This window comes from Chelmon rostratus, chromosome 5, assembly GCF_017976325.1.
Source record: "Chelmon rostratus isolate fCheRos1 chromosome 5, fCheRos1.pri, whole genome shotgun sequence".
NCBI classification, from domain to species: Eukaryota; Metazoa; Chordata; class Actinopteri; order Chaetodontiformes; family Chaetodontidae; genus Chelmon; species Chelmon rostratus.
This window is the reverse complement of record NC_055662.1, coordinates 25075967-25364324: the sequence shown is the minus strand read 5'-3', so window position 1 is coordinate 25364324 and position 288358 is coordinate 25075967. Positions and strand designations below refer to the sequence as shown.

The 288358-nt window shown below is 45.6% G+C and overlaps 3 protein-coding genes across 4 annotated transcripts; all 3 read right to left on the bottom strand.

Annotated features, from left to right (window-relative positions):
• Positions 1-87937: 87937 nt before the first annotated feature.
• mn1b (meningioma 1b) lies at positions 87938-104015 on the bottom strand. The gene is made up of 2 exons (XM_041937117.1): positions 100422-104015; positions 87938-89488 (listed from the first exon to the last, which is right to left on the bottom strand). The coding sequence occupies exons 1-2, from the start codon at positions 103954-103956 to the stop codon at positions 89256-89258; spliced, it is 3768 nt and encodes a 1255-aa protein (XP_041793051.1). The 5' UTR covers positions 103957-104015; the 3' UTR covers positions 87938-89255.
• Positions 104016-109645: 5630 nt separating this feature from the next.
• On the bottom strand, positions 109646-127186 carry LOC121606786 (phosphatidylinositol transfer protein beta isoform-like). The gene is made up of 11 exons (XM_041937323.1): positions 127132-127186; positions 124379-124409; positions 122894-123039; positions 122614-122705; positions 122458-122465; positions 122240-122314; positions 122062-122145; positions 119568-119645; positions 116827-116937; positions 116101-116223; positions 109646-112396 (listed from the first exon to the last, which is right to left on the bottom strand). The coding sequence occupies exons 1-11, from the start codon at positions 127149-127151 to the stop codon at positions 112349-112351; spliced, it is 816 nt and encodes a 271-aa protein (XP_041793257.1). The 5' UTR covers positions 127152-127186; the 3' UTR covers positions 109646-112348.
• Positions 127187-127619: 433 nt separating this feature from the next.
• On the bottom strand, positions 127620-283750 carry LOC121606453 (tetratricopeptide repeat protein 28-like). Of its 2 annotated transcripts, XM_041936774.1 has the most exons (24): positions 283611-283750; positions 280735-281034; positions 192478-192625; positions 186734-187006; positions 185372-185502; positions 162644-163151; positions 152822-153618; positions 152150-152694; positions 150336-150859; positions 145436-145545; positions 142453-142582; positions 142115-142333; positions 139809-139968; positions 137612-137752; positions 134565-134709; positions 134226-134405; positions 133527-134071; positions 132957-133204; positions 132733-132857; positions 132392-132623; positions 132044-132120; positions 130363-130492; positions 130115-130222; positions 127620-129946 (listed from the first exon to the last, which is right to left on the bottom strand). In XM_041936774.1, the coding sequence occupies exons 1-24, from the start codon at positions 283638-283640 to the stop codon at positions 128337-128339; spliced, it is 7416 nt and encodes a 2471-aa protein (XP_041792708.1). In that variant the 5' UTR covers positions 283641-283750; the 3' UTR covers positions 127620-128336. The 2 variants fall into 2 exon arrangements, with proteins under 2 accessions (XP_041792708.1, XP_041792709.1); XM_041936775.1 differs by lacking the exons at positions 280735-281034; positions 283611-283750 and adding an exon at positions 238840-238998.
• Positions 283751-288358: the final 4608 nt, after the last annotated feature.

The window sequence follows — 288358 nt, the reverse complement described above, 5'->3', positions numbered from 1 at the left end:
TACACAAGCAGGGATACAGAAATGAAACTGATGAGGCTTTTGCTGCTTGTTGGCTCGTGTCATGGAGTGGCCGGCGTTGTGCAGACCAGAGGGCTCTCTGCAGTCTTTTCTATTGCACTAGATTTTCCACCAGTTTGTGTTTTGTTCATCCAGTAAATTCCTGGGATAAGAAGTGCTTCATGCTCATGCTACTGGTAATGAATGTGTCAGTAGAGTTTTTGGCTCAGGTAGGCACAAAAAATTTTGGCTCAGGGTCCAATTACCGTTTGTATAATGGCCCACTGACTGTTTCAGTGGTTGGGTTTGATGTAAACCTAACTTGAACCCAGAACACACTGACAGGTAGCTCACTGGCTGAGTGTAACCTGAAACGAACAATTAATCTGTTACAGAATGGCTGTATGAAGGAAAAACAAAATTTATCCCTTCAAATCAAAATAGACATCTCGTACGTGTGCTGAGGACTGAGGCACTGATGGCAAAACGAGCAGGATCCTTCTGCATTAACAGTTAACACTGATTCCTTTTGCATTACACAGCTGATGACAGTCAGTCTGAGAGACACCAGAGATACCAGTAGCCCTGCTATTTTCCTTCACCGATGACAGAAGACAGCAAACCCCTTCTGCCTTTTTCCTGCACAAAGAGCCTCATTGGACATTTTTTCCACTGGAACTAACAGAGAACAGTTCTGTTTAGTCTGTGATTGTTTTCCTCTCTGTAGTTGTGTTATTATTCAGGACGTCTCAGATGCAAATACTAAACTTTGCTGATGCTGACACAACAATGTGAGAGGGCATATGTAAGAATTTTAAATATTTACAAACGCTTTTTAGGCGGAAGTTGTTACCGTAAGTATTTCATTTTGAATTTTTCACAGGGATTGCATGAAGGAACGGTAAAAAGTTCTCTTATAGAAGTAAATGAAAATTGTGAGTCATGCTGTGACATGGGTGGGCAGAATGAATATAATACGATTCTCAGTTTCTTAATTTAAATGTTGAATTATAGAGTATATTGGTCGTACAGTTCAGTGTGTGCGTGCATGTATTTTATGCAAATCTGCGTGTTTGTTTGTACGTCTGTGCAATGCATCATCTATATGTGACCGTGTGCAGGACTGTATGTATTCTTCTTCTATATGTGCGTGCCTGTGTGTTTGACTCAGCCTGTGTGTGTGTGTGTGTGTGTGTGTGTGTGTGTGCGTGTGTGCGCTATAGCAGTGTTTGTGTGTGCTTGTGGATGTCTGTGGGTCGTTCTCATCCAGAGCAAGTCGTGAAACCTAATTGCTTGCACATGTGGAGGATTTTCAAGTGTTTAGAATAAAGTTAGTTTCAAGAAGAAGCAAAAAAAAAAAAAAAATGTAAGGGTGGGGGGGGTGAGCTGTCTGCAGCTAGAGACAGCCAGCCTGAACCCCCTCCCTCTGCTGAAACCAATGCCTTTCTCTTTCTCTACTCACAGGAGTAAAGGTCAGAGGTCACGGGGGAAGATCTCTGTGATTGGACACAGGCCTGTTGTATCAAAAGTGGAGGACACAGTAAAGCTATAGTGTGTAATGTGACACCCCCCTGCATGTGATCAAAGTGATATCATAAATGAAAATAACATAACATCTACCTTGTAGTCGCTAAATGTATAAGCAAATACAAAGCAAATGAGGTTAAAAAAAAAAAAAAAAAGAAAAGTCTGGCATACCACCCAAACCTCGCCCTACCCCTCCTCTCACCCCTCGGTCCTTCTTAGGGGGGAGATAAAGTGTTCCAGAGACAGGGAACCAAGCACAATTCCAAAGATGTATCAGAGGGTAGAGATGGAAAAGTGCTTTTAATCTTGTGTAACCCTATAGGGCTCTAAATGGGAAGGGCTTCAGAGAAAGGATCCTTTAAAGAGGACATATAATCCTAATTAAAACACAGAACAGAACTACCACTTGATCTAAGGGGGGGGCTTTAGCTCCACCATCATCTAGTTCAGGATCTTTTATTGCTGTTGAAGCCACGCTAATGAAATAATGGTCACAGTCTAAAGAAGCAAATCAAGCGATCATTATTGCTATCCTACACCGCTCTGATGAATCCATGCACTTCATGCAAACCTGCGTTTGCAGCACGTGTACATGAAAACGACGACAATCTATCAGAAGGTCATAGCTGTGTAAGTAATCAGAAAATAGACTTTATCTCTTAGAGAATTCCTTTAACATTGCAGAAAATCTACTTTTATGTCCAGTGTGATTGGAACTAATGCAAAGTCATGTTAGCATACAGAACAACACCTGTTTACAGCTTTAATGAGGCAAACACCAAGATTAAGACCCGGCTGTTCGCTTCTTCATCTGATCTTCCCGTAACTTTCTCATTCTTTTTCTTTACAGTGGTGCGTGCCCCCCCCCCCACTGCCCCTGCTCACTCCAACTCCCCCACCCTCCCTCCCTCCCTTCCATTGATCAGGGTAATTGAGAACAGCCATGTCCCCCCCACTTCTCTGCCGTCCTCTCCCCCCGCCCCTCCCCAGCCTCATGAAAGCCCAGACATCTGGTCCGCATACACCCCGAGTCTTCATCCCCCAGTCACCTCCGAGCCCCTGTCCTTCTCGGGAATAACCAGACAGACTCCCAAGACATTTGAGCGGTTGAAGAACGAGAAGATGTAGAAGAAGAAGAAAAACTTAAACGCATAAATAAATTGAGAACACAACCAAAAAAAAGAGCAATAAAAGTGAAGCCATGCAAAACAAAGTTTTGTTCTATTGCAGAAACATTTGCTGAGGAGCAAAACATGCTGTATGATGTATAAATAACATGCAGTTTGTAATAGATTACTGATTTAACCTACAATAATTTGATATGTTTCATGAGGCATTCAGATTTTTATCCCGTTCTTAATGGTAATGGGGTGCTCTTTACCTCTTCTTCATAGCGCGGATTGGGAAACTCCCTATGAAAGGTGACTGTGAGGTCTGATTCTCCAGCAGTAGGATCATTAGCCTTTATGCATATAATATGGGCATAAAGGCGATGGCATTAGGTATTATGGTACTATAAAGAATATGTGAAAATATATTACGCGCCCTGTATTGCCTTTATGTCAGGAAATGTGTTTCCTTTCCTGTCTGCAATGGAAGACGGGATGATAGAAATGGAAGTCTGGTATTTTAAGTTTTATGTATATGTGCATGTTTGTGTGTGCGTGCTGTCTGTGCGTGTGTGTGTGTTCATCCAGCAGCATCAGCGGCGGTGTAAGTTACGTGTTACAGATAGAGATCAGGCAGGGACAGATTTAATTAACAGATATCTCGCCTTAATGTAGATTCTTTTGGCTCCCTCAGATACATCCCCTTGTGCTTATCCAACCAGAAATAACTTATCTTGGCTCTGCACTAGTCGTAATGTATTTCGTACAGCGTTTAAGGGAACAGGGGTTTCGGCGGAGGGACTACACCTTCATGTTTACTCACAGCAAACAGGAGTCGATGAGATTAGCGCTCAGAGAATTGTCGCTAATATCCGCAGTATGTATTACACTCACATACATTCTCTGTTCTGTGCAGCTTTCAACACATTGTCTTTGAGAGCTGTGTGTGTGTGCATGCCTGTGTGTATTAATTTGCTCGCCATAAACTAAAGCTAATAGAGATTTGCCCTTTTAACTATCTCTCAAGGTGACCAGATTACTGACATCAATTAAAGCAGGTCCTGTTGGCTGGATGCCCAAAGCACACGCTCACCCTCAGAGAAAAAGAAGGGATCATCATCCAGTAAATCACCCAAGGAAAGGAGAGAAGGGGAGATGGAAAAGGAGGAGAAAAAGTGAGTGGAACTGGAAAAAGCAACACAGAGAAAAGGACTACAGTGTCTTCACAGGGGCTATTTGCCCTGCAGCAGATTACACACAGTGTTTCAACGATTACGATAAAGTAAATAATGAAATAAAGTTGAATGCTTATAGATTCTGCACATGGTTTCTACAGTAAGTACAGTCCTGGTTGCCGCAGCTCAATGATCTGGAAAAAGTCAGTGGGATGGAAGAAAGAGAGGAGAAATTAAAGAGAAGTAAGTGGGAGTTTAAAGAAGAGGAGGTCAGCGGCGGTTTTCCCTTTTTACTGAACTGACAAAATCCTGATGCAATTATTAACACAAGCTTCAGTGCAACAAATGTTTGTTTTTGTTTACACAACAGCATAATTCCTTACACCATACTGTTACACACTGTTTATTTGTTGGCATGTGGACAAAGTGTGTGTGTATGTTTAAGTGCATGCGTGTGTGTGTGTGTGTGTGTGTGTGTGTGTGTGTGTGTCCATACATATGGTTACAATTCACATCAGTGTTTGTGTGCACATGCATATGTTTGTTTGTTTGTAACAGTTTGTATGTTTTGAGTGCGTGTGCGTCTTTATTTTTGTGCACGGAATAGCGTGTGTGAATTAATACGTGCACGTGTGTGTGTCTCCCCCAGGTAATCGTCCATTAACACTTTACACTGATAGTCGCATGCTAAAGTTGCATTAGTGTGAGTCAGACTCTCATATCTAAGTCCGCCGGCAGGCAGCCCACTCCACTCATACTTAACCTTGTGGATTCAAAGTAATACACATCATTAAAGAGGAATGTGAGGGCCTGTGGCTTGGTGGCTTGCTCAAGAGAGAGATCCACAAGTCGAGCTCCCGTATTTACCCCGAGTCTCTTCTTTTACAGTGTTTCCCATTTGGCCTCTGGTGAACGGTTACTTGAAACCAAATCAGTGGCAAGTTTGCGGTGAATTCATTCTGCAGGTGATGCAACATCAACACCTTTGTGTGGGTGGGATAACTGATAGTAATCAGTCCCTTATGGGCATGCGGAGTGCTACATGCAGCTATTGCTGCAAACATGGACGCTGTAGGGCTGTAACACTTTCATTCATCGAACGTATCAAGGTTAAACGCTGTTGTGAGAGGCATGTCGTTCTGTGAAAGACAGCTGAATTCCAGTGGTATCTCAAGCATTAAAATCTGCACGCATGCCCCGCATGTGTGCACCAATTGATTAATTGAAAGGTGCAGCTCATTTAAACACGCACACACACAAACACACGCACACACACAATGAGTCCGTCATTAAAAGGACTAAAATACAATCCAATGACACATAGCACTCTGTTTAAAAGCATACTTTGAGGGGGGATGAGGAACTTTAATTAACCTGTGTTGCAGATAGGAGGGACGGAGCAGTTATCCGGTGGCCTCTGGCATGCTGCCTGTCCAGCCCTGAGAGGTGAAATATACTCTTATGGATCTGAAGTCAGCGCCATGCAATATTCTCTCCCTTCACATACACATTAACCTTGCAGGTGTGAACACGGACAAAGATTGGGACAGATGATAGAGAGAAGGGATACAAGAGATAAGGCGGCAGGCTGAGGGAGGGGAGGGGAGAGAGAGGGGAGAGAAACTGGCCAGCACAGTCAGCAATTCTATCAAGAGCCCAACAAACAGACTGTGATTTCTCTCACTGGAGTTTTCAACTACATTTAATAATGTTGTTGTTCTATTTCAAAACCAAAGGCTGTTTGATGATGCTGTGAACAAAAGGAAGAAAGAAAAAGTCAAGATTTAATTGATATTTTGAACAATTAAGAAGTTTCCCTTGCGTCACTGAAACTTCACCCCTAAACGTGTCACTTCATAATGCACCACCTGCCCCTGTGGCCTATCCTGTCTCCGTACCTCCCCCTTCCAACCCCCCCACCCTTGGGGTAGTGACTCTGTAGACCTTGGGTCCAGCTTTCCCAGACGGTGATTTAAAATAACAATTGCATGCATATCAGGTTTCAGGCCTCTGAAATACATGTGAGATGAGGTAATGTGATCAGTGCAGAGAGCCATCCAAACCTCCCTTTACTCTCTCCCTTTGTGCATGTGCATGCATGTGTGCACGTGTGCGTGTCTTAACTATCCGTCTTTTCATGTTTCAAGCTAAAGGTTAGCAAGAATTTATCTGTGTGACATAGCAGAGTCGACACGTGCCTTTGTTTTCTATTTATTTTACATGTACAGTGTGGTGGTGGAAGAATAAATACACATAACTTTAAAGGGAGCAAATCTCCGTCATATTGGACATTGTGTCAAGCATGAGAGCTTAGTGCCTGTTTTCAATTAGATCCCAAGTTAAAACGGCATTAAACTCTTACATGGTTTCATTGAGTCAAAATTACAACTCAATTAATACCCCATAAAATGGTCACAGAGTTAACGATTGAGCAAAGAGACAGAGCCATAACGTTACCCATAACATTAAAATCAGAAGTCGGGGTTGCAGTGCCTCACTGCACATGGAGAGACATAGGACGCTTGTCGACCCAGTAAGTGCCAGTGAGTAAACACTAATAATAGCTTCCATAAAGCCACTCATATGGCACTGTGGGCCAGGCCTACGGGGACCATTAAAAATGCTGTGGCTCAGGGCATCCCTCGCAAGATCCCTGCAGAAGTGTTGTGGTTTTGCGTGACACTGGTGGATGGCAGCGCTGCGAGGTGATAAGAGCAACTCGTGGAAACAAAGAGCCAGAGGGACAGATACGACAAGCAATTAGAGGGGAGAATAAAAGCAGCCATTATGCAGGAAAAGAAACTACAGGTGAACGCTCTGCGGTGATGGAGCGGCACTCTGATTAGCAGTAATACCAGGAGAACGGGTTTTCTGATTAGCAGAGGCCACAGCTAAGCATGGCATTTCCATTCTTTGCGATGATTTGTGGACTTCTCAACCAGCTCTGCATGAAGCGCTAACAAACTAGCTGAATACAGTACATAAATAACATATTAGAGAAGCAAGAAAAGAGCAGGAAGTTATGTGGAGAAGTAAAGACGCACAGGCAGGCTCATATCTTATGCTCTGTGCTGTGCAGGAAGCTTTTGGTTGGTCCGCTGCCGACCCTTCAGTCTAGCTCTCTGTAATTCCCTTCCCTCATCTTTAAAATCCAACCCCCTCCCTGCATGGCTTTAATAAACACACTCCTGGTTTAATCTCACAGTAACACGTTCATCTCGCTGCTGAGACAGTACCGAAATCACTCACTCCTATCCTCCCCCACGTGCCCCCTCTATTCTCCGGGCCGCTTCCCTCCCGTGACAGCTACCTTTCAATCGGGTAATCATTGGTTAAGTAGCCATTTTCCATTTCTTTCCCCCCTATTGAAGGCTGGCCATGTAGAAAAGGCAGGGCCTTGTAGGTATGGCTGCTAATGGGGCGGCAGACAAGGCCTCCCCATTCTGTCAGGGGGAGCTGAGAAGGAGAGCCTCTTATCAGCAAGCCACAGCCACCATTCCTCACCAAATTGGCTTCTCCCCCATTCTCCCACTCTCCCTTTCTACTTGCCACCATTCCCACCTGCTTATCCATAGCTCCTACCCGCCCTTATAACTTTTAATAGAACTGAAGAAATCAAAGGTAGCGTTTTTCAGCCGTCCAGATCATTGCACCGCATGAGGAATGATGACAGGTTACTTCACTTACTTCACAGGTTGCTCAAAGTGCAATCTGGTGTACTGGAGAATGATCCAGAGTCAAACCTTCATTCTGAGAACCGTGAAAAAAACAGGAAGAACCTTTATTCTGTAATTTTCCACCGTCCTTTTTCTGTTTCTCATTTTTAATTTTTCCCCATTTTTCTCCCCCTCTCTCATTCCAACTGCTAAGTGAAAACACTTCTGCCATAATGTGCAATCGACCATTACACATGGCTCCCTTTTTCTCAGTATTTTCCCAAATATTCCTACACATTCCCTTTTATCCCTGGATGTGCGCAATTAAAGTGCAATCTCCTCTCCTGCTCTCCCCTCAGTCCCATATGTTGTTGAGTGGTGAAGCTGTTGAGAAAGAGAAGTGTTAACCTCCTCTCCAAACCGCAGGCAGAAGGGCTGCATTCCTCCCTGAGTACTCAGCGTGCTGTTTATCTGCATCCATGCACTCTGTTACCATGGCAACCCCAACCAAATACACTGGCCTGTTCAACTCTGTTTAATTTTTTCCTCCCTTTTTTGATTTCATCACTGGGCTCCCATGCTCACTCTCACTAAGATAAACAGAGATGGAGCCCGTACTCAGCCAAACCTGCGCGAGTTTATTTTGAGTCTCCGCCCGGTTCGGTCCATGACGCTGTTTCGCCATCCCTCTCACTTTTCACAGCTTGAAAATTGGAAAATGCTCAGCGTTTGTGAGGCAGAGGAGACTGGAGCTGTGGTTTGAGTTGGCTCGGCTCATCTGAGACATAACGCCCCAAATAGTTTCAGAGCAGCGTGTTCGTTGCATGGCTTACGACATGTCAAATTCAGAGATGAGACTCGTCTAAAAAAGTGTGGCCTCTGGGAGCAGTGAAGATTCATTATTTATCTGTTTACACACTGTCACCACCACCCGAAATAAACAAATTTTATCACTCTCTTTCATAAACAGAGCGCGCGCACACACACACACACACACACACACACACACCTACCCGATATTCATATTCAGGAAATCAGGGGATGCCAGTGAGATGAGCCCTAAAACTCACATTAACGGACCAGCCTGTAAGACGACACTTTGTTCTCTTAATTAGCACTTCTTCTCCTTCATTCAGCCGGCGTTCCAATGGTTGACTATTCCTTTATTAGGCAGGATTCCATCTCCAGCTTTCCAATAGGCACTTAACTCCTGCCTAATAGAGGATTTTCCCACACTTCCTCTGACAAGCCATTCAACTGAGAAGAGTTAATTTGTTTCTAATGCTTGGCTAATGGAGGATCCTGATGGCAGGAATTGAGCGCTGGATTTTTTGGGATTGACTTCCTCGCCACATCCTCGTATAAAATGAAGTCTATAAGATGAGGAGAGGATTTTTTTTTTTCTACTATAAACCACAGAGTTGCGGCGAGAATCAGTTTACGTCGAGGTCTTAGGACCGAAAGAGGGGGCAGAATGGAAATGAAACACTTTAGGCTAAGTTACACTCTACTTCACATGGAGCTGAATTGAGTGTTGAGCCCTTACAGTCTAATCAGAAGACACAATTTTGCACCCAGAGAGGACCTCGCTCTTGCAGCGGTGCATTCAATGTTGCTTTTAATTATTCTTTTTTTCCCTCACAGTGGATGTCAGAGGGGGGCTCTTTGGGACTATCTCAGCCCTGCAGTGGCCAGTCAGTTAGCGCGTGAGTGACAGCCTGTGGCACTATCAGCTGTCCTGCTGCACAGCAGGAGTGTCAGGGAGAGAGAGCTGGGGGTGAGGGTGAGGACGAAAGCAGAGCCATGCCAGGCGAAGGGGATGCGGCTCACCGAGGGCTATCTGGAAATAGCACTGTGGCCCAAATATGGCTCCTCTAATCAATCTAATTCCGTCTGCAAGCTCTGGCCTTCTCTCTCTCAGACGTTTCACTGCGTCAAGATAACCTTATCTTAACCTGCCACATCCTTTACAATTAGCGCTCCCTCTATGGACACACAGAATAGAGCAAACACACACACACACATACACATGGATGCATGGTCTCATGTTTGCACACACACAAATTTTACACCGGCCACATGAATGCAGTGGAAACAGCTGTAGCAGCCTTCTAATCATCTCAACTGCTTTAAATTTAGGCTATATTTTACAGAAGCTTTATGTGAAAAGGTTAAAAAAAAAAAAAGCTATTTACAACCCAGACAAACCACATTAGTCATCGCCACAGTTTCATATCTCCGCTAATGTCCGTGGCAGTTGTCAAACATTTAGCCTGACGTGGGAGAAGGAGTGCATCCGCTGGGATGGTGCGTGACAATAGCGTGACAATGCGAGTGTTGCATCGTAGAGAAAGTTCTGCTCCGCTCGGCTCATACTTCACACCTGCGTTCTGGAAGAGCGAGCAAGCAGAAGTGGAGCATCCCACGCAAGTGACAGATGATCATCAGAGCATTTTGGCGTGGCTAGCATGGGGGAGGGAAGGGCGGGTGGTTGGTTGGGTGGGTGGTTGGGGGGGCTTTAAACCGCCTTGGGCTCTGTCATGTCATCTCACATAGGTGGGGGTGGAAGGGCATGAAGATGAGACTTTAATGAGCTAGCCCTCAACATGAGGACACTCAGCACACCTGATCAGCGACTGATTGCCATGGGAATGGTCCGTTCCCCAGCCCACGGGGACGCAAAGCAGAGACCGCAAACCCTGATGGATCAAAGAGAATCTGCCAGGAACGAATATGTTTATGCTTGTGCGCATTAGCATAAGCGAAGGGAAGGGATTTCACTCGTGTAATGATCAAGTATTCGGTCGCTGCCTGTCTTTTGTTCCGTTTTAAATTTGTTATCCTGACCAATCTGTGAAAACATCTCTGCAGAAGATTAATCTCAGCAAGGTCAAGCTAACAAAGACTTTACCTCTTCCCTGTTTTCTCCTGCCTCTGATAACTCTTAGGATTTCAAATACCTCCTCTGCTGCCATCCACGGAGTCAGGGACACAAGCTGGCTATTGATCGGCTGTGTCGCTGTTTTACGTCTGTGCATTCAGCGTGTGTTTGCGTCTCTGCCAAGAAGAAAATGTGCGCGTGTGCGCCTGTGTGCTCCCACTGCTTTGTTTGTGTGTGCTGAATCAAGATGGGCGCGCACGCGCTAGCGCACGCACGCCAGTGGTGACTTGTCAGGGTAATTAGGACTAGTAATGAGATGTGGTGGGTGGAGTTCGTTTACCTCACCGACGCTGATGACCAATGCCCTTGAAGTCCATCAGGGGGATGAAGGTAGAGAGATAGGACCTGATCACCACGCAGCCAGTCACACAGAAAACACAGCAACAATGCCACCTCACACAGAGCATAGAGAAGAGAAGCTGTCTGTTTTATCTTTACTCCAATAAATAATAAAAAGGAAGTGATTAATTACATCCTGTTCACAACTAACAATAAATACAGTTCTTGCGTATCGCTTTTGTACTGAAACGCTGATAATTCCTGCCTGTTTTCCATTAAAACTGTGACATGATTTAATAAAACAACACCTCTGGAATCATATCTAATGCAGGGGGCAGATCATTTGGAGACTCTTTATAGTAGCACTGAGAACATTTAACCCAAAGCAGCTCGCCCCTCATTTGATACCACACACACACAAAAAAGATTAAAATAATTGATCAATTTACTCAGGGGCCAAACTGATCAATGAGATACATTATTAAAAGAAGGCTATTGATCAGGATGGAGGCACGCTGAGTAAAATGTTTACTGCAGCAGAGAGGCCGGGATCAATTGTGCTGCCAATGCAGTTGAATAGAGCCCCGTATGGATCAATGTGTGATGGAGCAATAGGGCTTATGGATCTGCCCAGTGTCCACTGTCTCTTTGTAGCAGGCAGAGAATGAAAGAATGAAAGCCTGAGATGCGGCGGAGATCAAGACGGAGGTACGACAGGCTCTGCCATCTTTGTTACCATAACAGAGCGTTTCAGGGCAAAGAATGGATTCAACGGGGAGCCGGCCCCCTTGAGTTTCATTGTGTATGTGCCGACTATATTCGCATTATGGAGATTTGCGTCACGTTTTTAGTCACTGACATTCCTATTGATGTTGATATCTAAAAGTTAGTGCTTTTACAACAAACAATGAACAATTTCAGAATCGGCTAACGTCTGAAGATGATTAAGCCTCTCGGGCTACGGCCCGGCGTTTGAGGGCTTCCGGAGTAGCCAGCGGATATCCGGGCCGAGAGTTCCTCCGCCGTGTGCCGCTCATTGTTTACAGTCTGATTAGCAACTTGACTGTCAAACCCAAACTGTGTATGAATACAGATTTTTTTAAAAAGAAAAATAAAAGAGTACATTTTTAAAAAGCTAATAAAAAGTGAAATCGTCATCAGATGATAGCTGATGAGTTCTAAATAGCATGGCGGCCAATGTGTTCCACCTCTTTTGCTCTCCATGTGGACTGTTTGCCAGCATGCAACCTGCTCAAAGATGATCAATCCTTCTCGGACTACAAACTGAAAGCAACCTCGTCCCCTGCCTCCAGATTCTGCGTTCATATGCAGATATCTGTTCATAGAGATTAGCTCATAAGCAACACTATTTGTAGGGCAACAGATTACTTCATCTGTCTCACAATGTGCATTTTGCTCATTGTGTGTCTTGCCTCTGCCACAACATACTGTAGCTTGATATTGTGACGCTGTTTTGGCAGCGAACTCGACCAGCATGTACATGCAACATTAGTGTGCAGGCTTTTCAAGTGAGTTGGCACTTCCAGTTGCATCACCGCTTCGCGATGAGGGAGCCTTCACGATAAAAAAGAAAAAGTGATTTCCTGTGTCAGTCAAGTTTCAAGTCTCTGCAAGTTGATCTCTGCAGTGAATGGCCTGCCTGGAGGGTGGGAAAATCCCACTCAGCAGTCTACAGCGATTGTATGCAAATGCTTGTAAAACATGCAAACACACCAGTTTGGACTTTTAAGGAAAGTTAGTTTCAGTAAGCTTCTTCATAAGCGTCTAAAAACAAATGATCACGAATCGATGAATATTCGTGTGTGCTTTGGTGGACATGAGACATAGCAAAATGTGAGGATGTGAGCTTATATATACCTGAATAAATGCATACATGCTGTATACATGAGCTAGCTCTGGCATGCGCGCTCGTCCATACGCGTGAATATGTGTGTGCACACAGTACACGTGTGTGTGCATGCGTGTGTGAATTTAGGGGCTATTGATTGTGGACAGGAACATTTTTAAAAAAGTCAACACAGACCACTACTCCACCATCAGTTCAAGGAGCTATTTTCCACACAAAAGAAAGCTTTGAGGAGAGAGAAGAGAAGGGCAGAGAAAAGAAACAGATTTTAAAATGTGCTCCAAAGAAAGGCAGACTCAAGGCTCCTCTCTTCCCTCCCTTCTTTCTAGCTCCTTTCTTTGCAGCTATAGAAAGGAACAGAATGATTGTGGGGTGCAGTCGGTGGGGGTGGGGGGGGCTGGGGGGGGTTACTGAATAGACCTCAACGCTTTTACAGATTTCCTCTCTCCCCACCATGGAGGACATCTGACCTTTGAGGAGGGAGGATGAGGGAGAGAGGGGGGAGACAGAGATAAAGAAGGAGGGGTAGTTGGGAGAGAGGGGAGGGAAATCATAATGAAAAGTGGTAATTCCTTAGAGAGGGAGTGAGAAAGAAATGTCTAAGGGCCAGTAATGAGATCGTCTGACTAGCGGGTTGCTATAGCAACCACCACAGTATTACTATACACTACACTGTATGAATGAGAGAAAGACCATCTATTGTTGCCACAAGTGGATGGGTCAGAGAGAAAAAGGAAGACTATGAGCATGAGGCGAGGAGAAGCGACTCAGTGTTAAACGGATGATACATTAAATGCCATTAAATGAATTCCATACGGGGGGAAAGGAGAAAAATTAATAGAGAAATATAAGAATACAATACAACTTTTTAGCAAGTAGAGACCACTGTAATGTACTGTAAGCTTTCTTAAATCAGTCAGTCACATTTAAGGGGTTGAGTGCCGGGAGCTCCACCTCCTGGAAGGTCCAGGTTGAAGACGCCGTCTGCGAGTCTTTGGCTCAGTGTCCGCAATCTCTAATTGGCCAGAGATGCAGGTGGGGGGAAGTTAACCCTGTGCAATTGGTTGGTTGGTTGGTAGGTCAGCGCTGGACTCCCCCAGCTCGGAGTTGAGCTGCAGATCTGATTACAGTAGTCTCTTTACAAAGCTTCCTTCCACCACCTGCTCCCACTCCACTCCTCCAGCCTCTGATAAACTATCATCACCGCAGATTGAGACAAATGATCTCCCTCTCCCTCGTAGTCCCACTGCCCAACTGTTTGTGCATGTGTCGGTGTGCATGTGTGTGTTCAAGAGAAGTGGAGAGTGAGAGGGGGGGAGGGAGATGGAGACAAGTATGAGCTCTCAAGAGAGGGAGTTTTACTTAGTGATTACAAAATGTTGCTGAAGTGGATTACATTTATGCCTATTTATGTGAGCCTGGGATAATTTGGATTCCTTTTTGAGAGCACAAAGATATCCGGGAATGCACCGTGCATTCCTGGATATCTTTGTGCTCGAGCTTGCAGATGAATTTTTCAGTCAAACTGGCCTTTTTGGGTCTGTACAGTGTAGTCGTGTGACACTGGCCCGTGGGTAACGAACGTTTCCTTCCTTGGAGGAAGTACTGGTTCATGTGAGCCCCGGAGACAGGAGGCGGTGTGGGTCAGCGATAATCATATTGAATGGACAATGCCGCAGATAGGTGTGGGCGAGCTAACACGCATGCCTGGTTTGACAGGGAGGGCCTGCAGGAACTGGCCGTGAATACACACTCACGCTACGGGGTCAACAACAAAACAAAACAGCCAGATAAGAAGCAGACATCCCACTTCCTTTCCTTTTTTTTCTGTTGGTTTGCGTGGCTATCATGGAAAAGGCACAAAGACATGGCATTTAGAAAAACTGAACAGACATCAAGCACCATTCCTGAGAGAGGGAGAGAGAAAGAGAGGGAGAGAGAGGTTAGGAAAAGGGTGAAAGCTCATCCTGCTCATGCTGAACAGATTAATATTCACATTAATGACTTTAAAGAACTGGTTTCTCTCTTACAGGAAAGAGAGATTGTTGTTTGGAGTAAGCCTTTGATCTCCTCTCTACACAGACAAACTACCTTAAACATGTCAAGTGGGAAGTCACACTCACCATATATGGGCTGAAATATAATAAGCCCTTTTTGGAAATATTGCATATGAGCATAACGTGTATTTACAGCATTAAGTCAACATCTGTGTGTATATTTAATGTTCTGAGTTTCCAAATTTTTCATCCAAAAGTGAGTTATTAGATGTTTGGATAATCAGTGCCAAAAAGACAATATTTCCACAAGAATGTTTTACACTGTTACTTGTGGTAGGAGACAGAGAGAGGTCAGTGGGGAAGGATGAAGGGAGGAGGAGGAAGGGTGGACCAGTCACTGACACTCACATCTGCACTCATACTTTTTTCTATTAGAAGCCAAGTTACATAATTATACAGTGCTGCTCACATGGTTTTAGGCAGCAGTGGAAGTCCTCAGGTCTCTTACTTAAGTGAAAATAGAAATACCACAGCGTATATATACTCCAAGTAAAAGTCCTGCATTCAAAAATTTACTCAAGTAAAAACATCAACGTGCTACACACAAAATATGTTTAAAGCAGCAAAAGTAAAAGTAGTCATTATGCAGAATGAACTGTTTCAGATTAATGTATATCATCATTATTGTAGGAGACTTATCGGTGCATTGTTGCTGCTGCTAAAGGTGGAGCTGATTTTAATTACTTTATATGCTGCTGAGTCGCTTGTGAATTTCCCTCAGGGGATTAATAATTTCTTATCCTATCTTAATCTATATTAACACATCACAATTTATTTGGTAATTAATTTTGTATTAGAAAATAAATTATGAAAATTAATGTAGTGGAGTAAAGTATGTGGGAATCCTCAATTCAAGTACAAGTACCTCAAATTTGTTCTTAAGCACAGTAGTTGAGTAGCTTCTCTCCATCAGGGGCAACATTTGAATAGTGCTGCCCTGCATGTAAAGCTTAGTTTGAATCACATATACCCACTTCCTGTGGAGAAGAACAGAAACATAGTACCTGACTGTGACTTTAATCTTAAACAGTGATGCTACATCTCCCTCTGGTTAGATGAATGGAATGAATGAATTTCTCCAATCCTTGTAAAACTGTCCTTTAACTATCATTGAAAAAGCTCAATACGACAAATGCACCTAGTGCTGTAAATTTTTGAAAAAGGTGATATATTCTATTGAACTACTGGAGTTCACTGGTGACTCGTCTGCAGCCATGCTGGTTAACAATCATGATCATGTTTACACTAACAGAGCAGTACGATGGCACCTGGGACCCACCTGGGATTTTGTGCCTTTACTGTACAGAACCCAGTGCAGAGGAGAGGCATACTGCCATCATGGATTTACATTAATACAACCTGCCAACCAGGAGAAACATTTCTACAATCTTTCTAGATGTAATAACCAGCAGATTTCTGTGGTGTCCGACATGAGGAAGTGCATCAACACAGCAGCAAAGAAAGCAGTTAATCCACAGATCGTGTCAGATCGACATAATAAAAGTCAGAATTATGACTTTTATTACACGATTGCTACAGGAAAAGGTAAATAAACACCTTCTGCAGTTCATTCATGCTCCATTCAAAAGGCTCAGTGCATTATGTTGGAATGTCATCAGACAGCGTTGATGGTTTTAAATTCACAGTTTTGTCAGAACACCTAATGTAAATTTAAACACGGACCCCCCCAGGTGGAACGCTGTGAATGCAGAATCAACTTAAAGGAAGAAGATTTCTTACTCAACAGGCAGGTGGCAAAACCACTGAAGAATAGTCCCAAAGCTGCAAAACTAAAATACTGAGGACGGAGGAGGACGGGGGAGGACGGAGGGGGCGAAACGAGTGAAGGGAGTGACAGTAACCAGTGGAAACACCAGACAGATGCCACGAGTCGGAAAAAAGTGGGATGGTTTGGGTAAAATACATTACATTTCCCACCCAGTGGAAGTGTTTGTCTTCCATGTCTCAGAAACTAAGAGGACATTTGGTGATGAAACCACTTTCGGACCCCTCGGACATGTGACATAACTTTGGAGCCAATGCTTTCACTCTTTAATGTTTAATGAAACGGGTAGCCGAGGCAACCTCAGGATGTTTTTTTCCCGAAAGCAGCGAGAAGGACATAAATGCCATTTCTATCTATACTCTTATCAGCACTGGACCGGAGGACACGGGCTGCCCTTCCTTGTCCCTGCGACTACAGCCTCTTTAAGGAATCTGGGGCCACCGCGCACCATTGTGCTGTCCTGCAGGAAGTTCGGTTCACTGCTCACTCCCAGCATTCACTGGGTTTCCTGTGTCAGGTTACCACGTCCTGTGTTTATTTTCTTTGGTTTTTGTCTGTATCCACCCTATAGGATTTTTCTAACATCCACCAAACCGTACAAAAGAGAGGATGGCACTATCTCAACGACTGGGAGGAGGTGTTCCACAGTGACGAATGCATCGTTATCTGTGCGGGGATACACTTCTCCCACCATGACGGATTCTGCCTTGTCTTACTGTGACCTGTCTTTTGGCGTAGCTTTAAATTCCCAAGTCTCTATCAGGTCTGCGGAAAAGAGTTTTTCCCCACCTAAACCAGAAAGAACCTCAATCAATTTCAAATTAAGCAGTCCATTCAATGGACATTGTCTTTGACAGATAAGCTTGTTACACCTTGAGAAAAGGCTAAAGGAAAGACTTTAAAACAATCTCTTCAAAGTAATTATTGCTCTGCTCAGAGTTTTTTTTTTCTTTCTACTCCTCTAAAACAAACAGCTTTGGAAAACTTAGCAGGGTGTGATTGATAGAGAGCATGAATGATGTATAAAGTCTATTTTGCCCGGATCGATACTGAATTTCATTAGGACACACCTTGCACGCTCTCACACACATACACCATCTTTACCGAGGACATTGCAGGGTTTTCACTGTTGCAAACCCTCCGCTGGATTTCCACCGGCGAGCACAGCGGTGGGTATGTGGGTACGTGCCTGTTATCATTCCATATCAGAGCGTCCAAACAAGGTGCTCCGTCGAACGCTGACTCTCACACTCCAAGTTGCCTTGATATGGTTAGACTTGCCACGTGCTTCCACGAAGAGTTCACCTGCATGCTAAGCACTGACCTCTCAACCGAAGCAACACAGCCCTTCTTCATTTACCCCTGTGAGATTCCCCCTGAGGACCGCTCACCTCTATTGTCCTTCCTCCCACTCCTCTGTATGCCCGCAGTGATGACCATACTGCTCCCGCATTCACATCCGACATCCACCCGGCCGACCGCCATCCACCTTGACAGGGGGGAGTGGAACCTGAAAAGACAGGGTGGGTGTATACATGATCATATATTGCGCCAGTCTTTTTGAAGTCTTAGATATACACGTCTAAATCTTTTCTCTCCAGATGAGCAGAAAGTGTTAAACAAGAGAGAGACTAAACAAGTATGGTGGAGAAAAAAGCGGGGTCTGGAAATCATTTCCTACTCAGTGTTTATATACAGAGCCAGTGCTGGTCTTTAGATGGTGTTCAGACACGGCTCGGTGTTATGGGACTTCATACACCCTGGCCAGACACACCAGGGACAAAACTGGTGACAGATGAGGACATGAGAATAGACTCTTTTTTGACCCACTCAAATAGTTTTTGCTTTTTACAGAAACTGCATTTCTGTGCAATGGCTCATTTCCTCACAGCTTATCCCCGCAATACAGGACGGATAGAAGGATAGTCAATGCAAATCAGTGAGCTCAGCAAGAGAGAAAGCAACTCAGCGGTGCTTACTCTAAAATCTGTCCACACAAAAGTTTATCCATATAAAAAACACACAAGTACGAGCGTCGGAAAAAGTTCTTTTTTTAAAGGAAAAAAATTCATGCTCCAAGATCCAGCTCAGTAATCTCCTGCAATATTTGACACACATGTGCTGAAGAGTAAATATTACCATTTGGAGGGATCCACTCAACAAAGAATATCAAACAAATTCAGAAACAATCACACTCTACAAAGCCCCACATGGCTACACTGTGCGCAGCTAGCTGTGGATCTGTGAGCAGACAGCGCCTGAGCATGCATCACACTTGGCGTTTTACGACATAGGTCAATCACTGTGACCTCTGCAGGCTTGTATTTCATGGCAGCACTTGGTCAGTGGACCGTGAGGTGGTGGTGGTGGAGGGGGGTTTGGGATGTTACCGCTCAGGATCTCATCTCCACGAGTCCTAGGGGATGCCAAGCTAAAGCTTGTAATGAGAGGCTTTAACTTATTTTACTTCATATGTGGGTGTGGGTGTGCATGTGCATGGGTGGGGGGACTAGTGGTCCCCACTGTTGATAAATACTCTACCTATACGTGACACTTGCCATAAGGCCAGTTGAAAGAAAATTACGTTTTTCCTGCTCTATATATCCTACCACCTTGTTTGTGGTGGTACGTGACGAGCTGGCTGACCACAGGGACGGATGCAGCCGTTTCTTTAGGCAACGTGAATCTCATGCTCCCTTAATTCAGCTCTCGTTAGGCAGCGCTCCTCATTGAAACATGCTCTCTATCCAAGCAGTGAAGTGGTACCACGAATCAAGTTTATTTACCCAACATAGTTTGGTTACTATGGCTCAGTGCTCGTGTCGGCGTAAAAGTTTTCACACGTCTAACTGATCAGATAAAAATAGCCTCACTAAATTCACAGCTTCATAAGAAAAAGCACAGACACAGAGGGCAGAAATGCTGTAGGAGTCAGTAGAGAGCAGGCAAACGTGTCAGTGGAAGAAAGGTGCCACTGCCACAGCAGTACGCTCCACTTACAATCCTCCCACAATGCTCATTTGTTTCTGCCCGAGAGCAAAAGTCTTGCTCCAAACTCCATGACTCCAGTTGTTATTATATCACGTCTGTTAAGTAGATATGCACGGAGGCGTGGGTTTATACACGTCTACCCTTAGATCAGCTGCTCCGCTTGTGCTTTGTGTGCCCCCCCCCTCCCCACACCCCCCACCTCACCTCCCCGTTTTCTGGGAGTTACATTCCACGCATAAAATATGCAACCCAAAAGCCTGTGGGCCCCCTAAGAAATAAAGAGGACCGTTACCATGGCAACCCCGAACAACAGCAGCACACAACATCCCGCTGATGGACAGCACACTCCAGGAGGCCAGTGCACAGGTGCTATTTTCTTTCAAAACATAAAGAACGGGAGAAAAATCCGAACGTGCTAATGTTTTTAAATATAAAGAAAATTACCTTACCAAATGCTCATTTGTTTTCAGGGGCCTCTATGACTTTAGCAGCTCGGATGTCTTGTGTCCAGCGAACATTTGAGCTTCTTCAGGAAAAGAAATTACTATTTTTCTTATCGCTGCCTTCAAACATTCAGATGGTTTGTATTCAAAGCTGTAGTTTTGGCTGTACGAAAACTTATTGTCCTCTGTGCATATAAATTACTTAAAATGTGTTTCATTTACGTGTTGGGAAATCAGATTTGCCTGGAAATGCAATGCATGCAGGCAATTATTAGTCTGTTGATTATCCAGAGGAAACAAAAGCAGTATTAATGTGATATCTAAAAACTTTACAGGTAAAAACATCCGTTGGCAGACAGTGAGGGAAAATGTAGCAAGTGTCTGTGATGTGATAATAAAAGGAGATAAAAGCGCCAAAGGAAACATGTGAAAGATAAAGGGAGGCAGAGGGGGAGTGGGAGTCGTGCTTGAGGATGTGTTAGTGGCATGGAGCGTGGGTCCGGTTCCCACAAAACACTCGATCGGCCTAATTAAAAGAACCTTGGCATGATGGATTCTGAACAGTGGGGACTCAGGCCACGTGCCAAGTCTGCACTCACCTCCTCTCTCCCACACACATCCAGACACCGCCATCAGCCACAACAACACGAGGAATAAAAGAGAGAAAGCAAATTCTGGGCAAATTCTCAAGACGTTCTGCTTTGTGATCCAGCAAAAACAAGGCAGGAAACTGTATTTGAAGCACAGCAGAGGCTCCCGGTCAAAGATGTATCTGCTGTCACTGACCACTGGCTCTCCTGTCGGTTCCCCCAGTCTGAAAAGCGCATTCAGAGTCCCTTCGACAGACTATCCCGAGTGCTAAAGTGAGTCATCTTTGGCAACTCCTGGAAAGAAAACCAGTCCTTTGGAGCACTACTGTACATATGAATCAAACTTATGTATGTGGAAGGACTGCCAGGACTTAATGCATTGCACATTGCTGGAGCATGCAAACACATATGTACTGTATCCTAGCACACACACACACACGCATAGAGACACTGCACACACTCATACAAACAGCTACGCATGTTTGTTTAAGCATTTTTTCTTTTTTCTCCAAAATAGACACGCCAGTGTTGCTACAACAGTAGGACACAACCTACAAAACAACCTAATTCAGTAGAAGAGTATCATCTTACACGGGAAAAAATTCTATATTTTTATTGGGTAAGAAACTGGAAAGTATTAGAGAGTACTCTGGACTTCAACTTTTTTTCTGAATTCAAAGCGAGAATCTTGGTTTTATTATTTCAAATGATTAAAAAAAAAAATCACATTTCCCTTCCATGAGAAATTATACTAAACACTACGCATTGAAGAACTTTACTCTGGTAAACTATTGCAAGCCATAAGGCCGTGTTGTATCTCTGCTGCAGACACCATACATACATACGTGTGTATTTAAAGAATTAATTCTGATTAAAAGCTTTTATTTTGACAGAATTCAAATGCATGTGTTCATTCACAATTATCTTTTTTTTTTCAATCATAAATATTGCAAGTTCTGCAAAAAGAAAAGTTTCCAAACAGCTTCTGATGAGAAGTGCTTCAGTGGTGCACGGTCTACCTGTACTGTAAAATCTGACCGCATCATTGTAATTTGAATTGTAAGGCAGCGATGTGTACTGTACCTGCGCATGTCAACTCGCCCACAGCACCACCTGTCCATTTAAAGCCCTGTTCTTCTACCGTGCTACAGTGAGCAGACAGCAGAGGACGAGCAGGTAATGGGATTGCCACACCCTGTTTGGGTTCAACGCCACAGCAGCTCTCAGCTGTAGGACAGCACACTGGGATGTGTCTGGGGAGCATCACCTGGATGCTGGAATCGCTCAAGCTGCACAAGCTCATTGTTCAGCGCTGTCTCAATCTATGTAGCAAAGAAAAAAAATGAGGGGACATTGAAAAAAAAACGAAAAAAAGGTGTGTGTCTCAGCGCGTGTGCATGCTGGCATGTGTGCACAATTGCGCGTGCATACATGTGCCCAGGGGTGTCATGACGCGGCCTTTTTTCCCTGTGTCAACGCTCTGGATCTGCACCTTTGAGATAAAAGAGACGAGAGGAAGCCTCGTTGCTTTTTCAGCCACTAATCCTTCACATTAACTATTACTCTCCTTTCTCTCCTTAGTTTTCTCTATCTATAGAACACAGGTTGTGGCTGTTAACTTTTCAGTTTCCCCGCAGCCCCTGAAGACCCTCCAGAATTACCTATGCTCTAAGATTAGGAGGCTGTAATTCCTTTTGTTGTTGCGGCTGTAATGAATATCATAGGATGCTTATTTTGTGAGCATCGTGTCTGTATTTGAATGATGAGCATTTGCTCTGGGTGGCTTTTCCTCTTTTCAACCATGTGTGATTCTCTCCCTTATACCCCACCCTCCATGCGGTGATAAATCCAACACCTCCATGCTGCATCCAGCGTCGTTCTGCCCTCCCTCCCACCTTAACTAAAAAAAGAAAACTTTTCCATCTTCCAAATCCCTTCATCCATGGCCTACAGGTTATCTCCCCCTACTCTAGACATAATCCTGGCCCCTCTGGCAGAGAAAAAGAGACAGAAAGAGAGAGAGAATGTAGAGAAAGGACCATATAGAGACAGAAACAGAAAGAGACACACGGGGGGGTTCAGACAGAGAGAGAGGGAGAGGTAGAACAGGGAGGAAACACAGAGAGAGGTAAAGATACAGAGAGAAAGAAGAAGTATGGAGACAAACAGCAATGCTGTTAAGTCAGTGGAGCAACAAGAAAACGTAAACACGTTCCCTTCTCCAACGGCCTTTAGCAGAGGGGGGAGCAGACCTGTCAACGATTGTTAACACATGTGTCCAGGCTTCCTCTAGGCCGTTTACTTGGAGACTGAAGGAGGCTCAGCACCAAAGATTTATGGCTCCCGGGGAAGAAAAGGAAGTGTGTTATTGATAAGTTGCAAAGAGAAGGTGAGGGCGCCCACTGCAGTAATTAGAGGATGAACTTGCAGCCCATTGATTGAATGGAGTCCTGCACAGACACCAGAGCCACATCATACAGCACCACAGTCACAGTCTGACCTCACTGTGGACAGGTGACCTCACCTCTGGGCTGAAGAGGTGTGTTGTCATAGCTAAGGATGTGTGTAAGTGCTGATTTGGTCAACAAATCAGCCTCTACAGCTGGTGTTGCATCAGAACTCAGCAAAATATGAATCAGTGATGAGCAGCCGGGCTCAAATCTGTCTTTGAGCATGCTTTAGTGTTTGTGTGTGTGTGTGTGTGTGTGTGTGTGTGCATGCGCAGTGTGTCACACTGTGTGCATGTGGGTGGAGGGGAGGAAGAGTGCTGCTTCTGTTAAAGCCTAGTATTATCCCAGCATTCACCAGTGTTTCCAGTGACCACAGGCTTGGAGGCTGGCCCAGTCCTTCTAGACACTGCTTAGCAATGGGACCCACCATTGTTTGATTTGGCTGCATATTCCAGTGTTTTCAGCGTTGCCTAAAAGAGGAGGGGTCAGTGGAAGCACTGAAGAAGTCTGGGCTGGAAGGAGGAGGAGAAGCGAGGCTACAGTCGGCCTTCTTCCCATTCCCCAGCTTTCCTAGAACTTAGGAAAAAACAACAGATGCAGGGGCTGAGTTCAAGTTCTGTTTCTTTCATTTTTTCCCCCCCTCCATTTGGTACCAACAATAATTCTCAGCTTGTTTCAGTCGGCTGTTGCAGCACTTTTACTTCATCAAGATGACTGAGATGGTGATAGGTATCTTTAATCAAGGCAAAGTACGTTAAATACATTCCAGAGTGTAGGCAGTCATTGGGTCGTGCCATTTTGCACAGTCCACACACGTTTGGCTGCTGCTTTCTTCAGTGTTCTTTCTGTCTTTGTGTTTGAAATTTGTGCATGAAAATATGTGCATGTGTCACTAATATTACTCATTTGGGAATCTTTTCCCATATCTGCTTAGCTGATATTGTCAAAACAAGACTCACAAAAGACATTATTTATAGCCTAGATTACTATACCCTTCATGGTAGGTGTCATGCATAAAGGTAAAATGCTCCAGTGCCTGGAGAGTGTTCAGTGTGAGCAGTTCATCATAACTAACGCTGAGGAACTTCCAGGACACAAACCCACCTGAATCCTTTCCTTCCCCAGAGTCAACATTTTAACAGTGCAGAGCTCCCATGCGTAGCCAGGAGCTGGTCTGGAAATCTGAATCCCATCTCATTAATAGTAGATGCCCTCCATCCAGGGTTGGAGATGCCTGAATAATCCTCTCCTGGGTTTTTGTCATTCAAATGTATTCCACCCAGTGAGACACCTGTTCTGCAACTTGGGTCTCCATGAATTCGCCATGTGCTTTCCTCCTGGAGAGCCATGGAGACTCCTTTTCTCACTGAAGGACCCACAAAGCAGGCGAACTTTCTAAGGGCACCTAAACACACCTATATGTTAGTACAGACTGCCTCCTCCTCCTCCATCACAACCTGGAAGCATTTAGCATTCTGAGCAGCAACACCTCCAACAGGACAAAACCCGTGAATCCACTCTGACTATGAAATAGATTTCATTAACTGCAGTAACTAGAGTGTACTCCTCTTCCTCTTAGCAAACACACCAACCCCCCACTCTCTGCAGCTCCCTCTCGCATGCGCCTTACCCTCCTCTCCTGCCCAGGTGAGTGTTGTTCAAGCTGCAGCAGCAGTGGAATTACACAGGCAAGACGAAGAAAGCGCACAATTATCTTCAATATCTGTCAGACACATGACAGCAACACCCCCCCATCCACTTCCCACCCACTAACACACACACACACACACACACACAACCAAAGGAAAGTACAAAGAATGGGGGTGTGCTGCTCTTTTGATTGTTCAGAGGCATAGAAATTGTCTCTCTCTCTCTCTCCCTCTCTCTGCCTCTGTCTCTCCCTCTCTCTCTCCTACCCCCTCTTTCTCCGTGCCTTTTTCTGCTCATTACCCACCACATTTGCATGCCGGCTGCCAAAGAGCAGGCAACGATGGGGAGGGAAATAAAATAAAAGGATTAGAACAATGGTAATCACTGCTGCTGCGTGCATGTGTGCATGTGTGTGTGTGTGTGTGTGTGTGTGCGTGCGTGCGTTTGTATATGCACACATGCATGCAAGTGTGACAGAAAGTGAAGAACAGAAAAAGCATTCAATACAAATTCATCTTAGACAGCATCTTAAAGAGCGATCGAGAGAAGAAGATGAAAGGAGGCAGGTGTAATTAAAATCTGGGGTCAACCCTTCTTTTTGTGTCAAAACAACTCCAACATGCATTATTTCCTCTGACTCAAAAAACGAGGAAAATTGTACATTAGATGCGCCGCTTCAATCTGAAAATGAAACGACAAAATCATTCACATGGAAACATGTGAATGACTAACATGTGCATCTAACCTTTCAATGTATGTGTGAAGTGCAGAAAAAGTTTCAGTTTTGAGCCTAATTAGGAAAGAACTGCTTCTGAGCTTCCCAGAACTAAACTAAGAAAGTGTACTGAGTTATAATAATTTCCAACTTTTCAGTATGTCCTTCGGGTCGATACCTTCCAGAGTTGCCAACCAATGCCCTCTGGGTAGACAGGCTCCATAACTGACATGAGCTCAAGCATGCAGACAAGACCTAATAGAGCTGGGCCATATCAGCAGGTCTGGAGGGGGGTGAGGACTGGCCATATCGCAGCCCTGGGTAAGACCTGCAGGAAAGACTCTTTCAGAGCGGGGAAGGTCGATGAAAGACCCCCATGTGCCACAGAATGGATTATGTCTCCTACCCTCTCAGGGCACTGATAACCACATCAGCTTGAAGGACCCCCTTAGGGCCAGCGCAGGTGAGGCTAGCTATCTCTCTCACTTACAATCATGAATCCTTGATGCATTAACTGTGTTTCAGATGCATGTAAATGTGGAGCGGCTCGAGCGAAAGTGAACAGATGGGGATAAAGGATGGAATGTGTTAGTGTGGAGGAAGTGGAAACAGGAGACCAATCAGCAGAAGCACAACAAAGCTAGGGAATGCTAACCTTTGAAGGACTAGCAGTTTGAAAGAGGAGGGTGAGTGGGGATCTGTGATAATAGCGCGCACTTGATCACACCATTACCTCGAATTAGGGATAATTAGCCTCGGTAAACTGGGCACGAAACACGCCTATGATGTTGGGCCCAGAAGGCATGCTGTGGTACCTTTTACAGCCCGGTGGCTGATTTTGGGCACACACAACTGCTGCTCACAGCACGGCGAGGAAGCGATAAAGAGACTGGGCCCGGCTGGCTGGTAGCAAACTGGGAGTAATTATCAAAGAGAGCTTATAATCAAACATCCGAATCGCAAACACGGACTATAAAACCCCTTTGGCTTACATCCAGGAGTCGTTTTATCCAATTAGGTAAATGGCTGTAATGTGGGGGATTGAGGTGGAGGTGAGGGGAGGGGGCTGCGGCAATAAACGAATGGGGCTCCACCATCATGCATTGCAGGGGATATTTGTCAATATTTTTCTCTTTCAGTTATTATCCCCTTGTTTTCCATTGAAATAGCCCCATAATCAGACAACTGAAAACCTGTTTGTTAGGTGCAAATTTTAGTCTCTTCAAATCTGGCTGCTGCGCTGTCGGACAGCAACAAAAGCTTTTGGCAGAGTTTTCCCATTACAATTAGCATTCGCTGTATCTGCATTTAATTATCAAATGTTACAATAGAGAAAAAAGTAAATCAAAGGTGTTGTTTACTTTGGAGAAAAGCTTTGGCTCTGCACAAAACAGGATAACACCTGATCGAGACCTGCGAACCAGCGAGCAGATGCTGGATGATCCGAGCAGCCGCATGATCCACAGCTGCTCTTATTCTCCTTAAATACCGTATGTACATACAAATCACCGTCAGCCATTAAATAGCTGAGAAGTGAGAGATAAACCAGTGACTTCAGCTTTCATTCTGAAAAGTCCCGGTGGTTTTGATGTACCACAACCCTTGTCATTGCCTTTAAAGATCAGCATTTAAACACTGCAAACGACAGCTCTCACTTTGAAGGGCTCTTGCCTCACTTACCTCTTCCCTGTGTGAGTTAACTGGGAGCAGGATTGTTCAGTGGTGATGAAATCCAGATACAACCCAGTGTGTGTGTGCAACAACTCCCTACCTCCACCACACCAGAGAGGAATGTACCAGGCAGGGTAAAGAGAGGAAAGATGCTAAACTTGTGGCCTTCAGAGCTCCTAAAACCTGAAAGTCACATTCCACATCGTCCTGACACTTCATAGGCAGCTGGACAATCTGGGGTTCCCTTTCTGTGAGTGACAAGCTTTGCACTGTGGGCTGTTGCCATGCACTTGTTAACCCTGCTCTTCTTCCCTCCTGCCATTCAAGGCACGGCTCGCACTACAGCAATACTATGTTAAGATCTATGCAAATAGCAATTTCAGACACCACAAGCAAGAGCGGGATATTTATGGAGAAGTTGCAGAGGCGCACTGAAAAACATGTGTGGTTAACTGGCTGACATCATGACAGCGATCTGAAAGGGCAGCACAAGTGTGGGGAAGTCTCATTTTAACAATAAAACAGAGAAGAGAGAATCATTCCAAAATCTGATAAAACTAATATCCAAAAATGTTCCTTTATTTGCAAGATTTTTGTGTTTTTAAGGGATTGCCACTCGAACATATTCTTAATCTTCTTTTAATAAATTATTTCCATCATTCAGTTCACAAAATGAGTCACAATAAACACTGATGTGTTCTGATGTGTTTAAATAAAAATGAGTCCTGTATCTACCTGACAGAAACAAAAACACACAAAGAAAAAATCTAATCAAATATGCGTCCATAAATAACTCCCTAAAATACATTTAACCCGAAGTAAGCATGATGCTGGCAGGTTTCTGTTACATATCACCGAAACCGTCGATTATGCATGAAAGTAATGATATGTAACCACCCACCCCAGGGATAAAAACAGACTGAGAAGCATTCTGCTGAACACAGGTGAGCAGTAACAAGAGAGCTCACGCAGGTGTGTCTGTTATTGTCTCGATGCATTTTTTTAACCGTACATAAGCGTGTGTGCATGTGTGTGTCTACACATGCTGGTGTGTCAGAATGCTTGCATGCACGTGTGTGTGTGTGTGTGTGCTTTTGTCAGGGAGTGAGGCAGACACTGACTCCTCCAGATGCGAACACCTACGCTGCACTCAGCCTCCAACTCCTCCACTAATAAACTCCAATATTAGTTACAGCCTCTAAACTCAGGAATGTGGCGGTTTAACTCTTTCCTGTCCGCACAGGCTGCACTCGGCAGCCCTCCCAGCCCAGGGCTTGCCAGCAGACTCAGTCAGGCATGAGATGCTGGCTGTGCGTGCATGTACGGGGCATGTCCTACATGAGCAGACACATACAGGGCTGCTCGATAGTGAGGTGGCCTCTATCCCCCTGGGCCTTAAGAGGAAAACACAAGAGCAACAGGGATGGTGTTTCCTGTAAACACCTTAGTGTTACAGTGCAGGTGTTACGCAGGAGGAAGAGCAGCACATTAGTGTGTGTGTGCGTGTGTGTGGCTTGCTTTGAGGAAAATAAATGTTTTATTGAACATTACAGATGTTTGAATCTATGAGACTACAGCTATATGTCAAAATAATTTTCCCCTTGCTCTACTCTACTGTAAAGCTTTTAAAAATTAACACAGCAACACCCGTTCCTTTTTGGTCCCTCATACAGTAGTTTGCGGTCATCCAATCGCATCATCATTCTCCACCCTACATCATTTTGTCAGTTGATGAGGAGAAGAGACCCAAGTGTTGATTGATGTCATTTACTGCATAACCTCAGAATATTCAATCATTAGGCTCACTTCCCGCTTTAAAAGGAACCCAAATCCCGCCAAATGGATAGCAACACCGCTGCCTTTACTGGTGGTGTGTCTTTGGCATAGCTGTGGGTACAGAACACACAAAAAACATGCATTCATCATCCGTGCCATCACTCATAGGTTTGTGACGGGTTGTTTTCAGGCTTTGATTAGGGTTTACTGTGAGCCCCCGTCATCTCGGTGGAGCCACGCAGGAGCCACAAAATGCAATTTTGGTTGAAGAGGAGGACGCCTTGGTGGAGGTGGAGGAGGAGGAATAAGTGGCAGCCACCACAGCTGGCTGTGACGGGGCTGAGACACCTGTCAATCAAGCAAACACGCTCCAAAACATAGTTCTCTGTAAGCCCCAAAATGTTGTTAATGGAACAACTATTGTGAAAATCACTACCAAGCCACAAAAAGCAAGAACTATATTTGTATTTTTTGGAGTCAGCATAAGCATTAACCAACTATTAGAACTGCAACTTCATCCCTAAGTCATTTTGCATTATTCTTAATCATGTTTGTGTTTGCTTACACAAGAAAAACATATATGTATATGTACGCAAAAGAAACCTCCACAGGGCGACCACGCTTTTCTTTTTGTGCATGAGTGTGTGTCTGTGTGTGTAAGACACCCCCAAACAGGGGCTTTAGCGTCCTTAATGAGTCATTAATCCGCAGACGAGCCACGCAGGCAACAGATGCAGCCACAGACAACTTCTATGAGAACTGCATAGGTGGGAGGGTGAGGCTGGGCCTGGGAGGTGGTGGGGGTTTAGAAAATTTAGAAACAAATGAGAGAAAATTCATAAGGATTGGAGACTATATACGTCCTCTGGTTATATGCGGGAGAAACAGTTGACATTATCTGAAGATCCACAGACAACAGCAGCGCTTTGGGGAATTTGATCTGCAAAAGGTCAAACAGAAATTGCATATCACTTTTTTTCCCCGCGTGTATCATGCACATGTTTACACGCATGCATCTGTCTCTCTCAGAAGCGTGCAAGCGTATCAGAACAGATTTGTAAAAGCATGAAGCAAACCTTACCAGTGTGTGTGTACTTGGAGTTGCTAGAAAGTGAGGACCGGAGGCTTTAAAAAAAGAGAGTGAGGACATTTTGGTCAGTCTGTACAACTTTAAAGGGCCTTTAGAAGATTAAGATTTGGTTTTAAGGGTTAGAATTAGGTTCAGATTAGGGTTTGGGGTTAGGGTTAGGCATTTAATTGTGATGGTTCAGGCTAGCGTAAGGGGCTAGGGAAGGCATTATGTCAATGAAGGACAAGTTTATGTGTGTGTGTTTGTATGTGTGTGAGTGTGTAAAATGCCACCTCTGGTTGACATTCTCCAAATCAGCCAACTCCACCCTCAGGACCGGCAGAGGACGGATGCTCGCGGCACTTTTGCAGCAGAAACAGTCATGTTATGATTCAGCTCTCACTCCCTCAGAGGCGTCAGCCAATCTGTGGGTTGGTGGCAGTGTGAATGAGGACTGTCGCAACTCCCACTCCCACACTTAGAGACTGAAAATGTGTCTTTTGGATCACAAGTACGTGTGACTATTGAGGCTTGAGCTCTGCAGGAGAGTTTATCTCATGTGCCCCTAATGTGACAATGCAAACACATTTCCGAAAAACTTAATACTTGTAAACAAACAATGAAGTGATGCAGAGATGTAATAACATGTCTTAACTACCGTGGACATGTACAGAGGAGCATCGTTCTCAAATAGCCAATTTAATTTAAGTACCTTCTGTCTTTTACATTGGTAATCTTTCCTCTGTATTTACTGTTTATGCCACATGATTATCGAGACTCCAACATGCTGAAACATTACCGACATTGGGGGTTTCTGCTCTGTAACCGAGCCCATGCTTTAACCCAGCAAGTGAGGAAATAATGTCCCTAAAGAGATCAATGGAGTTTTGTTATTGTAATATCAGAAGTAGAATTGCTATAATTTAGGTAAACACTCCCATTTAGACTTTGTAGAGCTTGTTCATGCTCTAAGGAGCACAGTGAGCATGTATGTGAGGTTAGCGGGGCTATTTAGGTGTCAGGTGGATTGAATGTGTCCTTTGGAGCAGGCTAGCGGTGTTAAACTGCAGGGCTGCAGCAGGGCAAGCTGCAAGAGCATGACTGATCTATTGAGAGGAGCATCAGTGTGAATGCAGCCGTGCCTCCAATCAATATCGCCTTATTTGTTTGTGTGCACGCGAGTATTAAATTGTGTGTTGTCTCTTTGTCTCTCTTTCAAGTTGTGTAAGTTAGGGCCCTGCATTTAGGGAGCGACGGTGAAAGGCTGAGAGCAACGAGGGGTGGAATGGAGAGATAGTTGGCATTTCAATCCCACAGAGAGGCAAGCGAGGAGAGTATTCATAGAATGATCTCAGCCTCATTCACAAATACAAAAGCCACTTGCTCTTTCCTAGGTGACAAAGAGGCCAGCTCATTCTTTTGCATTTACCTGCTTTGCATCGGGCTCATATTCCTCTGGTTTTATTCAGTCGCTGATATCAAGTGGCCTCTCCTGTGCCTCTTGAAGACCGAGGCTTTGAATGAGGATGAGCAGTCAGGGTCCTGTAGCTGCTGCCAGGGGAGCTTTTAGTTGTTCATCTGATGGAGGGGACAACACGTCTTCATACCTAAATGACTGAATGGGTTGATTGCCAGTGACTCCCAAAATGACATATAGGATGAAAGTGACAACCTGGTTCAACGAAGGCGGACCTTCGTTGTACCAGACCCTCATCCTCATGTCGTTAATATTGGTCACAGTTTGCTACTTGGTTAGGTTTTGACAACAAAGGTGCTTGGTACCTTTAGGAAACCATCATAGGTGAATGTAGCGTAAGTTCATTATGTAATTAAGAACCACTCACTGTGAACTTGCGGTTTCATAGGGGACATGAATAGTGGTCTCCTGGGGGGAGGTCCTGTGTTTTTTGACCCATCCATCCATCCATCCCACCTCCCTCCAAATGCAGACTTCCTAGCTCTTTGTACTACGTTACCTGACTTCCTCCTTTGCTGCCGTCATAATTACAATGGCCACTTGAGGCGTCACAATAAATACAAACATGGGTCAAAATAATCTACTTGCATCTACTTCTAGTGAGGACAGGCTCCGGGAACCAAATCCACAGGATGAGTCCCAACAAACTGCCAAGAGTCACGACAGACAAGCTTAACTAAAGGTTTTCAGGCCACTCTTCAACCATAAATTGGATTAGCTCAAACACACACTACTTTGTAAAATTAATTTTTGCTGCAGTTCACTATTTTCTCTCATTTACTGTAACACAGACCCAGGGCTTCATTTTAGTCTTCTCAAATGTGGAGAACTTCAAGGGCTTGAATGAATCCTTCGCTTTTGCCCGAGGCCCATGTCTAACAGACGCTCATTCCTTGTAAGCAGCATGAATTCACTTGTTCAGATGAGGTAATTTAAAACAATGGTCTTTTCAAGGTTGCAGTACTTTTTCAATGAGGCTCTGCATCCCAAGGCAAACCTGATTATTGATAACAGAAATCTGATTTGTTGTATTGACTTTGTTATTACTTTGTCATGCAAGGATAATTGTATGAAAGATGAAAATAGGGAATTGGCTTATTCTAATCGTTCTGATAAGAGATTAACTTCACCCTATTTTATTTTAGAAAAACTGAATTTTTATATTATCTCAAAGCCTGAACTAGGTCTCTAAATAGAGGCATTACTACAGCTTTATCCAAACCAAACTACCAACAATCACTACTGAATCTTTAAATTAAACTTTTGGAGCTTTAGGAGTTTCTTAGTGTGAAATTTTTAATCAAAAAGTATAAATGAACTAGAACTTGAACCTCGGCGATGTCGCTGTATTTCCTTAGAGAGAATCTAAACACATGAAGCGTAGCATACTGCCAGCTGAACTGTAAGAAATAAATTCATGCTGCTTATACCGTCTGCACACAGAAAAAAAAAAAATCATAACGAACGCTTCTGTGCTCCACACACATAAACACACACTCATACCAGGAGGAGCGCTATTCCAGTCGATGTGCGACCCTGATGACAGCCCCATGATGAGAAAGGCTCAGTGCTGTAGAGCACATGACAGTCAAAGGTAGCGTCCTGTCAGTCAGTCAGTGTTACAGTGGGATGCCGGGGTGGGGAGATGGTAGTTGTTGAACTATGGAAAATCATGCTGAAACCTGAACCAGCCCCCCTGGAGAGCAGCACGCAGAAAAAAAAAAAAAAACAGGTGCCCTGCACATGATGTCAGTTTGGGGGGTGACAATCAACCCCGATCCTCCTCATCATGCAATGTCAGTTGGCTCATGAGCCAATACCCCCTCAGGAATAGCCATGTGTTGTTAGGTCACAGTGTTCTGATGAAATAACACCATCTTATCAACTCTATGAACTCCAGTCCCAGTTACAGTGGCTAACTTTTAAAAAACACTTTTAAAAAAAAGTAATTCCCTGTGTGTGCTGCTCCTGCAGCCTATTTTAGCATGCAACCAACAAGCGAGCTGAAATAAGAGAAAACAGCAGCACGGGAGGACAAGGCAGTCGACAATGTGTTGTCAGCCCCTCTGCTGCTTGCAGGTCTCTGATTGAGAAGACAGGTCAAAGGTCAGGGCTGGGCACACACAGAGGAGATCTCCCTGACCTGTGCACACATGGCCTCTCACCTCACCCACGTCACAGTAATACAAACAGCACACAACCTTACTGAAACATTTAGTGGCTATGAGAGAACTATTTCTGAGAATGATGAGGAGCATCTATTATTGGGGTGGCGGTTTGACCTTGCACCTGTTCGGACTGGCATTAATGGAATGGGGGGTAGCTGTTCATGTGAGCGCCTGGCTATGCAACCCTGTGCTTTTCCCTTTATATCCTTGCGTATTTCACATCAGTGCATCTTGACATTGTGTCCACTCATGTGATACATTGCGCTCATATATGCACGTGCAGGATTTTTGCGCATCCTTACTTGCATGTGTGGTCTTGTGAGAGAAATGTGTGTGGTGCTCCCCCATCGGTAAAGTTTCACCCCCCCCCCCACAGGGACAATGCAATCAGACGTCACCACAGGAACCTGATATAATGATCGCTGTGGAGTGTGCTAATTAACACTGAATAGAGCTCATAAGCACGGTCCCTTTGCCAACAAATCAGCCGACAGCACAGCACACGGGCGTTTGTCAATGAGCCGAGCAGAGGCAGGGTCACACACTCGGCACAAAATCCAGCTCGTTCCTAGGAAAGCGCAGTGGCACCTACAGACACATGTGCAGCACATTGAGAATACATGCTCCTTTATTATGGGTGTAAACAGCCTGACAAAGCACAAGACTTTGAGGGAATCGTGTCCTTATTCAAGTGCCCTTAAGCTGTTTTCCCTCCCGCTGCAGTAAACAGTATCATTATTTATATCACCATTGCCTATGAGGGAGTGTACATACACTGAGAAAGCAAAACACTAGCTGTTAGCGGCACACAAATTCAAACACACACTCATACACAACCGCTGGTCTCCTTTGAGATGTCAGCGATCTGCTCACGGTTTGGTGGAGCCATTGTTCAGAAGGGCTCATATTCTTTAACGGGGGGCCTTTTGTTGTTGTAAACAGCATGAATTTTTAATCCAGCCCAAGATTCTGGGCTGGTAATGAATGTGTCTCGGCAGCCAGCCTCTCTGGGGAGGGAGGCCCCTGGCTCCTGTTGCTAAGTTTCAGCAATGCCTGAGTTCTGGAGGAATCAGCCTGTTACGCCCCACCAATCTAGTACACACACACAAAAATATACATGTGCATGTGGGCACAGATATGTACACACAAATAGTCGCATATACGTAGGCAGTCGCCTTGGCACACGATCAAATTGTGCAAATATACAAAACACAGCTTTTAACATCACACACAGAGAACTTAAATATAACAAAAAGACAACACACTGAATGCTACATATGGTTTAGATGCTTGTTTAAATGAAAAAACATATGGACACACACACAGGGGCACAGATGCAAAATACACACACTCAGTCACACTCAGACACCCAGGCATTCACAGAAAGGCAGCAACATTTCTCAATTAACTCACTCCCTTTCTATTAAGTCTCTTCCTCTAGCCAAGCGGATTTGAGGAGTGGTTCCATGTTTTCCTTTTTCCAGCTTGCTTTTTCTCTCCTCAGAGGATCTATATATTCGATTCTGCAGCCAGAGGCTGTCACTCATTTTATTAGTCTAAAGCTTGCTCGCTCAATAGTGTCAATTCCAAGCCTCGGACATTGACCTAAAGGAGTTCCTCCTCAACACCCGGCCCCAAACCAACCACTTCCTCCACAGAAATTTTCCCCCATCAAGCACTTTGACCACCACCACCAACAGTAAAACATCCCAAAACCCCTCCCAAACACAGCTCCAGCCAGAGGAATAAGGTACTTATTTATCTGCATCTTCCACTGAAGTTGCTGACACTCCCAGATTGCACATAATGACTGTGTGCAAGCTTTGACAAAAGCATGCGCACAGTTAAAAGCTGAAGCTCTACAATGGAATTTCTCATTTATGCCCGACTCTGTTCCTGACACATTAACCAAATCTCGTCTCAGATTGTGGAGAGAAACAGTGGTTGTGTGATCTTGAGTCTGAAAATAGATCTGCTCCCATTGGAGCCTCTCCTGTCATAGAGAAAAGCTTCAATAAAACTGAGAGATGTATACCACGTGTCGAAGGGTTAAATCAAAGTGTTGCTTTTTTAAGTAAAAAAGCGGTGGAATTCTCCCGTCCCCCTTTTTCTGTCTTCCCCTCCCGAAGCGATTAAATTGCTGATTGATTTTTGTATCTCGGCTCGATTCCTTGCCCCTCGCGCTCCGTCTCTTGCCATTGATCCTCACAAGGCTGCTGACTCCAAAGTCAGAGGACCCATCCTCTCTGGCCTCCGGAAATGAACTTGTTAGATGGGCTGTGCGATTTATTGCTCATGAGGCTGGGGTGTCTCTGTGTGAATGTGTGTCTATAGGGGTTGTGAGTGTGTGTGTGTGTGTAAGGGGGGATGAGCCAATGCTGCTTTCACAGGGTTTGAAATTTATTGCATGTCTGCATTTCTCTGAACACCAGTGCATGTGCGCGTGCACGCGAGAGAGCAGAGTGTTGAATTTACACCAGCATGTGTTAATGCGTCTGCATGCGTGCATGGATATTACTCATCTTTGATACTGTTACATATCATGCCACACAAGTTGGAGGCGCTATCTTCCATTGCTAGTTCACGTCCTGTTTCACTTTCATTGCTACATTGATCTTGTGGAGCAGATTGGGCAGCAGTTCACCGTCCAAATTCCAGAATTATTGATCATGTTGAGGTTTTGTTTGGCAGTTTTCTGCTGAGGTAAGGTTTTGAGAATTCCTGGGTGTACTGCCCACTGATCGGCCCCCGTCCACCGGTGTGTGGCGTCAGACACAGCCCTGTCCTCTACTGCAGCCTCCACTGACATATTGATTGGGTTCCATTTAAAAGCCCTGTTCTCCCACCGTTATTTACTCCAATAGTAAATCTTTACAATGCCGTAAAAGACTGTTTTACACACTTGGATTATACAATCTCCCCGCTGCAGCAGCCAGACAGGCGTGTGTCAGGAGAGGAGAGGAGAGGAGAGGAGAGGAGAGGAGGTGCAGGCTCAGTACCTCATCTCTCCCTAGAGGCAGATGCAGTGCAGTGGCACCAGAAAGGGCCTTGGCACTACTATAAAGGGTGCTCCAAGAGAATGAGCCGCCTGCTCGCCCTCAACTTCACTCTCGTCTCTCCAGTGTGCTTTGGCACTTCTCCATCCTTTTGTTTTAAGCTGTTGATTTTTTTTTTGTACTTGGTACTGTGGCATTTAATTTGATAAGAGTGCCAGCTACCATTATTAGTTTATAGTTCCGCAGAAACCGATCTTGCGTAACTGACCTGGCCCTCAAATAAAAGTGTTGTCTTACACCATCCAACCAACTGAAGGCCTTTTGTGTGGCTTCAATCATCAGCTTGATGGGAATATTTCAGTGATGATGATTAATTCGAAGTGTGCGCTGCAAGCTAAGAGGTATGGAAATTAAAAACGCTCGACAAGCAACACACCATGGAAGGGCTGAAGGATTAGCATCCATTAGGATATGTGAGCCAGGTAGCGAAGAAGTAACGCACGAGGTTTGACTCGTGAATTCTCAGAGGTCACTGTGCATCAGCGTAAATCATTCAGCTTGTGTATAGCCGAGGTCTTTATTTCATTAGAGGACATATGCTCCACTTGTTCCCACTGCCTCTCATCATTGCCGACCCCAGGCCTTCAGCCCTGCCCCGGCGCAGTGTTGCCATGGTCCACATGGCCAAGTCACACCAGAGGTAATAAGTACTTAATTTAGGAGCAGGGAGGCGGGCCATGCTTGGCGTTTATTGGTGTTGATGCCGAGTAGACTTCAAAAAGCCACTAGGCCCATAATTTATCTCTCTCCATGGACCCTGAGTGTTTCAGGAACACAGCGAGGAAGACATAGCGAGTAAATGAGTGTGAGAGAGAGGAAGAGAGAGAGTATGTGTCTTTCAGTGGGTGTTTAATACTGCTTGGCTGTTGACTTTGGCGTACTTATTCTTTGATGTCAGTAACACGATCATCAAGGATCTTTTCCCCAACCCCCTGCAGTAGTTTTGCACCGGCAGCCGCACATTCCCCCTCACAAACTCATCCAAGTTGAACTTGGCTGTCCAAATCATCTGCCGCTGGTAGCACTCACATGGGATACCCAAGCTGAAAGTGTACACTCGAAAAAAAGATCATTTGGAATAAACAATAAATAATTCAGCAGAGCGGTTAAATAAGTAATAGTGTGATATCTATTTCTTTGGTGGCGCTATTGCCTTTCTTTATTTATTAATGGGCTTAATAGACACCGTGTCTTGCCATGAAGAGCAGTCTTGTGAACTGAGTCCTTAAGGGAAAGAGAAAGTTATGGCTTTGTTTATCGTGTCTCTCTCTCCATGTGCCTTTTGGACCGTTTCTGTGAAGTGGCGAGACGCAGAGCGCAGTCTAGACTTTTTATTTTGTGGGGGATACGTGGGGGGGAAAGGGTCAAAGGAGTGACATGAGCCAGCTGTGGAATCCTGATCATAGTCATGGCGGCTCCCTCCTTCACAACACACACACACACACACACACATATTCCCATCCCCAGGTCTCCTCTAATAGCCAGAGATGCTCCAAAAATACCCTCCCCCACCCCAGCCAGAGGAGGATATCCACCCTTCTCTGGGGAGATAGAATGTCTCTCTCCATATCTGGCAACCATGACCACAAATTAAGTGAGGGCTTCTGTGAAATATTTCCTTCATGTGACTCTGGGTTTAAAAGCGCCCAGAAGGATACAGAAACTCCTCAGACTAGAAACAAGCATGTGCGTGAACACTTGAACATCAGTTCACAATGAAGTGATACAACAGCCCTCTCTAACTGAAGAGCTTAGCGTCTCTGAGCCACACAGCTCTGACTCACAAAGTTGGGATAAGAACAGCTGGATGAATCCAGTTCACCTTACAGTATACCTCTGAAGCTGAGCGCATGTAAGGAAAATTACCGTTTCTGTAGATGCATCCATGTGGCACATGACCTTTACTGCACCAGCAAAACCCTAACTCTTAAATAGTAAACTGTAAAATGTGATTAGTTAAAGTGTTTTTCAAATTAGCTGATCATAAATGAGCTAATTGAAAGCAAATCCATTAAAAGTTAACCACAAACCGCCAAAAACAACTCTACCATTACCACCTATGCTAATGGATTTGCCCTCCTGTTATTCTTGAGTTAATAAAGGTGGAAGTAAACTAAGGCGGGTGGGCTAACGGGCTGTTGTTCAAGTGTTGACACCTTCTAATATGTTGACAAATGTGCGCTTCAGTGGCCAGTCAACGACTTGTTAATATACGGCCACAACACTGTCTGCTGCTGAGGAGGACTGAGGCAGCAGAGGCAGCGTGGAGCAAAGCTGAGGACTGTAAGTGCTTTAGCAGATAGGTGGACGAGAACACGGCGTCACCCTGAAACATGGCCGGCTGCAGCCAGAGGTTGTAAATCTAACAGCGTCAGAATGTCAGCTCTGGCTCGGGGTGACCAGGCACCTGCATTCAGCAGCCTGCAATGTAGACACTGGAGCTTTCTGTAGAAACACGCAGCACAAATTAATTCATACAAGTGTGCATGTCGCTACCGTATCGTTGCTGTTGTTCATTCACTACAAGCTGTTGCCGCAGTTTGTGGTCATTACACAACAAACAACGTGCACGTGCGAGCATGTGCATGCCTGCATTATGCAAACAGGTACACGCATGCACTCGTAGACACACAGTGCACACATCTGCACACACACATCCCTCACCCGTTGAGGTTGCCCAGGGTGGGGAGAGGATAAGAAAACACAGCCAGCTCTGCCCCCTCTGGCCCATGGCTGTTGGGAGGAGAGGATGCCTCTCGCCTCCCATTTCCCGTTGTCCACAGGAGGCCCATCTCCACACAGCCACTGACCCATCTGTCCCGCATGGCTAACTGGGCTCCTGTGTATTCACCACAGCAGAGAAACACTGAGGGGAAGGAGGGGGAAGGAGGGGGACCTACAACATCTGGGAACCATCAAGCCAAAAGAGCCTTAGATCCTGAGATTCCAGTCTCCGACCCCTCTCCTCTCCTCAGCCACCCCCCTCCCCTTGCCTCTACTCAACCCCTCCACCACCACCTTTCCTCTCCATCTGTCTCCCTCCTTCTCTCCTCTCCTCTTCTCTCCTCCTCCCCCCCTCCTCTTCCTCTCCTCCCCTCGTCCCGGCTGCCCATCATTTCCATGTCTCTTCGGCAGTGGGCCTAATCCAAACAGATTGTCTAACTGTTTCAAAAACATACTCCCTTTCTCAGCCCCCTCTGCTCCCCCTCTCCGTCCTGTGTTCATCCTGGGGAACAGACACTCTCTTTCATAGTGGAGGAGGTGCTGGTGTCAGTCTGGCCTGGGTTAGCAGGTTACTGCTGCACAGAACCATTTCAGGAGGTATGAGCTAGCCAGGCCCCAAAGCACTTTGGCAGATCCCCATTTAATACTCAATCCTGACACATTACACGCCATCCAACTCTCTCCTCTCCCTCTTCCTCCAACTCTTCCTCCACCTCCCTACAAAGTCTGTAGGAATGGCCACAGCTGGCCACATAGACACACTGTGTGTGTATGTGTGTGTGTGGTTCAAAGCCCATTGTCTCAGGCATATTGTCCAGCCCTGCCACCCTATATCGCTGGCTAGTGCTGAGCCAGGGAGAGCCTTTGGGGGGAGAGCCCCAGTAGGGGGCTCGGGAGCTGGGAGGTATCCCCGGAGACCACCAGGCCTCCCACTGGGCAGCCTGCCTACATCAGAGGCTCCCCCTGACACTGCCTGCTGAACTCCTGCATACTATGTTTTGTTTAGAAGGAAGCTCGGTCCCTATTTACCATAATTGAATTAAAAGGATTAACATGGTTCCAGTGTTCCTCACATCTGTGTTCTCTATGATTCCACCTCTTTCCCTGTGTCTTGGATTCTTGAGGGAGGGGGACCGGGGATTTCGAGCTTCTTAGAAAATATTTTCTGTGAAATAAATGCAAGAATTTACATAATTAAATCCCATTTTTATGATGTGCAAGAAAGACAAAGTAGGCTATAAAAAGTCGATTTTCGATTGTACTCCATTAAAATCTAAAGACACAAACTGAATGTTCATTACAAGCTTTGTGAATTGAATAGAAAAAAATGTTCTGGATATGGAGATTTTAAACCAAAAAAGTGTTAATATAAGAGGATGTTGTGGAAATCCAGTGGAACTAGCAGGAGGATTCACCGTGTTGATTTTAGCCAAATCGTGAAGCTGCTGTCCCAATTGGATTGTGACTGAGGGTCAGGAAAGCAATGGCCTGCAGATCAGAGGCTGGATTAATTGTTGACACTCTCCCAGTCCAAACAGAACCCTTACTACCCCCATTACACACATACACACACACACACACACCCTCCCAACTACATCGAGGTCCTGACAGACACTTTGATTTATGTCTAGCCACCGACAAAAAAAGAGAACAAAATCAATTGGCTATTACCGCACTTAGCACCGGGCTGTCACCACCTGGGAGTAGGGTGTTGAAAATAAAAGACAGAGTCCATACAACTCTTCCATACCACTCCATATACTCATTCCCACTGGGGGGACACAGATCAGTGCTCAATCTCCATATACACAGCTAGTCTCCAAACTGAGTGTCTGTAACGCTTGTGCTCAGGGGCGGCGGTAGCCCAGAGGTCAGAGACGCTGGCTTGTGACTGAAGTGTTGATGGTTGGAATTGCCAGACTAGCTGGAAAACTGTGGGTGGAGAAAGCAGCAACCACTGCCACAACGCCCCTGTGCGAGCTCTGACTTCCATACGGCTGACAGAGGAGCGCTGTGGTTGTACAGTTGTGGCTGTTTGTAACTGTATGGATATGAAGCACAGTGTTGATGACACAGATCAGACTTTCAGCATTATATAAATGCACTAGCTGAAAACACACTGATTCTCTGCTGATTACTGGCTGTGAGTAAACTTAATCAGTGATGTCACAGCACTCTGATTTAATCTGTGTGCACGCTTTGAACCGACCTCACCTCTGACTTCCTCTTCTTTTTCTCTCACTCTCTGTTGCTCTCTTTGATCTGATTGAGATAATACATTTAGCGCCAAGGGCACCACTTGTGCATAAAGTCTTTTGCACGCCAGTCCTATTCCCTGACATAATACAACACAGTCAGCTGTGTAAGGCTGCCTGAAATACCATTTCTGTGCTGTCAATGTACCCCTTCACCTTGCCCCGACCCCTCTGTCCTCCACTTGAAATTGTCCTTCTGTATAGGTCTTTTTATTCCCAATGGAAGCTATCCCAGGCATGCATCATGCAAGCAATTGAGGGATATTTTTATGGTTAACTTTCAGGGGGTGGGGTGTAAGGAGAAAGGGGGTTGCTGCGTGGAAAAGGCAGGATGTATGATTTAGGGATCAATGACTCTGCTGGACTGAGTCTGAAACATTTACTCAGATACAGTGGAAGACTGTAGGAAACAGAGATAGAGAGTAAAGAGAAATCACACACACTGAACCACCTTTTCTCGTTCCCCTTATAGGGGCGTGCCAAATGGAGTGCAGTTGTCAGAGGTAAAATGGGCCACATTGCATCACTCCCCCTTCTCCATGTCATCTTGTCCCTCGCCAGCACAGGAACCATGTCTGACCCAACAACTGTGTGTCTGCCAACTGGAATGCGGGCCAGGGTCAGTGGCGGGGGCCTCATGGCCTCCTAGGGACTATTCTGAGAGCAGGAGCTCATCTCTGTTCTAACCCTACACTGGCGTCTTGTGACTGTGGTTAAAAATGGCCCAATGTGCTCACTGACTCTAAAACACAATCACTCTCTCTCTCTCTCTCTCTCATGCACACACTCACAGGCCTCCTTGGGGAGCTGCAAAGTGGAAACGAGGGGATGTGAAGCCACAGAAGCCTCATGTGGTCTTGTGTTCTCTAATTCAAGCTTATTTTACATTTCTGCAGTGTTAGTCACAGGCATCATTATAATCAGATGTTCGCTGGGTACTAGGCATAATGATAAATGGGGGAAAAAAGATCATAAGAACACGCACGCTTGTACAATCAAGCTCAGTCCATGTTTTTTGGTGTTAAGATAGTAATGCATTAGACACATCTGGACGGATCCACACTTGTGCAGGCACACAAGGGCACTACCTTAAAAGATGATGCTGATAAATGTATTACAGTTACAATCTGCAAATCATCTTCGTGTCCATCTGCAGCTCGAGGTTCCAACCCGCTGACCATACACTGTAATCACTGTGTATTTAGCGTTATCTTTAGAGAGCTGGGCCGCGTGAGACCTCTTTACGACACTGTAAACTTTAACTGCCTGGGTCTTAGTGCTTTAACTCCAGTCCAGCCACCCGAGGGAACCAGGGAGCTTACGGAGAGAGCTTACTGGATTGAATGGGAGAAAGCCACTGTTGTCCGTTTCAGCAGCAGCAGCAGCAGCAGCATGACAGCCCACAGCCAGCTGTTCTGACACTGCCATGTAGCCATTTTGATCCTGTATATGTGCAAGCTGTTCAATAGCTATACCTGACAATATGCAATAGGGTACATGTCTGTTCTACCTGTATTTAAAGGCATACAACATGACCATGGAGCACCATATGGCATAAACAAACACGTAGCTTGTTCTGCTCTACACAGTCCTTTTGATGTAACCCAGCTTATACTATACTATATATATGTATGCTGGACATAAAAAAAACACTGACTATAATTTTTTATATTCTCTTTCACACATGGTGGGAGGATATGGATAAACCGATGCCCAATCCCCTAGACTGATAGCTTACTGCCTCTCCAACTTGAGTTGGCTTTTATCTCCAACTCTGCATGTGATGGAGAGGCTTCTTGCTGTTAAATCATCTATTTCATGAGTTGCTGGCACTGGGAAGGGGGAAAAAAAACTCAAGGAGGCTATTAGAGCCTGGCTGTGTTAATGCAGCCACCCATTAAAAAATCCCCACGGAGCTGAGGAAAGTGGACTCATACACTTTAAGTATCTGAACACATACCAACAGGCTTGCACTTACAGATAAATATTCAATCACAGACACAGACATGTGCACATGTATTATTTGCTTTATGAATATGTGGCATCTATTTCATCCTAATGTGCACTTAAGACAATTGATTACACAGCATTAGTTAAATTGAAATATTCAATTAAACATTTAAATGTTTTCTTGCATGCTAATCATTCATGAATACTTGGGCATAAACAAAATCCAGAACAATGATACAGTACATATGTACAGAAGTTGTGCAACACATACCCTCAGAGACACCTGTTGTGACGCTCAGATTGCTATAGGCCCAAGATAGTCGGCCATCTCTGACTGCTCGCTCACGTGAGCCCCCGTGGGTTGGGACAGAGTTGCCTTCTGGTGCAATACAAACAGGACTTTTATAGGCATGTTTACGAGCGGGTCGTCGTAGCCCCCGTTTTGGGACAGGCTGGGCAGAGCTAGGCTGAGCCGAGCTGGGGGGGGGCAAGGATTGATGTCAGGCAGGACAGTACAACCCTGTCTGGGCGTCTGGGTCATGTACCATGGCCTCTGCTCTCTCTGGTTTCAGCTCAGGTTGCTGTTTCATGTGGGCTCTCCTGCAGGGGGACACTAACTGTCAACATAGCTCCTCTGTGAATGGCATAGGTCAGTGCACATATGTGGTTGTAGGGGATCTAGTTGGTGCTCACAATGGATCATGTAGAGAAAGCACCCCACTGTGAAAATGGACCCTATAAATAAGAGCTAAACATGCTGCTCTGCAAAAAATGTGATCCCCGTCAAACGTGGTTATATTGCTTGGGTCGATGCATTGATGTTACAGTCACATCAACGTTTACAGTTAAGGAGAGGATGAACATTTAGCCAAGGCATGGCTGCTTTATAAGCCTCTGTATTGTGTAGTATTACCACAGCTGTGCTAAAGGCCAGATGAGGCCCTGACTCCACGGGCTAAGGAATCATTATGGGCTCATAAAGGGCCCTGCGCCAAGCCTCCACTCAATAAACCTGGATCCACATGGAGCCAATGCAGCTGATTAATTAGTCAAGCAATCAATGGGCTGTGCCATCCATCCACTGATTTCCTCTAGTATTTTGCCCAGGTACTGCAGACACATACACACATGCACACGCACGTACGCACGCATGCGTACTGCACGCAAGAAAGCATACATACACACAATTACACAGACAAGCCATCACACACTTATCCCTCCTTCACACTCACATACACTTGCCTACAAAATGATAATGAGATACAAAACAAAGAAAAACACTTTGAATTGGGGATAAGAGGCGACGAAGGAAAAAAAAAAGCTGTGGGAATAAGTAAGAAAGTTCTCACCTTCAAAGCGGTAAGAGCAGGCTGGCTGTCAGTCAGGAGAGGGAGGTGCCATTTGAAGGATCAGTCATCCCTGACAGTGCTGTCATGGAGAGCCTTAATTAGCCAGGATTACTTCCTCACTTAATGAAGCATGCGCTTCTTCGTCTCGGACCGAATACTACTCTCCTCTCTCCCTATTTTCCCTCCCTCAGGTTTTCCCCTCCATCTATCTCCCTCACTCATTCTCTGTGGCTCTTTCCTGTACTGTGTGCTTCTCTCCAGGCAGGCTGCTCAAATCGCTCCTCATATTGGAGACTTCTTGCATCCCCATCCCCATCATAGATGCTCTGTCACTTCCACTAACCCAAGTGGGTGTGTGTTTGCTCCCCCCTCTACTCGCTTTCTTCTTCATGCATCCTCAACTGCAGCTTACGCTTTCACAGTTTTACTCAACCAGTGCTCAAGCACCATGCTTGGTCAAGACCTGTTGATTTGTTGTTTGTCTATTTGATTGGCAGACCAACACGCAGCCTGAATTAAAAACATATCAAACAATAAATTGCTTGGTCCTTCCAAAGCCACATTGCAATGATGCTCCACATGAGAGTGGAGTTATGGATGAAAGATGGTTGCTGGTCTTGGATATTGCAGCAGGAGCTGTCAGCATCCTTAGCGAGAATTTAGCTTATGACCACAGAGGTTTGTATTCCCTCTCTTATACCTCATGTCCCTTTTCACTGTATTCTCACTGAGAATGTGCAAGTGCATTACAATATCTTAAAATCATATAAAGTAAGTATTTTAAACCTGTTGAAGGCACCGCAGAAGAAGATGGAATAGTTGAGTGAGGCAGCAGGGATTCAGTAGGAAGGGCGAGGAGAGTGGTGATAGAGAGGGCTGACTAATAAAGTAGTGAGAGTATGGGCAGAGTATGAAGAGAGGAGGAGGAGGAGGAGGAGAGAAGTGAAGGAGAGGTATAGGCTCGGAGGAGCAAGGAGAGCAATTTGCCGCCACAGCGCACACAATGTCCCCTCCATGCCTGTGGGCCATGTGAAGACTGCTCCTTCAATTACACTTCACACTGGTCAGGGAGAAAGAGATAGACGGAGAGAGACAGACAGACAGGGAAGGTAAGAGATGGCGGGAGAGACAGAGACAGATCTCAATGTAGATATAGACAGCAAGCCTGGGTTACAGCCAAAAGGCAAAGAGAGTGGATTGGACAGCAAGTTCATGGGTCCAAATATAAAAATGTAAAAATGTCTGGAGACTCTTCAGTCAGTGAGACTGCTCTGAAAAGAAAAATGACATCATCTATCATCTGTTCAAAAGCCTAAAATGACCTGTGTTTACATGTACCTGACCTCTAGTGGCCAGGCAGTGTATGACTGGTGTTTGCAGGAACAGGCGGACGTTTTTAGAGTTTTTACACCGTCGCAAAACTTTGCAGGATGGAGGTTTAACGGCGGGTCAGCGTACAGCACAGGAGCCTGCTGTTTGCTTTCTGTTTCCTGTCGACTGTGAACGTTTTCTTATGACCGTGGCCACGGCGTTTCCTAACCTTCACCAAGGAGGTTTTGTGCCTAACGCTAACAGTGGCAGTGAAAGATCAGAAAACAGCCAAATGAATCACTTCTGTTATAACAGCTCCGGTGGGCACAGATGTCCTCCCAATAGGGGCAACAGATCAGAAAGTGCTCGCATTTGTCGTGTTTGGAGGTATTTACAAACATGTATGGATTTAAAGGGGTGGCCGTGGGGGGCCTGAAGCCAAACCTTCTGCCACTTCATTGGCAAGAATGTTTCTTTGTACTTAGTGTGTACGGGGAGAGCTATTTTTGCTGTTGCCAACATAAATCACCCGAACCTCCTCTCCACATACGCCCGGGTGTACCGCTCAACTGACTTGCGTGCTGCACCTGGGATTAACCTTTACACCTAGGATGGAGCAGGCAGCAGCTAGAAAGTCGGACTATTATCCATGCTAATAATAACAGACAAAATAGTGATCACACAACCAGAAAAGAAAAACAACAGTGTTTGGAGAATAGACCATGAAACAGCATTAAGACGATGAAGAGTCGTCCATGATGGAGCTAACCCACTGCACGTCTATTCAGACAGCGAGCTGACTGAGACGTTTCGCTTTGTCAGGAGAGCCCCAGCAGGACACAACTTTTCAGATGAACGCTACAGTGATGTTTACAAATGTAAGTGCGATCTGTAATCCTCTGAGCTGTTACGCTCTCTTGAAAACAAAGGACCCCACACATAATGTTAGTTGGCAGCAGATCCAGGTAACTCTCCCTCCCTCCCTGAAGTCGTGATGTTAATGAGACGGCTAGGTTAATAGCTAATAGCTAATTCTGTCCTGATATAGCCATATAATGCATCAGATAGTGTTTTTTGTAAACTAAAAGTTCAATTCTACCGTCCGTGAAAGATTAGAGCTGCCAGTCCACACCCCTCCACTCACAGGGTAAATTCTGGATTATGATTATTACAGGTGCATGCCACGTGTTTAATCCAGGTAACAGATGAATACAAAGGTTGTACAAGTTAATCAGATGCCTTTTTTCATTATAGCACAGGTATAGGTTTCATCATGTCAGCTTATTAGTAGAAGTAGAAGCAGTAGTAGTAGTGGTGGTAGTAGTAGTAGCTGTAGTAGTAGTAGTAGTATTTTAAAGTAGCCTACCTTTTGGCAAAAAGCCTCATCAGATTTTAGAATGGCTTGTTATAGATTCATGACCACAAATACTTGCATTATTTATTATCATGAAGCTCAGCAGCCGGAAGGTGGTTATACACATCATTGCTATGTCCAAAAATCACATTCACACACTAACTCTGTAATGATGCATGCTACTTATCAAGTCTTCTCGAATTAAAACAAGCCTGTAAATGAGCGTCATGGTGGTGGACCATGGCAGGGACTGCCACCTTGCAGTTTGTTCTGAACAGGAGAACAAAGTCTGTGACCTCAATGGCTTTTAATATGGTCAGAACCAGTTTTTTTAGTCTTGATCTGAAAATATCCAGGGTAATTGCTTTATTATATCATTATATTCTATAATATTTGCCACATGATATAGTTCATATCAGTCATTTTGAGTTAATTCAGAGGAAGACAGAAAACAGGGTTCACATAATGCATTTTTATTTGGTGGTTTGCTTGGAGCATTTGACTCTTTATTAGCCTTAACATTGAAAATGAGCTCAGAAAAAGGTTTGTCAGTCATCGATCACATTAGCCCACTTGACTATCAAGGTTCTGCAAAATAATAGACTGGCTTTCAGCAGCTATGTGTATGCATGGAGGCTATTCATTAATGTTTCATCCTATTATTGATAAAATATTAAATTGAGTGTATTTATATGGTGCTTTTCTAGCCTACCCACCATGCAAAGTGCTTCACAACACATGCCAGATTCACCAATTCACACGACATGCAGGCTGGAGGAGCTGGGGGTTGAACCACCAACCTTCTGATTGGTGGACAACCAGCTCATCGTTCCTGAGCCACAGCTAAACCCAGTAATGTATGGAAAAACATCTTGTGGCCATCTCTAGACATCCCTTTTCCACCCTGACAAAATGTGTAGTCTCCACTCAATCCTGAGAGCGTCATCAGGGTTATTTTCTCAACCAGACAAAGTTCCTCCAGAACCAGAGAAGACTCGTCTGTTTTCGCAGCCTGAGCAGGAAATTGATCTTTATGTGTAAAATCAATGGAGTGCCCCTTTAAAAACTGGGATTTTCACCACAAATGTATCACTGCGTTAATGAAAACGTGGCGAGCTGCGACGGCCCAATATGCTTCACGAGAGTCAAAAGGCTGGAGGAGAGTAAGACATCCGGTCCTCATTGGACAGGACAACAGGCACAGAGGGACCTCCAGCAGGCTGCTGTCAGCCGGCCAGATGAAGTGATAGCAGGACCAGAGCTGAGTAGCTAACATGGCTAACAGATATGAAGCCAGCAGAGTGGCTGAGTGAGGGTGACAGGAGGGCATGTTCTAATACAGGCCACAGTCAAGATGGAGGCCGGCTCCCCCCGCTTCCACCCCCTCCTCAATACGTCTCCTCTCAAACATGCCCACTAGGCATGGGCCGGCTGCTGAAGAGGAGGAGGGAGGTAGAGGGCTGGAGGGATTGAGGGATGGAGGTGGAGGTTTGGGAGTGTCGGGGGCGGAGGGGTAGGGGGTGTCTGTATCAATCCGTCACAGGCTGACAGCTGACTCCTGTGCCCGCCGTAGCCACGGGCAACTGACCAGAACCAGGCCAGAGCTGGCCAGCCGCGTGTGTGCGTGCATGTGCGTCCGTGTGTGCGCATTTCAACCCCGCAACCCCCTGACACACACATATACACTTCTCATCTTCCATCCAACAGTAGCCATATCCTCCTCGCCATCTCTCTGCCTCTCTCGCTCTCCCGGCCTCCCCAGCCTGTCCATGACATCTTACAAGTCAATCAATCAGTTTCAGCGAGCTGGCATGAGAGCACTGCATTTATCCAGAGCACACCCTGCCTGTCATACTTGCTGAAGTATTTTTATTTAAACTGACCTTCAAACCAATCCACTTTTCTCTCTCTGTAGTGCCTCAGGTATGTGCAACAACATAAGAGAGTCTTCAGAGGGAAAGGAACGGCAGAGGGAAGGCAGAGAGCAACATCTGGTGTCTTTCAGTTCCACCCTCAGCAGCTTCTACCTGGTATTCCAAAACCTCTGTCTCTGGCATGCCCTCAGAAAATAAAACAACTGTTTCATCTGTATCCATTTGTATGTGTGTCAGCTCTTGTGTGTGTGTGCACACAAGAGTTCGCTCAGATGTTCAGATGCGCTTTCCAATATAGGCTGTTGACCCACTGCTGAATGTAAAGCATAACATCCAGCAAAGCATAAAGCATATGTGCAAAGTGATGGATGCTGTGTGAAACTAAAAGAATGCTACATTATTGCGCTATTGCATTATGCAATATAATATTATCAATATGCTGTGTATATTATATAATGTGCAACTAGATGTGTAAACAGTTTAATTTATCTCCACCTTACTCGCACTTCCATTGAGATTCTTGTGCTCCATATGTTTCTGTGTTTATTCTGCATTCTTTGCTCCAATTACACACACACACACACACACACACACACACACACACACACACACACACACACACACACACACACAGAGAGAGAGAGAGAGAGAGAGAGAGAGAGAGAGAGAGAAACATATAGTTGCCCCCTTCCCCTCCACCCCTCAGCTCCGCCTCAAATTTAGGAGGACCCTGTGTTCCTCAAGTCTGTTTTTTCGGCCTGATTTTACCCTCCTCATCCCCATTCTTCAACAAACCTCCCCCCTCGGCCCCTCCCTGTCGTGCCCCTGCAAGCCTCCCCTCCACCACCACCACCACCACCCCCTCCGGCTTCTGACAGTACCTCAGCGGGAGAGCGCAGCCCTGATGGATGCCACAGATGGGCCTTTCCCTTGGAGCTCCCAGCCTTGGCGCAGTGTGTGCTCGGCAGGGTCAGAAGCCAGGCCTCCCCATGAAATGCATGTTGTAACAGGAAACAAAAGAAGGGCCCCTGTCCCCACCAACAGCCACAGTGCCCCCTCTAGCCCTCCTATGCCTTCCCAAAAAACAGGGGGGAAAACCGTGGAGCTAGCCAGGGAGGGTGAGCATGAGCAAGGGCTGCTGGAGGGTTAAAAGTCGGAGGGTGTGGCGGGTCACAGAGAAGAGGGAGCAGTACTTAAGGAAGAAAACAAGAGAAGACGTGGAGGGACGCTCTCAGCCGGGGTGTCAGATGGACGACTCTCGCACAGGGGGCTTTGTCTTTTGCTCTTTGTTCCACACAACTGTGTCTCCGCCACCGTGTGGGTGCGCAGCTTTCACGCCAATGCACATGAGGGTGTTTGTAATCGGGCGTCTCGGAGCGTGTACATGTGCACTCGCTGTTTGTCGGCTTGTGACATGTAGCTGTTCTGTTGGAAGTCCACCCACATCCCACCCAGTCCACAGCAGCCCCGTTGCATGTCAGCGTGCTGAATAGATATCTTGAGTGACATTGAGAGACAGGCCCTCAAAGTGCAGCTCCTTCAGTCTAAAAGAGAGAAGCCTTTGATGCTGCGGGTATCACCACCAGCATCACTTCACACTCACTGAAGGAAGCTGCTATCAGCTTGGCCTGTTGGAGAGACCCTCTAAAGGGTGTGACTAATTATATAATGGCTCATTACAAACTGATACTGTAGATACATAAAACACAATAGACAGCAGCAGACTGATGGATACATGTAGATACATGTGGATGAATGTAATGCTCCAAGTCTTACACAACAGACGTTCCAGGGGGGGCGATTAAAACTGATTAAACCCAAGTTATTAGCAGAAGGGTAATGCCAGGTGTGTAGCCAATATTTCCACTAATATTGAATCATAATCAGAATGTTACACTAAAATGAAAAGTTAATTTATTCATTTCAGTTATTATTGACGAGTGATTGACTCCATCTCTGGTATTCCATCGGTTTTTAGTGGTGAACGTTCTGTGTTGTAAGTCATTCCTGCTGTATTATGGACAACTTGGAGCATGTACATTGGTCAATAAAGTTATTAATTTGCTTGTGTTCTCGTTATTTGCAGAATCTTTTTCAAAACGCGTCGTATGTGTTGTCAGAGTGGTGAAGATGGTTTCATCTTGTGTTTTTTGTCCATCGGCATCTTTTCTTAAGGTGCAGTGCGTCGAGCTATCTCAGCCGCTGTGATAAATCGATATATAGACAGATACACAGATAGACACAGTATATAAGTGAAGCTCCCACCTTCTCTCTGTCTCCCACTGGGTGGGTGCAGTGTGTGTGCGTGTGTGTGTGGCTGCATTAAGTTGAGCTAAGCTGATCCTAGTTAGATTCCAGCCTGTTGGAGCTGAGAGTCGCACCAGGCAGCATAGCCAGCCTCTGGCTATCCACTAAATTAAAGGCCTAATGCACAATCCTTCGTGCAGGCTGACAAACTAATGAAATGGAGAAGTAGGGGCCCCCGGGAGGATTGGGCGGCAGATGAAGACGCCTCCAATGAGGGATTCAACCCAGGAGCAACCTTCCTACCTTGTCTTTTCCATCCACATCTCCCTATCTCTCTCTCTCTGGCTTTCTTGCTCCTTCTCTCCATTATTCTCTTTCTGTCTCTTGCTTTCTCTTGCCCCTGCACAAAGCCAAGGGTGTCAGCAGCATGTCTGAGTGTATGGGAAAGGTGCAACGCAGTATGCAGCTGTGTGTGTGTGTGTGTGTGTGTGTGTGTGGCAGTGGATATTTGAAGTGTGTGTACTCGAGAGAGAGATGGAGAGGTGGGGCAAGTTTTTTGGCAGCGGTCTGTTTGTTGCCACCAAACATGACGGTCCCAACAGAGGACTGAACAGACTTAACCCACTAACCTTGAAAGAGGTGCTTTGTCTATAAATAACTCCCACCAATTAAAGCTGTTTTTCTGAGTCCTCCCCACTGAGCCTGGCACCTCGAAGTCCCCGACGACTCGTCTCTCGAGCAGCGCGGCACAGGAGCCACAACCCTGCTAATTAGAGTTGCTATCATTCACCTGCCCCTATCTTGCTGCTTGGCCCTGCTGTCACACACAAACACACACACACACACACACACACACACACACACAGATACACACAACAACGTGCACACTACATATAAATGCAAAATACCTGTGTTCATCCATGAAAAATACTAAGACGATATCTTAAGCAGAGGATTAGCCCCTAGGAGATGACTCAGTAATTTAGTTATTTGCCCACTTGTTCGACATGGGTGTTTTTTGAAAACTGCCAACAACAGGGTACATGAAGAAATGTAACATTAAAAAGAGGATGCGTCACAACCCTCCAGCTTCTGGAGAGTGAGAAAAGGCAATTGGAGGCGAGGGAGAGAGAATGCTACAGAGGGAAATGGGCTGAATTACACTTTAATTGCCATCGCTATTAATTAGAAGTCTTGGAAATCTGTTGCGGTTTGGGTCTATTCCACCCTCCCTCCCTCCGGTTTGTCGTCCTTATGAAGCTATCTATTAACATCTTAATTGCCGCCCGGTCGGCTGTGTTGTGCTGTGGCAGCCACAGTGAGTTAAACACAGCCTCCCTGACATCCAGTTCTGGAGGCTGGCTGACTGGCTAGCTGGATGGCTGACTGGCTAGCTCGCCGGGGGAACACTTTTGGCTAGATCATTAATACAAACAACAAAATATCCAATCAGCAGGCCTGCATGGTGCAATGACAAATGCAATGAGTCTAATGTTTGAGACAGAGAAAAACAAATAGGATCCAGCCCCATTGGCCTCTTTCATCGCTCTGCTCATGTGTTTGTCATTGTCACGGGTGTGAAATTGGTCAGTCAGATGCTGATGATGAAGTGGGTAAAATGTAATGAATTCTATCTAGCCTATAAGTGGTTGACCTGGGGTTGATCAGAGGTTAACACCACTTCACCCCAAAGACAGGTCCCATTAGCAATTATATTGTGCATTAACAATCACCATGGGTGGGTTGGTGTTAGCGTTTGTGCATTGTCTTACACTTGTGTGTGTCCTGGTGTGTCATTTAGTCTGTATGTTATCACTGCAGGACTATTCCACAAGTAGAAAGCTGCCTCTATGACTGAAGCTAAGCATGAAGAATGGCTTGTGTGTCATTGACACCCACAGACAGGCCACAGCCGGGGACTGTCAGTCAAATGCTATCTGTCTATCAGCGTCTACTAACCAGCCTGCAGTCGGATGTGTTGCGCTAAATGGCATTTTTACACATTAATGCGTTTGATTACACTGAGGGATGGATGGAGGGCTGTGGCAGCTACACAAGATATTCTTACCCCCCCGCCCAAACACCATGCACCACACCCATGAACACACACACACACACATGCGCTAATAACCCTGGCTTTGACATTTGAAGTAACATTATTACAGGGCTCATTTGGAGCACGGGAGCCCCAGGCAGGAGGCTCTGTTAATCAGGTAGGCCAGGGCTGCTGGAGACTAGAGGGTCAGGTAGAGTAGGGGGCGTAAAGAGGGGGGGACTGGAAGGGCGGTGGGCGTCAGAGCCTCTGGGTTTGACATTCACAGCACAACAGACAGCAGAGATGGATGCTGGGTAACATTCCATCTATGCACGCATGACAGAGCCCCTCCCCGCGCACAGCCGCGCTCAATCCCAGATATGACCTTTCAAGAAAACTGGGGTCAACTTCACTGATTTTTCCGTGTGTGTTGCTGCAGCACCGACTCCAAAGGCAAGACAACAACATCACCACTCGTTATCAATTCATGTAGTCAGTTCTCCTTTCAGTGGGTCTTTTCTCCTTTGGCTCCACCCTGGATAGGTCTTGAGAGTAGGAGCAGCAGGCGTGCTGTCTGGATTAGTGCCAAGCTGTACACTACAGCAGATCTAAGAAGTGGCAACAGGCTGGGTTGTGCGGATCAGGATCTGGGTAATCGCCTCCCTGTCCTTTGGCAGTCTTTAGCCTTTGGTCAGGGGTAGGGTTAGGTTTTGTGCGTGCGTGTGTGTGCGTGTGTGTGTGTACAAACTATACATTTGTGTTTTGTGCGGCTTCGTATACACATGTTCTCCGGTTTCATCTGTATACGAATGTGTGTGTGTGTGTGTTTGTGTGTTCCTGTGCAGGTGCACGTAGTGGATGTTTGTGTGCGTGTGTGTGTGTGTGTGTGTGCATGTGTGCAGGTTAGATGGGGCTCACAGGGTCAGGAGATGCTGCAGGGCTCTGCTGACGGCTGCAGGAAACCAATCAACCTTGTCTGTGTATTCCCCGACCCGTCGTTTTCTTAATGACCTGCCCTGACAGGCCTGCTGCAGCCCCGGCCAAACCTCCGTGCACCGCTCAATGGATGACCGGCCCCCATCAGCAACATGCTAATGACCCAAAGAGAGGGAGAAGGGAGGGATGGGGGGGAGAGAAATGGGTGGAGGCATGTAGAAAGAGAGTAAGAGGAAAACAGACAGAAAAAGAAACTGCGAAACAGAATAGGCCGGTTCCTCCTTTACAAACAATCAAGGCTATCACAGCTAGCAGCCAGAAAACCAAGTAAAAAATGCATTCCTACATGACCTGTGTGGTTTCATGATTTCTAACGGTCGTAGCATTTAAATAATTCGCAACATATGAGAATAACAACACAAAAATGTGAGGCCCAAGCAATTTTAAACTGTGTATACAGTGATCCCTCGCTATAACGCGGTTTACTTTTCACGGTTTCGCTACTTCACGGATTTGCATCGTGCATTGTGTTCTGCATTCTGATTGGCTAAAAAGTCACTCCGCTTCTTCTCTACCTGTGCGTCAATAACGTTGCAGTTTAATATGTATACGTACGTAAAACAGCTTGCCAAATTTACATTACGTACGTGCAAATTCTCTTGCAATTTTGAGTTTTGCCTATCACTATGTTCTTCTCCCGAACAAACACACCTGCACCAAGGGCTTCAAAAGAAGAAAACACTGCAGAGCGGAGTCAGGATGCAGCAGCTCAGTCTGAAGAGCAGTGAAATACACCTGAGTCACTATTTGTCCGACTGTACTTTGTATTTTTTTCATAATCATTTTTAATTTTCTCCCGTTTAATCCAATTACTCGGGTCGCGGTGGGCGGTGCTAATCTCCGCAATTTGAAGCCTTCTGTTCACATTGATGATTAAAATTATTATTTGACAGTACAGTACAGAAGTTATTTGTTGAAAAAAAATGTTTCTAAAGTACTTTTATTTGTGAAACAAATGCTTGAGCCTGTAAAATGGTTTGTTCTTTCTTTTCAATGTATAATAGAGTATTTAATTGTATAATAATTGTAAAAAAAAAATAAAGGTTTCTACTTCGCGGATTTTGCCTGTCACGGGTTCTTTTTGGAACGTAACCCCCGCGAAAAACAAGGGTATACTGTACTGTAAAATACAATTCCAACTCTCAGTCTGCGCTGATAACATTCATCACCTTCATCACTGAAAACAGGTGTGAGTTCATCCATGTCAGGTCAGAGTGCCTTCATCATTTTGTCTTGCTTTTACTGTTTTGTACTGGTGGGGGTGTGTCCCCTAATGGGTAGGCCATGTTTCATGCGTGGGACCTGATTCTGAGCAAAACCTGAGGCGAATGTGCGCTAACTGTGGACTACAAGATACGCTTTAAAGGCTAATTCCATTTTCTAATTCTGGCACATGAGTAGCAAAAAAAAGATACATATATACTGTACATATATATATATATGAGTGTTTCACTTTTCGTTCCACATGTAATTTCTGCGAGGTCAGGACGATGCTCAAAGCTATCTGTGTTTTTTAATTAATGTCTCTCTTGATGTTGTCAGGATGGCAGTATCCGCCATTAGCATCAAAACGTGGAGTCATCTTAGAAAACCGTCTTCTCTACATCCTCCTTATTCATTCTGATCAGCACATCTACAAATAGCACAAAGGAAAAACATCATTTAGGTGAATCTAGTCACACTCCCACTGTAGATGTAATTATAGCGGAGCCCGGAGTATTTATTGTGACTTTGTGCGTTGCCATCAGGGCCTTAAGTATAACAGTACGGCAGCTTTAAGCTTCTTGACGATTCTTTTTTTTACATTTTTCCTCATGGCACACAATTACATGCTTTCAAACAAAGACAGTCATGTAAATGTCAGGATGTGCTCAATGCAGCTTCTGAGCAGCTGGACTCCTACCTGCTCTCAGAAAGTTTTGTTCCTTTAAATGCAATCATGCACCTTTTTTGTACTTGTAATCACATGCCTGCCATGATAGCTACTGCACAAACACCTTCATTAAATAATGATATTCTACCACACAAAAAGGCAGCATGATGAGTAACTACATGCTAAAATGCAAAAGCTTATTCCATCCAGCTGAGCTCATTTCACAAACTTTACTTGATTGCATTTTGTGCCTCATCTGACATGCTTTAAAGACGGCACACTCGCTCTGTAGCTCTCTAAACTTAGTGACTTTTCTCTCTGATCAGCTGGGAGGTTGAACGATCACCACCTTTGAGCTGGGGATCTGTCCCTCAGAGCCTGTGCAGTCCACTGTACTCTGCCATTGAGTTTTTGTGATCCCGAAGTCACGTCAGAAGAGAAGGGAGAGCTAATGTTGCTCTGATCTGCACAGTTGAACATCATGTCAGCAAAATGTGCTGCTGCTGTGGGGTCAGGGTTTTCTCATGAGTGGCACTTTAAGCAGATCTGAAGCTATTACGTCTGAATTCACGTGTTTAAAGTACAGAATACAGGTCCAAGCACACAAACACTGCGAAAATTCACAAACAACTTAACAGCAACTCTCTGCACAAAAAGGGCGGATGAGCGAGGTGGAACGTTCAGAGGGGAGGTTAGTATTTTAAATCGCATACGAACTTGTGACGCAGCCAAATAAACCTCTAACACCGTTTATAGTTCTTCCTCCTGTGTTAAGTAAGTGGGCATTTACACCTGCGGTAAAAAAAAACTGCCTTGTCTGTCTGAACGAGGCCTATAACGAAGCTGAGGAATGAAAAGATTCTGTGTTTAAGTTATTTACTACGACTGTAGAAGGTTATTATGTCTGCATATTTCAAATATATTCTTTCCATTTCAGTGTCTTGTCTTTTACGCCGTTCCATTGGTCATTTTTATTTGATAGCCAGTGCCTTTGCGATTAGCATAGGCTAATGCATGCCATTTTCCTGCCACCATAAACTGTCTCTTAGTGATGCTTTTGCAGTTCTGCCCTTTATTTGCCCAACTTGAAAGCGCGTCATCTAAACTCCGCCCGTCCATCCCCACGTTCAGGCATCCATCCAGCCGCCGACCGTGCTGGTGTTCCTTTCTCCACTTTCCATCCCTGCTCAGCGCTGCCGTCTGATCATTAAGGTCATTGACCTGAAATCTGATAGCAGTCAATGAGCTAACCAAATGAGCCACCGAATATCTGAATCCTGCTGCAAGCACAGACACTCTCAATAATGCTGTGTACATTAACGGCATCAGCACGGAGAGGAGGAGAGCGGCTGGCTGGAGGGAGGAAGTGAGGGAGGGAGGTAGAGAGAGAGGCGGCAAGACTGAGAATGAAAGAAAATAAGAAAACCTTATCTATCATTGAACACTGAGATTTTTTTTTCCTGTTGTACGAGACACAGCTGCGTGTGCAATTCATCATCTTTTATTTAGAAGATGTACGGAGACCCATAAAGCCTAGTAGGATGAAATATGTCTCTAGAATAAATTGTGAATATTCTGTGTTTTCTCTCTGTGATGGAACTGTATTTCAATCCCTGTCATTATGATGCTGCCAGAATCCCCTGGCAGGCACGAGGAGGTTTGGGACTTTTAAGCCGTTTGTTTCATCTCAGGTATTAACCCCAATTTTATACCTACGCAGTGAGATAATCATGGTTTCAAGCTGTTAGTGTTTTCTTCACTCACCAAATCTGCACACTTTTAATCCCTGGAAACTAATTAAGATTTATATAATTATCATTTTTGCCAGTTTAGTTTAGTCCTGAATTGTGTGTGTGTGTGTGTGTGTGCGTGTGTGTGTGTGTGTGTGTGTGTGTGTGTGTGTGTGTGTGTGTGTGTGTGAGAAGATTGAAGGAGTGGGGAGTAGGAGACAAACCGTAGAAGAAGAAATTGGAGAAAACCCGACGTCTTTAAGTGAATGAAGGTAGAGCATCAGACAAGGCTTCCTTTATGTGTGTTGGGAGGCATCATGCTGCTGCAGTGCTTTGGGTGGGCACTGACTGACCACCCTCCTGAACCCCCTCATCACACACACACACACACACACACATTACACACACTCCCCTGTCAGACCCTGAAATACCTCACATTCCTTCCACTTCACTGACTGCTTTACAGCCAAGGAGAGATAACAAAGGAATGGGCAGGCGTTGAATACCAGCGTGCGGTGTGGACCCAGAAACCTTTTCTTTTCTTATTGGAAGCGCCGGACTCCACACCTTATCTCGTCCATCCCATACAGAGATGTCACTGAGTGTTCTGCTAATGAGATGGAGTGTAGTGCACTTCTAAATGAGCCACCAGCCTGGCTCACCTGTTAATCCCATTCAAGTGAAACCTCATCCTACTGTCTGAGCAGCGCGCTGGCTCGTCCTCGTACCTGGGCCCCGACTCAAACCCTGGCCGACTCCGGCTCCACCACTCTCCCCTGGGATGAGGTTTTCTCTTTCTCTTGGGCTCAAGTTGCCGGCTCAGGTGTCCTGGATTCCCTGGGTCTGTCTCCTCCTGTTTCACCTCCTGTAACATGCCTCCTTTCCTCTTGCCGTGCTCAGGTCATCTATACTATTCACCCCTCGAGTCTTCATCAGGATGACAAAGAGGGATGGCTAACAGATGCAGTGCTACTCATTCACTTGTATGTTTTGGTCCACCGATGCACAATCAAGATCAAGTAGATGATATTGCTCGAACAGGAGACAGCAGATTGATTTCCAGGGTCAGTTCATTATAGTGTAAGGGGAGAGCTTCACAGTCAGGTGATGTTCCAGCTGAAGTCTCTCAGAACCTCTGCTGCATGTTGGCCAGAAAGGACTGACAGTGGAGGAGCATGTAGCATGGAAGCGCACTTCCCAATGAGACTGGCAGGTGGAAACAAACTGTGATTCAACGCTACCCTGCTCACCCTGCACGCACAAATTATAGAAAAAAATAGATTTATAAAGATCTCTTCTTGAGTTTCACTTCTGCTGTACGCTTCAAAGTGCCTCTTTTCTCTGGAGAACCAAAATTACTTCCACTCAAGTGCGCCATTGAAATTAAAAAATATATATATATATAATCTGTTTGACCAAAATGTTTTCGTTTCTTAATGCCCTGGTTTTCTCCTTTGAACTTCATTAAAGTTGAGAGTTTAGCAGTTTTAATCAGTCTTTAGTGTCGCTGCTTTATAGTTGGGTTTTGTCAACGTGGCAGTTTTAGTGAAAAATAATCTTAGATCTCAGGAAAAAAAGTGCAAGTAAAACTGATTTCTCCTTAGTTTGATTTGGTTGCAGACAGGATGAAGCTCCATGTTGTCAACAAAATGAATCGCCCCCCCCCGAACAAAAACCAAACCCTGCACACAAGCGTGCAGAACCGTCAACATTTAGTCCAACTTTTCTCTTTCATTGTCCATCATTCATTCACACACCACAACTCACAAACACCCAATTCACCTTATGCACTTTACTGAAGCTACAGCAGCTATACATGTAGCACTTAGCTTAGCTTTTAGGCCGCAGTTAAGCTAACAGATGGGCAACTAAACAGCTCATGACGGACAACCATTACTTCACAAAAACGTTAGACCCGTCGTTGGAAAGCTAGGATTGTTGTGAATCCACTGATGCAAAGCATTTCCAGGTACAAACACAGCAGCAGGTACGAGCAACACCAACAACAAACAAACAACTGATTATAAAGCTGAGGCAACTCACCGATGATGTCTCATAATCCAACAACCGATACCACTCCGACAAAAAATACGGGCTGGTCACATTGGCAAAGGTCCAGTCGATCCAATCAAGTAAAACATTTAGTCCAAAAAATGATAATAATACACAGAAAGAGGTTTTTTCATTTCAAATCAGCCAGCAGACATGCTCCTCTACATATAGACATTTGGTCTCAAGATGGCCGCCGCACTCTTTTGATTGACACCTCACTTGACCAATTAGGATCTTCCATTTCATCCATATAGCTGGCATTAGCAGCCAGAGTCCAGGTTAACAGGAAGTGCCTTGTTCTCTCGTTTCATGTGAAGATCCAGCCAATTGCAGCCGACTGGGCAGATGACTGGCGCTTTTTATAGCCAATGAAATTCAGAACATGAGGAAATGCTGCTTCTGTGGTTGATTTGCAGCTATATCAAGGAATTCAGTACAAATATTGATGTTACACAGGATATGAAATGATAAATATAGAAAAAGGCCTAAATTTAAAGATATATAGCCTAAATATTAGTATAGATACCCAAAATGAATGTAAATGGCCTAGATAAGATAAGATAAGATAAGATAAGGTCAGGTAAGACAAGATAAAACTTTAACGATCCCACATTGGGGAAATTAAGCTGTTAAGGACAGAAAAAATAATAGGGAGAAGTAGAAAAAGAACAAATAGACAATAAAATTGATTTAAAATACAATCAACTATATATACAGTATGTACATTTTTTACAAAAGGAGTATCAATATAATATAGCCTTAAGAAAGGTGGCTCAGTTTCACAATGGAAAATGTTGAATTCTACATGAGATTATATGAGACATAAGATCTACGTCACAGTATTTTCCTTATAGTGAAGTATGATACCACTCTCATGTCTCTATGGTAAACATGAAGGAAAACAGTGCTAGAACAACTACTTTGTTGTTTCTTGTATGGATTAAAGCAGATTTAACAAGTAAATTAGTGATGTTTAGAGGTGCTGGTAGACAGATTTTATTATCTTTGTGCAAATTCAGGCTAGCTTTCCCCCTGTTTCTGTCATCATGCTAAGCTAAGCTAACTGGCTGCAGACTGTAGTCTTATGCAGCATTTAATTGACAATTTTGAGAGTGGTGTCAATCTTCTCAACTCTCCACCAGAAAGCAAACCAGTGTATTTTCTTAATACAGTATATGAATATTCTTTGACAGATGTATATGATGTATTCATATGTATGTCTGTTAATGATGTGTTCCGCATGCTACTGCCATAGAGAAAATGAACTGGTATTTCACAAAGACAGTAATTATGATATTCTCCAACAGAGGTTCCCTCGCTGGGGTCAGGACCCCCTTTCAGGGGCTGCATGATATATCTGAAGGGTCACAACATGTTTAACAGGGTAGGAAGGAAAAAGCTCTATTCTACACAAAATTATATATTTCTTTTAATATTTCTGTAATCAGTGTTCTTATGAATAATCTTTAAAAATTATTTACAGTATAACAATGCAAAGAGGTCTCCCTCTAATCAACCTGGCCATATCTGATAGATATATATAGAACCTAAGATGATGGCCAATAATCAGTCATTGCTTCATTTTAAGGGGTCACAAGCTAAAAGGTCGAGAACCACAGTTTCTGTGATATGCTGTAGCTGCAATGGTTTCGAATGTATAGGAAATGAAGTATGAACATACAAACCAAACCAAGGCAAAAAATACCACAAATAGTTTCTTTGTGTGCATGAAAATGTCATTTCTCAGCGTTATTCATGACCGCTGAAGATTTGAGGAGACAGACAGAAAGGAGGAGTCACTCAGATTTGGGTGAATTTTGGAGGCGTATGAAGAAATTGGGAGGGGTTAGCGCATCGGGCGGGGGCTGAGCTGTGAGCCCAGCAGGAGGCCGTGTCCCCCTAGGGAGGGGTTTCCGACCATGGCGCGCCCCGGGGGCAAGACAGACAGACAGAGCCACATAAGGTTAACATGATGGTAACAGCGGCAGGCGTGAGCATCGCCTCCTCTCATTGCCCTGTCCTTGTAAAATGCCAGACCTTTGGGTGTGGTGGGAGTGGTGTTTTGGAGCACAGTGGGTGTGTAGTGTGGTGCTAACGTGGTCCAGTGGTAATCCCACATGGCACAGGCAAAGCCCCAGGTAGTGTTTTAGGAGAGCAGTGGCAGCTCTGTGTCGCGGCTAGCTATGGCTAATGTGTCAGCCGGGTGTTTCCCCAAATCAGCTTCGTCCTACACCAGGACAGCCCTCAACCACAATGTGCTGCTGAAGATGACATATGCTGAAGGCAGACTGATTCTGTTTGTATGTGTGTAATGTGTAATTTGTGTCACTTTACACACACGCGCACACACACATGCACGCCTGCATGACTTGTTTTTTCCCATACGCATGTATTCATGAAGGCGCGTGTCTGTGTGTGAGCATGCGCCTGCCTGTCAGTACATGTCTCAGGGTATATGGTGCACATGTATGAACCTGCGTGTGTGCGGTGGTGGGGGTCTTATTGATGTTGATGCAGTCCAGACATCTTTATTTAAAGCTGATGTGGTTAAAGTAGCCTCTTAAGCCGCCCTCTCCACGCCTCTGTGGTCTAAGCCAGTGTGAAGAGGTGTGCTAATCGCTCTTCCATGTTTGTGTGCGAGGCGAGCGGAGCGTTCCCTGTAGCCCGACTATTTGATCACAGCTGATTAGAGACGCGCCCACTGCCCACAAGGCGAACAGGTAGTGCGCAGATTAGTGCTGAAAAGTACGTGAGAATAGAGCATTAGCTGTTAGCTCAAAGGCAACAAAGTATCTTAAAAGACAAGGCAGTCTGAGTCGTGCTTAGAGCTGCGGTTTGGGTCAACGAGTATAGCAGACCAGTGGGAAATGTGTGTAGGGTTGACTCCAAACAGCAGCAGCAGCAGCAGATCCTTCCCCTGGTCGCCCGCTCCTCTCCTGACAGAACTGATCGCGCTGCCTCAGGCCTGTTGTGACTGGATGCTGCAGCCCAAGCCTGCATGTCAGTGTGAGACAGGCTCTCCCTGACCTCTCTAGTGCTGGGGGCCTCCAAGCCCCAAGGAGGGGCCCCCCGCTCCATCACATCCCTTCCAATTACTGACATCCTGCCGCCTTTGAACACACAGGAATCATAGTGAAGAATAGCAGAGGTCAGACTGCAGATGGAGAGGGGTGGAAACAGCAGAGTCTAAGTAAGAGGGAAAGAAAGAGAAAAGGGGGGAAGAAGAGTGAAAAGCTATTTGTGTCATTGATGCCTCTGTAGCCCCTCCACCAACCCTCCATCCTTTTCAAGGCTTCTGACTGAACCCTAATCAGGAGCAACTGTTTCAACAACAAAGACCGAGGGGCAGTGAGAGTTAAAAATGGCCGTCCCATCAGTTAAAACAGAGAAAACAAAGCCCAAAAATGTCCTTTCCCTCCTGAAAAAGACCAGTCTGGGTCAGGTTAAATGTGCAAAACATCTGCAATGTTAAAACAAAAGGAAGGGAAATATGAGATTTAGGATTTTTCTTTTCTTGATTACTATTTAAAACAATGTTCATTAACTCAATTATTGGGCCCTCCTGAGAGAAAATTCCCCACTTTTAAGGATTAATTCATATGAAATGACATTTTACAAATTAATAGCAGTTCATAGGACTTCTGAGTTGCAGACATGTACAGTAAATACGCAATTAGGTTATGGGAATGACATAACACGTGCAAGCTGCAACTGGTTCCAACATACAGTGAGTTTCATAGCTGAAGTCACTGATGAATGAATGACTGTGCTCAGGGAAGGGGATGGGGGGGTTGCATGTTTGCGCATGTGTGAATGTAGGCTGTGGTTGTCCTATAACGAATGGCATATGAGATTGGTTGGTGCGCCTGGCAAGGGCCCAGTGCCCTTAAACCCAAATTAGCCTTTCCAAACCCATATCCCCCTGGCACAATGAAAAATCCCACACGTACATACAAGCCCACACACTCACAAATACAAACACACACATGCATACACACTGACAAAAAAAAAAAACCACCAGTGACCTCACTCTCCCAAACTGTGGTGAACACTGCCAGGCCAGAAATCCCTCTAAGGCCTCCCTTTCAGACTGTAAGCACTGTACTGCTGAGTAGCCATATCAAGGGTCATTATAGGGTCAGAATGGGCTGCTATTAGACTCCAGCAATCCCCTGCAATTCAAGCATATAAAATGTGCATCGCATTTGTGGTAATAGCATTACATCAAACTAGTTTTGACGTGTGCGCTGCAGTGTGGAAAGTATAAAAATAGTGTCTCTATGTGAAATAAACCTCAACATTTAAGCTTTTTTTGTATTTTTGTTTAAGCAAATGAGCTTCTATTCTCTTTCCAGTTCACTGAAACACATGATGTGTGTGTGTGTGTGTGTGGGTGGGTGTGTGCGTGTGTGTGTGTGTGTGTGTGAAAGTAGAGTTTAAAGGGTGTTGAAAACTATTAGCCTGCTGCGGAGAGGTGCTGTGCAGAGAATGAGTGATGAATTATTGAAGTGGCTCTTTGGTGTGAATGAAGTGTTGAAAATGTCCATTGCCACGGAGCGCTCTGACGTTCCTGCACAAGCCTTTCAACGGTGTGTGTTAAAATGCACGTGTTGGTTCAGACAACTACTGTTCCACACCTATTCCTTTGGAACCATTAACAAAATGCAAAAAAAAAGTGGGTGCCTACTGTTCCCCTCTTTTATTAATCTGCGTTTACCTCCCTTCCTGTCAAAACATTTCACTTCCTCCTGTTGCCGTTTCTTCTTCTTTTTCCTTTACTCGCTGTCTCTTTTCTGTCTTTTTCTCACTTCCCCTGCTCTCTTCCAACAGGATCCTCAGAATTTCCTCTTGTTACAGCACATCCAGTGATCAGTCACTGTGATTCTACTCTTTCAAGTCTTCCCTGTTTCAAAGAGCCATTGCCGTTGGGGGGAGAGTGAACAGGAATCTGAACCAATGCTTTTCGACAGCAGGGCCTCTCCTGCACGTTACACCCCAACAGCACCAGCGGAGACGGGCGGGAGGGGGAGCGAAGGAGGAGGAGGAGGAGGAAGACGAGGAGGAAGGCTCTCAAATACACATCACACATGAAAGTCACCTCACTCCAACCGGGAGAAATCACGGGCCCTGACGGAAAGGTAACAGCCGGCCGCGGGCACTAGGCGAGTTGCTAGGAGACAGGGAAGCACTGTATGGTCGACGGATGAGCGGATGGCTGGTGTGTTCGCTCAGATGGAGCTCACTGACACGTACAGACACACTGACAACATACAGCTAAACGTAAACACACTGAGACGTGAAGCGAGGCGGCATATAAGAGAAAAAAGAATATGACATGACTGCATGGACTAAAAAAAAGGAGAAAAGGCTCTTTTTTTAGTCAGAGTTGACAACTGGATTGTATTCCCCAATTTACGCAACATAAAGACAACTTATATTACAACACCAATCAGTTCCACCTGGTGATATGCACATGAAATAATCACAAATAGATTGAAGGTGAGCACAAAGTGTTGATGTTTTGTCCCCAGAGCTGCATGGATGCACACGTACAGCAGTCCTCCTTCCAGTAGTAAGGTGTTTTATGGTTGTGGGTAATAAGATGGCTGCTCGCCTCTCTCCTTGACCCGCCGCTGAACCTGCCACAGTTGACACGACAACACTGGAGAGATGGGAGATGGAAAGAGCCAAGCGACTATACCTGACTGTGTTCAGTAAACACAAAAGCCACAGCTCCCGGCTCATCCAACCTCTTAATTTCAATCTCTCCGTCTGACCCAGAATTCCTTCCTCTCAATCCGACAGGTTAGTTCCTGTGAGGGGAGCATCCTGGGGATTAGGCATGACGTGATGTGTTTCCAGTGATTTAGCTCCCCTCACTACGTGGTGAGAGATGCTCTGTGGAATGAGCCAGCCTGCCCACAGATAGGGGTTTGGGATGGAGCAGGTGGGAGGCTAACTCGCCTTATCTAAAGTATTTGGAGGGGAGGACATGGACGCCTTCCCTTCCATTATATCATTATGTAAACACAGGGCTGTGCCACAGGTTGACGGGCTCCATTTCATAAATCGGCAGAGAACAAGCCTGTCTTGATTAAGGCGTGCTTACATCATTGTGAGAAATCAATCTGTTTAATTGGCTGGCTTTTGTCAAATATATTAGCTTAGGACCTGTATGAGACCATTATATTGGAGAGTGTAAATGAATATGCTTTCAGCTGTTAAGATTCACTGAGCTTGTTGTTGTGATTTATTGTGCTTACTAAACATGTTTTCCCTCTCTTGACCACGCTGAGGCTGATGGAGAAGGAAAAGATGAGGGGAAAAAAGGTGTAAGGGCCGGTGCAACTCATCTTCAAAGTGGTTCATTTCATGATTGCCGTCATAATGATGCAAGATCAACTGAGTGTGGCAACACTGGATGAACTGCATATGAAAGCTTTTTTAAAAACAGTCCAAAGTCTATTGCATCGTGCTGCAAAAGGCCTGTGTTTGACGCACATATCTACCTGACCTGTTCTGCATATGATCTTCCTTTTTTTTTTTCAACAAAGCAGGGCTGGTTTTATCTTCCTCTCCACTGTTTTTAAGTCACGTCGACCGTTTTAGCATTCATGGCGAGCCACAGCGAGGCACAATAACAAGTGGTCTATTCAAATTAAATCAGTAATGGCATTGTCCATATTTCAGGCAGGTCATGCGTTTTTATTTATTCAAAGAATGAAGACAGGTCGGTTCCTCTCACAATTATCTCTTTTCATTTAAAGAATGAATGTGCATGTCAGGGCTTCTTTTACTCTCTTTCTTTCTATTCTAAGTTCCCCCCATCCTCGCTGCCCCCGCCATCACTGGGCGACAGTAGAGGTCGTTAGTGGAAGAGGGATGATGCCAAACTTGACTGGAGTCGGGCCTTATCTCTATTCTTTACACTCTCGCTTTTGTTTCAAGGGCTTTGTTTACACACGCCCCATTAATCACCTTCTGCCTTCCCACAATCCCACAGCATTTAAAGTGGGTGCTAGTCTTGGGGACAATGTGCAGCACAGGTGCCAGTGTAAATCTCTCTTTCTCCTCCTCTTAAGAAAGGAAACGAAGATTCCCAGACCTCTGGTCACCCTGAGCTCTCAGGTTTCTCTATTATCTCTTCTTTACTCTGCCCTTGGCCTTGATCACTATCTCGACATATCACTCTAACTTGGCCCCAGAGAGCTCTGATTACCAAACATTCACACGCCGCACACCTGGGCACGAGTCTGTCTGGCCCTCCGACGCCAACCAGTGTCGTTTAATCGAGTCCCGACAGCTGACTGACACCGCCCTCATGTCTTGACAGCCGAGTGCGAGCGTATGCAGACAGGATGTTGTTGAGCAAACATTAATCACACCACAGGAAGCCACAGACAGAGAGGAAGATGGAGGACTGAGGAGAAACCGCCCGCCAATGGCTCCAAGGACTGCAGGGTCACCTCTAGAAGGACACCCCTCCGTAAAGTGCCGTAAACCCCAAATGGTATGCAGACAGTCCTCCATCTGCCTCGCGGTAGGATGGAGGCCACAACACTGTCATCTGGGTTCCAAAGTGCCCACATTTATTCCTTGTCCTTTCAGGTTTGGGAATTAGACGTACTCAGCCCCCCGCATGCGTTCCTGCAATGACTTTGACGCTCAGAATATCAATGAACGCGTGAAAATAGGCGAAAACGGGAAGGCTATGTTACGCCATAATGAGGAGAGAACATGTGAAAATGTGTGAATCATTTTTCTGCGTGCGCTTCTCTGCAGATACATGGCTGCATTTGAATATTGGTCTAAGGGAGTATATATGTGCAGTGCATGTATGGGAGCTCACTGGGAGCGCTTTAATGCATAGCCCTGTTTAATTGCATAGTCAATGCATTCATCATTCAGAATGCAGAGCCTGGCTAAAATGAATTGAATTATCTGGCGGGGAGAACAAAGAGATGTACATTGAGTTTGTGTGTAATTTATTGTTGCAGAGTGAAGCGAGCGGGGAGAAAGAGAGGCTGGGAGAATTAGAGTCAGAGAGCGAAGATAGAGAGATCTGGAGGAGGACGGGAAAGGGGAGAAAAGAAAGACCGGGGGGGGGGGGGGGGGGGGGGGGGGTTGGGGTTGGGGGGGGCGAGAGAGGCCGACACAAAAAGATGAGGGAGGAGAGGGAAGATAGAGAGGTCTGGGGGAGGAGAGAAGAGAGGCAGGGAGCGAGAGAAATGAGTAGGAGAGAGGAGATAGGGAGGCCAACAGAAGTGGAGGGGGAAGCGAGAGAGGAAGACGGGGAGGATGAGGAAGGAGAGAGATGATAGTGAAGCCTGGAGGAGGAAGAGGAGGAGATGGAGGGAATGAGAGAGAGACAGAGAGGGAGGAGAGGGAAGCTTGTGTGCAGAGCCAGAGATAGACCAGAGACAGACCTGACACCTTCCTCCAGATTCCTGAGGGGATGAAACACAAGCAGTGTGTGTGTGTGTGTGTGTGTGAGCGTGTGCGTGTGCGTGTGTGTGTGTGTACGTGTGTGTGTGTGTGTCCATTTCCACATGCCTGCACAAGTATGGAATTTGACAACAGAGGTTTCTGGGAGATTTCTTGTGTTGTTAAACATGTAAATGTTGAATGAGGGGTCTCCACCTTTCCCAGGGCGAACACCTGGACATGTACACCTACACAACCACCTACATTAAATCACCCCACGGTCCCACACACACACACACAGACACACATTTACTCTGCCAAGTCTCCATCTCTCTCGGTTGACTGTGAAGTAATTGCAGTGAGTATTGAAGAGAAAGCTTGTGGAGCCCTCGGAGGTGAAGCGGGGGGGAGCGCGCTGAGAAAAATCTATTTCCCAATACTATCTAACTGCAGCTTTCCTCCAATGGACTTGCATTCCTGGTACTGGCTGTGTCCCATTGATTCCTTCCCAACATCATCTGAAAATCTATGAGCATAAAGGGCAGCTCCGCGAAGTACAAAGCACATAAGTGCACATCATGTTCTATACGGCCACTGCAGGAGGAAACTCTCACTCTTCTCTCGTTCTGGCCGTCTGTGTTCTTCCTGCGTCTTCTCCTCATTATTCTCTCCCCCATCCTCAAACAGCAGGGGTTGGGAAGGACGGATCCAGACAGAAGAGGGGAAGAGAGGTGGAGGTGAATGAGAGGGAGAGGCACCAGGGATAGGCCATATGGATTATTCTGCACAGGTTGTGACATCTCCTGACCGTGCATTATACAGCAGGGAGCAAAGCAACGCATGTCCAAATCCTGTTTCTGTGGAATAACTCAGTCCAGGAACCCCAGCAAGGAACAACATCACATTTTTGGCTTCCAGACTTGCTGATTGCTCTGTATTTTACTTCAATAAATCTCTTGTATTTCATTGTCTTCTTTTCTGTATACACATTTGCTGAGGAATGACACTAAACACAATGGGCAATCTCTGAAGGCAGATGTGTGTGTGCTTATTTTCCGTTAAGACTCCATGTCTAGACCTAAGCCCTTAGAATGTGATCATGGCATCCGTACAACATTCCTTGGATGGATCCATACTGTCCTACACACATTCAAGCAGATGGAGTCCATGCCAGACAGCTCAGTGCTTAGACTGGGAGTAGGCTACCCAGTTCCTCCCACTCCAAATGCTTGCCAAGGATTTAAAATTAGACTATGAAGAAATACACATTGTACTGTATGGTTTAGTGCTATGGCGGAGCATAATGCAACCTTTTGATAACACGGCTGCAGCAAATAATAAATATGAAGATAGGAAGAGGGGCTGAGAGTGAGGGGGCACATTCAAAATTCCTGGAAAATTGTCAACACTGAGAATTAGTTTCAAGGGACTTTAAAAACACATGTCTATAGGAGGCAAAGCTATTGATTGTCTATACTATGTGCCACCTAATGATGATTATTTCCTGACTCCAGGCTCCCTCTGAGGCGATATAGGGAAAATATAAAGAACATAGAATATTTATTAGTTAGGCTGGTAGTGGTGGAATACCTCAGCTATGGTCATGAAATATGCTTATTCATTTTCGATCGATACCACTCTCATGTCTGCACTGGCACTGGTCCTTGACATAATAATAAAAGTCATAATCCTGTTAAATCCCCTTTTGAGCTAGCGACCAGTTATCTTAGCTTAGCATAAACAATGGATGCGAGGGGGAACAGCTAGCCTGGCTTCTAAAGCTCTATTCCCTGGTTAGGACTAATTTCCAGACAGTCAGCAGAGGTGCTAGAGAAGTCACTGCACCCAGCCAGGAAGTAGTCTGGGATTAAACTACCCTGTAAAACAGTGAATTGTTGCATGTACACTTCAGATTTTTTTTCCCCTTAGTGATCTTATGGGGTCGTCATGTAATTTAAGACCCCTTTAAGATTCCGTCTGTTCAAGTTTGATATGTAATGGTTATAAAGTGTTATATAATAACAATAATTTCTATTTAAGGCCAAATCATCTCCATCATTACCAGCATTTTAAGGTCATGCTAATAAGCCTGTATGGACATATAGATGCAAGCAGAGAAAGTATCGCTTGGTATTTAAGACTTAGAAGTAATTATAGGCAAACAGCATAGCACACACACCGACCTTACACTGGCTCACTGTGCTCGCTGCCTATTACTTTAACCCCAAAGGGACAATTGTGCCTCATCACAGACAGAAAGGGAATGCCCAGAGGTCATTCGATGTACAAAGTGAGATTAAGATGTATTAGTGCTGGAAGCCGCAGTTGAATGGTTGACAGGTCAGAATTTGTCAGCAACGCAGGTGTCCATGAGTCAATGGAGTCAGGAGCAGCAGTACAGGTGAGGTCACATTCCCCTCCAACACAAGCTCCTCTGTTATCAGCCTGAGGTAACTCAGCGAGTTACAGCTTAACAAAACCCCATGTGTTCATGCACTGTGAGTTTAAAACATCAGGATACTTAATGTTACCACCTCAAAAGTGAGAGTGATCCATTATTATATATCCCAGCACACAAGAACATGTGACTTAACGAGTTGTGACACACCCAACATGCCTACAAAATAACCATCGTGCCCGATAGAACAGTTACGCTGCTTCGCCACACATGCACACAAATAAACAACGCGCGGCACGACCAAACCGCCCTGTGGTGAACAAGCAGGCACAGAGCCACAGCTGGGTCCCGGACAATCGCGTTGGCTAGAGGCCTCAAAGACAACATGTCTGCGTCATGACACTGCAGTGTCATACATGGCTACACGCTGCAGTGAGGAGATGGGAGCGTCGCGAGCGAAGCTGAAGTGACTTAAAGCTGGATGGAAGAGAGAGGAAACGAGAGCAAAATGGAGAGAGGAGGTCAGCGGGGGACATCACAACCACCGGCCCTGTCATAAGAGTTTAGTCAGACAACAGAGATCACACGGCACATTTAGGTTAGCTGGATTTGGCTCACTGCTCGTGCAACTTACAGACACAACTATCCTGCGGTTTTTGCTCAAGGAAAGCTGGTGTTTTCAGAGGGGCTTAGATGAGAAGATGAATGGAGAGAGAAAGGGGCCAGGGAGGATCTTGGGCCCAGAGGAGGAATGCATAGAAAGGATGAGTCCTTTCTAAGAAGATGGGGGACAGCCAGAGCCGGGCGCAAAAAGAAGATCCTGTTTGCTGTCCCTTGATACAGTATACACACTAAATAGTCTTTGCAGCAGATTTCAGAGACAGACCCTTGTCTTTGTTCGGCTAATAGGCAGACCACTCTAAATGGGCTGTTTTTCAACCCTCTGACACAAAGACACTTTTTCATGACTCCTCAGTGCCATCGTTTTCCTGCTCCTCTTCTTCAGATATCTGGAACAGAGCGCTCTCTGTGTCTTGATGTGTCGCTCCCACAGCACAGGAGCTCCGAGCAAACTCTCTCACACTGCTCCCCACTGCCCGGCTCACATCCCCAGTAAAACCACGCTGCACAACAGACACAAGCCAGGAGTGAGTAACTACAGGCTCCCTCAGAGGGTCCCATAGAGTGAATATGTGGGCCATTAAATGACCAAAATGGTCAGTCATAATACCCAATGGCTGAAATCAACATTTTACTGCAGCTCATAAAGTTTCCACTCATAAAGATGGAATCAATAGTAGAGAGTGATATCCCTATGACAGCCTTATACGGATTTGTACCATTTGTACAACAGTTCCATGACTGAATCATCACTCTGTACAATCATGATGTACATTTTAATGAGGTAAGTTGCCCTTTTCCAGCATGGTCTGTACTTGTTGTCAGCTGCACTGTATACCCAGGAGTTGTTGTTACCTGACTGCTCTGGACCCTCAGGCTGTTTGGCACCTGGTGGAGGTGAACTGAGTTCATTATCTAATAGCAATTTGCACTGTTCTCAGCCTGTATTCCTCCATGCAAACAGCAAACAGACAATCGCCACAGAAAAGGACAGATTACCTGCAGCAACTAGCACGCTAACTACCATTAGCTCACTGCTGTGAGGTATAAGAACTGCCAATCCATGTGGGTCTTTTTTTTTTTTTTTTTTTCAATTTCAACTTGGGATTTGAGTGGATTTCATGGTCCCCACAGTCATGGAACATGTGCCACGTGTAATGAACCATGTAAATATTCAGCAAGGGTGAAATCCACAAAACTCAGCGAAAGTTAAGCTACAAGAAATTTCCCCGACAACTCTTCAAAACTTTCACTAAACTTTACTCAGAAATGTTAGATTAACAACTTGTTCAATCCATATTTAAGTCTTAAATGTTTTTGCCCTTAAAAGTTTGAGATGTTTTCTGATATTATCACAACTGCAGATCCAACTTACCTCAGTTTAAGTAATGAGATCATTAATTGGTAAACCAGGGGAATTAATATCTCTCCCCATGGTGAAGAAAGCAGAAAAATCCTGCCTAAATGGCTGCAAAGGGTTATTTTCCATGTTGCTTTCACACTTTGCTTTATAAATTCTTTAACCATCAGTTTGCTGTTTCCTTGAGTTTGGCATCAAATGTCACATAGGCTGTCTGTAGACTTTGATGGATCAATCTCTCTCCCGCCAGCCATCCCCAGGGCTTTCATCTGCTTATCTCTGACCACTGTCTGTCTGACTGACCGCCTCGCTGCTCATTCACACTCTGAGGCTTCCGCACAGCCCTGCAGCTCTCTCTCCGAAAACCCCTCCACACATGCCGCGCTCGGTGACCACAACCATTAGTGGAGGCGGCTTTGCGAGGGAAACATTCTCCCCCACCCAGTCTTCGCACTGTTTTTGTGCGCAGCCTATGTGGTATGAAGACAAATACGTAAGCATGCCCCCCCCCCCAACCTTTTACTCACTACAGTTGTTGGGCCTCCGTCAAGCCCATTCATGTCCTGAACGAGAGTCATACATGTATAAGCAATTTGTCATCCTTCTGCGGATATTGGGCAGATTCCATACTCCCGGGCCTGCAGGGCACACGGGCACACATCCATTATTTGTGGCATCTTTATGGCTTTAATCTATGCTTATCAAGTTGTAAGCATGTTTGTTTCATCTCTAATTTGTTTCTCTAAGTTTGTTCACTACTTTATCTTGTTCCTGCTCCTTCTGTGATCCACTTACAGACTTCGCTCTGCAAGTTTAAAGCGCCTGACCTCGCTGCCTCTCACACACGCATGCATTCATACTGGCACTCCATCTTTCTCTCTTTTATTACAAGTTCTCATATAGGCTTATTTACATATGCTACAGAGGCATATTCTCAATGTGACTGCCGCTGGAGGCTTTCCCGCCCTCTCCGGAGGGTCTTTTCAGCCCCCGGGCTGCCGTAGTGATGGGATTAGGGGAGGCCTGGAGCGTGTCCACGTCTGGAGCTGAGCAGGGCCGTGCTCCGACGACCCACCAACCTCAATGCTATTGTCCTGCTTCCCAGCGACCCACTCCAGGTGCCAGGCAATGGAGAAGATGCTCCAAACTTTCCCAGGAATGAGGTGGATTGACTAAAATAGTTCATTTTACCTTTGCTGCTCCCCCACCTCCTTCGTTTCTGCCACCACCACCACTCCTTTCAACCACTGAGAGTCTGAAAAGGAAACTATCATCAAAATAGAGGCAGAAGGGATGTCTTTCTTGCTCTTTTGCTTTCTTCTACTGCTCCCTCGCTCACTCTTTTAAATCTAAATTCCCCTTTTTTTTGGTTGGGTGTGGGGGCCAGTGGGAGGACAGTTGTTTTGTCTTCCTCCATTGGCTGATTTACATCTCCACAGCTTCTCTATCAAAGTGGCCATTGTCAGTTCTGACCTATGAAAATTACAGAGGACACTGGGGGCCTTTCTCCTTTGACAGACTAGCTAGCACACAGACAAGTGTGCGTGGACACACACACACACACACACACACACACACACACATGCACGCACAACCACTTATATAAAACACAAACAGTATAAACACACACCCACAAGATACACCCTCCCCTGTTTTATTTGTTCAGATTTTACACAGATGCTCAGCCAATACCCTTCTTCACCATTGTGCCCCTCTTTCTCGATATCCTGAGACGGCAAAAAGGAGGGATGGAGGGAGAGGATGGAGGAGAGGATGAAGGGATGGGATGGGGGAGTTAGGGGCGGTTCATCCAGGAATAAGGGAGAGGCATCCATTTGCACACCAATTGTTTTTCCTTTTCCCTGAGCCAGGGAGAGGAGAAAGACCACCTCTCTCCCTCTGAGACCATCGTCCCTCCTCCTCCTCCTCCTCCTCCCTCCACCTCCCCCCTCCTTCCCTCCCTCCTCTGTGAAAGCAGCGTGAATGGAGAGCCACATTCAGTTGGGATGAATGGGATGGGGTGGAAATGGGTAGGGGGTAATTCTGACCACCACAGCCCTCCAATGCCAGAGCCACATGTGCAGCATATTAACATATGAAGCCTTGTCACTGCTGTGTCAACCCTCCTAACTGACCTCATTCACATTCACTCAAACACACACACACATGCAAACACACAAACACACGGAGCCTTTGGGTCAGGTGCGATGCCGTTTTATCACCAGAAATCTCTGAGCGGCTTAAAGGGATTGTGCACCAACAGTGGGGTGAACTTATGGGCAACAAGGCAGAGGGTGAGTGGGGCCAGGGGCAGGCAAGTGGGACTCAGGCCAAAAGCATAGATAAAAAAAACACACAGAATGAGCCCCACAGTAGCAATAAAAGACAAAGCTTCCACCACCGGAATTAAAAGAGGAGCCGTGCAGCAATCTGCAAATCCGAAAACCATTGAACTGTAGTTAAGCAAATTGGAAAAACAAGTGCAAAAAATGTGAGGAGAGGGCCAAAAAAAACGTACCTTGGGCCCTCGCTGCACAGGGACCTTTTTTAGACTGCCTTTCCTGTTAGACTTTCCCTCATCGAGACAGTGCGTCACACACAGGGAGCCTGCGAGCCCAACAGATGTTAACCCTTTGCAAGCTAAACAGCAGCCTTTCCTGGGGAGAGCTCCGCAGGGCCCGTTCGCACACTGTCTGCTGGGTCCGGTGTGTTTGGACTGAGCCTCTGACTACTCCGCCGTACTCCCCTCAGGCTCTAATCTGTTTTACAGCACGGAGGATTTAATGATCATATTACAGCTTCTACCTCTCAGGACTGCTTGTCTACTGTTTAAAAAAAAAAAAAAAAAAGCAGGTTTGGTTTGCAGCCAACTGGCACATGTTGAGTGGTCACAGCCTTAAACAGTTGCATGGGAATATCATAATATGAAAAAAGCAACACCTCTCACCTTTGTGCATGCACGTTGTGTATGTGTGTGTGACTCTGTGTGTGTGTGTGTGCTGGTAGGGGGCTAGTTATTAATCACTGCCTGAGAGCTGACATCAGGCAGCCAGTAAACGTTAATTAGGACCACCCAATGGCCAGGCCAGTGTCATTAGCTAATTGAGTTTGTTTATGTGTTTGTGTTTGCGGGGACAGAATAAAAAAAGAGAGAGGGAGAGAGAGAGGGGAAGTTGGGAGGGAGAGGGGGAGGAAAGAGGGAGGGAGAGATGTGGGCTTGTCTCATCCAGTGCCCTGTTGCGGTGACATGTCCTTCAGCTCAATCCATAGGGAGAAAGAGAGACAGAGGGGAGAGAGGGATGAAGCAGCGGAGAGGAAGAGAGGATAGAAATACAGCCCCTCCCCACACACCCACCACCACTCTGTCTCAGGAACCTGAGGCCTCAGCCACGGCCGGAAACTTTCCCCACAGGCCGGCCATGGAAAGAGAGACATAAAAAAGGCACGACAACATGCTCTGTTCCTCCACAACTGCTGATTTCCACATGCATGCACGTTTGTGGGAATCAAACACATTCACACACACGGTTAATGCACACACACACACACACATTAACACGCACATATGTGATCTCATGCTCCCTCCAGTCTTCCCCTGGTGTGTGTTTCACACGCCACCTCCGCAGCCTCCCCGGGGCGTTCAGAGTGATGCTGTGTGTAGAGAGCAGCCATGCCTCGGCGCTGCATGGTCTCAGACGGCCTGGTGTGGCTGGCTGTGGTTACGCCTGTTGAGTCCGCCTGACCGCCACATGATGAATCACATCCCCGCTCCGTCCAAAACGACACACACACGCACACAGGCCGAACCCACCAGATCTCAGCGCAGCTCAGAGCGGTCCGGGCAGGAGAAACAACTGTCCTCTTCCCTCGTCGTGCATGGAGATTAATTTTAACAAGCCAGCGGAGCTCTCAACAGCAGTCCAGAGAGCAGGAAAAGCAGAAAATCCACCAAGGAGCAAAGGGGAGGAGGGAGAAAGCTGAGCTGCAGCCCTCCGCTGTCAGGGTCTCTCTTCTTCTCTCTCTGTGATTTGTGCCCTTGGCCAGGTCCGATTCATGTCCCACAGATAGCTCAGCTCATGCCCCAGTAGGCTTGTTAGAGCAGTTGAATGAACGCCTACATGTAGGGATTTGGCCCAAAAGCGAGGACAAAAACAACAACAAGGAAGCAAATCCAGGCGGACAGACGACAAAGTGAGACATTGCCCAGTTTGTTTTGTAACTTTCTGCTGCTGCTTTTTATAGGCAGCGCAGCGGTCATTGAGATCATTGTTGTCTGCTGGTGAAACACTTCCGATTTCAATTACAGTTTGTGATACAAAAGAGCAGCGATGCTACAAAAGAGGCTCAACGCGAGGAAAGCATAGCATTCACTCGGCCCATTTTTCCAGTCTTTTTCCTCTCCGCTTTGAGGGACGTAGCCTTTCTGTGTTCGCTAACATCAAACAGAAAACAGCAAAACTCACCGAAAGAACACGTTTGCCTTCCTCTGTGTGTGTTACAACCAATCTAAAGGGGAAAATCTGGGCCAAATATTGTTCTTCATCAAACAAAATCTTGAAAAAGTAAATCTAAGCGCTCGGTTCAAACTGACGTCTGCATACTGTGACCCCTTCCAAAATTCCTCACGTGGACTGTTTTTAGAAACCAGCGTTGTGCTTTATGTGCAGAGACTCAGTCTTGAGTTAACAACGATTCTGTGTGGAAAAGTCATTTTTATTAATTGACAACTTACCACATGTGCCACAGAGAATTTCTGAAAGGATAATAAACAAAACTAAATAACTAAATGGTTTACAGTCAGGCTGGAAACTGTGATTTCAGGGAAATCACAGAGCCCCTTTTTCCCACATTAATCATTCCAGACTTCCACACAAGGTAATGTGACATTACAGCACCTTACCCGGTAACACAGTCCCATTTATTGCACACACCCATGCATGTGTGTAAATCGTGTTCTGGGTGTGCGCTTGTGCAGTTGTCTGTGTCCCATTTCAGTTCGTCTGACAGAAAGCTGCCTCTGACTCCGTTCACCACACTATTTGCTGTACTGTCTAACTGCTAATAGACCACCAGGGATTGTACTTAGCCAATCACCTGCGAGCTCACACTCCTGAGTGGAGAACAGCACTCTTCCAGTGAGTAGGATGAACGGCGGAGAGGGGGGGGGAAACAAAAACAATGGGAAAAGAATGAGAAAATCACCCATCAGAGAGGTAGATTCCTGTTACCATGGCACCTTGGTATGGTTAAAGAGCATGGAGCTCTGAGCTAACCTGCCTCCACCCCCACCTCCCCAAATGCTCCACCTTCCCTCCCCTCCAGCACACCTTTTACATGCCCTGGAGGAGCGATGGAGCGCTCGGTGGAGCACATCCTTGAGAGATGCTACTCAGCTAGGCAGGGGTGGAGAGACACCTCCAGCTGGATGCTGGGATCCAGGGAAGAAGCTCTAAAATTAGCCCCAGCATGGGGTGCGGGAACAGGGGAGTGGGGGCAGGGTTGAGGGAGGGAGCGTGGAAGAAGAGCAGAGAGAATGAGGGTGGGAGACTTGTAGAGGAGAAGGAATGCTGGGAGGCAGAGGGGAGCGGAGAGGGTGATGACAGCACACATCTACTGAGACGCCTCTCTGCACATTCACTAGGCTGTGGCAAATTAAATGTCTGAACTAGCACTTCATAAATATATAGACACACACACACCTCTCCACACACAATTATGCATGTTCATAACACCGGCTCTCACACATCCACACATTCACTCCCACTCGCATACAGTACGCACACAAATACCACATCATTAAATGATTTGCTCATTGTGAGATCACTGGGTGGCTACGCTAGGGCTTAAGCTCCATGAATGGTGCAGTGTCAATGGGCATCTGTGTCCCCATGTCCCACTTAGTCCCCTGCCGAGGAGCCCAACCTGCTGCTCAGTGTGGGAGAGCAGAGGGCAGATGGGTAGAGTCCGATTATAGAGTTGTCTGACCTCTCTCACAGGCGGCTCACTGTGCTCTCTGCCCAGGGCCAGCACAGAAAGAGTGTTTGTTGTTGGTATTAGGAGCTAAACGGCTTAACGGTTAGCAGACGTGCTTCTAGAGGGTCGAGCACATAGTTTTGACTTGCTGCCAGACTCTGAGAACCGAGGCAATTCGGGGGCACTCCTTCGGCTAGGAGGGGAAAAGGAAAAGGAGACGGAGAAGGACTTAACTACAATTAAGAGGCACAGGTGTGCGTAAATTGGATCCTGTGCTTCAGCAGGGAAGAAGAAACACTTTTTTATCTTCAGTTGGAATCATACAACTTACCTACAGCTGCATACTTTCTCCCAGTTTTGGCCAAATATCCATTAACACAACCCTTGTGTGTCTCAACACATACAAACTCTATATTCACACGGCTGTGAACTTCTGCACTCTCCGCTGCTGCTGAGTGGCAAACTTTTTTGCCGGGCCCGCCTGTCATTCAATCCCCTGACTTCCTGTTGGGGCTCTCCACTTCCTGTCTGTGCTTGAAGCCTCTGCAGAGGCAGCACAGATGTTGAAAGAAAGGAGCAAAAGCTTGTCAACATTTCCTTCAGCTAAGCCATTCAATCACGCCAGTGCTGCGTGTGGTTTATTAATGTATGCGACGTATGTGGATAATACATGCTGGAAACACACGAGACTGACATCTTCTGTTATTTCTGTGGATCTTGCTACAACTGAGTCTATGTACAAACCGTGGCTAACATAAGTACACAAACTAAAAAGTAAACTGCACTCAGATTAAGTTGAAGTACTGCTAACAGACTGTGTCAACTGCGAGCGCAGCCCGAGATGAAAAGGGCTACAGTAATCCCCTCCAGCCTGTCGATTTCCCTAATCTCCTCCTTTTGTTGTTGCTGGAGCCCGGAGGAGGGTGTGACAGGGTCAGGGGTGAAAGTTAAGAGCCTAGATGGATGCAGGAGGAGGGGACAGATGAGGTTTCATGCCCTGAGAAGACTCCATGCCTTTGGCTGTCTCCTGTAGCCCTCCCTCCCGCCACCCGGCCACAGATAAGAGCAAAGGAGGAGGTCCTTTTTGGAAACACAAACAGGTTTCTGACTCACAAGGGTCAAGGGTCACTTCCAGCAGTGAACAACTATTCCGATCATACATATCATCGCACGTAGTCTCATACATGCACATACATGTTGACTCATTTCTTGCGTTTTGGCCACATGTTTGCCTACAGAGAGCAGAACGTCTATGAATCCCTTCGCAGAGGAATTCCTCTTGTTAGATATTTCACTTTTTTGTTTTTTCAGACCACTTTCAAACTTGTTTTGACAACTGTAGAGACAGCACAGTCACAAGGCAGAGCCCCAGAAACAGTGCGACCGTGTTAATCATCGTACTACCTCGCAGAAACATCTCCTGAATGCAGACTAACAGGAAAAGTTTAACCGAACACGGCTCAACGTGAAAGACCGAGAGAATGACGTCTTGTTTAACACACCCGCAAGAATGCCCACGCTCTTCTAGTCCTCCACCATTTTGACAAAGGTGTGAAGGTCCCTCCCTCCAGCCAAATACCTGTGGGATTATTACCGTGCAGCCTGAAACACGCCTGGCCAAAAGACCTACCCACAATCTGGGTAAAAACAACATCCGAGCCGGGGCGCTGGAGAAATCCCCAGCCTTTATGTGAGAGGTGACTGCAGGAGATGAGGTTGCACTAGCATGTCTTCTCCTCTGTGACCCCGGGGGGTGATAGGGTGAGAACAGTGGCTCGCATTGTTTGCCTGTACCACCCCCCCACTCCTCCACCCTGCCTCCTCTTCACCCTGTACCCCACCCAGCTGAAGATCGAGTTAACTCTTGCCTGCGGTCACTCCACCTCGCAGGAACTCAATCCTGCAGTGCTCTGCCTGTCTCTCCCGGGCCAGCCGGTGAGAGGTTAAAGCTTCAGCCCCTTTTTTCATATGATTCATTACCAGCAGAGGCTGGCTGAGGAGAATGAAGGCCAGGAGTGAGAGCTGCTGCACCACTGCAGGCAGATATCAATCAGCCGGTGTGCTGAGACTGTGCACTTTGTTCTCCCTCGAGAACTAACGTGCAAATGTTTTCCTTGAGCCTTGTAAAATTATCAGTTTGTGCGTCAATGCTTCGGAGTTTGCACGGTGATAATGCGTACTGACTTGCACATGTGTCATGTATGAGCAGTAGCAAAACAAGTACTCCACTTAAGTTCAAATTTCAGAGAGAAATACTGTACTTTTCACTACACTACAATTCTTTGTCAGCTGAAGTTACTAGCTGCTTTAAAAAACATGATTTGTGCATGCAAAACAAATGAAGAACTTTGTTTACATTAAACTACCCCATAGTATATATAAGTACAGCTGAATCAATTAATGAATTAATCGATTAGTCCATTGATAAGAAATTAATTAATTGGCAATTATTTTGACCATTGTTTCATTGTTTTTAATCATTTTGAGCTTTGGACGATTGGTTGGGAGGAAGCATTGTGAAGATGTCACTTTGGGTTCTGGGTAATTTTGACAGAATGTTTCACTTTTTCAGCGTTTTTACAAACCAAACAGTGAGTCAAGAAAAGAACGTGCAGATTAATCCATAATGAAAATCACCATTACAGAAAAAAATGCTAATTATTAAACTACAAGAGTCAAATGTATTTGCATTAAAGTGTGAGAAAAATGATATACTACATAATAGTATAATTATCAGGTGGGTATTTTCTGCGCTGAGGACTTTAAGCATGTGTTTGACTGATTATACTGTTCAATGCAGGACTTTGCTTGTATCTTTACAGTGTGGTTTTTTTTACTCGAATAAAGATTCTCCACCATTGGGTATGAGTGTGTGTTATATGTGTACAGAGGGAAGAGGTTTCTTTGTCTTGTTCCCAATGCTAAGGGGCAGAGCAAGGGAGCAGGGCTGGGCCAGCAACTCATAAATCACAGGAGAGGATAGAGAGTAACAGCTCAAATTAAGATAAAACCCCCTTAATTATCAGCTAAACAGCCTGGTGTCCCCTCTCTCCCTGGGCTATCTGTCACCCAGCAAGCAGGCCCAGTCACCAGGGGACAGGCTTTACTGCTCCTCACACACGGAGCTCCTGACACACACACACACACACACACACACACACACACATGAAACACACACTATCGCTCTTTTACCAGCCATCCTTCTCTTTTTCATATACGTTCAAAATAAGCATGGACTCATCCGAAGGTGCATCTAGATTCACCCATATCACCCTCCAATGTGGCTGCCAATCAAATTAACTTGTAACGTATCACCTCTTTGCATCTGTTAACCCCCCCATGCACACACACACACACACGCATACACACATGCACATACTCTCCACCCCCTTTTCTCTCTTTGCTTATTCACCGCGCCAATTATCATTACCCTAATGACTTCTCAATGGTGCTCTTCAAAGGCTATCTGTACCATGTCCTCCTCCTCCTCTCTCTCAATTTGTGGCCCAATGAGATGTCCTGACATTCTTGTGTGCTTGCAGTGACACACACACACTGACACACACACACACACACACACACACACACACACACACACACACACACAAACACACACACAAGCAGCTCTTCTTTCCTTCCCTGGAGGTGCATTGTGAGGCGGTAGGTGGGGAAGTTCGGAGGTCCGGCTCTCCTCAATGCTGAAGAGTGTGGTTGAAGCACACTGAAGCAATGTGCATGTGTATTTGTGTGTGTGCGTGTGTGTGTGTGTGTGTGTCAGTGCACATATTTGTGTCAGAGGAAAAGAAAGAGCGAGAGAGAGAAGAGAGAGATGGTGGGGGGGGAAAAGGAGAGACCAAAGAACTCTATTTTGGCAGTGGTGGTGTCTGAGTGTTCTTTTTTTCACCAACTCTTCTTCTCCCCCCCCCTTCAGTTCTCTTGCAGGCAGCGTATTGATTTTATATTAGGCCTGAGCTACCATCTGGCTGCTTTTCATTCCTCTGTTTTTATAAAGCAAGGAGAACAGAGAGACGGAGGGAGAGAGATCGAAAGAGACCAGGCACAAAATTCATTATGCGTTAAATAAAGACAGTGAGAGAAAGAGGAGCATACAGAGTAGTGTGTGTGTGTGTGTGTGTGTGTGTGTGACAGAGTTGTGTGCTTCAGCACATATGTTTACGTTTCTGAGCATTATGTGTGTGTGTTGTGTGTTATATTCATGCATGCTGGCAAAGACGGGACGGTGGCAAACAGACCGCCAAGATACCTGATGAAGTACAAAGGGTTCAGTCTGACAGCGGTTCCCTCCATTTTCACAGAGGGATCTCTTCACGCACCCACCCCCGACTCCCCTCACCCTCTTCCTCATGGCTGTAGAAAAAAAACAGATAGTCCCCAAGAGAGAAGTCTCAGCCCCTGAGAGCTACAAATCTCCATCTCCCTCCATCTTTCCCTCTCTTTCCCCTCCCCATCCCTTAGGAGCTAGGTAAGCAAGCACCCCGCCTTGCCTCATTCCCTCCTATCATCCATCGATTTGTTTCATCAATGTGTGATTGTCTGATGACAAATATTTAACATCCTGCCACAGTATTGACCCGGACACTGTGAGTGAGAAGGGAATTGAGGATGCGCTTTTCTCTCGCAAAGTCAGGCCCGTATTTGCCCTCTGTCTGAATTCTGCAGAATGCATTGAACGTTTCCACGTCTTCCCCGCAAAGTTCATCTAAAGCTGTGACGGGTCACATCTATTTTAGCTGTCAAGACAATTGTTTTTAAGGTGCAGAGTTTGATCAGATCCTGGAAGTTTAAAAAAGTGGAGAAAACCTCTGGAAAGGCGGCAGTAAAGTTAAAGATTTGAGCTCTGAAAGCGCTTGTGGGTCTCCATTTAGAGATGATTCAAATGAAAGCAGAACAGGTGTGAGTAATAATGTCTGATTGACTCATCTGGTATAGGGCCGAGCCATTGATGACCCAGACACAATCAAAATATGCTGACTCTTCTACGGCCGTGTTGAATTTTAAATGGCCGCCAGCACGCGGATGCTGAGCAAGTTGTCAGCGAGCGCGACTGTGCGCCGCGATCCAAGACTGTTCTGTGATTAATGGTAGGGGACGCGCCCCACTAATTGTGGTTCCTGACACAGGCACACGTCCCCAGACAAAGCAGGACAGGGCTGGAGCAGGGTGCCATGCTCAATCACCTTCCAGCAGAAAGCCCGAGCGCTGCTCTGGGGGGTTCGGAGGAAAGAGAGGTCACAGGATATCTGGTGATGACAGTAGAGGAGAGACTCGAGCATCCAGCCAACTGCGGGAAGAAGAGGGAATGTTGGAGATTTGGCCATACGGCCGGGACGGGGATTTACACGAGACAAACACGCGAGACAGAGTAACAGAAACTAGAGAGGTAGACTGTCCTGACATGGAAGGGAGAGATTTACTAGGCCTTACTTTATCCTCACTGGATTATCCTCATTGGATTTGAATCTAAGTCTGCTTCTGGTCTGTGTAACTGCATGCACCTGTTGCAGCAATATCATTACAACCACATTGTTTAATTGCATGCGGGTGCGTTTCGGCATTAAGGGATCTTCTATAAGGAAATTATCACAATACAAATTAAAAGATTTGCCCGTGCTGCACAACACGCAGGGTTTTTTCAAATATACTTTATATACTCTGTAATTTTAAACATTTTACTCAGCCGACACACAGACTCTGTAAAGGCAGAATAAAAGGCCCCAACATGCAAATGCGTTGTGCTTCTCTTCCACCTGCCGGCATCTTTTGAGAGTGAGGACAGATGGAAGTCATGAATTGGCTGCAGCGAGGGACTCCAGACAGTCAGCTCTATCAAGAAATCCCTTTATAGGGGGAGGGAGGCAGACTGCTTTCATATTGTTTCTATCAGGGAAGAGGGAAGTGCAATGTGATAGTCTTCAGAATGTCCACGGTTCTGTTGTGGTCACTGCTGACTTTGCTCACCCAGGAATTAGAGAACCATGTTTTTGTACTTTAATATTCGTGCAGTCAGTCTCTTTGTCAGTGTTTATGTGTATTTAAGTGTTTGCGAGCATTTGTGTAATATCATATATCCATGTATGTATATGCATGTATGAACATTTCTTAATTGTACCTTCACAGTCCTCCCGTCCTGGGTCCAAGTCATTCAGGCAGAGCCCCCCTTGGTCCCTCTTTGGCCTCCTGGGCCCCCCAGGCCCCCATGAGCTTCCCACAAAAAGTCCACAATGCTATTCAAACAATAGGCCAAGGGACAAAGAGCACATTTACACAAGTGGAGCTTTCTTTGAAAGCAAAAAGGCACTGTTTGGAAGATTTCCAAACCTCACCCCCCCCCCGAAAAAAAAAAAAAAAACGTAGCCCCCTTTGCCCCTCCACACCCCACCTCTCAATTCCCCAGCTTAAAAAAAGTTCACCATTCCAGTGATGGAGACGTGGGAGCCAAATATACTACACCAAGCCCAATCCCACCCGCCAATCCACAAGCACCCCCAATTTAGCCAAACCCCCTCTTTACAGGACAAAAGCCCTTTAGAGGCCGAGTGTATGTGAGGGCTCTGGTGGATACCATAGTGGCTTAAAGACCGTGGAGGCCTCTAAGAGACACTTCTTTTACTCCCAGTCTCCCTTCATTCCTCTTTCCTTCTCTCTCTCCCTTTTTCTTTCTCTCTCTCAGGCAGTGAAGGGTTCAGCAAGGGGTAGAAAGAGTTTGGAGAGAGAGGGGAGGGGGCAGTAAAGGAGGGGGGGGGGGGGGGGGGGTGTAGAGGGTGCTCTTATGTCAACATTGTGGTATTTTCCCAAAGATGCATATCGCCTCTATACAAATAGGAGATGTATTTATAGGAGTACATAGAAAGCTGCATGAGAGGAGAGTGTTTGGCCGAGCTTCCTGGCCACGGCCCCCATGGCTCCATGGATGGTCTTCATGGCTAGTGAAATTGTTATTCTTTAGATGCGCGTTGGCTGGGAAACACATAAGTTCTCAGGCGACCACACAGTACTCTCCCTCCCAATATGGCTGCCACGCAGAGGAGCCCATTGAGGGAAAAGGTCCAGCGCCATACATCTTGACCGGAGCCAATATCCCAAGGCCTCTTTGTCGCCGTGTCCCACACAGTGTCACGCTGGCTGTGGCTAAGCAGCGGGCATGTTCGGGAAAACAGGCTACTTCTCATTTTCCCACTTCTGCCAGTTTGGATGTAGAAATTATTGTTGCACCCAGATCCATCACAGCAGCAGGTTGTTACTGAGGTAGATAGTGCATGTCATTTTAGACTTCTGGTGTTTAATCTCCGGGAAGCCAAAATTAGTCACCAGAGCTTCAGGTACATAACAATAACCTGGTATTGAGCAACTGTCAGAAACCTGTGAGCACAAGCCTGCCATATAACAGGTCAGCCAAACCAGACAGGCAGGTAGCATGACACACACACACACGCTCTTGAAGGAAATCTAGAACCTTTGCAGGAGCAAACACAAAGCACAAAGACCTCAACATGGAGTCAACAACTGAGAAGCACTTGAAGCCTTTTTGATCCGTAAGCCGTCACCCGACGCACCCCTGAAAAAGGCCTTCCTTTTGATCCATTAAACATATGCCCAGTCGTGTCGGGACAACAGCCAAATACAAGTCAAACCAGTGTGATCAATGAATGTGAACTTGTACAATGTGTTCCTGTGAACAATGGAAAGACAAATCAAATCACTGTGTGCAGTTGTGACCAAATGAATTACATGTTTGCTGGGATTAAGTTCTTAAAAATATCTAGTAAATAATTTGCCGTACAAAGAAATCGTGTACACACAAAAGCAAAACATGCCTTGAGGATTCGCACAATATTTGACTGATTCAGTGAGTAAACCTCACGGAGACTCTCCAGCTTCAGTTTCACAGCGAGCAGTGTAATCAGCATTTATTCCCCAGCCGTCTCCCACTTTCTCCCTCCCTAAACAGGCCCTCCCAGGTGACATGACAGTCTCTCACATAACCAGCCTCTGCTGTTTGCTAACGCTGCAGCTCTCTGTGCATCACATTCACAACAGGCTCTGCAATCCTGCACAGCAGGCGGCGGGTACAGCAGCGAGCACAAACACACCTGAATAACACAGACAGGGTCCTGCAGGGAGCTCCAGCTCGTGTGTGTGTGTGTGTGTGTGGATCCTCGACAGCAGTGGTGCGGGTTGATCACTGGCCCTGTTAGGTAGCATTGACGTCTCCACCTCAGAGCTGGCACACAGGGGAGTTATTGATTAGCATTAAGCATCCATGCAGATGGCCAATAAAGAGCAGGTGAGCCAAAGAGGGCCTGGGGAGCGGGGAGAGGGGAGGTGTGTGTGTGTGTGTGTGTTTGTGCGCCTGCAGGGGGAGGAAGGGGGAGGAAGATGGTGTAGGGTCACCAAAAACAACAGATGAGATGATGAGGAAAACAGGCAAATAAGAGCAGTCTTAATATTGGAACTATTGCAGAATGCAAAGATATTGATTTGGACTTTTGGTTATATGTACTCTGATTAACATTCCGATGCTTATTCCGGAGGTGCGGTCTTTATTTGTCATTGCTGATTTATTAGCTGTGAGAAGGATTGGAGCAAGGCGTCAGGAATGATGGGTGGATAAAATGCGACACAGGTTGTGAGCAGGTGTACATGGAATTAATCGTCCTGGCTTCCTAATCCACCAGGAAGACGCATTTTAGTATTCCCGACGTTGCCGCTTCCAGCTTTAGTGTGGTGGAGGTTCCTGCATGCTTGTCAGGTATTGTGCATCAGTCCACAACTTCCCTGTCATATCTGTCACTTGGAATAAACAGTAGACACCTCTGTAATTCAGTGATGATGCTCAGGTTGCACACACACTGTTCTGCAGTGTTGAATATTCCTTCCAAATTCTACACTTCTTTTATCGTTAACGCTGTGACTAATAAGTCATAATAAGAAACACTAATCCCACCTTTAACGTCATATTTATTGTTATTTAGTTACTCAATAAAACATATACAGATATATACAATATGCAGGAAAACAGACGACTGCACTTTACATATTATTAAAAAAAGGAAACAAAAAAACAAAAATCAGTTCGTAAATTGCCGTCACAGTCCTCCATCTATTGTTTCAGAAATTCAAATTCAACAGAAGCTTTATTTAAAGATTACAAGATTGCCTAACACACAGCAAATTTTCTCTTATTATACATGTGCAATACCAATAGTCTTTTTTTTCAATTCCCTTATTAAACAATCCCTTGACCTCTGTTTTCAGTTCCCATTGGCTGATTTGTATACAAGTGGCTGAGCTCATAAGGTGGACAGAAGAGAAGAGAAGAGAAGAGAAGAGAAGAGAAGAGAAGAGAAGAGAAGAGAAGAGAAGAGAAGAGAGTGGGGGAAAGATATTCTCACCAGTATAAAGAACAGAGAAGTACAACAATTCTTAAATGATAAAGCAGCAAATGATAAAAGTTAAACTTTGCTTTGACAAAGAGGGAAAAAGTTGTTGAGTTACATTCATGCATAATCACCCCTTTTCCCTTCTTCCTCTAGTTCTGCTTCTCAGGCCACTTCTAATGAAACAGTCGGCTTCACTCGAGCGTGGTGGGGAAAAAAATCTCTATTTCTGTCTAGATAAGGAGACTGGATTTGGGGTAAATTTCAGGCAGCAAACAGCGAAGTTGCCTTTATGGGAAGGATGAAGTTACACATCAGAGCTGTAACCATAACTGAGGCGAGAGCAGGCCGGCTGGATCCAGCAACAGGGTAAAAGTCATGTTCGCACCACAAGACTCAACACTGGTATACAATCACAGCCAATGACAACAGAGCTTCTCTTCTTCTGCTGCTTCTTCTTCTTCTTCTTCTTTTGTATTCTCCTCCGCTGACATTTCTTTATTTTTCTTCAACAAAGAAAATAAAACAAAAAACAAAAAAAACTTGACTTGAGGTTTTTCCAGATGTGGGCGTCGTTGAGAAGAGCCCGCGCTGCATTGTCCAGCAGTGTGTGAGAGAGCGTCCTAAAGTGTGACTGCGTGTGTCAGAAAAAACGTGTGATTTGAGTGTGTGTGTGTGTGTGTGAGAGAGAGAGTGAGTGTGTGTGATCATGTTTGCATTTATGAGCGTTAATGTCTTTCTGTCCCTGAACAGGCAGGAGCTGCTCGCTGTTGCCTCATCGACACTTTATCATCATCCTCCTCATCATCGCTGCTTGTCTCTGACAAATCGTCCTAGCTGGCGATCTTCTTCCCCTCTTCCTGCTGGGCCTGCTTTTTCGTTCAAGTCAGTGCCGCCACGAACGTCCCAAACCGGTTGGAGATATCAGAATGGAGAGAGCGCCAGGACGAGACGGGCCCCCCTCGGCCCTTGCTGTCCCCCAGCTCGTCTGTGCAGTGGACGGACAGGCACTGCAGGTGGTTCCCTCCGCCGCTCCCGCCTCCTCCTCCTCCTCCTCCTCCTCCTCCGGCTCCTGGGGCCCCGGCTCCAGCCTTACTCTGGGACAGCTCTGATTCTGCAGGCACAGAGAGGAGAAGGTTAATGACGACCGTTCGAACGTGGAAAAACAACTTCAAGCAACTGGCATTCTCTGATACAGACGAACCGTTTAAAATACACACTTTTAATTAAACCAGTGTCATTTTCACATCCCACTCTAAATCTGCACTGTGAAATTAATTCAACACTATTCCACCCCCCCATCGATATGACCCGAAAAGGAGGCTGTAAGCAAAGCTTCCTCTGCTCACACTCCTCCTCCTCATGTCTGATAAACACACGTGAAAATACACACACACACACACACATCCACGCATTCATGTGCTCCCGGTGAGCCGTGCAGATCTGGAGCGCTCCTGCATGACCTCCGTCCGGGGGGGTCAAAGGGCAGAGAGAAAGCTGGCCTTTAACCCTGCTTGACCCAATTTACTGGTATAATGACCGTGCCACAGTATCGACCCTGTGTCACCAGGGCGGGGAGCCTCATATTAAACGGTTGCACCAAGCTTCCGGAAAATCCATACGCAGGTTGATTACAAGTCATATAAAAAAAAAAAAAAAAAAAAATCAGCTGTGCCAGTTAATGCTGACGCCTCAGATGCTTCACATATGGAGAAAAATCACTTTGTGCGGTGTAACGAAAAAATTAGTCGAGGGGAAGATTGACGAGGACAGGAAGTGCTTGGCTAAACTATACATAAAAGCGCAGCGTCACACTTCATCTGCTGAGATACAGACTGCAGCACACTGAGGGAGAGGAGGGCACAAATGAGGAAGAGTTTTCAAGCCGACACACAAAATACGAAAAGGGGAAGGAGAAACGCAGCAACCAGGAACGAGGTGATGGAGGGGCTGTGTGTTGTGACACCAGTGTTGCGTCGTGTGCTTTGGGTTTTGCCTCCGAGGAAGCCCAAAGCACCGAGAAAGCGAGTGTGAAGATGTTATGAATCCTCCCCTAAAATCAGTCCGATCGCTCTCCCATCTCCTCGCCACACAAAACACGCCGCTGCCTCGCTCCGTGCGGATGGTGGAACGGATCAGTGCGCAGCACAAAGGCGCAGAGCTTTAAGGTGCAGGGACAACTAGGCGTCTGAGTGTAGAGGCAGGTAGAAAACAGCTCTGACAAGCTGAGTTACATGTGTCAGAGAAGGGAGAGGCTGTGATAGACGACACAGTCGGCGGCACTGAGGCTGCAGATCACAACACTCCAGTCAGTCTGCTGCTCACCTGAGAGAAAAGAAGAGCGCGGCGCAGACCGCCGTATCACCCGCAACCCTATTTCCCCCTTTTTAGCTCATCTTTCTCTGCTACTCAAACAGTGTTTTTATCTTGTTTTGCTCACTGTTTTCATCCCCGTCCCTCTCTGCTTTCACAAACCCCGAGGCGGCAGTGACACAGTGTTAACAAAACACAGCCAGGGAAGAGGAGGCCAGAGCAGGCAGCTAGGACAACCGAGAGAGGCAGGCAGGCAGGCAGACATGCAGGCAGTGAGGCAGTGAGGCAGGGTTGCCCCCCAGCCTGTCTGGGCTGCGACCACTGGAATGGAAAAGTGGGGGGATTTGAGAAAAGGTCAGGCAGCCAAGCCTCCCGTTGTTCCCTGTTTCGTTTGTCTCTCTCACTGCCGGTCTCTATGAATTTCTCCATCTCCCACCCAAGGACCAGAGACGTGGTGTAAGTAGGGACTGAGGGTGCGGGGGGTAAGAGAGAAATGAGGATTTAGAGCAGTGTTGGTGGCGGCGGTGACAAGATCTAACATTTGCCAGAGGGTCCAGTCATACACCTCAGCATGGCAGATCCCCACCCCCTGCCAGTATCACCCCCTCCCCCTTCTCTCCACCCACTCACACTCCCTCTTCCGAGCGCTGTGCCCTCCAGCACCCGCCAGCAGCTCATGCTAGCTGGGCACAGCAGGGTCCGCACCGGCCTGAATAGGCAGCCAAGCGTTCCCCTGGCTCACTGCTGACACACAGCAAACTGACAACACGCACAGCCAAAAACACACAACACGCCAGCCGCTGCCGCCGCCGCCGCCGTACCCACACCAGCCCTCAGCTGCTGCTCCACATGCACGCACACGGCTGCATATGCATGGACGTGAATTCAGAAACACGCGCACAAGCCCGGCGAGGCACGTCACTCAGCTTCAATGCAAGGACAAGAGCGGAAAACACACCGAGAGGAAAAATACACACAGCTCAAATTACAGACAACACACACACACACACACACACACATACATTTATCGCTTAATCCCAGGATTCATGCTCAGGTGTGAGCTCATACAAAAAAAGATTTATTTTTGTTCATCTATAAGCACAATTCAAGAATTTCCGTCAAAAAAAAAAGTTTGGGTTTTTTCTCTGGTAATTGTCTTTATCGTGTCTTCAAGTTAAAGACCTGCAGGTCGGTCTGAATGGACCGATTGCTGTTTCTTACAATTCGCTTTTCAATTAACAGTGTGTGCAAAATCCACTGCTTGTGAAATAAGCCAAACCCTTGACCACCTCCGGATTAAAATATCACCCAGTATTACAGGGTAGCCAAGGGGGATTCAAGGGATGTAATTTTTATGGAAAAATCAAGACACTACCCTTAAAATGTAAGCATTATCCATGGCGGCGTATTTCGTTCAAAAGTGGAAAAGGCAGTGTGAAATTCCACATCACACAAGTCTAAATCCCAAATCACCATGACATTTTACAAGCAGGGAAATCTTTAGATATATTTATATAATAAGATCCATCTTGTTGTGGCTGCTCGCTGACTAACGTGGAATTCATATCCACGGTAATATCTCAATAATAGCCTATTCATCTGAGGGGAACAAGTGCTTAGCATCAACAAGCGAGGGGGAAAATACCTAATAAAAAGGGAACAGTAACAGCACAAGCAGCTGCGCCGAGCCACAAATACGCCCAAATATCCTTAACCACATTACAGCCGGAAAAGATTACCACAGTGATGTGTTAAGTAAATACGAAATTTAATGTGATGCACTTATATCGCTATATCTCCCGCCCCAAGTGCTGTACTTTGTTATTTAGTGCCTGGTGATGATGCTCACACACACACACACACACACACACACACAGCAGCGGGGGTTTGGAGCCGTCTCACAGTCACAGCCAGAGACGATTTACAGAGATGAGTAGCGCTTCGAATGCCATGAAGGCTGGGAGCACAGCGCACAGCTCTGGTTGTCTGGATGACACCAATGTGTCTGCGAGCTGACGGCCTGACACGGGTTTACATGTCGTAGCACGCGCACTCCGCTCACACCGAGCCACGCAGGGAAGTACACAATGGCTGCTTGGAGACTGTGTTTTCTCGCGATCTAATGAGAACTGTTGGAGGGAACAATTATTTTTTCAATTAATCGCAAAAAGCAACAGCAGGGTTAAACGTGACGACAGCAACCTTTGAGGCTGACGCAGATTTGAATGAAACAGAAGACGAGCAGAAAGCGTGCGTGACAGGGTTTGAATCTGCAAAGCTCCTTTTTGGTGCAAGTTCCTCAGAGCCGTCACATTGATTTCCCAGGCCCCAGGATCCCATGCGGCGGGCCTGCGCCCTTTCAATCCCAAGCTCTGCACTTCCATGACGACACTTCACCTTTAACCTCGCGCTCCCGAGGCCGCGACCCCGTCCTCTCTGAACACAAACCGGCCCAATCGGAACGCCGCGCTCGCTGACAAAAACACCCAAAGGCCTGCGCTCCTGTGACAGTGTGTGACATCAGGTCAGATTCCTTTAGCATAACAACTGCCGCTCTGGCCTTGTGTGAGGATTCTGTCTTTGTCAGCACAAAAAACACCCACCGCAACCCGCCGAGAAAAAGTTGGATTTCAAAAACCAAAAAAAAACCAAAAAAAGGGCGAGAAAAGGTCTGATTTTCATCACATCTCGCCGGCTGAGATGTGACGACTGGAGGTTCTGTCTACATCGTCTCATCTCTGTTTGAGACAGGAGACGCAGGTCGCTCTGAAAATCTATTTAAACCCCTCCCTCACTGTTATGTTGGGGAAAGTCTTAATGTTGTGCATATATAGGGGCTAACAGATGTATTGTCACAAGTGTCCCCTGCCCAGAAGTGGGTAGGGGGCATGTGAGGCTTCCTGCAACCACAAAGTCCACCCAACTGTCTTTGTGTGACCTCTCCCTCAGAGCAGGGAGGATATCTGGAGGGGGGCAGGGGGCACATTTCTCAGGCGAGGGCACAGGGGTTATTTTGGTTTGAATTTCCTCTCTGTAAAGAAAAAAAAAAACGTGCCCAGGCAGGCATTGCCCTCAGCATTCAGCATTTGTTACCTTCTCTCCAGCAACACACCCATTCCCATCCCCTCAAATGCATACCCCCCACCCCCCCCCACCCCGACACACACACACCTCCCCCTCTGGCCACAAGAAGTGCTTAGGAAACCAGACACAAATCAGAACATGGGAAGTGATTTAGTGCCTCCTTCATAACTCACGAGCATGTCCAGGACCTGTCCAGCATGTCATCCAAGTCAGTGACGTATTGATCTGCTTCGCTGTCTCTATTTTGTTTCAGCACAGCGCTGCTGCCTTGTTTTCTCTGTTTTCACCTTTTTTTGGGGGGGAAAAAGGTCAACCGCACATGAAAACACACATGAATTTGGAGACCAGGAGCAGCTGCACGACAGAGACTTTTAATCTGAATAAAAATGAAAACCAATTCTGATCCAGGAATTGCAAAAAAAAAAAAAAATCTTTCAATCACAGATTATTTTATTCTGGCTAATTAAACAGATCAAATTGTCAATTCAGCCTTTTGCTGTTGTGTGGTAACCACTTTATCATTATGGAGGACATATTTTAAATCAATAAATATGTTCTTAAAACTCAACATCCAGACGAGAACGAACAATAGTGATGGAGCATGAAGCCGAAGGAAAAAAAAATGTTTGACGCTGAATTGAATTATTTTCTCTTCCATAAATGCAAATGGTAGCTATTACCCAGCCACCCGCCTCATGAACGAAACTACAGATGTTCCCTGAAAAAAAAAAATCTATCTCTCTTACTTTCTCTTTCACTCCATCAGTCTCTACTTCTGTCTCCCAGGAGAAACTGCTCCAGTGTCATAACTCATTTGTCAATTCCTCAATACAAATTAAAGGCGCCTGACGACTACCTGTACGGCTAATAACATAACCGCTGCTGGCAGCGTGACAACACCCACACCTCTGAAAACACACACGCACACACCCACACACGCACACCTTTCAAAAGCCGTACTTGTATCCCAGGCAACACGTGAACCCAGGCCACTTTTCAGGAGCTTCTTATCAAACTGATGCCTTTTTTCTCCTCTCTCAGTCTGGCACTCGTTCAACAACACAGTGGACATTTGGAGGCATGTCACACACAGACGACCGAAGGTTTCAAACTCCTCATTCTGTGCATCTCGCCAGATAAATTCAGCTTTCCATTCCCCGCTGCATCCAGGGAGAACATTTACCACATGCTGAGACAAGTTTTATTTTATTCTAACACCCTTCCCCGGGGAAAACAAAACACCGGATGAGCTGCTATTTTCAAGAGTTGAAAATCCTGCAAAGCAAAAGACCTGACACCTTTGTTCATCTTTTCCTCTCTTCATCAGCCACAAGCACGCTTCTTTAACAGGCTTCCTTTGGCTGTCACTAGTGCTCAATGTCTTGCAAAAGCCCAGGAACGTACAAACACACACGAAGCATATAAACAAACACGAATGCACACACACTCACAAACGCAGTCTTAAATATCAGACGCTTTCCACGCACGCTAGGTGTTTTTCAGTCCTGCCGCTAATTACAAGTCAAGTAAATACTCTTAAATATTTTCAACACATTAGAATTAAGGGAGCGCGTTCCACCAAGCGAGACACCTGAGATCGGGGGGTTGGGGGGGGGGGCTGAAGCCATGAGCCTGACACCGAGTCTAAATAAATCAAACTTTATGTCTACAGCTGACAAATCCACACTATCAAGTTGCAGTGTCTACAAACCTGCCCTTCGTCACATACTCGCATGCCAGGGCGCACGCACACACACACACACACAGATGCACGCAATCACAAGCAGTCCAAAAGTACAAGGCGAGTTTCTCTTTGTCCACATCAGGGATGGTTTTATCCACGAGGACGTATGTTTCTAAGACGCCGCTCTGTCATCACAGCGCTGTCGACGTAAGCTGGCTGCTCTTTGCAGCCCTGATGGACCTGTCAATAAGCAAGTCAACTTCCAGAGGTTGCCTGAGGATGAATTGTGACTTTTAGAAACAATATTACCGAGGCTAATTGCTATGATTATCATAATGATTATCATTACTGCAGTACAGGAGTGTGCACGAGGCTTGCATGTGTGCCGTTGATGAAGTCAATATGAAACACCTTGTAATGACAGGTAAAGAACACAGACTGCCCCGAGCTGTTTTTTTCCACATTCAAGCACATGCCAATCACCGTCTTCTTTTTTTAGAAAAAGGAAATAGAAATTACTGGTGTGATTTGTGGGGTTGTTGTCGTGCTGAAATGTCAAAGGCAGGCAGCCTCACAGGATTGTTCTCCGTGGTGGAATATCAATACGGCCCTTTCTGTGGATTTAAGTGCTTTCTAGTAGGTGTGATAAGATGCAAGTTCTCTCTTTTCAAACCTGTCAAAGCCAGAGTGAAAGAGATTTGATCATCATTAGAGCTGTTTATGGGCTGATTACTGAGAGTGAAGAGTGAAACTATTCCACAGGGTCAACTGTGAAGTGTTTTAACTGCGCTGATAAAAAAAAAAAGAAAGTGCATGTGGCAAAAACAGTGAAAAGTAAAAATAAAAATGACTGAATCACTTCCTTTGCCTGCTGGTGGCCTGTTATCAAGACGATGCACGAGTTCTCGAATAAACGGCCGGCTTCTGGCTGAGATATACACAAGAGAAGGGAAGAGGAAGGAATACTTTTTTTTTACAAAAAAGGGGAAATAATGTTAACTGACACCATACAAGGAAAGCTGCTTATGCACACCTCCACTTCTTGCCTCCGTGAGCATAAGATGCCGCGTAGTGCACAAGAATCTGCAGGCCGAGAGCTTCCAGCGGCAGGTATGGCTGTGCCTTGGTGAAAAACTTGAGCTCTGTGCTGTCATAGTGAGAGGAGGCCAAATATGGGGTCCAAAGGGGGGGCGTTACTGCAGCACCATCACTTTAAGCAGGCACACGGGGACCACAGAGAGGGCGAGCTGGGTGAACACACACCAGCTCTGAGAGCACGACTCCTCGACAAATAAGCGCAGCTGAACGTTTACTGGCTGCTCGTCTGCACGCTGAAACATTCAGAGGAAGTCAGCAAAGGAGCTGCTGCACCGTGTCTTCTTCGAATCGTGGCGAGATGTGTAACACACCTTGCAGCACAACGACCCGGAGTCCCTCTAAAGCCTCACGCAGCTTCACACTGAGCACTCACAGTGAAGCTGCACTGAGAACGTCCACCTGATGCAGCCGAACCGACCCTTGACCCCCAGCGCTTTGCTTTCACTGCAACCAACTCATCTGAAGCAAACTCCTCCGCATCAGCAAAGCACACACATCATAATCCACCTGTTTAAATCCTCAAGCCGTTAAAGTTAACTTCCTAAAAAAAACAGCTACGAGCTCTCAGGACAAAACCGATAATCCCATATTTAGACACAATCCGAGTTAACCTGAACGACTGACAACTAAATTCACAACTTGTCTACAAATTTAAACAAGAAATCCCTCAAAGTTCAGCTTGTAATTATAGGAAATTAAATTATATTTTCATTTTTTAATAGGCATTTAAAATGAGGCATTTCTGCGTAAATCAAACAGTTATTTACTGTTCATCATTATTGAACTTAATAACCTGATAGAATGCTAATGGAGTGTAATCTATGCATAATTCAGCAACACCCCTGAGAGCAAAACAAGGCATATTTATGGAAATGAAAATGATGACGACAAAAAGGATATTTTTTTTTTAAATGGACAGATAGGAAAAAAAAATGTCACATTAGCAAACTTAGAAATTTCTCAGCCTGTATTTCAGACGTGAATATATAATCGTTCCGAATATTCACACTGCAAAAAATATCTAACCGGTTATGTCATCTTGTGCTGAAGAGTAAAATAAGAATGAGTGGAAAAAAAAAAAACGCTGTCAGTGGAAACACATGAATTAACTTCATCCTGATGAAAATGATAATCTTTTAAAGATTTTCTTGACCAAGTTACATTTAGTTCATAGTAATGGACAAATAAATTGGCCTGATTTATCTCCCATTAGTGTCACTGACAGTTTGTCTCCAGTGGCAGATTTTGATCATCACACTGAGGACTGGACTGGCTGGTCGAGGTGGATATTTTTTGCAGCGTGAAAAGCCTGTGGGATGTTGGCTCTTATGGAACTACACTGTGGGCTATGACTTATCTTAAATTATTATGTTATTTTGCTCCCTTCTGTGTAGCCTGAGCATCAGATTCAATCTCAAAATCCCCCTCCCCTCCCAAATACACCTCCACCCTTTTCTTCATCTTTGCTGTCTGAAGCACTCAAATGAGAAACTGTCAGGAGCTGTGATTTGTGCTAACTAGCTATCGATCGCTCCAGAGCTGCATGCCTCGTGTCCATGCAGGGAGGGCTGAAAGAGGAGAGGAGAGGAGAGGAGAGGAGAGGAGAGGAGAGGAGAGGAGAGGAGGAGAGGAGAGGAGGAGGATACCTCCTGAATTTATCGTGTTAAATGTGCTATCAGCCCACTGAAAATTAAAACAGTGAGAGCAACAGGGTGAGTGTGGCTGACCTCTTATCAGTGATGGCTTTCCAGCTCGAAACAATACTCATTAATCAATATCAAAAGTGATGCTGTTGTTTTTTTGTTTCTTATAAAACAGTAGAAGAATAAGTAGTTTGCTCCTTTGTTAAATGTTCATGGGAAGAAATAATGGGAACAAAAAGCCACAGTGTTCAGTGATCTTGTATTTTCTTCACTAATTTAGCAGAGTAATGTTATTTATGAGGAAAACAAACAGCTGGACGAGCTGAAAGCTGCTAGTTTTTGATCATTGCGCCTCAAATCAATTTGCACGCTGCTTGTTATTTTCCTGCTGATTTCTGAGATGTGAGCCCGCTGCATCCGTCCAAATGTAAGATGCAGTGCTGCTTCGAAGTCATGCCATCAGTGTTCGTGCCCGACACCGTGCGCTCCGCCGCATATAAACAATGCGCCCGGACGCCGGAGCCGGCGCGATGCGCGCCCCCGCGCCGACCAGAACAAAGAGGCGCTGCAGACGCGCTCGGCGCTCTCCACAAACACACTACACATCCACATTTTTCTACACCCATGCATCCACAGGCCATCCGCAGCTGCACCCTGACGGTGGCTGGATGTTTTTATGCAGCATCATCAACCATCTCTGCCTGCTGAATTTATTTTTGAACGAGCCAACGTAAAAAATAAAAATAAAAATAAATAATAATAGTAATAAAGGAGAATAAACATGCAAAATACATACATTATTAAATAGATAAAACCAAGATATTTTAATACATACAACTTGCCCAATTTTCAATTATAATGCATTTTAATGCATACAATTTGATTTATGTTACGATTAAAGCACGAACAATAATATTAATAAAACAACCTAATCATTATCTAGTAACCGTACTATTCATAAAAACAGCATCTATTATCATTATTATTATTATTATTACTATTTATTATTAATATTATTATTTTTTAATTATATTATAGGTCGAGAATTAGGAGAAACGAAAACACCGCCGAACAGTAATTATTAGGAATAGTTCTGAATAGTTCTCTCCATTTTCATTGAGAGCCGCCACAAAAACAATAAGATCAAAATGTTTGACTGAAACATGAACATACATGTGCACACTGTAATATCTGTGTGTGCTGAAAAACTGCTTCTGCGCCTTCAGGCCGGAAGATTTCCCGTTTTCCTTCACAAACTTTTTATTGTAAGAGACAAAACTACCTCCAAAAATATTCCACACTAACTGGGGTATATACTAATGATAGAATAATAATAATAAATTATTGGAAAGTGACAATAACAAATAAGCGAATAACAAATTGTTTAACAACAAACTACAATTCTAAACTAAATTCTGAAAAGCACAAAGATTTCTAAATGAAAGATCTGGCGCGGGAAATAAAATGAAAACTAAATGTCTGTATTAATTTCACCATGATATGTAATCCCTGAAATCCTGCCCTGCCAATCTCAAATCAGTCCACTTTGCGCAGCTCTGTGTTATCCCGGGATAACAACACAAACAAGCACGTAGCAGGCCGAGGGAACCCCGCTGCGCAAACGCATATCCTCAAAAAGCTATTAATCTTCTCAATGTAGTTGTTCACCCTGAAAACCGAGATAAAGAACCACAGGAAATGTTGACTTTTCTTTTGAAGAGCCTTTACAATGAAGAAGCGAATAAAAACACAGTGCGGAGAAGGTGCGAGGTTTACTTTGTGCAGTCAGCTGGCATTTAAAGCTGCTCCAGTCTGATAATCACTTTCTACATTTTTCAATACGGAACCAATTTAACGAGAAAAATACCGCATAAATCGTCTCTTTTTTTCCTTGAAAAGACTTGAATGGCGCGACCATTAAATTTATTATCTTCATGGCTGGACCTCTAAAATTCAAAGACCTGAGTTAAACAGAGACGGCTGCTCTCTGGCCGCACAATATGGACAAAAGGTCCTCTATTAGCAGCGTTAAAACAGCATTTTACCTGCTGTATGTGCGATGTCACAGTGCATTTCAGATCAAATAAATAGCAGTTTAAGGAAGGAAATATACTGTTGGTGTGAGCAAAATTGATCAGTTGGTGTTACATGTGTGAAAGTGAGACGAGGTGAGAGAGAGAGAGAAGAAAAAGTGGGTAAAATAAGGAATTAAAGTTTTCATTTACCTTCTTTACTGCTGTTTTGGCTCTTATTTTTTTCCCATGGTCCCATGGCCTTGTCATCCTCTGACCCGTCCATCATGGCCTTGTCACTCGGCACGTACCAGGTGGCGTGCTGCTCTGCCATGAGGGTGTCAAGGTCAATAGTGCCCATTGAGCCCTTCCCAGCATCCGGGCTGCAGCTTGCCAGCTCATTGTCTCCGTTCTGCGAGGGACAGTCGCCATTCTTTTTGCCGTTCTTCATGGCCAGGGGCTGGTCCTCAGAGATACTGAACTGCTGCCGCTGTAGCTGGATCTGGGCCTGCAGAATCTCCAGAGGATGGATTTCTTCCTGGCCGGAGGTGCTGGATGGGGTGCGTACCTGCTCCACCCCAGGAGTGCCCGGGTGGCTCACCCCACTGGCCCCTGTGCCCCCACCAGCATTCAGTCCATAGCTGTCTGGCGTCGAGGTAGTATGATTGTTAATGCCCATGCCGAGGGGCTTCTGTCCATTTATCAGCCCGTGGTCACCCCTCGGCATTTTGGGTGAGCCGGTGATCATCGGGCTGCGGTTTGGCTTCGTGGCCGAGGTCCCTCCTGCGTCTGAGCTGGAGGACACCTCATCCTCGTTGCCATAGTGGGTGCTGACATCGTCAGGAAAGTCCACTCGTGGTGAGCTACTGTCAGACTTGGCGACGCTTTGAATGCCACTGTCCAAAGAAGACATCAGGTCGGCCTGGTCCCCCAACATTAGGTCGCCTCCTTTTCCCCAAGAGGGTGACTGGAGGTGTTTCTCATGGGGCGTGCCCCCACCCCTCTCCCCAACGCCAGCCGAGGGGGTCTGCTGGCCTGGACTTACAACAGGGTTACCATTGTCAGAGGAAAAAAAAATCCCAGGGCTCACATGTCCACTGTCTCTTTTTCTCCTCCCTCTCCCTCTCCCACTCCCTGTTGTTGCCTTCCCCTCACTGCACGGGGTAGCGTCCATGTTGTAATTTGGGGAGAGGGCACTGGCTTCCCCCTGCACCGTCTGGCTTTGACTTGCAGGCTTAGAGTTGCTATTCCCGGTGCCAGGCATCTGGCTGTTCTGGGAAGTGCTGCTCTGAAAATATTCAGGACCAGCACTGCCAGTCCCATTAGATGTGCTGCTATTAATGTCCTGCTCTGTCTGACTCAGTTTTCGCTTGCCCTCATTTTGGTTCTTCTTGTTGAATGTTACGTTAAGATTGGGGGCCCCTAGGCTAGCGATCATGTTCTGGCAGGCCGTGGAAAGGGCCGCCAGGCAGCTCTGGCCGAAAACACTGTCTTTAGCACTGGTTTTGCTGAAGTTCCCAAGGGACAGAGCTCCAAGCTTACTAACAGACGACCGCTGGCCTGAGGGGAACTCAGGCTGAGGAGGGTAGGTCCCTGGTGAGGTGCTCACCCCCTGGGGAGCACTGTGGGCTGGCCCCTGACGGTTAGCCCCCCCATAGGGAAATGTTGGCTGTGCTCCCATTGGAGGTGCGGGGAAGTCAGCTGGCCGCCTCTCTGCTGGTGCATTCGGATGCCCTGCTCCTGCTCCTGGAGACTGCATTTGTGAGAGGTTGCCCATGTTACCGCTGAACTGTGAGTGCATTCCCGGGGAATGGAGAGCCTGCACATGCCCATCTCCTGGTATTCTCATGGGCTCCTGCATGCCCATGCTTGGCCTAAACATCATCCCAGCCCCGTTCTGCTGTAGCCCCATGTCATGGGGCCCTGATTCATTACCCGCTCCACCCATACGCCGTGACATCATCTCCCCTGGTGGGTGGGACCCTTGGAACCAGGAGTTCTCCTGAGTTACATGAGGATTTTGTCCATCAATGTTGGGCATCCTGCCACCATTCTCCCTGTCAAAGTTGGGCTGAGGCATGCTCCCGACTGGGCCTCCGTGAGCCATCGGGCCGGGAGGCACATCGCCGTGGTGACCCAGCTGCTGCAGACTGGGCTGCCTCATCCTTTGCTGCTGGTTGCGGGAGGCCATCTGTTTTATCATCATGGCTGCATTCTGGCGCTGCTGCAGAGACTGCTGTTCAGGCCCCGGATGCTGCAGGGGACCTGGTGGAAACCCTTCACTCACAGGTGGGGTGAACTCTCCAGGCAGGCCGGGGTAGGCGGTGGGAGAGAGGTGGTTATCCATACCACCACACCAGCCCTCACCTCCATGTGTGTTTGGAAAGTCAAATCTAGGCCTTTTTGCCATGTTCATATAAGGAGAGTCAAAGTGTTGCAGCCTCTGATTCGGGGGCTGTTGGGAGGGAGGAGGAGCTGGCTGTTGCATATTAAACATGGGGTCCCCATAGGGGTGCAGACCCCTATTTTCCAGTCTGTGAATGGGATATTCAAACTGGTTGTGTTGGCCAGGCATCATGACCCCTCCGTCCAGAATGTTAGGGTTAGTAGAGCCAGGCTCAGCCTGAGGGGGTCTGGGGAGGCCAGGGGGGCATGAGTTCTGTCTGGCTATCAAGCCAGCCTGTTGTTGCTGCTGCATGAGAGGATGTCTTGCATTGACCCCCGGCTCCATTCCCACGGGCACCTTCCGGCCATTTCCAAAACGTTCAAAAAACACTCCGTGCTGAGGCTGCTGGGGCTGCGGTGGCGGCTGGTGTCCCTTCGAGATGCCCTGCATACCTGGCGTCCGTGGCATGCCAGGGTTCCCTGGGAAATTACCACTGGGAACTGGCCTTCCTGGCCCAAAATGGGGTAACTGAGATTCTGACTCTGATGGGGAAAATACATGTACATCAAAATGTCCAGATGGAGGCTCACTTGGGAAGTTATACTCTAAACCCTCTACAGCTCCCTGGTTGGGCAGCCGTCGAGGCTCCAGGCCGTGAGACTCAGAGGAGGAGGACGAGGAGGAAGGGAGACCATGGAAGGATGCTGCTCTGTTAGGTGACTGGTCCAGGGGTAGGCAGGGGGCAGGGACAGCATGGCTGCCACTGGGAGGCCCGTGATGTTGAAAGTCAGGCATGTTACCAGGCCGCTGCTGCTGCTGCTGCTGCTGGGGAAAGCCATCCCCTGCCTGTCCCTCAGCGAGAGGATCAAATCCTTCTCCAAAGCCCTGCTGTGGTCCCATGCCATTGTTGTTGTAGCCCATTAGCCTGCCACCGTGCAGGCATGATGATCCTGGCTCTGGGCCTCCAAAATTCCCACTGAAATGAGGGTGAGGTTGGTGGGGGTGAGGTTGGTGGCCGTGAGGATGTCCTTGATGAGGTTGCTGGTTGTTAAAAAATCCATGCATGGGTCCTTGCTGCTGCTGCTGCTGCTGCTGAAGTCCGCTGCCTGCATGCATGTCCGAGTGGCCCCGCGGGTGAAAGCCCCCGTACTGCTCACCATTCATATTCATGTTGAGCCCGAGCATTTGCGGCTCGCTCAGAGGGCCCATGCCGGGCTCCACGGCTCCCGGCGGGCCACCAGCGTGAAAACCTGGGCTTTTATAATGGGAGCCCATGTTCAGTCTCGGTTGGTTTATGTTTCTCTCTGACTGGCCAGGGTTTCTGCTATTAATCTGAGAACCAAACTGCTCCAGCCCAAACATACTCCCCTGCAATCAATCCCACATGACGGCCAGTTCGCCAGACATCGGCTCACTGTCTGTTTTTCCGTCTGTCCCCAGAAGCAAAAAGAAAAAAAAAAGATATACAAAAAACTACTCAAATGTCTGTATCAGAATACTGATCAAACTGCTTTATCTACTTTAAATGGTAAAACTCACCAAAAAAAGTTCTCATTGCTGTGGATCAATTGTTTTTGTTTTTCAACTTCTCCAAGGACGCGGAGGAGAGGGGGGACAGACAGTGTCCAAATACGCACTTCAGCTGTGTCCCTGTTCCCGGATCTGCGAGTGCGCTCGACTGCTCTTCTCTTTTGTCTTTGACTAAGCAAACAAATATAAAACACCGCTATTTAACTTGCTGCACGAGTGACCTATAATACTCCAAAGTTTTTCCGTGCGCATTTCTTCAGGGCGAACATGACACAAAAACATCTCGCAAACTAAAAGGAGAGCGCACTGGAACTGGAGCGATCGAACAGGGAATATGGCAATTTCTGTCTGCTAATTCATTATTCCAGTCCAATGTCAAATGTCCCAGAGCGACTCTTTGTATAAGGTCCCATACTGGAAACGAGGAAAAAGTCCAAATGGAGCCGTTTGGTTAAAACTGCCTGTGTGGCTTTGAAGGAAAAAAAGCTTTCTTTGAATAAATACTGCCACTGATGTCACTCAAAATCTCGGCAACTGCTGAACCGGCATGTAGCCAAAAGTCCAGTGTGATGGAAAGTCCACAAACACGGATCTCCAACCCAGGCACCGGAGAACCGGAGCGTCCGTTTGCGCGACCCGAACCCGGAGCAGCGCGGCGTGCACTACCCGCACTCCACCACCACGGAGCGGCTTGACAGCATCCTTCACCCGCCGCCGGTCATGCGCCTTGCAGAGAAGTGCCTTGCCTTAAGTCCTCTCGATGCGTTTCGTTCCCGAGACGTGCGTCCCTGCGTTTCCCGAGCCCGGTCTGGTGCGGTCTGAGCGCGCTGGGGAGCGATTCACAGATACACTCACACTCCGCTCTGCCGCTCGGCGCTGTGTGAGATCAACGCGTCCGGAGGAACCAGCAACAAGTTTTGCATTTCTACAGCCGCTGCCATCCGCGAGGTCTCAGCCAATCACGACGAGCAGAGACAGCTTCGGGGGCGGGACGAATGCTTTTAAGGTGGCCCACAGAGTCAATGAGATTGTAAACGCTTGTGCGTAAATCACATCTTAGAAATGGCTTTCACTTAAAATGTGATGTTTTGACCAGAACACCGAGCGCAGTGTTTTCACATTAAAGCCCATCAGCAGACTTGAACTGGAAGCAGTCTCGCAGATAATAATGTTCTTTTTCTAAAGGAACCCATCATCTATTTTTTGTTCATTAGACCACAGAACTGTAGTCTGCCACAGCTGAGGTGAGGAAACACCGTTGAACAGTGCTGTAGGTGAATTTCTGCTCGCTGCTCTTTTGCATGCTGCTTCAGACCTTTTCACCCAGGAACAAAGCTCTTTGCGCTCTCTCCTCCGTTGATGTGCGCAGTGACCAGCGCCCCAGAGGACCTGTATCATCTCCACTGCAACACGCTTTCAGCCACATACAAACCAATGACTGATAACTTGATGGTTTCACCAGTAACAAGCTGTTGCTGCGCGCGTGAACCAGCAGCCAGTTGTTTTCTGGGTTTATAACTTAGACACAAGCATTTCAGATGAATCGGCATCAGTCACTAATGCTGAGGTCACGAGCTGGATGTTTAATATGATTTCACGTGGAGGCAAAATCTGAAAAATCTGACTGAAAATCTGTGTTGATCAATGAAACAGTCCGAGAGGGGCCTCAGATTGATTTATAGCAGGCGCTGGAGGAGAAATGATGAACAATCAGACATGTAGCCTGAATATCTGAGCTGACATTAGTGTTGGGATGAAGGTGTTAATTAGATTAATTAATAAAGTGACTCCCTCACAAACCAAATCAAACTCACCTCAGTTTTGTGTGTGAATCTGTCCCTAAAGAGAAGAAAAGAATCCTCCTTAAAAGACAATCTGAATCTTGTGGATGATTCTGGGCTTCGGTTCCGATAATCAATAGCTTTCTCTTAGTGTGATAGTCTGCAAAATACAGTTACAATTAATATGATGTATCTCACAGGTTAATTAGTTGCAGGCCTGCAATAGACGAGGTTATCTGTGGAGGGGGAAGTCGTGCAATAAGACGTGAAATCACTGCAAATGAATCTTCATGTTCATGTGAGACAAAAGTCCCAACATGAGAAAGCCAGTCCTCATGTGTGTGGCCCCTATTCTGTTCTAATAAGACAAATAACCTACTTTATGATAGATTTCAATTTTATGCCAGAGTTTTGAAAAGGCATGTCAATGTTTTATGCATTGTTATGTCATTTAGAGTTTGCATTGATGTTGTCTGCAGCTCACACATCTGTTTGTCCTTTGAGGGTGTTGATTGTGAAGTTTTGGGGAGTCCTTGGATGCTGTTGTTCTGGTGAATTTTGACATGGCCGAGCTCACTCTGATTTGCCTGCGCAGATTTGTCTTAACTTAAATAAATAAAGCTGTGTTTGAGAATATTTGAAGTGCATGTGCGCACATGGGGAGGGGTCTCCCCCTCCCTAAGAATTCTGTAATCATTTAAAATAAAGGAGACATGTGGGAATGCGGAACATCATATACTTAAATTCCATCATGGATATTTTCTTTGGTGAGAGGAGAACATTATATTATCCCTTTCCGACAATGTGTGCAGTGGGCATTTGGAGAATTTGGTGTCAGGCAGCTCTGTACCTTTGGGGGGGAACCGACAGGACTTTTACCGAACGGACACAGTGCCACCTAGCGGCTGGCGTCAGAGAGAGGGCAGGATGACTGCTCACTCACATGCTGAAGCGTTCAGAAAACAATTACAGATAAAATGAGGCATATGCATGTAAACCTGTGTCTACTGTGAATGCAGTTTTTAAATCTAAATATGAATCTATGGCAAGCAAATGTTACATATCTGGCTTATAAATCATGTAAAATCATATTAAAAGAAAGGGTAAAGGATTAAAGATCAATTATCACTGTGAAATCTGTTCTTTTTCATGTGTTCAAGGACTGCAGTGTTTTATTGTGAAATCTGATAAATGCTTTTTAAATATATCCTTGAACACAGCTGAAGTTAACGGGAAAGAATATAATGTCTGTGTGTGATATTTCAGAATAAATAAATATTTATAAATCAGACATCCTACACTACGACTCTCGTCAGCAGGCTCTCTGCTCAGCCCTGCACCGAGAGAAGGTCTGAGGCTGCAGACAGGTCAGGACATGGCACTGAAAGGTGGTGGGAGGGAGCATGTGTGTATATTTGGATTTTCGGGGGTGTGGATATGCAATCGTTGCAGCTCAGAGCGAGGAGGCAGGAATAGACGGTGGCTGTGTTTTGAAGGAGGGATGGTGTACAGCGCCCGTCTTCTAGTGCCGGAAGAAGCATGTTGGGATGTTCTGAAGCTGCTGTGCTAATAAAAAGCCATTTTCTTTCTCAGTATCACCTTGCAAGAGGACTGCCTTCGTATCTGAGAGGCAGCTGGATGTCGCATCATTTGACTTTTACCCAGACAAACACCACGGTGTGTGCATATCAAGCTGTTTTCACAGTGGCTGCCATCACTGCTCTGTGAAGCCCCTTAAAAATACTAGAATTCATGCTCATTTCTCAGCTGATAAAAGCCTCTAGTATCACAAAAGCCCATTAGCCACACCAGAAACAAGTATTCTGCAGCTGCAACAGCAGGAACAAAAAAAAATCCAGATATTGTTCTGTCTGACTGCAATACTAATGCCCCAGTGATACAGTTCCCACTAGCTCTGTCTGCAGCCGTCTCAAATGGAGACAGACAAGTTAAGTATGACAAACCGACGGCATGGTCTCTTTCCCCATAAGTCCCCAGTGATGATAAATGCAGCTCAGAGCTGCTGCTGAGGCGACTTCATGACAATGGACAGTCTACAGGCTTTTAAGAATTGTCACAATACCGCTGTTCTCTGCAGTGATTTACTGCTCAATTTGTCTTAATATTTTACTCAATTGGACAAGATAGCAGAAGTGGCTGCCCTTCTCTACCCTTAATTCATAGTGTTAAGCTTTTCCTCAGATAGACATATATTACCACGGGGCTTTCCCAAAGAGACAGTTCCTTCCCATGTTGGGGGGACAGCGTCCTGGGCTGTTCGGAGCCTCAGTGTGTCCTCTATGGGCCTGTCACTCAGCTGAGCCATCACAACTCTCTGGGTCAGGGTGGGTTAAGTAGCATCTGTCATCCAGAGAAGCGCCATTGTATTAAGGGGAGGGATGCGACAGAAAGCCCACCCGCCTCGCCACGTCAGTTGGCTCCACAGCCCTTCCACCTCTCCCAGAACAACAGGAAAACTCAGGAGAATCTCTGGGGCGAAGCTTGACCCGAGCCCGGACGGTGAGGAAACACTCGTGACATCACTGCCAACCCGCGTTCGCCAAAAATAACTTTCCTCTCCAAGAAAACCAGCAGCCCCTGAGCAAATCTGGCCCCCGGTGGAAGGTCACATACTGTACACAAACGTGGGAGTTGGAGTTAAATCTTCACTTCAGGAAAAGAGAAGTTCTGATCCCAGTTTGTCATCTTGTTGCAGGAACTGAATGCAGCCATGTGGTGCAACGAACACTGTTGGAGGCAAATACAATTCATTTTGACACACTTAAGAATACTGACACTGCTGTGTGTGTTTGTGTGTATTGAAGCAATAAGATGGTCGTTCTATCACAGTGTTTTTATCTCCGAACATCGAGTCTTTCTCCGGCAACATGCCTGGATGTCCTGCTATGTCGAGTCGCGAGCCTCCCTTTGAGATTCATCTCTTCTCGTCATCTGTTGCCTCGTCTATTTAAATGACAGGGGTTCACTCATGACATGTACCTTCATCTTCTTTAGGAGGGAGACACATGGATGGATGGATGCGTGCCTACTGTAGACTACTGTGAGCTGCCACTTAACAGGAGGTGTGTGGGCGAGTCTGCCCATCTCCGCTTTTAGAAACAGCATTATTTGCTTGTTCTGGGGCAGATATGACTGGTTTCCTTGCAGCAGGCACATGTGACCATTCCTCCACAAACAATAAAAAAGGCGGATATCTCAGCCAGCAGACTGCCGGCTCTTCCTGCTCTTTAGCACGAATTCCGCTGTTATTGTGCGACTCTTCTGACCTGCAGGTCACTGAAAGTCTTGTCCATGCTGGAGTCACTGCTAACTTTTCTGAGGGGATGTTTATCTTATCTGATGTGCATTTTACAGTAGAGAACTAATACTTTTAGTGAAGCCTCAGCCCGGGTCGACACTACCTGAATGAAGCCCTGCCTCAATCCTCAAAATCTGCTGTTGTGTATTATTATTAATAGTAATACTGCGTTAGTAAAAAGTTGTTTAAAAAGCTGTATATGTTTAGAAGACAGCATTCCAAGCTAGTATGCATATCTAGGGGCTTGCTTTTGCCATCAGCTGGCCAAAGGGTGGACAAGGGAAGAAAGAGAACACTGACAGAGCACACACGTTGGACAAACATGAAGGAAACGAGTCTGACCACATCCCTTTAGGTTCAGCCTTCAGTCGCTAACGACCACCGTACGATCGGAAAATGGAAGCACAGTCTGAAATTTACTTTCCAGACAAAAATTTATTTGATATTTAGATACAATACGTAGACTTAATGGCACACAAAAAGATTTGACAGAAAGAAAAGGCACAAAATGTCGTACATTCACTACCATGTCCCCTGAATTTCAAAAGCTGATCAGAAACACTTAAAAGCAAGCAGTTCAGAAGTTACACAGTTGTAGATTTCATAAATTAGGATAAGACAGTAGAGCTGCTTTGTGAATACTTCCTCTCCCCCATATCGTGGTCTTGACAGATGGTAAACTATTGATTTAGGTTGTTCTTTTTAGCCACTGGGTCCTCTAGTCAACAGACAGCAGGAATCATTAAGACAGACTTGGAAACATTGATCACACTGAAGAGCAATTGTTTCACTTTTCACTCTTTGAGACAGAAGCATGCGATCCCAGTACAGTAACAAAGACCATGTGGTTGTCTCATATACTGCGAGAGAACAGGCTGCATTACAACCACTTCCAATCATGTTGAAACTGTAATACCCACAGAAAAGGATATGGTAGAGTGAAAGGAAGTCAACTGCTTGAGGCAACTGATGAGTAACAGTATCAAAAAGATCCTTGTGTCGTATTGTTCGCCTGAGAAGATTTAGTTATGAAAGATGTTGCCTCAAACAACTGCCTCCATATTTTCCTATATCACCATTGCTGAACTCATGTAAACACAACAGAAATCCATTCACACTCTTTGGACAAGCCAATAACCCATTACTGAGGAAGTGATCACATTCCCTCATACAGTTTACTGAAAATAAAAACATTAGGATCTTTGAACCCGGAGTATTGAATTACATCTACGTCTTGAAAAGGAAAATATGGAAAATAGGTCTCTAAAAACAAACCCCCCCAATTCCTGTTGCACAATTTAAGACACTGACACACGACAAAAAAAACACAAAAACTCAAACGAGGAAGCCACTTGTACTGTAGATGTATGTAACACTAGTGAGTAACACTGCAGGCCAGTGCCACATGATTCTGAAGCCTAAGGCGAGAAAGTGCACTATGGAGTTGAAAAGTCATTAATATGGCAAATCCATCAAACGGCTGATCTGAGGCAAAGATGGAAATCTGCAGCCCTTCGCAGGAACAACACTGTACAGCCTGTTCCGGCTGCAACTTACACGTTTTTGCTTGCTGAACGAATTGCACTTGCTCAGGCACTCTGACGCGTATCAGGAAACATAAAAGGAACCACATGCAAAGAAAACGGAGAGTCATCACAAACAACTTTGCTCGTAAAGCTGTCTACCGTCATTTAGTCCGAACAAGTAGCAGCTAATGGCTAGTGCTAACTGTTAGGTGTCGGGAAAATTGCCAGTCAGAAACAAGGGAGGTAGCTAGAGCGAGAGCTGGCAGCAGAGGTACGATAGGTATAATAGGTCCAGACATTAAGGCGAGCAGTGTGTGGTGCTGGTGTCGACTGGGCACTGGTAAGGCTGTTATGAATCTGTAAACACACCTAAAGTGCACAGAAGAAGAGGCCTTTAGAAACCGTCTACCTCAGAGGACCAGATGAGTGAGGCAGGCCTCTGGGGTGGGCTGGGTGAGGTGGGGCGAGCAGTGCGGCGCAGTTTGGCTTGTGACAGCGGCTGTAGGGGTGTAGCACCATCTGTGGCTGTTTTTCAGTGCAGTTTTTCTCCGGGGACATCTGTTAGGGAGGTGAATGCTGTTTTGCATGTTATGTGTGAATGTCTTCAGAATAGGGAGTGTGTGGATGGATGAAAGAGGGGGGAGAAAAAAAAAAATTAGTGAGAGCTGTAAACACCAAAGTAACATCAGTTAGCTGAACAAGCTTGCATGGATCTGCCCAGCTCGAGCTTTTAAGAGATCAGTCACCGCAAAGGCATCCACACCTGTGGGTGCGTGCGCGTGTGAGAATGATTTCACATGTTTATCCTCATGTGCACAATGTATATGTGGCACATGCACTTGTGTGTGGGGTTTCTATTAAATCTGTATGAGCGAGAGTGAATACCTGTACGGGCATGATTGTCAGTCTTAATAAGATGCAGTGCTTTGGGTAAGGTGGGGTCATGGGGGAAGGATTACAATGGGCCAAGGCGCCAAGGCTGTTAGTAATCTCTTAATGGAGGCTGTGGCAGGAAGGAACATGAGTATGACAAACAGACAGACTCATGCCAGGGAATGCAAACCACAGAGCCACAGTGTGTACAGTTAAAACCGAGGAGGAGACAAAGGGAGGTCAGACGAGGCATCTTGAGAGGAATATTTTGGAGATAACATTAACAAAAAGGAAAATCAAAATAATAGAGTAAATATTTGGTCCAACACCTGCCACTGTGGAATCGAGCCAATGAATTTGCTTAAAAAAAAAAACAAAAACAAAACACAAACATCTCTCTCCTGCAGGCAGCTCCTCTTCATATCTCTCCAGAAGGCTAGGTCTTGTCAATGACATGATGCTGATAGCTGGCCTCCCTCTGCCCAGGAGATCAAAATTAACCAGAGTCTTATCAGCTAGAATCATGTTGGTTTCTAGAAATCAATTCCTCAGTGTATAGAATGTCTATGATTGGGTGCAAGTCAGGGATCGGCTCTATTGATTGCAGGTAGCAGAGCTCCCTCCTCCACAGCCTCAATCACTTCAGGTAAAAAGTGGCACCAAAGAGCCCTCGGAACAGCCTCCATCGCTGCCGTCATCATGGGTGTTTAAAATCCTTCGCCTTTTCATTCGTCTGCAGCACTGGTTCCCCGTATTTCACCCTGTTTGCGCAGCTGTGGGGAAACGGAGGAAAATAAACAGCACGTTAGAGTTATGTAAGCTAAACAGGTGAGAGCAGGTTTAGTGGATGCTTGCACTCAGTGGAACCCTTCATGAACGGGTGCTGGTTCGTTTTTATTCCTTCTGGTCGACTTCGGGTTTTACTCCTTCCATCATAAATAAAATACAGAAAATTTCCTTTTGCAATCTAATCTTTAGCCTTTCCTTAAAAATCTGCTCCAACAATCCTTATCAAGCTCCTTGTTTGTCTTCTAGGCAGATAAAAGCATCACTTTCAAATTCCTCCACCCTGAGGCTGATGGCTTTGGAAAGTCAATTAGTGTTAGAATCTGATAGCCGAACACCTTAATGGAACAGTTCAGACTAACAGTGGCTGTAAACAGAGGAATAGACAGATCTGATGAAATGGCACGAGGATTCACCCTCCCACTCCTCCATCCCTTTTCCCCATCCTCCCTCCCTTTTTTCTCAATCACAGCACAGACTTCTTCTCAACTGCAGAATTCCATTTGTATGTTAATGAGGAAAAGGAGCCATCTTGAAGACACCCCCCACCCACCCCCTCGATTCTTGCCCTTTCCTTCTCTCATGCTCCCCACTTCTACACCGACAGCACCCGGCCAGTATACGCACAAAAAAAGTGTTGTGGACCAGGACGCCGGTGCAGTCATGGCATGAACCTGAATGACAATATCCGCACGTAGGTGTTGGCCGCCACCACGCCGTGTTGTCCCACATAGTCCAACTGTGACCCTGCTGACCCTTGAGCCAGCGGTTCAGGCCTCATCGGCCTCCCCACCACAGCCCTCTTTGATGGCACCCGCCTGTTTACTTACTCCAAGGGAAAATGGGAAACACATGCTGAATTGGGCGAGATGTGTGTGTATGCGTGTGTGTGTGTGTGTTTTTGAGGGGGGTGTTAAGCACAAAATGCTGTATGCTGGTAGTAAGCCAGGAATGTTTGAGTCTGGCCCGCTTTGGCCAGTCCAGCCTGGATTCCTCCTTTTTTCTCCTTGTACGGCCAAGAGCTCCCAGACTGATATTTAGAGGAGTTCCAAGAGCAAACCGGTGGTAAGGTTTTACAGAGAATGTGATTCACAGAAATTAAAGCCTGTGATTTAGAAGAGGACTGTTTTTCTTCTCTGCCTGGTGTTCCTCTACGGGGAGGCTCTGGATTGCAGGTACTAGTCGTGAGCGGGCCTTCTGTGTATGTTTTTAACTGCTGGCCACCTCTTAAAAAAATAGCATGTGTGATTCTGAGAAAAGTTTGCGCAGATGTCTGGAATATACAACAGGACAAAGCACTTGCATACACAAATGTGCACATACACAACATGCACTCATGCAAACTGTGGTACATTTTCACCGGGTCAGCAAACAGCCAGCGACCTAGCACATACGTCATATTTCTCTGGAAATCTGGTGTTATTGATTAACTACCTCAGAGTGAGCTATGGAGTCGCATGTGAAAGCATACACACGTGCACAATTAGACATAGTGGACTAAAAGCCCTTTCACAACCCCAAACAGTACGGCGTGAACAGCCGTGCACCAGTGCAGAAAACCACAGTGAGCAGAAGAGGCAAGTGAGACACTGGCCTCTACCAGTGAGCACTTACACAGCAGCGCTCAGACCTACACACGGCCTGGCTACTCGTCTGCAGCCTTTGTACCACGCACAGAGCCCTTCTTACGCATCTAGACAAAAATGAAAATGCAGTAAAATCACAGAAAGAGGGATTAGGAGGACTGAGGGCAGCTCACATGGCATGGAGGCTGTACAGACGGTGGAAACAATTTTCCTTGCAAAAGGACAAATCAATCTAAACCTAATCTATACTAGACTGGGTAACCATGGAAAAAGTTTCATAAAATGTTGAGTTTGTTTCTTTCAGTTGCTAATTATTCATCCCAAAATTTCTTCTGAAGTACAATCAGAGTAAAGGAAGTCACTTGTACCGCAACATGTCAACAGAAAAAAAAGCATGTCAAATTGTTAGTTTGTGGGAAGCCCGAGATACAGTGATGTTAATCTGGAAATTGGTAGATGTCGATATCAAAATCCTTTTGTTCCATGTCAATACTGTGAATACTCCATATTTCATCAGTGCAGTCGTTATCAGGATATGAAAGCAGACAAAAGCCCACCATAAATGTTTTAGACCAAAAATCCACTTTCTGCTTTACACCAAAATGTTTTCACTCGGGTTGAAAAGTACAAAAATAATAAAAAGAAATACTGACAAATCTTATTGGCAGTACAAGCATTGCAAATGCAAAGTAATGGTTTTAACATATTTCAAATATTTCAAAAGATTAGAAGATACATTTTCAATTTACTATGAGGATCATGGGGAAAATGGCAAAAATGAATATTCAGACTATAAAATGGCAAAAGAAACAAGTTAAGAAATCAATTGGTGAAAAGAAAACAGATTTGATCCTCATACTCAAGGGCATTTGAGTTCATTTATATGGCGATAAAAGGTAAATCCATTTCAGGACGTATAACACAACCTAACTTCTTCCTGCTTTATCACACTAGGATGCTGCTTGTCTGTTCAACAACTCCAATGTCTCGTGAGCGGAAGACAGCAGCTTCACCAGGAAAAAAATAGACTGGTGCTGCATCTGAAGCTTGAGCATTGAGTATTAGACTGTAATGCAGGAGACTGGACACTCTAAAGGTTGGAGACAGTTCTGTGCACAAAGCACATTGAGAGATATGTACATATTCACAAGATAAACCTTTAATTCTACATTTTTACAGACACCTTTTTTTGAAGGGATGAGCACAAGTCCAGCATGACTCCATCATAGCCATGACAGTACACCGGCCATGAATATTTTTGACTGTTGTTGACAAGCGTCATTCGGTAAATTGTCATTAGTTGACACTGTTTGAGTTGTCCTTGTTATGACAACTTGACGTTCACCAAGACAGCACGACAGCCACACCCCGTCCGGGCAGAGTCAGCTAATAGGACTGCTAGCTGCATGGTTAACTGAGCTAGCTAGCTAACGGCAGCTGCAGTTAGCTTTACTTGTTATTAAAGTAACAGCTATCCATCTATCAGGAAACTTCATAAACGACAGAGAGTTGAGGCAGAGTAGCCTGAGGACATCAGAGGGAAAAACAGAAAATATTTTCTAATAAAATACGATACAGATCAGAGCCCTGGAGCTGCTGTGAATCAACCCGGCACAACCGTGGTGAAAAAGTGAATGGCACACCCAAACTGTACGGAGTTAAGCTGCAAAAAACACTGATTCTTGCATAATGTTGCTTTAAGGTATTTAGGAGCATTTGACAGTCTAATAATATTTAATGATATTTTAATGAAAAGTCCAAATTGTACCACTGTACTCGCAGTCAAGGAAATCATTCATGACACAATAACAGTGGTGTCATGACAGCCAATACGAAAACCCAACCACATGACAGGTTAATACACATAAAGCTAAACAGTTTGATAATTAGGCCTGCTATGGGGTGTTTATGGTGTCTTAGTTAACGTCAAGTTGTCATAACAAATACACCTCAAATAATGTCAGCTTTGCATTAAAAAATATAATCGACTGAATGACACTTAATGAGAGCAGTCATTAAAACTCTTTCATATTCATGACAGGTTTTATGTTATGGTTATGACTGTTGTCAACAAAGCATTAACCATTTATACTTGATGCACTCACCTCGTCGAGCTCCTTCTGTGTCTCTGCCTCCATCCGCCGGATATCATCCATAGTCAGCTCCACCCACTTATCAATCCAACAGAAGAGCTGCCGGTGGAAGTTAGTGAAGATCCTCTTCTCTTGCTGAGGGGGACAGTGGTAGTCTTGATTAGATCTGGGCAATATGGTTGAAATCAATCACTATAGCAGAGTATTTGTCTTTTTAATTTGGCTTCGCTTTGCTGGTATCATTGTTTATGGTTTACTGTATTGTGACCAACTGCTTTTGATGTTTTGATATTGTTTTTTTTTTTGCTATTAATTTTTTTTTATCTGATCTTGTGTTCTTGAGCACCGGCATCTTTGCATGAAGGGTGCTATAAAAATAAAACTGCTATTCTTATCATTCTTTTTATTATTATTTAAAAGCACATTCATAATGTGTACAATGCACATAAAAATCATAATAATCACGCTAATGTCTAATGCATTGAATTGTGTTGCACTGGCATATATCAAGCAACTTACAATTCGCATTTTATCATTAAACATTTGTAAAAGAAAAACACAGTACCTTCCTGTCATAATGATACATTTGCACTAGAATTAAAAAAAAAAAAATCAATAGCTATGAATTATCACCCAGAGTTGGTTTTGGTTAATCAGACAGTCAAGAAGCAGAGTGTTGCTTCTGCAAGCTGGAAGAGCCTGAATACAACTGGAGACAGCTGATTGTGCCATTCTAACCTCATGGATGAGGTTCTCCACTTTAGTCTGCAGGCCCCACCACTTGAACTTGACTGTGACCAGTTTGTAGGCACACATCCTTGGGCAGTCGGTCTTACTAACCAGCTCTTTCTGTTAGAAGAAGAACAGCAAAAGAACGACAAAGACTTACAACCCATCACTTTTTAAAGCGCAGTATCAGAATAAATAACGTAGCAAAAACTTGACAGAAACTTTCCAGTGAGAGAATAATCGTAAAAACAGCAGAGGGCTGAGAGAATATTATTTTAGACTAATCTTGACGGCATTCAAAGCTCAAAAAATCATTAATACATAATGCTTTGGGTATGGAGCTTGCTGAAATAATTATCAATATGAAGATGTGCTGTGCACAGATAAAAGTGCCCTAATCTGCAACACACTTTCTAAATCCATCCGCTGCTTGCACTCTGCCTCCCTCAGAAGAAGAGAAGAAAAGGAGGAAGGGGGGGGTTGGGGCAGAGCAAAGTGGATAAACTCCAGATGAAGGGACCATTTCTCTGCCTCCGCCCTGACAGCGACACCGTTCCCGACAGGCATGCCTTTGTGGCCACGGAAGGCAGATAAAACGGTACTCGTGAAGCGATAAGGGCGTCGCGGTGCAAAGCCGGTTACATTATTAACACCTAGGACCTGCTCGCCCCCAGAACACACATACTCTCCCTCCGAGAACACCTGTTTAATTAATCACTTCATTCTGGCTCGGCATTCCAAGAGAAAATGCCACAGACCCGCCTCAATCACCCTCATCCCACTGCCGTTTGATGCCGCGATCATGGAGGAAAGCGAGAGAGGGGAAATGAGAAACATTTCTAAATTTGCAGTGGGTTTAGAAAAGTTGTCATCGCTAAAGGAGAACTTCACATGAAACGGATTCTACATCAAAACACTTACGGTGACATTTCTTCTCTCCCTCTCTGTGCCCCACTCAAAGGAGCAGAAGTTTTCAGAAATACAAAGGGTACCGATATGCAAGCATGTGTGCATGCAGAGATAGACAAGAGTTTTATTGCTCTGAGAAGCTGGCAGAAATTGTGCCTCTGTTGTCACATAACTACTTTTTTTTTTTTTCCACCTTTTCAAAAACAGTCTTTTTCCATGTCCACAGCGGACGGGAAAGTGATCTAATTAAAAACACAAAATAAAAAGTTGTGCTTCTTTATTCATACTTTTTAAAGCTGTTTGGCTGCCTTTGTTCTGTGAGAATTCTTGAAGCAGAGGAAAGTTTCCCATGGTGAACTTTGAGGACTCCACAGCAGAATAGAAATCCTCAGTGCTCTAACAGCGAGCAGGACCCGTTTGTGAGGCTGCAGGGTACGGCGGGGTTTAAAGGAGAAGCAACAAAACTCCTGACAAAGTTTCTCTGTGTGGATGAGCTACGTCTTATTGACTGATTACTTACGATCAAAAGTAAATCTATATACAGAATGCAATAGAATCAATGTCCGTTCACAGTCTCTTTCCCATTACTGTTGTCGTCTTCTGACACACAGAGTCTGATAGACAGCGCTCAGAGTAGGACCCTTTTCTGACACGGGGACTAGAAATTTCTATTACATCCAATTAGAGCTGAGAAGGAGGTGATTTGTCTTCATCAAATTGCTGCGCTGTAGTTCTGCAGACCCCACTCTAGCTTTCCTCCAGCCCTGTGCTCTCCTATACTCAGAGCTGTTCTGGTTACTACAGGCAGTGTGGTGCTGGTGTGGAGAAAGAAATCTCTACAAATTAAATAAAAATATAAAAACACAAATTGCAACTAACTTGATGTCAAATGTAGAGATGATAAATTCTTTTCAAGTCTACAGACTTCGACATCAGCTTTGCACATCCTGACAGTGTAATTTCTCTGCATTCTTCTGCTCATGCGCTGTCAAACTGCATAGGGGCAACGATTGAAAAGCATTTTTCCAAGTCCTGCCACAACTTTTTGATTGGATTGAGGTCTGGACTCTGACTCTGCAAATCTAGGACATCAGCAATGTTGTTTTTAGGCATTTCCAGAGTAGCTTTGGCTTTATTTTTGGGGTTGTTGTCTTGCTGGAAAATACATCCTCTCCAAAATAGCGGTTCTCTTGCAGACTGCAGCAGGCTTTCAGTCTTCTGCTGTATTCATTTCTCTCTTATCTTCATAAGCTTTCCAAGACCTGCTGTAGAGGAGCATCTTTAAAGCATGATAGTGTCACCACCTAACACCACACATAAAAAGCTCAATCCCTGGTCCCAGCATCTGAACCGTCTTCCACTATGTTCGAGGGTCTCCTGCATAGTCTGGCACAATGTCACGTGTTTTGTTTTCAGCAGTGGCCTTCTGTTTGTTGTGGGTTACTCCAATAACTGTTTTGTGCATAGTGTCTCCCATTCCAGCCAATGAACCCTGCAGCTTCTTCAGAGTTGGCATTGGCCTCTCTGTGGGGAGGACACTCTGCTCTAGACAGATTTACAGATGTTCCATATTCTTTCCATTTTATTACGACCGACCTTACTTTATTTAGTGCCTTGGAAAGTTTCTGCACACAATCATTTAAGGTCTTGTGAAATCATAGCAGTGAAAAATGTGAGGCTACAGCTGCGGGTCCGGGTCTTGTGTGAATGCCAATGATCAGGTGTATACCCACCCCAAATACTCTGGTACATGGGGTCGAACATGGGCTGAATCTTTGTTTAGTCTCCTTTGACATTAATTGCCATTTGTGTGTGATTGTGATTTATCACAAGAGTATTACCTTCCAGGCTGGCCCAAGGGGTCCTCTGCCAGTCTTAGCTGACTTGAACTTGGCAGGGTCCTCATCTGGCTTGTAGTCCTACAATGAGAACAATTCATATAATTAACACAATGCATAGCACACTATATTTAGTGTCAACAAGCTGAGGTAATCTGGATGACCACTTTAAATGTTTATACATGTATACTGCGAAACCACGAATTAAAGTTTGTCTTAATGTGAGTTTTGTCCCGTTTTGAAAAAAAAAAGTTAATATACAGACAAATTTTATTCTAATTTTCTAAAACAAAGCAAGTTTCATTTCATAATGGCATTCAGTAGGTTGGATTTGTCCTGCACTACTCTTCACCCACTGTGCTCTAAACCAAGCAGCACAGCAGTCACTGCTACTGAAAGGCCAAAGAGTACCACACTCATTCTCTAAAACTCGCCACCCCCCCAGAGATAATGTCATGCAGCAAGACCAGAGAACAACTCAGCTTTAAGTGGGGTGGGGTGGACCATCTATGGGGTGTTGATGCCACCAGAAACATCTGTTTAATTAGAGTGACAATGGTGCCAGTTCATATAAGTGAATGTGCTGCATCTACCTGCATGTGAGCTGATGACAACTTGTGTTGCTGCACTTTCCAAGTGTGTGTGTGTGTGTCTTTGTGTACAGCTGCTCTAACTGCGACAGCACTCCAAACACATAGAAAAATACTGAGAAATACTGAGTGCACATGCCAAGCACATGAGCACATGACAAAGCTGACTTGAGAAAACAGGCCAGAGAAATAGAAATACAAATAAATGAAATGGCTTTCAAATTATCAACAGCTCAAGGGCCCAGCAATTTTAAATAAATCATGATGCGCCTGCAGCTAAAAGCTACTTTTCAGGGCTATCGGCCAACAGGAGGGTGCCAAGCGTGTGGAAAGAGATAGAAACCCCCACCCAACACACACACACAATAATTTGGCTGTTTTAATGCTGAGAGCTCCGTCACTATAACAATACACTGTGCTGCACTAATGAGGTCTGTGAATCGATATGCCGTGGTGCACGAAAAGGACCGACTCCTCAAGTAAGAGTGTGTGTGTTAGAGTGCGAGTGTGTTTGTGTCGTGTGTGTATTTGTCTAGTTCCGGCATACGAAGCACTGTGAGCCTTAATTACACTAACAAACTCATCTGTGCTGGCGGTACGCCCCAGGCCCTGCAGCCATGCCTGAGGCTGAGGGCTGATAGGGTCCTCAGACACAACACACTCCTCCTGCTAGGCAAACACCTCCGCCTCGTTAACCAACCACAGCAAACAAACACGTACACACACACACACACAAACCAATGCTTCTCAGCCAAATAGCCACACACACACACATGCACACACAGAGCCACAGTGAAATGAGGCAATGTGATGTCAAATAACAGCAATAATGTGCAACATCTTCAAATAAGATTTCAGAGATTCCAAATAAAGTATTAAAAACTGATTTTTATATTTTGACATATTACTGAGGCAATCTTAGGGTACTCAAATGGTGTGGGTAGTTTTTGGTGCTGGTGATTATTATTATGTCAAATGGAGAACAAATGTGAGATAATTCACATTTATTCAAAATACAATGAAATTATCAAATGAATCTTCAGTTAACCGTCTAATGTGATTCTTTGCCATCTACTGTCAGCCAAAAACGTATGCACTTCCTGGCATTTCATCTTCTGCTAATACAGTTTACTAAAATACATTTCTAGCCTTGGATCCACTAGTTCCACTGGATATGTAAGAAGTACCTACCTAAGTGTTACTGCTCTGTTCAATGTGTGGGTTCAAAGGCTACAGAAAAATCACTCCACATTGCAAAGTTAACTTTGCTCAGTTTTGTTTCTGTTCTAGCGCAGCAAAAGGTGGATAAATCAGTTGATCAACAGCGAACAACAACTGAAATATCGCTAAATTTGTGAAATAATTTGTCAAATAAAAATGTCTTTCATTTGTAGATTCAAATTATTATATATAAAACAGTTAGGGTTTTTTAAATGTTGTTGTGCGGGGGGGGAAAGCAATTGAAGGACATTTTCTTAAGCTCTGTGAATTTCTGATGAGCTTTATTCTTTGTTTTCTGAGATACAGATGACAAAACAAAAATAGTTAAACATCAATAAAGGCTGATCTTTTGAAAACACATTATTTTAAAATGGGACAATATTTATGTTGATTAGTAATTCGGTTCCTATATATATTTTGATACTCCAAAATTTCTTATTGTTGCAGCTATACTTCTGAAATTAACCAAAATGAAGAAGTTCCTGAGTCTGTAAAGAAAATCACTTTTTAAATAAATGCCCAAAAGTAAATGAAATGCAAAGACTATAACACCAATTTGAAGATTCCTTATGAAAAGTGAACTGGGTTTGGCAGACAGCTTGTTAATGATCAGGCTTGTCCACATGAAGGCGCCAAACTGTGTTTCTATCTTGAACTGCAAATGTGCCAAAAGAGTTTCTACTTACAGCAGCGGACACTTGACTTCTGTCTGCAATGTCAATGGGCACGACAGTTACATTCTGCCACGTGGAACTGTCTAGTTTGTGCACCTGAACAAACAAACAATAACTGTCAGAAATGCACACAAACTCAAATTTGATGTTCAAACTGGATATATGCTTGATAAAATCCACAGATACTCACATTTTCTTGTGTTCCAAGGTCCGGTTTGTGCCATGTCTCAATTTGAATGAAGAAATCATCTTTCATGTATTCATTCTAAAGAGGAGAGCCCAAAAGGATATTACAGAACTGTATGTACACAGTAAATTGAGTATTCTAAAACACCTTAAATGTACTTGAAGGAATATTTTGATAATTGTAGAAATACAACAAAATAAAAGCCATTTAAAGGCACCTACCGTCACAACTGAATCAAAGTCAAGCATGAGGAGAGAGGAAAAAGAACAAAACAAAATTACATATAACATAAAACTAAGATAAGTGTGTTTAACAATGTAGAAGTGTAAGGTTTCAGACTGAAGCAAAGGTAAAGTGATATGGGGAGGGGGACTCACCGGTTCTGCAGTAGGGATAGGCATTCCAGGCTTTTTCATGGAATACAAGGGAGCCCTCAGGGGCAAGTATCTTGACATACCTTGGGACTTTACTATTGGGGGGGGTGGTAGATTTAAGTGGGGAAAGACAGAGGGAAGACATACTCCATCAGAGGTTCATCAACATGGAACGCTCCACAACAAAACTAAGACAACGCTGCCACTGCCTGGTAGCATGGTGCTATTACACGATAAGAAGGCAGTTACTGGCTCAGATGACGTGACTGAAAAGGGAACATACCTCTTGAGGTGGTAGATTTTGTGTGTATACTGTCCTTTCTCGCCATCTTTTTCATAGGGCTCATTCTTGAGTACCTCAATGCCCTCACCACCACCAGTCTCATTTTTACTAGCTTCAGCCACAGAGAACAGCTGTCCCACTTGGTACTGTAACATAAAAAACACAACCGCAACACAAAAACGCATCAGTCACTCACAGAACCTCCAGAAAATAAACTGACTTTATAAACTTTTGAGCTGGCTTTGGTTGCATGCAGGTAAACAGAGGAGCAAATGAGGCTGAAAATATTGGCTAAAATGCGGCCACAGCTATTATCTGACAACAATTTACCTTTTTGTTTTTGATTATCTGCATTCATGTGCAGATATTAGGCAAATGTAATCTGGAACACTTCCTATTAATATTAATTGGACTGTAAACAGTGACCGACGCACAGAAGAGCAAGTCTTGGCCCAGATATCCGCCAGCTATACCAATAGCTCAGAAACATTGGCCCTTGCCCCACGACGCTAAACTGTCATCAGATGTTAGCAGATTGGTTCTGAGATTGCTGTCCTGCTGTCACTCTTGCAGATTTATATAACATGCCACCCTACATGCTGCTGGCCAAATGAACTGGTGTATTACGATGTTTGAACGACAGACGGTGCAACAAAAGGGTGGATGTTATGTATATTTTAGCTACCAGAGCTCTTACTCGTGTTTCTCCCCTTGAGAGAACACTTTTTTTAAAACTATGTGGAATGAGCTTTAAAATGCACCACAAATTGCCAAGAGATTTTATCACCATATAAAAAAAAGGCAGCAGTGTGAGGGTCTGGGATTGATGACATAAATCTTTACAAACACAGGGAACAAATCTCGCTCTTGTAAAACATTCACAAGAATTACAAATTGTGCTTTTTGGGATAAGACTGCATTGCCCTAACTTGTAACCAGAAGCAGAAACACTGGAGATGATAAGATAGTGGTGCACTCATTAATCACCGAATTTACCCTTAAGATAACGCATTTATTTAAGAGAGGGGCATTTTAGAGCCTTGTTGTAATTAATATAAACCAACACTCTGTGGCACATTTTAAGTCCAAATAAGAGATTAATTCTACTGCATGAGAGACAGAAACAGAAAGAATTAATTGGAGAACAAGTGTAAAAGGTCTGTCAATACTATAGTGGAACTGGACTGAACCAGTTCATTCATATGCATTTCTTTATTTAAAAGTGACTGTTGACCAGTTTGAAGTCTGCAAGGGAAATGCAGGAGAGAAAAAAGGCAAGTATTTCACATCCTCTGTGTTTACTGGCATAGATGGCTCCTGTCACTACACTTGAGCTGTTTGTCATTTATAGTGAGGAAGGACAGGTGAAAAGGACAAGAAATTAGGTAGAACTCAGAAGCTCTAAAATAAAAATAAAAATACAGTAATTTACAACAAGACTCATTTTATCAATATAATAATGGAAGACTAAAACTGGTTACTCACCTCCTCAACACTACAGGGTAAAACCACACGGCTGCAAGAGAGAGAGAGAGAGAAGTGTGGCAACATTAACACAACATACACACATACACAACAAGTCACTGCTCAATAACCCACAAGCACTGCGATTGCATTTAAAGTGAAGAACAAGTTCAAGCATAACTAACATTAGCTCGAAAAATTCCTTTAAACTGAAGGAAGGTGCAGGAACATATGATTCAATTCAATCTACTTAGCAAAATGTATGAAACATTCAAAAATTAATCATAACTCCACATATGAAGCCACATGAACCACTGCAGAAGAAACAGTAATGCCACAGCCACACATGCACCATCATCATTACATTAGAAATTAACTCAACAATGCACAGTAACCTTCTCACTGCAAAAGAACAGGAAAGTGGTTGTGGTCTCTCTTCCTGAGATAAAAAAAATATTACAGCCCAGTCTGACACACTGCTGACTTCAGCAAGATGAGAGGAACCCATCACTAGACCAGAAGAGGAATAGATAGAGCTGAGAAAAGCTGAGATTCGATATGGTCAAGAGATGACAAAAACTCAGAGAAGTGAGCAATTTTGGGCCAGCAATGCTGCAAATAGAAAGTGCTGCACAGACCAGAGCTGTTTGAAGAAGAAAAAATAAGTATTCATTACATAAGATATCCACACTTTCAAGACAGATTTTCTTTTTGTAAGGTAAAAGTAACTTCGTTCTTCATGTCTCAACAGACTTGCACTTCAGGGTGTGGTATGCTTTGCCCAAACCAATTGCATCACTTATCCTGGTGAGCATTAAAGTTCAGTCTGTGACCACTAACCACACAGTGCAAGAAAAAAAGAAAAAAAGCAGGCAGATAAAGTTCACTCAAAGCATACATCGAAAACAAGACTGAATTCTACCCCAGCTTATTAACATGTGGGGCAGCATTTTTTTAATCATCATTACTTCTGACTGCACTTTTGCTGCTCATGTGCTCGTCAGTGTTGATGACCTGTGACAAACCCATAACGATGACGATTTGCATTTTGTCCAGAATTAACAGTTTTATAAACTTGTGTTGAAATGAGGTTAATCTTTATGATGACACCCAGTGACGGGTGGCATTTGCTACAGCAGTGTGCAGCACACTACATGGATGTGGGTGCAGGTTTATTTTGTTTTATTTCAAATGATTTCTCAGGGACAGTGCATATTACTGTCAATATGCCAGAGTTAGCCACAAGGCTACTTATCACCTGAAGTCCCTGGCCAGATATGACATTAACCTAAAACCAGCCTAAGATAAAAAACAAAAAAACAAACATATTTAAAGCAATAATTATGATTTAAAGCCTGTGAAATAGACAGTAGACACCATCTGCCTTCAATAAGTAAGTAAATATCTTGCATTAGAGCAAGTTATGCTAATTTCTGTTTACCCCTCAGGCACTTTGATGGGATTGAGGCCATGCAGTGCTGAAGTGCGTGTGTATTTTCAAATTTGCAAGTAATCCAGTGAAACACTTATGGAATTAGACTGTGGTTAAGACAGTTTTCTAACTCTAATCTCTATCTTGCTGGAGTTTCTGAATTTCTGTGGAATGCAGAATTAAAGCCAGAATCCTGGTCCATCGATCCATGTTTGCACTCCTGATATGCACCTGAACAACAGGGCGTTCGGGGGTAAATTCATGGTCTTCAGTGCTAATTAGGTCTGGACCAGTCACTCAATTGTGAGTACAAATAAGTGGCTGCAATATGCATAAATACAGGACTTATATGGGCTGGACACTAATCTTTCTAACACTCAGCCAAACAAAATGAAAGGCATTAAACAAAGGTGGGAGTTGTTTTAAACCTTTGCTGATGTGCTTAACAAAGTCTGCTGGTATTTGTCTACATTACACTCGAGCGTTCAAGCTCATTGCTGACACTTTAATTGTTAAACAGCTCCAATTCGTTCCTTGGTGGAATCAAAGTTTAAAACTAGCATCGTTAAAGATTCATAGCTATCAAGCTAACATTAGCTAGATTGTTGTTTCTGTGTCAGATTGCGACGAGTTTACAGCCGCTTGCCTTGTTTTCTTAACCGAAAATGGCTTTAATATCAACATCATGAGTATATTTTGATCTAACTTCATGACTCAGAGAGCTAACATCACTCTTGCTAGCTAGCGTAAACTAATCACTACTGCCGCTAGCAAGCTTGGTTTGACACTGAAGACAGAAAAAAAACAACGAATTCGCCTTTTACTCAAAGCTTCTTATCTTGGTTAAGATTAGCTGGCGCCGCCACGAGTTTATGTGTCAATGTTGCTAAGATAACATTAGCAACGCGAGGTGATTTCCCATTCGTGTTATACAGTCAGGTTGACTAGCATTAGCAAGTCGTTGAGTTAAGTCGAAGCACACTTTACAGTTTCAAAACACAAATAGCGGAACTCTCATCTTTTCGACGCATAACACAAACCATGGACAGAAATGTTGAGAAGCCAGCTGTTGGATGTGGACATACGAGAAACTGTAGAACAACAGCAGCTGTCACGCAGCGCTATCCCGCTGTCAAAGCCGGCAACTTAGGCCTGACCAGCTCTTAAGCAATCCCACCCTTCCCTCGTGTGCCGGACACAGACACCGAGGCAAGATGAAAAGTTTTCACTAGTGTCCTATCAACGAAAAAACTGCCCAGAATAACCGAAGCCGCGAATAACGTACGCACTGGCTTCAACTTTTTCAAAAACAGAAGAGTTTAGACAGAAACGTTGCACTTACTACTCCTTGATGAGAACCATGGTCGCGCGTTCCTCTCTGTGCCACCGCTCCTGCCCAGCCCCAGTTACCGTTGATTGCTGATGACGTCTTGAGCTGCTGGGGGCGGTGCTCAGTCCCTCCCTCGAGAGCGGTGATTGGCAGAACGAGGCACGCTAATTGGTATCAACCAATAAAATCTCTTTCTGGCGGATTTGATCCCGCCTCTAGTACATATGGTTTCGTCAAGCAGCATCAGTTATTCAGGGCATCATATAAGTAAAAACGCATCAGTTGTTAAGGTGCTTTCATTATGAGGACTGTGAACATGCAGCTTTATTATGTGCTGTATGGCCTGAAGCCCACTTGCTTAGTTTAATGATGGCCTGTCCTTCGACCTGGTGCCTTGCAGCCCTACCAAAGAGTGATTTTTCCTCCTCACAGATATCTGTATAAAGTTTAGGAATACAAGAAAGCAAACATGATGGGGTTTTTTTATTGAAACAGTTTACTGATAAATGACAGATGGTTGTCATGAAACTTTCATGTTTAATCTCAAAAAATCATGGGCTAAAAAGTCATACATGGTACTTAACATTGAATAGCAAGAGAATCCATGCTTCAGAGCAGACACTCAATTCACAAAGAAATCAGGCAAAATGCCCTTTTGATTTCAATAAAAAATATTAAATCTTTTTTTTCCACTCTATCCATCTTTACATGGTACAGGTTTGTTCGCTTTTTAATAATATAAAAACGCTTAATACTGATTGTGAAACACTGGAATTAATTTACAAAACATAATAATAATTATTATAATATTAATAACAATAACAAACAATAATAACAATAACCATTAAATTTAAAAACAAAAAAACAGAATGGAGGAAATCAGTCATAGCTGTTGCATCTTGGCCCACACAAACAGCAAAGTTTCGGGGGAAAAAATACCAAATGGCATTTACATCTACCTGACACACAGTTACACACAAACACAGTATCAGGTCGTTGAGTATTTCTCATTGCCATTTACAGTGTTATGGGCACAAAGACAAGACACTCTCTAAAGCCTTCATGTGCCTCTGCAGGATCACACTCACTGACCAGTCAAAGCCTTTTCACTGTCAGTCAAGCTCAGTGGACCGATAGTGGTCCTCAGAAAGTGCCCTACTCCTCCAGCACACAGGATAGTAAATGATAGATTAAAGTATAGGACCACTTTAAATGTCTCAGCATTTAGAAGAAGGGAAAAATCTTCCAGGCGACAGGAACTTGTATCCATTGCCAGCAGGTAGTCGGATAGAACGAGCACCAGGGCTACTGCTTGTGGAAATAGTAGGTGATGGGGCCACTTTTCTGGGGTTGGAGCAGTGGTGTCCATTGGAAGAGTTCTTGCTGCCCCTGTCTAGTGACTGCAGCCCCAGCTCCCGCAGCTCCAGGCTGTCTTGGGTATCGTTAGGGGAGCAATGGCGTGGGGAGAGGTTCAGAAGGCTCAGTACATCTCTACTGGCAGAAGCAAGGGGTCCCGGACCACTGTGGATGGCTTTGACAGGACCTAGATGTTGCTGTTGCTGGGCTGCTGCATTAGCCCAAAAGGTCTTCAGATTGTGGATAGCTTGGACTTTTTCATCAATGACCCCTCTTCTTAGGCGGTCCAAGTCTGGAGCATCAGCCGATGTAGAGCAGGCAGAGCCTGTAGAGGAGTAGGACAGGGCAGGGGATGGGGCACTGCCAGCCGGGGACTGGTGACCAGAGCTGGGAGACACGTTACTCGGGGAACGAGAGATGTGGCCACTGTACGGGGAGCTGGGGTACTTTAATTTGAACTGTGTGTGGCTGTCCAGAGTGGGCGAAGGATGGCTGCCCTCCTTTTGGGAAGACTCAGAGACTGCAGGACTATTGTAGCCAGAGCTTATCTTCTGCAGTGAGGAGGAACGGGAAGGAGGTTTGGGTCTTGGGGAAGACTGAGCTCGACCACTTGCGCTGCTGTTAGGACGGCTGAATGCGCTCGTTTCAGAAGAGCGGAAGGCGCTGCTCCTAGCTGAGGTTCCTCCTGTCCCACCTTCTGCACCAGCCCGTTGAAGACTACCCACTGCACGTAGATGACTCTGAGTCTCCTCCAGAATCTTCTGGGCCAGCTCCTGAGGATCCAGAGGGGCAGTTTTTTCTTCCTGAGACTTGACAGTACTGTCCGTCTCGGTACTGGACTGGTCAGATTCACCTGTATCTGAGCTGCTCACCTTACCCACCTTTTGGAATGGTGAGTTTGGGCTGGGAACCAGGCATGTTTTGACAGGGGATGTAGGTGTGCTGACACTGCCCCTTGATGATACTGATACAGTGTAGCCTCTCCCTGCTCCTGTGCTGGACCCACCAACAACCCCCCTGCCTCCACGGTGGTGGCGCTGGCTGTGGCCTGGTGGCAGAGGCAGAGAGTCACAGTGACTTCCCAGCGGCTCGCTGCTGATAATGGAAAAGCCCTCATACTCCTCCTCATCCCCGCGGGCTCCTGCCACTGCAGCAGCTGCCCCGTGAGGAGAGGAGCGACTACGGGGAACATGAGGGTGTTTGTGGATAGAATAGTGTGCCGTGGCCCCACTGCGTTGTCGATGACCAAGGAAATCACAGTCTGACTTGGAAGCAAAGCTCATGGAGGAGGCTACAGAGCTGAGGCTATAGACAGAGATGGCATCTGATGCCTGATTGTCCAGGCAAGGGGGTGAGAAGGGGAGGCTCGAGTATCCCATGGGCAGGGGGTTGGACACAGACTGGGCTGAAGCTAGAGATTCCAGGGAAGACGAACTGTCCAGACTGAGACGCTTGGGCAGTTCTGTGGAGTCTGAAGCAAGAGAAGAAAAGGGAAAAAATGTGACACCTGATGGAAACAACAGGATCGCTAAAAAAAGGCTAAATGTACATTTACATGATTCCAATGTGCAGTCTAGTGATTGAAAATATTACAAAGAACAGAAATGATACAAGGAACATGAGCAAATAGTCGACTCACCAAACAGTGCCAGCAGAGACTGGAGAGCAAAGTGCAAGGTGCGTCGATTGGCTAGCTTGCCTGTCTTCAGCACCACTTCTTCCTGGCCGACCTCACATAAGTCAAATCCTGCACACACACAAAAAGACAGCAGCTGTAAATACTACAGCTAACACTGTGTCTGTGACCCCACAGAGGTGCATGGACGCATGCTGGATGGGAAGTTGGAAGGGAGAGGGAACAGTTTTCTTCGGTAACAGGTGACTCACCAAGAGCAGCAAGAAATTCATGGCATCCTGGCAGTCTCCATAGCTGCACACTGATCGACACCTGAATGGGCAGGAGGGAGAAATCCTGTTCCTTGTCTCCTGTCTGGAGTTGGACTAGCACCTGGTGGAGCTGGAGATGAGGGGGGAGAAGACAAACAGGGAAAAACAGGCAGTGGTTAGGAATAAGTCCAAGAATAGAATAAAATGGTGAATTCTACAGGAGATGTGATTAATAGTAAAAATTTGTGTGATTAAATAATTTCTCTTCTATTAAGAATTTAAATCATCCAAGTGCAAATATATATAGTTCCCTGCTCTCAATGAATATTTCCTTTTCATCTGTTGAAGTTCACTAATATAATGGCACCCATGTGTTTGAATGTTTGAGTCCAACGCACGAGTACTCAGGGCTACAGAACATCTGCAGGGAAGCAGAGCTGAGAGGGTTTCAGCTTCGTGGGAGCTACACGTGCCCTGGAAGCACACTCGCCTGTTTTGTTGGGGGATTACTTGGCTTGGAACAGAGACACCTTTGTCAACCTGACGTAACTGTGCAAGGAATAGCACCATGCCTCGTCTCCTCACTTCACTCGTCGTGATTACGAGAGGTTTGTTTTTACATTATAGCTTTATCCCTTCTCCCACTGTGAAATATTCCTCTGACCTTTAATGAACCAGGGATGTAAATCCTTAAATACTCAAAATCCCCAAGATCTGACTGCAGGAACTAGCCATGGCGATATTTTGAACAAGACAACGCAGCAAGTGTTTGCTCAGCTACACTTTATGCATGCAAATGCTAAACAGCAGGAAAACAACAAAACTGACTATTAAATTGTCATGCAGATTAAACAGAAGGAAGCAATGTTTAGCAGGGCAGAAAGTGGAGAGTGGGCGAACAGGGTAGAATGGGATAGAGGGCAGGTAGGTGAAGGCACACTTACCATTGCCACCATATTTTTAACAGCCTTCAGACCGCACATTAGGGGCAGAGGAGAGACAATAGGCTTTTAATTGCATGCACACAGGCCATTCACAAAGGGTACAAGGGTTCGGGTCAACAAGAAGGATAACAGCAACAAGTAAAAGAAGTGTTTAATATATAAAAGAGTCTGATGCAATAGGCATACACAAGATTAGGTTGAACATGTTCCATGTTCTGTGCATTGAGAGCAGTATTTGCAGTATGAGGCAACAAAAGTGCTAATCACCAACTGAACTGGATAGTCTTTCATTGTAAGCATGTGACAATCACATGTTACACATAACAGGGATAAACCTCTACAGTGTAAGATTAATTCTCCAGTGTCACGAGCTTGGGTGCAAGAGAACAGGACTCAGATTGAAGTCAAGATTTTGCACTTGAAGGACTGCTAGTTAGGCTTCTACACAGCGTTTCAATGCAGATTAAACTGCAGCTCGAGCTGCCAGTGCATTGGTGTGTGTCCAGTCCTGACGTAACTAAGTTACGCAATGATATATCCCTGATATTCACTTCTAGCAAGGACCTCATGGTACAAAGACGTCTTAAAGCTTCAGAGAAAGTGGGAGGGACTGCCTCAATTCTTCTTGATATTAAATAATAGCTAAGGTATTTGTCTTTTAAGACAAAGACCAATTTCTATTCGGTGCTTTCGATTTAAAAATCCAGCAGCATTTGTTCAGAGCTGCAGGGGCCTACCCGGTTGATGAGCTGCTCTCCTGCCTCTGAAGCTGTGATGAGTTTGCACAAAGCCTGGAGAGCTGGCGGCGGCAGACCTGAGGGATGGGATCAAAGGAAGTTCATCATTATTCATACACAAGACACATTCTTTAAACCCCAAACTAAGTAGCACTGTGACTAAACAGGTGCTATATGGAGTGATATGAAATGTTACAAACACAAAGGACAGAAATGGCCATGTTATATGTGGAAAACATTGGACAGGAAAATATCATAAAATACACAACCGCCAAATTAGTAAAACACTGGACAGATTTTGAGTCTTATTCAGCTGTGAAGCAGAGCTTGTAGAGCTCAGGTCCATACCCAGTAGTGATTGTAAAGTGGTGCTGCACTGCTGGAGCCTGTCCCCTGGATCAGCAGTAGGAAAGAAGACAGCAGCAGGGATACCAGGACCTGCAGAGTCAAGACGGAAGCCCACAGCTGTCAGCAGGGCCTGCCAGCCAGGGACACCCCCCACCTTGTTCTCCACACTTTGCTGCGATGTGTACATGGAGTTACGCTGGCCGTTCTGTATCCTCTGAAGAGACTTCTCCACCTGCAAGGACAAAGGAAGTGTCAGTCTTTTGTGTGACATTTTTGCATAATAAGCAAGTCTCTGTGTGTGTGTGTGTGTGTGTGTGTGTGTGTGTGTGTCCAAGTCTCACCAGGTGGAGTAAAACTCTCAGAGCATCGCGCGCTCGATCTGGATATTGTAGAATCTCTGCTAAAGCTTGGCCGATGAGGGATGATGGGCTGTTGAGCTTGACATCGTTGCCAATCAGCATGTATCCTGGACAGAGAAATGCAATAAAAAGAGCTCCATTACAAGGTCATCGTTTTTGATTATTATTTTTTTATTATGGGTGGGTAAGTGAATAACATCTCTAACCCGCCCAGTTGGAGGGGTGCGAGTACTGCTTGCTGCTCTGGACAGTCTTCATGGCATCTGCCAGTGCTGCACTGGCCTTGGTCCCATTCAGCAGGGCAGTGTAGAAAGCATGGACGAAAACTTTGGAGGCCGCAACCGGGACGGGCCACAAGGACACGAGAGTACACTGAGCCCCAGCGGCCAGGAAGGCCCTGGTCAACCCCACGACACCGTCTGCTGTCACTTTGCTGCTGGACTCCTGGTACGACCTGCAGCCACAATGACACGCAAGCGTATAATTGAATTAGGAAGCTGTAAAGTATTTAATTGCATAACATTTCAAGGATGATTTGCTTTTACTATCTTTCTAGGCTGTGTTATCTCAGTCTCATTACTTACATTACAATTTCTTTTTAGTACTAATGCCTTGTATGTATATAACTCAATCCTTCCAACAACATCCACTAGTTTTTGATATAAAATGACCTAATTACTGTCATACAACTTAGAAAAATAGCATAAAATAAAATATCAATACCTTCTTCAACATCAAGTCCAATATTGAAATTTGTTCCCCTCAACCAAACCTACCCCAGGACCACCAGCTTGACAGGCAACCTCAGGTCCAATATGTCAGCAGCTGTGAGCAGGAACTCCTGGAGAGGCGGACTGTCGCAGATGCTCTCCACGTCACTGCTGTCATCCTGCATGTGGAGAGACTCTGGGATGGTGTAGCCGCTTCCAATGGAGCCCTTCCTGCCTCGACCGCTGCTGCCCCTCCTCCCCCCCGCTCCCCTTCCCACTGTTCCAACTCCCACGCTGGCACTTGCCCCACCGGGCACACTTTCTGGGTTCGGGGTGAGCACCAGAGCTGCCAATTTCCAGGAAATGTGGGTGGCAAAGTGGGCACACTCAGCCTGCGTGAGGGCACTCATCACCCTTTCCTTGGTGGCGGCAGAGCCGGCCAGGGGTTGGCAGCCCAGCAGCTCAGCCACCATTAGGGCCTCCTCCTCTGCAGACGACATGGGGCCCCACAGCCAGCGGTCCATCACAGGTGAGGGCAGTCTAGGGTTCCCCACCACTGCTGCCATTGAGACACCACCACATGGAGCTGGTCCGGGGCGCCGGGAGTGAGCCTGGGAGCACAGCAAGAAAGGTCACGTTATTGCTCTACAGTCTAAGGACAGGAGTTTAGTCATTTGTTAAAGATTACTTCATTGGATCTTGGTTGGTTTTTATAGAAGTTTCAAACAGATGTATTATTTTTCAGTCATGAATGAAAAGCTGAACCTTTGCGCTGGATCCAAGGCCATGGATGGAGGGAACAGCTATGAGGCTGAAGCGTTCATACAGGTATTCATTAGAGGAGCTTCCTTTTAGCAGGGCAAAGGGGATGAGGTATAGTTCCCCCTCCAGCACCATCACCAGCTGTCTGTGTCTGCCAACGGGCCCACTGGAGTGCATCAAGCCCTGTCAGACAAAAAGATTAGTACGAAAATGCACAAATGCAAACTGACATTCAGTCCGCGGTGCTTCGATTTCTACTTCTCACACGTGCATTTTCTGTTCATCTCTCTTCCCTGCAGCTACATCAATAGACAGGCAATGACCCACAGAGGTCGCACTCACCCCCTCCATAGGTGCGATGAGCAAATCATAAAGTGCTCGGAGAGGAGGCTTTCCGAGGTTGCTGGAGCGACGAGGCAGGGAAGAGTTACCGTCTTTGGCAGGTGACATGGTGTTACTGAACAGGCTGGTCATACTCTGGCAACTCCTGCACAATCACAACACAGAATAATGCTGTTTGCATTTTTACACTACACTTTTATACAGCAGATCCGAGACAGTTTTAGGCAGTTTGGTGTATCATGCATTTTGAGTACGTTCCAAAAATATACTGTATGCACAGACAACAACTCTTTTTTTTCTGTTCTCTTTCTGTTAGAAAATGCAGATCTGCAGATTCAAGATATTATTAGTATGCCACGCTTCAGTCACCATGAATGTCCTTGAGTCAAAACCAACATCAGGTCTGTTCTGATATTATTCTTCATAACAACAGGCACATTTATCTCAAACAATCCGAAGAAGCCTATGGTTGCTTTTGTAAGCTTGAAATCAACAGAAGGCTTGTTTTTATTAGAAATTTTTATTTTATTAGAAAAAAAAAGTACAGCCTGTGCTGTGACAGTAAACAGCCTGTAAACAGGGATTTCACATATCAAACTATTCTTTAACATCAAACCATCCTGCTGAAGCTAATGAGCTCTGCAGATGTGTTGGGAATGTGGCCGAAGAGGCTCCGAGTCTAACATGCAGCGTAGTGTTACATCAGACGTGGCTCTAGCGAGACGCAAACTCAGCCGCTGTGTTCTCTGCGAGTTTGTGCATGGTAGCTGCACAAAGCTGCAGGAGAATCCAACTCTCTCAATCACAGAGGCCCATCTTTCTTCTTCTAACATGCTTACTGCCAGATCTAAGTTAAACTGAGTAAGAGGCGGATGAAGACAGGCCATACTCAATCTCCATTAAGATGTGCTCTAATCCCTCACTGAACACACATACATAATTTCACATGACATGAGGAAAGAGCACCGAGATATTATGCTATTATGCAAAGCTCCTCTAGATGGCAATATTGCACTGTAGTAGTCTAGAGCTTAAAGAAACATGAAGTGACGCTGCATGCGATCAGCTTGCCAGAATCACCAGGAGAACAGGGCTCATCCCATCTTTGCAGGGACCTACTCTACATACAGTCAAAACTCAGAGCTTCCAGCTGATGACAGATGAGACTGTGAGTGCACTGTTTCACAGTGCTAAGAGTCTCTGAAGCAAACAAAAATAAGGTGTCTGTTTCAGGCATGTCTGCCGTGTGACAGGAGTGACAGCTCATGCACCGACACACAACATACTGAGAGCTGTGCTAATGGTGGCCGTGGGGTTCCACGCCTTTGGTGCTGTAGCCACGCAGGGCCGAGCTTTATGGTTGCACTCGTCACTGCTCTCCATCTGTTCCAGCAGCCAGAGTTTCTTCCGGGCCCCAGCCAACAGACATCTATCCTGCCCTTCTGGTAGCCCCAGGCCACTGGCTTCCCTCCAGCCTCCCAGCACTCTGTCTCTCTCCCAGGCCTTGGCATGAGCCTCCATGGGAAAGCAAACAATCGTTTGTTAGCCTGACAGGAAGAATGAGAGAGCGGGCAGGGGATAAGCCGAGCGAAGGTGAGTGTCAAGTGTAGAGGGAAACAGTGAAAGAGAAGACTAAAAGCAGTGAGGCTAAAGGTGAAGATCGCATTCAGTGGATGCCTAATTAGGCCTGTAGCTGAAAGACACAACTTTAAGTGTGATTTGAGAGTTGATACAAAGGTAGACAATAAAGTCTCCATAACAAACTCTATGACACCTCATTTCCAGCTGTGATATATAAATGATTGTTTCAGTTAGTGGCCACTCAGCTCTTTTGATGCAGGTGCCCTCCTCTACAAGTGTTAACTGCTTCTTTACAGACAACCTCATCGAGATCCTCAAACAATCTCATTATGCTATCACTGCGCATAAAAACGTATTCAATTACACACTGAGGGGATTAGACACGAGGAGACTTTCATTATCACCTTGCCATAGTAATCCTTCCAAGCTCCCTGGTGAAGATTAGATCTCGGTGTTAAAATAGGGCAATCGAAGATAATACCAAATGAAGATATCACACCAAGAAGCACAGGTCTTTTCATGCTGAGCGTATTGCTCTTGTACCAATTTTGATTTAAATGTCTTTAATTAGTTTATTATATGTTGGAGTAATTGCGGAAATAGTGCATGTTAGGGGAAAATGATAGGGGAAGGTGAAGGTGAAGGGAGCCGCTGAAAAGCACATGTACAATAACTGTCATCAAACCCCAACACGTGTGAAATTTCTTCATTTTCTCTTGCTTTAACATTGTGATAGACGATAGGCTCCTAAGCGTGAGGAGCTTTATAATTCAGACTTTTTTGAGGCCCGAAAGAATGAGCGGATTATTACCGGCAGCCCATTAAAGGGGCTTAATGAGCACCGAGACTCAATTAAAGCTGGAATTACCCTCTCATCAAAGAGCAGCTCAACTGTGGACGAGGACAGGGAAATATGACCCAGACACACATGTCTGTGCACGCATGCATGGTAATCGGTATACATTACCACAACGTAAATGAATACTTTGCATAGAAGTCTTAAACAACACTCTGAACGAGCCACTGGCAGACTCACTGCAAAATCCACAGTGATAAATCTGCACAACAAACACAAACAGGGCCAACATCTTAAAACCACATCGCTGTCTGTGTCTGGCACGCACACACACACACACACACACACACACACACACACACACACACACACACACACACACACACACGAGGCCCCATCAGAGTAGGCAGTTGATAAGGGCTTTAGCAGCTTGGCTCTACTCAGTCTATTTAATAAGGAGGATTCACATGCTGCCTCTGCGCTGGCTAAACAATGGAGAAAAGACTCCTTTCACAGATGAGCCACAATACCCACGAATCTCCTTACCCAAGCAGATATTTTTAATCTTTTTTCATGTGTGGAAAAATGGGTGTAAGTAGCGCTTGTTGATCACGGCTGTCTCTCAGCGAGAGCTCAGGAGCGTCGAGGTGATTCGTAAAAAATCTCCTACCTGTTGAACAGGTTGTTTCTGGACACCATGCGCAGAAAGCCTGTTGGATCAGTGACCGAGTTAAGCTTGTTGTTGAGCTCCTCAAATTGTTGGTCCAACAAATCTCCCGCCTCGCTCTCCGTCTCGCTGCTCGAACACCCTCTGAAAGAGCGAGAGAGGGAGAGACGGAGTGAGAGACAAGCACTGAAATGCTGGCAAGAAAAAGGCACTTCAGCAAAGTAGACAATACACAGACTTACATTGTTTCTCTGCGGATTAATCAACTACACACACTCCTGATCTGTCCGAAATACACACTGTGCAACCCACACACACTTGGCCTCATTTCCCAGACTTGGTCCAACACCCTGATGGTAAGCAGAGTTAAATCCTTTCATTATAATGCTGGTGATGCTGATCCAGTCAGCGGGGAGTCAACCACCCCCACCCCACAATCACTACCTCACCACCACTCGCCCCCATCTCCCCCTTCATGCCTGAACATCTCCTCTGATGCACCCACATCATCATGTAACTCTTATGTCAGCTTCTTGCGCTCACAGCAGCTGAGTGGGAACTTGCACCTTTACTGAAGAAATGCTGGATGCAGAATAGAGTTTTAAAAGATGAAAAATCCACACATTTAAAACAGATTTCTACCGTCTCGAAGGCTGCCTCCCGTCCTCTATATCATCCTTTCTTTCACGCACACATACAATATGCTCTCCCCATTCTTCTCCATCCCATTCATTTTCCCTCTCCAGTCATTTCAGAGTGCTGCCTCCCTTTCTCTCCACTCTGGAGAATGAATAGGCTGGTAAGTGGTGCCATATTGTGCCCATCCAGGCGCAGTGGCGTGTGTGCAGCTTCCCATTGGAGTAGTAAATGAGCTGGTAATGGGGCAGGAGGGCCAGGCTGCTAGGGTGGCGGAGGCTGGCACTGGGCGGACCAGCTGGGCACTATGGATCAAACACCAACTAGAGAAGCGATGCTAACGTCAAACGTGGTGTAGACTCACTGATGTCAACGGGCGATTTTAGCTGTCAACACATCTCGCCACATCCACCCCTGCAGAGGCCCTCTGGCTGCATTCCCCGTTGTCTTTAACCACCAGCCTCTGCTTCTTTGACTTTTACGCCATTGATTTTAGCATTGCATCTTAACCTTCCTCCCGATACTCTAAGTACAGCCCATTCTCTCTTTCTTTAGTTGTCAGGTTCTGTGTTTGTTATGTGGGTTCAACAGTCTGGCTACACAAAGAGCCATTATTCCGTCTCATTTATTCCCACTGGGGAGAGAGCGGAGTACTTTAGGAAGGTAGTGGAGGCCTGTCATCATTGGGAGCAATGGGGCAGAATAACACTCTTTTACACACACACACACACACACACACACACACACACACACACACCTTCTGAATGATAAAATAACCCTTCCTCAGCTAACTCAGAGGGTGAAAGTGTCATGTGTTAATCTTTGTTTTTTGTTTGGGCTACATTTCTGATCATATGTTGCTTTTATTCCTCCTTTTCGTGATTCAAACAGTGTGGTCTGTACTGCCATTGCTTTTTTGTCAATGAAGTTTTCTTTGTGTGCTCAGCCATAGTCACTATCCCTGCTCAGGGGGAAAAAAACAGCAAAGAGGTTGGGTCCAGACTAAATGCCTACTGGGTTATATAAATCAGTGATAGCATAAATCAGCATGCTAATGATGCGGCACTGCTCTCTTTAATGACAAAATATCTGAGTGAAATTTAGAGCTTGTGAGGTTGTGCATCTTTTGTCCATATTTGTAAGACTATCAGCTTCATAGTTTTGAACCAGGACCTCCTGCAATTGGATCAAGCAGCTCGTTAATGAAAATAAGGTGTGCCAAAATCACAAGGCTACACATATTGTTTTAGTGTGATTCATGTTATATATAGGTCAAGTGGTGGACCACCAGTGGAAAAAAATGCAACTGAGCAATCACAAGTTCGTGAATTCATTAAAAGCATGAGGTAATATGACAAGACATTGGTTTCTTAGAGGCAGCGGTGGCATTACTGCTGGAAATCTTCAAATAATATAATAATCCATGAAGTTACATATTCAATGCAACAAGCTTGTGCAAACATTCTAGCAATTACTCCCAGATAAGGATGTTATGATGTGGATGCTGAGCTCACAAACAGAGAGAAGAAAGTTGATTTCATTGTGACACCTGTGAGCATCTCACCTGCTGTAATAAGACTCCACTCCCAGAGCCTCACGGGCACTGGCAATGTGCTGCTCCAACGAGGAGCCGCTGACCACCCCGCCGCCGCCTCCCTCCTGGAACTCCGTCCCTCCTTCTGACACGCCCTCGCCCAGGTACACCTCATGAAACTTCAGGATGCCTGTGGAGAGAGAGGGGAGCGGCCTCGTTAAGGTGCTCATGAAACGGGGGCTTAAAAATATGACGCGCTCGCATCACTCGAATACGACACGACGGAATATTGGCTGGTTTCAGCTGAAAGCTGCGAGCGAGGCCGCGTGCAGAAGTGCATCTGTGGAGCGAAATGAATAAAACAAATAATGTTCAATAAAAGATAAGAGTAAGCTGCCTGTGCCATCTGCTGCCCGCCATGAGAGCTCAGCTGAGTTTCGAGCAGGAACATCAGAGGGAGGCGGGGAAGAGCACACTGGGAGATGGGGTACAGGCTGTGTGTGTGTGTGTGAACGAGTGTCAGTGCTGTAGCGCATGTGCTCGCATGTATTTTCTGTATTAACCGTGTTTGAATAGACAGTATGTGTGATTGCAGTGTGTGTGTGTGCACATTCAGGTCTATAAAATGCCACATAATTTACACTACTGAAGCAATTAGGACCTTCGTAGCCCTTTTTAGTGATGGCAGACTCTTTAGAGCAGGCCATGTTTGTGTGCCAGCTGGATGCCAGGGAATGCCAGGAAGTGACAGACAGGCGATTAGCGAGCAAGTGGCTCCCTCTTAGCCTGGGGCAGTATTCAGCGCTTTGAAGATCTCCACTGGTCCCTGAAGTGTTCCTCCCCTCCGTATGACTAGTGCTGGGGGGTCAAGTTCATCTGCTTGCCTGGGAGCTGGGTCACGGCTCTCATTTCCTCTCTTTGCAGCACAGAGCAGGGGAGAGCCAAAGAGCTGCTAACAGTACGGCGGCCTCAGGAGCCGAGCGGCACCCGCAGCTTTGCCTGTTCTCTTTGTGAAACCAGAATTTCACGAGTCGCACAAACGAGCCGCATCATCATCCCGCTGCCTCTGTCGGTGTCGCTCAGTGCGTTAAACAAAAGAGGGCAGAAACGGAGAAGAACACAAGGAAGCGTAAATGTGCGGCAACACCAGAAGAAAAGAAAAAAAAACAAAGGAGACGGGGAGAAAAGAGACAGAGGAATTATGCGCTGACTTGGTGCAACAGCTAAGTGTTTTTTCTGCTGGCATGTGCGAAGATGTTGCCGATGTTGTTTGGCTGCGTCACTTCCAATTAGCACGGTTCATTGGGAGATGCCTTCTGGGGTGAGAAACATGGCAGGGGGGCAAATCCTAACAGCAGAGTGACAGGTGGCACTGCTGCTCGGTGTTAACGCTGGCCTCCTTACCCCCGCAGCTGAAAACAAGCTGCAGCCTCAAGACCTTTTATCCGCTTTGATTTGAACAAGCAAGTGCGTGTGTGTGTTTGTTTGTGTGTAAGCTCTTTCACCTGTGTAGCTGCAATACACAGGTGTATTGGCAGGATGACAGTAAAGACCTGGGATGTTTACGCCGATACATTCATGTGCTACATTTTTGTAAATATTTCAGTCCATCCCGGCAATTACATGACATTTGATTGTTTTAGCATCATTTTAGAATATGTACGTTAATTTATGTATTGAGACTATTGTGTGAAATATTTCACAATGGAGGGAATAGAACAACAATGACTGAGAAATAACAAAAATAAGGCTTTGCATCCAACTTAAATCTGTCTGTCCTTATATTTTCACAACAATCGCTCATCTGATTGTGTACTGTGTAGTGTTTTGAGAGGAAACCCCATTAAATGTTACACCACAGATGACCTGCTGGGGACCTGCAGCTCCTCCTCTGTCTTTACATGCAATACAGATAAGGAAAGACTTGAGATGTTACGTTGGATCTAAGTCTTGCGGATAGTCCCTGCACTGGAGATGCAGCTCCGGGGAACAACATCACCTCAAGTCTCACTATTGAGGAGTGTAAAATCTGGGGCGTATCCATAGATGCTGAATGAGGCTTTGACTTCATGGCCATTCATTCATGGCGTGTTTATTGCCAGTGTCGAGGGGGAAGTTGTTTGGGTGAGCAGTTCTCAAGAGAGCTGCAAGCAGCAGTCCCAGAGGCGGAGCAATCAGCTGGTTCTGAACAGGCATGTTTGAAACCTATCCACCAATTTTTGTTTGTTTGTTTGTTTTAAGGCAGGAAACTATGACAAGAAGACAAACAGACATGACATGACTTCAGCACCCCAATAAAACAATAAGGCAGTAGGCCAAGCCAAGCCAGTCCTTACCTGCTCCTGGAGCCAGCAGCCAGCTGTACAGGTAACCAGCAGCCATGGAGAAATAAAGCACCAAAGCCCTCTGGCTGTTCACGGTGTCCAGGATGTGCTCCACTGTCACTGGGGTGTAGGGGTCTGCGTCCTGCTGGCCTGTCTGCCTCTCCACCAAGAGGTCAGCAAAGGCTCGTGTCCGGCCCCGCTCTGCTACTGCCAGAGCCTCATCATGGTGGCCTGTGGGAAGCGGCGGCCATGCCGATTAACAGATACATGCTAAAGCCTCATCTTTCGAATACTGTAAAAACAAATCTGACAGCATCAAGCAGTGAGGATATGAGTGTCTATGGGCATACCTAGGCTGACAAGGACCCTTTGGAGTGCCTGGTAGCAGGAGGTTTGCAGGTCAAACAGGGAGAGTTTATAGTCTGTGCTGTGCTGGGCTTCATGGCGGATGGTCTCAAACAGTGCAGATGCTCGGTAGAGCTGAAGAGAAACAACAACAAGCGTTTATTAGCAAAGCTATAACATACATCACATCTGTATTCAGTTCTGGTTACTGATAGTGAAGAGTGGTCCTACTGTATGCATCTCAATAGGCTGAGCATCACTGTCTTTTTTACAGGTTCCTGCCGGGGAAAGCCATGCTAAAAAAACGTAAGCAATCCCTATGAATAAAAATGTCCACCAGATAATGTACCACTAAGCGTGCATGATTTGACGGCTGTAGAGAGAATGATAGTGGCCACTAGATGGCAGCATCCCACCTCACGGCTCATCAACAATAAGGTCTACTGCCCTCTAGTTCTGCTCCTCTCTCAACAGAGGAAAGTCTGTAATGTAGCTTGATGAATCACCAACCAACACAAGTAAACCTCTCTTCAGACCTTATTTACCTGGACATGGGAAAGGGCAATGAGCAGCTAAACCACTAGATGGGCATCTTGGACGGACGGCATCCAAGGAAATAAATGCTTTGTGAGCTCAATAGGCCTGTCTGTGTTATTGGACCTTTCTATTCAGCGGCAGACATTGGATTGAGAGAGGGAGAGAGACAATGGAGAGGTGGGGTGGCATGCGGTGTTGCACATCGGCCAAGTGGAGCTGGCCAGGAGTGCTGATTCATGGGAGCCTTTATTGATTTCCTATTTCTGCGCCTATCGTAGCCCCGTAGGATGACTGGGACTGCTACAGAGCCACTCTCCAGGAGTCCGGGGCCGGCAGAGAGGGCGAAGCGCACTGCTCACAATGCTTGACCATAGTTCACACAAGACAAAGAGAAAAGGTTGTTGGCGTGGATCAAAAGGAGTCCATCAGCACTGAGTGAGAAAGAAAGAGAGGAAGAACGTGTGTTCCCTCCGAGCGCACATATATGCATATGCTGTAGCTCGCCTGGCATATCCCAAGGTCATGCGGGAAAAGTGTGTCAGAGGGAGTGAAGGGGGAGAGTAGAGATCAGCAGAGAATCTGTGAGCTCTGCTGCATTAGTGCTAGTAGACAGAGCTGCTAGTCCTGCTGATTTCACTGATAGGGCCATGGGAAGACTGCTGCAGTGCTGGTTTAATCTGTTAGGCTTGCAGACATCCCTTTAAGAGTGAAACTAATTTCTCACAGCGCCTTTCCTCTGGCCTGACCCCTCCTGTCACAGACGAAGGGGAAACAATCCTGAATGTGCTGCGTCCGCAGTGGCTCGCTTGGCTGCAATTCGGGGGGGAAAATCTGCTCCATTCTTCAGCTGCTATGCATTCGGAAAGCACTCTCATGTTTTACCATCGCTGACACTAACGTGGCTTTCATCTGACATGTTAAGCGAATGTCAATGTCACACTGAATCAGTAACGTGAGCAGAGCTTGATACACACACACACACCTCTAATGATTTTTGTGAAATACACTCCCTGGGGAACTCTCATCCTCTGTGACAGATGATATCAGAGGAAAAAAAAAGATGAATCCACAATAGAACGCTGATATTTAAGTAAACATGAATTTATTGATCCGTGTTCTCCTCAGATATGAATGTGAGCACCTCTCAGAGGGAGCATGTGCCGCTGAAAGAGCTGATTAGAATCAGGACATGTCAATCTGTGTGTCACGGCGAACACCGGGACGACAGCAAGGGTGCTAAACTACACCATGTTTAAATATACACAGAATGAGGAACATGAGGTCAAGTACTCTGATTCCACACCTATGGATGCTTTATGAATTTCAATACAAGCCTATACAAATGAGGTTTGAAGTGGGTCAGGGTAATTAGGTCATCTGTAACAACGGGCTCATGAATAACTATTTGATCTATACTCTGAGGACAGCGGTGTCCTTTCCCACCACTAATTCACCCTGGAGGTTACAGGCTGACATGGGGGGGGTGCTGTGGATCTCAATAAGTTGCAACAAGGACAAGGCAATGTTAACAAGCACCACTTGAGGTCTTAAGGTCAAGCGTGGAAAGCACACATGCAGCGGAAAATATGTTGCACCGGCTTGTAAGAATAATATTTTGCTTTAATTGAACACAAATTCCTCAATATGACTCACGAGCCGCTGCTCCAGTCGCCACCTTGGTTCACTTTTTTCTCTTCCCAACTCTTGTTACAGATAATTGCAAACAGACAAAGTTACTTTTTGAAAAGTACGACGCAGGACAGGAAAACAAAGCTATCTGGGTCACATAGATGTACCTAGTGTGCGTGTATCAAAACAGAAGTGTTTTGGACTAGATTCTGAAAGGGAAAGCAGCTGAATAACATCCCAGCGGACACACGTGACAGCCACTGCTGCTGGCTGACTGTTCACACGCTCGCATGCGGATACACAAGCTAAGAAAATCTTGAGCTGCGGTGTGCGGACAGACTGTAAAGAGAGATGTTAAGGGGATATTCCATGCTTGCCAGGTGGGCAGTGGGCTGAAGAGGACTGAGCGTGTGTGTGATGCAGAGGCTCGGGACTCCTGAGACCATGCACACAGATATAAAACAGCTTCAGTCATCTGTCGCCTGTCTGCTGAGATGACAGCATTTACCAGCTTGACAGACTCTCCAGCATATTGCCAGCAGCCGTGTTCAAGCTCTATAACCACCTCTTCTTTTTCGTCTCCTGTTGCTCGCGCTCCTCTGGGCTCCTTCTTTCACCATACGGGCATTAGCGAAAACTTATATTTCACACTCCATGTCTTCGGACATCTACTTCCCTCTCTCATTTGTACTCTTTGCCGACCAACAGATGTGCGCTTATTAGAGGTCGGTTTTAACTACAAGAGAGTCCAGATGGAGGAGAGGAGAGGAAAACTGAGTCAAGGTGAGTCAAGGCAAGAAGAGGGAACAGAAGATACTTCACCTGATGTTGGGCCTCCTCCAGATTCCCACTGGCCCACAGAGAGAGCCCCAGACGATGGCGGATCTTCGCCTCGTCCTCACGCCGAGCCAGCTGCTCTGCAAGCCGCAGGCCTGTCAGAAGGCGAGGGAGCACGAGCAGATGAGAGAGAGCGGAGAGTAAAAATTATTCAGAGCAGGCAGACTCTTAGGTGTCTTTCAGAGTAACAGATGTAAGCATAGCGTGGTACTGATGTTCTGACAGCGAACAGGTTTGGATATTTGGCCTCAGCTGTACGGTGCTGCTCACACTGGGACGAAAACACACAGACACACACTTCTGCCATAGAGGGAGGCTGTTAGAGCACTAATCGGACTGCATAGTAATCAATACAGAGGATTGACTGGCTGAGCAAACACAGACATGTGCTTAATGCTGGCATAAAAGAAGCCACACAACATCATGAAGACGTCTGCAAATATTTGCAAACACACTGATGAGCTAATAATAGACTGTATGCAAACCCAGAGCGCTCGGCTTTGTGATATTTAGTTTGAGGGAGTTATTTGGAAAGCATGTACACGTGAGCTGGTGTGTGTTGTGTGTGTCGAGGTGTGTGTGCTCAGTAAGTGTGCCTGTGTCGGATCACCTGGCCAGCGCGCAGTTTGTTTTTCATTTCCAATCCCTCAAGCAGCGAGGCGTATGTCACATCTTTGCATGAGTCCTCAGTCTGCCTGCAGAGTGTTTGGTTCTGCCCAATTACGGAGATGAAAATGCCGCTCCACAGAGGACAATGACGAAAAAAAAAAAAGACGACAGCTGCTGGGCCACATATCACCCACAAGGTGCTAAATGCACAGCGCGCAGTCTGCAGTTTGCAGTCGGCCATTGCTCATGCACAGTCTCACTTAACGCGGGCTCAGCGTTTGTCTATTCTGTCCACTCGCTTCTGTGACGGAGGGGTCTAAACACGCTTTTGGTCAAAGGGAGCAGAAAATGGGCCAAGCCACCCTCGTCCCGGCCTGCTTTTCTCGGCATTCCTGGAAAACAGTCTGTGGCTGGACCAGATAAGCCAAGAACAGAGAGCGTGACCCGAAACAGCAAGCCTATTCCGCAAGACCCAGCACACCACGCAGCCATAGACTTCATGGCTCCTCCATGGCCACGCTAGCCGGCAGCCTTTGAAGCCTGCAACAGTCTCCCCTCTCGCCTTATCTTTCCACACACCCTCCCTCTGTCTGCCTGCCTGCCTGCCCTCTTCCCCCATGCATCTGCTGTGCTCCTGTCTCCCTCTACCTCCCCGTGTTCATTTTCTCATCCCTGTGCCCGAGTCCCCGACCCCCCCCCCTCCGCTCCCTCTACCTGTTTCATCTTGACTGTGGTGGCACTGCTTGCGGGGACTCGGCACTGCTTAGGGCTCATTAGGCGCCAGAGCAAGAGAGAGGAAACAGATCTAAATTATCCTTTTCATTCTCTGACAGCCTCAGCCCTCACTCATCTCAACTCCAGCTCTGAGCCTTTCATCTGCACGCGCGCACACGCACACACACACACACACACACCCTTTCTTTCTCTGAGCTGCTGTGTGATAGTTCTTTATGATCAAGCCTGAATGTCAACCAACTCTATGTTTTCTTTATTCTCCAGTTGACAGTGAAATAATACATGTGAATTATGACTCACGCCGATCTCGGTCTTTCCCCTCCGCCCGCCTGCCATTCTCTTTCTTTCTCTCCATCCCTCCTTTCTTCCCCAACTCTCTCCTTCCCTCTGTTCTCTCGCTCTGTATCATTCAGTGTCTGTCACTGTCACCGTGCGTGCCTTTGGTGCGCCCTGCAGGCACAGTCACGTAGCAGCGGCTGACATGAGGATGTGGCCGTGGCTGGCTGCACCCTGAAGAGCAACTAGAGAACACTTTAAAGGCTGCTTGACAGCTGGGTGAGAGATTCTCTGCAGCCCCCGAGGCCCACGCACCTCTGGCTTCAGACACAAGCTTTACGTGCAGACACCTCATGCACGTGCGTCGGAACAAAGGCACGAAATCTCATGCACTGTCGAACCACAAGTGCATTCCGCCATGAAGAAAATACCCTGGCACATATGCACTTATGACACATGACAACACAGTACCCTTTGATCATGACCACATGCGGAAAAGAACTGTGTGTCATATACAGTAAGTGTAGCATAAACAATTTCTGAAGAAGAAAAAAATCCCGGATACAGACTCTCACTGCTTCCCTCTTCTCAACGATGAGGTTAACCCCCAAATCTATCTGTTTTGTATTTCACAGACCTCTGGCATGTACAACCCAGATTCCAGAAAAGTTGGGACGCTGTGTGAATAAAAACAGAATGCAACCATTTGCAAACAAACTGTGTTTACCAAGTGTTCTCAAGCCCCTGCAGGAACATCCTTTATACAACCATGTGTTCACAAAGTGGTGAACCTTGCTCCATCCTCGCTTGTGAACCACTGAGCCTTTCCAGGATGCTCCTTTCATACCCAATCATGATGCTATCACCTGTTACCAATCAGCCTGTTCACCTGTGGAATGATCCAAACAGGTGTTTTTGGAGCGTTCCACATCTTTCCCAGTCTTTTGTTGCTCCTGTCACAACTCGTTTGAAATGTGTTGCTGCATCAAATTCAGAATAAGCAGATATTTACAAAAATCAATGAAGCTGATGAGGTCAGACATTAAATAAATTGTCTTTGCCCTGTTTTCAATTGAGTATGTGTCAAAACCAATTAGCAAATCATCACAGTCTTTTTTATTCATGTTTTAGACAGCGACACGACCTTTTTAGAATCAGGGTTAGGAATCAAGTAAACTTTGAGGACGACAGGGATTATGACCACATCAATCTAATCCCACATAAATCCATTTCTACAATTATGCACACTGCTCCAAGGACCGTATTGACATTTGCAATTGGTATTTTTGAAATCTTGTGTAATAATTAATGAGATAATGGGAGGCTAATTAGTTTCCCGCTTTTAAGGGTTAATCACTAAAACAGATGTTGAGGTGAAACATTCATCTGTTCTAACCACAAAGATCTACAACAGTTCAAAGTCGTACTAGACTCATGTGCTTTGTAGTGAATATGAGATCTTATTATCCACATGTTTTAAAATATACTCTGTATAATCTTGTCTAAAATCCATATGAAAGCAGCAGCAAACATGTAAGACAAGATACAAAAACATGGTCTCCATAAGGGTATAGACTGCATATTCCTTTTCTTTTTTTAATTTGCAATCGGCATAAATCAATATTCCACCTCATTTAATTTCCAAATTCAAACATTAAGCATCAGGTGCATTTCTCCCAAAAAGTGCCTTCGTAGGTTAATATTATTCCGTTAGTTGTTGTTCCATAAACGAAGCGTGAAGAAACTGCAATACCTCCATTAGTCGCTACAATGACGGCATTGATTTAATGACACCGTTCTGTTAATCATTGAAAAGTGCATCTTGGTGTGAAATGCCTCCTTTGTTTAAGATTGAGACAGCGATGTGCAGTGTCCTTTAATGTACAATTAAAGAGGAATAACTTGTGAACACTCGAGGTGACGGAAATTATGTTTGCCTATCAGCAGTTAATTGGTCTCTCCATGTGTCTTGTTTTCCAGCGTAGCTTCGCCGTCCTGCATTACTGTACAACACAGTATAACCATCAGACGCACAAACACGCACACACGCATGCATATGAATACACATGCGCTGATTTGGAGATCACATGTTGTCAACAGTAGCTGCACTAGTTTGGAGCTGCCTTTCTATCCCTCCTCCCAATTAATCTTTTTCGGCAAACAAACACAAAAAACAAGCAATGCAGCATGAAGAATAAAAAAAAACCAACTAGCAGTAGGAGTAGAAAAAACAGAAAATCTGAAGAGAAAAAAAAAAAAAAAACCTTGCCAACTTTTCGGTCTGGGTAGGTTGGCCAGAAATAATTGGCTGTCAAGGATAGTGAAGGCACTGTTCTTTTTCACAGCCAGACTGAGGAACAATACAAGGACAGTGTGGGGGACAACAGGAGGACAGGGTGGAGACAGAATGGCCTGTCGCCTTTGTTTCCATTAAAGCTCAACAAGCAGGCCTGCAGAGGGTGTACGGGTCACTGCAGGCCCGGCTAACTCTAATAAAGCCGACAGGGGAGAGATAGAGGAGATTGATTCCTGGATCCTTGCATTCACTCCCTGCAGGGTGAAATATACAACTGTCCTCTTACACAAGCTGCAATTTTCTTGGATTCAAACGGAGTCTGGGTCGTAACACGGCGGGTGTGCCTGAGCAAGAAGTCTGTCAATTGGCACGGGTGGGGCTGGCGGTGTGAACATTCAGCTCGAATCCATAGATGCTTCCACTTATCGCGTCCTCTGTGACAAACTCTCACTGCACTGTCGCTGACATAATGAATTTTCGAGGGGCCAGGCTGCAGGTTTTTATTTCAACATAATCTGTAGGGGACAATGAAGCATGAGAGGCAGAAGTCTGTCAGCCACTGTGTGAAAAGATCCTTTGGCAGCTCGCTGCAAAGAACCCTCTGAGAAAAGTAGATATAGAGGTGTGAAGAACAGCTAGCAGTAAACAGGAAAAATGCCTTGGCGTGCATCCTGATAGGTTTGCACAGGCATACACACACAAATGCTGGTATACCTATACAGCACAGAAGCCAACACAGACGCATAATACGCACACAAAATCCCCCTGTGCACTTATAACACATAAGCACAAAAGCCCAAACACACACACGCACATGCACACACACGATGCACACAGCCTAATAAAAATGTGGCAAAGGCTTAGCAACAAATAGGCTCTGAATTTCATATTCATGAATTCACAAACTCTAAGCCTATCAGCCCAGGCAACAAAGGCAATCCTCTCTCCTGTTCCCCCTGACTCACTCACCTTCCTGCAGGTACATGACAGCCTGCGAGTAGTTCTGCAGTGCGTGGTGTGTTCTCCCGAGGCTGCCATAGGCCAGCGTCTTGGCGGCCAAGTCATTAGTCTGAGCTGCCACACTTAGGTGCTGTTCCTGGAACACGACCGCCCGCTCGTAGTTTCCAAGCGACTCGTAGGTGAGGCCCAAGTTCCCGTAGGCGCGGGCCTGGCGTGCGGGGCTGCCCGCTTCCTCTGCGATCTCCAGGTCACTTTGGTGGCATCGCAGGGCTGTCTCATACTCTCCCATAGCTTGATATACGGCGCCCAAGCCGCAGCTGGCGTCGCCCTCCAGTAGCCTGTCCTGGGTGTCACGGGCAATGGCCAGCTGACGCTCCAGACAGGAGATGGCCTGCTCGTAATTGCCCAGCTGGCTGTGCAGTGCGCCCAGTTCACCGTAGGCCTGAGCCTTGCCTCCGCACTCCCCCAGCTCGTGAGCCACGACTAACCGCTTCTCGAAACACACGAGCGACTGCTGCAGGTTTCCCATGGCCCTGCAGGTAAAGACAGAAAACCCGTGAGCGTCGGAGCGGAGCCGATTAGGAGCGAGATATATGAGATAGCAAACCAACGAGACAACTGTTTAAACTGAACAAATTCGGAGATATCGTTCATGCCCACAGCGCTCAAAATAAATCTATCTAGCTCTCTGCTTATCTCATATCAAGGGAAAACTATATTCTTGATTCATACAGATACATTTCTATTCTCTTGTAACAGAGCACTGTCAAAGCACCAGATAATTTCAGTTTTGGACTAAATGACATATAGATTTAGATGTCAAACACACTGCTGATAGCTGCCGACGGGGACAGGCTGAAGTGTGTGTGTGTGTGTGTTCATGGCTATATGAGAAATGTCTGAGCTCCGATGTGAAATTTGAAATTTGGGCCGTGTTTGAAGGGTTACACTGTTTACCATCCTTTAATACGAGATGGGTCATCTGTCAGAGGATCCTCGCTCCCATCCTCTTGCAAATGTGTTGACAGAGTGGCTTTCATCCCATCTCAACGTTTTATTCGCTTTCACAGCCTTCAAACAGACTTTATTCACATTCGCAGGCACACCAACAATTGTCGAATGCCGGTTCAAATGGAGCATGAAAAGAATAAAAGCCTTCAGCTTAATTAATGTTGTGTGATAATGTATGGGCTAGACTAAGAGCTGTTAGACGACGAGAAGGGTTTGTGTCTGATGTCTATTATTCCCCTCTGAACTCATGCATGGCTAATACTGCTGCGTGTGATTGCAGCGGCGCCATGCCTGTGACGCACAATAAGAAGAAAATCATCTCCGAAATGAGGATTTCTGCAAGCCTTTCGTGTTTTATTTTGCAGCGTAGTCTCCTAGGATGCTATCAGCTCCTCGACGCATAAGGAGAAATGGAAGGGAAAAGAGACACGAGATGTAAGAGGTTGCCTCGAAATAACTGCTTCCCTCAGTTTCAGACGTCTGTGTGCCAAAGCCTCTTTGCATACAGATAAGGCCAGGGCCACTAGGCTGCTGCTGAGACAGCTAGCGCCAGGCTCACATCCAAGCCTTCCTCACCAGCAAGGTGTCTACAAAACTACGGTGGTCCTTGATAGTGAGCGCAAGAAGCAAAATAATATGCAAAGTAGGATTACTGCGATTAATAGTAAAACCCAGTCAATACAATTATCTGCCACTGCAACAGCTTGGGAAACTGACACTGGTGCCTGATACAAAGACTGAAAAGTATTTTTCCAGCAATGTGAAGCACTGAGTTGGAAACATGACGCCTTTTTCATTTCAAGCTGACTCACCTGTGTCCACTGCCTAAGCCTCTGTAGGCCTTCTCCTGGTCCTGCATGCGGTTGAGGCTCTGGGCCACCGACAGATACTGGTCATAGTACTTGATGGCTTCCTCAAAGTCTCCCAGAGCCTCATAGCAGTCTCCCAGGTTCCCATAAGCCCTGCCCCTGTCCATTAATGCCTCGTTGCCACTGAGCTGCTGCAAAGTGGCCAGCTGCTGCTCCAGGTAGCCGATAGCTTCCTCCATCACGCCTACATTCATTTTAGTGATGCCCATATTTCCGTACACCTGAGCCTCCACGACAGGATCCTTCAGCCTCCGACCAAGCTCCAACTGTTCTTCGTAGCTCTTGAAGGCCATGGCGTACTTGCCCAGGGCCATGTAGACAGCTGCCAGGTGACCGTGGGCTTTGCACTCTCCCGACACGTCGCCTAGCTCTTGATACACCTCCAGCTCCTGGGTGTGGTAGCCCAGGGCTTTGTCATATTTCTGCACAAGTCTGTATGTGGCCCCGAGGGCAGCATAGGCACAGGCCTCCATCCTGCGCTCCTTAACCTGAAACGAGACAGAATTTCATAATATCATCATGAGGGACAGTGAATGATATCAAAATTACAATCCACATGACATTTGCTTTTTATACAAGTTCACGTTGCGTTCCGTTCATCACGTGTGGCCATACCTGGTGAGCTAAGGCCAGCTGCTGTTCGTAAAACTGAATGGCTCCAGCCACATCTTTCTTGCAGACAAATATGTCCCCGAGGTTCCCCAGAGCTCTGAAGCGAGCCTGTGCATTGTTCAGGGACTGGGCCAGTGAGAGCAAGTATTTCTGACACTCCTCTGCCTTGGTGAAGTCTCCCAAGGCCTTGAATGCCAAACCGAGGTTACAGTATGCCTTGGCCTGGCTCAGTTTGTCGTGAAGGTCCTTGGCCAGAGCTAAGTCCTGCTCGTAGTATTTGACGGCATCCTGGTAGTTGCCCAGACAGTAGTGGGCATAACCCAGATTGTGACAAACCTTTCCTTCGCTCTCCATGTCCTGGAGGTCGGGCGACAGGCGGAGGTACTGCTCATAGTAGGGCACGGCCTGAGGGAACTCTCCTCGAGAGCAGTGGAAGTTGCCGAGGTTGCCCAGAGCCCGCGCCTCGCTCTGGACGTCTCTGAGCTCACGAGCAATGTTGAGGTGGTTCTGGTAATGTTGCAGAGCGCGGTCATGGGCTCCGAGGGCTTGGTAGGCCACAGCCAGGTTTCCATGAGTGGAGGCCTGCGAGGCCCGGTCATTGACCTCCATGGAGATCTGCAGCTCCTGGCGGTGGTAGCGAACGGCCTGGTCAAAGGCTCCCAGGGCATTGTATGCATTACCCATGTTCCCATAGGCCCGGCCCTGAGCAGCATAGTCGTTCAGCTCCTGAGCGATGGCCAGGTGTGTTTTGTGGAGTTTCAGTGCAGTCTCGTAGTCCCCCTTCATCTGGTGGATGATGCCTGTGGAGAGAGGAGAGAGAGAAGAGGATGAAGTTAAAGACCTATTCAGGGGAAAATTGTAATTGAGTAAAATTCAAGTGCCTCGTCAGCTCTTCATGTACAAAACAAGTCATTTGGTTGTTAAAATATGCTCTCTGAGCCATCTGTTCTCTGCTTACACAACACACTCTCCCACAGAATTATGGTCATTAAAATGTAGTGCAATCAAACAGAGTTATTACAACACCAAAATAGAATCTTTTCATTGTCTAAGCTGCCTTTGATGATTGCGTCTTAGAGGGATTTTACCAAAATCAACAACTTTTTCCACAGGGTTGGAAATGGTTATGAGAGAACAAGAAAGCAAGACAGAGGAAGTTAAAGTGGGGGAGAGTGTGAAGAGTTGATGGAAAGCTCAGCAAACAACTTTAGAAAAATGAGATAAGTGTGGAGAAACAATAAATAATGGAGAACCCGGTGCATTGAGTGTATTATCTCTGATAAAATACCATCCTCTGAAAAATAATAGCTTTACCCCACAGCCAGGCAGCCATCTGGCACACGCACGTGCACCCGCACACACACACACAACATGCAAACAAGTGTGCACCCACACCCACACTGACAAATACACAGCAGAGAGTAAAGAGACATCACAGCATATCCACCGTAGCTCTCCTCCTTCCCTCTGAGACTCACTATTAATCTCTGGGTCTCTCTCTCTGCATTGTCACCCAGATTTCGATGATAATAACCGCACCGTTAATATTAAAGCTCAATGAGAGAGAAGACGGGATGGCTGCAGGCTGGCAGATGGAGACGGAGAAACCAGCTGCAAGGCAAATACTCAGTCCTTCACCTACCATACAGCCTGGCCGTCGTTGCTTTGCTGCATCAGCACGGAGACTAATGGGCTACTAGACGGGGGTACAGCCATTGATGGGACACCAGGGATGGAAACGGTTCTGGAGCCACAGTGGGTGGGAAACAGGGAAGGAGAGGGGCTCTGTGGCTTGTGGTGAGCATGTGATGGTGCCGCCGGGATTAGTTACCGCCATGTGTGTTTTCCCATTTATTTCATCCGAAACCTGCCACATTACGGGCCTGAACACAGGCTACATAAACAGAGGGATTGAAACTAAACAGGAGGCTAAAACGACGGTGGAGGTTATACGATAGATGTGGAGAGGCATTCAGATGTTGGCTCAATTAAAAAGCAGCACATTAGGCCAATGAGAATGGAAAAAAGCTTTGGCGCCTTTACAGTATGAGCCACTGGGCTGCATAGGGGTTTGACCCATTACCAAGTATACATAGTGTAATATACACACATGAAGCACAGACAGTATACTTTTCTAGGTTGGTGGACATGGAAGAAGAAAAAAAAATATTTCACCCAAGTCAAATCAAGTCAAAATGAGAAAAAATCCAGCATCTTCTTCTGCAGCCAGATTTTTCAGGGAAAACATCATCAAAGATCCTCTGCCTACTTAATTCAGACCGTGATTCAGCATGCAGCAGACACCTACCGACAAATCAGAGCAGATTCGCAGATTGTTTGCTTGCTTGTGTTCTCAGGTTAAAGTGATACGACCTGAACTGACCTTGTAATCATCAGGTCACCGCCCTGAGGAGTTGATATGCTAGATGTGTCACAGAGCAGAACTCAGACAGAAGCACTGCCGCCAAATAATACAGGAAGAATTCAGATAGCAAAGGGTATAATTTGAAAATAAAGACTTTGCGTGAATGAGACTTGGAGACTTTAGGGTTTTTAGGGTCCACTGGCACAGACATTTCCTGCACCTTGGACAAACCCCTCAGGTTTGCCTTTCCTGGGAGTCTTTTCCAAAGAGTGGAAGCACGTTAAGATTCACAGCAGGCTACATGGAAGCGCACTGACAGCCCTCGCCACAAAGTCACTCCCAAGGTTACGCGTGCCCCGATGGAGGCTGATCTTCTTGAGGATATAATGCCTACTGATGTATTACCAGCAAACATGTTCCATGCTGCAGGCTAAAAATGGATCTGGGGCTCTGCGATGGACAGAGGGGTAGCAGAGACAGCCGGGACAGGGGCCGGGGGTTTATGGCTTGGTTTGAGGTTGGGCTTGCAAGCTGCCGCCAAAATTGCCATAAGCCTTAGGCTATGCTTGCAGCCACACTTGAAGCAAGAAAATATTTTCTGCCCCCACCCATATGGTAAGAGGATTATGGAAGCCTTTGGGAGTAGCACCCAGCAGGATAGTAAATAAAACCATACCAAACGTGCTGGTAAATATTGCTGAAACACTGAAAAGATGTGAATTAGTGAGGAGGGTCGAGCTGAAGCGGTCACTGTGGCGTGTTGTCCAAATCAAAATGACCCCGACAAAAGTATCAGCCTTGGGATTCAATTTAACTTCAAATGTTAACAACATTGTAAGTCCGCGGTGCATGCTAAATGTACTCGACTGTGACATATTGAATAATATGGCTCAATTATTTCTCTTTTGCTCACAGCTTGAGACAATGACTGTGAAAAACCAGGATAAAGCACACACCACATCAGTCAAATACATTTATACAGGGACCCCCGCATCCCCCCATAACCAAAGACATTAAAAGCATGGCAATGTGTTGTCGCTTTTCATTACACAGCTGGCTGTACATATGGGGATATGGCGCTGTGATGACTTTGAGGGATGGTGTCATGTTCTGAGTAAATCACTGTATCATTCTGCCAGGAGCCGTGGAGGTCCAAAGCGCCGCAGCCTACAGTTAGCTAAGAGGATTTTAACCAACAATGGTGCTCCTGCCGCCGGGCCGGGTGATGCTACAAATAGAGCAGAGATGACCAGCCTGAGCCCAAAATAATGACTTGGGTGTGTTCCTCAATTATATTTTAGAATGAGGTCAACATTATAATTTCCAGTCATGTTTGGGAAGTAAAAACCAGAACAGGATGCTGGATTGTGGTGTTTGTGGAAATGTGGATGCCGCTTCAGGTCTCAGCTCAAGGAGACTGGCATGTGTAAAATACCAAAAGAGGGAAGTCAGTCTTTGAAGGAAACTGTAGTCACCAATCCTTCCAGACCTCAAATGTGTAGTTTAGTACTTAATATCTTTTATAATTTTATCATTTCTAGATCATTTTGTCACTATGAACGTACTCAGAAAGCTGCTTGCAGCAACGCTTGCTGGAAGGAACAAGTAGAGAGTTGTTACCCTGCTTCTGTCTACTACATTACAGTGTAATGTGTGTGTTCTGAAGAGCTTCTGTAAGAGTGAATTTCTCCATTGTGAGATGTGAGATCAATAAAGTCTGATCTAATCTAATCTCATCTAATCAAGATGCACTAAAATAACAACATACGCTAGACTGAAAATGTTCTGACTATCTGATAATAAGGACGATTATTATTCTCATAGAGACTTCTATTCTAATGCTAGTATGCAAAGTGTCTGAAATGAGTGGTATGAGTTGTACAGTTTGTAATAGTGTGTGTTATGATCTGTGGGGGGAAGCAGTGAGCTGAGGCAGACTCTAGATCCTGCTGGGGTCTGCAGGAGCAGTGAAGGGGCGGAGCTGGGGTTCTGGGTTTAAGGTAGCAAATCCTCAGTCGCAGACACAGACGTCTCGTACTGTCTGACTGACGGACAGGAAGGAGGGAGATAAAAAAGGACAGGGTGGATGGATGGACGGACGGATGCATCCTGAGCGGGTGGTCTGCCAACAGAATCGCACAGAGGAGCCGCTTTTCCTCTCTGCTCCTGCTGACCCCGACTCCCGGTCCAAGCTGTCGCAAACTGTCCACACACGTGACATCTGATTCCTCCGAACACTTAAACCGACAGCGTTCAGCCTCAGTGTCTCAGCTCGGCCTGTTTTTGCACTGCACTATCGCCCCTCCGTTCAGGAGCAGATCGCATTTCATGCTGAATGTGCAGATGTGCTGAAAACAGGGCACCGGTGCTTAATGCTAAAGAATGCCACAGCTCTTTTGTTTCACTTAATAGCTCCACAGTGAGTGGAATAATAACTGCGTACAGCGAGCTAAACTTCAGTGTAAGCACAAAGACGAGGAGAGCGGGCTTCGCAGGGCCTCTAGTCCAGTTTCTGGCATGGTCCTGTGTCGGGAGATTGAAGGGGGCCGTTCAGGGGGAGGCAGGGAGCGTCTGCTGCCTTTCCAACAAACAGAAATTTTGGGGCCAGGCTGCAAAGATCAGCTAGCTAGCAAAGATCTCTCTGGGAGAGTAACATAAGACCGGCATCCTAAAAATCCCAGCGCTACTTCACCTCCCCTCCAACTATATTCCCCATGTTTTCTCTACATTTGCTGGCCTGCTAATATTCACTAAAGGCAGTCAGCTGGTCACGAATGACGAGCTGAAGATGTCGCCGACCCCAGACGAGTGCGCTCTTTATGTATTTGTCAGGCTCTTTGTCTGTCTTGCTCCTACAGCTTTCTTTCATTCATCCTGTCTGGACCATTAGTCTTACTAAATTCCTATGTAAATTCAGCACTCTGCCACTCGCTTTCCTGGTCAGACTAATAATATACCTACAACCACTGCTGTTTCCAAAGGCTTACAGGCCCAAAACTGAATAATCTCAATGCCTCAGTGCCTCAGGCCAGTCTGGTCCCTGTCTGTAGTTGGTTCCTTCTGTGAGCAGTCTGAAACCAGTTCTCAGACGGTTCCAGATTTATGTCCACGCAAACATTGTTGTTGTTATAATGATGGCAACGATGATGATGCACAAGTGGTAAAATCACGTCATGATAAAGGTCATTTATCTCTCCTACTAATCATTTAATGATTCTGCTCATTTGTTCAGTTAAAGGCCTGTGCTGACATGTTAGTGATTAGATGGTGGAGAGCTCTCAGGCTCAGGGTCAGTGTCACTGCAGCTGCCAACAAACAGCCTTTTCAACACACGACATCATGATGCTGAATGTGCTCGTGTGACACCGTTACTGTCAGACATGTTACAAAACCTGCTGATCAGATGTCTGGACAAAGCAGATTTTCCACGACTGATTTTCTGGAATGTAGATTCCAGCGCTCGCTCTGACATGACCCTTAAATGGAAAAAGCTGTAAGTGAGAGAGGGGTCTGGCAGAAAAGGTCTGAAACTCATTCCATACAGGAGTTATATCCTGATGAGATCTGAATACAGAGCTTCCCACTGCACATTTTCTCATTCTGTGTTCTTCTTCCTGTTGTTTTCCTCCTTCTGTTGCTTTGTTTTTGTGAGCATCAGCAGAAAGCATTCCCCGGGGATGCCGGATGAAAAGAACGGGGGGGGGGCTTAATTAGGACTGTTACTTTCAGCCCTTCTAACTAATGGAGCCGACATTTCAAGTGACTTCTTTGAGACGTATGGTCAAACGAGGAGGTGTGAACTGAGCACAGCAAAGACCGGGCTGCAACACAAGTGCTATCAAAGAAACTTATTCAAAGTCTCTTTGAAGTGAAATGCAAAGGGAAATAATACAATTTAGATTCTGTTTCATGAATACCAGAAATGTGAAGTACATGAGAAGCCACCATTTTAGTCCTCTCTCAGATATTAAATATTGCTGACTAGGGGGTAAGTTAGCCAATTAATGAATAATAAATGGGCTGGAATGCAACATTTTCATATCCTTTATAGGTCAGAGTGTGCTGAGCCAGGGCTGTCGATACCGCCGGGCATCATGGTTAGATATTAAAGCATGGCGATCTCTCCACAACTGTACCTCAGAGCCATGTCAGCTGCTGCTCCACCCACACTACACGCAACATTAACGACAAGCTGAGAGGGCATAATAAAAGTTTGCTCTTTCTTGCTTCTGCAACTTCTCCTTCTCATCTCGCGCGAAGTGTTTTTGGCTTTTATCGCCGCTCGTTAATCTTCGCCCGATCATCCTTCCCATCTTTGCGCGCCGTCTTCTGAAGTCTGAAACAACATCCTGTTAGGTTTAGCCCATATCTTCTCGTGCTAAGCAGGTTTGATGGAACAACAACGCACGGCGCAACAAAAAGAACAACAACAACAACAACAACAATGGGGCAATTACAGACTGATGCTTCACAACCTGCACTTCATTCTCTGTTATCTTCATTATTCAGCTCCTCTTGAATCAGCTATTAAAGGTAATTAAGCGATTCATCAAGTCAGTTTCAATTACTGGGAGCTTGACAGCTGCAGATTACAATCAGTAGGGGCGAGGAAAGTGAGGGAGGGAGGCATCAAAAACCGAAGAAAAGAGGAGAAGAAGAAAGGAGACAAGAAGGAGCAACAGACCAGGCAGCTCTGAGGTGGGCAGGAAGCTTCGCTGGGTGTCAAGAGGTAGTGAGTCCATGCGATGCCCCAGCTTGTCTGGGCCGTCTCCATGGAGCAACAGGCCGCATCGCTACCACCCACTCGTTTAGCTTCTGCTCCGTCTCCAGCTGAAGGTCTTTGACACTGCATCAACTACACTATCATTACTCTGTCACGGACTGGAACAACTGTAGTGTTGCAGCTAATAATGAATAAGCGTGCTCTCGCCATCGTAAAGGCAATCATACGACAGACAGGAATACATTTGCTGCCCGACTCATAATAAAGCTCACATGCACTGTAGCATCATAAAAAATGTTCTCGCCACAGCTCCTAATTTATGTCGACCACTTTTAAAATCAGGTGTGTGTCGGTGCTGAGAGGCTTTCAGGACGAGCGGCCATTAGGCCGGTCAAAGGACGACTTCAATTTATGTTTGGCTGATTAACCTCGCTGTCTGCTTGCACACTTTTACACGTTAGGTTAAAGAATAATTCATCTGGGAGGAACTATTATGCCGTTTAGTTGTCCATTAGAGTCAGGTTTACTACGGTCTTGATGGCTATCATAAGTCACCCAACGTAGGTTGTAATTGCCGGACTAAATGCAGGAGAATTAGCCATAACATGTATCTCATGGGGTGTTGAATATCCAAAGGGACATCTTTATCCCTAAGGTTCCTTTCATCATGATATTATCAGACTCCACAAGGTTACCTGGCTAATAACTTCATTTCTGCAGGATATGGCTGTAAAACATTGTCTTGACAATAATTACATTCTAACTTTCAATCAAAAGACCTGATCGTGAATTTAATTTCCTCCATCTAGTTTTTATTTATCTTCACACCACTTTTCATTTCAAGATGTGATTAAATCCAAGCCAGTGTGAAGGTGAGAGCAGTGCAGATTAATGTGAAGAGATTTCTCCTGAAAAATTATACATATTTATGGGGTTTATTTATACTCTGACGGTGCACTTTACATGTTGGCATTCTATCTCCACAGAACTTCCTGGACCCACAAATTACTGTTGGCTCTAACATGCACCATCTTCTTGCAGAAGTCCTGCACTCCACTTCTTAATGCTTTCATAATCTACTGCTTCGTATTTAGCATAATGCAACTCTTAAATATTGCATCCAAAAACAACTTTACATGAAATAATGATAATACACTAATATATCTCTGGCCTTTGCCTAAAAGTAACAAAAATAGGTCTTACTAAGCATAAATATAATTGAAAACAACAATAAGTAAACAGCTCATTTAAATGAAGACAAACAAAGGGATGCAGCCGGCAGCACAGTGGAAACACCAGCAGGAAATGGAGGCTGTAATACTGTATCCCCAAAACAATAAAAGGTCAGCCAGGACACCTTCCACACTCTTTTTTCTTCTCATTCCTCATTTTCAGTGGGATTCACCAGCAGCCAGAGAAACAGTCCCGACGAATATTCTAAATTGGGATATACAATTGAATTGTAAAAAAAAAATACGGACATTCGATTGTGGAAAAAAGCAGCATCACTAAATGCTGGAAAATGCTGTCGTTATTAGTCGCTTATAGGAAAAAACATGAGATATGGACTCCACAATCAGATAATATATGACCAGAAATGACAACGGCTCTTTCATTGGTTGAAGGTCCGAGCGAATAACACGATACAGGATGTTATTTTATTTGATTATTTTGCGATCTATAAATATGTAGATCTTTTAAAAGACATGTTTATGTTTAAATAATAAACAACAAGTGTGTCTCTCATTGTGTTAGTTTGTCCTTTTATGGACATATTGCGCAAAAGCACATATTAAAACGGTTCAAACCTATGTGGGGTTTTTTAGAAGGAATAATCAAACGTAATTTTTGGCCAGTTTTGACAGCCTCATCTCTTACAAGGTGGCACACGGATCTGTCACACAGCATGTGCTGTCGTGCTGCTGGACACTAACCTTTCCATTGTCCTCAAAGGAAAGACCCAAAGAGGAATCTCAAAGAAGACAAACACTCACTGGGCGCTGCAGACGCTGTGAGTGGATCTGAGGTGATGACATGATACTCAGATCCTTGTAAAAGGAATTTCAGTGTTTTGGGGGATCCCACTAATCAATTCTAGGGATCACACTAATACCAGAGTCAGTCAAGTGTCCGTGGGAGATTCACTCCAGTGATTAGTGATCATGCTCATCATCGCAGTCCTCAACTAACACACCGAGCATGTGTTCAGACCAACAATAGAGGGCTCGGTAACAGCAACATCCAGCAAGGTCCTGCATGCATTCAATGAATGTCTGCAAGTATGCATCCCTGGTGCAATCTTTGTGTCATGGACAGCATCATTCTACAAGAAGGATGAAATGATTGTTGCAATAATAACTTTCTGCAGTTATAAAATCCCATCTCATAGCATCATAAAGCACTGTGCAGTGTCTCAGTGTCTGAAAAACGCATGGACTCCATCATATAACTGAAAACAGAAGCAGCCACAGTTCTACTGCTGTTCCTGCTAACCAAACCCACTAGATTACCCAATAGTAATCCAAAAATACTACTGTGTACTACTACTAGTACTAATACTCCCTACCATTGTAAGTATTTTAAACATTTTAGATTTAGAAACTATGACTGGTTATAATCTCCTCAATTTTGAGATAATGATGAATGATGAAATGTAATTATTGATGTACCAAATGACGCACCAGGAACACACAAGGCTCTGGGGTTCATGTCATCTACGCTGTCTTTGCATACATACCCAGATTGGAGGAGGCCCTTCCTTCTGCTGCCCTGTCCTTCAAACCCTCCGCTATAGACAGCTGCTGTTCGTGGTACTGCTTGGCCCTCTCCAAGTCCTGCATGCAGCGAGCAGCATGACCCAGTCCCGCGTAGGCTCTCATCTCAATGGACTTCTCCTCCAGCTCTTGGGCGAGCTCCAGAACGTGAGTATGGTAGGACATGGCCTTGTCAAAATTACGGTGGTAGTGGTAGGCACTGCCCAGGTTGCTATAGGCGCGAGCTTCCTCTCGTTTATTTTCCAGAGCCTTGGCAATGCCCAGATGCTGCTCGTGGCACTGGACAGCATTTTCAAAGTCTCCCATGGCGATGTAGACGGCCCCCATGTTTCCCAGCTCGCGAGCCTCAGACAGCTGATCCTTGGACTGCTTGGCCAGCAGGACGCACTGCTTGTGGCTTGCTAGGGCGTTCGGATAGTCTCCTATGGCTGTATATACATGGCCCAAGCTGCTCAGCGCCATTGAAGCAGCCTGTGGACAAAGAGACAGAAAGAAAGATAGACAGCAAGTAAGGTAAAGAGCAAGGTAATAAACTGTAGGCGAGTGAAAAGAAACTCAAACAGCCCCATTAATTATACCCACATTCTATCAACTGTGAGTAATTTTGTTGCCTTTGCATCACAGATTCTCCGCTCACACATAAACGTGCCTTTAGCCTGAAGTACTGTACATGCAATGAAAAAAAAAGCCAAATCTCTTAGGAGACTTAGAGCTCAGAGACCAAACAACAAACAAAACCTGATTTGATTTCATCTCTGCTAAGTAACGAGGGGGGTAAAGTGCGATGCAGATCAGCGCAGCAGCACGCTTGTTTTAAAGCCGCCAGTTTGCCCACTGCAATCACGCGTCACGGCGTGCCACCACCGATGGAACAAAGACACTGCTAATCAGAGGGGGAGGAGAGGGGTTTTAGCTTCACACCAGAGCTGTGGGGGGGCAGTCGGCTGGCTGGCTGACTGCTGGCAAGACCTCTCCGACTAAAAGCAGAGAGAGCAATATTTTGCACATTCTCTGCCACTCCATCGTCCATTTGCTCGAGCAGTTTCCGCCTGTGAGCGCACACTGAACGCTGGCTTCGTTTGCAGACGGAGCGGTTCAGCAGTGAAATGGAGCGCTTTCACAAAATGCAGTTTTGACCTCGTATGTGACACATTCACTGCAGGCTTATTAACTGTTTATACAGAGGGTAAACAGCTGGGAATTGGGGTCAGCTGTCTTTGTGTGAACAGATGTTCAATTAATCATGCAGGGCCAGCTAATAAAGCATCTCCTTCCTGAGGTCCCACTCTGCATCCTCCAGCCAGGAAGGGGGTTGGATGCAGGCCAGCGGAGAGGACAGACACCCTGACAGCGAAGGCCACAGTGCTGGCCATCTTGCCTAGCTTGGAGCCTCGGCAACGGGAATGACCTCAGCCATCCTGGGGGCGTTTAGAGCCAGAGAACTGGAAAGTCAGTCCAGAAGGATGAACTACTCGATGTAGTTTCCAGCATCAGAAGCTTGTGTCAGCACTTTTCGTCGCCTGATGCATGTATGCATGGGGCTTTAGAGGAGAAATGAGCGCCACATTCGAACATTTACATGGATATTATTCCACAAATACATCAAGATGTAATTTAAAGAACTGTGCCCGCAGAGAGTAGAAGATATTTCTACCGTAATGCCACATAATGAAGATATTGAGCCCTCTGAATAAATGAACAGCAAAGCACATCGTTGAGAAAAAAAATCAATACAACAGAACACTTCTGAAGACGCTTATGAAGACACTTTCCTTTGAATCTCTCATACATTCTTTTTCTAAACACACACATACACCCCACCTACCTATCTTTCCTTCATTTCACATAGCTGCTGATGCCTGGAACCAATTACCTGCTGACATAAGGACTTCCAGCAGTTTGCTCAAGTTTAAAGACTCGACAAGGCATTATACAGGCCCAGGGAGGCAATTACCCTCCGTCACAACTGTTGCTGTTTCATGTTCCCAGATAGCCTATCTAGGGCTGCTCAATTACATGTGCCGTTTGAAGCTTTGCTCCATCTCTCCGACTCAAACTTCCACTTTTCCGAGCAGAAAACACAGAGGATTCCTCATCTCTGTCTGTCTTCAACGGAGTGCAGCGGGAGACACGGGGAGAGTATAAGCGAGACGGGGGAGCGCAATCTTCCTCCAGTTGAGATGAGTTGCTCTTGTGATCAGTGTCCCTCTAAAGTGAGACTGCAACGCTGCATTTTCTCCTCAGATGGAAGCCAAGATAGGCAGATAATGAGGAGCCAGCCTTGCCAGTCACAGAGGATGCACTGTTTTTGGCTCTGGGACAGACACTGGGACCATATCTCTCTCACTTCTGACTGCAGCCCTCTCCCACCACTGCTCATTTCAACTCCCCACCAGTATCGCAGAATAACATTCCGTCTGGGAGAAAAATAATTGCCCGAAATACATAATTTCTGCCAAATTGACTCCGTTCTAATTTGATTCCATTTCTTTTCGGCACTTATCTTCCCTCCCTCCCTGGTCTGACTCTCTCTCCCCCACTTCTCTCAAACCGTCTGCAGAGTCAGATCTGATTGTGTTTACAGAGTCCAGCCCTTCTCCGGATGTGTGCTGATTTCATTAATCCTAACGCCGTGCTTTATAAACTGTTGATAAACCGCTGGCTCTTATCAGCAAACACATTTTGCACCAAGGGTCTCCTAATGAAAGGTAAACTAGTTCTGCCTGGGAGAGACGAGAAGAGGAGAAGGGAGGCTGCAGGGGAGGGGCGGGATGACATGTTAATCAGAAATGCTTGGCTCCAACAGCATTATTCCATTTCTTCCCTCTGACAAGGACAGTGGTTTAGGATTCCTTGCTGATTCTCCTCTGTCAGCCTCCTTTACTAAGTATCTTCATATTCTGCAGCACATTAGAGAAATGGCTGCTCTCATGGCACATGCTAGAGGTAATGCATTGTACTTAACATAATTAGCCCCTTATGTCATGCAGCAGAGCAGCTCTTGATGGCTGGGCTTGGTGCTGTGCAAGATCTGTGACTCTGAGCCCCTGGTGTGTTTTATTTCTTACCCTGGAACAGCCGAGTCCAGCCCACCACTTGACTGCCGTGTTGAGCTGTGTGGTTATGCCTCGCCTTGCAGCTGTGTGAACATGCCTTTGAAAAATCGAAAACCTCATTTCGCTTTGGACCCATGAGCTCTGATATACTCAAAACTACCAAGGCTATCATCACGGACTGGCAGAGTTTATGGGACGAGCCTGGTTGTCATGGAGATGTAAATGGTCGGATTAAGGCCTACCAGCCCTCATACGAGAGAGACTGCCGCGACCGCGCTCATGAACGCGGGTGCGGACAGAAATAGGCAAACAAAGACAAGTGTGCAAACAAGCGTCCACTGCTCTGACGTCTCGCTAGAGACAAACGTCTCAACTCACAAGGTAAAACATAGTAGTACCCAATGTTATTAAGATAACAGCCCAAAGTATATTTCTGCTTTATAAACTGAGGGTGAGAAAGGAAGAAGGAGACAGTAGAAATGAGGTTTGGGAGGTGTGAGGTGTTAAAGAGCCACAGTTTGCCCTCTGTCCAAACGGCATGTCCTGCAGGAGGGCAGGGCAGCCACTACTCTGGGTGAAGTGCTGCTAATGGGATTACATGGGAGTGGAGAGGAGTCACTCTCTCTTGACAAGAGGGGATGGAGAACAGGCTTGATTCCATTACAACAGAGGTGGGAACAACCCCCGTCCTCCACTTCACCAGCGCAGATGTTTGGGTATTAGTCTGGAAAAAACACTGCTAAATGCATTCACGGGAGTAAAGAAATGTGTGACGTTATGTTTCTTGAAAATACCTTCATTACCATGGTTAAGAGTATAAATGTTTGCAAGAGTCACATTAAAATTCACAGTATAATGCAACTATGTGCAGTTTTAGAAGCACAGCACAACAAACATACAGTAATAAAACGAGTGTGGTGCTTTTTTTAATAATCATTAAGTCAATTAAGTGTCAGAAAAAAGTGAAAAATGGCCGTTTGAACATGTCACCTTGTGCTCTATGAAGCTACAATTGGCCATTTACTTTACAATTTGTTTGATAGTATTACTAATACACAGAAAAGTAGCAAATCTTCATTTTAAGAAGCTGGAACGAGCAAATGTTTGTCCATTTTTGCTCGATAATTGACGAAAACAATTTATCGAACACTTGATCGGTTACCCAAATTGTTTTCTGTCGACTGGCGAATTCCCTAATCAACTGTTTCAGCACTAAAAAACAGCTGAACTAATAAGATAAAAGGTAAAATATTTGTGTGTCCAGCAGCTACATACAGTAAGCAGTGAGTGCACACTGCTATTTAATACCAGGAACGACATCAGAGCGACAAACACGCCACTTTGATACCAATCACTTCAAAAAGGTGACTCATGTGACTGAAAACACTCGAGCCCCCTGCACACACACACACCACACGAACACACACACACACACACACACACACAAACAGCTGTCTAATTAAAAAGCAGTACAGAGGGAAGGTGAGGAAGACCACGCACCAGTGTTTCCCTTAACGAGCTGGGCTCAGGCAGCAACAGGAGCTGGCTGGCAGGGAACAGAACTGCACACTGGAGGGAGCGGGGCGTGGGGGAGAGCAGGGTGGGAGGAGGGGGGCAGATAAAAGGCTACGGGAGAGATTGTGTTTGAAGGATGAGAGAAGAGAATGCTGGAGACATCCCCAGGGCGAGGATGTCTTTAGATCTGAATACACCTGCAGAGATGCATTTTGACAAAAAAGGAAACATCTCAACTGTAATAAACCCGGAGACAGAGCAGACCAGTCAGGGAGGCTCTCAAAGAAGCTTTCTGGAGGTGCATGTTCGTGTTTGTGTGAGCATGTGCAAAAAAAATACATGTATGTGCATGTGTGCATAAATGAGAGAGAGAAGGGGGAGTACAGGGGAGGCATGCTGGTGATGTCAGTGTAGAGGCTGGGGGCGGGGATGGATCTGATAAAATATTCAGCTGGTTTTATGGGTGTATACTCCATTCTCTCTCCTCGCTCGGTGTTTGCACACAGATATGGATCCTGTGGGAGCCACCATTAGATCAGCCAAATGACTGCCTCTCTGCCATATCACAACCTTCTGCTTTTTTAAGCAGGCAAATGCAGCGCTCTGCCAAGCGAGGGCAGGTACAGCTGTGCCTGACTGCGCTCTTTCAGGAACGCACACTCGCACGCATGCATGCACGGACACACACGTGCACACGCGCATGCACACACACGGGCACAGAAAGATTCAGCAGTCCACTGCGGCTGATAAGCACAACACGGGCCAAGCTGAATTAAACTTTCAGCTCCTCTCCGGAGCCAAATCGTGGACCCCTTTCTCTTTGCCTTTCCAACTTCTGAAATGTATTCATGAAAGTCACAACCTTGTTGTTTCCAGAATCGCACATCAATACAAAACAGTGCACTCAAGTATATTATTTTGAAACGCCTACTTATGAAAAGATTATTTGTTTCAGAAGAAAACAAACACAGACATCATTTGTGTAATCAATCATCACAGCTAATCTGATCTATTAACAGTGCTGAGATACCAGCGGAGCCACTGACCTGTGTGACCTCCAGCATGTAGATAAATGACGCCAGACGGCTCGTAGGTTTGATAATTCCTTTAGCCTTCACAGGACACGTTCACAGAGGGTTGATTGTCACTAAAGGTCAAGCTGCGGGTAAGGCACTCGTGACAGCGACTGCGCTGTCTGTTAGACTGCATGCCGCTCAAACGGTCACATGCTCACACACACTGTAGCACGTCGACACACTAACACCCATGCAGCGTTGCATGAAGTGAGCTAAAGATACAGACAAGCTGGTGGAGGAAATGTTCTTTCTGTGTTTTCTTTTTTTTCTGTGCTGTAGGTCGTCCGAGCAGTGGTGCCCTCACTCCAGAGACCCAGTATACAGTCTCTTACACATCCTTGTACAGAGACACAAAATAATACACAGATGCATCCCAGAGCTTTGTGGTTTCTGTCTGTGTGTGTGTGTGTCGCCACATTTTTGCATTTGCATGTATTTGTGTATTTACACTAGGGCATCTATGTTCTGGTACTGTATGTGCTTGTGTGTTTGTCTGAGGCTATACTGTGCGAGACGGTGGCAAGCAGGCAGCCAAGAGGAAGAAGCACAAGAGGCACCGAATAAAATTGGATCTGACAGTCTCCATTGGTGTTGGTGGAAAATTTGACTGTTCCCTTCAAGTGGTGTGGGGGTTTGATATTTCAAGCTCCCTCTCTCTGACAATACGCTAGACAAAACAAGGTTTACAGAAATCACCAAATGTGATGTGAGGAAAAGGGAGGGAGGGCGGCTGAGCAGGAGCCTGGCTCCACCTTTCCAGCCCCCACAGCCCCTCCCTCAGCCCAGCGCCTGTCCCCTGTGACAGGATGTCAGCATTGTTCAAATGCAAAAACAGCCCTCCTGCCTTCTGATATAAACACATGAATCTTAAATCTGGTTGAGGAGGAAATTGAAGAAGTGGCACACCGGGGAAGCGGGGCACTGTGAATGAATCTTAATGTACTCTAAATCAGAGCAAAGCCTTGAAGGGCTTGCACGGGGCTGCTGTTTATTTCTGTACTAAAGTCAAATCTCCACGGGCGTAGCTGTGTGATGCCTGCCGGTGCAGGGAATCAATTCTTGAGAGACCTTGTGGTGACAGAAGGGGAAATCACAGTGGTGTTTGAAAGACATTCCATGAGGGGTTTGAGGTAAACATCAAGGTTCGCCACTTTGCAAGGCCTCAAGCAAGGGACAAAGCACAGAGACGTACAGCGCTGTGAACAGTGGATAACTCCTTCTTTTCACACTAATAGAGGTTAGGAGCAGTTGAAGTGACGCTGCTGAATGTGATCAGAAATGGCTGTACGGATCAGAAAACCCCTACCTGTTGGCAGCCGAAAGCTTTTGAGCCACAGAAAAACCTAGAGCGATCCAAAGTTTACGCAGGCGGAATGAGCAAGACTCTCGAGTTAGATTAAAATTGATGCTACGTCTGATAATACAACGCCATTTTCAAAGTCCATCCATTATAAGCTAATTTGCTGGTGTTATGGCTTCCTGCTGGGTCTGAGGACACGGTGCCAAATATAGCATAGCTTGCAGGCCCTTAGTTGCATCTCTGAGAGCATTCAGCAGGAAGCCGGGTAGTCAATCCAAGGACGCGGGACTCCAGGGTTATTCAAGGGCGTTTTGGAGGCCCAGGGATGGGAGGTGCTGTCCCTGTCAGCCCACACAGCTGGACAAATCAGGCCTGACATATAGGACTACACGGGCCAATCCGTTTTCAGTGGTACACAAAAAATGTCATTAGTTAGGTGGCAGAGGAGAGGAGAGGAGAGGAGAGAAGACAAGAGGAGAGGAGAGGAGAGGAGAGGAGAGGAGAGGAGAGGAGAGGAGAGGAGAGGAGAGAAGACAAGAGGAGAGGAGAGGAGAGGAGAGATAAGAGGTCCTCAGACCTTAACCTGTGTTAAGGTCTGAGGACCCAGATCAATATGAGCTGGCCGGAGCTGTTGCCTGGAGCAGCCTGACACAATGAACGAAATGAAGAGTGACAACCAAATGTCCAGACCCTCAGCACCTCGCCATACTCTTTGAGAGGGGGGAGACAGAGCTTTTGTGCCGCTCTCCTCTAATCCATCTGCAGCAGCAGGTAACTCATGCCTAATGGGCTCAGACCAAATCAGATTTCTGTGAAATGGAAAGATGCATGGCCGCTTTCAATCGCTTTGTTTTAAAAGCGTGTTTTCTTTCGTGATAGGTTAAGGTGAGCTTCACAAAATGACTCTAAAGTAGATCAATGTGGAGAGTAAAGAGAAAGAATAGCTGTGGCAGACAAGTTGTAAGGGCTGATAATTTGGCTGAATCTGTGTGTTTCATAAACCTTCATCACCTTCTCACCTCTTTCTTTTGATATCTAAGAAAAGTCTTCACTGCCCGGACCCACATGCAGTCAGAGTGTGTGGTTTTGGAGCTGCTGCACATCTTGTCTGAGTCAGACTGATCTGTTCTCACCTCGGTCATCTCAGTATCGGGTCAACGGTGGTGAAACAGAGATGAAGAGGCTGTCCTGGTTGCTGGTTAACATAATAAACAGGTGATTGCCACCAAGGCTCAAGTCTCAGCCTTTAATTATGGGTTAGAAATAGTTGCTACTCCTCGAGAACGCAAAATACACTCTCTAGATCCAGTGTTTGGTTTGTCCATTCTGGGCCACTGTAGAAACATAATGGAGCAACATTTTTAGACTTACATGACTAACTATTTTCTGGTTTCAGTTCTGGTTTCGGTTAAGTTTAGACAACAACACTGCTTGGTTAGGCTCAGGAAACAATCATGTTTGGGTGCAAATAGCTTTGTTGGCTGTGAACACCTGGCTGCTAGTCTTATAAAAAAACATAACCCCCATCAAACAACCTCCCATCTCTCACCTGTGAGTTAAACAGGCAGCTCAATCATGCTTTACACTGACTCTTGTCATCATGCTCTGAAGTGTCGGGCGAATAAATCTGCAATGACATGCAGCTGAGAGAGCCAAAGAGCCCCATTCTACCTCCAGCCCAGCACACAAACCATTTAAGTCCTTTCCTCCCTCTGTGCTTTTCTTCCCCAAATGTAATTACAAGCCTGGTGAGGGTGGCTACTGTGGCCTGGGCAGCCTGCAGAACACGGCATCAACACCAGCACTCGGTGGTATCAAAAAAAAGCAGGCAGCCCCTCCAAAGCACCTCCGCACCTCACTGCTCCATAGACTGTGGCTCCTCCAAAACTACACCACGCTTTCAGCACCACTGGATCCGTCGCTTTAGCCCCAGGCGGACAGAACTGGTCTGACTGATAAAGACTAAAAAGAGGATCTCACTACTGGGCTGTATTATTACCTCCATGAACACATTATGCACATATGCACACATACACACACGCACGAAAACACATGTGTGCACATGCTACTTCCCACTGTGACAGAGATTTAAGACCATGAGGATGTTAAGCTCCCTTAGTGCAGCATGATGGAAACCAAATCCCAGGAACATTCCTTTCCATGTCCCATGCAAGACATATTTGCCTCCTGGCGGGGGGCTGTGTCCCTGCTTTGAAAGCGTGTGTGTGTGTGTGTGTATAAAGGCAGCAGGATCAAAACGATAATTTCTTAATTAGTTTCCTTAAGTCCAATATTTCGCAGTAATTTGCAGCAGAGATCCACTGATACTATTCATTTGCAGGTAATACAGAAAGCAGACGGAAAGATGACGAAGATGATGGCAGATGAGAGATTGAGGGCAGGCCGGGATGTAGTCCGGGCTGAGGTGCGGATGAGACAGGAAGGAACGATCAGGAAATAATTGTTGCTTTTAAGGCTTCTTTTCTGGGAGATGCTGGGCCACCTGCCAGTGATGCCTCCAGCTGTGAGCACACGCCACGGGACTCTGATTGACAGGGAGGGTAAATAGTTGCTAGCAGGGGCCCTGATTGTATCTCTCACCTCTGGCAGAATAGAAGCCACAGTGGAAGGGTGATTGGGTTTTGTTACAGCCCTTCAGCCACAAATTAAGTCGGCACCTCAGCCGAGCCATCCAAGATTCATGTTTGCTTAGAGCTGCTTTCTGCTCCTACAACCAGCCCTGTGCCCACAGAAAACACACAAACACACGTCTGCCTCTGCTACTTTAACATAGCTTTCTACAGAAAAAAAATAACAACACATCCTAATGGACACAGAGACATGGAGGGGAAAGGGGTGCTCAAGGAATAAGGAGGCAGAGCTAGAAAGAGAGAGCAGAGAGGGGAATATGTTTACCAAACACTGTGCAGGGACTGTATTGGAATTTGAAGGCCTGATTTTTCTGGAATGCCTGTTGTGTTCAGGTCACGCAATGTAAGAAGGGGGATTTGCCAGCGTAGGAGGAAGACTTGGCCGTGCTAAACGCTCCCCAGTGAAGACAAGCTGAAGCTAAAGGAAGGTGCACAAGGTGGGGGGAAAACTTAGTATGCTGAGCAAGAGCCGAGGAGCGTCAGCTGACTCAAAGCAGACACATAAGCACCAATCGAATTCTACTTCCACCAGTCAAGTGCAAGAATGATAGGAAAAACATCACCGTGGCTTCAAACAAAGTGGATTTCTGTCTGTGTTAGATTGGCCTCTTCACGCTGGAGTGATGGAGCAATCACAGGCCACTTTTTGCACTGCCATTAAGTGACAGGACGCAGGCTTCACAGACATAACATATGCCTAACCGCTGCTTTACAAAGGCGGGCGGGCTAGTGTGGAGGACCTGAGAAAAAAGGAGCAAGGGAAGGGGCGGAAATGAGAGAGGAAGGGTGAGAAGGAGGAGGGGGTTAGAGGTACAGCTGAGCCAACACCAACAACTATTACATGACTCATCCCACATCTGCAGCCATGAATGGTTCGGGCCTAAACTGAGGTGGACTGTAACCAGAGCCTAGCAAGAGTCCACTGAGCAGTACAACCAATAGACATACTGCTACAGTCCACTAGAGACTACATAAGACCGGACTCTTTGCATAACAATTCCTGCATGCTGCATTACTCATATACCTCCAACAGGGCTCTGACGATGTGCTCTTTGGATTTTGTTTCTGTTTGTAATAAGTCTCCTTGTAAATTTGGGTACTAGCGAAAGGCAGCCTGGTTTAATGACACACTGACCCAGACATAAATCCTATTTGTGCAGTCTCCTCTGTTCAGTGTCTGCCTGCGAGTACATCGGCGTGTACATGTGGTATGCAATAAACAAGCGGAGCACACACTGGAGAAAAGCCCATACGACACTCATCATCTGTGGGAACGTGAGATTCCAACACAGCCCGGATAATAACCATAAAGCGATTTTTCTTGCGCGCATCTCTTCAGAACTGCAGGCGTACGTGTGCAAACACACAGACTGCACACACATGCAAAGACAACACTGAAAAGGTCCCTTTTGTCTGCTCAACACTGATGAAAAGCTACCCACTGCGAACTTCAATCACATTTGAAAATGAGTTGGAGACGTGCTGTAACCCCGACAGTGTCATTAAGCCTGTCAGTCAGTCCCCTGGAGTTTGGGGAGGGGGAAACCGCCATCGGCCTTCCTCAATGTGCCGCGTAGCCCTGAACGACACCCGGAGGTACCAAGAGCCCCTCCTGTGCTGGATCTATGTCTGACACTGGCATAATGAAGCTATATGATTAAAAATTCAGCTTTGTATGTCCATAAACCCTCAAATGTCAAACATCCAGACAAAGGAATCATACATATTCTAATGGTGTTCAGAGCAGATGATAACAAACATTATCATGCGAGAAATGATAGCTGAAATCCCATCATATATGTTCCCACGTATTACAACCCATGCGGTGCACACACAGCCGCGCACACACACAGGCAGACACACACAGTACATAGAGCAAGATAAGCCTCCACATGCTGTCAGAGGCTGGCGTGTGATTGGCCTCTGCGGAGCCACTGCTTCTCTCATCATTAACTCTTCAGAGGATCACACTACTCTAATCACGCTAAGCCTCTCTGAATGGCGATGAAGTCAAAAAACGTGCCCATGCACATATTCACAGATGCCCAACTCATTACGCACACACACACACACACACACACACACACACGCACGCACGCACACACACTTTCTTCATCACCGCAATCACAAAACGTAATACACACAAGCAGCTGTGTGCAGTCTGTCCAAGCAAGTCTGACAGCAAACACTGTAAGAACCAATTTTGCAGGAACATTATAAAACAAAGAATGGTCCTATAGTCAATTTCCAGTTTGGGAAGGATGTGTCATCTTACTGTCCAGCTAAAATTCATAAAAATCCCAAATCAAAATGTTTATATGCTCATGAGTCACCTTCAGTTACTACCATGCCCTCATAGCAACAAGCTTTATGAGCAGCAGAGAGTGGCGTGCACATTTTTTTAAACCTGGCTTTTTCTCTCTTGAGCAACATATCTTATTACTGGAGGTTGTTGGGGTTTTATGTAGCATGAGAGGAAGACCGCAGGCACAAGTCAGGGCTGGAGAAAAAGCGCCAGCACTTCCCCGTTGTTAAGGTAAAAAAAACACACAGAGGTGTGCTTTCACTTAGAGTTACAATTCTCCTAAAAAGATGCTAGAATTCAAAATCAATCAAAAATAAGATAGATAAGCTGAGCGCTCTTTGTAGCAAAGCTGAAAATACAACACTATTTGTCATAGCAGGAAAGCAAACATGGATTTAATGGATTAGCGCATTAATAATGCAGTAATGTACGCAGCATTGCTAAATGAGAAAGCTACACCCTTGTTCATGGTCACCGAATGACACTAATCTCACTGAAGAGTCTGTGTGTGCTCATGTGGCACCGCAACGAACAACGTCCCTCCATCCTGAGATAGCCGCACCTTGCCACAAGCAAAAGTCAGTGGCTGCAATTATACCAGCTGACAGCACCAGCATTAGCTACTAACTTTTCAGAATTGAGTCTGGCTACAATAAAAAACCAGAGCAGTCTTTACCTCTGGGCCCTCTGCTGAATATTTTACAACCTTGATTCAACTCGGTCCCGTTCTCGATTTAAGACAGCACATTCAAGAGCTTTTTCTGAGGTTGATGTGTAGCCAGCTAAGGCCTGTCTCGACTGTTATTTAGAGACCATACTGTGTGCGCTACAAGGTCAAGTATAAGCAGAACCCGTAGGCCTCCGTCCCCTCCTAAGATGGAGTGCTTTCATTTCACTCACTTGGGGCCTCGTATTTTCTCTCCATTTTATTGCCTTCTCTGAGTGCTTTCCACAAAGACACATTCCACCTCCTCATACAGACACAGGGCGCCCGTCCAAGAGAGAGTGGGGAAGGTCTGGATACTGTGCCACAGGGACAAGAATGCTGACACTGCTGTAACTCGGGACAAAAGCTAAAGATGAGAGTGGAGAGAGAAAGAGAACGAGAGCGAGTTTCAGTGCAAAGAAGTTGTTCGGGGGCGAGAGCCGAGCCAAACTGAGGAGCTATAATCCCCGTGTTTGGCGTGATGTCAGGGAGTCTTGCAGAAGACCATTTCCTCACTCTGCAAAAAATGCTGTCTCCGACATCCCAGTATGTGCCGCAGCCATATATAATGCAAACATCAAACGCTTGTAGCTGCGCTGACCTCTCCCTCCCTGGGAGACCCCTTGTTCCCTCGTAATACTGAAACCATTCCACAAGTGCACACACAGACTGATTCGAAACTCCACCGCGCCATCTGAATTTCACCTTATCTCTAAGAACAAGCTCATCTCTATTTTACAGATGGGCGAGCGGTGAGGACTAATCTGGTTCCGATCTTTGGCTTCACTCTTTAAAGATCCGAGAGAGACGGAGCACAGATGGTGGAGGGGCATTTCCTGTTTCAGGGAGGAAGAAGAGAATATACTGCACCATGATAACGAACTTACAGTAGCTCCTCTCTTTGTTATTAAGATGAGTGCTTTAATGGAAGCACCTCATGTATTAGTAACAGGAATCCGGATACAAAGCCAATCAACTGGGCATAAATTCAATACATGATCATCTCAGAAGGTGCACACATTGCTGATTCATCTAGTTAATCACATATTTTATTAGTTATTTTTCTGGGCAATGCCAGGAAATCTATACATTTCTTTATAATATAATCAGAGAAAGCTAACACAAAGGTCAGTAGCTCAGGTAACACAGTAGCACAGCAGCCTGCTCTTTAAAGGTCCACTGTGTCGGACTTAGGTGGATGTTATTCATAACTGTGTTTTCATTAGTCACCTGAAAATAAGACTCATGTTTTTGTTTCCTCAGAATAATCTTTTACATCCACAGAGGGAGCCGGTTGTTTTCCACAGAGTTTCTACAGCAGCCCACAACGGACTCCAGAGAGCGCCTTTCCTGTAGATTGAGCGTTTTGCAGCCACTATAGGTTCTCCTGCACAGTATTCAGTTGGCTGCAATCTGCAACCTCACCACTAGATGCCACTAAATTCTACACACTGGTCCTTTAAAAACAGAAAGCAGTGAGAAGACAGTCAGGAGTGATGAAGAAAGGCTGTTAAATGGAGCTTCTTCTACAACACTCATCTTTACTTTTAAGATTCAAGATTCCTTTATTGTCACTGAGCATGACATGTCAATGAAATTTGCATTGCAACCCCCATGTTAGAACAAGATAGTAAGAAAGATAAGAAAGATTATAAAATAAAATTTAGATACTAGAATAAAATAAACCAACATTCAGTAAAAATATTCTTAAATGCAATAAAAATAAACCAGAAATGAAAATATACTAAACAGTAAACAATAGACAATAAAATATACCAATGAACCAATGAAATGTACCAACAGCAAACGTAAACACAGGAGCTACGAGCCGCAGCGTCTGCACGCGCCGCCATCTTGGAAAGGAGGTCGGTCGGAAAAGCCACCCGCCCCGTTTTCACGAACCCTGGTGGAAGGGTGAAGCGCTGTACGAACCCATTCTGTTTCGGAGCAGATCTGAATCACGAGGGGGATACACAAATAACTTTTTGCTTTTGTTAACATCGCGAGAAGGAATAAATGCTATACATCTTACAATCCAGTCGGTAGTAAAGTTCAATTGTGACAAACAAGCCATGACTCCATGCCACAGCCAGTGATCCTCTGGGGCCGCTGACACATGTCGTTCAACCCTTTCATGGAAGAACCGACACAACTTTAACTGCTTTTCTCTCAAACTAACGTGACATTTTAGAAGGTAAATACACACATATCATGCAACTGATGACACTCCTCCTCGCATCCAGTTGTGAATCGTCTGTGTTCAGGAAAAATGTTTGAACTTTATGCTTCATGTAATAACACTGACCGTGAAGTTTGCGCTTGCAGATTTGCACATCAAAGAAAAGTGGACTACCGGCCTTGGTGGAGGTCTGCACTCTCTGAGCAACCTTCTAGTTATGCTAAGTGTTTTATTTCAGGTCCCTGGATCAGTTTTGTCTTTTTTATCTATTTGGATGTCAGTGGTTTTATCACGGTACTGAGCACTTTAGGTAAAGCTCTGACTGACTTGAGTCGGTGTTTGGCTATATGCATAAATCGACAATCATTTCCATAGTCGCACCGACTAATCAGTGCCAGTAATTGCTCCAATGAGTGGAAACAGGATTCGGCTGGGCCATTGCCCAAAGGAAATTGTCAGCCTACACCGCTGGCTGTGCCTAACCTGTGACCTCAGCTCCTAATCACCAATTATCATGCAGCCTTTTCTGCATATTGATGTAAAGCAAAGGGTGTTCGCTCAGAATGCCTATTAAACAGGCTGAAAACAAAACTACAACATCAACAAAACTAAACGCCGGCTACAGAGGACGTCTTCTAAATGCAAATGCTCGGAAATCTTTTGAAGCGAGCCGGTGCGTTGGTTGAGGGCAGTTGTGGAGGGAGTTCCCTTAGATTTGTAGCTCTCCCCTGTCACAACAATATCTTTTTACCACAGAGCTGCTGACATGATTCATGAGCCAGAGGACTTGATGTGGTGTTGGTGTGCAGGCCAGATGAAATCCCCTCAGTCCACTAATATAGGTTTCTGTGTTGGGGTGTGCTTTACAAGTTACTGTAGCTAAGGAGCCATTTCACACTGCTGAGCTAGAAATAGGTCTTACTGTAGCTAAATCAACCCGGTCCACCCCTCCCCAACCCTTGTCACTGGAGACAGTGTTACACAGCACACACATAATTCTACACACGCGTTCAATAAACACATACACACATTCCTTCTTTGCCTCTTTCTTTCCTTTTCTCTCTCCCTCTTCCTTCCTTCCCTTCATAACTACCTTCGGTGGCTCTCCCTCTCTCCTTCTACTCCCCCTTTTTCCAAGTACCTCTCTTTCCCTTGCTCCTTCGCCTTCTCCTTCATTAAAATGGACTTCCTAAAGCCCCCATTCGTCTTGCTGACAGCTCCACTATCGATCGGACTGGAGAAAGGGATGCAGTTCCAGAGCTTTAAATGGCTCTCTGGCCAGGGTGGATGAAGGTTGGGCTGGACTGAGGCTGGAGGCGAAGAAGAAGAGGGAGTGCCAGGTTTAACCGGGAGGTCTGCTCCAAGTCTGGACTCTGATGCATTTTTGGTCACCAGCGAATAACACCTAGATTGCCCTGATGGCAGGAATCCCACTTTACATGAAAATGTCTCACCCGCTCTGTAATAAGGATTACTGAGATCAGATAATGAATTAATCATGCACGTTGAGAGCCAGCGCGTTAACCAGCCTCTTCGGGCCACTTGCATCCTCTCCTGCAAATGAGAACTTTTCTGGGACTTCTCAAAACACCGGGAGGGGACGGAGGTGGGAGAGTTTCACTTGGCTACGCTGACATGCAATTCATTTCAATCAAAGCGATGTGAACTAACGTTCCGCCGGCTGGCGCCTTTAATCGGGCTCCATCCCTTATCGTCAGCCATTATTGAGGGAAGATGAGTTGGCACATTCCGTCTTCATCCCTCTCGCCGTGTGACATCAAATCCCTCTGCCAGGATTAATGATGGGACGTTTGATTTTCCCAATGATTAAAAGCTCTATGGCGTACTTGGTGTCCTGTGGTGCCGTGGAAACCCCAAAGGGCCGGTTGGCTTCCCTCCTCCCTCTGATGAGCACCATCTATGCGTCTATTGGCTGTCATCTATAATCATATTGTGCACCACAACAGCGTATCAGGGAGCGAGAGACTCTCCAGTGACCATGTCACTGTTTATTTGGGATCTAATCTGTCCCTCTGTATTGCCCTTGATTGGAACAGCAAGGGAGAAGAAGATAGACAAGGTGTAATATTCCAGACAAATTACTCAACTTCCCAACTGTGAGCAGTTCAATCTACGCGGGGCACTGCAGTGTTTAGATTAAGGTCTTGTTAGAGTAGCGTTAGCAGCAGGGCTTGTGATGCTTGTGTATTGATGCTTTAATCAGTAAATGTAAGAGCCCATACAGCATTCAGCTCTGCAGAGACAATTTGAAAACCCGAACCCCTGATGACAAAGAATCCTTTAAAAGAGGACTGTGTCTGCTCCTTCTAAAGGCCACTCGGCCACATAATAACGGTGACATGGTCTGAGGTTCTGGAAAATGGAAAATGGATAAGACAAACGGGGACAGAGAGGAGAAAAATGAGATGAAGAGAGGGTAAAAGGAGGTGTGGAGAAGGAGTGAGATGGAAGAGGAGTAAAGAAAGGAAGCAGAGGTGATGTGGAAGGGCGGAGGGAAGGAGAAGTGGAGCATGGGGCACTAAGGAAGGAGAGAGGGAGGAGGTAGCGGAGAGGCAGAGAGCAGTAGTCGATATAACAGCAGTCATTCATCTCTCTGACAGCCTTCCAAATGCTCCACTGGGGGAGACACAAAGCTGCGTCACCTCGAATGCAGCAAACGCGCGGCGCACACACACACGTGCATACATGTGCATACACACACAGAGGAAAACGCATGTTTGTGAACCTTGATTTTGCTGTGTATGCACACACAGAGCGCCATGTTCTGGGTCAACGGTGTGTTGCAGGGCATACATACACCATTACACTGCAACCTGTACAAGCACAAATCATAGCCACAGGCATCAGATATTCACACACGCTTTCTCTCGCTCGCATAAGCACGCACACACACACACACACGTTTCTGCTGATTTGTTAAAATGATGTGTACAATAATCCAATCAGCAGCAGATCTAAAAAGCAGTTCATAGCACCTTTAAGGTGGAAAAGCGTCTCACACTTGACACACAAAAACGTTTTACGATCCTAAAATCTTCTGAACACTGAAGTGTTCCAAGACAAACATGCACTTGAACAGCACATGAGACATTCACGTACCATTGGACTATGGGAACACATATGTGCGCTCCTATTAATACACACACACACACACACACATCCTTGTTTCCCAGCTCTGGTCATGGCCCATTGGCTGATGCTTGCCGTCCATCTCTCATGATTCATGGCTAAGCGAGCTGCTGTAGAGCAGCTCTAAACCACTGGGCCGAGGAGAGCCTGTGTGTCATTAAGGCACAGCGGGCTGGACATGCTGTTAGAGCCGCCGCGCCACAGCAAGCTCTGTGCCTCAGTCCAGCACAACGGGAGGCGAGGAAGCAGGTACTTCTGTATGTGGTCGTACTGCTCATAGTGGCTTTACTGGAAAAGTAATATCAACAGCTGAGTGCACTCACAGACTACCTTGCCCGATGAAGTGTGCACAGCGAACAAGACAAGTGCTGTCTTTTATTTAGTTGGACACCGTTCTCCTCCCGGCCCCACCCTGCATTTCAACTAAATTAGCCCCTCTAATCATCCCCAAATCCTCCTTCTTAATCAGCAAAGCAGTGGAGGCTAAAGAAAAGAGACAGGGGTGCCAAGTCCCCCCCCTGCCATCCTCCATTAGCATGGGGCCTCAAGAAAGGCGGCGGAGGCACACGTCCATACCCTAATGACTCCGTAATGATCCCCTCCTCTGCTAGAGTGCTGACAAACACTGACAAACCCTGACCCTGACAAGAGGAACACCCACACTCAGCCCTCTTCCTCACCCCGCATTTAGAGGCTCATCTCTCAGCCCTCAGCCTCTCTATAGGAGCGAGGGTCCGGACCAGCAGGATCCGCACAGCCCCAAACGCGCAGCAAGATAAACACCCGTGATGAAATAGTCCATGTCACTTTCAGAGTGAGGGGCAAAGTTTGAGTAAATTCCTTCGGGCAGATGGAGCGAGAGGGACAGCGAGCATGGATAAACACAGCCAGAGTTAAGGCAGAGAACGGCGGCAGGAGGCAGAGTGGAACTGCAGAGTCTATGGAAAAAAAACATTGTTTGTATCCTTTTTACTTTTCCCTGATCGTGATTTCCATTTCAACTTGGGGTTGGGGGAGTCAGCAGCGGAGACTCTTTTCAACATCACACAAGACATAATTACAGAGTGCACCACTGCCAGCCCGCCTCAGCTTCTCCTAAATACTCACACCCCAAATTAGGGGTTACCTCCTTCTAGTTAAACCTACTATTTAAGATGAAAACGTCACAGACAAACAGAGGGGACGGGAAAGGGAGTTTGGAGAGGAAAGACCTAGTTTAACAGCTTTGTTTCACAACGACAGAGAAGGCCTTTGTTAAAGATGGTTACTGGCAGGCCTTGGATAAAGCCAGGTGTGGAAACTGGGACAAAAACAAAAGTTGGAAAAGACACACACAGCTAAAAAGACGAGGGAGTGTGTTTATGTTCTCTCTGCAGTATATATGACAGCTGAAAATCTGCTAAGGATATTTCCAAAAGGCAGCGAGCTTAAGAAAAACACTAACTTCACGCTAGCCTATGACCTCACTGGTTTGGACTGCAGCTCCCAGTCCCGGTCGCGGATGACGGAGCACTCACTCTTTGAGCCTTTCCCCGGCTCGGCCATCTTTTCTGTTTTGCTTTCTTTCTTTTTTTTCTTCAGCTCTCTGTCTTTATAGATGAGCATCCCGGTCAGATTCAGGACGATTTATTAGTGTCACAGAGTCCGCCGGTCAGCTGCAGGCAAGTGGCCAACACTCTGGATTGTTTTTTTTTTCTGGCTTGAGCTGTAAAGAGCCACAAAAGAGATTTTCTTCCCTGGTTATTAGAGGATGAAAAGAGTTCCCATGCATGGCTCCTTCACTGATAGAACAGGAACGAGGTACCGTGCTGTCTCTTGATTTATAGAGAACACTCATCTGGGATCTGTGGTCCAGACCAGTAGCTGCAGTGTTGTGGTGAACCAGAGCTCTGACTTACACTACTACTTAGTATTAGCTGTATCAGTATGAGTATTAACAGACTGAAGGCTGAAACGTTGCTTAGTTACAAACAGCATATTGTACTGTCACCTTTAAGGAATAATTCCTTACATGATATTTCCAGTTTGTTACAACTGCGTCTTATTTTATGATTTTTGGCCATCATGATAACATCGTACCCTCCAATGTAACTGCTGAGATAGCACAGAGGATATTTTTGACTGGTTATGCATGAGAGCTATTGTGACTAAACGCTACGCTTAAAGCTACATCACAAATACCTGTCAATGCTGCAGCGGAGACATGGTGCTGCAATGGCCGCGTGTTAGTCAAAGGAGTGTCGGATTAAAAGGAAGCAGCTCTTTTTTCTTAAAAATTTACCAGTTAGTTACCAGTTAATGGATGTCGGGCTACTGAAAGCAAAATTAACCAAACCTGATCCTGGCTGAGATGTGGGAACATGGCGATAACGCTGCAGCAAAGACTAACGTGTCAAGAAACGCAAGACTTCAAATGATCAGGCAGGTTGTAAGCCGGGTCAGTCAGATCAAACCATGCTGGCAATCCTGCCTCGCTGCACAGTCTAATTGTCTGTGTGCACAGCTATGGTGAGAAGCACAGGTGAGAGCTGCAACAGGAAGTCAGACCACTCTTCCAATGATGTCACTGCATGCCCAGATGTCAGCGGTTAACTTGGTAAGTACAGTCTCATTATAGCCCATAGGAGTGATGGCCAAAACAACAAAAATAAGATTTTTGAGGTTAATAAGAAGATGGCAGTCTCACACCAGACATAAAACACTACACGCACACACACACACAAACACACACAACCTGTAAGAAGTTCACAGAGTTCATTTGAATGTGTCTGTTGTCATCTTTCAAGCTTTTTACCCACATGATCAAAACCTGAAGCGCACCAGAATCAAAACCCACATCCCCGTCATATCAAAGCCACATGGTCCACCAGGTCCTTTTATCACATCAAACATCTCAGTGTATATGATTTCACTACAGTCGCCAGGAAATTCAAGTGGCTGCAAAGCGCTCTAATTAAAGTCATTTCAATTCACATATGGCACATATTCCTTTATCACCGAGGACTGGAATCGATGCCATGCAGCACGTCCAATCTAAGTCTCTCTCCTCTCCACACTCCTAGACTGCAGGCCGAACACTGGAAATCAAGTCAGAAACAACATCCTGTCCCCGGCCTCTAGGAAGTGACCTCAGCTTCAGAAAGGCCAGATAAAACGTCCACATCAGAAACAAAAACAACAGACCGGCCGTAATGAGCTATCCGCCAGGCTCCAGTGTGTTCTGAGGGAGACCAGGTGGTGTGACACACATATGACTCTGATTAGGGGGCCTTCAGAGGAACAAGAGGAGAGTGGGGGGGGGGGGGGGGGGGGGGGGCAGTGGGGTGGGCCATGCCGGGCCAATCGAGACATTTTGCATATGATGCAACTATTTGTGGTGTTCAATGACCTCCAGCAGGCTCCAGGACACTCTGCACTGTGAGAGGTACATTTCCCGTTAGTGTGTAAGCATGGGGGGGCAGTTTGGGTATTGTTTTCCTCTAAGAAGCAACATGTGAGCAGCTCAGGCCTCAGAGGCCTGATAATGTGGTGCACTGTGGATTACAGCAGCTTGATAGTGACGTACTGCGCTGCCAGGTTTTTAATTATCAGTAGGAGCTCACACAGAGCTCAGTCTGTGCATTAGATGAAGTGGTGGGAATATGCACGCTCGCACAGAACACAAAAAACACACAAACGCATTCGGTCGGCCAAATTACTGCAACAGCCAACCATGTGCAGAGCAGTCAAACCCTCAGAGCAGACACTGACGACTCCGCATGTGTCCTCTATGCCGCTCGCCCATCTCTCTCTCTAACCTCATTACATGACAGAGGGTTTTGGCGCTGACGTCTGTAGACTCATAATCATACCTCTGCTCTGCACACATCCTCAAACTGTGGGAGGGAGAGATGTCAGAGGGACCTCTGGCCTCATTCTTCAGCCGTTAGTTTCATCCCGGTGCATTGTGCTGCTTCTGACTGGACTGTTTAAATGTCTCCTGATATCAGCGAACACAAACACCAGGCCGGCCGGCCTGGTGGGGAGGATAAGGACTGAAGGGGAAACGAAGGCCATTCTTCTCCTCGCGTGACGGGAATTGTGTTGGAACAAGCACCTGTCCACCCCCCCCAACAATGACCACCGAGGAGGGAGAAGTAGGAGTGAAGAGAGAATGAGGGCACCAAACAGTCAAGAAAAGTGGATCAGTCTGTCGAACTAATTTCCCTCCATCTCCTTCATGTTCATCTTTCCCTCCCACTCTTTCTTTTCTCTCTCTGCCCCATATTCAAACAACTTAATCTGTGTAAATTACATTCCAACACAGGCGAATGTTTCAAAGCTGCAGACTTAACGCTACACGGACCAGATAAACATCTGCATAATATCTGCATAAATGGTCTGCATGGATAATAAGGTGAGCCAGCTGCTGAGGCGATCCGACCGGCCTTTTCTTCCGCTGCCTCGCTCTCTCTCCACCCCCATCACCTTCATCTGTTCTCCACACCAACTTGACACCCGTGTTTTTAAATAGACAAAGAGCAGCAGCATCTCTGTGTCCTTCAGACTCCTCCTTCAGATACCCTCTAAACAGCCAGAATAGGGGAGTGCTGGCCACAGCACAATCCCACACCTACAACATGATAAGAGACTCAGAAAAAAAAAAAAAAAACTTTTTAACCTCGATTCTTTGTCCTCTGCAATGACAGTTTGCCTCCTCTGCTTATTCCTGACTGCAGTAACTGCCTTTAAACCAACAGAGTGCGCTTCTTACCTCTCTGTCCTTCAGCTTCATGGCCAGAACCAGCTGGTTGCGATGGTTGGTGAGGGCTTCGCGGTAGTTTCCCTTGGAGAAGAATGCCGAGCCCAGATTCCCATGAGCACGGCATTCCCCTGTTTGGTCACCTGAAGAGGAACAAGAGATGAGAAGGGAAATGAAAAGAGCCAATGAAGCATATTTACAGTACAGCCTGATTACAAAGCAACTGGTGTTTGTGTCACATCATCCCGCCGCTGCTGTTGGACAGCGGCGTGATGAACCACATCTATGCCGCTGACACGCCGCTGCACCCTTAAAAGGGAAAGCGGCCATTCTAAGTTCTCCACAGTAGAGCAGCTTCCCTGACAGCTGGTAGTGTTGATCTCAAAGCTCCAGAGGGTGAGAGGGGAAAGCCTTATTATTTCTGCCTGACAGAGAGGCCCCACAGACAGGGCCAAAGTACAGCGCAAGTCTCTGTGCTCCACCTGAGAACCACAGCTCCTTATCTTCAGCTGCTCTGCCCAGTCATGTGTCAAACTGTGTGGGGGTGAGAAGAGTGGAGCCAGTCTGTGCTACTCTCTGTTTTCAGTTTTTTTTCCTCTATCTTACAACCATCTTAAGTTTTTTTTTTCCTCTTTTTTCCCGTACTCTCTCAAACTTTCTCTCCTCTCCCTTTATTAACACCCACGCGGCGTATCCACACTCGCTGAAAGTAACATCTATTTTTGAGAAATGGGTCAAATCCTGTCAGTTTCTTGCAGGTTTAACTTACCTTAAATTTTGGTGCAAGATGCTCAAATGAGGAAAAACACAAAGGGACAAAAAAAATAGGCCCCAAGTAAAAAAAACTTGTCTTCACTGCAAAGCTAGACAAACATAATATGAAAGAAATGTAGTGAAATTTCACTTAAAGTGCTAGCTGCACTATAGCACTACAAGGCTAGACTTAGGCACAGTGCTGCATAAAGCTAAGTGCTAATGTTGGCAAAATCCTAATCTTAACGTGCTGATATTTAGCTAATTGTTTGCTAATTAGCTCTAAACACAGAGAACAGCTGAGGCTCATGGGAATGTCATTAATTTGTTGCTTTTTGGTCATAAACCGACCAAAATATTAGCTAATTAGCTAATAATTCTGTAACAAATATCAGTCTAAATTAAATATATATCTTTCTATGTTTGGACTGTTGGTCAGACAAAACACACACATTCATTGCTTTGGCTTCGGGACACTGTGGTCTGCATGTGTCACTTTCACATTTCATGATTATTTAATTGAAAAAATAATCACCCAGGCTAATCGATAAGGAAAAGTAATGATAATTTGAAGCCCTTTTCTAGCGTGTCATCCCCTCTTGGCCAGCTCGGGCCTCTCACCTAATGTCTTGGCCACCTCCAGGTCCTGCTGCATGTAGCCAGTGCTCTTCTCGGTGTTGCCCAGGGACCAGTGGGCGCTGCTGAGGGCCGAGAAGACGGAGCCGCGTAGCTTGAGGCTGCACGTGCCGATCTTCAAAGCGGCTTCCAGCACCACAACAGAGGCTGTGTGGTGGCTCGCTGTCAGCAGCTCCTGGCCAATCACAGACACCACCACAAAGGGACTTTTGTCCAGCTTCATCTTTTGCAGCTGCTGATAGGTGGGCTCGAGAGACTCTGCACAGGAAGGACATGAGAAAGACAGAGATTAGAAACAGACTCCATAGCATAGCCTTGTGCTAACATGGTGACTGACAAGAATATCTCACTGTGATTGCAGAACCTGTGTTATGTGTTTACCAGCCCAGACAAACGTGAGTGCCGCCTGAGTTCAGATTTTCTCTGGTAGTGGTTGTGTTTCGTCTGCCTGGATGAGCGCAGCCTGCAGCTCGGCTGAGTGACGGCTTTCACTGACAATTTGACAATAAGTCAACATATGAACCATTTTTCTGTTTCCCTCCACTCTGACAGGGGTAATCTCAGGCAATTTCCGACCGCTCTGCATAAAAATGGCACAAGTTTACAGCATTGTGTGCAACTGTCTCCGGAAACCGCACAGCGAAATTATATTCCTGCCTTCTCTTCGTGTCGGCTGATATGGCTGTTTGGGAGAACGCAGGAGGCTGAATAGGTTTTCAGATAGAGTTTAAGGAGTGATGGGGGAAACTAATGCAGCTAATGCACAACAGTAGCAGCAGCAGATGAATGCAGAGCAAAGGAGACACGCAAGGTGACCTTTGAAGAGGCTGAAAACGCACACAATGACATAAATCAATGGTGGGCCGCCCGGGATTCGGGATCCACAGCCCCTCCAGATTACAAAGCCCTCTGGCAGACACCAACATCGAACAACATGAAGGGGGGCAATGGAGGCACGCCCAAGTGTGTGTGTGTTTTTGAGCCTATTGATGAATTTGCGTGTGTCTGTGCATATTTGCATTCATGTATAGGAGTGTATCTGGGGGATGCGTAATTCTCATGGCCCGGTATTTGCAAATATTTTGAGCAGAGTAGCTACTAATTAGGTCAAAGCGCTTTACGGAAGACTGCGTGGCGCTACGGTGCCTGTACAAACTGGAGATGTGTGGCAGCGAGTGCAGTCTACATTTCAGCATCAGGCACGAGCTTTCATAAACTACTTCTTTCATTTGTTTAGACAAACATTTAGTACACAGTCGCAATATCTGAACAAACTCAGTAGTTCTACGAAACACACACAGGCATTAATTCACCGAGACACACACACACACACACACACACATAATATGCTATGCTTCCCCACACAAGCACTCAAAAGCATAACTGATGATGCTCTTTCAAGAGCATTGCTTCTGTTCCAGCACTTGGCAGAATGTCGTGCTTACAGAGACAGTGCGTGCATATAATATCCATTCATAGCTTGTAATTGCCTTCAGAGTGACACCGAGAGCTGAGTCATAAATCAAACACTGAGAGAATCATTTTTTAAAAAGGTGTCATGGCTGCTGCATTCATAAACAGGTAGTTATGACAACTCCCGAGTGTGTTGTTCCACACGCATACTCAGGCGCACACACACAAAGGCAAATGCCAAAGCCAGAGTGTTTACCGAGCCTTGTGTGAAGATATGAAGAAGAATTACAACCTCTGCCTCGCTGACATGCACGCAGCTAATGGAGAGTCACAACAGAGAGTCATTTCTCCCCTTTTTGTCCTGCGAGAGAGGCTTTTTAAGGTTGCATTTGCAGCCAGGGCCACACCTTCCTATAATGACAGTATACGTGTGGGCAGAAATACAAATCTGCAATGTACCGAACATCTCACATGAATAAAAACATTCCCTCCTGCGTTTGAGGACGGCTCTTTGCATTTATGTACAACGTAAGCAACGACAACCAAACGACAACACTGGAGAAAAAAGAGCGACACCATCCTATCCAATTACATTTACCATAAAACTCTGCAATCGGCGTGGTTTCATGCGCTCAGGTGTAGTTATGACAAGATAAACTTCATTATGCTTTCTAACTGTTGAGAAACAATGTGTTTGACTTAACCCGTTCTCTCAGTGGCACTCAAATCCACTAATTCCTTCCAAAGACATGCATTTATATCGAATCACAAATATGTACTTTCATTGAGAAAATAGGGTTTTATAATTTCCTAAAACAGTTGGGAAATGCAAAGATTTGGTTTGTTTGTGAGTCGTTACAGCAGGTGTAGGTGTACGTGGGATTTTGATTGTAATGAAGGAACTCAGTGCAACAGGGTTGATTGATTGATTTTAATAGTTGTGGACTACTGAGCTTTATGACACAGAGGAATAAGCTTCGTACATTACACTGTGGCTGCACATGCATCTTGTTGGCAGGCCCAGTTCATGTTGGGTTTGGTCTCTTTCATTGGAAATAATGGAAGAAATAATGTGCCACTTTATTGATCTCTGTCAAAAAATTCTCCCCTTTCTTCTCCTCCCCAGGGAGGTCAGATGTCAGGGTGAGTAACACAGCGGCTCCTCTGCTGCTCGTAGCATTTAGGAATCAAAAGCACTTTGCTCAAAGGCTCCTCAGCAGGACAGATGCTAATGAACACAGGCTCCAAATCCTTCAGCTAAAGGACAAGCTTTTTAATGGCCAATGATCCAGCCTGGGTCAATAACTGCCACACTGTGAAACCATCTCCTCTACTGTTTATCTGCAGGGATCGTCGAACGGAAAACACCTTTTCAGTCACCATATGCGGAAAACAGTCCAATAATTAACGGCTAATGGACCCTTTGCACTCTCTCTGGCCCCAAGCAGCTGAATGAGACTGGAGCTGGGCGAACAGTAAGAATAACACCCACGTGATTACTGTACGTACGTACTAAAACACAGCCTCCAATCGGTAAAAAACGTGAGCGGGTGATTTCCCACAGCTCGTTCAATGGTGCAGATGGACAAGGCTGATAGCGGAGGAAAAATTGCTGCCAGGATGATCGGAAGTGGCAGACGGGGAGAGATAGATACAGCAAAAAGAGGGAGGTGAGATTGCACCAGTTTCCACTTGTGTGTGAGCCCTTTGTTGTGGGAAATACAGTATGAGTCACATGAGAGCACACCAGCTGCTAGACTCTGGAATAATGAGAAGAAACCTTGATCTATGCAGGGAGGAGTGGGAGAGTGTGTGTGTCAGGGAGAGAGGGCTGAATTGCATATGACACACCAAGAATTGGGGTGTTACACATATAATAATAAATTTACCGCAGAAACAAAGCAAGCTTTGATGAATTCACTACACTGTGTCCTTGAAGACATACGCCTTGATACTGTTCTCTGAGGTTCATTATTTGTCTTCCTGTATCCTAATATATTTATCTTCTCATTGTGGTATGAATGTCCTCAGATGGATCTCTTTGCTCTGTAGCAAAAAACAAACAGAGAGGTGCTCTGGGAGGACTGTAAGCATCACAGTGTGCCGAGATGTCTGTGGTAAGATAAATGACAGAGATAAGTGAACACCGCAAACACGGCGAGATACAATCAACTCTTTCTTGGCAACATGGCGGCGACATCGGGTTTATGCACAGAAGGGAGTGATGTGGTGTTTGCAGAACTGCTATAAGAGATTTTAGTGTAATTACAAAGGGATTACTACTTTTTTAGTGTAATTACAATGCTGTTATGACCCAAAACAAGCAGGTGGAAAACCCGCTGAGTAAGATGAGTTGATGTATAGGATTACAGCAGCTTGAAAAGCCATATTTGTGGCTCGAGGTGTTGAGGAAAATGCTCTAAAACCTCAGGTGCTTCTCAACTGCAAGTAAACTGGCGGGCGAGGTAATGAACAAGCTGAATCCTGGGATGAGTGTGCTGCGAGGCAAATAAACATGGCTGCCAGGCTTCCTCCTCAGCCTCTTTCACACATGCAGCCTGTCCCTGAAATGTTCAGGAAGATTTCCTGCACGGGGTCGCGTGTGAAAGGGAAATCTGTGCGGCCGGCTTTCTGCCTCAAGACCTCGTAACATTTCAGGAAAATGCTGATACAGCTGTGTGTGGATGACAGCACGAACATCGCAGGGACAAGCATGTAAAGGATTACGCCTTTACTTGGAGTCAGCGAACCAATCACAAGGCTCTGCTGATGCCGTATTTGAACATGTGACCTTTTTCGGTTGCCTTGCAATACAAGTTATTTTGTTTCCATGTTCCTGAAAATAATAAGACATCTGAGTGTGTGTACATCAGGCATCCATAAGTGTTGCATTACTTTCATTTGCCGGACTGTCCCGTGCCCCATTTATTAACACTGTGGACTGTGTGTGACGGGAACGTCCCTGAATGTGTGAACAGTGAATCACGAGCGGTGCCTGAAAGCTTATCCCAGTAATTTACTAGGAACTATGTGTGAAAAGCCTGCTTGAAGGAGAGAAAGCAACGCTCGCCCACCTTTCACTTATCAGGGGACTTTGGCTGAGTAACACTGATTATCCTCCCCGTTTGCTGGCGTAACATTGATTATCGTCCCCCAGTGCCAGGAGCCCCTCTGAGAGGATCATTGCTCCTAATCCTTTGACCTAGCTACCTCTCCTAAACACACCTTGGATTAGGTCCTCTGCTGGTTGCCTGGCACTGTGGGAAATAGGGTAAACAATTAAGAGATTTATGGCTTGGGCTAAATGTTGGTCTTCCCCTACCGAGAGTACCAATTCTGGTCCATGATGCTCAAGTCTGGGCTCGCACCCAAAGCCCTTTCTTGTTTTGGCTCCAGTGACAGGCTCATATACTCAATGTCGCTCAGATGGGCTCTGCATTCTTTATTCTCTTTGCAGTATTCATCTTCTTCTGCATTTGCACACAAATATTCAGAAGAGCACTGTATTCAATCAAAGAAAAGCTGATTCCTCACTGAACAAAGCCCTTCAGAGCTGCTGATCTCATTGTACAGTTGGGTAAATTTTGGATTATAAAACAAGGCCACATTTATTCTCAGGCACAGTTTTCAGCACCGTTCGGAAAAGACCTGATGACAAAGCAAGACTGCAGGATGACTCAGTCTATGTTGGCAGTCGGTGCCATCCAGATCTGAAGAATATTAAATCCTCCGCAGTGGTCATCTGAGGGGAAATTGCTGCCAGGTTTGTTTTGAGGCTCATTAGGCTGGCCCACAATGATTACTCACGGACAATCAGGTCACTGCAGTTGGCTGATACAACAGATAATAATGCATAACAGAAAGAACGCATTTTAGCAACAATCTTGGCTTGAATACTCTACTTATAAATCCACTCAGCTTTAGGAAAAAGACTTACACGGGGGCAGACACAGACAATGGCATTAGTGCTGGATGCTCATTAAGATAAGGGGATATCTGCGTGTGTGATCAGCCCGACTGACAATAAGATATGCTGAAGCTGCAGGCGTCGGGCCTCAGAGTCCGGAGGTAAGTACTTGACACCGGCAGTCAGTCACAGAGACAGAAAGACGGACGGATAGAGAGGCGGCCTGCCTGCCGAGCGGGTAAAAAACTGACAGCTAAAGTCACCCCAACGCACTCATTGACTGACAGACTGTGAGGATTATCTCAGAGACAAGCTCCCGAGCAGTTGTAGGACAAAACACGTGGAGGTGGCGAAGCAGGCGGACAGTGACACTCAGACGCACGAACACGCCGATTTCTAAATTTCTTACCTCGTAGCGGCGACTTCATGGCGGCTTCTACCATGCCCACCAGCAGCTGCAGGCTCTTGGGGTCTTGGGCCAGCCCGGAGGCGAAGGCGGCCAGTGCGTCGGCATGGCGACCAAGGTACTGAAGGGCAACACCCTGTCGGAAGTATGCCTGCGGAGGGGGAGAGGTGAGAGAAAGAGTCATCAGGGCTCCAGTCTAGGTGCACCAGCGCAGGGTTTCTACAAACACACAACCAGACACACTCATTTCACGCTGTTTGAGATTTTTTTTCCACATGAGCAGTTTTCTGAGCATGGCACCTCTCTCCTTTGTATTCCCATAATAGAGTGATCACTGGGTTTTTTGTACTTGTTAATTGGATTATAAGTTTTACATAAATGCACATGTTACACTCTAGCTGGCTGCCTTCTCAGGAGCAACTATTGTTTTTCCACTCTATGTTTTTTTGCTGTCTGTGAGCTGTGGGAGTGAAGTACAGCACTGGGATTTCTCTTTGGCTGTGTCTGAAAATAAGAGGAGAGGAAGAAAAAGGAGAATGAGAGAGAGCTACTTAGTCAAGTCGGTCTGTAGCCCAATAAAAGAACAACAATAAATACTTCAGATTGTGCATTCCCTTTGTCGGGACGCAGTTCTAAAACAAAAACTGTCCGGAGTCTGTTTTTGCCATATTTTTGCGTCAGATGTACACTTGTGTCATGTTTTAGAGATAGATAGAGATAGATACTTTATTCGTCCCCGCGGGGAAATTGGTTTGCGGCACAATCACAAGGCATTTGGGATACGTGGCTGGCTCTTCAAACAGGCAAAAATTAACTGCATTTGTCATCCAAGTCACATTGTTGCGAGTGTAATAATTCAGTACCGCTGAGACATAAACTGCATGCGACTGCTGACATACTGTATCTTTCTGTGAGAGACTAAAATGTTTTGGAACATTCTTCAGATTGAAAACTAAAACAGACGCTGTCTGTGGGATCCAAAGCCCCATCAATAAGTCTGTTTTTTTTTCTCCAGCATGTCTGTGTGGACTCACCAGAGAAAAGAGATGTTTTATCCAAGCAAGTTTGTAACTCAGTATGTTTGTGTCTAAGGCCTGATCAGACAGTAATCCTGGTGAGTAGTTAAACCTGACTCTGGTCCAGTGTAACAACAGCAGCAAAGAGAGCTGGAACTACATCCAGCTAGTTACTCACGATCCAAACCACTAAATCCCCCCAAGAGAAAGCAAACTGTCTCTCAGAATAGTCGTATCTGGGCTCGTGTGTCAGAAACACACAATTACAGCAGAAAAATGAGGGATAAGCATTGTGTGAGGCAAATAAACAACAGGACCTGTCTAAAATTAAAACTATCTGTCATGTTCGGAGGCCTAACCTCGCCCTCCAGTGTTTTTGTGCTTGCGTGTGTTGAGCAGCAGCAGTGCAGGCTGCCGTCGGTCCACCTCCTCACCGAGCGGGCAGTCACTCTGCTCACAGCTTCCAAAAGTGACACGAAGGCTAATTTGCCATTAGCATCTAAGAGGCCTTTTCATTAGTCTTCCCAAGCTTCTCTGTAAGCACCACTCGGAAGCGAAAAAGGCGGGGAGGATTAGGGAAAATGAGACATGACATTGAATTTATAGAGACCAGTAATTAATTTTGCTTCTGTCCGAGCCACGACTACCAATCTCTCTCCAGACCTGCTGCCCCCCTCCACATTTCTACCTCCCTTCCCATGCATCACAACTGCATTGAAAATGACGAGGACAGAGATTAGATTCAAAGCATTAACCTTTGTTCTAACGCTGTTATTATATGAGGGGAGTGCAGGCCAGGGTATCCGCTCAATATTAATTGCATCTAGCGGCGGTGGAGTTTGGGCAGGACGCACTGGCGAGAGCGGAGAAGCCCACAAACGTTTCGCCCCAGGGAGCAAAAGACATTTAAAAGCACTTCTCCCTTTGATTAGATTTAGCCCACAATACGACTGCTCACTCGGAGATCTCCCTGACTGAGACGACCAGGGGAAAGAGGACGGGAACAAAGATGAATAAAATAAGGCGCGCTTCAAACAAAAACTGCCATCTTCTTTAATCCTTTTATTTTTCCCTGTCCTGTCCTACATAAGGCTGAAAGACCAGACTGTGCGGCGAGTGCATTAAAATGTTGCAAACACCAGCACGAGAACAAATGCATAAACGAAAGAGCCACCAAAATGACACGATCGATACGCCGCACGGCCTTATAGGATTTTTTTTCGGCCATTAATCTCCCGCTGCCTTCAAAAGACATCATGTAGCTGCACGAAGACATGCACACATGAGATCACCTCAGCCTGTGCATAATCCAACGAGTCAATTCAAGCAGTGCCGCTCATGAAACAGAAGGTTCATTTCAATTTACATTACAGTGGCTGAACACTTGAGCGGGGTAGCACCAAACAGTGCACAAGAGGACAAAGCTGCGGAAATAACACCAACAGGTTGGCTATGCTGCCGGCGCGAAGTGTGATGGGAGGATGGGGAGAGCAAGATTTTACCCCTACACAACGTTTTTTTAAATTCACGCTTAACAGGATCTTTTCTAAAAACACAGCAGCATCTGCTTAGAGCTGCTGCTACAGTGATTAGCACAGCCTCTAGCCCTTAGCCAGACTGAGAGAGAGAAATTGAGAGAAGGAGATAGAGAGCATTACAGGAAGAGAGAGGGCTCCACAGATTAACTTTGCCCTGTCAACACACAGCATTACATACACAACAGAATGCTACAAGTCAGCGCTTAATCTTTCAGCCAAAAACCATCTCCCTGAACAGGATGCACATGAGAGGACGAGTCCTCCGAAGGCAAAGTTCTCACAGGCCCTCCTCAAATGTGATGCATCTGTTAGGTATCTTGTACAACATGACATCCTCACGCCGAGACTTCTAATACAGCGTTTTGCCTGAATTCAATCGAGGCTGAATTATTGAACCTTCCTGCATCTTCGCCTCCTCTATTTAATGCAGCAATGTGCTGATACCACAGAAGAGTGGATCGAGTGGGAAGGCTTGTCGTTCTTACCCGTGGGTAAATTCTGGGAGTGCTAATGCGCATGTGTGGCAGTATGTGTGTGTGTGTGTGTGTGAGAGAGAGAGAGAGAGTGTGAGAGAGAGAGAGAGAGAGAGAGAGGCTGGAAAACACATATGAATAAGAGAGAGGATAAAAGCTTTTCTTGTTTCTCGAATATTTTAATATTTCATGAATGTGTTTGATATAGTTTTAAATATTCATGTTTTTATGCTTAGGAGGAAGAGGGAAATGATGCAAAAAAAAAAAAGTTATTCACTCTGGTACGCTGTGCTACATGCTGTGGGGAACCAACATCCTCCACACACATATGCACAAACAAGCTCATGCACACCACAGTTGCATAAGACGACTTTCTCTCTAACGAGACACTTAGAATGAAACACGGACAATTTTCTTTCAGCTCACAATGAGGCCCACAGTCAGAGCAGCTGAACTCAGAGTTGACACGATTAAGATTGGGAGTTTGGCGCAAGACCAGCTGTTAGAGGCTCTTTTTCTATTAGCAGATTAATGCCTCAGCATATGTCCTTGCCCCCTTCTTCGACTCCCCTGTAACCCCCGGGGGTGTCGTCAGCCCCTGGGAGCTCGTCTGTGTTTGCTCTTGTCTATACTCGTTCAAGATCTGGGCCTAACAGGCTTAAAAGGAAGAATACAAGCCGCCTCACTGTAAACAATGAGCAACAGGGGTATGATTTGGCATATGGTGAAGGTGGACATACTGTACATACACAGTGAGCATCCACCGACCCAGACCACCCCCTCGCCAATAGCGCTTGTTTTGCCCCACAAGTAAGTCAGATTGTTGTGTTCACATATGCACAAACAAGGCGAACCTGGAGGTGAAACGCTCCAGGTTTTGAAACAACTGGTCCAAAACGAGCAAGACATACGCCCGTATACGAAGCATACCCAAAGTTAATTTCCCCAGGTTGCACTACCGGATTCATGCAGCGCTTCCAAGACAAAATGCTTTCTAAAGACAGCCAAATCTATTTGTTTACCCGACCCTGAATCTGTCATTTGTAGCAAGAAATCAAATTGCCAAGGTAATTTGTAAATGTTCTGTATCAAGGGCATCAGAGCTGGAAACCCGCCTGTGTAGTCAGGTAATTTAGACAGTTGCAGCCGTATTCAGAGTTGTAAAATCTCAACCGCAATGATGTCTCTCCAAACAGACAGCATAACTCCTCGCCCAGGCAGGCAGCCTGTCATTGAGCCAACTGCTCCAGCTGTGCTCCAGTAGCCCAAGGCCTTGTGCAGCTCGCTGTGGCCTGATCGGTGATCAGCAATAATAGAGATGCTCTCAAATGTGGAAATCAATAGAAGCCATGAAAGCTCCGTTTAGAGCATGCCACACCCTTCGCTGCTGTAGTGTGCTTAGGACACGCCTGCCGCAGATGGTTTCTGATCACCCACAGGGCAGTTGGTGCCAATGCGACGACTCTGAACAGAACCCCCGCTGGCGACATAATGGAACCCAAATCAGACCATCAAATAGGGACAGCAGGCTGCAAATACACTGCACACACACATAAATACAAACTGAAGAAAAATACATCAATGGCTCCTCAAGACAACCATCCATCTGTCTCCAGCAAACATGTAATACTTGAAATCAGCTTTCCACAAAGACCAGGACGCTGGGAACAGATTAACACTAATGGCGTGACAGGAACAAAGGGATTTCTGCCTTTCTTCCCTCTGTTTCTTGGCTCTTTATCTATAGGTGTCGTTGCCTGGTTTCCAATGTGACCCAGAAATGTCATGTGTCGACCACGGTTTCAGACGTGTGCCTCCGCCGTCCCTTGCAAATCTCTGCCACGACACTTTCAAGGTGACACGGTCGATTCACACGGTACACAAAATGTCAACTGCTTAATTTAATATCCAGGGATAACTGTCGGCCATGACAAATTAGCTGGGAGAACGGCTAAAAAAGTGAAACGGAATGATTGCTGCTCTGGGCCTTCTGCCCTTCAACTTGACAGGCCGAAAGCCACAGTACAGCACAATGGAGGCTGCACTTAATTAAATCTGTTTCTGAAGGCAAGTCTGTGTGTTTCTACCCATCTTCCTGCGTCTCGCTGCAGGTACAGATCTCTTCCCCCAGGACTGAAAAGGTCTGAGGTCAGTCCTCATGGAGGTGGCGGTGGGGGCATTACAACCGTCGCCTTGGGCCAAACATGAACCTCTGGCCTTGGGGTCACTGGGATAGAATCATGACACAGCTGCCTGTCTATTACCATCTCCCCAATCTAATAAGACCAAACCCTAAACCGGCAACCACCCCTGACCTACATCGATCAAGTGTGTGTTTATCTGTGAGTGTTTGTTGTGTCAGTGGGAAAAAACGGTGACAGACTCATTTTTCCTCACGCTGAGTGAAAGGTTTCTGCATTAATCTGGCTAATCGATGAAAAACGTTGCTTTTTGTTTCGTCCTATATGCTGACTTAGTGGGCTTTTGTAGAACGACCCTCGTCAAGTCCACAGCGATTTTATGTTAACAGCGTGAGCCGCATCAAAGGTGCATGTTAAGCACTTATGCAAGTCAAATTAAGGCACCTTACAATCTGCATGTAGGTAGACGCAGTAAAATATTTATGATGCATTGATGTAATCCTCCCTGAGGGGGATGTAGACTCTGGTGATTGCTGCTCCATCCAAAGCCCTTAATTAGCCCATTAGATTAGATGGCTTTAATGAGAGCAAATTCAACTGATCATTCTTTGTGGAGCCGGCAATTAAAGGGTAAATGTTTCATTATTCAGTGAGTGGCGACAATAAGGCCCAGGTAAAATCCAGCCGGCAGAGGCTTCAGTGCGAGAGACATTGTAGTACTCTCTCATGGCTGTAAGGAATCGATTAGCCGGCTCACATCAAACTGGCAGCCAGCGCAGGACTTCAGATTGGAAAAGGTCATAGTCAGGTATGTGGAATCAATGCTGAGCTCTCTGTATTCACTGTGTCTCGCATTATCTGGCTGGGGGATGGTTTAACGTTTTCTAAAAACAATTACCAAAAGACAAAGAGAACCTTCAGTAAAGAAGGTCAGGGCTCATGATGGCGGAGGTGTCATGTGGCGCACATCCATTGTGACAGTCAAAGTGAAACAGAGGGGGAAAACTGATATTGCTCATTTATCACAAACAGATGAAAAAGCACAATAGTGGCAAACTGTGGGGTCGTGCAGTGACACGCTGTCACAATACACTGTTTGGCAGAAGGAATTCAATTTTCTTTCCGCTACGTGCATGTCCACCACAACTGTCGCTCTTCACAAAGGAAGCAGACCAATGGGAAGTGATAAACCGACAGATAAAATGGCAATATGCCTGTCGCTCATTCCGAGCATGTTAATTCCAATGTTAGAAAAACCATGTCACACTCTACCGCTATGATTTATAGCCCGATTTGTCACATGGATGCAGCTAGCATACTTGCATTCTTATTAGCATCTTAAGAGTCTTGAGATGTGAGGCTGAGAGGGTCAGGGTGCTAAACAGATTTCCGTGCCCCTCTGAACTAGATCCTTGGCTCTGCTCTGCCTGAGCATTGCGCACGAACCCCACAGCCACAGGGGCTGACTCTCAATTAAAGCAGGCATTAATTACTTAAAGGAGCTTTAATCAATCAAGGCCAGATGGTGAACCTGAAAGAAAGAGCAAACTCTGGGCCGCAGAAGTGCTTTCCACCCTGACGAGACTAGAGGTGGCCATAAAAGGCTTTATTACGAAATACCTGCAAGGCGTACAGAGAGAGTATATTTTTTGCAACCAAAAGGGGGTACGAGGCCAGAAGCTGCGTTCTCGGCTGAATCTTTCACGTGACTGTCACAACTGAACTTCTGACTAAACATAAAACACATCTCTAATTCATAAAGGTGACAAATAAGCTCACAAAGAACTAAAACTTACTTTTTGTAACAGTAATTATAGGCACAGATTATACAAAGCTGATGCCAATTGAACAAGCGGTCCTGACCATACGTGTCCCTGACGTGTTCAGCCCCACAGTGCCGACAGAAGAGGCTACTTGGCCCTGGTGCTGTACTCTCCTGGCCCGAGGCACCACGTCCTCCATCTTCATTTGTACTCCCTTAATTGGCTTTGACAGTGAACTCAAGCATGGCTGAAAAATATCCTCCTCTTAGTAAACACTGGCTGAGAGACACATGTTCTCAGCATGGGAAACCAGGCCTCTCCATTAGCCATTAGGATGGGTAGTCATGTCCAGCTGCCCCTCACTCAACACCTCTTCAAAGCATGACAGTATGAGCACCACGTCTCAAACGTTGCCGCCATCTCAACTAATGCGCCGAATTTCTGGTGGGAGACAAAGGCTGGTGTCGTACAAAATGCAACCTCCTGTTCACAAGCTGTTCAAAGCAGCATTTTCTGAGGTGTGAAAAATCGGCTGCCAAGCAAAAGAAGTTTCTGAGCCTGAGGTGTTTCATGGTTTTGGTTATCATTGCTTGCTGAGTTTGAAGATCCCAAAGAGAAGCAAAGTCCACCAAGTCATTACCCCCCCCTCGCACAGTCACACAGTAGGCACAGCTCCTTGTCAGTGTCAGCACTTGTGTTGGGTTCATTAGGCTGCTCAGGCCTTAGCGGGAAGTTGCTTCATCAAACAAGAGTCAGCAGCACAGGCTGCCTGACAGTGTGGCTTCTCCAGAGCTGCCCTGCAACACTTCAAAAGACTCACAGGCAGCCTTTATGGAAAGCTCTAATGAAAAGCATGGCATGAGCCCCACTGCTTTTGATTCTGCTGGTAAGGAGTCATACATGATTGAGTAAAGGCACGCTGAATCACAGATAAGGCGCTGAGAGGCTGAGAGGACTGGGGAAAGAAGAGGGCAGGGCGAGGAAAGACAATGGCGATGTAGCCCAAAGGGTCAGACGTGCACTTAAAACGAGGAGGAGGTGAAACGACGGAGGAAGAGGGTGAGAGCGCGAGATAAAGGTTAGCACATGAAGGAGACACAGAGATGCCTCTTGTTATTCCATCCTAGTGTATTGTACATGCCTGCTGCCATCCAGGCTATCAGAGCTCTTTATTGTGTATGACCTGTTTCTCCTTCCCATCTCCCAGTGCAGCAGCAGCATCCACATACTGGGCTGTTGTGGCTGCCGCACCGCTGCTTTGCCATGCTTGTGCACACGGCGATCTCCCCAGCGATTACCAGATAAATGCACTTTAATTCACAACACATGCGACCGGCGGTTTATATATAGACTCGCTAATTCCCCCACGGCCACACTGCAATATGAACTCCATGCTGCACCAATTTAAGTGTGTGATGAGTCCCGGGTGGACAGGCTCCTCTACTTATCATATATATGACATGCTCCAGCACATTGCTGGGCCAGGGAAAAATTTCAGAAGCTGAAAAAAAGGAAGATTATGGTTGGACCAGCGTGGATTTTTCATTATTAATGAGGAGGGTCCTTTTCAGGCCTGCTCGCCTATTGAGAATTATCGGTCAATCCCAGATGTAGTTGAGCTGAACAGCGGTACCATTTTCACAGGAGATGTCACAGCTGCAGAGGAAGAAAACCTGAATTTTAACAAGCATAATGCTGCTAATGCACATTTAAGCAACAAGTATTCACTATTTTAGACCGACGTCCTGACAGTCAACTCCCATAACAGGGCTAATTGGCAGAGTTCTGCTGAAAGGAGGTGTCTGCCTCTGATAACACTGAGTGGTCCTGTAACACATCTGCACAGTCTGTGTTAGCTCATTAAACAGCAAGTTCCCTCAGCGTTCTTTGGCCATCACCATGCATCATTAATTGTGTCCGCCTGCTAATCACGTTAGCTGTACTTCCCTGGCTTTGATATCTATCTCTATGCATGCTGCGTGACTCGATGGCCGACCGAGTGAACAGGTTTCCTGACCACCTGTGGACACTTTATGCATTCGGAAAAAAAAAAAAAGTAAATACGTTCATTGAAACTCCTCTGGCAACCGGTCGCAACATTAAAGTGATCCACCGCCAGAAAGCACACACGGACACACACACACACACACAGGAAGCCAAATAAAAACACTTGCTCAGAGCTATGAGTCATCATGTGGATGCCAACAATCAATGGGGCTCACCGCACCCAGCTGGCTGTAGTAGCAGAATGTATTAATTTTCTCATTTAGAAACAAATATATACTACAAATAGATTAATGGTGTTTGATCAGCTTGGCAGAGCGATGCCAATTAGTATGCATGGATGGAACGAGAAATGATGCTTGATTTTTGTAAGTGCTGCTCTAAAAGCATATGGAAGCTATCCGCAGTTACTGTAAAATGAGATGACTACCCATCTCACAGCTATATTCAAAAGCACTGCAGCTCCCAAGGAGAAGGGGGGGGGTGCATTACAAAGAAAAAAGGTGGAGATACAGAGGAGGGGGAAAAAAGAAGAGGAAGGGGACATGGGAGCCAGGAGAGCAGGAGCACAAGCGGAGAAAATTGAGGCTATGGTTAGCTCAGGACCAGGGAGAGGTGAAAGTGGCCCTCATTTCATACTACACAGAGTTTGGCAATTACTGGTGACAGCACCTCGCACCAAGACGGGGAGAAGATTGATCCGGACAAGCAAGACCCTGTTTGCTTTGTTAAAAGTAATTAATCACTGTGGCCACGGAGGAATGGTGCCTTGAGTGCTATGCAGCTCTGCCGAGTGTGTTGGCGTGTCTGTGTGTGTAGCCGCATGTGAGTACAAGCACACACACACACACACACACACAATGCACACATGTCCGAAACGGCTTAAGTGAAAGAAAAAGATGGAGCAGGGTGGCAAGGAGAACTTTGGGAAAAAGCGGGGGAAAGAAACTGAGATTGAGGAAAGAGGGAAGGAAGGGGGGAACATGCGCACACTGCACCCATTTATTCACATGCATGCACTCAAGAGGACCAGTAGTGCAATCCATCATAAGAGTCCTATCCACACCCACTGAGCAGAGAACTTCAGCAAAGGGGAACAGTGGATAAAGGAGGCAGAAATGGAGAGAAAATAAGGAAGAATTCTCCTTCCTTCACCTTTACTCTGAGTGAAATGGTGGAGTTACATCTTCTGCTGTAGGTTACTGCATCCTCCTTCAAATGAAATAAACAACGTTCACTGCGTTTCGTCGTCACCATTCTCTCCTCTCTCTGAAAAGAGAACTCGAGTGTTTCAGCAGTGCCATTAAAACCAATTTTGCATCCATCATGTTTTAATAGCTCATACAAACAGCTTTTAATTGAAAGAGGAATCTGAATGTGGTTTTGTTTTATCACAACAGACACCTGCCTCTGCTCACGATTACTGTGATTCTGGAGATCCTTTGTATGCTCACTGTTAATGCCTCCTGTTCTCCATTGTTACCTCCGTCCTGCTAAATGGCTATCTAGCTGTTAGACCAAATCGGCTGAAATCGTGGTGAGCATAATTCTGCAAATTATTGTGCTTGTTGCAAATATAAAAGCATAGAGAGGAAGCTCAAAGTGAAAACACACAGTGCTGTAAATCCCATTAGATCACAAAAATACACACCCACAAACACCCCCTGCCTCCTCCCCACCCCTCACACTGCAGTGATAACAGCAGCAGGAGCCCAAAGCCACAGGGACACAACCATGATCAATAAGAGAATACACACACACACACACACACACACAGGGGAGTCCAGTGATCCCGCAGTAGCTGGGGGTCTTAGGGGAATGGGCGTCACTGGCCGATGGAAAAATTGGATGTGAAATTGTGAGTGGAGCAGAGAAGAAAGGACAGCAGGGCGAGGGCATGAGAATACTACGGGTGTTCTCTGGTGTCATATTTCTTTCCCTAAGCTAGAGAGTTAGAAGGGCGGCAGCTGCAGCAGAGAAATGGCCACACGTCGAGAAAGCACTCACTGAAGTGTTGTCTGTGCAGCCGCAGGCCTGGACACTAATAGAAACAGAAGCCAGGGACGCCTCCATGTCAGCTGAGCAGAATACTAAATTCTCCTCTCGTGCTAATGATTACCCCGAGCAAGGTGCAGGTCCGCAACACCACTCCGCAAATGAACATCAGCAAACCTGCAAATTCAAATTAGCACATTGTCCGGACCCGCCCGGTCTACACTCACAGCTCTGTGCTGCAATACCTGGAGGACACGGTTTGACTAATAAGAGGAATGATTCTCCGGCTAAAGCTAAATACTGAAGGCTTTGTATCTCCCCGCACTGCACTTCTCGCCGCTCTTTATTAATGCAACAGTTTGCCTGTGCACGAACTGATGGGGTTGGGGCTTTTAGGAACAGATATGGGTGATAAATGGTGAGAAGGCTCTGACCCCCTCTGTATAGCAAAGGTGTATAAATTACCTATCCGGCTACCCAGGGAGTGATGACCCCAGTCGATGTAGCCAACCCCTCCGCCATCATTTACTGAGCGGCTAGCCCCTGTTTGAGACCCTGCCATAACTTACACACACACAACCTCTGGACCATTTAAGGAGGCCTCACTCTCATAACTTATCATTAGGTGGCAGTGCATGTGAGTGATGTTCTATTACTTAACTACAATACAGATATTGAAGCATATTATATCATGCTTACTGAGGTAATTAGAAAAGATGAGCAGAGGGTCCCGTCACGACAGTTTCGCCTGATACTGCGTTTACCTGCAGTTTTGTAAGTCCGTGTTAGTCTTTACGTGTCGGCACGCAGCAGGAGCACACAGTTCCACTTTTTGCTTGCAGTACTTTCTCTTTTCTGCAAAATATGTTGCTGCTCTCTGTGCTGGAAAATATGTTACAACATATTTCCTAACTCGTTCCTAAGACTATCCTCCCTGCATCATTTATCATGTTGTGGCATTAAGATAACATCCTGCACTAAGCCATCTTCCAGTGCTACTCTATGAATAAACTTCCTAATATCAGCCAGTGATGGCTCATTATGCTAGCCTATCATGCTGGGCCTCTTTTAAAGTGTTTTCTCTCTTGGGTAAAAAAAAACTCCATGTGCTACTACGACTGCTTTTTCTGTGCTGCTGGATTAAGCATCCTGTTTTAAACATTTTTCTGCAGCTTTTTTCCCCGGAGCCTGTGGAGATGAAGAGAGCTTTGGAGTGTTCAGAGAGAATTTCATTCAACCTGTAGTGCTTCATGTTCCCCCAAGGGAGTTTCCTTTCCACTGTCAGGGGTCTGAAAGCTAAACAACCCCGAGGAGAGGGCCAGGGAGCCACTCATCTACTGTACAAACACGGTAAGCACAGACATGGTGGAGCAGCTGTCTGTTTACAAGGCTAACCGAGCAGATAGATCACCCCTGATCACTCTGAGAGAGGTCCTCTGAAGCGGTCACATGAAGGTATGTTCATAGACAGTAATAATTACAGTATATAGCAGATATACTGAGAAGCTGAAACCGTAAGTCCTGCAAATCCAAGCTTGGGACCACGGGTTAACAGTGACAGATAGCTGTTTAAATGAACATTTCTTTGAGGGTCTATTTTTTTTTTTTTTTTTAACTCAGTGGGAATAAAAACCAACACTTCGACCTCAAGCCCACCATAAAGCAACAGCGAGGAAAAAAAAAATCAGTCTAATTGAAACTTCACATCTGCTGAAATCCTCTCCTTCAAATACAAAACACATGCAGACGCCACCAAACAAAATGCGACCATGACCGCAGCGGTCTACGTGTGGACATCTTTAAATGTTTGCGTGTGGTGTGTGTGCGCGCGTGTGTTCCCCTTCTATCACTGAATCGTCTTATTAAACCCGTTGCCTTGAGAGACCAGAGCAATTACTCACTCCCTCACAGCACCTTTTGGACTTTGGGCCACATTCGATGTGCTGCTCCAAATGTCACACACCTTCGCTGGCAATTAAACACCACTCTCCCTCAGTGCCTGTTTTAATGGGCTTCCTCGACTAAAAATAAAAGCTGCAAGGTATTCTCATAACACATTACAAAAAAGGGCATTGTGTTTTCATGGAGCATAATTTCTATATAATTTGCCAATTCTCAAGTTATTAAGCTCAATTAGAGCGACATGATATCTTTGTATGGTATCAGTGATTATGAAAACATTCTCCAGGAGATACGAGCAGCCCATTATATTTTCTACTTGACTGACATATATAACCTTCAATACTTTTTGTTGCTGCAAGAATGGATTAGGTTTTCTTTTGTCCTGCATTTTCAGTCTCATCTAATTAAAGCTGCAGTAGGCAACAATTGGACGTACGCTATGCAAAACCTTCTGCACAGCCCGAGTTCCGACGGCTGCGGAGGAGTCGACCTCACTCCTCTCCATGATGCGAGCCTCGCAAAGACGCCGGTCTCTCTCGTCCCGACCCGTCTTCTCAAAGACGCTCCTCCAGCGCTTCGAGGCAACAAGGCAGAGCGCCCCAGTCTTCAGAGGCTGCTGCGATGGCGTTGAACAGTGGGATGAGAGGCTAGTACAGCACACACACACTTTCAAAAGTCATTCCCCACTGTTTGTCACCATGCCTCTTTGCCACCAGTACAAGCGCCTGCCATCAAACGCGAAGCTATGTGTTATATGCTATATGTTTTTGGCATATCCCACTATAGGCAAAGGACGTGCTGGAAATTCATCATAAGTTCCAGGACTTTTGCAGGATTTTGCACCACTGACTCAGGCTTTCACGCCCACTTTCTCCAGCACTGACACAGCACTAAAACGAAGTGTGGCTATGCGAGACTAGGCTTTCACCATCAGAAGGGATGTGAACGCACATCTGAATTTGCAGATGTGATTTGTAGGACAGCCAATAGGAACACACTCTCTCTGGTGTGACCTGTGATTGGCCAAAGTCTGAAAACAGAGCCAAAGGGAGGTGTCAATAGTCTAGTTTACTCTCAGACCACCTGAATTACAATATGCTGAATATTTATAAAGGAAATTTGTGCCCAGCTACCACAGCTTGTTGTCCAGTAAAGCCTGTAAGGTGCACAAAATAGGTTTAAACTCTAATAGTTTGAAATTTAAGTGATTTCAAGATTGCTTTAATTGAGGATTTTTCTTGCTTGTACAACTGCAACAAATCTGACTCCCGACTTTGCATATTTTCCTTGTCATGAGTGCAGAAACATTAGGTGATAATTGCCTACAACAAATCAAAACACAAGGTCAGAGAGCAGCCACACTTAATGCATGCACCAGCCGGGTCAAAGTTTGACAACGCTCTGCTGTCGGGGCTCATTCAGGGAGACCGAGTCACATCCACTGTTCTCCATCTATTCTGTTCACCCCAGTGTCACTCTGCAATGCGTAAAGTCCAATTAATAGACCAGTATCTATGCATGCGTGTCACAATGGCAGCTGCCTTACCCCCTCCCTCTTCCTGGGCACGGCTACAACGGGTGCTCAGTGTTTATGTCACCTCTTAATTGCATTTTTCCCCCATGGTAGAGGTATGGCTTTGTGCAGACGCCCCAAGGAAGAAAAAGAAGGTCAGGCTGCCAATTTGGAGCTGGCAGGTCGTGAGTAGCGGCAGCACTTAGTTTCGCTTCAGAAGAGAATGGAGGGCTGCTGCTCATCTATGGAAACCAGGACAAACAAAAGAGATAAGTGAAGGGGAAAGGAAGACAAATCCCCCTCCTCTCCTCGCAGTCTTGAGACTCTGGGAGAGTGACACCAGGCTTACAGAGAAGTCCCATGTTGCGCAGCTACCTGTGATTGAACAGGGACAACACAGAACAGGAGGGATGGATTTTCAGGAGGACATTTTAATGTTCTGTGCCACTGAGGATATGCAAAGCAAACATGCAAGAACACCTCTCGTAACCATTTACATAAAGTCTGCACCATGTTGCTCCGGATATGAGCACAATTAAGCAAACACACTGAATTACTACCGACTGTTTAAAGCAATGAGCTCTGACCTCATTCACAGAATTTAAAGGGAATGTGACATTAACAGAAAAGTGAAGCATTAAATGACAGTTGGACTTTACGCTAAATCACAAGCTCGTACTCTAGGACCCGACTGAGGAAGTCCTTAAAGAGATTTTTATAGTCACTTAAAGAACAAACAGTGAAGCTGAAGTGAATCACAAGTGGCAGCTCATGATAACATGTAGCCCTGAGGCATTTTGATCCGCCCCTGGTGATTGATGGATCTGGTGATCTGGTTCTGTTCAATGTGGTGATGCTCTGTTACCTTAAATAGATCCTTTGCAGATTAAATAAATTCCCTAAACATCCCAAAGTCAGAAGGAGGTTTTAAATAAAGTAAAATAAAGAATAAAGCACATGAACGCAGAGCCACCCCCACCCCCCTCATTGTCAGCGAGGAAGAAAGTGCTACGGTCATAAAAGACTCCACCACGAGCAAAAGAAAAGCAGTGCTTACACTGCCTTAATAACAAATGGCCTTTCAGCAAAGTTAAGAAATGTGTGCCCCAGTTGCTCCAATGCCTCCCCTGACTTGAACAGATACGGTTTGACAAAGAGCCAGTGAACCCTGGACTTTTTCGTTTCTTTCCATTTCTGAATAATTTCCATTAAACCATCTCAGTGTGGTGGAGGTGAGGGAGAGGGGAGGCAAGAGGGAGGCGGAGAGAAAGGGGAGAGAGCATGAGAAGATAAGGGGCAAAGGTAGTTAAGAGGCAGCCGGTTTAGGACTGCATACACACAAAAAAGAGGATAAGATTAGGGCCAACAGTATATCTTTCACCAGTGCCGCCAAAGGAAGTGCCAAAAAAACTACGAAAAAAGAAAGAAAATAATTTGCTTGTGACGACAAATCAGTTCCAGTGAAACTACATTTTGCAACATGAAAAGGAAAAAGGCACCTATCTCTTTGACCAGGCCTCTCAAGCGGGGGTTGACTTGCACACTAAAGGACCGGGGCCATTTAAAAAAGCAGGCAGTATAATCTCTATAGATCCCCCCTATTTGCATTCCAGTGTGTCTGGGTCAGACTGTCACGTCTGTCTCTGGCTCTCGCTGTCTGTCGGTCACAATCCAGAGTGTCACTGCACCACGTCAGGAGGACATGGCAGCTCTGGTCAGGAGTTCATCATGGGTCAACAACCGGGTCCCACCCAAGGGGACGGCAGCTATTGTTTATGAGGGAGGATCTTTTCTGTAGGCAGTCAACCATGAAGGTCTGGTCTTATTAATGCAAATATATCTGCATTACACAGAGCGGAGGCGGTGGACTAATTGGCTACTGATACGATTGAACCATCACATCTCTTCTCTCGGGGTGCACGGCGATACATCATGTTCAGTGGAGAGCGAGAGTGAAGGATGGAAGAGAGAGGCGGCAGGTGAGAGGGTGAGAAAGTTAGGTCGCCCATCAAAAATACACCCATCACTCGAGTGGTGACCCATCTGACACCCCCTGACACCCTCTCCCTGACACCACCACCACACACACATACACACACAGGAACAGTTACACAACCCTGCCACACAGTTTCTGCTGCAGCTGTCCCTGCCCTTCAGCCATAAACCAACATTCACTGAATCCAGACAAACAAAAGTGAGTGCTTTCTGACACCCCGGTCAATTACAGAGGTGTATCTATCACAGCCTCCAGACAGCGCTCACAGAGAGGGGCTCAGTCTACACCACGGCTACTATCTCCTCGCTGCAGATGTGAATATGGCTATTACAGGCTAGTTATCCTCAAGCAGCACCGTCCAAAACCCCTCGTCCTCCCGTGACCCAAGCATCTCTCATGACCCAGCACAGCAGAGGACACGGCCATTACTGTGAATCACCCTAAACAGTCGGCTTTCAACCGGGCTGGAAAACCGGAGGAGCCTTTGAACATCGTGCCGCATGCTGAAAGAGAGCCTCGGCACTGGCCCTGGGGGACGCTGAGCCTTGGCCTCGCTCTCTCATGTTTTTCAATACACAACCATTGACACAAATGAAAAGAAAATAAATTTGAGGGAAGAAAAAAGATTGCTGAGAGGGAAAAGGACGTGGCAGTTAAGGGGCAGGAGATTTCAATGCCCCAAAGGACCGAAGGAAGACATCTGAGGTAATTTCTCCACAAATATAAAAGTTATTAACACAAAATGAATAAATGCCTTTTCCTGCCTGGCTCTCTGAGGTCTTCCTCCTCCCATGCAGCATTTCTTTCCTTTTGGGAGTGAATCCCTTTCAGAAGTGCTCGTTTTGATGGTGCTGACTCTTCTTGGTCTCTGAGGAGCAATTACAGCTGGCCTGTCAAATACCACAACGCTCCAAAGGACCAGTTCACCGCCTGAGGGGCCCTCTCATACCCCTTGAAACCCCCAATTCCAACCTCTGTGAAAGTTGGTGCACACCAACCCCTGAACTCTAATGAACACAGCCCAAGACAAGACCAGAACAATAATGAAACTAGCATCCCAGTCAACAGTGGGATCCACCTCTATACCTCAACCTATCAACCCCAAACCCCCGCAAAGCCCCTACAGGCACACCTTTCAAAGACAACCTCCATCCATTTTTTGACTCCCTGGTGGACGAATCCTTATTAGTGGAGGAAATCCAATTCTCTTTCCAAGGCAGACCTTGAGGTCCCCAGTAGCCCACCCACATCTGAGGAAGAGGCTGCCATCAGTGATGACTCTATTCAATCAGCTCCATGGCCAGGAGGTGAGAGAGCGCAGGCGGCTGGACAGGGGGTATCTAAACGCTCCTCATCATCACCTCTGTGTGTGGTTTTTGTAGGTGTGATCATCTGGCTGGCCCTCAACCTTAATTAATCACCTCCTGAGGTTAGAGTGGCACAACAGCAAAAGGGTCCGCACTCGGCCCAACTCGACAGCACAGCCCCCTGAAGGAGGTGAGAGGTGACAAATGTAAAGCAGCACAGTCTCTATGCTAATGACGGGGTAAGCAGGTGGCACGCTCCGAGACCTGAACCCTCGGCCAATTAGATACACCCACAGACAGGATTGCTATTTCGCGCTCGTTGCAAGAATACCACATAACCACTGCCTGTCTGCTGCACGTCGTTAGGTAAGATTGGCAAGTGGGCCATCACCTGCCTACCTCAGAAGTTTGTGTGACAGGCTGCCTGATAGCAGGTAGCTATTACAGCATCCTTCCAGAGGTGATATCATCATATTTTTTCTTGCAGCACTGCAGTGATGGGGCTAATTATCAGGGCTGAAGAAAGACCAGGCTGGATAATGTAAATGTCAGTGCTATGAGAGAGAGGCTCTGAGCTCTCATCAGAATTGCTTTGAATCTTGCTTCAGTGATCAAAGGCATGCAGAGATAGAGAGGGGAGCGCAGAGCCGGGGCCAGCTAAATGAAGGTTAGATTATTTCATACATTGAGAAGGCTAAAACATTTATACCACCATCATCTACAATAACGACTTTTTTGTCCAGATTCAGCAGCTTCTGAGACTTCACCTCCAATTTTGGGGCTTTTTTACTCACCACAAATAGGAAATAATAAAGCCAAACAGAGATTTACAGATAACATAAATTAGCATGTCATGTAGCATGAGCACAATAGACGAGGAATGTCTGTGTTGGTTAATGTCCTATTCTCTTTCTTTATAAATTAATAATCGATCCCATCAATGTCTTATAGGAGGCCACACACGGCCTTAATGGCGAGCTAATGCTTTTATAATTGCAAGCCTTGCGGTTCACTCTCCATGTCACTGTTCTTTAATGTTTCTGGCCTTGGCAAAGCAGTGCTGCACAGCAACATGTAGGCACTTGACACACACGATGCAGCAGACCCTCCTCCCACCATGATGGAGAGCCCGCGTGTCTGTTTTCTGTTTCTGTTTTTCAGGGATTATCTGGGAGAATATACGGGCCAAGAGTAGATTTATAAAGTGTGCATGTGGGGGGGCGAGTAAATGTAGCCCCTGTGCTGTGCGTTTCAATCAGATTGAGCGGGTTGCAAGCGCAGCACATTACTCTCCCCCTGCTCTGCATAGCGCTGTGCTAGGCTATGTCCTCCTGCTGTATTAGGGTGATGTATGACCCAAACGCTGCGCTGCGCCACACCACAGCGCACACACTCCTACCACACCGCTCCAAACACCCTCTGCGGCTTTTTCATTCCACCTGTCAAACTGTTATTCATCTCTCCCTCTCTCCTCTCTCTCCCTCCCTCCCTCACACTTGCTTTATCTCTTCACCCACCCCTACATCTCTCCGCCTTATTGTATCCATCACTTTACTTTGTCTTCATGAGCATTCCCACAGCTTTGTTTTTCTCAAAAAGAACACAATATCGAAGCTTACTGCGAATGCCGTACATGCTTCAGGATATGATATTCCGGCTGCATCAATGCCAGTCAAGACTTTGGATGCATATTGCGAATTACTGTTAGAAGTGAGGTGAATGGCAGAGATGTGCAATTCAAAGAGGATCAAAGCAGCAAAGGTGTTTGTCACATCTGTCCAGCGAGCAGGGCTGCTCTGACAGCGAGTGACGACTCTTTCCATCGGCGGCACTGGAGTGTATGACAACCAGTCAAAGAAATGGGAGAGAAAGTGCCTCTTAAGTTCTACAAAGTAACGGTGCATCTGAATAACACGACGTGTCAGTTCAATGCCGTTGTGCTTCAGAGGACTTAAGAGGAGGAGGGAATGAGGTGCAAAGGTTGGAAATGTAATCTGAGAAAGACAATTACCGTCACTTATGGAGTCTTTTGTGAAGCAGCCCTGTTTTTATCAGTGACACTAATTTATCTCAATGGTATTTACAGAGGACCGAGAGGATGGTGCAGCGGGAGGGAGAAACACGGAGAAAAGGCTGTCAAACCAATTCCCACCGACCCCCGCTTCCTTCATTATCTATGGCTGTTGGCTACAGAAATACTTAATTAGGTGGCTGGTGGTGTGTTATTGCTTTGTCTGCCTCCTTTGTTCATTATATGTATGTACACTTTATCATTAAACCGCAAATACAGGAGAGGCGATGGCTGCTGTTATACTAAATATGTGTGAATGAAAAAAGAGGTTACTAATACATGCAGTCAATGTGAAGGATTTATGGTTCATATTATAAATTCCTCATAAGACAATACAGGTGTAATTACCTCATTACTTGAGTGGTAGTGTCACTGGTTCAAAGACACTTTCCATATTAAAATGACAAGAAGCATTTCCCTCCAAACTGAACCTGCAGCAGTCAGCGCTCCCACTGAGCAGCTTTGATCATGTGTGTCTGAGCGTAGGCAGGTGCTTCAGGCATCCCGTGAGCGCGGGCCAAGACCTCGCCACTGAACTCCGCCGAACTTGGACGGCACAGCCGAAGATAGAACGCCAGGGCAGCCTCGCGCAGGACGCCCGGGCCACCGGCTCCACATTCTTAATCACACTGTGGAACTGATTCAATTCATTTGGCCTGGGAGCAGATATGGAGCCATTACGTCCTTATTAACAGAGTGCGGAGGAGGAGCCACACCTGAGTGCTCTGGAAATGGGCAGAGCGCTCAGCTGATTCCACTGCAGGAGGGTCGCCGTGGAGGGAGGCGGGAGGAAGGGGGGGCCGCTACTTAAAGATGTGGGGGCTAAATTTGATTAATCCATAAACTGATTTGCTACATCTGATAATGTGGCGGTAACACATCCACACAGGGACTGCTATGATTATATCAGTTATGGTTCATGGCCATCTCAGATGAGGTTACGCTTGGGGCTCAGAAGAGGGGAGGGGCATAATTGAGTTAGCATTAGGGCAACACCATGCGATGATTTCTACCAAGGTACATAAAGTGTGACATGTAGCTTGAGGATGCTTGGCATTGGGTGGTTAGCATTACCTGATTTTTATGCAGTCTCAGCCCAGTTGGACGTACAGTTATCATTTAATTAGCAAAAACCTGACTGTGCAGTAATCCTATTATGAAATGTTTTTGCTTTATTAACAATTTTAGTGTTTTCTATACGGTAAAAGCCACATATTAGGCCAAAACTGACTCCATGTGTCCTCTTTTTTGGAATAAAAAATCTTAATCTATACTATAAAGCAACCTCCAGGAGGTACTGTAGCCTACCTTCCTCCTTTGAGGCTGGACTGTGATACAATGGTGCAACTTTTCAGCCTCTGCATTTAGCTTTTAATGAAATACAGCAGCAACCACACCCACCCAAAAATACATGTATAATCACAGATGATCAAAAGTCCAATCTGATATGAAACAAGAGAAACTGCTCCCTCCGTAGAAAGGAGCCCATGGATTATATACATCGAGTGACAGCTGCAAATAAGACGAGAGTAGAAAAAGTGTGAGCAGATGGATGGAGCACAAAGTGCCAGCTGATCGCTCCATAAGGGAACTGAACACACAACACGAGAGACCTCAAGAGGAGGAGGAGCAGGAAGCCACTCCTTGCCTTGGTGGCCAAAGACGGATTGCCTGGATGGTATTTCCGGAATGTTTAACCAAAGTCTTGGGAAGCTCGAGGGATGCTGAAATTATACACCCCCGCTCGTAGGCTGTGCAAGTCTGCGAGCTGTTACTCACAGCTCAGAGGAATGCAATTTATGCGTCTGTTTACTAACACAAGCACTTTGTTCTAAACCCCAGGAGGGTCACGTTCCTGCACCAAGTCAGTTTCAATTCCCCATCAAGGTAAATACTGTGTGAAAGTGTTCCCACACACTGGCGCAGTATGATGGAAGCTGGTTTGAGTTTCCCAGACTGATCAAAGCCAGAGTTTGAAGCGTGGGGTCTCTTCTGTTCCTGCGCTCGCATGATGTGTGGGGCTTTGCGGTTCACGGCGCCGCATGCCGACGTCAGAGGAGCTCGACACGCGGGGCAGAAGGGACTCGTAAAAACAACACGGGCACGATGCCGGCAGCCACGGAGCAGACGCACTCTGGGGCACACGTGTTTACCTGAGTAGCTGCACAACCGCAGGGACTCCTCCGTGCTCTGCTGCGTTCAAAAGTATTCTGTTGACTTCAAAACGAAACCTTCTGCGAAACTCTTTTCATGCGAGGAACCGCGGAGACTGAACTTCAAGTACGGCAAGGTCTGCGAGAGCACAACTAATAATTACAAGTTGTGAGATAAGAGGAGAGAACAAAGGGAACAAAATCCATCTTTGAGTGTGAAAGGCAGCTACCCCACCGGCATCACCACCCACCACCCCCTCGGGCCTCCCTCTCAGACACATGTGTCATTAGCCATCCTTTCTCTCAGGCTTGATTGATGTTCCCTCTCCTCACACAGCCATGCGTCACTAATCATTTCATATGAGACTACGCGCGTTCTTGACTAACCATTAAGAAACCATTTATTGCCGAAGGACGGCATTAGCCGGCTGACGTTGATTGGTGCTTTCATTTCAAGTTCTCCCTCATCAATGGCCGAGGAGCAGCCGGGGTGCTACCGTGTGCTCCGTTTATTTGGCAGAGGGATGTCGAAATACCTCAATCTATCGCGCTGGAGACACTTTTGTCTGCTGCAGTTGTTGCTGCAGGGGAGGCTTTTCAGGTGCTTGACTCATATTAGCAGCCCGCTGCTGATGAATGCATTTTCCTCCTCGTTTTCATTGTCCACACCGTTCAATGTTTGGTCAACTGGCAGGCAAAATGTGGACTCGCGCTGAGACAGTGCCCTCGCTTTCCAGTGGAGTTGCTGAATGTGCGCGAGAATGATAAGCCCAGACTAGGGGAATCCTGGGAAGGCTATGAGGCATTTTGTGAGTAATCTGACCCAGAGGGCAGGCTTAGGCCGAGCCATGTAGTAAAGGACAATGAGCCAGAGCGGTGGAGAAACTCATACACGCAGCGGCTTCCCCCCAAATGACTTTAGACACGCTTCCGTCCGCAGACACAGATTATGGCTGTTTATCCTCTTTTCATTCTGAATTTTTACATGTGTGAATTGGAGTCTTTGGCCCGATAATGCCAGTTCTCCACACCTCCCTCTCAGCTATCGGCGGTCCAGGCGCTCCAATGTGTACTTTTAAAAAAATCAATTGCTACAGCTGTGAGATGAGAGTGTAATACTGAATACATTTTGTGTTTCCCCCTCTAATCTTCTCCCTCAACATGTCAGACAAATTGTGCTGCCTCTGCCAAATCTAATAGAACTGCCCCCCCCTTCCCTCCGCAATGTGTGCATATACACACTCACACACACAAACTAGCCCAACACACACACACATACAGGAGGGCAGACAGGAAGTGGTGAGAAATGGAGATTGACAATGTGGCGAGTGGTAATCACAGCCAGGAGAGGATCAAATATGTATGAAAATACCGTGCTGTAGAAAGAACGAGTAGTCTTCCCACCCTGGAGGATAGAGCACGCATGTAATCTGCGCGCTGTCTGTCCCCAGGCTCCTGTGTTCCTGCTCTTCAATCTCATTCACCCGGACCAGAATTATTTGTGCTTTTGTATTGAAAGATAACAACTGCCCACAATCCATTCAGGATTCAACCATTCAAAGCTTGAAGCTTCGCCTGTGTCATGGTTAAGTCCCCTCTACCACTTGCCATCACATTTCCCAGTTGCTTATCGCCTCTCCCCTTGAAACGCCTGCACCTCCCTTTTCTGCAAAACTGCAACTCCACCACTCTGGGTAATTTTATGCAGCGATTTATCACGCCACATCTCGTGACCACCTGTGGTGTGGAGATAGCATTCTTGGTACTATTTAGCTAATGCAATTACCAGACAGGGGGTCTCTGGTTCAGTCAGCATCTTAACACATAGCAGACTTGCACCTCATGACTGTGGAGGCTGCTCTCATAAGCAGGTCTGCTGGAGCCCGGACCGGTGGAGCGAGAGCTCTGCGCCTGAGACGTGCACATGCAGACGTGGAGCCCGAGTGACTCGGGCGGGATCAGGAGGAAAATGGTTGAGGAAAATGAGCCGTCATCAAAGCACGTGTGAAGGCTGCTCGCGCTGCAGACGGCCCTGGAACGGCAGAGTGTCGCCATCTTTCTAATGACGGCCAATTTAATTGAAAATCCACTTCTTTGTCTGAGTGCAAACAATCCAGTGTAGAGGGGCTGGGGCGCTATTCCCCGGCTCAGTAGTTAACAGTGAAATAGTAGAGAGAGGGAAGGAGAGAGGGAGATGAGTGGGAGAGAAAGGGTGAAAAGAGGGGAGAAAACAGCAACGTAAGAGAAGGAAAGTTACGAAAGGGGGCACAGATATGGACAAAGGAAGGGGATTCCAGATTGGACTGAGATAAAGAGGCAAAAAGATGAGAGGGTGGGAGAAAGAAGGGTGGGAGAAAGAAGGGCGAGCGATAGAGGGAAGGAGTGAAGAAAAGGGGGGAGGGGGAGGGGAACAGAGTAAAATCCAAGCTCAGCAGTCTTCCTCGGGCTCAATTTCCAGGACATGATTAGTTTGGAGTGATGACATGTAATGGGTGCAATAAAAAAAAGGCTGCTTCTCGGACTCTCAAAGAATCACTCTTCCCAAAATAGAAGCCTTCACCGAAGCGTAAAAACTCCGGGGACTAGTAGCCTTCATCTCTCCTTTTGTTCCACAACTGCCATGCTTGTAAACCACCACTAAAACAACCCACTAAGTATCTGTCAGTATCTCTGCGTCTTCACTGCAAAGCAGCCTTGGGTAGCTCCAGCCAAGTGGCTATCACTTCTTAATTCTCAACTCAAGAGCTGCTCTTAAAAACAGTGCTCACTGGCTGCTTTTGCCAGGAAATGATGGCCACTCGTTTTCACCCTGCAGCAGTCGCGTCGCTGCTGGTGGCACCAGCTTGGCGACAACCTCGCGCTTCCCATTTGCTCTTTCCTGCTCTCAAAGCTGGTTCGAATCGATTTGTGTGGATCCCGATGAGCAGTAATCACAGTAGACTGGCTTGTCTGACCTCTGCAAGACTCATTTGTTAGCATTTAGACAACAATAACATGACTTGTTATTGTAAAGGGCAGGTTGTATTATTGCCTTTAGCAAGGATAGCCGAGCTTTCTAAGGGGAAAAAAAATAAAATGGAAAAGCAGTGCAGACACAACTTTTGGCTGAATTGTGCATCTGAAACAGTTAAAAATGCTGCCTTGAAAGCATGCTGTACATATTTTCAAGTGCAGAACGCAGGGTGAAATAGATATCTGAGAAACACAGAGAGAAAAAGAAAGATTTGGCCACTTCTGCAGGGAATATGATGGTTGGTTGACACAAACACAAGCCTCGCCTTGCAAAACACTGCAACCCGCCCCCTGCGGAGAGCTTGGGACTGTGATAACCGAGCAAGAGAACGGAGAACAAAGGGAAATGAAAAAGCATGAATATATCAGGAAGAAAGCTAATTGACTCCAAAACACTTGTAAGGGCTCCTCTGGCATGCCCTCCCTCCTCTCACTGTGCCTGCATTCTCATAACCCCCTAACTCTTCCTCTCCTTTTATGTTCCTGCCATATTCTCTTTTTTCACCTCTGCAGAGTAGCACCACAGTTCAATGTCTAATTTTCGCTGCCTGTTTTGATCTTTACACAAATGCACCTACTGAAGTTTCTACTCAACCCACCTGTGCTACTGACCTCCTTAACATTAGCCACACGTCCAGACAGACTGGACTCTGGCCACACCCAGACCCCCTGCTGCTGGAGAGTCCCAGACAGGGTGTCCTGGCCTGGCTCTACCCCAGTGAGCAACAACCTGGTCTCAGGCCTGCACACCAGATTGACCGCGTCTGTGCTAGAACCCTGGTGGCCGATGCAAATACAGTCCATCTGCTAATTCTAATCCATTCACCCTCCATTGATGCACGGGCAAAGACGCATTTGCTTATGTGTGGCATGAAGAAACTTCTGAGGGATGAGATCACATCCTATCTGATGGAGCACAATACTGTAAATGTGATTAATTGATACCATCGCTGTTGCCTTTGTGCCTCCTATCACCTGATGATCAATAATGATAAAAATAAACGGCAAGCTGCTGTTGCAGAATCTCTAAACATATTCCTGTCCCGCGGGGTTGACACACACACACACACACAAACACACGCACGCACGCACACACACACACAACATCCTCTGAGATAACAGCATCTGCAGGAGTTAAATTGCATCACAGAGCAGAGCGGTGCACAAATGCAAGCACAGGTAGCCAAACATGTAACATACATGCATGCGTTCAGCCACCACAGCAACTTGTATTGCGAAAACAGCCACACACACGCACGCGCACGGAGCCTTCAGGAAAAACACGAAAGGAGATTGACTTTAAGTGTAAACATGGAGAGGGAGGATCATGAGAACTCTGCAGTTTGGGGATGCTAGGAGATTAGCTGCGCTTAAACAGAGCAGATACATGTACTAAATATGCTGCAGAGTAGTTAAGCTAATCGCACACTTCCTGGGGATTAGCCCATATACTTGTGCTAGGGGAACCCTAGCAAGCCAACGCAGTAAACACATTAGTGGGCAGAAAACAGTCACGAACAGGAGATGCACTGTCAACACGAAAACAAAAAAAAAAAAGAGGAAATCATCACCTCTGCTTATAAAGATGCTGCAAATTAAAAGGAACGAGCCTCAGTGCAGTGTAGCCCACGGATATAGGCCAAATGTGTACTGTATGTGTGCACATGTGCATTTTCATGTGTAAGTGTGCCCTTAATATTTGCACCTTTTTGTGTGTTGGTGCTTAAGCGTATGCAAAATATCTTACGCTGCATAAGCAAGTGCGCGTATGTGTGAGAGTGTAGTCGGTCTGTGCCGAGCCCCTGACTTTGCACATCTCACGCATGCTGGATGAGTTCTTTCCCTATAATCTCATTTAAACCCCCTTCACACACCATAATTCAATTCTCTCTTCTAGACAATGACCATGTCATCTTAATCTGGCAGGTAGATTATACAGCATCCCACACAAGACTGCTAATGCTGAGGAAACGGCTCGGGCTATTGTAAGCTCCTTCAAGGTTGGATGGGCTGCTATAGATTGCTTTAGAGGATTGCTTCTGCCACTCATGTTTTCCCACCACTGGTTTAATCTGAAGAAGTCTTTTCCTTCTTTTCACCACCGGGGAATCCCGCTCATGTTTTCTGTGGGTTTGATTGGTTAAACTTCAACAACCCCAATGACATGCTGCTCTGAATACTTCACTCTGCTCGTCTGTTTCCTTACATGCCACACAGCTTCTGAATATTCATCAGCTCTCTACAGCAACAGCCACCGACGTGTGGGCCCCTCATCACAGGAAGGCATCTTGTTGTAACCCTGCAACATCACACGAGCCCACTGACCAAAAGGCAGACCTGCTGTAAACATTTGCAGGTGTTAAGGCGGAGAGCCGCAGTGGGCTGCTGGAGATATCGAGCTGGCAGAGCTCACATCAAGCTTACGAGCTACAGCTCCCACGAGAGGTAAGTGGGTAATTGAGCCAAAACAAAACCGGCTAATAATCTGTATTTCTACAAATCCTGCTTGATTGTGAATCGGATATAATTAGAATTTTTAATTACTGTCAGTAATCAGCCAGAACATTGAGATGCAGCGGAGTGGCAGGTGTGAGCAAACTGGTTGTCTGGCTGTGAGGACCTGATGCCGCCCACATCAAGTCTCCCCAGTGTGCTCAATCGGATTAGAGCTAAACCATCCAGCCATAACAGGGCCTATAAGGCCTCCTTCATACCTTAACCACTTATCCTGGCTTGATCCACCCAGCAAGGTTCCCTAAACACTGGGCACAACATCCCTGTTTGCCTTGAAGGGTGCATGTGTGTGTGTGTGTGTGTTCAGAGGAAATTTGTAAATTCTAAGTGTGAACTTAGAAAAATAAAGCCAACTTAGCGGTGTATCAGACGTGAAATTGGAGAAATTAAAAGATTATCGTCCTATGTGTAAACGAATCAGTCATGTGGACACATTAGCATACTAACAAGCAGCTCTGGAGAGGATCTGCCAATCCGGTCCTGCGTGCCGCTGACCTCAGCCTAAATGCCAGAGCCGGAGCCTCAGGATCACAGATACACTAATGAACTGTGATGCTGTACTGTTACGAGAGAGATGCACGACAGGATTACAACAGCCTTCGTGATTCTTACCCCTCTCACCCCTCCTTAAATCATGGGTCAGATTCTCCTGACGTAGTCCGGCTAATGAAAAGCAGAGACACAACAACATTCCTGAGAAGAATGGTACAACAAACAAACAGATACCAGTGCAAACAAAGAACCACACAATGAAAATAGCATTATAGCCGGACCGCAAACCTCTGAATTATTGCAAAGAATAGACAGTGGGTGCAGACAGTCATGAAATTTGCTTATTTTGTGTGGGACCACAACAAGTCACACTTTAAATCATTAGTTTAGCTCTCACAGAGTTCTAAAGCTTTTTTCTATCAACACATAAAAGCCACATCTGCTCTATGGTCGTCAGAGTTTGGCTGCTTTGATTGTCACAGTACAGCACTGAGAGCCTCTCAATAGCTCCATGAACTGATGAGCTATCATTTAAGGTGCGTCCAGCTAAGATGAGCACCGGCCAACCACCGCTGAAGCAGACTGGATTGTGATCCAAGTGTCTATCCACATCATGCGGCATCACTGAGCTCAGGCCGTGATCACATCAGCGGAGTCTTCTTTCATCCTGTGAGCGTTTCTCTCTTCAGAAGTAGATTTGACTGCGGAGCAGAAGGTTCCTCCTGCCTCCAGGCGGTTCCTGTGGAGGTCTTCTCCCCCTCTGATCAGTCTCCTGCGTCCCTTTGTGGGTCGTCCAACAGGCCAGCCAGGCAGACAGGCTAAGTCAGACATGCTTTGCGCTTACTTTTGTCTTCCTCTGTTGACCAGAGGGGATGTTTTCCAGCTGGAATAAGTTTGCTTCCCTCTCTCTTTATCTCCGCAGTTGCAGACTGCAGTTGTTTTGGGTGACACACTACTGGATTGTCTTTGCAATGTGGATGTGAATGTGGATGTGCGAAAGCACCGGGGTGTCCAGTACCTCGTAAACCTCAGAGGAATGCATCATGTCTCTCAGCAGAGTATGTCTCAGCGTGCATGTCTCCATTGTGAGCTTCTCAGAACAATGCAGTCAGTGTGAGCCAGCACTGTAAAGTGGTCTGTGGCGCGACCAGGTGTCTCCTGAGTTGATCCCAGGGGTCCCATGTCAAGATACGCTTCTGATATCCTAACACCTCTCTCCGCTTCCAAAGAAAGGAGGATATGGTAAGCAGGGGCCAGATTGGGCGACTTGAGAAGCCCCTGAAGATCACATCTCACCGCAGAAGCATGCGTAACACACACAGAAAGTCATCTGTCCAATTCTGCAGACACTGTGGAGTCAAAGTATCTACGGAAGTACATCTTCTAGGCAGTTAGGTCCAGAGTGCAGTAGCAGTAGTAGTATATTTGTCTTCTGTCACACAACACACTATTTCTGAACACATTTTTACTCATTTGCATTGCCTACTGTGATCTGTTCAATGGATTACATCAACATACCTGCAAATTTAATTATTTTTATGATTACAAGACTGTTCTGCCATCTTATAATAAAGCTCAGTGAATTTATGCATTGTACATGCTATTTCATGTTCTGTTGCCAGTGGTGGAAAGCCAAATAACGTGATTCATCGCTGAATTCTCCACAGAAGAAATGAAGGCACTTGATCTACCGAGCAGCCAAAGACCTGAAAATGGATCTGAATAAATTCCACATTCATTCATTCATATACCAAACAGTTTCTGTCAGCATCCACTATAAAGCATTATCAGCACCCCAAAAAAATACCGCCGCTTTGCCAGGCTTTCCCACTTTGACTGCGGACAAAGACGTCAGGTAAAAGGATCATGCCATTTGGTGTGTGAGCGGCTCTTTGATTTTAAGATTTTAATCCAAGCCTGTCTTTGTACTTGCGCTTTGCTGGCTTTTCCAGATGGAAACTGAAATAATCTCTTTCCTTTGGAGAACTTCAACTGTAGTCTGAAACACTATTTTTTAGCTAATGTATACTCCATTTCACAGTGTTCTTAAATTGGCAGCATTTGGCGTCTACGTCAAGTTAAACTAAGAAATACATGGCTCACAGTCGTCTGCAGACATCTAGATTGGCTCCGTATGCCAACCCCAGTTGCCAGGTTTTACCCTCATGGAGTGTCCCCTATATTTAAAAGGACAAAGAAAGGGTTCTCACAGAGGCAGGGGGGGTGCTGCATAGAGAGGAAGCAGGGCTGTGTTTGGAAGGACATGGCTAAATATAACCTCCCCTCTCACCTCCCATTCTGCGTCTGCCACCAGTTTTATTCAGCCGAGGTCCCAGTTGCACCCTACTCATAACCAAATAGACAGCTGCCTGGCAGTCAGTTATGTTCCCACACTTCCCACATGAACAGGGTCCCTCAGCACTTAGCAATGTCAAATGCACCATTCAGATACCCCTAAATATTTAATCAGGACAAGTAAAAGGCAATCTTCTACATCCACTAGCATTAAACATTTAATACCCGACTGACATGATATCTAGTCAGTCGAGACGTAGTCAAGAGACGCGTGCGATGGAGAGCTGCAGACACTTGTTCTCTTACTAGTTAAATTACACAAAGACAACTCCCACAGCGAAAAATACACAACACTCTGTCCAGCTTAGGTCAAATTCAAGGATCCGACACACCCCCACGCAAACAGGCGCACTCAAAACACACACACACACACACAGAGGCAAAGGTAAGTTTCTATACAAACATATATCATCTGTGAGAGGTGGAGCACGGAGGAGGCTTGTGAATCCCATCAGTCATGGCTTTAGACTAAGGTTAAAAGCGGGACAGGGCAGCCACTGTCAGCACACACGAACCATCCAAGGACAGAGAGGGAGGTGTGAGGGAGACACGCTGAGCGCCGCGAAGATGGAACATCACATATCCAGCAGGGGCAGAGGTTGTTATGACATTGTCGCGTTACTGTGGTTGATACAACAACTAGCAACTAGCACATCACATCAGAATCTCTGAAGGAACTGTGCATTGTGGGTAATGTAGGCGCCAGGTTTTAGGAAGGGGGAAGAATGCATTGAATAAAAACGATGATATCTCTAGTTCTGCTGTATTGATTTTAATCCTTTTTTTATGTTAGAAGCATAAATGTATCATCAATAGAGCATGAGAGTCGACTTGCTTGCATTCAGTCTGGTGGTTACTCGACAGAGGAGCAGGTACATGAAAATGTGTCAAAGGGCAGCGAGTACAAATTTGTTCTGCAATGAATCGACTGAATCAGTCAATGAATCAGCGAATCGGAACTTGCTGAATATATTTAGTGCATTAAGTCAATTAATTACCGGGCTTCTAATTTTGCACATGAACATGAGCGCAGCATGAGTTCAGCAGCTGGTCTGCACACATTGTCAGTGTCCGGAGGAACATGGTGTGTGTGTGGTCCAAGTCAACAGTATCAAGTGGTGTGCAAACACACATATACAGTATATACTATACACGCACACACACAAACGCAAACAGATACAGATGCAGATACTGGAGGTGACCCAGCGCAGTGACAGGGTGGGACGTGACTTGATTAAGAATGGTGAGGTAAGAGTGATAAAGCACCATCTAAATCCACCCACATCCTGTGACCCTGCAATAAGTCAAACACCAACGACAGCCACATACACCATAAATAACGCCGTGTGATGTCAGGCTGAGCAGCCCTCCCTCTGCTCAGGTTTAGATTCATTGTTTGACTAAATGTAAGACTAAAAGTGGAAAACTTTGCTTTCGGGAAAACACACAAAGCAGACATACCCCACACAACAGCTAATAAGATGCTAACAGCGGCTAAATCTAACTTTCTGTTCTCTGTTTTCACGCTCTCCTGGGCCACTTGCACAGACACCGCGGCGAACACAAATAGCACGCACACTGAATTTTGTCTCGTACTTGCGATAATTCATGCAATCACATCCAAACACATGAACACATCATGTGGGGTTAATAGAGCAGGTGTCGACTGCAGAGCTCTCCTTGCACCCTTGGCTCCCGAGCCAATATTCTGGGCTAATTTGAATAAAAAAATCGGCAAACATTTGCTGGACCATTCAGGCTAATGTTCAATCTGCTGCTCTTTGACACAGTGCCACCAGGCACCTCATTTCCATTCCTGAAGCCAGCACTGCAGTGTCATGTGGTGGGACTAGAGAGGGGGAATGAGTAAAATTGGGCGGAGAGGGAAAAGGAACGGGGATGGGGGTGACGTGTTTTTATTTCTGTTTGAGTATTCAGCATGAAAAATATTGTGACTCATACACACAAATGTGTCAGCGGTACATCATCAAGGTCAAGGAAGAAAATAGAATTCTGTTGCTCTTTAAACAAACCGGCACAGGTGCAAGAAAGTGCAGAAGAAAGCACAAATATTTGACAGAGAAATAATGGTGTGGAAAATACATGAAACTGTAGGGAGAGTCGTGCATTTTGGGTAAACACTCACCACAGGTACTGGCATTCTCCAGATGCTCACACACAGACATATATATATACATATATACATATATATGTAAAGTGTATGTGTAAATGTGATGTGTAAAGGTTTTACAGCCACATCAGATCACATCTCAATCTGCCAGCACATAAAAAGTGACACACAGAGGCAAACAGACACCAGTGGGATCGTCTCTTTTGGAAAAGTAATAAATGAAAAAAGAGGATGGAGGCAGGAAAACATGCTCCTATGATGATATACCGCTTGCTTTTATGTATAGCAAGAGTTTCCACTCAATTTCCTCCTCTTATTTCAGCACCATCCTGAAGATAATATCTCCCTCTGTCTCTTTCTCTGTTCCAAAGGCATGATGAGGGTTGCATAAAATTAGCTGCTTGACAGGGAGAACGTGTCTAGGGGCAACATGGAGGACCTTGTTTCCAAAGAGTCTCGACACACTCTGCTCAACCCCCCATATCCCCGAGTAACAACACAAGATCAGATAGAGAAGGGGAGAGGCCTGTTTAAAATAGCACCCCACAGACACTCTTCTGAAGATTTCAACTACCAGCAAAAAAACACAGAGCGTAAAATTATGAACTCGGCGCTGACATTTTGGATATGCTCGGTCTGTCTTGTAGGTTTCTCCCACGCAGAGTGAATTATGGATTAATGCTGTGAATGCATGTTGTTTTCTTGTTGATGGCAGTCCAAAGGAAACAGGAGCTCTTGTCAAAAAAACACAGAAGTGAATCTGTCATCTCGTGCCCTTCATGCACTGAAAACAGACAGGTCAGAGCCTTAAATGCTTCATCTACTCGCCGGTATCCCCGTCCAATTACAACTCGTCCCATCAAGCCCTTTCTTTCCACACTCTCACGGGCTGTCAGATTCCGATATGGGGGGCGTTGCAATTTTGAAGGTCGGTCGGTCCGCACACTTAACCTCATTTCCCAACACTCTGCTCTGCCTCTCCCAGCAGAGCCTTTTGATTGGTGTCCATTTGAAAAGCGGGCTTTGGGTTTGACGGGAGGGGTACGGAGGGTGGGGGAGATCAGAGCAGCCTCGGCGTAGCCGGAGAAAGGAGCTTTTTGGAGCACGACTCCTGACTGCAGTCAGTTATAATGGTTTTCAATTAACCAAGGGAAAAGACTGAGAACTAATCTGGGCTAGCGCAGGAGAACCAGTCATGCAATATTCATGTACACAAACTAATGAAAGCCCAGATTAGCCTACATATTTACATGGGGTCGGTGCTGTGTCGTCCACACATTAAAGGAACCTGCTGCCAAGAGGAGAGAAAGAAAAAGACGGAAAGGGGAGGACGGTACGTTGGGAAAGGGAATCAGACTGGGAAAGATAATGAAGAGTAGAAAGGAGATCAAGAGAGAAAGAAATCAAGGGGAAAAAATGAGAGGTCAACGGGACACCGGAAAGACCTTGAACGGAAAGGAAATGGGATCATGAGATAAAGAGGTGAAGAAAAGCAAGAGGAGGTGCGACTCCTCCAAAGAGATTAAGGATCATCTGCATTTTGCCTTTTCATCTGCCTTCGCTGTAATCATCTGCTCTAAAGGCAGACACCAGCCCCCACTCAAAATGACACCAATCTGAATGAGTGATCTTGACAAATTGGGCTGCTGGATGCTCTTTTGACTGAGGAGTGGGCTGCAGACAGTGGGGAGTCCACGGCAGGACAAAGATATAACTGTAATTGGCTGCTACACTCTCCTTCCCCTAATCTCCGACCACAGAGAGTGGCGACTGCAGGAAATGGGACAGCGGGCATGAACAGACTGCCACAACAGCAAAGCGAATTTCAATAATGTCTGAGATGTTATGTGCATGCATCAGAACAATATGGGAAATTCATCTGTAATCCTTAGTAGGTCACAAAAGACTTAAAAGACTTCAAAGCTGGATTAATGTGTGACTGGACATACCAATTCCACACTGGGTAACTTCTTACCAAGCATTAACATTGTATGTCAAACAAGAAGCTAATCGTGGGTTTAGTTTGAAAATATCCTTTGACCTTTTGTAGAGGTCTCAGAATTAATTTTATGCTCCACAGATATCTAATTTTATGCTTTTACGGACTTACACATTTGCAGAATAATGGAAATGTCCTGATATTTTTCTTCACTTAGGAATCAACTGAGCCTGGTGTGCTGCAAAATGTTCCCTGTTAGGTGTCTGCTTCTGTTTCTTTTCATCACTGGTATATAGCAGGCATGTGTTCATACACTGACGGGCCAGTGCAGGTCGTCTGCGCAAGTGGGTCATTACAATAGACTCTAGAAAACATGGATGTCGTCTCCGTGACGTCACCCGTAGGTTTGGTGAAGCTCAGTGACGGCGATTCCGGCCATTGCCATCTTGGCAGTGCCTCTCAGGGCAAAGAGGTGGAGCGGGCCGAGTGAAGCCACGTTTCTGAAACCTAGCGGTTAGCTGTCACATACTACTGTCATAATTATGCATAACAATTAGTCAAAATATGATTTAAATGAGTGTGTTAAATAACGATTCACCCCCTGTACAGTTGTCATGAACGGGGAAAATAGCACTAGAGATGAAAACCATTTTTTGTACCAGGCTGTAAACATGTTTCTTTCTGCTGTAAAGTTTTAATATGGGGGTCTATGGGGATTGACTCGCTTTTAGAGCCGGCCTCAAGTGGCCATTCGAGGAACTGCAAATTTTGGCTCTCCGCGTTGGCTTGATTACGAGGAGCAAAGGATGAAGTCAGGTGACGTGGCATAAAGAACATGGAGGAAGGTGGGGTGGATGGATGGGTCAAACAAATAAGACTTTCACCCAGGAAGCGGCCGTTAGTGTCACGTGTGAAACCGAAAGTCAGCATGGACTTACTTTAACTTACATAATGTACAGCAACGGTTTTATCCCAAATTATTTCCCTAAACCTAACCAAGTAGTTCTGGTGGCTAAACGTAAGGAAACTCTGACCATTTCACAACATGAACCACGTGATGACGAAGGTCTGGTACGCCTATCGTCGGTCCTCTCCACAGTCATATATGTCGTTCTGGGAGTGATTGGCAATCAACCGTCGTTCAGGTATGAGGACGTGCTGTAAGAACACAATTTCTGGCTGATTTGAGGAAAACTCTCATTCTCTTGTTCCAACAATCCAAGGAGACTAATGAATCCACAGTTCTACCAATGTGCTGGGCTAGCAGCCCCCCCCCCCCCCCCCCCCCCCCCCCCCCCCCCCCCCCCCCCCCCCCCCACTCCTCTCTACCTGCCTCAACTTTCGGAAATGAAATGTGAGAAATGGGCCAATTTACAGCTAAAGGCTGTTTCTTCCTCAGAGACACCAACATAAAGATGGAGTACAGATGATATGCAGGCGTAGATGGGGAGAGATGAAGGGTTTGAATTTCGACAGAGAGAAAAAAGGAAGAAAAAGATGTGAGACAGGAAAGCAAGACGTTGGCACTAATACGAGTGTCATCTCTGAGGGGAGACAGAAGTGCTTGAATTGCATTTTTGGCCTTTAACTTGTCTTATACAAAGAGACTGCGGTTGAAGAGCGCCTCTTGATCTTTCCAATCAGCTGCGATGACAAGAGCTGCTCAGATATTCAACAAGCTGAAACAAAAGAGGACGTCAGCACGAAGAAGTTCGCCGCGCTCAGAGAAGTTTGAAAGAAAGACAAAGAAGTCGGACGACGCGGGCAGAACAAAGGAAGGACGACAGAAACGAATATGAGAGGTCCTCGCCATCTGTTCATCATTATGTGTGGGGTCCACGCTGAAACACTCTGTAGCCCACCATTTCCTACAGCAGTGCCACAGCTCTGCTACAATATCTAATCGCAATGCTCTCATCGTTCTCCTTCATAACAAAAGCGTGAGGCGGATTGTGTTCAGCTCATCGCATGCGTGACCCGTCCTCTACAGACAGCTGCGTAACATGTGGAGGTGTTAGCTGGGTGAAGACGTGCATTTTTATTCTAAATTCCTTAAATGATGAGACACCTACAGCGTTTCTGACATGTGGCCGCTTGGAGGAATAAACTAAACGCTGCAGACTGGTGGAGACAAAGCTTTCTGATTGCTCTGACATCACAGCTGTTAACTCCTCAACACAGCTTTGAAAGGATGAGACCAGGAGGTGGGTGGGCTGCTGGGAGGGGTATCATTTCTCGCCTCTACACCCAACCAACCCCCATCCCTTCCTCACGGGACCAGTTACATTTTCATTTGATAGGAACTGCAAAACCACCATCTGTAATTAGATTACAAATAGATAGACGGAATGAGAAAAAAATGCTTAGTTAATTAACTCAAACCATATTCTAATCAGGTTTCATAACTCCCCCTCCTCTCAACAACCTCCGATCTGAATCCTCTCACAAACCCCCCGGGACCCACCATCGCACGAGCCAAGAGGAGACGGGCACTCAAACAAGATCATTTGACGCTAATTTCCCAAACAGGAAAGCACTTAAAGACGCGCTCTGATTGAGACAACTGAGCACGTGCATCAATAGCTGATGAGGGAAAGAAACGGAAGCGGCAGAATGCGTGTTGGATGAAAGGTCGAAAAACATCTTTCTGTCTCGTGTTGTTTTGTGTACGTTCCCTGAGACGAGCGGTTCCCGCGCCAGGGCGACACTTTCCGTCATCGCAGGAAACGAGGACGGGGAATTAAATGAGCCTCTCTTTATGAGAATGGGGACAAGTGGTTGTGATAACAGTCAAAGAGGTGTCTCAGAAGGAGTGTCGCCCGCCACATTCGCATCTCCATTATCTGTCAACCTGCCAGTCCATCTGTCTGTTTGCCACACAGTGCTCAGAAGACTGACAAACTCCATTTACAGAGGAAACATGTGTCACATGTGCCGTGCAATGAGGACAAGAGGCGCCCATAAATGTGGCACACCGATCGGCAGCTATGCTATTGTTCAACATCTTTCATCAGTTTCTAATTATTACTCCTGCGGTAGAAATAAAGAATCCCAAAGCATTTTATCAAAGCTGTCTCGCAGACAGTCATCAGACTGACAGCTCAATCATGCCGCCATTACATTTGTCTCTCACTTTGATTAGAAATCCGTTTCAAATGTCAAGTCAATTTTTATTTTCCAGAACAAAGCGCAGCGCACGAAACAAAAAAGAGGAGAGGGGACAGACACCGAAAGACAAGAAGAGCAAGAGATTACATGTCAAAGTGTTTCTCCACACTGTAACTGCAGCATTAAGATATCCCAAGTTCCATTCGCCAGGAAACAACTACTCATCCATAAGCATCACAGAGCCTCTTCCAACTGCTTCTGACGTTTTATTTATGAGCAAAGTTATTGTATATCTTGCAAAAAAAACCAAAAAAACAATGAATCTAAGCTGCAAGATTTGGTACATTTCTATTGATTAAGGCCTTGAACCATGTAATTCCATAAACTGCACAATCGCAGCAACAGGGACAAACCAACTTATTAAATTAGTGTTTTAACAGTCTCAAAAAGACACACTTCAAAACACCACCTGGCAGAGAAACGCCCAACATTGTCAACAGATTTGAATTGTTCATTTGGGACCGGCAGCACGTTGGCACACGGATGACTGCTTTAATTTCTAAACACCTGCTCACTCTCTACTTAGACCACAAAATACAACCAGCACAGAGATTTTCCTCCTCTCCGACAAACAATCCTGGGCTGCCATTTCGCTGAGAGCGGTGCCACAGCCAACCCGTCTCCCCCGAGAGTAGCCATGCATGTGTGTGCGCGTCAGAAGAGCCACCATCACAGCAGCCTGCACCTGCTCCGCCTGAGGCCCCCGCTCTGTTAGCTGGGAGCAGCAGCTCAATGCATAGATGGAGGAATGAGGGGATGGAGTGACAGAAAGCTGGGGGAAAGAGATCTGTTGGCGTAAATGTCAACAGCTTAGCTCAAACCAAGTATAGAGCATTTGAGCACCTAATATGAATTCATATGAATTTCAAGCTGATAGCGGCTGAGCGTGTGCGCACTGCAACGCTATAAATAATACAACATCCCAGTTGTCTGGCAGAAAATAAAACCCAGTGCTTCCAGGTAAGAAGTCTGTGTGCACGTTCAGCTGTGCAGCCTTACAGGGACCACTGAAGGCAGGCAGCTTAGCCCGTTTGAGGGTTTCTGCTGCCGGTCAGAGCCTGATGGACACGTGCAGTCGTGCTCACTGACAGACTCAGGCATGGATAGTTTCACATGTCCAACTGCCAGCCTGCACGGCCGTGTTACAATAATGTCCCCAGGGCACTGTTGTAAAACTGCGCACTGCCCAGCGGCAACAAACGAGAAGCATTCAGTGTCTGTAAGGTATAATATATCCATTCATTATACCACAAGGCTCAGCAGCTTGAGTCAGCACCTGAGCTGTACCTCCACTTCATCCAGACATAATGGGGCAGCTGTACTGTACTATTGCGGCATTATAGCAAATGCTGTTACAGCAGTTGCAGTCTTCTGAACGAGACAACATTGCTCGTCGGAAGCTGCGGTAATGAGTGATGAGGTATTTTTTTTTACAGCTCTCATTGGAGCAGCTGGAACGAGTGCATACACCAGCTTTTACTGCAGAAGACAGAGCAGCATTCAGAGCTCTAAACATGTTCCCTTCAGCATGATTTCATCATGCAGAACACCCAGACAGGTGGCGAAGGCAGCAAACACATTTTACATGACTGTAAAGGCAGGCATTACTTAAAATAATGTAACGTCACACCATAGACGTTGTGCAGCGTCTGGCCGCCCCCTGTAGAAGCGTTCAGCCTTGTGCAGTATATTTAAATAGCTGCGAAGCCGCTGATGCTTGAGATTTCACAGTGGTAACTGGAGCACTCTCCAGACTGCTGAACAATACATGCTATAATGTGGCCTCTGACCCCAGTCGCAGGAATATAGATCAAGAGAGAGGACTGGGGAGGGTGGGGGGCAGCCTGGAAAAGAGAGGGAGAAGGTAAAGCATGGTAAAGTATGTCAGTATCTCTGATGGATGATGATACTGCAGTTTCCATAAATCATATCTTATTTGACACAAGGATATCGCTCACTTGTCAAGACAACGATTTTCCACGAGGATTCAAGACAAATGCAAAAAGTAGCGTTTAAAAAAATGCACAAAAACACGCAGTGTGTGGGATACACAAGTTGACACACGCATTCACGGACACACAGACAGATCTTTCACATCTATTTTATAAACAGCTCCTTTAAAGGAAGGTGGCAATGCAATTTGCTGGAGCCGGGAGGGTGGGGCGCGCATTAAGGTTCAAGTCACATCCACAAATGTAGGCTACAGGGAGTGGCAGCAAGAAATAAACAAAACACTTTCAGGTCTCAGACAGCCATGAGAACATGCACAACAGGAGGTAACACTGCTGGGGTGAACACAGAGGGGGCAGAGACGAGCCGTAGTGAAGGGGGAGGGGGCAACGACAGAATTATATTATAAGTAGCTATGGCTCTATTAGACTGCAACAGATCCCCTAGTTAAATATATAAAATCTATGAGGCATGAGATCATTTGAGATAGTGAAGCATGGGGGGTGGACCACGGAGGTTTGTTCTGTCGTCCTCATTACTGAATCTACCTCAGTGTGCCTGCCAGTCACCACCTGTCTGTCTGCCTTGTTAAGGGGGCTGGAATCATGAACCTCCCTCAGGAGACATACCTGCGCAGTATATGGAAGCGCTCCTAGCTCACATATCTTAGCAACTATAAACATATCCCTGACAAAAGTATCCCAGTATAAGCCTCATATAAATAAATCCAAACTTACAAGAGAGAACAGCAGCTGGCAGCGCCAAGCCCAGAGAGACAGAGATGGAAAAGGCTCAGTGGGTCCTGCTCGCCACCATTCCTGCTTCCTTCCTATAGGATTTTACAGCCAGCAGTAAAAACCTTTCTTAGTTACCCTCGCCACTTTCAGCATGGCAGGAAAAGTAAGGAGGCCGGGCCAGACAGGCCAGAGCGACAGCGAGGGGAACTAAAACAATCTGCTCTGGGCTTTGTTGTTTCTGTGACCCCTGGAGAAGCACTCTGCTGAGGCGGTCTGTGTGTGTCTCTGCTACACTGTTAGACTGCAAAAACACTGCACAGCACCTACCCTTTAAAGACCGAAGGGGAGAAGGAGACAGAGTCTAATCCTGTTTGCTTCACTCTTTCACCATGTGCCATTCATCCAGGGGGCAGTGGTCACGAACATTTAAGGGTTAATTGACTGTTTTTTTTTCCACGCTCAATGATCATCAATAATGTACTCAAGAACTAGATACTGACCACTCAGGTGCCAGATCAGGCCGTCAATCTCAGGAATGGAATGTCTAGTCCTGGCTACATGAGGGCTACAGCTAAGCCATGGACACACTCCTGTAAAATTGAGCCTTCAAAGAAGGGCTTATGAATCCCATCTCTGACAAAAGAAGAGATGGAATTAGAGGGATTTAGGGGCGTCAGCATGAGGCAGGGTGGTATTAGAGATGCTCTTCACACGTTTCCATCCAGGCTGGATTGCAGGCCCTCTTTAGAACACACTAACAGCGGATGTCTGTCACAACATACAGCATGCCGTTGGATGGAGACAGCTGCAGGGCCTGAAGACTGAGCCGACAGTACGCCCGGCCCACTGGAACCAGTCCAGTGTGGAGTTATACAGGAATGTAGGAACTGCGGTTTTGGCAGCTGTACTCTGATAAATGTTGTGAAACAGAGAAAAGTATGCATGTTTTCCAGGCCATATGCTAAAGGGATGTGTCCCTGGTGCCATTGAGAGCCCTTATTCAAAACATGCTTTAGCCAGCTTATGACTGAAACACTGGCTCTCTTCAGTATATGCAAGACTGAGGACATAATACGGAAGCTTAACCGATGAAAAGAATGAAAAGAATAGAGCTTAAGTCCTGCAGAGGACTGTTCCACCTCATAGAACAAGGAAATGTGTTCCTATTGATGTGGTCCATCAAGTCAGGTCCGCTTTATTCCCAGCGGAGGCACCCAGAGGCAGGCACCTCCTGAGCCCTGAGCGCAGCTGACCACACCCCTGGAACAATGACCTCAATAAACTCAAACATAGTTCCATTTGCTCAAACAGAAGCACTGGGGGGTAGAGGAAAGCTGCAGCAAACCAGAAATGAGTGCTCTGAGGCTTGGAGGAAAACATTACAAATGGACTGTTCTACACATAAATCAATTTTTGCATTTACCACTTGCTATCCAAAAATCCATCTCCGCACTCACGGTGGAATGTGCAGGTCCTAGGAATGAGGATTAATGAGAGCAGGATGGCCCAGTCACGATCGTCTCTATTGTTTCTGCTGTTGTATTTTGACAGTGGAATCCCATGAGTGCCTTGCAGGGCACACGCCTGCAGCCTGAGCGTACTGCAGACCACTGCGTCACAATAAGAGCAAGGGAGGCCTCCCATTCCAGGGAGCTCTTCTTCCTGTCCTCCATCTCTGTCCAGTTCTCCCAAAGGGAGGCGGCGGACTGGGATTAACACAGTGAGCACGGCACATAAATTTCAGCCGTATTGCTGAGTCGCTGTTCCCGGCGCAACCCCTCCTTACCTGACCCAATCCCCCGCCCCCACCCCTATCCATCCCAGGAGGATGGGCCGGGAGGCTGGCCACGCAGTCGCATCCCGTTCCACTCGGCATGCTGGGCCGTAAATACTGTGCAGCATCAGGAACAGCAGGTGCTATCACTCCCTATCATTAATTATCCCTGCTGCATCACTCTAGGGCCCCTCACTCCTAAACTCCAAACCTCCATCGCCTGCACCATCTTATCCTCAAACCCTTTCCCATTTTCTCTCTTCTTCACTTCCCCGATTTCCAACCATCTCAAACTCTATCAATGTCAACAGCTCTACAGCAATTCCGTTTCTTCTCCCCAAAATCCACCCATCTATCTCCTTATTTCCTACAATCCTACAATCTAGCCCCCGTTCATTTATTCCCCGATGTATCTCAATCTTTGTCCGGCACTCTCGGCTTCTCCCAAGTGATTCCTTCCCCCACCAGCAGCCTCGCCCACTTTCTTCTCCCCTCAGATGTGTGTCTTGGAGTGCTTCTCTTCACATTCTGACGGGTTTTCCCTTCCTGTAAATGTATTCCAAAACTGCTGTGCTGCTGCCAGCCAGGAGACGTCACATGGACTGATGGAGCGCTGTGGGGAGAGATAGCCCGCCCCCCCCCCGCACCGGAGAGCTCATAAATAATATCGAATCAAAGAGGAAAAGCAGCATGAGAAACTCCCCGAGGTGAAAAGCCAATGAACATGGTCAGAGATGTAAGAGTGCGCCTGCTGATGGTGAAAGTCCGAGCTCCCAGTGTGTCTGGCCGCAGAAACATGAGCAGGGCATCCTGTCCCTCTCAGGTGAGAAGGCTTCATGTGGACTGTGTGGAACCCGCAGACACATCTGGCACAACCACAAAAACAAACAGCCGCTTCCTTCTGACTTGGTCGCACTGCCACAAGGAATAACGTGAGCTCCAAATTCAGAGCCCGGCTCCGTAACGTGAGACCCTCCAACACGTTACCAGGTTGTGAGCAATTCTGCTCAAGATAACATGGGGTGGTGATGACTTAAAAACACATCTGGCAGCGGAAAAAGAACCGCCGAATGTTTTTCAGCTCTTGCAAAAGAAATTCATGCACTCGGAAAAACCACAGTGGAACTCAAATATCTGCTACAGCAGCCCAGGTTGCCCGTACATGGAGGTTATTACGACCCGTATTTACGTTGATTGTCAGGCTGCGACCTCTAGTGGTGATTATGACAGGAGCGACGGAGGACGTCAGGCAACGTAGTATACAGAGCAAAAAAGTCCACATTTGGAGGAGGTGGGGTGGATGGATGGGTCAAACAAACAGAGGACTTTCACCCAAGAGACCAAAAGTCCACACTGACTTATTTTAACTTATGCAACATACTTAAGTTATGTCATATACTTATTTTAACCCAAATCATGACCTTTTTCTAAACATGACAAGTTTTGGTGTATAACCTTAAGCTAACTGCATCCGTTTCACAACGTTAACCATGCAATGATGCAGGTACGGTACGACAAAGGTAAAGTACGCCCGGCATTGGTGCTCTCCAATGGTCATATATGCTGTTCTGGGAGTCACTGTAAATCAACAAATTCACTCAGGTTGCAGACAGGTACACGTTTCAAAGAACCTTGCCAAGCTATCATCCACAACTCGTTTCCAAACCACTTTGGATGCAAACATACGAAGACACAAAAAGTTTCTGTTGCCCAGAAGCCGCACAGCTTCCTTATTCTCTGGACTGGGTGGCTTACACTCAGCTCACCTTCAGGCACGCTGCCTCTCTCCTCACTCAATCAGCTAGCTTTCCCTCAGGACTGGCACTGTCCATGTTTCTTAATTCTTACCTTCCTCTAATACAACACAACCACAGAGGACTGCAGTGACCGCTGCTGTTCACCCACCCTTCCCCATTTATGTTACCAGACACAGCAAGAGCCATGTTAGCATTCCTGAGCTTCACAAACACAAAAATAAGCGTCTCTTTCCTTTAAAAGGACTGAGGCTACGTGTGGATTTCTCAAACTTGACCTTTTAGCTCATCTAAAACGCTCCATCTACAGAAAGCATTGATTGTCACTGGGCAGACATTCTTATCTAACCATTATCACAATCCCACGTCCATGGCAGCCTTTAGTCACATGTCTCCTCTTCCACATTTTGTGTAACAGACACTCTCTCTGAATCGGCTCAGGCGGTCAAAGCAACTCCACCAAAATTGCAGGAAAAGAAAGTTAATCACACAAATCCCCCGTGGAAAAAAAAGAAAGAAAAAAGATTTCACCCTCTTTCTCTTTCCAGAACAGATAAGCTATCTGCCAGCAGCATTAAGGGGAACTGCTCTCGCTTCTCTTCAACATCACACATTTGGAATTTTGACTCATTAGTGTAATCCATTATGAAGAGGCGGACAGGACACTCAGCCTGAATCAATTTGATTCTCCTACACTTTCTATCGATTCCTATCGGACTAGAAGTGGAGTAAAGCGACAGATTGAAAAGCTGATAAACAAGATGCCAGAGAGGGAAAATTCAAGGATCTTTTGTGACATTACCACGTGTGCACTTTCTATAGAGAGTGCTGCATTCTATAGAAATCACTTTCTTTATAATGTGAAGCAAAATAGCTGCCACTATTTCACACTATTCCAGTGTCCTGCCTGTTATGGTGAATATCCGAGCACAGCAGAGGGCATCAGTGTGTGAGTTCAGGGTGAAGGGACAATGTCAGAAACACACACAGGCACACAAATGTACAGTCATTTTAAATATTGTGCACTGCTGTCACTGTTTTCTCCTCTATGTGCTTGTGTTCATGGTCATGCATCCACTCATCGACATCAACAGCAGCTTCATTAATCAGCATCACATGAAAGAGAGAAACCATTTTTCAATGAATGGCGCCAGTGTGCTCACCTTCGCAAAATTTACACATGAAGGACAATGTTACTATTATGATTATTTCAGGTTGGGCACATATGACTGCAGTGTGGCTGGGAATCAATTCCTGCAGTAAGGAAAGGCTTTTAGTCCTCGAAGGGGGGTCTCGTGGATGATTCTGGCAGATCCGCTGCACAGCTGTAGAAATCATTAAGGCATGCTCACAGCTTTTATTTTCTCTGCTGATAATTCGGCATTAAGAAGCTTGGTTTCGATCATTTACTTTCATCTCATCTTACAGGATGAGATTATCCACATTAATGACACTTGGTGTGGAACAAACGACATGCACAAATTAATTTAGGCAAGGAGATGGCGAGTGATTAAGATCAAACGCACCAGAGTGGGTTTCCACTTCCACCAGCGCCAGTAGTCGTGGTTACACTGCTTTGGGTGCTGGTAAGCCATGCTCTTTATACTGGGTAGTTATAAAAACAGAACATCATCATCATGCCTCAGCTGAGAAGGCAGAAATATCTGGGCCAGGAGGGAGGGGGGGGAAAAAACCCTGCAAATGTTTATGCTGCAGCTCAACAAAGCCTTTTTGGGGGAAAGAAAGTTTAGAATGATGCAAAACAGTTGATAGAGGAAAGAAAATAGTTGCTCATCCTTTCATTTTTCTGTCTGTGACTCAAGACCAGTGTGAGTCCCACTTCTGCAAAGGAGGGCTGCTTCTTGTCAGACAACCGCCCCCTGCTGGTAAAAATCCGAACCAAAGGCATTATAGTGCTACCAGTTTTTTATAGACCCCAGATGATTTTCAGATATTTTCCATGTTGTAATACTCTAAGGCTACGAAAATGGAGCAATAAGAGAGTGCATGCAGAATACAAAATTTGTCTAGGAAAGCGTAGTGTTGAGTGGTGGAAACAAGAAACCCAGACACATGTTTTAGTCCTCTTGGAGGATCCTCTTTAAGGTTTTGAGGGATGTGGTGCCAGTTCATCCTGAAACTTTTAGGTGTAAATCACGCTGAGGTGCAACCTTTCACTTCCCAGGTTTTTAAAAGGCTCGTTTCTGAAACAGGGCGCAGGACTCAATGCTGTTTATGGCCACAACTCACAGCCGAGACTAATCACCGATGACTCGATTAGTCCAGAACACACAAACACAGGCAGAGGGTACAAGATTAACACAGCGACACGTTTTATACCCCCTGCTGCGCACTGCTAGCGGCATTTATTAAAGGTGGCACACAGAGCGGTGCACAACGGCTGAGTGCTGTCTCACAACCATTTAGACCCACTGAGAGAGAAATGTATAAATAGATCCAAGGGAAACTTCTTTAACGTTACACACTCTTGGTTCAGTACAGTGCTGTTGTGGTTAATTCTGTCTGCGGGGTCTATCATTCGTAGTAACCGAATAAGAAGAGCAGCAGTGTGTGACCGAGCCTCCTCTTTCCAACTTGTGATCTAGCAGAAGAAAAACGTTATTTATCGCTATAATAGACAAACACATAATCATAAGACAGACTCACCTTCTTCCGGGGCTGCCATTTCATCATATTTGTAAACCAAAATTGAACAGCATTAAGATATTATATGAGAATGGAATGCAGATTCAAAGAAATCCAGAGCGCAAGTCATGCTGCCTCTCGACTTCCCTCAATTTTGCAGCAGATTTTCTCCAAGAAGCGATGCATGATGATGTGCGACTCGCAGCTTTGCGGCAAATTTGGGTGAGACAGCACAGTCAACACAGATCATACACCGGTTAAATCCACAGTCGAGCCCGGAGAATAAATCAGAGACACATGGTGTCGACTGACAACGTTTAGGGGAAAGGTTCCTGTGCGTAAATCCAAAGTATGAGTCCGTTATGAACCAACTCCCTCCTCACTCGGCACGCAGTGATCGGCGGCCCCAGGACCAATCCGGACTGTGTATGAGGAAAAAATTTATTCTTAAACTTTTTCCACACGAAGTCGTCCCTGTGAGTAGGCTACAGCAGAGGTCCCGCGCTCCTCGATCCTGAGCAAACGATCGGACGACGGAATGTGTGCCGAAATGCAGAAAGATTCATCACAGTGGTCAAATCCCGTTTTCCAGCGACCGAGACACACTTTTGGAAGTATTCATGGAGAAACAGTCCAACACAGCCCGGCGGAGACAGCGCGACAAGCAGGGAGATCACTTTCAGGGGAGGAGGGGGTACGAGCACCGAAAAAAAAATCCCTGGAATTTCTGTGAGGAGCTGGAAGGATATCCTGATTCCTGCAACAGCAACTAACTGGACTACGGCTCTCGGATGACTTCCTCGCCTGCCTGCGCTCCTGCAGCCTCGCAGTTAGCAGACTTGGAGCAGTGGAGCCGCGCAGGCAGAAGGTAGCAGGGTCATAGCGCCGCCGGCCACTGTGCCAAAAAATGTGCGCTTTAGATTTACGCACGAAGCTGAAGCCGACGCTGCCGTGCAGACGAGAAGCAGGCGGCGGTTTGGCGTGTTGCTCAAGGGCACTTTTCCAGGTGACAGCCGCGCGCCACCAAGCCGTGTCCGTGCAGCACGCGCTATAAACAGCGCAGAATACTGACCGATGATGTGGTGATTCGCGTCCTCGCGTCAAAATTTAGTCAGAAAGGGAAAGTTGTCTGTAAGCTTTACGTATAACTGGATTTACAACAGAATCAATGAACATAATGCAACATGTAAATGTAATATAATCGCCCAAAAGCTTAAAACCATAACTAAATGCTCATCTTTGCTTTAAGTTATCTTCTGTGGCATCATAAAGTTACATTTTTCTGACATCCCTTTAAGGATTTAATGTTTTCTTAAAACTGTTTTTTTTTTTCTTTTTTTTGTTTTGTTTTCCTTCTGAAGCCTCCAACAGGACCTCTGAAGGTCTTTACTGCAGTCTGTTACAACTGGTCTGACACATGCAGAAAGGTGCAGCAGGTGCTCGGCAGGTTTGTGTGTATCCCTGCAACGCTACACAAACTCATCACAGTTTAAACTGGCGTTAATGAGCTGTGGAGATTCAAATGACATCACACAGCACTGCTGCGGTGGCTTTCTGCCTTCAGTACAGATACTTCTGTCCTTATTTTTGTGAGAACAGCAAATTGAATTCTTGCATAAAGGCACGTTTCAGAGAGGGTGTTGAGCCTTGGGCGATGGAGACAACTAAAGCCCCGTTTGTGTACACTTTCCCCCTTTCCTCCTTCTGAGAGCAGCTGTCACATATAGTATACCAAGCAATATTTTACTGCACGCTGCCATCAGATGCATAACATTGTTTGGCCGGTGTGAGAAAATATCTGCAGCCTTCCCAAGTATAAAAACTGACTTTTTATCATTAATTGTGGAAGTGGGTTGGAAATAAAATTCAAAACAGAGGACATGGTTATTCTGGTAAGAAACCTCTCACCACAATCGCTGCCACAGTCACAGAATGAAAACAGTTTTAAAACAGAACAGATATCAACAGTCAAAACAGATCTACTGGTGCTGAACCCAGATGCTGCAGCACAAAACCAGAATATTCATCAGTGGATACGTGACAGCGTTCGTACAGTAAGACGGAAGTCTTCTCAGGATTATAGAAAGGTGAGTTTTTAAAAAGCAGGTTGATACTGAAGGTGAAATCAGTTGAATCAATAGGCTTGTGATTTAAATTGGTTTAGGTAATGGACTCTATAGAGCTGCGAGCTGGTCAATAAGCTGGTGTCTGTTAGGGTCAGCGGGGTCCGCAGAGCACCTAAGGGTCACTCAGATAACAAAAGACAAGGAGGAGGAGGGGGACAAGCTGGCATATGGCCTTATGGACAAACTCCTGCTGTGCACAGGAGCCCATGAGACACTTGGTAATCCACATGGATGAACATGAACAAAATGCACTCTCCACAGTCACAGCTGGCACCCAAACAGAACGACACAAGCCCTGTGATCAAAGCAGTCAAAGAGGAGCGGAGGGGCTTGTAAGCTACACTATCTATATTTCAGTTCACTTGATAATAGATTAGTTTTACTTCTATGGCCAGCAGCTCCATCCAGTACAGAAAGGCAGCATCTGAACACCATCTACATCTATGTTCTCTTTCAACCACAAGCTCGCACTCAGACGCTGTCCCACCATCTAAAACAGGTTTACACAAGAGACGGCTTCATAAAAGGTATGTTTGATGATCAATCAAAGGCCACTTCAGCGTGCTGTTCAGCAACAGTGTGTTCGGAGCGAAGCCTGTCATCTGGCATCTCCATACAGAAGCAGGCTCCCTGTGCGTGCCTCTGCTTTCCCAATCAGAGCCGCACAGGAAATCAGACTCCAGCCTTCAGAGGGAAACGAAAACCCCCTCTTTCATTTTCCACAACTTGGAGCCGTTTTAAAAGTTTGTGCTTCCTTTTCTTGTTCTTGCCAATCATGCCCTCAAAAATGCCTCCGCTGTATGTCGTGATCGAGGGGCTGCTTTCATAGAGATGAGTGAGACTGGTCTATAGATGCAAGTTAAAACAAATGCGAGTCAGACGGCTGCACAGCAATAAAGACTCACTCGTGTAAGACGTTCATCACCGTACTGAAAGGCTGCATCAGAACTGAGAGCTGTGTGTCACAGTCGCTGTCAGAGATTTTCACTTACAACTGACACAAAGAGGAAAACACGGCTTATTTGGTGGTTTGCTAACAACACTCGTGACTGAGCAATGCAAAGGAAAAAAGCTGTTAGAGCTACCACTAACCCATTAAGAATTATTTCTGGTAAAACGTCCTTGAACTGTTTTATTTTTTTTTCCCACAAGGCACTTATTTTCTGCTGGAATGCACAGAGGTTTGTAGCTTGAAGTTGCAGCTCAGTCTGACACATTTTCAGTTTAAAGAGTCTTTAATTTGGCAGCACACAGCGATCCAGTTCCAAAAATTAGACAGTTTTGTGCAACCAGAGAAGTTTCATGTCTAACTGAAATCTACCTACGTGAATCCGTCCTGTCTGATGCGGGCTAAGACAGATTTGTACACAGCTCAACATTCGTCTGCGTGTGTCTGCCGGCGTGCCTGTTTATTAGTCCACATGATGTAAAAAGTGCATCACCCACATGATGGTAACAGAGGCTGTTTGAAAAAAATGAAAGCTGACGGAGAGGTTTTTGAAAACCCCACCGAGGAGCAACACTCCAAGAGCTCTCCCGAATGTCTGAGGGTAATTTATTTTCACAGTCTGGCTCTTGAGTCACGACACTGGAGTGTCGCTGTGCGCTATCTGTCCGCCGTTTGAATAAACAGCGGCCTTTTAATTACAAGGGCTGGAGTTTCAAGGCAATAAATTCCACAGTGAGAACACAGAAACGTGTACCCCAATGTCACATGCAGACATACGTGCACGGCGATGTGCAAGCACCTGTGACAATATGCACATACAATACAAAAGAACAGATAATATTTTTATTTTAATAACATTATTGTATTTTTATCCATAAAGGCAAAGGCCTTGAGAACTAATTTATCATATTTCCAGCACAGAAATTTATAACATAAGAAAACAATTTAGTGTTTGACAGATTGCTTCCCCAGTAAGCCATGGCAGATGGATGAATCTGTTCTGAAATGCTTAACAACATTATAATAATAAAAGTGTTAAACAGCAATGACACCCACCCACTCTGTTGTGCCGTACATCACTGAAAACAAATAACCCTCATCAGCATTCATTCATTCACCTCTTTCACAGAGCTCCCTTCTTGGATGATGTTGTGTCAGAATTTAGCCTGCTGTGGGCCATGTGAGATGGTTGTGCACCAGTGTGTGTGTGTGTGTGTGTGTGTGTGCATGAAGAACATGCATGCGTGTGTCTTACTTGGAGCTTGGTGTTGATTAAGTGTCTGGAGCCTGAGGGGGGATAATGAGAGCCTCTAATTAATGAGCCTGTGCATATCTCAGAGTCACAGGGTCCTATCTGCAGAGAACAACTCCACACACACCCATGGTAGCAACACACACACACACCTCAGTGTACCGTGGGGATCTTTCCCCACACTGCACAGCATTTTCTCCAGGGAAGCCCAGCTGGGAGTGTGTCACTCTGGCTGCTGTCCCTGATAAGTGTCCTCTAATAGGGATGGATGGGGGTTAGGATGCCCCGCTATGAGAAGGTCACTGCACTGACCACCCAACGTGCCCCAAGCAAAGGCTGATGTTACGGCCTCTGAAAACCATTCCAAATCTTATTTGTTTGCTGGGTTCTGTCCACGGGGAGCAGAGAGCAGACTCATGGCAGAGCAGAGTGAAGGCAAAACACTCTCTCACTCACACCAGGATGAATCAGTCGGGTCGGCGCTCCGCTGGACGCAACCACGACTCACTCTGCAGTTTAATAAACAGTTGAAAGAGTGTGATGATTTGGTCTTGAATGACAAAAGCTGTTTCTAGCGAGTAAAAACAACAGATTTTTTCTGCCTTCGATGCTCTCGATTTAGCGCACGCTGGTCAGCAGGTAGCACGCTCGGTGATGAGCGCAGCCAGCAGATCATCTCATTTCGATGGCACATCATACTCAACAACACACATGAAGCCGGGCTGCAGCGGGGGGCACAGGCGCTAAACATTCACTCAGCAACATAGAGACCAGGGTTCACTCCTGCCGGTGGCGAGCAAATAGAGTTTTTTTTTGTTAGTGGGAAGTTGCTGCACCAGCAAATTCCTCTAATTGGAAAAGCATAGTTGCCCATTAAAATAAGAGTCTGAATGTGTCTTAAAGAAGGCGTAGGTAGCAGTGACTGCAGTACAGGAGAGCTGCTCGGACTACACCGCCAAGAAAAAAGGGGAAAGAAGATTATGTTGTAAACTGCAGAACGCTACGCTTACTAGCAATAAGAATTTCTTGCAAAACATTTTTTTTCACCATATCTACAGATCTCATTCAGTTCTTCCAGGTTTTGCTGAGTTTGGCAGGACTGATGGAGCACCATAGATACGATGTAGATGGTATAATAACTGCATTTAAAAACACAGGAAGAAATGGATGGAGTTCGGCTCGTACAACCTCAACCGAGCACACACACACACACACCACAAGACAAACCTGCCTGGTCTCGTGTGAATTGGAACTAATTTGTGATTCGTGGGGCTGAAGGTACAACGATTGCTTACATCTGCAGAAAAAAACATTCACGCATACAGTTCACGAGCATTTCCACTGAGGCCCCTGGAGCGTAACTGTATTCACTGTGTCCTGATGTACCCAAAAGCTCGTCTTTAGTTCCACAGAGAAAACATAAACACTCTTATCTGCATGCTGTAAAGCGCGTGATAATGAAAGTGCAATTGAAAGCTCTCTCTCTTTTGAGACGTTACAGTGTTTAATCAATGATTCTTCACACAGCGCAATAAAGACATATGATTATGATCTTTTTATTCTCTAAGTCCCATCCCCTAATTTTCCCTTCTTTCTTTTTCTTCCCTAATGAAGAAGGGCTTGTTTATCCCCTGGAGTCGCTCAACAGTAGATTTGTGCGAAGACGTTATGCAAAGAGAAGGACCTTTGCTTTAGAGATGTGTTTAATAATTCAGCGGTCTTGGACATGGATGAAACAGGCTCCAGCATATTGTTTAAATCAGGCCGGCAGTTAAATAGGCGCTGGGGTTTGACGTCTGCGGCGGGATCAATAATCACAGCGTTGCCACATACTCCGACGCATGAGACAGAGATCCTGTGTGGTCCTCCTCGGTCTACATACTAAACATAGAGACGGAGCAGGACAATGAATCCAAATGTGTTTGTGTCTATCTGCTTCCACGAATACAAATACACACACGCACATAAAAACACACAAAACCATGCTGCGGTCAGACCCACCCATCTCCAGTCCCTCATTTAGAAAACCCCAAAACCAAACTCATGCCTCTCTTTTTCAATTACCTTTCTTCCCACCATCGTCACCACACCGAAGCTATCTAAATTCTCCCACAGTCCCTTTTTTTCCTTTCTCTCTCATATCAAATGTATCCATGTGTCACCCTCACAAACACACACCCACACACATGCACATGCACACTCGGTCACACACCACAATCTGGTAATCATAATAAGCACATTAAAGCATTAAAGCCACAATTTATGACTGATGATCTCTTGAACAGACTACAATTAACAACAAATAACTGCGCAAATATTTAACTACTTCTCAGATCGTCTGTAGCTTCTCGTTTGGTTACCGCGGTTGTTAAAATGCGGATTTATAAAAGCGAAGTGTGGCTGAGGCAAAGACCAGATCCTGTGGCTTTTTCTTCAACAGAACACTTTTTTTTCTTCAATGATCAGGCTTTAATACATTAATACTCCAGGCTTATAATGCCAATGACAGCTCTTCCTTCCTTTACTAATCCAACCCTGGGAGAGTGCATCAATTGTGAATTAACCCTTCTGAAGTGGAGGCACAAAAGGATTCAGTAATGACTCTATCCCTCTGCACAGTAAGAAAGGAGAAGTAAATGAACACAAAAGTTGCTGTACTGAGTACAGTAAATACTGCAGCTCCATCGGGTACCTGTAGTTTCTGGTCACTGCTGTGAGGGGATTAGGCCAGTCCACTCCTTAAATCAGTCTGACTTCAGATCAAAGGGGTTAAAGCAGGATTAGGATTAATCTGCCTTGGTAGAACAGGTGTTAATCCCTTAAATTAGCCATGTAGCACAGGCAGGCCTCTCTTTCATCTCAACACCTGACTTACGGGTTGGAATACAGAGGGCTCAGTTACAGGAAAGCAGCGCCACCGTTGCCCCGCCAGAATTAGCCGTCCTCCCTCACCCTGACCGCTCTGATAACAGGCCCTGCTCTCATGCATCAGCAAGACGGCTTCATTTGCATGCAGCCGGTGTTTTGAGAGCGGCTGAGTCAAACAGCTGTGCTCTCTGCTTGCTTTGAAACGAGGGTTACGTAAAGCATACTTTATGATTTGCGATACTAACGGGTGGCTCGCAGGATATCCTCGGGCAAGGTGCATGGAATACTCCTGCAGAAATACAACAGGCCCGTGCTTCTGATCGGCGTCGCATAGAGGCTCAGGAGCCGGTGTAGCAGAAGCAGGGAGTCGTAGGGGGTTTGACTCCAGTCCAAAAACAGCAACACTCCAGTCCTTTCCTATCAAACCCTTCAACACATGCCTCTCACCCCCACCAGCTTCCTCCCCTGCTGTCAAGCCTCCTTGTCATCGGTTTGACTTTTCTACTCCAATCATCTTCATCCCGCTCCTCCTGTCAGCTAAGAGTCTGCGCTGGGACAAAAACTACACCTGTGACTCCAGATCTGTGCTGACGCCATAGCACAAACTCAGGACCACCATTTCACCTGTCTGCGCGCTAAAGGCGGCTAATTAGCATTTGTTGGAGGGAGTTGCAGCGGTGGTGGAGCTGCTTCCCACAGAGCTGCTGTCTGCCGCCACAGTCACCAGTACGGCCAGCGGGTTTGCCACGGTCCGAGCCTCCAGTCCCAGGCTAGACCCTGCCATCTGGCTGGCCTGGTAACAGCCGGCCCCTCTCCCCTGCTGGCCCCGCTGAAGACAGGAAGACAACCCAAGGAAGGTCACTAGGATGGACAGGAAGAGAGAGACAGTGGTGGACGTACTGGGGAGGGAAGAGGAGTGACAGATAAACTAATAGATGAGAGAGAAAGGAAGAGAGAGACCATAAGAGACAGAGAGGACGCTGCTTCCTTTAAGCTGCCACCCTCAGCGTGACTCAATGACTGATGAATCCTTCTGTCTCTGCGGTGTGTGTGTGTGTGTGTGTGTGTGTGTGTGTGTGTGTGTGTGTGTGCGCGCGCACGCATGAATACAATCCCGCTTTTCTCAAACGCATCATGACAGCTCACAGCCGGAACGAAAGCTTCATTTACCCACAATTCAGCAGTAATTCGCAGATCCCCAGCAGGACTTCCAGTATAGATGACCATTTGGAAGGTCATTAGAAATGTGGTTAAAAAAGCACACAGCAGAGGTTTCCTTTCCAGGCTGCAGAGCGAACAGCAAAGTCATTATATTTACATTACTGTGACACCGGGAGGAATATGAACGTGCCAGATCTACGACAGGTGAGGAAATGTGGATCACGCCACCCGGAGTTTGTTCCATCCCAGCATGATGTGACTCTCTTTGTTTTGAATCCCACTTCTTTTCATGTGATGACGCTGAATGAGAAGCCAAGATGTGTTAAACACTGTGCGAAAGCTGTATTTTCTGGCCTTTTAGTTGAATTAGTCTGAACATCCAGCATTTCGCCTGGCAGATGGAAGATCTCATAATAAATGGCAATAATATTAAAAGTGTGGAGTGTCTGTAGCCCAGTTCTTCTCATATTAATGCACAAAATTTTTAATTGTTACAGTTTGATCAGGGCGAAAAGATTTAATATTCCTACAAATACTTCTGAGAAGTCTCTGAGGTGGTGAATCAAATGTAGCCTTGATCCAAGCTTCAAATATTTATTCAAAAACACTATTTAAATAAGACGTTTTTCTCAAATTAACTGTATGATTCCTGAAAACTGTAAAGGAAAATCTAAGTATTAAGTCACAAAAGGTCTGAATTCACTTCTTGAAAGTGCCTCATAACATCTACTTTACTGATAAGTCTTTGGGAGGAGTGTTAACAGTGAATTTCCACAATATTCTGTGGCCAGACTGACCTTGCAGGTAGTCTCAGGGTTTTTATTACTATTATAAATTTGTTTTTTTAGCCAGTGATTAAATTAACAGAGACAGAAACTTCCAAATCCTAAGGGAATATGTTTAGGATGAAAGAAACCCAACTTATTCATAAAAAGCTATTAATGTAAAAAGTTATTAGTAGCTAATAATGAATCATTCCAGTGTCTTCTTCATTGCCATGTTGACCTTCACGGGCCTGACAGCTGAGGAAGAATACTTACCTGATACACTTACCTGATATTGTCTGAGTGAATGCAAATTTAAGCCCCAGTGCAGCTCTGAGGAGCAAACATCAGCAGTTTTCAGAGTAGGTTCGTCTCTCTCTGACCCTCATTCTTTCTCCACTCCCAGTCTCTCCATCTCTGTCTCAGTCTCCTTCCTCCTCCCCGGGCCGGCCAGGACTCCTCTGTCCTTCATCCTCATTCTATTTCATGCCTCGTCCTTCCCTCGCTCCATCCTCATCCATCACCACCCTCACCCTGCCCCGCACACCCCCGCCCCCCCCTCCAGTATCCAGCCTGGCTCAATACAGATACAGCCTTCACTGGGCCTCAGCGCTGACACACTCCTCTGTGACTCATCACTTCATTGGACTCCATTTGGCATTCATCACTTCGCAGCATCTCTATCACCCTCCGACTGAGACACATCAGAAAAACAGTGGATCTAATCACCTATATTTTATTTCCTAACTATGTCATGCCCCTGTTTCAGAGCACTTAATAAAAATTTGTGGCGACTCATAAGTAAAAGCTACGCGATATTAAGATGCATGCAGCGGTGCTGACTATGACAACGGCTTATTTGCTGGATTTATTGTTAGCTTTGAATTGAATTACTTCACAGGACGTGGAGTTGAATCAAGATTAAGTGACAGAGTTGAACAGTGACCATAAACATCTTAGCAGGTGTTCAGAATTAAATCAGCTCAGAGGCTGCGTCGAGGGTTCGGGATGCGTGAAACAGGCCGTAAGACGAGTGTCCGGACACCTGATCTGAGCGGACACATGGTCTCCTCATGAAACCGCCGCCCTGGTCTCTTTTTAAGAAATTTTTTAAAAGGCTTTTGCATTTATTCTTCAGTGGTCTCAATGCAGTAAACCACACAAACATGACTCATGCAATTTCAGTCTCTTCTCAGAGGTATGAGAAGGTTTCAGTAGACGATGCAGCAGTTTGTTTGAAGCGTACTGAGGCTCTTTAGTGTCGGCCTCTAGCAACAGCTCAGGTTTCAGTAATACATCAATGGGTTTAAAGACTCATCAGACCCCCAAAATACCGCATAGTGTTTTAAAATACAACAAGGAAGGAATGCACAACTTAAGTTATCACGGCAGTAATCATTTCATGCTCCATTTTGATGATCGCAAAGCGTGTAATTACGCCATTTATGCTATAAAGGGATACAAGAACATGCACACATTTGATTGGACAGTTCAGTACATTGCAGGAAAAACATTGCGTTGCACTGAGGCAAGAGTTGAGCCAGCTTCGACTGCTTGTTTGTGAAAGCCCTTTTAGTTGGGATACACAGCAGAATCACTGAAATGAATAAAGACACAGTTTCTATTGTCAACACGTTCCTACTCTGCAAACAGATTACTGCACTTTAAGAACATAGATCAGTCCTTTAAACTTGAATCATCACATTTATTTTGGGGCAGATCTTGAGTTCACAGGTGCCAGGAAACACGAGGACTAGGAGACCAGGTTTCAGGGCAACCAAAAGCCCAGTGGAGCCCATCCACTGCCCTACCCTGTAAACAGGCCTCGCCTCAGGACTGTTTGATGTGGTTGGAGAAAAGGGCCAAGGGATGATGTAATGCTGGTGAAAGCTGAGTTTGAGAGTTGCGGAGTTTCCACGTTGTGTCCCAACTGCAGCTTCCCACACCCCAGCACCTCTCAAAGGGGCCGGGCATCCCTCAAAACTCCCCCTGAGGAGCACAACAGATGTGTGGATGCTCTGAGTGCATCAATCATCCATTGTCTTTCATCACACTCCCTGCACACAGTGTGTGGTCCGCGCGGCGATAAGCAAAATGACGTAACGCACAAGAGCAAACAACTATAATCCCATACTGTGTAAACTACATGTGTACTATATATAGCTGGAACACAGCCACAAAAACATAGGAAACTATCAAGAATGCTCTCAGAGGACCATCTGTGAACGTTTCATGTTTGATGATAGAAGACATGAATAATGAATTAAACTGAAAAATCCTTAAGATCAGAAAAGCAACCTCTAGCTACCAGTGTAGGTCTGAAAATGTACGGGAAGCTTGAGCATCTCTGATCATTCAGACTTTCTGGGTAAAACCAGCAGCTTCACAGCCCACACTGGCTGAAATAAAAAAAAAAGCACACCTAAGTAGACTGCATTAAGAGTGAATTATCTGCTCATTAATATCAACAGAAAATTTATTAACACTTAGGACTGAAATCAGAGGTACGATAACCGGCGTCACGGCTTCAATCGAGAGGTGCGATGTTCATTTTCACCTTCCACTTAGGAAGAGTGCTCCACAACAGGCTGAGCACAAGTGGTGCTTGAGGCGCGATTACTACAGTAAATGGCACCTGAACAAGAAGTGGATTTAGGGATAAAAAAAAAGTGGATTTTCTCATCAGCTGCATTCACTATTCAGGCGTTTCTGTTCAGCTGGCTTTATCAGAAAGCCTCTGAACCGGAGAGGAATGTGAGTTGCACGGAGGCCGACGGGGGGGCAAGCTGCTGCTTTTCACACCAACACTCAAAGTGACTGTCAGACGGTGATATCAGAGAATGCAAACTTGCATTACACTTCTCAAATCTGACAAGTGGATCCGGGCTGTAAAAGCTTTCTGTGTGAAATGTTTAGTCTTCATCCGTCTGGACCGATTATTACCGAGCCGTAAAGGGCTGCTTCTGAGCATGAAAGTTGTGACTGCTTGGGCGACTCTTTGGGAACAGCCTGGTCGCCCTGGACACGGCTGTACTGATGTGGAGGGCTGAAGGTGAGAAGAAATCTGTGAGACTATTCTCAGCTCTTTAAATGAGAAACTACCTTCTGGACCTCGGGGTGAATAGCTAATGTATTCCCAAAGCCCCGACTTCTGGACATTGAGGCGAACACTCTGTCAGGCTACATTTGTGCCTGTGTGGATGTGGAAGTGAACACACAGCTGAATGTCCATTCCCACTTATGTATGTGTGACAAAAAGCGTAAAGGAGGAGAGCAGTAATGTCACCTGAAGTTTGGTTGCAGTGCACCAGAGGCAGAGTTGCATCGGGGGCTTCTTGCTATGCAGATCCACACAGTTCTCCAAAGAGGATAACTGGCTTTGCAGCACTATCAGCCCATCCAGATGGTATACAGGGCAGCTTTGACAGTCCAGAACAAGCTCTCCAGCTGCTCTGCCACCCCCAAATCTCCCTGACCTAAATCTGCTTCTCCCAAGCAGAGAAGAGAGCTGAAGAGTGGACACCTTCAAATTTCACATTTTACACAGTGTAATTAATTCTCTCTCTGGCCGAGCTTGAATCCAGGACTGCATGAAACAACCAGACGTGATCCTGATGTTGCAGTGCTGTGCTACATCGTGCCACATTAGATGCATTAGACTCTACTATAAATAACTACCCTAAATTTCACTGATAATACGAGTGAAGGCTCCTTCCTCCTTGCAGTGTGAACTCCTCAGTGTTGGCCAATGTGCGGTTCTGCTGCAGCAGTCTGAAGTTCTTCACTATCATCCAGTTCATAAAAGCTCAGCTTCGGGGCTCTGGAGCTCTTCTTCATCGCCTTCTTCACGCACAGCGCCGAAGCTGCCCTTCACAAGAGGGGCAGAGGCAAAATATATATGATAATAAAGTGAGAGCATGAATTAGTCATTCGTGGATGCAAATTATTAAACTGAGAGCATGAATGATCAGATCATGCACACACTGTATTTCTTTTCTCCGTCACATCTCTCAGGCTACTTAATAAGCAACTCCATGTGGTTAAATGTCTTTGTCCGCAGTCTAATCATCACAAACTGCCTTATCTCCCAAAAGGTAAGTTGTTGGCTTGATTTTGTAAAGACAGGAAGGATACCAAGGACACCATATAAAACAAGTCACCTGTTAAGTTCAAGGTCTATTGCAGGTGAGATGCTCGGCGAGATTCAATTCTTTAAACAGAGCTGCCTCCCGCTGTCACGCCGCTGAATTTGGGCTCAGGGGGCCGCATTTTAATTTGAGTTGTGATGAATGTAGATACAAATTAGAATGTGCCAAGGTTTCAAAATACTACAAATGACCCAGTCAGGGAGAACGCAGAGCGAATGTGTCAAGATATATTAGAAGCCTCCATCTTACCAGCGCTGCCATCTGACAAACACATGCCTGGCATGGAGCCCAGAGGAGAAGCAAAGACAACAGATGCCATCCGAAGCACACCATCCCTCCTCTGTGAGCCCGGCTACGCTAAATGAAAAAAAAAAAAAAAAAGTGCACAGAGAACAAACCTGAGCCTCGCTTCACCTAGATAGCCACGGTTTAACCAAAGCGCTACACACACACACACACACACACACACACACACACACACACACACACAGCGCTTCAGTGCGTGGGCTTCATCTCACATGCTGGAAGGTATTTGGTATTTTCTGTCACCTGCCTCCTCGCCCACAGAGCCAAAAGAAGGTTTCTGAGAGCATTATTAACAGGGACTACAAGGGAACTTCAAAGCTGCATTTCAGCACAGTTTGGTGGGTGGAGATTGTGTAAATTAAACCTTATGTTGCTGTTAGGATACTACACAAAAGTCAAAAGGTAAAAACATACTCGCGGTGGATACTTCTCATAGCATCATTTACAAGTATTTCCAATATTTGACTAACTGAGCCGACAAAAGGCCAATCAAAGAGAGATGCATGAGATCGGAAAAAAGTCCACGGAGAGAGATTCGATATGCTGCCTTGATTGTTATTCTGCACACTTAATTAAATAGTTCTTCATATGTGGTCTCATTTCTCCCTTCAGAATTTTCTGGTCTTGTCACAAAAACAGTATAATGGAACGCCAGCTTTCAGCACCTCCACCAGAAAATAGGCAGTTTTCATGTATAAAACACAAACGTCATCTTGGCTGCTGAAAATCATTTTAACACTCACCCCCCACTGAAATGTGGAGTACTTTCAAATTGGAAATCGTGAGAAACAGAACAGCTTCATTCAGCCGCCGCAATCCCGTGCAAATTAAGAGAAGTGGTGATGTGCAATTACCACCCCAATAGCCAGTTCAATAGCCACAATCGCACAATCCAGGCTGTCACTTCTCAACAGAAGCTGCCTGCGGAGGTCCACATCTGCAAAGACAGGACACACGAAGCAAGGACGGTCATTTTTAAAAGGCCCGGGGGCTGACATGAGGCTGTTATGCACAGTGGGGGATAAAAACCACCGTTGGAGAAACTCTATTGATGTGTTTGACAGTGGCATCTGGGCTAATATTGATCAGCTATTGACTGCAGCCCCCTTCCCACTGTTTTTTTCCACAGCCCTTCAAAGCACTGGGTATAATTGCACACACACAGAGGAGGACAATGCAAAGCACAGTGACAACTCAAAAGGACGAGTCCCCAGCAAACACGCAAATACAAACAGGCGTTATCAAGCCGCAGCAGCGTATATGAGGGTGTGTAACGAGGAAAATGAAAGCAGCGTGTCTACAGCAGTGACAGCAGCAGCGCTGCTCTTTCCACTGCGTTACCATCATCAATGGTTCACATCAACTAGCCCATCTACAAAACCTTCTCAAGGCAGATGGAGATACAGTAGGCACACTGTATTGCAAATAAAGCGCTTTCTCAGTGGATGGTTGAAAGCACACACACAGTGCCTCCTGCTGGGTAGCAGCTGAAACCCCTCCCCGGTGTGCCAGCCTCACAGAACACAGAGAAAGGCAGAACTACCCAGGGACAAGCACGCCTTTCACATTACCATTCATGTATGTATTCTGCAAGTTAATACTGTGCACCGAGAAGGAAATATAATGTAGCTACAGCAGCCACTGCCCCACATATCTCTCGCTCTGTCTCACTCAGTCTCGTCCCCGTCCTCTCCACCAGGACGCTCGCATACACGTACATCGGGGCTTTTACACTTTGCTGTCGGTGCACTCGCTGCTCACCTCTCAGGCACAAGCTCTTTCGAGAGGAGACCGAAGCTCACCAAATGGCGCGTGAAATAAAATAGTGACACACGCCCCAATGAAACCTAATAAGACATCACATTACAGAGATGAGAAACTGTATCATTACCATGGCAACTGTGAGGCGCACAGCCAGAGGGCTGGCTGGGTGACAAGAAAAGAAAGGGTGGAGGAGAAAAGGATGGAGAAAGGAGAACAGGAAACAGGAGAATTGTAAAGAAATATGTATGAATGAAGAGAGGGACAGAATTGGGAGGGAGGATATTGACAGATATTGACCCTCCCTTAGTGATAGGTGAAAGCAGCCAGTCTCTTCTGTCCATGCTGTCACATGATAACGCTCCAGCTCACTATTTCTCCTTGACACTGTCAATGCTAACTACTAATTAGCACACAGCATAATTCCACTACAAACCACTGCCATTCTCCAGCAGGCTCCTGATGAGTGGCAGGATTAATTGGTGTGCTAAGCTCAGATGACCCCCTCACGGAGCTCCCCCTGGACCAAAAGCTCGGACTTTATATGTGAGCAAACGTCAGAGAGAAAAGTGACGGATCCTTTACATCTTATCTGTGTTTCAGTAATTGGACCGTGTTCATGAGGCACTGAAACACTAAAACCCCCATCTGTGCTCCAACATTTGCTTCATTCATTAACCCTTTCAAATGTCTCAAGAGCTGCCTTTAAAACAGGGAGCTGAGCACGATTCTGGTGTGCTAAAACTGCAGTAATGTGGTAGAATTTTGTGCACGCTGCCCGTGAAGAAACGCCGACTGAGCTGTATGAAATCCCAGCCTTTCAGTGGCAGCTGCGAGCAGTCCGGGGGAGCGAGGGGGCTGCAGTGTGGACGGCGTAATTTTGAGCATCTGGAGCAGCAGGCAGTGCTACGCCGCCTACGACCCACCAGATCAGAGTGGCACTGCCAACACAGAAAACCACCACCCTGTTTATTTCTAAACCGGCTGGTAAAGGAACAGGAGGCTGGACATCGCGGCCAAGTCATTCACGAGCTGAACAATAAGTGGAAAAGGGGAGGAAGGTGAGACTCGGTGTGAAACGAACAAGCGAAAGAGAGTGAGAAAGGCCGAGCGTGGAGCCGGTGGCGAACACACCGAGGTCCTTCCATCCAGTTACAGGAAGCCAAAAACAATGAGCAAGTTTGTGCTTGAGGAGGAAATGAAGGAGTGTGTGTGGAGTCCTGTATCCTGAAACTGGGCAGACTAGAAGAGAAGTGGAAGTCTGAATAATTTATCACTGTCATACAGTCTAATGTGACTAATCAAAATGCTGTAGCACCAGACAGTCTGTGGGGCAAAGAGGCCAATACATTACATCACTGACCAATAAAAAATCCAAAGCACAGCTACTATGTAATTCAGCGATATTTTGAATAATTAAGTCGATTTTCTGGCGCTACATCGCTTCAGAGCGGCAGCACAACGGGGCAGCAGCACGTGACGCTTTCGCCTCCATGACAGAGATGCAAAGCGTCAGCATTTAAAGCCGTTAACATGACAGACGGGTGGATGTGGAGGGGCTGGCAGGCGTGCGAGAGAGTCTGTCTCCATGTGCGATGCATTACCCCACGTCAACAGACTCCCAGGCTAAAACAAATATGAGGCACATGCAAATGAGGCAAGACGCTGGAAGGACCTGAGGTAGGCAGCACGCTGTTTGGTGCAAAAGAGTTTAATATATATGCAAAAAAAATGTTTACTGTGCAGATAATGAATTTCAGATGAGGTCACAAAGCGTTACTGCAAAATGCATTATTGGCAGAGTAATGAAATTCAATTAAGAATATGAATGGCACAAATATAGTAAGTGAGAAAATGCGATTCCATTATTTTTATATGAATTATGAGACCTGGTTGACCTCAGTGTGCACGAAAGCTCAGTTAAGACAATTCTTTACCTGGGAAGTCTCATCAATTAAATATTCCTGAGTCAGAATTAATATTTTATTTGTTTTAACAGAAATTCTGTTACAAATGTGTAAATGATGCATGTGCAGAGTCGAAAGAATCGCTCAAAAGCTAAAAACCAAATGACTCCGATGTGATCATCTTGACACTGAGGGTCCACACGATCGACTCTGCACACACACTGCAGAGTGTACATTTATTGCTGAAACAATTCTTATGTTGCATCATCAAGTGAGCAAAACTGTCCGTGGTGATACGAGCCGCAGAGAATTATGCCCTTACTGTACAGCTCTTTCAGTGGCTCTAAATTACAATCCACGTTTGCGTCAGCTTTTTGATCATCCGTCTCAGCGTGTTGCCATCTCCTCGCGCATGATTCTGCTTCCAGCATAAGACGGCAGAAGCTTAGGACACATAACAAGATGCTATTGTGAAAACATCCTGTCGAAAATACTGTACATGAATTGTTAAGCGTCTCTGAAGTGACTGTGACGGGTGTTTAGATGTAGAGTTATTTAATCTCAGCCACTTTAGCATTGAGAATCATCACTGCTGCTGCTAAAAATCAGCAATTTAAGATGAGCAGGATGGCTGCAGGGGTTTGAAATCAGCAGTTTTGCATGTTGCATGTGTAATGTTTCATGACCAGTTTGGGAAAAAATGTTAAATATGTTCACTGCATTGGAATTAAAATTGTGCAACGCTTTCTCACAGCCTTAATAGTTGCGCTTTCTGACACTTGCAAGTCTCTGATTGCTGACTGCTACAATGACAGTGTTTCACCACATTTTGCTTTTAAGGCGGTATAAATTACAAGAGTTATGTAGCTGAAACCCTTTTAAAATAACTCTTTTATGATAAAAAAAAATATTGTGCAACAAATTTCTGCTGCAAAAACATTTATTTATCATGTAAAAGTCTGAGATTTGAATGTTTATGCTTTCAAGCCAAGTCACTTCTGCAAGACTTCAAGTCAGAAGTCAGTCTCATAGCAGTCGAGGCTAAAGTCCTCTTAAAGGTCGGACTTAAAGGTGCCCTGTGGACTTCTCCTGTAAATAAACAAAGTTTCTGTTTACACTCAGCGTTGCTCAACGATACCAAAACACATTGTGTGTGTCCTTGAGGTCTAACGAACATGTTGACTGCATTTCCTTCCTCCTACTGTAAAACATTTACAAAGCCAATTTTTTTTTAAGTTTAAAACCTCGATGTTTACTTGCCAGCAGTCTTCTTCTTCTCCACCTTTGCTGACACATTTGTGCATTTGTTGGTTCGTTACCTCCACCTGTAGATCAGTGGAGTAACTTGAAGTCGCATGTGTGCTCTCGTGCATGCACAAACAAAAGTAGACCCATACATGAAACACTGCTCCATAGCAGAAGCGGTAGCCTAGTGTAAGCATGCGTGTGTGTGTGTGTGTGCGTGCACTGCTACTAACAGGCCTGCCTGCACTAGACTGAAGAGTAGTCTAAAATGAGATGCAATCCACAACGGGGACTTTACATCTGCATCCCTCAGAAAAGCAAGAACCAAGCACGCATACTGCAGATGAGCTCTCCAAGTTCATACACACACGTACACACACACATACGCACACACACAAACAGAGTAGGGAAGCAGCCGTGCAACTGAGAGCTTTAAGTAAGGGAATCAAGATGGGTTTCCTGAAAAAAGGTCCCGCACCCCATCTATAATTCATAGGCTTGGTTATTTACTTTTGCTGGGGTGCTAAAACCAGTTCATCGTTCCTACAGAAATGGCTACGGCTGTGTTTAAAAGAAAGAGAGAAGGAGAGAAAAGAGTGGGCGCTCTGCTAGATGAATAGGAATAAGACGTGTTTTTAATCACTGTAGAGGATCACTGAAGCACTAATTCTTCCAAACCGACTCATGCTGCTCGCCTGCTTCCACCCTGGGGCCAAGCCACGCTATTTTCTGATATATGCACTATGAAATTATGAGGTCCATACGCCATAATACGATGCATGATGCTGTCGCTCAGAAGACGTATTATGTGTCCTGCTCCGCTGTGAAGTGTGGTGGCAGGAGAGAGATGTGACACGGACAGAAGCCACAGCAGTATATTGAAAAGGCAGGTGGGAGAGCGAGCAGCGTGGGGGTGATTCATTCCTCCCGCAGGCTCAGATGGAGTAGGAAAAGCTTTTTTTAAACACTTTACTGGAGCCGAGTGTGGTGTGCCATGTTTAAGGGTCATCGCAGCCAGACCCCTCCTTTGTTCTGGTGTCATCACTCTCCATTTCACACCGCCTGTCACCCTGGCGTGCTGTGACTCAGTGTTTGAACAACACGGAGGCTCGTGATCTGACTGGTTGAACATGATGTTCTCGTGCATGATGGCATATACAGAAAGTCAGAGAGCTTGATGTATTTGGAATGGGCACATGCACCTGCATTTATTTATACTTTATATGCAGGAAGAACTTTATAATTAGGGGGTCGGTGAGCTCTATTTCCATGCTGGCATAAGGCAGGTTGAGTCCGCCAGCTGTGTCGGGAACAAGGCATTTCTTTTATAGGCCTGCACCTTCGGGTGAAGTGGCGCTGCTAGGGATGTATTTATGCGCTACGTTTGGCAAAGACAGTTTGGCATTAAATTCTACACACATTTCCATCCACAAAGACCATCTAGGACACACAGGAGCATCAATCCATCCAACGCCGTGACATCACCCAACTGCATCTTTTGTTTTCCAGCCCTCGTTTATGGTTACAAGCTTCGGGTAGTGACTGTAAGAATGAGATCACACCGAGCAGCAGGATGAGATTTCTGCAGGTTGGCTTGTCTAAATATTCATAACAGAATTGGGAGCTCGAGGTTTTTGGAGGACCATCAAATTGGCCGCTGCTACTTCTCATTGAGAGAAGTCAGCTGAGGTGACGTGGGCACCAAGCAAGGCTGCCTTTTGGCTGCCTCCCTACACGACTGACTAGGAGGAGATCCCAGAGTAGATCCAGGACACATTGATTTTTGGGTTCTCCCCAAGAGGAACTGGAGGAAGTTGCAGGTAGAAAAGAATGCGTGGGCCGCTCTGCTGCCCCTTTGCCACATCGACCATATCCAAGTGATTTGAAAATGGTGGGATGGATCGTATGGCCATTAGTGAAATGTTGATGGTTTTGCAAGTGGGTTGGAATGAGCCATCCAGAGCAGGACAGCAAGGATTGACTGGTAATACTTAAACTCCCTTTAATAGAATGGGCAGTGAATGGGACGTCTGTCACACAGCACAGGTCTAATCTAATCCTCCACTCCCATGACCTGTGCTCCACCAACAACCTGCAGACAGATGCAGCTCTGTCAGCTGCAGACGTCCTCCCGCCTGCCTCACAAATAAATACATAAAAAAAGGAAAATCAATCAGATCTGACTTTGCTTAGAGGAGGTTTGCTCAATGATTACACCCATTAATGGCTACCAAAATCACTTAACAACGCTGTATTAATACACAATCATGAAGCGAACGACTGCGAAGAAACAGCAGACAGGTTGTATTCACAGTAATGCACTGTACGTGCCTATGACCTAATGTGCCTTAACTACCATTCCTCCACTGTGAGGAACTTCATTATGACTGGAAACAATTAGTGGGAGCAACGTATGTAATGGGCTCTCAGCTTCCAACAGCACAGTCAATAGCCTGGAAATGGAAACTCTGCTCTAATCACTAATGAGAAAATTGTGGAGGGGCAAGAGGGAGGGAGCGAGTCACTGGGGAGTGGGGATAAGACGAAAAAGCAGCTCGATACAGTGAGCTGTATGATAAAGGTAGTGTGATGCTGGACTATGAAATAAGAACTAAATCTCACGTTCATCATCACAACACAGATCCAGACCATAATCTGATTCACGGCTTATCAAAAACGTAATCATCTGTCTTATTACTCTTCATCTGGTCATGAGCTGCCCATGAATAACTGATGCATTTACTGCCTGCTTTGTAATTGACCCAAGCCTGAGGAAGGGTGTGACAGAAATCACACTGGCAATCAGCGCGATAATGGATTAAGCCTATATCCATAACAGGGACCAGCTCCTAGCAGGGAAAATGAGCAGGCAAACACACAAGAGGGAGTGCTTCATAAAGCCCACTCGGCACCTGCGGTAGAGGCTACAAAAGCTGCAGCTAATGTGTGCAGTTCACAGAAATTCCTCTGTGTTTCTGTTTTAATGATAGCCTAAACTCTATTTCCCTCTCTCCCATCTCAGCAAAAATCAATGCAAAGGAAACACCCGAGTTTCCACTGAGCAATAGCAATTTCTGTCCAGACGACTACATAGCGAAGAGGTGTTTTATGGTGGTAATGCCACTGCACCACAGGCTATGATTGGATATTTAATTAGCAGGCCTGGGCTCCCTATACCTTTCTCTTCCTCTCTCAACTACAGGGTTTATAAAACCAGAAGCACCAGTAAATTAAACTCCCTGCTTGTGGGACAGAGGCTGAAAAAACAGCTTCTTTGAAATCAATGCAATTATTAAGCATTTTTATGGGCTCGATACATTTATATCGCTGTGAAATGCTATGGAAACAAATGGCGGTGCACGGGTCTGCTTCATTTGCACGGTGCTTGGAGAGATGTGTTATTCGTATTGGTCTGACTCCCCTATACCTTCACATCCTGTTTCCCTAGCAATGCCATTGTGAATTATTGATGTTACCACCATGTCTCCCTCCCTCCCTCCCTCTCTCCCCCAGTGCCTTACACACCAGCCCTCTGCAGGCATCTCCGAGCTTGACTGAGTCTCCGAAGAACAGGCTGCACACAGTCCCAGTGACAATATCCAATAAAGCGTGGCAGGGGGGAGGGGCAAGATGCACCCTGACATTTAAATCAATTGCTTTCTTACAACAACTCTATGATTTTTAATCCATCTTTATTACCATCTTCATTGCAAAGCCTTAAGCAGCATACCGGTTTCTATCACAGCAGACAGGAAAAGCAAGACCTGAACGAATCTCTCGGTATCTGTTCTGGTCTTTCGGCCCAGATGGCAAAAATGGCGTCTTAATATTAGTATAGCTTAATGCGGTAATGCTCCTTGTGTTGAAATTCAAACGGGGAGATCTCGCTCTGGGTGTCAGTTGTTTGTTAATGTTTCATCCCGAGCTCTCTATCTGCAAACAGTGTGTTTAACAGTGTGTGCAAAAGAAAATGCACAGATGTGTTTGAATTCCCAAGGTCTCTGAATGCATGTTTTATCACTCTGCCTCAGAGAGGTTGTGGAGGGGGGGGGGTCCTGCCACCCTGAGTGGAAAACGACAGTAGCTGCTGCTGCTGCTTCTCACAGTGGAGAGAAAAATCTACAACAGCAACATCACAACCGCATGATTTATGCCACATATGTGCTGCAGCTCCAAGTGTTTCAGATGCCTCTTATTAGTTAATGACATCTATCCAAACTGAATCTAATGACTGTGTTTGACGTCAGTAGCTTCGCCGTGGATTACCGACACGTCCGCTAATCCCATCAGATCAAACAACATAAACCAGTTTGATCTTTCACGTTTAGAAAGATCCACACAGAGCAGTGAGACGTAACTGGCTGTGTGTACATGTATGTTCATAACCCAGTCCAGTAACCTCGGTCTGGATTAATGGACGCATCATAAATGTCAATACAGAAGTATTAAACCACTAGAACTCTTGAATACATCTTTAAATCCTGAATTTCGCATAAGAGTGGGTTGTAATTTAATACTTATATTGATATTGATAATAGTGTAACACCAAAATGAACATTTTTTCTAGTCATATAAGCAAATCTGTCTGTGTTTAGGAAAGCGTAGTGTCCTATTCACTGGTCTATGCAGGGCAACTGGGACGCTCAATCATCGGTATCAAAAGCTTGTGCAAACGGCTTAACCTAATTAGCGCTCTTATTGAAATACGGCCGATTGTCAGGTTCCACCATGCATGTAAATGGAACCAGTGAGAGATGAAGAGTCCAAACCGAAACCATTGTCTATCGCTGTTAGCATTTATTATTCATATTTCTCTCTTTATGATGCTGTTAGCCGAGGCGGTGAACAAAACATGGCCGGCGTGCGCCTAGAAATAACTCATGTCTGCACTTTAATATTTGAAGAAGCTGAGACAAATAGTTCCCCAGTGTGAAAACCAATAAACAACATTAAGTAGTCGGCTAAGAAAAAAACTGAAACGTTCTAATGGATGTGTTTTGTTACTGGTAAGCGGCAGCTGATTTATGCTGACAACTCTTGTCCGGGTTATATCGGCATCTATTCCCAGGTGGATCTCTGTCTCTATAACCTCTCAGACAACCATGCACTTAAACCAAATTGCTTAAGTAAATATCCAACAATATATATTGATCACACATAAAAAATGTGGAGCAATTAAGTAACACAAGGTTCCACCAGAAAAAAAGGACTGTAACAGTGTTCAGTGGTTAACAAACAAACGTAAAAAGCAGCATCAAATGTTGCTGAGATCTGGGGTGTAAATTCTTATCTTTATTATGAGCCTTGCTGAGCAGAGTGCAGAACTTAATCCTGTGCTTGAATCCTCGCACACAGCTTGCTAAGTTCTCTCAGGTATCAGAAAATGCCTGGAGCGCATCACCGGCAAGCCGCAGAAGCCAGTTAACATTAAAACAAGTAAAAACACAGAGGGAAAATCAAAAGGCTTTATGTGCCGAAGCCCCTCGGCTGTCGAGGAAGAACCAGCCTCCAGCCAGAAAAGACAAAATTAATAAACGGACTTAAAGTTACAATCAGCGGGAGGGGTTAGCGCTGCTGTGACAGCCCCCCTGAAAGTGAGACAAAGAGGGGGAAGGTGAGATAAAGGAAGAGCAGAAAAGCGCTAAAATGTCTGCAGCACATTAATTGTTCATGAGAAGGTGCATGCAGGCAAACAAAGCTGTGATGAATGGTCTCATTTGCGCGATGAGAAAGGGCCCCGCCCAGCGTGTCTGCTATCCAGCTCCAGTCTCCTCTTTACTCAGGCTTATGCAAATACGGACCTCCATTAGCTGTGTTAACAGGTAACTGCTCGAAAGTGACCCCCATTGACCAGGCCGCCACAGCGAGGTGATGGATAGTCCACCAATACTGATTCAGCGGCACTCAGGGCAGAGGGAGGCGACTTCATCCCTCTGAAAAATATGATAAACAATCAAGAACACTTCAATTTATCTCACGATCTCATAGAATTACATACATGTAGACCAGAACGTTTACATCCCGCATCCCCTTATAGGCAAGCTGGAAGCATGATTAAGTTCTGAAACATTAATGATGACGCCCAGGTCTCTTTCCCTGTCAGTGCAGCAACGTCTCTGCAGGGCAAATTAGGGCCTCCTAATACTCCAGACGTAGCGTTCAGAGCCAGACGTGACCACATTAATAAGGAGAAATTAGACAAACACAGAGAGATGTTTATTCGGGAAAAACATGCCCCGTGAGACCTCACTCGGGGAATAATGGGACCAGGACAGTCGGCATAATGAGATGGAGAGACAGACAAACAGACAGAGAGGTGCAGGAGACATAACATAGCATGTGAAAAGGCATACGGGAAGACTTACTTTTATTCCCTGCTATTCACTCCACTACAAAAAAAAAAGCAATTATAGAGAAAATGAAAGGTAACTGGGCGGCCAGATGTAGCACTGGTGACCACTGCTCTCAGTGGGAGTTCTCCGAATGGGAAACCACAGCAGTGAAATACAGCCAGGGCCCTGTCCTGCTTCGTCCTCTAAATCTACTGATTAAACTGCTTTAACAGATAAATACGGTTAATTATGTACCCGAATGTACTCTCGTTAGATTACAGCAAAGAATGTAATCAATTCAGGACAGAATTTAGGTCCAAACAACAGCGAAAATATGAGAACGCTCATAATCCCCAGGCATCTGTCTGCACGGCTACCTCCGCGCACGCTGCTACATGCCAGTGCACCGCCCTCGGTGGGCGGTGGTTTGTGGTGGAGCTTGCCATGTCGTGTGAGCTGATGTCGCCAAGGGTCATATTGACACCTGTGTTGTGAATAATGCATGACCGTGTAAAGGCTTTTTTTTCCCCCCTTTAATAAAAAGGCCGCCAAGGGAACAGCCAGAATGAAAATGCCACAAAAGCTGCAGAGAGGTCCTAATTAGTGCAACCCCCTATATGCCTGTAGCCCCCACAATAACAACAGCATTCACACCACGGGAAACAGATATGGAACATGTATCACCGCCTCCACGAAGGACTGAAGTGTGCAATCCACGGCAATAAAAATGTGTGCCATGGCGCTAACAAGCCATGTGTGCCTCGCCATACATACAACAGTATGTGCTGTGCACGCAGGCACACGCAGTTCATAACGAAGCAGACAAAATGTGGCTCGCTGCTGCACAAGATTTCTTTTCAGCATAAGGAAAATTACCCCAGTGGTCAGCTGAGCCTCCAGTTGTTTACCCAGTATAATATTTCCTGATGCCACCAGACTGATTGGATTTCCTGAAAGGAGTTTGACAGCTTGATATCCTGTCATAAATAAACACTGCACACCGTATGAGCAGACTGTAAACATTAACACAAAAGTGTAGCTCTGAGCTGCTCTGGAACGCCTGCCACCTGGATAACATATCAACCTGCAAAGTGGGAGTCAACAAACACTCTCTTTAAGTCTCGCCTTTGGCGAGCTCACTCAAATATGATACAGCGCACATTATCTGCACTAAGCAACAGAACACAGTCACGTTTCAGCGGTGTCGCGTCAGAGCGACTGTAACATGTGGCGGTTAGTCCCAGCGTCTAATAATGTGTCATCTGAGAAAATGAAATCTTTCTAACAGCGCGGTATCTCTTTCATCATCACCCCTGGCCCTCGTGTGCGTCTCACATCCTCCTCAGACTCTCTCAGAACAGGAAGTGTTCCTCTGTGAGTGACAGGAACGCGTCTGTAATCCCGGTCCAGTTCTCTCCTCAGTCCCCGGAGGATTTGTGGAATATGAGGCAAAGCCCAAAAGAAGCGCATCCACACTCTCTCTCTCTCTCACACACACACACACAACCCCATCCTTCCTCATCTATGCCCTTATCACCAGCTTTGACCTCTCACCTCAACTCCAAAGTGAGACTCTTTATTAGTCTGCCACATCCAATAAAGCCCACCTTATAGGAGAATGAGAGGCAGCCTCCCTTCCTGCTGCTGAGGGATCAGAGCAGAGGTTGAGACAGCTGTATCAGACGTTCTCCAGCCATATCATAGCCAATCAGGACATACTGTTTAAGGTAACCAGCCAATCACGCAGCCAGTAACCACAGATGCTCTAAATAACATAGATGTAATCAATTCTCAAACACAGGCAATGTTTCCATGCAGTGAGGGTGTTTATCTGCTGAAACAGAGTTATTCCAGACAGGAAGTGATGTAAGGACACAGAAATGTGGGGTTAACATGCAATTCTAAACAGAATTACTACAAATATTTATGCTTTAGGATTCATGGCCGAGAGCAGAATTAAAGATGGTGCATAAATATTAAAAAATATTATCAAACACAAAAAAGATCATAATTTCAGCCCCAAAATGTCAGTAACAGATGAAAATTGTCTAAAAGCTCTAAGATGAGATGAGATAAAACTTTATTTATCCCCAGCTGGGGAAATTTGGGCACTACAGCAGCATGTGATAGCAGTGGGAAGAAAAATAGCAGCAGAGGTAGAGAACATTCGAGAAAAAAATACAAAATGTGTACATATGTACAAGCAAAATGAAATTTGACTATATAAAAGAAAAAATAAGATATGTAGAAAAAATATATAAAAAATATGTAAAACTATATGATCTTGTCACACTTTAACAAGACCATGCTAACATGCAATAGCATGTTAGCAGCCGAGTGGCCGTGCTTTGCTTTGTGCTAAATGCTAATGCTAGCATCGAAAACATGCTCACAATAAAAATGCTGCTTGCTAATATTTAGCATTTATAACGTTTACCATGGTTACTGTTTTAGCTTAACATATTAGCATGCTAACTGTTGCTATTTAGCACACAGCTGAGGCTACTTTTAGAGGTATTCACCTAAAACCACAAACTTCAACCTCGTGGTGGCGCTAGAGGAAAAGTGAGATAATAGAGGAAACAAAAAAAAAAGATGGCTGTTATATTGCAACTGAAGCTCAGTCTGTTTGTTTCACGTCTGCATGGATTTTACTCAACATTCCCCGGACACACACAAACAGACACATACACACACACGCACACACACACACACACACACACACATACACACACAAAGATGGATTACATTTCGCTCGTCATAATGGAACCATCTCTGTGAAATGGCACCAAGCGGTCCAGGGTATTGACCATAACTGAGCAGCAGAGATAAAGATGAGAAACGGCGGAGCAATCAAACAATGAGCTACGATTCATCAAGGGAGCAGATCAGAGATGATCAGAACGAGAGCAGTGTGGCCTGAGCTTTTATCCCCGTTATTGTCAGTATTGGCAGAAAACTCGGCGTCTTTAGCCGAAGCAAAGCTGTTAGATTCAATTAGATCCACATCAGTTTACCCACGTCAGGATACCACAAAGGCAAACCCGACAAACAGGTCTGAAAAAAGCGATTTAATTAAACATGCCAGAAAGAATTGTATGACACAGAAACTTCAAAACACATCTCAAATGAATTCAGAACACCTCTGCTTGTGGTCACGTGTCAGGTGATGAGGGGCTCCAGCCGACGGTGAAGGAGACAGCTTCGTTCGGTGTGGAACACAGAAGAGTTAAGGCATTTTTTCCACCATATTTACATATTCTCTGAGCTCTGAATGAATGCCAGACACTCTCTGAACATAACCTCTGCTGAATTATCAGCGCTGCGCTTTGCTTTGCTCTGAGGCTGTCTGCGGGATTTAAGGCCACACAGGTGAAAACCTTTGACACTTCACAAATGAATATGGCTTGCATTATAGCGAGACATATATTAGAGCGTCCATAATAATACAACAACAAGCCATATTCAGATTCATGTTGCATCTCTGTCGCCTCTACCAGCTGTGAGGGTGTTTTCACCTCTGCAGACCTAACACTGTCCTTCCTCCCACTCCAATCGGCCAAACATGCCTATTTATTAATCAAACGTGTCAGACAAAAGAGATTTTAATCCCCCTGAGGGCACTGCACAGCCACAAAGGCACCTTATTTAATTATGCATTGGTTTAATGTATACTGTGCTCAGGACTGACAGAGGAATTAAAACATGTCTTTATTTCTGGAGCCAGACGGCAGACTGCCAGGTGTGGCGCAAAAACACGCGCATGCAGAAAAAGAAAATAACATAAAATGCACATTAGCACTTATGAACATAGCTTTAATGTGTGCTGATACAGCAGCACGATGCTGATAATTATGGAGCATTCTAGCGTGCGCTTCACATACATTTGTCGCCTTATTTTTCCCAGAATGAAAACCGAATGTTTCCACAAACACACCCCAATAATGTAACAGTGTTTAACCACAGACTTTGTAATAGCAAACTCCCGCGTGGTATGAATGAATGCGTTGTGCCATAAGTGTTGCTCGGGGAAATGAGAGCTGCGGTGGTCCTGCAGATGCAAATGTGCAATTACATGAAGTACATAGACGAAACTGAAAGGAGACTGCATCATAAATAAACATGCCAATGCTTAGGGTAAATGCGTAATTTATTCTATTTATGAGTCAATGAAAACTGTGGAAGTAATTAGAAACATTCTGATCCTTGTGCATCAATATTTCATTATGGTACTGGAAGCAAAGTTTCGAAAGGCTGGGATATAAACTGTGGTAATATCAGATAAATAGTTTTACATTCCGGTGTGAATATCAACTTTACAGTCAAACCATAACAGCCTTTAAAACGCATCAGTGTGCAATGTTTTACAGCCAGATGGGCCCTCATAATACCTCCCATTACAGAGCTCTATATGTTAAATGAGGACACAATAAGTGTGTGTCAGAGCTGCAGGCACAACTCCTGCTTCGACAGACAAGAGGAACGACTCTGAGTCATTGTTTTCCTGCGTGGTGGCAGATACGCTGATACGAGAACCATCTACGTCAACATCCGCCTGGACTCAACAAGTGAAAAGTAAAAACGGAGTGTTTTGATTTCTGCAGCTACAACTGTGACCCCGGCGAACGAGCGGGGTCGCTTCCGAGCTTTGTTGACAAACTTCCCAACCGGTTTCCTGTTTTCAGCTCTTTGTTAGATATGAATTTCCCAAGGCCCGTTGCACGGCCACGACTCTGACCTCATTTTCACACGGGTCATTTCACACGTGACGCAACGCCGGAGAGAGCGTCATGTGGCTGATTCCAGCTGGAACGCAGTGCAGTTCAACATGATGCGTACATGGCAGAACATGCACAAACTGTAGAATTCCTCCTTGTTCTCTCGCCACCTGAGATCTTTGTGTCCGGTGACAAATGGAGAACAGCGTTGCGGAACAATGTTTTCTGGACATTTGATTGGAGGGGCAGCGGGTAAAATTCACACTGCTGCACAATCACAATTAAAGTGATTGATTAGAGCGCCCCACCTCTTCTCTCGCAGAGTGAAAACAACAGCATTGCACTGGTTTCCTCCCAATAAGCCGGTCTTTTGGCTGTTTAGAGCACAGCCTGATCACAACTGGTCAAAGCTTCTAACTGATCCTGCAATTTATGCCACTAAGCACACACTGGCGACACTCCAATTACATCTATACGGTGGTTTTAAGCAGCTACAAAGTCTTGAACAAGCAAATCATGTTACTTTAATAATATCCTTTTACAGCTTTCAGATTGTCTTTCACAAGCTTACATCATTTAACCAACAGTTAGGTGCCAAGCACTAATTAGGCAGCATTAATCAATAATAAACACCAACGCTGGAGCGCTGCAGACCTCAATTATGGATGTAACAATTCTCCGAGCTTAATCTGACACATTTATTCATGCAGTTTTTCAGATTAAGTAGTAACACGCTTTGAATGAAATCTATATAAATCACACGTCGATCTACATTTGCTTTAACAGATGACTTCATAATAAAACGGGAAAATACTAAAGAGCTCAGAAGGCGAAGGTGGGCACTCTGGAGGTGCACAAAGCAATGCATGCAGCTGCTTACAAGCTTGTGTGTGAGGATTAAATGGTAGTAGCACTTCAGTACTTTAAGACTGATAAATATGACATACAGGTGGACGGTGTAGAGGTTTATAAGGACTGTTTGTCAGATTTGATGAGACTGATGCTCTGCTGCACCTGCAGGATGCCACCTGTCCAGATGTGGGCGGACACATCAGCATCACCATCCTCGTCGGCTTCCTGTGGTTTCGTACAGTAAAACAGCATCAGTGCAACATGACATTTGCTGATTGCACCGTTGGCGCCACGCCTGCTGCAACAGCACAGGGAGGAAACACTGGAAGAACTGGATGTGTGAGGACAGGACAGTGTTGATTCCTTTGGTAGCGATACATAACCTTTCATTTCTTCCCGCCGTGACTGACGTGTGGTATCTGCGCTTCAGGTCAGACAACAGAAACACTGACACAATCGCTAATAACCACATCACTGCGTCACTAAGTCGTGTTTATTGGCTGTCTGGTCCGGTTTGGTTCTCCCGCTCACAGGTGCACATAAAATAAGTGACTCAGCCTCTCTAATTAAGCAACATAATATAATGTGATGGACAAATTTATGCACTCTAATTTAAGACTACTCGTTTGCAAGGTAATTATTATTAGGGTTAATTATAATTACCTCCTGTAGAGCCGTTTTGGATCTGGATTTGCAGTAAACGAGGAGGATAATAGAGATTTTGTATATAAGAACATTAAAATGTTTTGCCATCAGCCATCTTTTCTTATTTATCCATCTAGTTACTTATTTATTTTGCATTCATATTCGGAGCTACTAGCTGCCATCTTGTGTTAAACGGGGATATGGATTATACAATTATGCTTTTTTGCCTTTTGCCTTTTTTACTTTCTGACTTAACAATTGCACTCTTATTTGCCAAAGTGGAAAATTATATCCAAACAACAGAGGACAGAGAATTTTTCAGCACAAAAAAGTGGTTGCCAGTAGGGGCAACCAGACCAAATGAGGTGACAGACAGTGGTCCGAATGTGGTTACCCAGGGCAACTGGACAATCGTTAGTGATGAGGATTGCGCTGCTGGTTAGTCTAACGATCCACTGTATGATAGTGGGTAAAGAGTGAGTTCATTTGCATTGTTTGTGCTGCCTTCTTGATGCCATTTCTATATAAACTGAACACCCTGCCAACCGAGCACCTGGATCTGCTTCGTTAGATACCAAGAATGTGTGAGAAAATCAGTTTTATTGCAATCTGAGTGACCCTTTGAGGCCAACCTTGGCGTCATGGTCAGAGAAAGTAGATACTGTGTGAACATTAATGACTGAATCAATTAATTGAATAGCCGCACTATAAATGCACTGACTCTACATCACGTTTTCCTTGCTATCTGAGACACACTCGCTCTTATACAAATGCAAAGAAGCAGTAGAAGCGGTACTTACCATTTACATATGCATCGCTACATAAACAGATGCATAAAACAGCAACTCCAGTTCCACACTTGCTTTGCATGTGAATGGGTTAACAAAAACGGGCTTAAATCATAATCTAACAGACTTTGAAAACGGCATGATTGTGGGTTCCAGGAGGGCGGGTTTGAGATCGCAGAGTTGCTTCTCAAAGGTAGCAATTTTAAAGACGTACAGTGAAAGGAGCAGAATACAAGACACTTCAACACGTTTGCCATGTGGGACGAGGCTCCTGGGAGAATGAATGAATGCGGAGGACGTCAGGTGGTCGTTAGAGTCAGCGCACAATGCGCTGCACTCATGCATGCAGACGACCAGGCAGGATACTTCTCTTTGCTAAGAAACATCAGTAAGATTGTCTGGTCTGACTGATCCTGTATCATCATGGCAGACTCAGGGCGTAAACTTCAAGGATCGATGGGTTTGTTGTGCGTTCCTGCACAAACATTTGAGTGTTTGAGGGCAGTAAGACTGCATCAAATTCAGCCATTCATGGCCATCATGTTCCAGAGATGATGGTACTTTTAGCAAGATTGTGTCCTTGTCAAGGTGCGAAAATCACCCGGGAACGGTTTGAGGAATGTTCAAGTGACATGATGTTAATGATCCGACCACCAGGGTCCCCTGATATCAAGCCCATTGAACACCTTGGAGATGACTCCAGATGAAATATGCACTGAAATGAGAGCAGAGCACTGATGTCTGCTTAGATTCAACACAGAAGCTACAGGTCAATGCCACACGTTCCAGCTAACATCAGGGCCAAAGATGCTTCAGTGAGCTCCTGAACAGAGATTTATGCTTTTCTGGCGACTGAGCGTACGTCTGATTGTCCAGCTCATTAAAACAACGACACACTGGAGTTCTGTTTGAGGACGCGCGTGTGTGATTTTTAACGCCTGACTGGAACGGCTCAGCCTCTGGTCAAATACTGAGATTGTATCCATAACCATGGAAGTCATTTGTCAGCTTCGCACACATAAAAACACCACCTGCATTCCATGTTTTTTTTAGCTCATATATCTCCCCAGGCATTTCCATTTCGCTGCTCCTGTTGTTGTTGCTGGTGCATTTCCCTGTAAAACTCATTACGGAGAGAACGAATTAGAGGGAAGTATCTAGGTAAGACACAACAGCGCAGGCACTCGAACAGCTAATTGTAATAACCTGACACAAGTGAGTAATTTAGCTGCCTAAAAACGAGCCCTGAGATCTAGAAGGAGCACTTTAGAAGAATGGATTAGGCTGGAGGCCATTACACACCAAGACATTTACACAGAAAAAGCAGATCCATCTTTCACTGGGCTGGATTTGAATATTAAACGGTCCTGCTCTCTGTGTCAGGAAATAAAATCTGAGATTATCACAGAAGAAGTTAACATAATCTTGTTCATATTTGCGGCCTTTGTTCCAGACTGCCTTCCAAACGTCCAGTATTTATTAGAAATCATCTACCATTAATCAAATACGACATGCCAGTTCAGTCAGTAATTAAGGAAGAATTGTGACCATGCAGCTCTTGCTTAATGGGCAAAATTAGGTCATACTTAAACTAAAGCCTGATTACATTTCATGTTCCGGTTCCACATGAGCAATGCTGACAAATAGGACTGTTTTTTTGCTGATGCATCAATTGATTGCCTTTGAGTGAAACAGTGACAGATTTTAAGTGACATATTATTGAACAAATGTGTTCTATTAATGTGCACTAACATTTTTCACTGGAGTATACTGTGATTTACAGAGTAGTGTGGCCTGTTTCTATTTGCAGTAATGAGGAAATATGTCCCTATAGCTATCTTTCACTGAGCATGCAGAGTTTTGACCACTAGTGGCGCTGTGGAGCAACGTGGCTCCCCATACTGTAAAGATGCTATTTCTAGCAGAGCTTCAGGGCTTTAAGGAGCTACAACAACCTCAAAGCTGAGTATTTAGCTATGTTTTGGTAAAACTGTGACTGTTTATAATATAGATTACAGCTGGACAGCAGAGGAGATGATTATGCTGCAGAAGTCATCTGTGAAGTTTCTTTTCTCTCTCGTTAAAACTTCACTTCGCTGTTAACTGGCTGAATTCAAGCCGACCACAGCTTCTGTTTTCCATCAGTGAGAAAACTGCAAACTTTTACAGCCACGTTTCAAGCCTGCAGGGGTGCCTGCCTTATTTCAGGCCGCTTCAAAAAAATACAATGCAAAAATAAATAAATCATGCGGTCGCTTCGAAAGACAGCTCAATATTTCTTCTGTTTTAGCCGTATTCAGTTAAGACATATGAAGCTGATTGGATGAGAAGAAAAGGGTTTGGTCTTTGGTAACTCAGGTCTAGACCCACTTCTTTCATTTATTTCAAGTACGAACCAATTAGAGGCTGATTTTCCCCAAACTGCTGCTACACTTCTTTGGAAAAATGCTCAACAGCCACCTGGAAACAAAATCAGTGGCACCTTTATCCCTACCGATTTATTTCTCTGGGAGGAACCAGGGCATATGACTCATTCTGGGAAGGAGGTTACATCATGAATAGGTGCCGTATGAAACAGACCACAAGCTAAGAGAGGAACGCTTTCCACCATGAGGTACACACAGACCAAAGCTTGCACCTCCTTAAAGAGGCGAAACATACAACAATACGTCTGTGATATTACGCATCAGCAGAATGAGTTTTCTTTCCTCTAATCCAGCGTTGTAATGTTGGTGTGCGTCTGACAGCTGCTGGCACTGACACGGGAGAAAATGAGAATGCACTAGTCACCAAAAGTTCAGAGGTGAAGACAACAGGCTCAGGAAGCTGATCAGAGCGCGAGGAAAACTCCGCTCTGTGATTCATCTTGCGATGCTTATGCAGTGTATACTAATGGGCTTCCTGCAGGTTGCTCTCTGCTCTACCCCCCTTTCCCCAGTGGAGCGCTTCCTCCCTGCAGCAGAGCCAGGCTGTGCTAATTCTGGAGACATCCAGGTCTCGAGGCCCGAGCCCCACCAAGCTCCCAGGTGGGAGGGGCCGGCACAATATGAGGGTGACAGCGAAGTGAACCCCTGGAAGAACAAAACAGAGCATCTGTACAGCCCAAGGGGTTATGTGCTGGGAGCAGGGTGCAATTGTTTTCCTCATTTCCTCAGGCTTGTAAAGCTGATCCACTATCAGCGGCAGGCTGGTATGCCACGAGCATGGCAATGAGCTTGCTTTCTCTTTGCCTTTTGACATTTCTTGCCATGTAATAGCAAGCAAAAAGCTATTAAGCTGGTAATCAATTGGTGTATCTGGAGGGAAAAAGCATTCTGAGGGCGCAGACATTCTCAAACATGATTGAAAGTTTCTTGTTTACGGTGCTTACCTGGGCCTCGACACAATTTATTTCTTTTGGGACACAGACGCCGCTGCATTTAATTTTCTGAACAGCTTATCTGCAAAATGGCATAGCAAAGAAAAAAAAACTAACACACTCTAAATGTTCAGCACTGACCGAATTAGCCAGAATACAAATGCCCACACACACACAGTTCTGATCCAATATTTGTTAGAAGATGGTCTAAGATGACTTGAGCTGCCAGTAGGTGTTGATAGGCCTGGCAGATCATAATCAGGGTGACATCAGCTCCCTGCTCTGACTCATCCGTGCCCTCAGGACAGCGTGGAGACAGACAGCAGTGGGGTGACAGGGAGGTCATCACACACACGTCAAACCACATTACATCACCCGACACTGAAAACCTATTCTTTGTGAACTCTGTGGGATCCGGCAAAGCATCGAAGACATATACTGTACAGAGCTTATGGTTACTGTAAAAAAAGAAAAGATGGGCCAATTTTCTTTTTTTTTAATGTGTGTGCGCCTGGTGTTTCTTGAAAGCAGATTAAATTTTACTAAACACTACAATTTGGTGGGGCGCCTGGGTGGCAGAGAGGAAAACCACTTGGCCACCATCGCAGCGACCCGGGTAAGCAGGATTTGGAATCCGCCGTTCCAAAATGTAAGAAAAAAAGGGAAAAACACTGAACACATCAACAGTGCACTAAGATAGTAGACTGAAAATAGCTGCACAGTTCAGGATATAAATTCTATCGGTCATATTACTGGAATAATTTACATGTTGTGCCTGAATGTATTACTCAGAGTGAGTTATTAGACTTAAAGAAGGGGATGAGATTGTGGATGCAAATTGCATCCACCAGATTCATCACAATGCCGCAGCTCAGATGCATTTATGTTGCACATTACTGAAAACTATTACACGGGATACAAAAGCAAGCGAAAGCGTCTCGTGTCCACAAAGGAGCAAAACTCTGTTGTGGATACAGACCGGCACTGCTTACCAGACTGCAGCACAGGATTAGTTTCATCTCGTCTGCGTAAAGAATGACACAGCTGCCAAGGAAGGAAGACTCATGTATGTGTGTGTGTGCGTGTGTGGTCACTTTCCCTCCATCATGGCTCGCACATATGTGCAGCACAGCTCGGCCACAACGGCCTTCGAAAGGAAAAAGACAGAATTTAACTGCTCCCGCTTATTTCACAGATTTTCCAGACAAATAATTTCAGGTTTGTGCCCGCTAGCGCCAACCCTCCGTCCGTCCCGCTCTCTCTGGCCTATAATTACATGCCATTCATTTGATTTGTTCATTAGTTCGAGCCTCGGCTGGGTAGAAGCAAAACGGAACCCACTTATTAGTGGTTCATGACTCGGCTCTCTCCATGGTGAGCTGTGGAGCTTCGGTGGAAAACAGCAGCGGAGCGGTGGGAGAGGGGAAACTGGCGGGAAGACCTTATTCTAACCCAAAGCACACAACTTCATGAAGAGAGACAGCGGGGAAAGCATACTGTCATAATAAGTGCATATCCATAAAACCTCGCACATAAAAACACCGCCGGGGTGTTCAAAAGCCCAATAAAGCAACAAACAACTTCTTGCAAAGAGGCACTTTTTCTTTTTTCTCCTGCAGAGTTGCATTGATTTTCTCCTTCTGAGACAATTTAATCAAATCAAAGGTAGTTTAATCCACTCGACATACAGTTGCATTATCATGAACTGCAGCTATTTTTAACACCCGAATGTGGGAAGATCTAGATTCGATTCATTTTCCTCTTTCCAAGCCATGCATTTGTGCTTTAAAAGTTGATGTGTGGACCTCTCCTCTCTCTGACGGCCTCGCCACTCAGTTCTAAATAGTCTGAGCTCTTATGAAAACTTCAGAAAGTCATCGGTAATTACTCCTGACGGCTACAATCACAGGCGGCCTCGTCCGTGTCGCGGGATCCTGTGAAGGACGTGCGGTTGCAGATGAGCTCCCGCGCCCCGTTTCTCACCATAAGCCGATCATTTGCAAGCACGAAGAGGCGAGAAGCAATACATCTGATTTAAGAATGCTCTGTGCTGAGCAACTTCCTCTGCACGGTATTATAATGAATCTCGGCTGTCTATCGGTATTCTCATGACTAACTCGAGGCATTCATATTTTATAACTATTTATTCATAACTGCGGGCAGGTATGCAGGTTGATGTCAGCTGCACTCTTTCAAATCAAACCAAATCATGCTAATCATAAATATGCATCAAGGGGTTTTATAAATATTCACTGATACATAGCGTGGCCTCAATATACATATACAGTTCTGAATTTAGCATTTATTTTTAATTCTGATTATTAATTTATATTCAATATCTTTATTTACATTTTTCAAGTAGCTGGTGAGGAATGTATGTGCTGCAAACAGTAACTTTCAGCTGCTGGAGAGTACAGGGACAAGCAGACACAGAGGCTTCAAGCTAAATGCTAATGTCAGCATGCTAACAAGGTTACAGTGATAACACTAAGATGCTGACGCTGATCACAATGATAAACAAAGCAGAGCTGAGGCTGCTGGGAACGCCATTAGTTTGGCCTACGACCAAAAATACCAGCTAAATTGAACAAATGTAACATTCTGACCTGATTACAGCTTTAAGAAAAGTCAGCTGATCACCAAAGCCAGCGGGATATTTCCTGGAAACATGAACGTCTGCACCAGATTTCATTGCAATCTATCTCATGGCTGTTGAGACGGTACATAGAGCTACAGTGCACCGCTAGCATGGCTAAAAAGCTGCTCAGCAGGATGGTTGAGAGCTTCAACTTTGCAAAACATTTGATTTCAGAGGGAATAATGTAAAATAATACACAAATTATAGCAGAACTCAGTGCTATCATGGTGCATTAAACAAACAGACCACCTGATTCATGTTCTCTGCAGTACAAAGCCTCGTTTCAGCCCACTTACTGTAGCTTCGCTGTGAGGTTTTCATGTCATTATTCAGCATGTATCAAAATAAGAGAACAGATCACCAAGACGTTATGAGATAAATATTTCAGATGGTGCGAATAAAAGCGAGAAGAAAGGCACAAGAGCTGTAACTACTCTCCGCATGAGATCAAAAGCCAGGTTCTTTATTCTCAGCACACACCGAGATCAGATGAGAGCTGGTTTAACGGACTGTCATACCAACAGGGGAGCATTACGCCCCGGCGGTTTTCATCCACATGAAAAGCAGAGCGCCGCTGAGAGCGGCAAAGCACGAGGTCTTCGAATCACACACGCGATTCACGCGGCCAGTGTCGTCGCACAGCACTGCAGGAAAAAGAAGCTTTATGCCTCATCAGGGTGTCAGCATCCAATCCTTACACAATTACTGGATATGCTGTCGCTGTAATTAAAGTCTCCTTTCAGCACTCCACACAGCATGACCTTTTCCAGTGCAAACACTCATTGTCCCAGTTAAACCCAGAGCCCGTCCACTGGGATGTAGACGGACATTTTTATGTTGGTGAAAAGGAAAAAAAACGTATGCAAGTGAGAGTACGCACTGAAAAACACATGAGCTTCATCTGGGAAACGAGGCTTGATGGGTTTTAACCATCATTTTGAAGATAAGGCTGCAACTTTGGCGTAAACGCTCGAGGAGACAGAATACCCTTGATAGGCACCATCATAACCTATAATCAGAAGATATGCAAATGATAGAGATGTTTCCCCTGACAGCGCGGTGCCAGTCATCTCCTGGTTCCCCGGGAGCTCTCCTGTCAGTGCTCACGCAAGAGAACGGGAGTGATGGCGGGGAGGACTGTTTGTTTAACGTGTCACCAGAACAGCCGTGTGGAGAGGGAGGGACCAGATGGAGCGTCTGGAGAGGGGTACCGTCCTCTCAGTCACTCCTGTGGGCCTGAAAAGCACACAATCACAAAATCCTCGCAGGAAAGTGTTTTCAATCTTACACAGAAAAACGTTCAGCTAAAGTTTCAGAGTTTGCTGCAGTGACGCTGTTTTCTACCGAAACAGTGACATTTCCAGCCACTAGGTGTCGCACCAGAGCACCAGCAGCTCTTCGACCGAAACAAATGTAATGTAATTATTAGTTTGCGAGTTATTCTGCTAATGCTAGCTGCCTAAAACATCCAGTAAAATGTGCTTCATTTTATTGGATGTTTTAGGGAGGATATCTTTACAAAGCGAAGGTGCGCTCGCTGCTATATTAATGCCCAAAATCTCATATGAAGAACCTTTAAAGATTCATCATGCACATGAAAAGAAGTGTGATTAAACACGACACATTTTCTCCCCGTTTCCCACGAGCGTGCGCCCTGTGTCTGTCCAATGACACCCTATTTTGTTCTCATTTAAGCTTTTTATATTCAGTAAGAGGGTGAGGTACAAAGGGCCTGAAGCTGTCTTGGGTCATTAAACCACACATTTTCTTTCTTCTTTCAGAATGTGTTTTCTGGCACTTACAGCAGAGAAAGCTGACAGATTAGACAGGGGGTTCCTTCACAGGCTGGCTGTGGGCTTCAGGAGGGTGGGCTGCTCGCTGATGCTTGGGGCAGCAAAACCACGCCTGTCACTGCTTGACGGGCCAATCCAGAAGTGCAGTCACGGGGAGGCAAGATTGATGATATTATGTACTCACACAGGATCTGAATGCCAGCACACTCCTGTGATTTAATCCCCGTTCCTTCATCGAACATCCAGGCGCAGCAGATGGACGGTACAGCGCCAAAGCTCTCTTTCCCCGAGGCCGACGCCATAAGTGTCAAGACCACCGTTACTAATCAATTCTCAGAGGCAGCGACTAGCTGAGCAGAGGAGCTGGAACACGTATCACCGTTCGTTCATTTCCACTCTGATTTAAAAGGCTCAAACTCTCATCGGAAGATCCCAGTTTAGTCTGAACTGAACCAGTTTTTTTCTGACACATCAGAGAAAATAACAGGAAGATGGATTTGTTGTGACCTTGGCCTCCACCTGTACATTAATCAAGTACAAAAAACACCTCCCATGAAATTCTCCACGCCGGCTGCGCTGATATATGTTTAGGCACATTTCTACACTCAGATGAAAGCCAGTCATGGTGAACATTTTGCTTTCCTTGAACCCACTTCATGAAAAAAACATCTCTGAAATTAAATGGCTTGGATGCTTTTTTTTTGTCCTGCTCAGACAAAACCATTGAACCAGCCTTCCTGTTTGACATGACTGACCCCTAGTGGTGATCGAAGAAACTTAATTTAAAACATGAGCATGCACCCCTCTGTATAATTGTCAGTACCGCAGACATATTAATCCCTCTGTCTCCTGTTGCAAAGTAAAACACAAGGGTCAGGCTATACATTGACTCAGTCTGCTAACACAAACTTGAGCACAACAGTCAAAGCTGTCAGGCAATAAATCCAAGAATAAGCAGAGCTACACAGCCTAGATTAAGCCAACCATCCCCCAGTCAGACCACAAAGAATTCATTGTACTTGGACAGCATATAAAGAGGAGAAAGGAGAATGATTTTGGCAGTGATTTTCAATTACAGTTTGGTCTCACTGGCCTCGGCGGGTTGTGAAGGCTCTCCATAGATGTGCTCTATGCTAATGCTGCAAAGTGAGAGGCGACAACATGGAGGGACAGCACAGCTGTAGAAGCGCTCATCACATAGAAAAAGCATTGCACTGAAACACATCTGGACAGCAACTGTATATTCATAACAAAATGTGAAAGAACTACGGCCATCAGAAAGGATGACAGGCATTCATCAATGAGAGTTTTACTTCTCTCTCTCTCTTCTTTCATTTCTTTTGTATCACCCGTGGCAAAAACATATAAATGTGTACTAAAACAGCTGGGCGGCATCTGCAGATTCATTAAAATGTGAACAATAAGTGCTTGACGGACTGTAAGTATCACAGGCATTCATTCCTGTTACCATTCTCTTGCTATTGAACTGTCCATACACCACGCGACGACATTAGCTGTGTAATAAAAAGTGACAGTCCTCTCCGCAGTGACGCGTCTTCACGGTGGAGGAAACCTACCTGAGCATCCAAAGATACACGACCTCACATCAAACAAGAGGTGGCCGCTGATGCATCATTGGTAGCGACAAATTATCATCAATACCACTCTACCACATTATCATCAATCTCTCTCTCGCCAAAGACAAAAGTATCTCTCCGCGCTAAATCCTGAAATCAATGCATTTCTATCACCGAGAGGAATTGGTCTCCTCGTGATCTCTGCGGCTGAGTAATGTGAAATCTATCGCGGGTTAGTCCACATGGCCCGGACAAGATCAAAGACAAGACCCCAGAAAAACTTTGTATTGATCAGCGGCCACAAGAATGCAAGCGAGGAGTGAAAGTGTGAGCGGAATGTGAAACACTTCGAACTGAAGATAAATCACCTGAAAAAAGCAGCGGTACATATGTTACAGTGCTATTATTAATATTACCTACTTCACTGACTAAATGTCGTGTTTGACAGCAAAATTCTTATAATAAATAAAAACAGCGTGTCCCAATTTCGATCTATGCAGCTAAATCCTGATAGTTACAATTCAAACTGGCAATGATTCGAACATCAGAGCCCCAAATTTAAATCTGATGTTTGACTTTACAGTTTTTGGTGATGCCACTCTGTTGGTGCACATGAGAGAAGTCAATAATTTCTGCTTCACAGAGTAAAAACCCTTCCCTTCACGTTGTCCCACAAAGGCTCTGCAGCGTTAGCGAACCCGTCGTTTAAGCTGTCAAGGCAACCTTACCTTGGGCCACTTGGGATTGAGCTCGCAAGCTTTCTCGGCATCATCCAGCGCCGCCTGGTGTTGCCCCAGCTTGAGGAGCGCTGCCGAGCGGTTGCTGTACAGGATGCAGTTCTGGGGGTCGGCCTGCAAGGCGTTAGTGTACAAATGAACAGCCGCCTGGAAGTCGCCGCGCTGACACGCCTCGTTGCTCTGCTGCACCTTCTCCATGAACTCTGCTTTGCTGAGGCCATACCTGACGCCGCCGTCTCCAGAAACGCAGCGGATAGGTCGGCCCGCCGCCCGAGAGCCGAAGATCGAGAACTGGAGAGACGGACAGAGAGGAGTAAGACAGCACTGATCAGTCTGATCCAACACTTGACTGACAGGAGTGCCCTTGAGCAAGAACCTCAATAACAAAATGAATATACACAGTATAGTGGCTGCTCAAGGAAAAGTACAAATACCACAGTGTAGAAGTACTCACAGGACAAAGTACTGCATTGAAAATTTTACTTGAGTAAAATTACGAAAGTGTCACCATCCAAATATACTTCAAGTATTAAGAGTAATAGTTCTAATTATGCAGAAAGGCCTATTTCAGAATAACGTACATTATATTATTGGATTCTAGTTATTGATCCATTAACATGTTCATCACTTTAAATGCTGCAGCTGGTGAAATAGGAGCTCACTTTAATGGCTTTACACAGTTTAATACATCATAATTTAACAGAATTTATTTATGAATTTTGTATTAATAATCCAAATCTGCAAAGCAAGTAGTAGTTAAAGCTTTTAAATGAATGCATAGGAGCAAAAAGTACAATATTTGCCTATGAAACAGCAGAAAATTGCAATACGCAGGTAAAAGTACTGCAAAAAAAAAAGTAAATGTAAAAGCCAATGTTAATGTCTGCTGTGAAAAAAAAACAATATAAAAACCAGGGAAGACGTGAGCCATATCATTTGATACGTCTCTACTGACTTTAATTCAGCTCAAATCTAAAATCACACAGTTACAGAGAAGCACACGGAGGCTGACAGCATGTGAAGAACACTGGAAGTCCCAATAAAATAGAAATACTAATAATACAATGACTAAAAGAACCATCAGTCTATCTGTGGGGGGATGTTGTGCTATGACCTAAAATTACAAGGTTTTAAAATAATCCAAGTCATACTGAATTGTTCTTTGTTTTATCTGCACATCAGCATAGCACATGTGATATCATTTAACTTTCGTTTATTTAATAATCTCACATTTGTCTGCACATTTGATTTATCAGAGTTAACAAGAGTTTATTTGTCACGTCCTGTTGGTTCAAAATAAAGCTAAAGTATCTGTTCTGACGTTGATGAGCTGTTATTCTTCCATCCAGCAGTTCAGACACTCAACAATCGTGTTCAACCCAACAAAGACATCTTCATTGTGCTGATTAATCTGCGTCTGCGCTCAGATAATACCTGCCTGAGAGCGAGGCCATCAGCATTAGCGCGCGACTGAATCTGTTTCTGCTCCCATTCAAACTCAACTTGTCGCACTCCTCAACCGACTGGCAGGCAGCGCATCTGAATGTGAGAGCAATTATCATATTGACTCAAGTCTTACTGGAACCGCGTCCAACCAATACAGTCTGATTGATTAAGTAGACGAGTGCCACGTCCATTTAACGGCGACGGTTTGCCGAGTGTTACTGAATCATGAAATTCATCTCGGGTTGCATGTTTTCAGGGCCAGCTTCCATTATACCTCTTTCTCACCACACCTCCTCAGACTGAATTCTGGGATAGGGCAGGCTGGGTAATTACTTCCAGAGGCCCGGGGAGTAGAAGCAGCAGACATGAGGGCTTTGGGTATCAAGTAGATTTAACATCAAGTTACAGCACGGTACCAATCAGATGCTTTCTCACAACCTTCATCTTTTCCACCTTTTCCCGCATGATAGCCAGTAAATGGTCTTTTCCATCACACGACAGCGTGGAGAGGATCGACTTCCTGCTTTACTCTGGCAGGACTTCAGTGGGTTAAAAAGATCAACTATGCTGCAACATCACCAGCAAAGCAGATTTGCGCACAAACTCCTGGGTTTGAGGCTACCCACCGTTAGAAACACACAAACAGACTGAGAGAGGGACCTCCACATCACAACTGACAGCACAGTCACGCACGCTGACATTCAAAGGCTTTTGCTCCCACAGAAATGTCAGCAGGAGCATCTATTATAGATTAGTGCTTCCAGAGCCCGAGAGCACGCAGATCCTCCCTCCAAACAAACCCTCCGAGCAGCTGCTTTCAGCTGATCAGCCGCAGCAGAGAGAAAGAAGGGCGATTCTGCAGGAGGGTCAGCTGGTGCAACAGACCGGGGGGCTGCCTGCTGTATGTGGCAGGAAGGGTGGAGAGGGAGAGATAATGAGAGCCTGCACAGAGGACACCCCACCAACTTAATCATGAGGCGTGCAAACATAGTCTGGACTGCACATACTTCCAGTTTTGTTGGGAATTAGGAGGATTTGTTCATGGCAATAAACGCAAACTCACTGCCACTGTGAGATCTTGGCAGTTTATGCATTGACAAAAAAAAGTTTTTTTTGTGTGTGTGGGGGGGTTATTTTGCAATCTGCGCGCTCTTGCACTGACATTTTAAATCACATTTGTGTTGGCTATTGTCTGCGCCAGGAGAGCCCACACGTCCACCGTGCAGCACAGCACAGTATGCATGACTGGAAAATCGATAGAGGTCTTTTACGAGGTTTGCGCAGGAATGGCCATTTGGCATTTCCTGTCCAGGACGCGCGGTAAAAAGTGTTATTCAGCGGGGAAATAAAGTGCCAGCAGGTCGGAAAATGGCAGCTCGCATGGCAGCGGACAAAGCAGCACTTTTTTTTAACGTGTTTACCTTTTCTTTCAGAGGCGCTTGCTTCTCCATCCTGTCTGACTGCTTTGGTTCGTGAGACGGGTGATCGCTCTCACCCCATCACACTCCTTCTCCGCTTTTTGTCGACTGTTTGTGCGTCCGGAGGTGTCCAAAAGTCTGCCAGCGAGTCCGACGTCGGGCCGCGAGGGTCGACAAGCCGCGAGGGAGGTCCACAAAGCCCGAGCTGTGTGGCGTTCAGGAGAAACTTTTCTCAAGGAAAGAAGTGCGCCATGTTGTCAAATCTTTTCCTTTTTTTTCCGCGTCTTTTTTCCCCCTGTTGCCATAGCGGATTTGTGAGCGCTGTGCGGAGGGAGGCATGAAGGTCAGAGGGAGCCTGAGTCAGGAAAGAAAAGCACAGTTAATGAGCGTATCAGTCGGTTCTGCTCTCATTGCTTTTTAATGTTAGTGTTTGCTGCTGCAAACCATTTATTTAAATGGAATTCAGAGCAAAGGGAGCTCACTTTCAGGTCAGGGGCGTTCAAAGTCTCTGTGAGGGCGGGGGGGGGGGGGGGGGGTGAAGAAGGGGAACCTCGCCCAGCCTGTCGGTCCCCCACGCTGGTGCCCACATGGATGCATGTAGATAAAAACATGTGGCCTAATGCGCAAGAAAACATGAGAAAATGCCCTCTTTGGTCGAGGGCACGCATTCAAAAATCAGTTCAAAATGAACTGTCATTGTCATCAATGCACATTTCTCATCTAATCGAGCTTCTTGTCAACTCATTTGACCAAATGAATTAACCTACTGTGAGCAGTATGTGTGCATACACGTCAGAATAGCATTAATTTACCATTTTTCATATCTACTTTAATTACTAACGTTACCATATCTTAGATTTTCTTACATCTTCTGTAGTTCCTGTGTTTAAAACTTTTATTAAAAAGATAGATAGTTCTACCAGTCACAACCCAACAGGGTTGCAGCATGTATAATGCTTCTAAAAAGTCCTCAAGAAGAAATTGCACCTCCAATGTCATACTATAGGACAAGTTGGTGACACTTGGGGTGACCAATCAGGTTCCCGGGTTGGCCAGTGCCGCTCCCCTGGACACGCCCTTGGTGAGATGTCCAGCAGACAAGACAACAGCCGAGCAGAAGAAAACCTTCTCCACAACTACCTTACATCATGATAATATGTCAGCGTTGTGTTTTCTGATTCTTCTGCTGCCCTCAAGTGGCCAAAAAAGAGAAATGAAAGCGGCTTTAAACAGTCTGTCCTGAAGGGGCATTAAAGGAGCATAAAACAATAAAAGCTTTTTGGATTCACATGAACACACACATTTATTTGATGGAAAAATAGATAAATAAACCGGCTGCAGAAAAGGTTTCTTGTAGTTAATTAGTGTTAACATTATTTCACTGTATCACAATCAGACTCCCTCTCAGATAACGGATGAAGGTGCTGATTGAAAATCTGATATTTATTGAACATAAAACGTTCCGAGAGCTTTAAATGTGGATTCACTGTTGGGAATAAACGTAGATCCAGGCACTTTGCTAACGCCTCATTAGGAAAATAAAAGTCGCCGTTACGTTCATTGGGCCAACACCGTTTGGCCGTGAACAGTTTGGCCCGAGGTCGGCGCCTCAAGGAAAGTTAATCAAAGTGATTTCACATTATGTTATGATCCGGTTGATTTAGTTTTATCACTTCCTGTTTTATGTTGAAGGTTCACCTCATGTGTCATCTTTTGCTTTGCTTCCTGTGTTTTTTTGGTTCACCTGAGTCTCATTAGCTCTATCGTGTATCCACGTCTGTGTGTTTCTCTTTGTCTTCGCCAGGTCGTCTTCACACCTTCCCGTCTTCCTCAGTGTTTTGGGGGTTTTGTTTTGTTTGTAGTTTGTTTTTCTCCCTCACTGGTTCGTTGGGTTTGTGGACCCAAAAACTCTTTGTGTGGCCGCCCTTTTATTTTTAATTTATTTAAATAAATTCATTGAACTGCAACAGCTCAGTCCTGCTTAGTCTGCATTTGGGTTCAGTCCCTGTTCATGACAGTTTTGACAAATTAACAGTACACATGAAAAAGAAGCAGCTGGATGGAGGTTATGTGACAGGACGCAGATCCAGAAAGTAAACACATGGCGACAGGTTGACACTGAGATTCTACCCACATAATGAGTACTTTTACTTTTAATACTTGAAGTACACTTTGCTGTAAATACCTACAGTAACTACGACACAAAGTTTTCACTTAACTTTCACAAACCTGTGATATTTCTTCTTTCTGAATACTGACAACCAGTTTAGCTTTTGATCACATTTCTTCTCATTACCACAGATTGAGACGACGCCATATTCAGTATTTGAATCACAACCAAAAGGTTTATTTGAGTTTTTGAATGTTCATAAACTACAAATTTACTTCATGAATTAATTTAATAATAACACAGAGGCTGTGACACAACCATCTGAACCGCTGTCAAACGTGTGTAGAAAGAAATGCACAACTATTTAATGTCTGTTTAATGAGAACTACATCGTGCACACATTTAAAGTTTAAGCAGAACCATAAACTCAATCTTGCACAATCTCACTGTGTCCTTTTTGGAAGTTTAAAATGCAGTGCTTTTTTTCTTTATTTGAAATCAGTAGTTTTGTTGACTTTCTTCTTTGTGGCTTTTAAAATTATGAGAATTGATCTATTCTGCTCTGCTGTGTCACATTCAGAAGAAAGCCCTGTTTCTGCACTACTAGCACAGGATAGATTCACCTGCACAGCCCTGCAGGTATTTCAAGTCATTGTTATTCTGTAGGTCTGTAGAATTTTCTAAACTAAATCAAAAGTTACTACAGATATGTATTATTAACAGTTTTTAGCCCTTAAGACTAAGACGGCAATATGATTTTAATGAGATCTTAGACAAGAAGTCTGTGTAATAAAACCAGGAGTTGAAGCAGACTGCTCTAAGATGAAACATATTTTTTGCATGTGCAGTTCTTCACCAGCAGATGGTGTAACAATCCTTTACTGAGTAGCTTTCGGCCTTGACACCAGCTGTCATGTAATTCCCCGCAAACTGAGGCAAAGTAACAGAAGTCGTGCAGTAAGCCCTTTTCCCAGCAAACACTGTGGCGTGTCATAGCAGGCAGGAAGAGCACACGTGTCATTAACAGCATTAATGGTGGCTGCTTTGCATGTAGTTGTTTCCAGTTTGGGGTCGCTGGTATTGTGCATGCTGGCTCACCGGCATGGCTCTTACTGGGACATTTAAATGGAACGAACCTATTGTAAATGTAGCAGGCTCCACCTGTGCTGCTCCTGCTCTGACGAGTCAAAATGTGTCTGAGAACAAAGCCTGTCGTCTCCAGTTTCCTGCTTGCAGCTTCTGTGAAAACGCATCTTGCCTTCAGCTTCGCTGCTGCATATTTTTGAGAGCACCCAATGGTTATATTTAGTGTTACATCCACAGAAGCATTTAAATGAAGTTGGAGCTTTAAAATGGGTGGAGCGGGAAATGCTTTGCACTCCTGGGTTAAAGGTTTAAAAATATCCAGTGGGCTTTGTACAAAATATGATATTAATAACGTGTGAATGCAGCCTGTTTTCGACGTGTAACGCTGATTGCAGAGATAAAAATGTAAGCACCTTAAATGACAAACTGAGACATTTGCTCCTATTTTAACTTTTTTATTTAAAGCTCTGTTTGTGCATCATGTGGTTATTCCAAAAATCACTGCCAAACAAGGGAGTGACCTGACTGCAGTCATTTCAGGGCTTTCTGCAGCTCTTTGCCGTAAAGAACAAACAAAACAAATTTCAGGCCCATATTTTGTTCTGTTTTGTGCTTTAGATGAAGGTCAGACGGATACGACTGCTGCAGTTTATTTTACCATGAATTCACCTTCATGGACACTTTTCTTGGTATAGTTTGGTAGCAAATATAGCGAGTGAGTATGGTTGAATGTATAACTTTAGACTGCTGTGTTGCTACAGGTGCATAAAGTAAAAGTATATAAAATGAAAGAACAGGTGACTGAGCACTACATGCATTTTGACAATAACATGAAATAGATATTTTCTTTTACTACGACGACATTAAAGCTTCATATCACCTCTAAATGACTGTAGGTTTGATTGCATGTGATACGTTGAAAAAGAAGTTTGTTGGCAGTATTTTCTGTTTTGATAGCAGTAAGTGAATTTGATGAGTGTTGAGTAAAATTGTGGCACGACTCTGTGAGCAGAAAAGGTTGAAGATCGAGCCCATATTTCACTATGAAGTCTGCCATGCTGAGCAGTGAGCCACTGTGCTGCTCAGACTTACCTGTCTGCTATAAAGTCTGGTTTCAGTCTTTCTATAATGTAACAGCTCCTGGTGGGTCCAGTCATATAAACAGGTCTACAAAACTGCAAGTTAGTTACTGCATAGACCAGACGGGCCGAAGCTGAACCTTCATGGAGGACCACAGGCCAAAAGCAAACACTTAATGTATTGTACTGTATTGTTAAGCTGCAGGATGGTATTGAAATGACTGACTGCACACAGTGTCTGCCTGTTTTCCTAAAATTATAAAAAAAAATTATACATTTGAAGAGCATTTTTACTGCAAATAAATAAAACCGCATGAAAAGCTTGATTTTCTTTTTTACTTTAAGCACCTGGCGGACCAACTCTGGCCTGCGGACCCCACTTTGGGCCACCCTGCATTGGCCAGTCTTTTTTGGACAGTAAACCTTTAATCTGCTCATTTAATCTGCTGTTTGTTTGTTTCCTCCTGACAGAATGA

Coding starts and splice junctions, on each gene's coding strand:
- mn1b (XM_041937117.1), bottom strand. CDS start 103,956: ATGTTTGGGCTGGAGCAGTTTGGTTCTCAGATTAATAGCAGAAACCCT. Junction 89,489..100,421: donor CCAAAACAGCAGTAAAGAAG/GTAAATGAAAAC, acceptor CTGTGCCTGCAG/AATCAGAGCTGTCCCAGAGT.
- LOC121606453 (XM_041936774.1), bottom strand. CDS start 283,640: ATGGAGAAGCAAGCGCCTCTGAAAGAAAAG. Junction 142,334..142,452: donor AAGGGTCCTTGTCAGCCTAG/GTATGCCCATAG, acceptor CGCTTCCCACAG/GCCACCATGATGAGGCTCTG. Junction 134,710..137,611: donor AGAAACAACCTGTTCAACAG/GTAGGAGATTTT, acceptor GTGATTGTGCAG/GAGTTGCCAGAGTATGACCA.
- LOC121606786 (XM_041937323.1), bottom strand. CDS start 127,151: ATGGTTCTCATCAAGGAGTA. Junction 123,040..124,378: donor TACCCTGTAGTGTTGAGGAG/GTGAGTAACCAG, acceptor TTTATGTTACAG/TACCAAGTGGGACAGCTGTT. Junction 122,146..122,239: donor ACCTTGGAACACAAGAAAAT/GTGAGTATCTGT, acceptor TTGTTTGTTCAG/GTGCACAAACTAGACAGTTC.